This window comes from Pristis pectinata, chromosome 4 (assembly GCF_009764475.1).
Source record: "Pristis pectinata isolate sPriPec2 chromosome 4, sPriPec2.1.pri, whole genome shotgun sequence".
NCBI classification, from domain to species: domain Eukaryota; kingdom Metazoa; phylum Chordata; class Chondrichthyes; order Rhinopristiformes; family Pristidae; genus Pristis; species Pristis pectinata.
Window position 1 is genome coordinate 57,898,477 of NC_067408.1, and position 288,358 is coordinate 58,186,834.

Genomic DNA, 288,358 nt, shown 5'->3' on the forward strand with positions numbered 1-288,358 from the left:
CAATAGAGCAAATTTGATGTTGCTACTAAACCACATAGCATCAGCAATCTTGTTTGCCTGGCTGGTTGCTCGAGGTCTACAGGCTCTTTCTAACAGCTCACTTACTCTTTTATTTGCTGCAAGCTCACTTCCTTTTCTGGATGTTGGCCATGACACAATTGGTAGCACTGAGCCAAGGTTGTGGGTTGAATTCACACTTCAGAGACTTGAGTACGAAAACTAGGTTAACACTTCAACGTGGTATTGAGAAATGTTATATTGCTGGTGTGCTGACAGAAATTTTCTGACACAGACAGCTATTCTCCCCTATAGCAGCTATCTCTTGTCAATACACTGAGAGTAATTTATCTCTTTATCTTCCAGGATTAGGTTATGAGGAATAGACAATTTATTGCCAATGAATGGCATTTAAAGTATAACCACTTCCTTGGCAGCAGACACATGGCAGTCAATTTGCAAAAGCAAGGTCCCACATCCAACAATGCATGCAAAGTATTATGTAAATGGAGTGTTTATTTCACCAAGTTAAGAGATACATTCAATCAACTGATGTAGTTACAATTAAATTTAAGGATTATTTCTCTGAATGTATACTATCTGTCTTTCCGCAAAAAAAAAATCAATCTGATAAGTGATAACTAAACAGTAAAAGAATCAAAGCAAAAAAAGGTCTCACTGGCAAAAGTGGAGAAAGAAACAGAATTAAAATTTCAAGCAGATTAATGGTGGAGAGAAAGACAGCGATTGTGAAATCCTTGATGTAGGCCACACTGTCATTGAGTTCTTCTATTGGAATATACCATTGAACCATGTTCTGAGGAATAACACTGAAACCCTCATGGGTGCATTGGAGCAAAGGTCCCAAATTAAGGTATGCCTATTCCTGGGGCTACAGAAAGGATCTCCAGAGGAAAGCAAAGGCATTCTTTGGGATGCAGGCAATTTTGTCAAGGGCAATATTTATTGTCTGTCCCCATTTGCCCTTGAGAAATCTTGCTGAGCTCTGCCAATTTAGATATTTATGAAGAGGACTTTGCAAAATCAACTTGGTTGGGAGCGACTTTGCCATGTCCAGATTCAATACCTAGGTCAATGCTAGATGATCTATACAGTTTTATTCTTTTTTTGATTTTACGTTGTCATGGTGCAACTGAGTGGCTTGCTGGATCATTTCAGATGGTATTGAAGAGTCTACCAAATTGCTGCATCTGGTGCCACATATTGGCCAAATGGATAAGAGGAGTTGACTTCCTTCCTTTAACACCATTACTGAACCAGATGGGTGCTTATGATTTTTGTGGATGATGTTACTAAGACTGAAATTAAAATCCACAGGTGCCATGGTTTGATTTCATTAAAGCACCTCTGGGGTGTTAGACCAGTAATCAGTTATCAGTCCAGTAAACAAGAAAATAGGAGCAGGAGTAGACCGCTTAGTTCCTCCTGCCTGCTCCGCCACTCAATATGATCATGGCTGACCTATGCTTGCCTCAACACTTCTGTGCCAGTTCCCCATAACTCTCAATTCCACACTTAGTCCTGATACAGGGTTTCGATCAAGAATGCTCCTTCCCCTCACCCCCTCTCCCCCCCACCACCACAAATGCTGCTCAACCTACTAAGATCCTCCAGCAGATTGTTTGTTGCTCCAGATTCCAGCATCTGCAGTCCCTTGTGTCTCCACCCTCACTTCCTCGATCTTTCAAATGTCTGTCCATCTCTACATATCTAATGATCTGGCCTCCACCATCCTCAGGGGCAGAGAATTCAGAGATTCATTAACCTCTGGAAGAAGAAATTTATACACACCTCAGTTTTAAATTATCCCTTATTTTGTGGCCATGTGCCCTTGTTCGTGACTTTCCCACAAATGGAAGCATCTCAGTATTTACCCTGTCAAGCCCCTTAGGATATGTATGAATAAGGTCACATTCTCATTCTTCTAAATGCCAAGGGATACAAATACAAACTGTCCAGCCTCTCCTGATAGGACAACCCTCTTATCCCAGGAATTATCCTGGAGAATCTCCTTTGGACTGTCTCCAATGCTACTATATAATTTTTTAGGTGAAGGGATCAAAACTGTGCACAGTATTCCAGGTGTGACCTCACCAACACCCAGTACAACTGTAACAATACCTCCACATTTTTAAATTCCAACCCCTTTACAATAAAGGCCAACATACTATTTGCCATCTAAACACTTGGTGGACCTGTTAAGAGGGAAAAGTGCATGTTTTTGATTCATGCACTGGAACACCTAGAATCCTCTCACTCATTTATAGTTTCTCACCAATTAGATAGTAATCCACCTTTTGATTCCTCATACTAAAGCGCATGATCTTACACTTCCCCATATTAAACTCCATTTGCCAGGTTTTCACCCGACCATTCAACTAATCTATAGCCCAATGTCATAAGAGTTTTGCAGCACGGAAGCAGACCCTTCGACCCAAATACCTTTTAAATGTTGTTCATGTACCTGCCTCAACCACTTCCTCTGGCAGCTCATTCCATATACTGACCACCCTCTGGGTGAAAAAGTTGCCCCTCAGGTTCCTATTAAATCTCTTCCCTTCACCTTAAACCTATGCCCTCTAGTTCTTCATTCCCCAACACTGTGAAAAAGACTGTGCGCATTCACCCTATCTATGACCCTCATCATTTTTTACACTATAAGATCACCCCTCAGTCTTCTACGCTCCAATGAAAAAAGTCCCAAGCTGCTCAACCTCTCTCCATAGCTCAGTCCCTCGAGTCCCAGAAACATCCTCGTAAATCTCCTCTGCCTTCTTTCCAGCTTAAAGACATCTTTCCTGTAGCAGGGTGACCAAAACTAAACACAATATTCCAAATGAGGCCTCACCAACTTCTTGCACAACAGCAACATAATATTCCAACTTCTAGACTCAGTGCCATGACAAATGAAGGCCAGCATGCCAAAAGCCTTCTTTACCACCCTGTCTACCTGCAACGCCACTTTTAGGGAACCATGTACTTATACTTCTAGGTCCCTCTGTTCTACAACACTCCCCAGGGCCCTACTGTTCACTGCATAAGTTCTACCCTCACTTGTCTTCCCAAAATGCAAAACCTCACACTTATCCAAATTAAACTCCATTTGCCATTGCACAGCTGATCAAGATTCTTCTATAAATCCTAATAACCATCTTCATTATCAATGACACCACCTATTTTACTATCATATGCAAAGTTACTAACCATGCCTTGCACATTCTCATCCAAATCATTGACATATATGACAAATAGCAATGGGCCTAGCCCCGAGCCCTGGGGAACAACACTAGTCACGGGCCTCTAGTCTGAAAAACAATCTTCCACCATCACCCTCTGCTTTCTAACATCAAGCAAATTCTGTATCCAATTAGCTAGCTCTCCCTGGATCCTATGCGATCTGACTTTCCACAGCAGCCTACCATGCAGAACTTCATCAAAGACCTTACTGAAATCCATATAGACCACATCTACAGCCCTGTGCTCATCAATATTCTTGGTTACTTCTTCAAAAAACTCAGTCAAATTCGTGAGACATGATCTCTCATACACAAAGCCATGTTGACGCTCCCTAATCAATCCCTGTCTTTCCAAATGCCTCTGTCTTATCCCTCAGAATCATCTCCAGTAACTTATCTACCACAGATGTTAGCCTTACTGGTCAATAGTTCCCAGGTTTATCTTTGTAGCTCTTCTTAAATAAGAGCACAACATTTGCTACCCTCCAATCTTCTAGCACTTCACCCATCGCTAACAATGATGCATATATCTCAGCCAGGGCTCCTGCAATTTCTTCTCCATCTTCCCACAGTATTCTTGGATATATCGGATCAGGTGCTGGAGATTTATCTACCTTCATACTTTTTAAGAGATCCAATACCTCCTCTGCTGTAATGTAGACTATCCTCAAGACCTCCTCATTAACTATCATGAAGTCTTCATGTCCTTCTCCATGGTAAAAAAGGGGAGAAATACTTATTGAGGACCTCGCCCATTTCCTGATGCTCCACACAAAGTTGTCCCCTTTGGTTTCTGAGGGGCCCTATTCTCTCTCTAGTCACTCTTTTCACCCTTAATATACTTAAAATATCTCTTTGGATTCTCCTTAATTTTCTCTGCCAAAGCTATCTCATGCCCCCTTTTTGCCCTTCTGATTTCCTTCTTGAGTATACTCCTGCAACCCCTATTCTCCTCCAAGGATTCACTTGATCCCAGCTGCCTGTTCTTGACCATTGCCTCCTTCTTATTCCTAACCAGAACCTCAATATCCCTCGTCATCCAGGTTTCCCTGCTTCTGCCAGCCTTGCCCTTCACTCTAACCCTCAGGTCCCTCATGGTAGGCTGATCCAGAAGATTAAGATACATGGGATCCATGAGGACTTGGTAGTTTCGCTTCAGAAGTGGCTTGCCCATAGAAGATAGAGGGCAGTGGTGGAAAGGTTTTATTCCAGCTGGAGGTCTGTGACCAGTGATGTTCTGCAGGGATTGGTGCTGGGGCCTCTGTTGTTTGTTAAGACTTGTAATGACTCCGTTGTTTGTAATGTATATATAAATGACTTGGATGAAAATGTAGATGGGTGGGTTAGTAAGCTTGCAGACAATACAAACATTGGTGGAGTAGTGGACAGTGTAGAGGGCTGTAAAAGAATACAGCAAAATATAGATCAGTTACAGATACGGGCAGAGAAATCGCAGATGGAGTTTAGACTGAGCAAGTGTGAGGTGTTGCACTTTGGAAGGCAAAATGTAAGGAGAAAGTACACAGTTAATGGTAGGATCCTTAACATCATTGATGCACCGAGGGACCTTGGGGTCCAAGTCCATATCTCCCTGAAAGTGGTCATGCAAGTAGATAGGGTGGTAAAGAAGGCATATGGCATATTTGCCTTCATTGGTTGGGGGATTGACTATAAGAGTAAGGAACCATATTGCAGCTATATAAAACTTTGGTTCGGCCCCCCTTGGAGTATTATCATAGAGTCATACAGCACAGAAACTGGCCATCAGCCCAACTGGCCCATGCCAACCAAGATTACCATCTAAGCTAGTCCCATTTAGCCCATATTCCTCTAAACTTTACCTAGCCATGTTCCTGTCCAAGTACCTTTTAAATGTTGTTAATGTACCTACCTCAACCACTTCCTCTGGCAGGTCATTCCACATACTGACTACTTTCTGGGTGATAAAGTTGCCCCTCAGATTCCTATTAAATCTATTCCCTCTCACCTTAAACCTATGTCCTCTAGTTCTTGATTCCCCAATGTTGTAAAAAGACTGTGCACATTCACCATATCTATGACCCCCATAATTTTATATACCTCTATAAGATCAATCCTCCAATGAAAAAAATCCCAACCTGCTCAACATCTCTCCATATCTCAGTCGCTCAAGTCCCGGCAACGTATTCGTAAATTGCCTCTGCACTCTTTTCAGCTTAATGGCACCTTTCCTGTAGCAGGATGACCAAAACTGAACACAATATTCCAAATGCAGCCTCACCAACATCTTGTACAACTGCAACATAACATCCCAAATTCCCAACTGATCAAGATCCCTCTGTAAATTCTGATAACCATCTTTACTGTCAATGACACCATCTATTTTAGTGTGATCTGCAAACTTACTAACCAGGCCTTATATATTCTTATCCAAATCATTTACATAGATGACAAATCGCAGTAGGCCTAGCACCAAGACCTGGGGAACACCACTAGTCACAGGCCTCCAGTCCGAAAAACAACCTTCCACCAACACCCTCTGCTTCCTACCATCAAACCAACTCTGTATTCATTTAGCTAGCTCTCCCTGGATTCCATACGATCCAACTTTCCATTATAGCCAACCATGCAGAACCTTATCAAAGGCTTTACTGGTCCACATACACCACGTCTACCACCCTGCCATCATTGACTTTCTTGGTTACTCCTTCAAAAAATTCAATCAAATTCATGAGACATGATCTCTCATCACAAAGCCATGCTGACTAGCCCTAATCAACTCCTGTCTTTCCAAATGCTTGTTGGAATTGGAATTGGTTTATTATTGTCACTTGTACCAAGGTACAGTTCAAAACTTGTCTTGCATACCATTCATACAGATCAATTCATTACAAAGGAAGTCAGAGATAGCATTGTGTTAAAAAGGAAGAAGTATGGCAGAGCCAAGCTGAGTGGGAAGATAGAAGATTGGGAAATCTTTAAGGTGCAGCAGAATTTGACTAAAAAGGTAATTCGGGAAGAAAAAATGAGGTACGAAGGCAAGCTAGACAGGAATATTAAGGAGGATAGCAAAAGCTTTTTTAGGTATGTGAAGGGAAAGAAGTTAGTTAGGAACAATGTTGGGCCCTTGAAGACCGAATCGGGTGAAATTATTACGGGAAACAGGGAGATGGCAGTCGAATTTAATAAGTACTTTGGATCTGTCTTCACGGGGGAAGACGTAAGAAATCTCCCAGAAGTAAGGATGGACAAAAGGCAGAGGGTGACAGAGGAACTGAAGTGGATTGACATTAGGAAAGAAATGATGACGGGTAGACTAATGGGGCTGAAGACTGACAAATCCCCAGGTCCAGATGGTCTGCATCCCAGGGTACTAAAGGAGGTGGCTCTAGAAATTGTGGATGCATTGGTGATCATTTTCCGATGTTCCTTAGATTCGGGGTCAGTTCCTGAGGATTGGAGAGTGGCTAATGTTATCCCACTTTTTAAGAAAGGAGGGAGGGAGAAAACGAGGAACTATCGTCCAGTTAGCCTAACATCTGTGGTGGGGAAGATGCTAGAGTCCATTATTAAGGATGAAATAGCGGCATATTTGGATAGCAATGATAGGATTGGGTCGAATTAACATGGATTTACTAAAGGCAAATCATGCTTGACTAATCTACTGGAGTTTTTTGAGGATGTAACCAGGAAAATAGACGAGGGAGATTCAGTGGATGTTGTATACCTCGACTTTCGGAAGGCATTTGATAAAGTGCCGCACAGGAGATTGGTGGGTAAAATTAGGGCTCATGGAATTGGGGGACGGGTATTAACATGGATAGAAAACTGGTTGGAGGATAGGAAACAAAGGGTAGGGGTGAATGGATGTTTCTCAGAATGGCAGGCCGTGACTAGTGGGGTGCCACAGGGCTCGGTGCTGGGACCACAGCTGTTTACGATCTATGTCGATGATTTAGATGAACACATTGTGAATAACATTAGCAAGTTTGCTGATGATACAAAGTTGGGTGGCAGTGCGACATGTGTAGAGGAAGTTAGGAGAATTCAAGGTGATTTGGATAGGTTGGGTAAGTGGGCAGATACTTGGCAGATGAAGTTTAATGCGGATAAGTGTGAGGTTATCCACTTTGGGAGCAGGAACAGGAAGGCGGATTATTATCTGAATGGTGTGGAGTTAGGTAAGGGGGAAATACGAAGGGATCTAGGAGTTCTTGTTCATCAGTCACTGAAAGTGAATGAGCAAGTGCAGCAGGCAGTGATGAAGGCTAATGGAATGTTGGCCTGTATTACAAGGGGAATTGAGTACAAAAGCAAAGAGATTCTTTTGCATTTGTACAGGGCCCTGGTGCGACCACTCCTGGAGTATTGTGTACAGTTTTGGTCTCCAAGGTTAAGGAAGGATATCCTGGCTATAGAGGGCATGCAGCATAGGTTTACGAGGTTAATTCCGGGGATGTCGGGACTGACTTATGCTGAGAGGTTGGAGAGACTGGGATTGTACACGCTGGAATTGAGAAGATTGAGAGGGGATCTGATTGAAACATACAGGATTATTAAGGGATTGGACAAGATAGAGACAGGAAATATGTTCCAAATGTTGGGGAAGTCCAGGACTAGGGGGCATGATTTAAGAATAAGGGCTAGGCCATTTAGGACAGAGGTGAGGAAAAACTTCTTCTCCCAGAGGGTTGTGAATTTGTGGAATGCACTGCCTCAGAGGGCAGTGGAGGCCAATTCTCTGGGCACTTTCAAGAAGGAGCTAGATAGGTTTCTTATAGATAGGGGAATCAAGGGATATGGGGACAAGGCAGGAACAGGATATTGATTGTTGAGGATCAGCCATGATCTCAAAATGGCGGCGCAGACTCGAAGGGCCGAATGGTCTACTTCTGCTCCTATTGTCTATTGTCTATAGTGCATTTAGGTAGTACAAGGTAAAACAATATAGAATGCAGAGTGAAGTGTCACAGCTACAGAGAAAGTGCAGTACAGGTAGACTGTAAGGTGCTAGGTCATAATGAAGTAGATTGTGAGGTCAAGAGTCCATCTTATCATATCAGGTAACCATTCAATAGTCTTATAACTGTGGGATAGAAGCTGTCCTTGACCCTGGTGGTACATGCTTTCCAGGCTTTTGTATCTTCTGCCTGATGGGAGAGAAGAGAAGAGATAATGTCCTGGGTGGGTGGAGTCTTTGATTATGCTGGCTGCTTTACTGAGGCAGCGAGAAGTATAGACAGAGTCCATGGAGCGGGCACTGGTTTCTGTGATGTGCTGAGCTGTGTCCACAACTCTTTGCAGTTTTTTGTGGTCATGGGCAGAGCAGTTGCCATACCAAGCCATGATGCATCCAGATAGGATGCTTTCTATGGTGCATTGATAAAAGTTGGTGAGTGTCAAAGGGGACATGCCAACTTTCATTAACCAGTAGAAGTTCTGGTGAACTTTCTTGGCTGTGGCATCAATGTGGTTGGACCAGGACAAGCTATTGATCCTAGGAACTTGAAGCTCTCAACCCTCTCGACCTCAACACTGTTGATGTAGACAGGTGCATGTGCACTGCCCCCCCTTCCTGAAGTCAATGACCAGCTCTTTTGTTTTGCTGATATTACGGGAAAGGTTGTTGTCATGATAGCATGTCACTAAGCTCTCTGTCTCCTTCCTGTACTCCAACACATTGTTATTTGAGATACTGCACACTACCATGGTATCATCTGCAAGTTAGAGCAGAATCTGGCCACGCAGTCACGAGTGTATAGGGAGTAGAGTAGGGGGCTGAGGACACAGTCTTGTGGGGCACCAGTGTTGAGAATAATCATACCGGAGGTGTTGCTGCCTATACTCACTGGTTGCGGTCTGTTGGTCAGGAAATCATGGATCTTATCCCTCAGAATCCCCTCTGGTAACTTACGTACCACAGACGTTAGGCTTACTGGTGTATAGTTCCCAGGTTTACCTTTGCAGCCTTTCTTAAAGGTACAACATTAGCTACCTTCCACTCTTCCGGTACTTCACCCGTTCCTAACGATCATAAATATATCTCAGCTGGGGCTCTTGCAATTTCTTCTCGAGCTTCCCATAGTGTTATTAGATATACCTGATCAGGCCCTGGAGATTTATCTACCTTCATAAGCTTTAAGACATCCAGTATCTCCTCTGATGTAATGCTGACTATCCCCAAGACCACCACCCTCCCAAACCCCTGACTTTAACTACCTCAAGGTCCAAAGTCTTCATGTCATTCTCCACAGTAAAAACGGAGGAGAAATATTCATTGAGGACCTTGCCCGTCTCCTGTGGCTCCACATAAAGATGTCTACTTTGGTCTTTGTGGGGCCCTAGTCTCTCTCCAGTTACTCATTTTCCCGTAATACCTTTATCTCTTTAGATTCTTCATCATCTTTTCTGCCAAAGCTATCTCATGCCCCTATTTTGCCCTTCTGATTTCTGTTATGTAGATGCAGTCACCCCCCCCCTTACAGCAGGTACTTCTAGGGTCCAGGAGGCAGATAGAAGGGTGACTGTCAGAAGAGAAAAGAAAAAAGAAAGGGAACAGGCAGACAGTGCAGAGGACCCCGGAGGCTGTTCCCCTCAGTAACAGGTTTTCCGCTTTGGATGCTGTTGAGGGGGATGACCTACAGGGATCAAGCGGCAGTAGCCAGGTATCTGGCACTGGGACTGGTCCTGCTGCTCAGAAGGGAAGGGAGGGGAAGAGGAGGGCAATAGTGATAGGAGACTTGATATTCAGGGAAACAGACAGGAGGTTCTGTGGAAGTGAGCATGAATCCCGGATGGTATGTTGCCTCCCAGGTGCCAGGGTCTGGGATGTCTCTGATGGGGTCCACAGCATTCTTGAGCGGGAGGAAAAACAGCCAGAAGTTGTGGTACATGTCGGTACCAACGACATAGGTAGGAAGAGGGATGAGGTCCTGAAAAGTGAGTTTAGGGAGCTAGGCAGAACGCTGGAGAACAGGACCTCAAGGGTAGCAATCTCAGGATTGCTGCCAGTGCCATGTGATAATGAAGGTAAGAATAGGAGGAGATGGCAGATGAATGCGTGGCTGAGAAGTTGGTGCAGGATGGAAGGTTTTAGATTTTTGGATCATTGGGATCTCTTCTGGGGAAGGTGGGACCTGTACAGAGTGGATGGGTTATACCTGAACCCGAGGGGGACCAATATCCTTGCAGGCAGGTTTGCTAGTGTGGTTCGGGAAGGTTTAAACTAGTTTGCGAGGGGGATGGGAACTAGAGGGGTAGGTTCAGAGTAAGAAGTGCATGGGGGAAAAGTCAGATCTAACATGTAGAAGGCTTTGAGGAAGGAGAAGCGGAGTATAGGGTATAAAAGTAGAAAGGTGGATAGGCTAAAGTGCATTTACTTAAATGCAAGAAGTATCAGGAATAAGGGTGATGAACTGAGAGCTTGGATAAGTACATGGGACTATGATATTGTGGCTCTTGCAGAGACTTGGCTGTCACCAGGGCAGGAATGGATACGGAATATTCCTGGATTTCAGTGTTTTAAAAGGGATGGGGGGGGGGGGGGTGGAGAAGAGGAGGAGAGGTGGCGTTACTGGTTAGGGATACTATTACAGCTGCAGAAAGGGTGGATAATGTAGCAGGATCCTCTTTAGAGTCAGTATGGGTGGAAGTTAGGAACAAGAAAGGAGCAGTTACTCCACTGGGAGTATTCTATAGGCCCTCAGGTAGCAGCAGGGATACTGAGGAGCAGTTTGGGAGGCAGATTTTGGAAAGGTGCAAGAATAACAGGGTTGTTATCATGGGAGACTTCAACTTCCCAAATATTGATTGGCACCTGCTTAGTTCCAAAGGTTTAGATGGGGCAGAGTTTGTTAAGTGTGTCCAGGACGGATTCCTGTCACAGTATGTTGACAGGCTGACTAGAGGGAATGCCATATTAGATCTAGTATTAGGTAATGAACCAGGTCAGGTGACAGATCTCTCAGTGGGGGAGCATTTGGGGGACAGTGACCACACTCCCTAACCTTAGCATTGTCATGGACAAGGATAGGAGCAGAGAGTACAGGAAGATATTTAATTGGGGAAGGGCAAATTATGAGGCTATAAGGCTAGAACTTGCAAAGTAAATCGGGATGACATTTTTGAAGGGAAATGTACTATGGTCATTGTTCAGGGATCTCTTGCAGGATGTTAGAGATAAATTTGTCCCGGTGAGGCAGAGAAAGAATGGTAGGGTGAAGGAACCATGGGTGACAAGAGAGGTGGAACAACTCGTTAGGAGGAAGAAGGCAGCATACACAAGGTGTAGGCAGTAAGGATCAGATCGGGCTCATGAGGAATATAGGGTAGCAAGGAAGTAACTTAAGAAGGGGCTGAGGAGAGCAAGAAGGGGATATGAAAAGGCCTGGGCGAGTAGGGTTAAGGAAAATTCCAGGGATTTTTTCACTTATGTGAAGAGCAGAAGGATGACGAGAGTAAAGGTAGGACCGATTAGAGGCAAAGGTGGGAAGATATGCCTGGAAGCTGTGGAAGTGGGTGAGGTTCTCAATGAATACTTCTCTTCACCAAGGAGAGATGCCTTGATGATGCTGAGGACAGTGTTGGTAAGGTTAATGTTCTAGAACATGTAGATATCAAGAGAGATGATGTGTTGGAGCTGTTAGAAAATATTAGGACAAATAAGTCCCTGGGGCCTGACGGAATATTCCCCAAGCTGCTCCTCAAGGCGAGGGAGGAGATTGCTGAACCATTGGCTAGGACCTTTGAGTCCTTGTTGTCTACGGGAATGGTACCAGAAGATTGGAGGGTGGCAAATATTGTCCCCTTATTCAAAAAAAGTAGTAAGGATAGTCCTAGAGAATTACAGACCAGTGAGCCTTACCGTCCTGTGGTGGGCAAGCTATTGGAAAGGATTCTTAGAGATAAGAATCTATAAGCATTTAGAGAATCATGGACTGATTAAGGACAGCCAGCATGTCTTTGTGAAGGGAAGATCATGTCTCACAAGCCTGATAGGATTCTTTGAGGAGGTGACAAGGAAGATTGATGACAGTAGTGCAGTAGATGTGGTCTACATGGGTTTTAGTAAGGTGTTTGACAAGGTTCCACATGGTAGGCTTCTTCAGAAGGTCAGAGGGCATGGGATCCAGGGAGGCTTGGCTGTCTGGATTCAAAATTGGCTTGGCTGTAGAAAGCAGAGGGTTGTGGTGGAGGGATTGCATTCAGATTGGAGGGCTGTGACTAGCAGTCTCCCACAAGGATCGGATCTGGGACCTCTACTTTTCGTGATATTTATTAATGACTTGGATGAGGGGGTAGAAGGTTGGGCTAGCAAGTTTGCAGATGACACAAAGGTCGGTGGTGTTGTGGATAGTGTGGAGGACTGTCGAAGATTGCAGAGGGGATAGTTGATAGGATGAAGAGCTGGGCTGAGAAGTGGCAGATGGAGTTCAATTTGGAGAAGTGTGAGGTGGTACACTTTGGAAGGACAAACTCCAAGGCAGAGTACAAGGTTAATGGCAGGATTCTGGGTAGTGTGGAGGAGCAGAGGGATCTGGGGGTTCATATCCACAGATCCCTGAAAGTTGCCTCACAGGTTGATAGGGTAGTTAAGAAAACTTATGGGATGTTAGCTTTCATAAGTCGTGGGATCGAGTTTAAGTACCGTGAGGTAATGATGCAGCTTTACAAAACTCTGGTTAGACCACACTGAGAGTACTGTGTCCAGTTCTGGTCGCCTCATTGTAGGAAGGATGTGGAAGTGTTGGAAAGGGTGCAGAGGAAATTTACCAGGATGCTGCCTGGTTTGGATAGTATGGATTATGAGGAGAGACTACGGGAGCTAGGGCTTTACTCCTTGGAGAGGAGGAGGATGAGGGGAGACATGATAGAGGTATACAAAATACGAGGTCTACGAGGTTAATTCCGGGGAGGTCGGGACTGTCTTATGCTGAGAGGTTGGAGAGACTGGGATTGTACACGCTGGAATTGAGAAGATTGAGAGGGGATCTGATTGAAACATACAGGATTATTAAGGGATTGGACAAGATAGAGACAGGAAATATGTTCCAGATGTTGGGGAAGTCCAGGACCAGGGGGCATGATTTAAGAATAAGGGCTAGGCCATTTAGGACAGAGGTGAGAAAAACTTCTTCTCCCAGAGGGTTGTGAATTTGTGGAATGCACTGCCTCAGAGGGCAGTGGAGGCCAAATCTCTGGGCACTTTCAAGAAGGAGCTAGATAGGTTTCTTATAGATAGGGGAATCAAGGGATATGGGGACAAGGCAGGAACAGGATATTGATTGTTGAGGATCAGCCATGATCTAAAAATGGCAGTGCAGACTCGAAGGGCCGAATGGTCTACTTCTGCTCCTATTGTCTATATTGTCTATATTAAGAGGAATAGATAGACAGCCAGCGCCTCTTTTCCAGGGCACCAATGCTCAATACAAGAGGGCATGGGTTTAAAGTAATGGGTGGGAAGTTCAAGGGAGATATCAGAGGGAGGTTTTTTACCCAGAGAGTGGTTGGGGCATGGAATGCACTGCCTGTGGTGGTGGTGGAGGCAGGTACGTTGGTCAAATTCAAGAGATTATTAGATAAGCATATGGAGGAATTTAAAATAGGAGGATATGTGGGAGGAAGGGGTTAGATAGTCTTAGGCATGGTTTAAAGGTCAGCACAACATGGTGGGCTGAAGGTCCTTTATTGTGCTGTACTTTCTATGGTTCTATGGTTATCCCCTGTACCCCTCCCTGGATTCACTTGATCCCAGCTGCTTGTACCTGACCCATGCCTTCTTCTTTTTCCTGACCAGATCCTTAATATCCCATGTCATCTAGGGGTGTCTACTCCTGCCAGCCTTGCTCTTCACTCTAAAAGGAACATGCAGATCTTGAACTCTCGATATCTCATTTTTAAAACTGCCCACTTGCCAGACATCTCTTTGCTTGCAAAGAACTTTCTCCAATCAACTTTGGTAAGTGCTGTCTAATACCGTCAAAATTTGCCTTTCCCAATTTAGAACTTTAAGTCATGGACCAGATCTGTCCCTTTGCATAACTAATTTAAAACTAAAAGAACTATGGTCAGTTGTCCCAAAGTGCTCCCCCATGTGCACCTTAGTCACTTGTCCTGCCCCATTTCCTAAAAGTAGGTCAAGCGTTGCCCTCTCCCTGGTAGGACCTTCAATATATTGCGTGAGGATACTTTCTGAACACACTTAACAAATTCCATCCCATCTAGACTTTTAACACTATGGCAATCCCAGTGATTGTTAGGAAAGTTAAAATCTCTTGCAATGACTACCCTACTATTCTTACAACTCTCCTCAATCTTCCTGCACATTTGTTTTTCTAATTCCCAAGGACTACTCAGGGGCATACAATATAATCCAGAAAAGATGGTCATCCCCTTCTTATTTCTCAGCTTCACCCATAAAGCCTCACTGGATGATCCCTCAGTAATTTCATCTCGGAATACTGCTGTGATGTTCTCCTTAATTAGAAATGCATCTCCCCCTCCTTGTTTTCCTCTACCTCTATCCCACCTATAGCACCTGGACCCTGGAACATTTAACTTGTGCCTCCCTTACTCATGTTGCTATAACGGCTATAAGATCCCAGTCCAATGTTGCTATCCATGCCCTGAGATCATCCACCTGACCTGTCAGGCCTCTTGAATTGAAATAAATGCAAAGCAATCCAACAGTCTTTCCTCACTCCTTGCTATGCTGCTGCCTGTCTTGTCTACTGACCTTATTGTCATTGAATTCTATGTCAACATCCAGCCTCCCATCTGCCTCACTTCTGCTTTGCATTCCACCCCCTGCCAATCTATTGTGTGCAATTCTGCTTGCCCTATTACAGGAATAATGTGGAGGCTTCAGAGAGCGTGCAGAGGAGGTTTACCAGGATGCTGCCCAGGTTAGAAGGTATGAGCTAGGAGAGGTTGAACAAACTTGGGTTGTTTTCTGTGGAGCGGCAGAGGCTGATGGAAGACCTGACACAAGTTTATAAAATTATGAGAGGCACGATAAGGTAGACAGTCAGAATCTTTTTCCCAGGGTAGAAATGTCAATTACTAGAGGACATGCATTTAAGGGGTGGAAAGTTTAGAGGAGATGTGCAGGGCAAGTTTTTTATTACACAGATAAGAGTGGGTGCCTGTCAGGGAAGGTGGTGGAAGCAGATACAATAGTGGCATTAAGAGGCTTTTAGATTTACACATGAATATGCAGGGAATGAAGGGATATGGATCATGTGTAGGCAGAAGGGATTTAGTTTCATTCAGCATCGTGTTCCATGCAGATATCGTGGGCCGAAGGGCCTGTTCCTGTGCTGTACTGTTCTATTCTAATGGAATCCGTCTTTGCAATTGGGATACATTTCTGTTGAGCTGTTTGAACATCTGCCCTTCGATTACGTCTGTTAGTTACTGCTGTTACACCACTACACCTACCGCCTGATGGGCCCTTAGTGTCTCACTTTGGTTTACTTGTGTCTGCAAACACACCTCAATTTTTTTTATAGTGCAGAGCAACTGGTAGGATGCTGTTATGCTGATTAAGCAGCTCCTTTATTTTCATATATGATATTAAGGAAATTAGATATTCTTTTATTTTCAGTTTGGGAGATATTTAACTCAGATTTAAGGCGTGCAGTCACAGAGTAACACAGCACAGAAATAGGCCCTTCGGCCTAACCTGCAGGATATTGTCCAAGTGGCCTGATGAATCCATGCCAAATGCCACACATCTGTGTTTTTTGCAACCCAACAGTCGGCGCAGGTTGAGGACACGAGTATGAAGGATGTAAAACTTTGGCCTTACAGAGACGTGTGGCCCGGGCTGATCCTGGTCCGGAGGGAGAGCCGCACTGCTGCAGCCTCAGTGGGAACGAACATACCGGCCGCTGAAAAAATGAAGCGCTGCAGCTTCCCCGGCAACAGCTCCTTCTGAGGATCATACAACAACGTGCAACGATTTTTAAGGCATTAAAGTTTAGACATGTGGCAGTAGGGTGAGTCAAGAACCCTGACACCTGCGGGGAGACGGGACGAGAGCGGTTATCGTCCTACTCGAGCGCGCGTCGTCAGTTGGCGGCCGTTGGGAGGTCACGTGACCCAACGTCTGTCGCAGAAGGACGAGCCATGAATGTCACCGTTGACAAGGAGTCACTCAACGATGGTTTCATCGTTTTGTGCGGCATCTCGGTGATGGGTGAGTGACCGCGCTGGGTTCAGCGACTGGCTGCTTGCAGCCTGGGGAAAGGGGGTGGAGACCAATTGCTCTTTGCGGGAGGGTAGCAGGGTCTGGGGAGGGGTGAGGGAAGGGATTGGGGAGGGGAGGAGAGGGGTGGGCGTTGGGGGAGAGGGGTGGGCGTTGGGGGAGAGGGTTGGCCGTGGGTGAGCAGGGGAGGAGAGGGGCTTGTGTGGGTGAGCAGGGAGGAAGAGGGGTGGATGAGGGTGAGTAGAGGAGAGAGGGGCGGGTGTGGGTGAGCAGGGGAGGAGAGGGGCAGGTGAGGGTGAGCAGGGGAGGAGAGGGGCGGGTGAGGGTGAGCAGGGGAGGAGAGGGGCGGGTGAGGGTGAGCAGGAGAGGGGCGGGTGAGGGTGAGCAGGGGAGGAGAGGTGAGGGTGAGGGTGAGCAGGGGAGGAGAGGGGCGGGTGAGCAGGGGAGGAGAGGTGAGGGTGAGGGTGAGCAGGGGAGGAGAGGGGCGGGTGAGGGTGAGCAGGGGAGGAGAGGGGCGGGTGAGGGTGAGCGGGGGGAAGAGGGGCGGGTGAGGGTGAGCAGGGGAGGAGAGGGGTGGGTGAGCAGGGGAGGGGATGAGAGGTGGGGGCATGGGGTGTGTGGACTATCCACTCCCTGGGCAAAGGGTGGCGGAGGTAGAACATGGGAGAAGTGACTGGTGACATTAGTGTACAATCACTGTGGCTTCTCACTCCCTTAGATGTAGGCAGGGGGAGAAGGGTGTCAGTGCAGGGCAGTGTGAGTAAGTGTGAATATAAATGAAGAGAGTTGTGGAAGACAATTGATGTAAACTAGGAGTCGGAAACGGGCTGTGTGAAGTGGCATATGATAATGTGGAAACATCACTGGACAAGAAACTAGGAGTCGGAAACGGGCTGTGTGAAGTGGCATATGATAATGTGGAAATATCACTGGACAAGTAATTGTTAGTATAAGATGTCAGATTTTATCATGGTTATTTTAAATTTTGAATACTGTTTTCACTGATTTTTTTTTAAAGATATTCACAACTAATGGCTATATGGGTTCGAAGGTCACTGATTAGGCCAATTTTGGGACTGCAGACTCTTCCACAGATAGGACAGCAGGTATCTTCCAAGGATGAATAGTTAGTAAGGTGGCACACTCCTCCTGTCATGGATATAGGGTTTTTGTGTGCTCCCAGTGCATGGACTCAAAGTTCTTGATATCATCCAAAGTGCTCCTTATCCATTTTGAGCAGTCAGTGGCAAGGGATTCACATGAGTTTGTGGGGATGTTTCATTCTTTTCAAGGCGCTTTGAGCATATCCTTGAATTGTTTTCTCTGTCCATCTGATAATATTTTTATATGTACTCTAAACTACCCTTTAAGGTAGCCTCGGCAAATACTCAGAGCAGTCAAGGAGAAACAATAATTGCTGCCCTGTCCAATGATGCCAGCATCCCAAGACTGAATATGTCTGTCTGCAATATAAATAATCCTTAAATTGTCACAAAATACTGTCACAATCAAATTTAGTTTTGGCACAACATCGTGGGCTGAAGGGCCTGTTCCTGTGCTATACTGTTCTATGTTCTAAATTTAGTAAAACTGCCAATACATATAATTAATTGCAATATTTTCTCCAGAGGAAATAGTTTCAACCCAAAACATTGACAATTTATTTCCCCCCATAGATGTTGCTCAACCCACTGAGTTCCTCCAGTAAATTTTGTTGCTCTAGATTCGAGCATCTGTAGTCTCTTGTGTCTTCGAAATAAAATCCACAATTTTTTAACTACAGCCTTTGTCCAGATAAATATTTGTGCATTTACTTCAGTTACTTCAAGCCAAAAATTGTAATTTCAGATCAAGTAAGCCACAGGCCACCTGCATGGACAACCTGCCAAAATTGAAATTCATGTTACTCACAAACAAAAATTAATCATATATAAACTTTCGTTAAACACTTTGTTGGCAAGTTACATTTTCTGTTCATACTCGCCCACACCACAAATTTCCAACATCTGGCAGGTTGTCAGCATGTGGTATAAATTCAAGCCCAGGTGCTTTCCCCATGTTGTAGGAGTCAAAATACTGTTCTGTTAGTCATAACCAGTGATGCTGTAGCACTTCCTAACAAGTGTTATTTAAGAAGGGCAGCAAACACAAGCCAGGGAACTACAGCCCAGTGAATCTGACATTAGTAGTGAATAAATTACTGGAAGGGCTTCTGAGGGACAGGATCTATCAGCATTTGGATGGACAAGATTTGATTGGGGATAATCAGCATAGCATTGGCGTGGGAAATTGTGTCTGATGTCCGTTAGAGTATTTTGAAGAGGTAACCAAGAGGATAGGTAAGGACTGGACAGTGGACTTTGTTTATATGGACTTTAACAAGGCTTTTCATAAGGTCCTGCATGGAAGGCTAGTCTTGTAGGTTAGATCGCAAGGGATCCGGGGAGAGCATAATTGGATTCATAATTGGCTGATTGGTAGGAAGCAGAGGGTAATGGTGGAAGGTTGTTGCTGATTGGTAGGAAGCAGAGGGTAATGGTGGAAGGTTGTTTCTCAGGCTGGAGGTCTGTGCCTAGTGGTGTGCCACAGAGATCAGTGCTGGGACCTCTGTTTGTTACTTATATAAATGATTTGGATGAGAATGTACAAGGCATGGTTCGTATGTTTACAGATGATACAAAAATACATGGTATCATAGACAGTGAAGAAGATTATCAAAAATTACAGGGGGATCTTGATCAGCTAGGTAAGTGAGCCGAGGATTGGCAAATGGCTTCCGATCCAGATAAGTGCAAGGTGTTGCATTTTGGGAAGTCGAACCAGGGTAGGACTTATACCGTGAATGGTAATGCCCTGGGGCGTGTTGTGGAACAGAGGGACCTAGGAGTACAAGTACATAGTTCACTGAAAGTGGTGTCACAAGTTGACAGGGCAGTGAAGAGGGCATTTGGCATGTTGCCCTTCATCAGTCAGGTCATTGAGTACAGGAGTTGGGAAGTTATGTTGCCATTTTAAAAGACATATGTGAGGCCGCACTTGGAGTATTGTGTATAGTTTTGATCACCCTAAGCTGGAAAGAGTGCAAAGAAGGTTTAAAGAATATTGCTTGGACTTGAAGACCTTAGTTAAAGGGACAGGTGGGCAGACTGGGACATTATTCCTTAGAGTGTAGGAGACTGAAGGATGACATTAGAGGTATATAGAATCATAAGGGACATAGGAAGGGTGAATGCACACAGTAGTTTTCCCAGGGAAAGGGGATCAAAAACTAGAGGGTATAGGTTTGTGAGAGGGAAAAAATTTAAAAGGGACCTGAGGGGTAACTTCTTTAGTTGGTGCTTCGTAAATAGATCAAGCTGCCAGAGGAAGTGGTTGAGGCAGGTACAATAACAACATCTAAAAGACACTTGGACAGATACATAGATAGGAAAGGCTGGGGGAGGGGGATATGGGCCAAATGCAGGCAAATGGGATTAGCTTAGATGGGCATCTTGGTCGACGTGGACAAGTTGGACTGAAGGATCTGTTTCCTTGCTGTATTATTCTATGACTCTACATTTCATTACTTTTGCTGCCACATTTCACCCTGCCCTCTACTTCATGTGGTCAATCGCTGACTCTTCCCTTCCTTTCCTGGATCTCTGTCGCCATCTCAGGATAGGCTAGCTACCAACATCCATTACAAGTCTACCGACTCCCAGAGCTATTTTGACTACTTTGTCCCAAACTGCCTCCTGTAAATCTCTATTCCATTCTTCCAAGGGGCTTAACCTTCCATGCAAGACCTTGTCAAAGGCCTTGCTAAAGTCTATATAGACAATATCCACTGCCTTGCCCTGATCAATCCTCTTGGTTACTTCTTCAAAAAAAAACTCTAACAGATTTGTGAGACACAATTTCCCACATACAAAGCCATGCCGACTATCCTAATCAGACCTTGCCTAATCAAATGCTGGTAGATCCTGTCCCTCAGAATCCCCCCAAGCAACTTGCCCACCACTGATGTCAGGCTCACTAGCCTGTAGTTCCCTGCCTTGTCTTTGCTGCCCTCCTTAAATAATGGTACAACATTAGCCACCCTCCAGTCTTCCAGAACTTCAACCCTGGCTAAAGATGATGCAAATATCTCTGCAAGGGCCTCTGCAATTTCTTCCCTAGCTTCTCACAAGGTCCAAGGATGTAAACGGTCAGACCCTGGGGATTTATCCACTTTAATGTGAAATTGTCCTATTCTGCATGAGTGCAGGAGGTGGCACCAATGCAGTCATTAATGCACTGGAAAAAGAGTTAAGGGTGTGAACCTGAGTAGCATTGAAACAAAGACTGTTCCACATATCCCTCAAAAGACAGGCATAGCTGGGACCCAGGTGACTGCCCACAGCTACACCTTTGATCTGGAGAAAATGAGTGGAGTTGAATGATAAGTTGTTCAATGTGAGAACAAATTCAGCCAAGTGAATGAGTGTGTTGGTAGAGGGGATCTGGTAGGGCTTCTTATTCAGGAAGAACGAAGGGCCCTCGGATCATCCTGCTGTGGGACGGAGGTGCAAAAGGGATTGGAGATCCATGGTAATGGTGAGCCTGTTGAGGCCAGGGACTTGGAGATAGTCAAAGTGGTAGAGGGCATTGGAGGTGTCATGGATATAAGTGGGAAGCACTGGACCAGAGGAGAAAGGTTAGAGTCAAGATGGGAAGAAGTATGTTTGGTGGAACAAGAGCATGCTGAAACAATGGGTCTGCCAGGGTAATCCTGTCTGTGGATTTTGGGCAGGTGATAGAAGCAGACTGTGTGGGGCTGCGACACCATAAGGTTGGAAACCGTGATGGAAGATCTTCTGAGGAAGTGAGGTCCATTAACCTGGGTGACTAAGGCCTGATGTTTGAATTTGGGGCATGATCCAAAGGAAGGTTTGAGGAGGTAGGTGTCTGAGGGCTGACATCTGGCCTCTGCGAGACTACAATAGTCTAGACTACACTACAATTGTGTAGACTACACCAGATTACAATAGCACCACCCTTGTCGACAGGTTTGATGATGATTTCAGGGTTTTTCTTTGTGAATGAACTGCTGTAAGTTCATAAGGGGGCAGGTTTCATTGACTGACTTTTCCACTCCCCTTTTGCACCCTAACCTACACTGGTTTTACCTATCACACATCCACACCCTCCCTGCAGCTAAACAAGTTTCCTTTTGTTTCTTTCCCAGTTCTGGTGTTAACTCTGTTTCTCCTCCCACAGATGCGGCCCGACCTGCTGGGTGTTTCCAGCATTCTCTGTTTTTATTATAAACTATATTAGCAGGTTTGCTGGTGAATAAACAACAATTAAACATTCAGATAATTAATACATAGTTTGCAACAAATATATATCCGTTCGAGGCACAAAATCCTAACAGGAAAAGAAGTTAAGGCTCTGTTATTCAAAACATTCTCCTTCAATGCAAGTAAGAAGGCAAATGGCCTTCATTGCAGGTGGATTTAAGTATAATAGTACGGACAACCTGTTCTATTTACATATAACCCCAATGAGACCACATCCTAAATATTGTGTACAACATGAATCCCTGATAAAGGCAGAATATATTTGCAAAAGAGCAAGTTTGATAAAGGTTCACCGGCTTGATTTACGGGATGAAAATAAAAAACAAACTGCAGATGCTGGAAATCTGAAATAAAAACAAAATGCTGGAAAAACTCAGCAAGTCAGTCAGAGAAACAATCAAGGGAGACACAAGAGAAACAGTCAGTGTTTCAGGTCTTTAACCCTTTGTCAAAGCTAGGATGTCAGGTTTGTTGTGTGAGGAGAGGTCATGTAAACCTAGCCTATACTCTGAAGCTTAGAAGAATAGGAGTTGATTTCATTGAAACATACAAAATTCATACAGGGCTTAATAGGGCAAATGCAAAATTGATATTTCCCTGGCTGGGCTTTCTAGAATCAGGGTTATTGGTTCAGAATAAGGAATCGACCATTTACGACAGAATTGAAAAGATTTTTTTACCCAGTTGTTAGTGAATTTTTGGAACTCTCTACCCAAGAGGCCTATGGAGGCTCTGTGTGTTAAGGACTCAATGAATGGATTTTTTTAAAGGTATTAAGGAAGTGCTGGAATATGGCATTAAAAGATCAACCATAATCTCATTGAAGGGTGGAGCAGGCACAAAAGGCCAAATAGCCTGCTCCTGGTTCTATTTAAATTCTTCCTAGCCTGCTCAGTCACAGGGGGCCTTCTCCTATCCCTTTTGGGGTTATTTTTTCTGACTCCCTCCAAGGGCTACGGTGGTCTAGCCACTTTCTCCTGCAGCTATGTTGCACCATGCCCTGGTAAGGCTAAGGTGTACCTTCCTCTCCCCATGAAATATTGTTTTTTTTTTCTTCCTGTTTCCTTCTCCTTCAATTAGGCAAATAGACATTTGTCCTTTTACCCTCTCCCATGAGGTTACAGTATTGTGGTCAATATTTATCCCTCATTCGTCACCACACTACAGGAAGGATATGGAGGCTTTAGAGAGGGTGCAGAAGAGGTTCACCAGGATGTTGCCTGGATTAGAAAATATTAGCTATAAGGAGAGGTTTTGGGTGACGAATTATTGTTAGCTTAGTCAAAAAGAAAAAGGAAGAATATTTAAGGTTTAGGAAGCTGAAATCAGACAAAGCCCTTGAGGAATATAAAGGAAGACAAAAAGAACTTAAACAAAGAATTGGGAGGGCTGCATGGGGCCATGAAGTGACTTTTGGCAAGTAGGATTAAGGATGATCTCAAGGTATTTTGTACATATCGAAAACAAGGGTGGCTAGCAAAAGGTTACATCCACATGAGGACAAAAAAGGGAATCTATGCCTGGAGCCAGAGTAAGTGGAGGAGGTCCTAAATGAGTACTTTGCAAAGGTATACACCAAGGAGAAGGACATAGATGATAGTGAGATCCAGGAGGGTTAAGTTGATATTTTAAGGCGCGTTGATATTAAGGAGGAGGTGGTGTTGGGTCTTTTGAAGAACATTAAGGTGGATAACTCCCCAAAGCCTGATGAATTCTATTCCAGGATACTGAGGGAGACAAGTGAGGAGATTGCTGGGGAATTGACAGAGATCTTGTTATCCTCTGTAGCCACAGGTGTAGTCCCAGAAGACTGGAGGATTGTTTAAGAAGGCGATAGGGATAAACTAGGAAATTATAGGCCAACATTACTACAGATAGTTTGGGAGCTTTTCCTCTTAAATTCCTTCCATGGTTGGTGAACAGTACTCTGGGAATTTCCATGATACCTCTATCCTGTGACAATTTTAAAAAAAAGGATAATGTCTTGGATATGAAACCTATTCATTCCTTACTCCCAGTCGGAGCCTATACAGAGGAGGGGAAGTGGACGTAATAAAGGCCATATTATCACCCACAGTGTAATCGAGTAGCCAGTTTGATGTGCCTTGGAGTAAGGTGGCTATTACTGCCGCCTTATTTACAAGATGGAAGTCAGAAGAACAGTGGAATGTTCTCCACTTGCCTGGATGAATGCAGCTCCACCAAAGAATATTTTTCATTTGACCAGGTGAGTGAAGTTTCAACTACACTTAAGAAGTTTGACATCATCCTGGACAAAGCATCTTGTTTAATTGGTATATCCTTCCACCATCCTGAACATTCTTGTTTTTATTTGTACCATCAGCAACTTGTCAAAAATTTGACTACAACTAGTAAACCCACAACTTCTATCACCAAAGAGTAGCGATTGTATGGTACATCATCACTTGCAAGTTTTTTTCCAGTATGGAAACTTAGAAATATATCCGTGCTTTCTAGTTACTGGGATAATAGCTCTAACAGCACAATGGAAGTTACTGTACCACAAGCACAACAGTGGTTCATGAAGGCAGCTCCCATTATCTTCCAAAGGGCTGTGAGGGATGATTGTGAAATGTTTTTTAAAAAAAGAAAATGCTGGAAACACTCCACGTGTCAGGCAGCGGCTGTGGAAAGAGAAGCAGAATTAACATTTCAGTTCAAAGGTCAACCTGAAACATTAATTCTGTTTCTCTTTCCCCACATGCTGCCTGACCTGCTGAGGATTTCTAGCATTTTCGGCTTTTATTTCAGATTTACAGCATTTGCAATTTTTTTGATTTCCATCATGAAATGTTAATCTGCCAGCAGTGGCCACATCCCGTTAACTAAAAAAAATCTTCATTCAGTTGCACTTAAAATGTCACTTTACTTCCCACTGATCATCTCATTATCCAGTTTACACATACAAGACCTTTCTACACCATATCTGTATATTTAATCACGACATATTACTAGCCAGTGATTTACCATATGCAAATCGTAAATCGAAAGTATTCTCCACAGTAACTGGAGTGCCAGTACCTGAGCTGCTGACTATGATGGTAAGATCAAATGATGACAATATTCCTACAGGTTGACATACTATTCAGCAGTAAGGGGCCTTGCAAGCTTGAAGTTCTTGGCTTTGTGCAAGGAGAAAGATACAAGGGTAGGATCATAAGGAGGGGATGTGAGAAGTGCAGGATCTCATTGTCAACATCTGTAAATCAGAAAAGATTATGGGATGAGGGGAAAGTGAAATACAGGAAGGTGGATTAGATATGAACATGCTGTCACTTTCAATAATGTTTGCATTAATGATGGCAACAGATTCTATTGGATGTTCTGCAATAACAGCCGGCTGCTGGATATGGATAGTTTCTTATTACTGCTGTTGTTGGCAACAATTGTTTTCCATCTAATGGATGAGATGGGATAGTATGTTAGCAACATAATATGCATGCTGTAACTTAAAGTTAGAAAAGTGTGAAAATGTAGATGTGAATTTTGGGGTATTGGTAAGCTTGTGAGTTAAGGTGGAACATATGAAACATAGATGTGAGTTATGACTGATTGTGATTATTATTAGGTTTTATTATTAGGTTAGTAATGGGAGCATGTGTAAGCCTAGTAGTGCATTTGTTGGTAAATGGAATGTTTCGATGTCTTCAGTGACCTTGACCACACATTCTTCGCAGGGGCATGGGAACCGGGAAAACAAGTCAGTAAGTGAGGGAACAGGCAGGATGGCTGATGTCAGGGAATGTAGTATTAGGCAGATTCCTGATAACAGATGTGATGGGATGAATGGTTTGAAGTGTTTGTACTTTAATGCTTGGAGTATTATGGGCAAGAGTGATGAACTGAGCATGGATCAGTACATGGAACTATGATGTTGTCGCCATTATAGAGACTTGTTTGAGGGAGGGTGATCGATGTACCACGGTTTTGAAGTTTTAGGAAGAATAGAGAGGGGGTTAAAAGAGGGGGAAGAGTTGCAATGCCAATTAGAGATAATATATCAGCTGCACTCCGACAAGACATAATGGAGGGCTCAGATACAGAGTCTATTTGGGTAGAACTCAGGAATAGGAAGGGCGCAATCACTCTCTTGGGAGTGTACTATAGACCTCCCAGTAGCCACCAGGACATTGAGGAACGGATATGCAAACAGATTTAGGGAAATGTGTAAAAATTACAGGGTTGTGGTCATGGGAAACTTCAACTTCCTGATATAAATTGGGACCATTTTAGAGCAAGGGGTTAGGTGGGGCAGAATTTGTTAGGCGTATCCAGGAGGGGTTCCTAAATCAATATGTTGACAGTCCAACAAGGGGAGAGGCTATTCTGGACCTGATGTTGGGTAATGAACCTGGCCAGGTGACTCACCTATCAGTGGGTAAGCAATTGGGGAACAGTAACCACAGCTCATTAACTTTCAGGATAGCTAGAGATAAGGATAGGTATGGGGCTAGCGGGAGGGTTTTAAATTGGAGCAGGGCTAATTATGAAGGCATAAGGCAGGAACTAGGTAGAGTAAACTGCGAACACCATTTTGCTGGCAAGTCCACGTCAAGCATGTAGAAAGTGTTTAAGGATCAAATAGATAGGTACAGGACAGATATGTCCCAATTAGAAGGAAGGACATGAATGGGAAAATAAGGGAAGCTTGGATGTCCAGAGAAGTAATGAACTTAGTCAAGAAGAGAAAGGACAAGTATGCAGAACTTTGGAAGTTCTGACAGAGCACGTAAGGACTATAAAGAAGCTAGAAATGAACTCATGAAAGGAGTTAGGAAAGCCAGGAGGGGCCATGAAAAGTCCTTAGCAAGTAGGATTAAGGAGAATCCAAAGGCATTCTATACCTACTTCAGGAATAAGAGGATAACGAGGGAAAGGTAGGATCACTTAAGGACAAAGAAGGGAATCTATGTTTGGATGCAGGGGATGTAAGTGAGGTTCTGAATGAGTATTTCTCTTCAGTACTTACCCAGGAAAGGGACTTGCAGGACACAGAAATTGGAACTGAGGGTGTAAACATGTTAGGACATTTAGAGGTCAAGGAGGAGGTAGTGTTAGGTCTCCTAAACAGTATTAAGGTGGATAAGTCCCCGGGGCCTGATGGGATATACCCCAGGTTACTGAGAGAGGCGAGAAAGGAAATTGCTGGAGCCTTGACCAGTGTCTTTGTGTCCTCTTTGACCACGGGTGAGGTCCTGGAGGACTGGAGAGTGGCTAATGTTGTTCCTCTTTTTAAGAAAGGAACAAGGGAAAATCTGGGGAACTATAGACTGGTGAGTCTCATGTCAGTTGCAGGGAAATTGCTGGAGAAAATTCTTGGAGATAGGATATACGAGCATGTGGAATCCAATGGCTTGATTAGGGAAAGCCAGCACGGCTTTGTGCAGGGCAGGTCGTGTCTTACTAACCTGGTTGAGTTTTTTGACAGGGTGACGAGAGAGATTGATGAAGGTAGAGCTGTGGATGTCATCTATATGGACTTCAGTAAGGCATTTGCCAAGGTCTCTCATAATCAGTTAATCAAGAAAGTTCAGATGCATAGGGTCAGTGGAGAATTGGTTGTGTGGATCCAGAACTGGCTTGCCCGTGGAAGACAAAGGGTGGTGGTTGAAGGGACTTATTCGGGCTGGAGGCCTGTGATTAGTGGTGTTCCGCAGGGATCTGTGCTGGGACCTCTGCTCTTTGAGATGTACATAAATGACCTGGATGAGTATGTTGATGGATGGGTTGGTAAGTTTGCAGACAATACCAAGATTGGTGGAGTTGTGAATAATGTAGAAGACTGGAGATGGATTAGGTATAGATCAGTTGCAGATGTGGGCAGAGAAATGGCAGATGGAGTTTAATCCGGATAAATGTGAGGTGTTGCACCTTGGTAGGACTAATGTCAAGAGGCTGTACACTCTTAAGGGCAAGACCCTTAACAGTGTTGAAGAGCAGAGAGACCTTTCGGTGCAAGTCCATGACTCACTGAAAGTGGCTACACAGGTAGATAGGGTGGTTAAGAAGGCTTATGGAATGCTTGCATTTATTAATCGAAGTATTGAGTATAGGAGTCAAGAAGTTATGATGCATCTCTATAGAACTCTGGTTAGGCCGCATTTAGAATATAGGCTTTACAGAAGATGCAGAGGCGGTTTACTAGGATACTGCCTGGATTAGAAGGCATGTGCTATCAGGAGAAGCTGGACAAACTTGGGCTCTTTTCTCTGGAGTGACGGAGGCTGAGGGGTGATCTGTTGGAAGTGTATAAAATTATGAGGGGCATAGATAGGGTGGACAAGCTATCTTCTTCCCATTCTTGAGCGATCCAATACCAGAGGGTGTGCATTTAAGGTGAGGGGGTAGATTCAGAACAGACATGAGGGGTACATTTTTTACTGAGAGAGTGGTGGATGCCTGGAATGCATTGCCTGATAGTGGTAGAGGCAAATTCATTGGGGCTTTTAAGAGGGGCTTGGATGGGCACATGAATGAGAGGAAAATAGAGGGATATGGGCATTCTGTAGGTAGGAGGGATTAGCTATGTCGGCACAACATTGTGAGCCGAAGGGCCTGTTCTGTGCTGTACTGTTCTATGTTCAATGTGAAGTCATTATACTTTTCCAGTCCTGTATTTATCCAGTCCTGCATTTATCCTGATCACTCTTGACATTCATCTTATTAGCAACCGCCTTCCATTTATTCTATATTGCCAAAGGATATGACTACAAGAATAAACTTGTCTTACTTCTATTGTATAGGACGTTGGGAGACTGTGCCTGGGGAACTGTAAATAGTTTTATCTAAAGTCCTTGCCTAAGAAAGGATATACTTACCAGAGTATGCATTCATTGACTCTGAGTCTAAATAGTGAACCTCTTCAAGTAACATTGCAGGAGTACTTTCAACTGTAGGACTGTGGCAATTTATAAAGGCATCTCAGAACCATCTTGCCAAAGTCAGTTAGGGTTGAACAATAAATTCTGGCCTTGCATGTAGCTCTCACTATTGAAGCAAATGAGATGTTGAACACTGCAGTTAACATTCACAAAATAAAATTGTACCAATCTGTACAACCCTGCCCTCGCATGATAAAGATTCACTACCAGATCCTGGAAAACTTGGACTGCCTCCCACTTTGCACAATAAAATGTGCAGATGCTGGAAGTCTGAAATGAAAACAGGATATGCTTAAGGCACTCAGCAGATCAGGCAGCATCTGTGGAATCAGAAACAAAATCCTTTGTCAGAATTAGCATCTCAAGGTTCTGATGAAAGGCCTTTGACCTGACATGTTAACTCTGTTTCTCTTTCCACAGATGCTGCCTGACCTGCTAAGAGTTTCCAGCATTTTGTTTTTGTCCCATGTCTCGGTAGTCACCTCTCAGCAAAGGCAGATGGCAATGATCAAATTCATCATTGCCTTCGGCTGTCTGAGAGAAAGAACATTTGAAGACCAAGAACTCAAACTCAGCACAAAGCTCATGTCTGTCTGGCAACTCCTGACCTTGTTTATGTTTCTGCAACTTGGATTACTTGCAGCAGATACCCCAAAGCACTGGAATGAAACCTTCAACGTTGTCTCTGCTAAATGCTCTAAATAAACTGTCAGGATAAGTGAAGCGATGTCAGTGTTCTCTCCCAGGCCAACATCCCCACCCATGGGTCTCACATTGGCCATTATTCACCTCAGAACCCACAGAACTGGAGCAAAATCAAATCATCTGTGATCCTGAGGGACTGTCTAAGGAGAACAATTAATTAATTAGAAACAAATAACTGGAAACCATGAGTAATGCTTGTGGGCTTTATTGGAAGTGTTATCCAAAGCTCATGGCCTAGCATTTGTCATACAGAATGCTGAAAAGAGAAGAGAAGATTGGTCTGGTGGAGGATGATTCATTGAATGTGGAACCACAGGGAGGGTGGAAGGTCAAACACGTGGTTCTAGCAGAAAATGGAAACGGATGAGATCAGAATTGAAAGAAAGGGGATATATGCAGTTGAAGAATCTGTCAATTTCAGGGAAGAGGATTACTTTGATAAGAAGACTTAGAAGTGCTGGATTGGAAAGTCATGTCATCAGAATAAATGGGGTGGAGAAAGGTAAACTGGAAGAATGAAACTTAATCTTTGTAGGAAGAAGATTGGAGGGAAAAATCAAGATATCAAGTGTGAGTCAATAAGATGATGGGACTCATACTGAGAAATGGAGGTGGACAAGACCAGGAAAAGTCAAGGTCATTTGAATTTGAAGGAGGGTTGGTGATAACCAGGAAATGACACCACTGTCATCAATGTATCAAAAAGGTGATCAAAGGGACATGAGCAGCACAAAGAAAATTCCATGTATCCTGTAGAAACAGGGATCCAAACAGTAACAATCTCTCATTTGTAAAAAGTGAGGGAGTATCATTGCTCCTGTGATGTGGATTTGATTCTGGCCTCTGGTGCTGTTTATATGGTATTTGCACATTCACCCTGCAACCATGTGAGTTTTCCCCAGGTGTTCTGGTTTACTCCCAAATCCCAAAGGTGTGCTGGTTGGTATGTTATTTGGCTACTATAAATTATTATGTGGCATTGGTGAGTTACTCTTAGTGCCCCACTGGCCTATTAGTTAAGTACTCATCAGGAATTGAGCCTGGACTTCACTATGTCATAGAGTCATACAACATGGAAACAGGCATGGATCAGCCCAACTGGTCCATGCTGACCAAGATTCCTATCTAAGGTAGTCTCATTTGCTCACGTTTGGCCCATATCCCTTTAAACCTTTCCTATTCAATAACTTTTAAATATTGTTAATGTATCTGCCTCAACCACTTCCTGTGGAAGCCCATTCCACATACTGACCACTCTTGGTGAAAAAGTTGCCCCTAAGGTTCCTATTAAATCTCACCTTAAACCTCAGCCCTCTAGTTTTTGATACTCCAACCTAGGAAAAAGATTGTGCACATTGAACCTATCTATGCCCCTCATGATACACCTCTATAAGATCACCCCTTATTCTCCTATGCTTCACTGCAAAATGTCTCAATCTCTCTTCATAACTCAGTTCCTTGAACCCCGGCAACATCCTCATAAGTCTTCTCTGCACTCTTTCCAACTTAATGGCATCTTTCGTATAGCAGATTGACCAAAACTGAACACAATATTCCAAATGTGGCCTCGCCAACGCCTTGTACAACTGCAACGTAACATCCCAACTTCTATACTCATTGCCCTGACTAATGAAGGCCAGCGTGCCAAAAACCACCTCCACCACTTTCAGGGAATCATGTACTTGTACTCCTAGATTGCTTTGTTCTCCAACACTCCCCAGGGCCCTACAGTACAGTGTGAATGCCCTACCTTGATTTGTCTTCCTAAAATGCAACACCTCGCATTTATCCAAATTAATCTCCATTTTCCACTCCTTGGCCCACTTACCCAGCTGATCAAGATCCCTCTGTAAATCCTGATAACCACTGTCAATGACACCACCTGTTTTAGTGTCATCTGCAAACTTACTGACCATGCCTTGTACATTCTCATCCAAATCATTGACATAGATAACAAATATCAGTAGGCCTAGCACTGACACGTGGGGAACACCACTAATCACCGGCCTCCAGTCTGAAAAACAGCCTTCCACCATCACCCTCTGCTTCTTGCCATCAAGCCAATTGTGTATCGAATTAGCTAGCTCTCCCTTGATCCCATGTGATCTAACTTTCCATAGCAGCCTGCCGTGCAGAGCCTTATAAAACTTAATCAAGTTACTCATTGCCTTACTCTAGGGCATCTTCAAGCCATGTCAGATCTAGCCTTTGTTAAACTCTACAGTCTTTCAAAACTATTGAATGACAGTATTGATATTGTTAGGGTAAAATTAAATTTCTTTTACAACTTTTTTTCAGTTATGAAAGTTGGGATGATTTGCTACCAAACTGGGAGATTACCAGGACAAAGCACTCTTGCTATTATATTTAAAAATGTGGTAGATACATGTGAGTGTCTTCTAATTAAAGTACCAAGCTTTCTTATTTTGATGATATGATATGTGTTGTGGTTTGATATTTTCATAGAAAACATTAAACAGAAATAATTCACAAGGATGTTGCTGGGACTGGAGGGCTTGAGTTATGAGGAGGGACTGGATAGGCTAGGCAAGTTTTCCCTGGAGGAAGTGAGGCTGAGGGGTAACTTTCTAGAGGTTTATAACATCATTCAGTGAGCTATGGACTTGCACCCCAGGTTCTCTGTATGTTATTGGTCTTAAGGTCTCTGCCATTATTCTATATGTCCACCAGAATTTACTTCCCAAAGTACATTACCTCACATTTAAGTTCTATCTGCCATCACTCCACTGAATTTTCCAGCTGATCTATGTCCTGCTGTATACTTATAGACAACCTTCTTCGTTATCTATGACTCCACCAATTCTTTTACTAATAAGACCACCTGTATTCTCATCCAAGTCATTTACATATATATTACAAAAAACATACCTGTAGATCCTGGTACTGAACCCTGCAGTACAGCACTTGCTACAAACTTCCCGTCAGAAAAACACCCATCCCCACTACCTTCTGCTTTCTATCGCCAGGCCAAATTTGGATCCAGTTTGCCAACAAGCTGTGGATCCCTTCTGTCTTAACCTTCTGGACCAGCCTGCCATGTGGGATCTTGTCAAAAGCCTTACTGAAGTGCATGTAAACCATGTCTACCACTCTATTTTCATCAATTTTCTAAGTTACCTCCTCAAAAAAAACTGAATCAGACTTGTGTGACAGAATTCCATCTGCATAAAGCCATGCTGACTCCTAATCAGTCCCTGCCTTTCCAAGTGAACATAAATCCTGTCCCTCAGAATCTGATGCAAGGCTCACTAGCATATAGCTTATATGCTTATATCCTTACTGCCCTTTTGAACAAGGGGACAACATTAGCTGTTCCCCAGTGTTCTGGTATCTCACCTGTGGCTAATATTAGTGCAAAAATCTCCATCAGAGCCCCAGCAATCTCCCCCCTTGCTTCCCTAGCATCCTGGGAGAGATCCCGTCAGAGCCTGGGGATTTATCCACCCTAATGTGCATCAATATTTCTAACACCTCCTCCTTTCTGACGTGCTCCAGAATATCAGCAACCCCCTCATTTAACTCTCCAGCCTTCACATCCTCCTTCCTGGTGAATACTGATGAGAAGTATTAATTTAGGACCTTGCTCATATCTACTGGTTCCACATATAGATTACCGCTTTGGTCCCAGAGGGAACTTGCTTCTTCATTAGCCACCTTCTTGCATCTAATATATTTATAAAATGTTTTATGGTTCTCCTTAATCCTAATTGCCAAGGTCACCTTGGGTCCCCTTTTTATCCTCCCAATTTCTTTCTTAACTTCTCTCCTATATCCCCTATAAACCTCAAAGGACTCGTTCAATATCAGTTTCCTATACCTGGCATACACTATCTTCTTTACCCTGATGAAATTTTCAATATCCTTTGTTAATCAAGGTTCCCTAAACTTACCATCTTTGCTTCTTACCCTTTACAGGGACATGCTAACTCTTAACTCTTACTTTTTATCTCTCTTAAATGCCTCCCACTTACTGGATGTTGTTTTCCCCTCTAACAGCTGCTCTCAGTCTACTTCCGCCAGGTCCTGTCTTACGCTATTACACTAATTTGTATTTCTTACTTAAAATTATAGGCAATTTTCATTCAAACTATATGTACAGAGTGTTTTGTTGGCAAGCTGTGAAGGTAATGTCATTAATATAACACTACCATTGTTTTGCATGACAAGTACAAATTTAGTGTGAGAAATTTATTCATTTTTGAATTCTAGAGTAATAGTTGATGGGGAAAGAAAAACAGTGTAAAAATCAGCAATGTGCAGTAAATAAATTCTCATTAACATTTGAAGCTCGAGCTATGTTTCCTGTTGTCTGTATAATTAGGTAGCCTATCCACGGGACCACACACAATTTCCAGTGCATTTCCTAACTAAAAGAAAGGTTGGTTCACCCACTTGCATTTTCCAGTTAATAACTAGAAAATTATTTGACTCTGAAGGTGAGTCATGTGGTTCCCTCTCCATTTCTTTGAGAAGATTGTTGCCGACAAGATCATTCCAAAATTTGAATTCAATGTAGGAAATGATTCACAACTTTCCCAAGAGAAGCAAAAGACACCAAAACACCTCTTCAGCTCTATCAACAGATTATCACCCCTCCCACAATACTTTAAATTATTAGCACTCCTCATATCCCAATCACCATGACACAGCAAACACTTCTTGCTTATTCCAAATGCTTATTGCTGTCCTAACAACATACATTTGCAATATTCCCTTCTCACCTGCTGCTTTTGAGAATGCTCCATGTGTTCCCTTCGCTTCTTACCTGATCACAAGCAAATCCCTCTATGTTCCTTATAGTTTCCTTTGATAATTCTGCCTCTTTTACACTACTGACCACATCCATCATAAATGCAAGCCTACTTAACTGCTCAAAAATTATCATTGACTCTCACCTAGCAGACAATGGTGAGGAAGAGATGAAAAGATTTTCTGTCATCATCTCTGACTGACAGAGCAAATAGCCTTGGACATCACTCCGTAGGCCAAATTATGTGCATTGGGAGAATGATGGCTTGCCCAAGCAGAATGAATGGATACAATTTGCTTTAATGTTGCAAACTGGGCAATGCTATCCCTCACCAACATTTGTCTGTGGTGCACTTGTGTTTGAGCTCCCAGAATCCTTTGAGCATAATGATCTCAAGGGAACCCCTCCTTCTGTCATTGGGAATAGTAGCCTTTCACCAGCTCTGCTTGCACTACTAGGAGAATGCTCTGTAAGGACAGTAGAGTTACAATTCAGGGAACTTGTGGCTTACATAGTGGACCTTCAAGGTCCAGTAGGCAGCAGGCACATAAAGCTGCAGATGTCTATTGTCAGAATGTCTAATAAAGGACAATTTCCACCTTCAATGTTCCTCAAGAAAGTTTCTCTTTACTGGGTGTGGTCTCAGCTCCTTCACCCATTTTCTTGTGAGAGAGGTCCAGATGCTGGTTCAGGTGTTGGTTGCTATGCTGCTGGCCCACCTGCTTGAACTTTCTCCATTAAAAGCAAAGAAGTATGAATATCCTGTGGTACATAGTGAAAGCCACCAAAGAGTTGTATGATGAACAAAATAGTCACAATCTAATCTGGAAGTTGGAAACTTCTGATAAATCAGACAGCAAAATATTTTTATATCTAATACTTTATCCCCGGTTATATTTTAATATCCATTTTTCACTCACATGCATTGAACAACAACATTTTTAACAAATAAAATGGTGAATAACATTGAAAAAGGCATAAAATCCAAAATTGTGTGAGGCATAGCACTGGGTTTATACAGCGCCAGAGATCGGGGTTCGATTCCCGCAGCTGTCTGTAAGGAGTTTGTACGTTCTCCTGTGTCTGCATGGGTTTCCTCCGGGTGCTCCGGTTTCCTCCCATATTGCAAGAGACATACGGGTAGGTTAATTTGGGTTTAAAATGGGCAGTGCGGACTCGTTGGGCCGGAAGGGCCTGTTACCACGCTGTAAATAAAATATAAAAAAAATATGTGCCATTAGAGTAGGTAGCTTTCTCCATCCTCTGCAAATAAGTGGGAAATATCTAATAATTAATTGGGATGCTATAGTGGCAGAATTGTGTGTAACTTGAAAGAATTCCACTAAATTATGTGAAGTTGAACAAAAGAAAGTCATAATTTATGTGACTCTTTAAAAAAAATAGTTGAGTGTGACTTGAGAAGAATGTATATTTTCAATCACTGTAGTCACTATTTCTGTGTACAGAGGTCAAAAATTTGTTAACAGGAAGATTTAATTCTTTCTAGTTGTGTGTTTACTTGCCTACTGGATACATGGCTATGCCTTTGCTTTTGGCGACCGAGAAAGAATTATTGGAAATAAGAACTTCTTTACTTCTGGCAATGTAAACTTCTCACACTTCTTTTATAATTATGCAAGATGTGCTATTGTAACTACGATTGTATCTGGAACCATTACCCAAAGGACAGAGCCAATTGGTTACATTATGTCAAGCTACATGTTAGCAGGTATAGCAATTTTTATCATTATGGATTTATTAATGCTTTAATCTACTATTGACATTATGTTGAATGTACATTTTAAATAATCCAGCAGAGCCTAAGATCAATACCTCAATACCTTGCATATATAAATTACATCTACTTATTGCACTCTGAGAAGAGTTACGTAAAAAGAGGAAACAGTGTTGGCATGGCAGTTAAGTTACCAGAGAGAAAAACAGAAATTGCTGGAATCACTCAGCAGGTTAGGCAATATCTGTGGAGAAAGAAAAATGTTAATATTTCAGATTGAAGATTTCATTCAAATTTACCGTTGTCGAGTCTCCAACCTTATTATCCTGGGGGTGGCTATCATAGACTAGAAACTCAACTAAACCAACCATTTAAATGCAAAAACGGGTCAGACTGTTAGACGGGTCAGACCATTAGACGGGTCAGTCTATCTTGTAGAACTCCCTCCCCCTATAGGAATACATTTGCCATAAGGAATGTAGCTGTTCAAGAAGGCAGCTCATCACAACCTTCTAATGGGCAATCAGGTATTAGTAATTAATACTGGCCAGCAACATCCAGAACCTGAAAATGAATTAAAAATTATACCTGTCAGCATAAAGAATGATGTTTTGTATATATTATTAAACTAAAAATCTAATTTTAGATGTATATCATCTTGCTTTTCTCTAAAATGAAGCTAATCATTGTTTTTATTAACATTTCATATGACTGGAAAAATCTGCACTGAGATGAATGTGCCAGTTTTATTGGGTCAGCTTATTTGACAAATTGGCTTAATATCCCACAGAACAGTGAACTTAAGTTAACAGCCAGCTCAATGGAGAATGTTCAGAATTTAGCCAACTGTCAAGTTTTAAAGCAGCTGGCTCTGTATGTGTAAAAGTACTGTTTTGGTCCTTATAAAGCATTGACGTTAATTATAACTATTTACAAGGGTTTTCAGAGGCTTTGGAAGAGATAAGGACCAGAAAAGAATGATATAAAAAAAAATTAAAGGAAGAACATGGTGTACTAATGAAGCTATACAGCTTCTTGGATAACAAATGGTATTCTGTTTTACATGGGTGCTAGTTTAGTGCCCTGTTGCCTATTTAACTGCACCCCTGAGGGAACATACTGTATATTTTAATGATTGCATCTTATTGAGATGGAAATGTGATAAATATGTTGCCCAATACACACAATGTCCCTGTTCATAACCTGGTGCATCTATGAGTAACCAAATGACTGATTGAGCATTTATTACTGATAATGACATGGGTAAAATCCATTTTTGTTAATGGCTGATGGCATACCTTTAGGAACACCTATCCCAGAGTGATCAGAAAGTATTGAGTCCTAAGATAAGGGAAGGAGTTTACATAATCTGAGAGCTGGGGCTGTCTGCTGAATATCTGCTGTTTCTTCTTCAAATTCTGGAGTGTTCTGAATTAAAGGAAAATACTTTCTTGTAAATACTTTGAAGTTTAGTTTATTTTTAAATTGTGATCTGTTACAGGGTTTGTGTATCCAATTGTTTCGCGTTTCTTTTGGAATCAATCTGGTCTTTTTTATATGTATCTTCCAGTTCAGGTGAGTAAAATTCTAAATCTTAAAATGTTTATGTGCACAGAATTGATAGGTTACATGCAAATTAGAAAACTATGTTTTGAATTAAATAAAATTCTGGAGCCATTTTTTAACTGTAATGTGAGAACTTTGGTTAACAAATTTTACATTACGAGTCAACATTTAAGCATTTATAAAGAAAGAAATGTTGAACTTATGCTTCTCACAAAGTTAGAAATTCCCAATTGCTTAATAGCCAATGATGAGCTTTTGAAGTGAACTCACTATTATAATATAGGAAATATGGCTTCCAATTTGCAGACAACAGGATCATCCAAACAACAATGAGATAATAACCAGTAAACATTTTGCTGATGTTGGGCAATAAATGTTAATTTTACTTGAAATTGGATTATCCAGAATTTGCAGCATTTGCTATCTAGGCTTGGCATCATGGTTGATAGGATCCATAATAAATATGGACAAAATGACCAATTGTAGTTATCCTGATACTAGAAACCCTGTTCCTTGTTTGGAGCAACACAGGGATTGGGAAATGTGCATTGAATTGATGATTTCCCATCATTATCACTGTCACCTTTCTTTAGTTAGGTGATTTTCTATTGCCGTGAATAAGACAACTTCTGTTGGTGCAGCAGAAAGATAGAAATTGTAACATTTGATCAAACTAATCCATGTTTACATTTATCTTCCGCCAAAGCAAATAGTTCTAATCATATTTACTCACCCTTTTCCTGTATTTCTTCAACCCCTTATGCTATTTCCAGCAGTCTAGTCTAACCGTTATCATTCACTTGAGTTCTGCCTCAGCCACTAACTCTGGAAGCTGCTGCTTCAGTTGAGAAGTTTGTCTTGCCTTTGCTGTCAATCTCTTAAATTCTTTGACTTAATTTACTTGAGTTTCGATTGCACTTTTCGGTAAAGCAGCAGCAGTCATTGAAAATCAGAATAAGGTTTATTATCACTGACATATGTCATGAAATTTGTTGTTCTGCGTCAGCAATACAGGACAAGACATAAAAATTACTGCAAGTTACAACAATAAATAAACAGTGCAAAAGAGGAATAACGAGCTAGTGTTCATGGATTCACGAACCGTTCAGAAATCTGATGGCAGAGGGGAAGAAGCTATTTCTGAAAAGTTGAGTGAGGATCTTCAGTTTCCTGTACTTCCTCCCCGATGATAGTAATGTGAAGCAGGCATGCCCCAGGTAGTGAAGGTCCTTAATGATGGATACCACCTTCTTGAGGCACCGCCACTTGAAGATGTCCTCGCTGGTGCGAAAGTTGTGCACATGATGGAGCTGGCTGAGTCTATGACCCTCTGCAGCCTCTTTCGATCCTGCACATTGGAGTCTCCATACTAGGTGGTGATGCAACCACTCAGAATGCTCTCACCATACATCTGTAGAAATTTGCAAAAGTCTTTGGTGACGTACCAAATCTCCTCAAACTCCTAATGAAGTAGAGCCACTGGCATTTCTTCTTCATGATTGCATCAATGTGTTGGACCCAAGATAAGTCCTCTGAGATGTTGACACCCAGTAACTTGAAGCTACTCACCCTTTTCCACCGCTGACCCCTCAACGGAGACTGATGTGTTCTCCCGACTTCCCCTTCCTGAAGTCCACAATCATTTCCTTGGTCTTGCTGAGGTTGAGTGCGAGGTTGTTGTTGCGACCTATCTCAACCAGGCGATATATCTCGCTCCTGTACACCTCTTCATTGCCATCCGATATTCTGCCAACAACAGTGCTGTCATTGGTGAATTTATAGGTGGCATTTGAGCTGTGTCCAGCCAAACAATCACGTATAGAGAGAGTAGAGCAGTGGGCACACATCCTTCAGGTGCACCTGTGTTGATTGTCAGCAAGGAGGAGATATTATTACCGATCCACGCTGACTGTGGTCTCCCGATAAGGAAGTCGAGGATCCAGTTGCAGAGGGAGATACAGAGGCCCAGGTTTTGAAGCTTGATTAGTACTGAGGGGATGACAGTGTTGAACATCAATAAACAGCAGCTGTCTAGGTGCTGTAAAGCCAAGTGGAGAGCCAGTGAGATTGCAGAAGGAGATACAGAGGCCCAGGTTTTGAAGCTTGATTAGTACTGAGGGGATGACAGTGTTGAACATCAATAAACAGCAGCTGTCTAGGTGCTGTAAAGCCAAGTGGAGAGCCAGTGAGATTGCGTTCACTGTAGACCTGTTGTAGCAGTAGGCAAATTGCAGCAGGTCCAGGTCCTTGCTCAGGCAGGAGGTGGTCTAGCCATGACCAACCTCTCAAAGCACTTCATCACAGTGGATGTGATGAAGAAATATGTACTCTTAATCTAAAAACACTGTTTTAACATTTCCACTGTTAAAAACACTGCTATCTATTCTGTGTTATTCCATTTATTAAATGTTAATAAAAAGTTTTTCTCCAATGGAAAGGACCCAACTTTAACCTCATAAAATTAAAAGTACCAGTGCTGTTCACTTGTATTGAATGATATAATAAGGTACCATATCAATGTTTTCTTTAATAGCAAGCTACAGCTCTTAGAGACCTGCTGCCACATCAACATTCTGCTTCCTATCAATTGTCCTTGCAGGCTAAGTTTTCGTGGTACTGTCGCCTATTCAAATCAGGTTGAGGACTCCTATCAAAAAGTCCAATATTGCCCAGACATGGAATTTCAGATGTCTCTGGCTCCACAACATAGCCTAACCCCCTTTTGCCATTATATCAAGAAAACAGGTTTCCAATGTTTTTGTTTTTTTCATATTTGAGGGAATTGTGAAATGATTATTCTGTAAATATCTCAGCATACAGTATCTTTTGATCCATTTTGTTTTCAAAGGACTATGCTGGAAATGGAGTAGTGTTCTTAGTTGGTGGCACAGCAGCACTGATTGCATCATTTGTCACAAATGTACATGTCGAGTACTGGAGAACACTGAACATCAATCAAGGATACAGTTTACCTGTGAGTCAATATATTTTTAAGGGAAACTTTAACCAAATTAAAGTTCACCAGAAAAATTAATTGAAATAACATAATAACATAACATCATTCTTTTAATGTAATAAATGTATTTTCCTAAGCATGTTTTACTATTAGTTTACTTCAGTAATTAAGACGTAAATATGGAAGCCATGATTAAAAATGATGATTCAGTAAATGGACATATATTTGATATGAGGGAGGAAGCTGCAACTTGTGGGAAAATATCAATAGTCTGCTAGGTAAGCAGAAAATGTGACAATGTAATTCAACCAAGAGAAGTTGAATTTTTTGAAGGAGTAACTAAGCATATTGATGATGGAAGTCTGATAGGTTTTCTCTATATGGACTTTGACTAAGGTCTTTGACTAGGTCCAACAGAGTAGGCTGGTCCAAAAGGTTAGAGCCCACGGGATCTAGAGCAGGCTGGCAAATTGGATCCAAAATTAACTTAGTAATTGGAGGCAGAAAGTGATAGTGGGGGGTTGTTTTTGTGATTGGAAACCTCTGACTAGTGGTTTACTGCAGGGATCGGTGCTGAGATCTTTCATTTTGGTGATATACATTAATGACTTGGATGGGAACATAGGAGGCATGATAAGTGAATTTGCAGATGATACGGAAATTGGTGGAATTGTAGAAGGTCGTCTAAAGCTACAGCATGGTACAGATCAGATGGAAAGTTGAACAGAACAATGGCAAATGGAATGAAAGATTGTGATTGCTGGAGGTCAGTCATCCCAGCCCTAGGGCGTCACTGCAGGAATTCCTAAGGAGAGCTGGACTAAACATTTTTAACTGACCTCCTTTGATGATTGCACAATGTTTAATTCTATCCTTAACACCACAACAAATGAAGCAGCCTGTCCCTGCATGCAGCAAGACTGAGACAGTATTGACGTATGTGCTGATATGTGGGAAATAACGTTCACACTGCAGAAGCACCAGGCAGTGATCATCTTCAACAAGAGAGAAGCTAATCACCTACAATTTACATTCAGTGGCATCACCATCTTTGAGTCTCCCACCATCAATATTCTGGAGGTGTGGGTCACCATTAACCAGAAACTCACCTGGACCAACCACATAAATAGCAGTCAGAGGATAAGTATTTCACCTCTTGAAACCCCATCTGCAAGGCACAAGTCAGGAATGTTATGGAATACATTGCCTAAATGAGTACAGCTCAACAACTTTCAAGAAGCTTGGCATCATTCAGGGCTAAGCAGCCCATGACTGGCATCCCATCATCATCCTAAACATTGATTCCATCCTCCACTGGTGCACAGTTGCTGTAGTGTGTACTACCTGTCATCCACTGCAGTTACTTACCTAGCTTCTCTGACAGCACTTCTCAAACCTATGGCCTCTACCACCAAGAAAGACAAGGGTAGCAGGCACAAGGGACAACCACTGCCTGCAAGTTTTCCTCCAAGTCACACATCATGACTTGGAAATATATCTGCATTGTCACTGGGTCTAAATCCTGGAACTCCCCATCCAACAACATTATGGGAATACCGTCACTAGAAGGACAGCAGTCATTCAAGATGGTGACTCACCACCATCTTCTCAAAAGGAATTGGGTTGGGCAACAAATGCTGGCCTTGCCATACCCAGATCCCATAAAACAAATAAAAAAAAATGAAAATTGATTTGATTATAAAATTATAATTTTCCATTTTAATGGGTTATGCTGCTTGAGTCATGGATATGGACTTGAAACGGGTGTTGGACATGAGTCCTTTTGATGATCACATTTCTTTTATTCCATGGTTGTGATTGACCTAGGATGTGTCAGCGAGATGAGTGTGTTGTGATTATGGCTAAATGAACACACAATTTCAGGTCAGTTTCCTTCCATACCTACAGTGATACTGCTACCAAAGTACACGTCACATCAGATGATATGGACCTTGTTTCAGCAAAGGCATACATGTTTCACACAGGAGGGAAATCACTTTTGACAGCATGACTTGGAGTTCATCTTGTGGTATCTCAGGTGTCTTAGCAATATATTGCTCTCTGTTTAAAGCTGCAATTGATAGACATCTTTCCTTATGATGACACATCTTCCAAATAGCCTTGCTTTCCAAGTGCACAGGGGCACTTTGTGAAATATAGAGTAAATGATGAACTGCAGTTGGCAAATAGCTTAACATAGTAGTGTATTGGTGCAAGTCTTCTTACAGCTGACTTTTTATCTTTCTTCATTCAGCTGAGAACTCCATTCATGCTGTCAGAGTATTTAAGTACTTAGGCATATTTCCTTAGTTGTCAAAGTGTTGCATGACAAATGTGATGCCATGAGCACTGCATTGGCAGTTTTCTATATTTATGCCTGTTAAGTGTTCATAGAATCAGTACAACATGGAAAGGGGGCACTTCGCCCATTGAGCTCATGCTAGCTCTCTACAAGAGCAGTATAATCAGTCACATTCTCCACTCTTTCCTCGAAGTTCTGATTTTTTTTTCTCTCTCTCTCAAGTATCTATCATGTAACCATTCGAAAGAGATGTTTGATTTATCTTCCATTGGGCAGTGATTTCAAGATCACAACTGCTCAAAATGCAAAGAAGTTTTTCCACTTGTCACCATTGATTTTTGCCAGTCATTTTAAATTCGCCAACTTTACTATCAAGGGAAACAGTTTCTCTTTTATACTCTATCTCATTTCTTGATGATTTTTAACATTTCTCAGCTCTGCTCTATCTGTTCAAAAAAAGAACACCGTCAGCCTCTCCGTCTATACAGGTAACTGAAGCCTCTCATTCCCACAACCATACTACTAAGTCTTTTCTGAACTCTCTCTATAGTCTTTATCTACTTCCTACAGAGTGGTGACCAGTACTGGACACAATACTCCAGTTGCCACTGAACTATTGTTTAGTAAAGGTTCAACCTTACCTCCTTGTTTCTGATGGTCATCTCAAGCCCAGGATCTTGTAAGCTTTTTTAATCCATATATTAACCTATCCTGTCACCCTCAAACGTGTGCACATCGACAGTCAGGTCTCTACATTGTTGAACCACCTTTAGAATTATATTATTTGTTTTATATTTATTCATTTTTGGGATGTGGCTGACAAGACCGGTGTTTATTACCCCTAGAGAGTTCAGAAGAATGAGAGATGATCTCATTCAAACAAATAGAATTCTTACAGGCAATACAGAAAAAGTACTGGAGGAACTCGGCAGGTCAGGCAGCATCTATGGAGGGAAATAAACAGTTGACGTTTCGGGCCAAGACCCTTCATCAGGACTGGGAAGGAAGAGGGCAGAAGCCAGAATAAGAAGGTGGGGGGGGAGGGGGAGGAGGAGGAGTATACGCAGGCAGGGGATAGGTGAGATCAGGTGATAGGTGAGTCCAGGTGAGGGGGGGAGGTAGTGGGTGGGGGAGGGGGAGAAGATGTAATAAGCTGAGAGGTGATAGGTAGAAGAGGCCAAGGGCTGAAGAAGAAGGATTCTGGCAGGAGAGGGCAGTGGAGCATGGAATAAAGGATGGGAGAGGAGAGGAGAGGTCATCAAGCTGGGGGAAGGGAGCCAGAGGAATTCTTATAGGGATTGACGGTTTTAATGCGGGGATGATGTTTCCTCGGGTTGAAACAAATAGAACCAGGGGTCACAGTGTCAAATAAAGAAATCAGCTTTTCGGGACTGAGATAAAAAGAAATACCTTCACCTAGAGAGTAGTGAATCTAGAATTCTCTATCCACAGAGGCTGTGGAGGCACAGTTGTTGAAGTTAATTAAGGAAAGTGGTGCTGCTGCCAAGCTAATGACTGTGAAATAGCCTCTGAAAAGGTCTAGCAAATCCCTTTATTGTTTTCAAGATGAAACCCGTAGAATGAAAGTATGGATACGAAATTAGCCAAGTAACAGGAAGCAGGCAGTAGTAGTGAAAGGTTGATTTCCCAGACCAGAGGGAAGTATACAGTAGAGTTCCCCAGGAGCTGGTACTGGAACCACTGCTGTTCTTAACATTTTAAATGATTTGGATTGGGGGTATAGGGCATAATTTCCAAATTCTCAGATTACACAAACAGATGTATTTAACTGTGAGGAATGTAGTAATGACTTCAAGATGATAAAGTCAGGCTGGTGAAATAGATGGATTGGTAGCAGTGATAAAATTGCATTCTTGTATTAGTCTTATTTTTGTCTCTGCATAAAGGACTCCTTTAATTTATTATCTTTAAAAAGTCACGTGGTTTATCATGGCATGCTTGGATTTTATCAGTGATGACCATACTGCTTTTACAGTATAACTCTTTGCCCCTCTTGGTTGGATTATCTTGAATTATAGAATTTTTGATGCAGATTTGCCTGCACCTTCTTCATGGTAATGATGTGAAGCATGCTATGAAAGACAATGAAGGATCCAACCTTTTCAGGGATGTACCGCAGGGCACTGAGAGATGCATACACCAGAATTTCAACTTGAACAATAATGGCTCCCTACACTAGACTCCTGGCAACTGTGGCTGTTTTTGCAACATTCAGATGCACTCCTTGGAGCAAGTACAGGAACCTTTATTATAAAAACAGAAAATGCTGGAAATGTAGCATCTATGGAGGGAGAAACAAAATTAATATTTTAGTTAGTTTTTATCAACTTTCATCAGAACCAGGAAAAATTAGAAAACAAGCGTATTTTAAGGAGCAGAAGATGGGGTGGGGGTAGTAAAACAAATAAATGGCTGTGATTGGGTGCAGACCAAAACAAACAGAAATAATGCAAATTGTGAAAGATTGTTAGTCACATCTGATATTTCTGGAGGAGGTGTAAATATAGGGAGAACAATGAGAACAGGGAAGGGAGGGGTAAAAAAGACTGGAACACAACAATTGCTGAAAATATGAAGTAAAAGAAAATACTATAAGTACCTAACAGGTCAAACAGCATCTGTCAAGAGAGAAAAATGGAGTTAATGTTGCAGGTTGGTGACCTTACATTGGAGCTGTCCAGTTCTGAAACAACCATGGAAATTCTGGTTATCTGAAATTATTGAATTAAGTGTTGAGTCTGCAACATGCTTAGTAGAAGATGAAATGCTGTTCCTCTAGCTTACTTCAGGTGTTCGTTGGAAGGTGTAAGAGCTCAAAGACAGAAATGTCAGAGTGGGAATGGGATGAGAATCAAAGTGACAAGCAGCTGGAAACTCAGGATTATCCCTGCAAACTGAATGGAAGTGTAAGATTTCTCTCATGCAGAGGAGACCACATTGTGAACATTCAATCGGAAAAAGTGCAAGTGACTCATTGCTGTATTTGAAAGGAATGTTTGGGTTTCTTTTTTGGTGTGATGGAAAGAGATAAAAGGGCTGGCACTGCATCGCCCGTGGTTGCATGGGAAAGTGCTGTAGGAAGGGTGTTGATGGAGATGGATGAACCAGGGAATTACAAAAGGAGTAATCACTTTGGAATAATGAGGGAGGAAGGGATAATGTGCCTTGTGGTAATACATCTAAGGAAAAAGGATTGCATCTCAGAATCATACTTCTGACATCAAAAATGATGCAACAGAGGTGGAGAAATTGAGAGAATGGGATGGAGTCTTTACAGAAAGTAGGGTGCAACTTGGGTTCACATGGGTTCCCATAGCTACACCTTAGATTAAGAAAAAGTAACTGGAATTAACTGAGAAGTTATTCAATGTGAGAACAAGTTCAACCAGGCAATGGAGGGTAGTGGTTCTGGGAAACTGGTTGGGCCTCCATTCAAGGAAGAAGTGAAGGGCCCTCATGCCACCCTGGTCTGGTATGGAGGTGTAGAGGGATTTGATGCCCATAGTGAAGAGGTGGAGGATAGAGTCTGGGGACAAGAGCCCTTCTTCCCTTCCTCCTTGGGATTCTTTAGGCATGTCTCTTCTGCTTTAATTTCATGTACTATAGCTCCATTTTATGCAGCACACCAAGTGGGATCACTACAGAAACAGCCATGGCAAACATAATAACTGGAGAAAAGAAAGTGCACCTCACCAGATGAAGTAAGGACTAGGGAGCTTAAAATATCAGATGGCAGAGGGCACCCAGGGTGTCATGGATATCAGTAGGAAGAGACTAGACAAGGAGAAAAGGAATAGACTGAAAACAGAAACAAATTAGGAGTCCACATTCCCCAAAATCCAACATTCTGTACAGCATGGTGGGTGAAAAATAGCAGAGATTGTGAAATTGTCTGGGAGAAAGTGTTTCTTCGTCACAGAACATTTAGGAATGAAGGAAGTGGAAAGCATTGTGATTCATTCAGATGTCCAAGAACTGAAGGAGAGCCCAAAGAGGCATGTGAGTGCTGCGTAGGATAACACAGTAGCAAATGCTGCTGCTCACATCTCAGCAGTCTGGGTTTGATCCCAGCTTCAGGTGCTATCTATGCAGAGTCAAAGTCATACAGCACATAAAAAAGCCCTTCAGCACCTCCCATCCGCCCACTCCCCTCCCCCACTCCCCTCCATCCATGTCCATGCTGATCATCAGGTACCTATCCATATTAATCCAATTCCCCAGCACTTCTCCAGCCTACTATGTCTTGGAAATGCAAGTGCTCGTCCAGATTTTTCTGAAATGTTGTGAGAGTACTCTCCTCCTTCTCCTACAGAGTGCAAACAACCTTGGGTGAAAAATGATAGAACATAAAACAGTACAGCACAGGAATAGGCCCTTTGGCCCACCATGTTTTGCTAAACTAATTAAGCTAGTAATTAGATGCCTAACTAAACTAACTTCTCCCTACACAATGTCCATATCCCTCCATTCTCTGCACATTCATGTGCCTATCCAAGAGCCTCTTAAATGCCGCTATCATATTTGCCCCTACCACCAGCCCTAGTAGCACATTCCAGGCACCCACCACTCTTTGTGTAAAAAAAACTTGACCAGCTCATCTCCTTTGAACTTATCCCTCTCACTTAAATGCATGCCCTCTAGTATTAGACATTTCAATCCTGGGAAAAAGATACCGCTGTCTACTCTATGCCTCTCATAATCTTATAAACTTCTGCATGGTCTCCCCTCAACCTTCACTGCTCCAGACAAAACAACCCAAGTTTGTCTAACCTCTCTATAGAGCACATGCCCTCTAATTCAGGCAACATCCTGGTGAACCTCTTCTGCACCCACTCCAAAGTCTCCTCATCCTTCCTATAATGAGATGACCAAAACTGAATGCAATTCTCCAGATATGGCCTAACAAACTAAAATTCTTCCTCAGATCTCCTCTGAACCTCACTACTCACCTTAAGCTTGTGTTTTTGGTCTCAGACACCTCTGGCCTGAGGAAGCTTCTTGCCATCTACCCTATTTATGCTTCTCATAATTTTGAATATCTCTATCAGATCTCCACTTAATCTTCCTCTGCTCCAAAGAAAACAAAACCAGCTTGCACCCACTCCATTCTATCACATCCTTCAATTAGTGTAGTGACCAGAAATGCACACAATAAACCAGCTGTGTCATGTGTGCCAGACACTCGTTGATACAGTTTAAGGTAGTCCACAGGACCCATATGTCCAAAGATAAGTTAGCTCGTTTCTATAACCATATAAATCCTATATGTGATAGATGTAAATCGAATGTGGCTTCTTTGACACATATGTTTTGGTCCTGTTCTCTTCTGGAAAAATATTGGAAAGATATTTTTAACATTATTTCAAACGTATTGAAGATTGATTTACAACCTCACCCTATCACTGCAATTTTTGGATTACCAAGGATAGAGTCTGGCCATTTATCTGCTTCTGCTAACCGTATGATTGCTTTTGTTACATTAATGGCCAAATGATCCATTTTGCTTAAATGGAAGGATCCAATACCCCCTACTACTTTTCGATGGTTTTCTCAAACTATATCATGGTTAAACTTGGAAAAAATTAGGAGTGGTACTGTTGAGCCTTCGCTTAAATTTGAAGATATTTGGAGTCCATTTATTCAATATTTTCACATGATGTAGATCCCCTTTCAATAATCTTCCAACTTGGAGGAACGGACTTGACAACATAATATTGCTCTGTTTCTAATGAGAAATTTTAGCCCAGTTTTTTTTCTTTTTTTTGTTGTTTGTTTTTCTTTTAAAAAGTTTTTTTTGTTTAGTTTATATTGTTTATAATTTTTTTTATTGATTTGGGTTTTCTTTTAAATTTATATAATAAATCTTTTTCTTTCCTTTCTTTTATATTATATTCATTTACTAAGAGATCATTGGATCTACAGATTTTTTTTATATTTTATTGTTCTATATGATTATATGCTATGATTGTTATCCTGATCTCTTTGTATTACATGTATAAATATTGATGCTATATATCAATCTGTATTAATTTGAAAACTAATAAAAAGATTGAAAAAGAAAGAATAAACCAGCTGTGTCTTAACCAATGTTTTATAAAGTTGTACCAAGACCTCTTTGCTCTCATAGTCCATGCCCTGGCTAATGAAGACAAGAATCTTGTACGTCGACTTCATCTTTTCTAGCTGTGCTGCTCGCTGCCTTAAGGAATCTTTGGACTCGTACACGAAGGTCCCTTTGTTTGTCAATACTCCTTAGGATCAACTGTTCATGGTATGTGTCACTACCTTTATTAGACCTCCGAGAAGACAGCATGTCACACTTATCAGGATCAAATTCCAGCTGCCATTGCCCTGCCCAGCTTACCAGTTGATCAATATTCTGCAGCTAAGACTACCTTTCTATCAACAACATCACTAATTTGGTGTCATAAAACATAGACAGACATAGAACAGTACAGCACAGGAACAGACCCTACTAATTAAACTAGTAACTTAAATGCCTAACTAAACTAATCCCTTCTGCCGACACAATGTTCATATTCTGCTATTCTCTGCACATCTTTATGTGCTTATCAAAAAACCTCTTAAACACCTCTGTCATATTTGCCTCCACTACCACACCTGGCAGCGCAATCCACAGCTCTCTGTGTACAAAAACTTGCCCCACACATCTCCTTTGAACCTACCCCCTCTCACCTTAAAGTCATGCCCCCTAGTATTAGACATTTTAACCCTGGGAAAAAGATACCGGCTATCTACTCTGTCTATGCTTCTCATAACTTTATGAACTTCATTCAGGTCTCCCTTCAGCCCTGCTCCCGAATAAACAACCCAAGTTTGTTCAAACTCTCCTTATAGCACATGCCCTCTAATCCAGGCAGCCTCCTGGTAAACCTCTTCTGCACACTCTCCAAAGCCTCCTCATCCTTCCTATAATGAGGCGACCAGAATTGAATGCAATACTCCAGATGCGGCCTGACCAGAGTTTTATAAACCTGCAACATAACTTCCTGACTTTTGAACTCAATGCCTCAACTAATGAAAGCAAGCATGTCATATGCCTTCTTTACTACCCTATCAACCTATGCAGTCACTTTCAGGGAGCTACAAACTTGGACCCGGAGATCCCTCTGTATACTGTCCCTTTTCATTTGATCCCCCAAAATGCAACACCTCACACTTGGCTGGATTAAACTCCATCTGCCATTTCTCCACCCATATCTGCAACTGTTTTACATCCCACTCTTGGGCAATCTTTCACACTATCCACAGTGCCACCAATCTTTGTATTGTCTGTGAACTTACTAACCCAGCCAAAAAATGTTTCATCCAAGTCATTTACAGATATATATATATCACAAACAGCAGAGCTACCAATATGGATCCTTGCGGAACACTGCTAGTTATGGTCCATCAACCAGAATAAGTCCCATGGACCACTACCCTCTGTCTTCTATGGGCAAGCCATTTCTGAATCCAAATGGCCAAATCACCATGGATCCCATGCATCTTAATCTTCTGGATGAGTCTACCATGAGGGACCTTGTCAAGCGCCTTACTAAATTCCATGTAGACAACATGCACAGCTCTAGCTTTATCAATCATCTCCTCGAAAACTCAATCAAGTTAGTAAGACACGACTTGCCCTGCTGACTATCTCTAATTAGGCCATGGTTTTCCAAATGCTTATAACTTCTATCCTCAAAATCCTTTCCAATAGCTTCCCTACCACTGATGTGAGACTCACTGGTCTATAGTTCGCAGGATTAACCCTATTTCCCTTCTTGAATAATGGAACAACATTAGTTACTTGGCAGTCCTCTGGGACCTCACCTGTGGCTAGAGAGGACACAAGGATCTTGGTCAAGGCCCCAGCAATCTCATCACTTGCCTCTCTCAACAACCTGGGGTTTATCCTATCAGGCCCTGGGGACTTATCCACCTTAACATTCTTCAAGACACCCAACCCTACCTCTTTCTTTATCTCAAAATGATCTAGCATATGAGCATATTATCACGCTCCCCACTTATCTCACTATCCTCCATGGCCTTCTCCTTGGTACATAGCAAATCAAAGTACTTAGTTAAAACCTCGCTCACGTCCTCCACCTTTAAGAATTTGTTTCCTCCTTTATCTTTGGGTGGTCCTGTCCCCTCCTTTGTTATCCTCTTATCATCTGCACACTTATTAATCATATGTCCTACATTCACATTTAAGTCATTAATGTATATAGCCAACAGCAAGGGTTCCAGCACTGATTCTGAGGTACACCACTGGTCACAGACTTCCAATCACAAAAGCAGCACTCCACCATCATCCCCAATCTCTTATTACCAAACCAATTTTGGATTCAGTTTGCTAACTTGCCTTAGATCCATGAACCAGCCTTCCACATGCGACCTTCTCAAGGGACTTCTTGAAGTCCATGTAAAGCCTATCAACCACACTACTTTCATCAGTATATTTACTTGACTCCAAAAAAACCTCAGTTAAATCAGTCAATCCTGATCTCCCACCAACAAATCTGACTATCCCTGATCAATCCCTGCTTTTCCAAGTAATTCTGTCCCTCAGAAATGTTTCCAATAATTTACCAACAACTGACATTCGACTCTAAAAACAAATTGTTGGAGGAACTCTGTGTGTCAGGCAGCATCTGTGGAGGGCAATGGACAGTCAACGTTTTGGGTTGAGACACTTCATCTGACATTAGACTAACTGGCCGAGATTACCTGTTTTATCTCTGCTCTCCTTGAATAAAGGTACCATAGTGTCGGTAAGCAGCAAAAGAATCAAAGAGGAGTTGATGAAGAGAGAATAGTTACAGGCAAATAAGGGGAATGAGACTATGCAATTATTCTTCTGCAAGCTGGCATGGACCCAATGGGTTGTAAGTCTATTGATTCTTCAATTTTTAGACGCCGGGATTCTCATATATCCAAGCTCCTATTGCAATTGAAGACCCTTTTCCTTGAGAGAGCACCAGTGATGACCAATTTCAGCTGCTGTTGCATGATGTGTACTGGTGGTTAGGAAGATTAGGGTGATAGTGGCCTTGATCTCTGCAGAAGTCTGATAACAAGATCTTTGTCATCACTCATTTGGAAAACCTAACTTCTGGATTCATTTTTCTTCAGGGAGTTGAAGCTAAGAACATAAGAAATAGGAGCAGGGGTAGTCAATATGGACCCTCAGGCCTGATCTGCCACTTAGTAAGGTCATGGCTGATCTGATCTTGGCAACAGCACCACTTCCCTGCCTGTTCCCTACAACCCTTGTCTTCTCTGTAGATGGTACATGGCTGTAAGCGTGCATTAGGATCTAAGAGTAAGAGCCCTTCTTCCCTTCCATCTAAAGGTGCTCAGGCATATCTTTCCTTCTTTGGATTCATGTACCATGGCTCCACTTCAGATAGCACACTAAATAGGATCATCACTTGAAGGCCGATTACAATATCATTAGACAGGACCTAGCAGACATAGACTGGCAGCAATGACTTGCAGGTCTACATTTGGGAAGTGTAGTTGGAGAGTTAGTTGGGATGGTGAAATTCTAGAACACATGAAGGTTGAAAGAGAGAATGTATTAGATACTTTCGCAAGTATAAATATGGATAAATCCCCTGATGGGATGTATCCCAGGCTGCTTCATGAGGCAAGGGAGATTTCTGAGGCCCTGATGGAAATATTTAAATCTTCACTGGTCACAGGTGAAGTTAAAATCACCCACTACAACAACCCTACTGCTTTTACATCTTTCCATGATCTGCCCGCATATCTATATCTCCCGCGGGCTATTGGGAAGCCTACAGTATAATTCCATCATAGTGATTGCACCTTTCTTATTCCTGAGTTCTACCCACATAGCCTTGCTGGATGAGTCCTCCAAGTTGTCCTCGATTAACGCAGCAGTGAAATTCTCCTTGATCAGTAATGCAACTCCTCCACCTCTTTTATATTCTTTTCTGTCAACGTCAAAAACTTCTATGTGCTGGAATGTTGAGCTGCCAGTCTTGCCCTTCTCTCAACCAAGTTTCTGTAATGGCTACAATATCGTAGTTCCATGTCCTCATCCATGATCTAAGTTCATCTGCCTTACTTATTTTACTTCTTGCATTAAAATAAATACAGTTCTGACTATCATTCCTGCAAAGTTCGTTATCTGGGCCTTGCTGTTTTTGCTATGAGATTGACTTGATCCCTCCCTTCTCCTCAGCCACTCCACCTGTTGACCTGCTTCAATTCCTATTCCCTTGCCACACTTTGTTTAAATCCTCCCAAACAGCACAAGCAAACCTCCCTGCCAGGATATTGGTGCCTCTCCACTTTAGGTCTTAACCACCCTTCTCGTACACATCCCATCTGCCTTGGAAGAGGTCCCAGGTACCTGAACCCTCCCTCTTACGCCAGCTCTGCAGCCACACATTCAACTGTACTATTTGCTATTTCTGGCCTCATTAGCACCCTAATCCTTTGAGCATTAAGAAATGTATGTGTCTTTGAATGATTCAGCTTCCATTGCTTTCTGTGGTAGACAATTTCTGAGGGTGAAGGATTTTTCCTTGATCTCAGTTATAAATGGCATTCCCTGTATCCTGGGCCTGTGATCTCTAATTCTGAACTCCCCAATCATCAGGAACATCATCCCTCAATCTAATCTTCTGCTCTTCTTAGAATTTTATAGCATTCAATGAGATCCTCCTCTCATTCTTTTGAATTCCAGTTAACACAGGCCTGTTCAACCCAATGTCTCCTCAGACATCAGTCCTGCCATCCCAGAAATCAATCTTTGGTACCTGCTCCCTGAGGCAAGAACATCCTTCCTCAAATGAGACCAAAACTGCATACAAAGCTCCAGATGTGATCTCACTGACACCCTATACAGATTCATTAAGGTATTTCTGTCCCTGAAATTAAATCCTCTTGTAAAGAAAGCCAATCTAACTGCTTGCTTCACCTTAACACTGAGTTTAGTGACAAGTGTACAAGGACACCTGGGGTCTCCCCATTTCTCAGTCTATCACCATTCATATAATCTGTCCTGCTTATAGAACCAAAATGAATAATTTCATATTTATCATTCTGTACTGCATCTATTATGCATTTGCACACTCATTGAACTTAAAAAAAGTCACATTGGAGCCTCTTTGCATCCTCTTCATGGCTCATATTCCCACTCCCCACCCCACAGCCCACAAACTTGGAAATGTTACATTAGTTCCCTCATCCATATCACTGATATATTCTGTGAATAGCTGGGGCCTGAACACTGATCCCTACGCCACCCCACTTGTCCCTACCTCCTACCCAGAAAAAGACCTGCTTATTCATGTTTTCTGCCCTCAATCCATGCCAGTATTTCAATCCCAGACCCACTTGCTTTAATTTTGCATGCAACCTTCACGTGAAACCTTATCATAAGCATTCTAAAAGTCCAAATACACCACAACTATTGATTCTCCCTCACCTAATCGATTAATCATGCCCTCAAAAGATTCCAGTAGATTTTGTAAGAATGACTTTCTTTCCATAAACCAATAAATGCATGGCCCAATCCCATTAATGTTTTCCAAGGCTTCTGTTATTACATCTTTTATAATAGATGCCAGCATTTTCCTCAGTAGGCATACTGGTCTGTAATTCCCTATAATTCTCTCTCCTTCGATAAATAGTGGGGTTACATTTGCCCTCTTCCACTCTTCCAACCTGTAGAAACTGCTTCAGAACCTAAAGAATTTTGGAAGGTGACCACCAATACATCTATTTACTGTATAGTGCCACTTCCTTTTGTTCCCTGGGATATAGATTATTGGGCCCTGGGATTTGCCAGCCTTTAGCCTCATTAATTTCCCTAGTGCTCTTTTTGTACTAATACTGATTTCTTTTAGTTCCTCTCTCCCTCTCTAGACTCTTGGCTCTCTAAGATATCTGGGATGTTATTTGTATAGTCCTTTGTGAAGACAAAGTTAAATATGTTTAATTGTTCTGCCATTTCTTTGTTCCCAATTATAATTTACCCTATTTCCGAGTGTAAGGGACCTAATTTTGTCTTTATTAACCTTGTTCTGTTCACATATTTATAGAAGCTTTTACAGTCAGATTTTATATTCCTTGCAAGCTTACTCTCGTATTCTATCATCTCCTTGTAATCAATCATTTTGTCCTCCTTTATTGCATTCTAAACTGCTCCCAGTTCTCAGGCCTACTGCTTCTTTCTGGTAAATTTACACGTCTCTTACTTGGATCTGACACTATCCCAAATTTCCTTGCTAAGCCACTGTTTTGAGCCATTTTTCATAACATTTTTGTGCCAGACATAAGTGAACAATTGTTGTAGTTCATGTGTACCTTCTTTAAATATTATTCATTGTTAACCCATTTTGTAAATTCCCTCATTCAGGAACTTGTTTCAGGTTCTAGTTTATTCTCCAACTTGATGAAGAATTCCTGGTCACTCTTTCCTGAGGAACCATATACAACAAGGCCATCTCCCTCCACATGGCTCCAACTGGCATTTTTTGTCCACAACCACCTGCCCCTGTCTCCCAACTCCACCATTCCCCCTCCCCTACCTGACACTATCTTCTTGTCATCCTTCACCCCTTCTCGGTCCACTAATCATCCTCTAGCCTCTGTCTCACCACTGCCCCCCTCCTCTTTATACCGGCTATTTTCCCTCTCCACTCTCAGCCGTGATGCAGGGTTTTTACTCAAAACATCGACAATTCCTTCCCCCCTGCAGTTGCTACTCAACCCACTGACTTCCTCCAGCAGACTGTTTGTTGATCCAGATTCCACCATTGAGTCATGCAGCATGGAAAAAGGCCCTTTGGCCCAACTCGTCCATACCAACCAAGATGTCTATCCACTCCATTCCCATTTGCCCGCGTTTGACCCATATACCTCTAAACTTTTTCTATGCATGCACCTGTCTAAATGTCTTTTAAACACTGTAATTGTACCTGCCTCTACAGCTTTGATCCACATACCCATCATCCTCGGTGTGTAAAGGTTTCCCTTCAGCTCCCACTTAACTCTTTCCCCTCTCACCTTAGATCTATATGTCTCATTTTAGAATCCCCTATCCAGGGAAAAAGACTATGACCATCCACCTGATCTACGCCCTTCATAATTTCATATACATATCTTTAAGCTCACCCCTCAGTCTCCTATGATCCAGGGAAAACAGTCCCAGCCTATCCAGCCTCTCCTTATAACTTAAGCTCTCCAGTCCGGGAGCATCCTCGTGAAACTTTTTTGCACCCTTTCCAGCTTAATAACATCCTTCATATAACTAGGTGACCAGAACTGTGCACAAAACTCAAGTGCAGTTTCACCACTGACTTGTACAGTTGCAACATGACGTTCCAATGCCTATACTCAGTGCCTTGACTGATTAAGGCAAGCATGCCAAATGCCTTATTCACCACCCTGTCTACCTGTGTTGTCACTGCTTGCACCTTTAGGACTCTATGTTCTACAACAGTCCCCAGGGTCCTGCCATTTACTGTGCAAGTCCTGCTCTGTTTGTCTGACCAAAATGCAATGCCTCACATTTTGCCACTTCCCTACTTCCCAGTTCATCTAGGTCCTGTTGTAATCTCAGATAACCACCTTTACTGTACCACCAATTTTGGTGACATTCACAAACTTACTAACCACATTAATAATATTCTCATCCAAATCATTAATATAGATGACAAACAACAGTGGGCTGAGCATCAATCCCTGCAGCACACGTCTCATCACAGGCCTCCAATCTGAAAAACAGTCCTCTGCTACCACCCTCTAACTCCTTTTACCAAGCCAATGTTGTATTCAATTGGTTAGCTCACCCGGGATCCCATGTAATCTAACCTCCCAGACTAGCCGACCATGCAGGACCTTGTCAAAGGCCTTGCTAAAGTCCATGTGGATGATGTCTACTGCCACAACCTTTTGTCAAACTTCTTTGTTGCCTCTTCAAAAAACTTAATCAAAATTGTGAAACATGTTTTCCCACTGACAAAGCCGTGCTGACTATCCCTAACTTAACCTTGCCTTTCTAAATGCACGTAGATACTGTCTTTATGTCTTTAGAGATGCATTTCCTCTGGTAACTTTCCCACCACCAATGTTAAATTCATCAGCCTTTAGTTCCCTGGATTATCCTTGCAGCTCTTCTTAAAAAAAGGCACAATGTTAGCCACCCTTCAGTCTTCTGGTACCTCACCCTTGGCTAAAGATGATACAAATATCTCCATCAGGACCCCTGCAATTTCTTCCCCAGTTTCTCACAATGTCCTAGGATACGCTGGTCAGACCTGGGGATTTATCCACCTTAATATGAGTTTGGATCACCAGTACATCCTCTGTTGTAACGTGGATATGTTCCAATACATCACTACTCATTTCCCTTAATTCCTTAGCTTCCATGACTTACTCCATGAGAAATATTCTTTCAACACTTCGCCCATCTCCTGTGGCTCCACACATAGTTGACCACCTTGATCCTTAAGGAGACCTATTCTTTCTCTAGTTACCTTTTTACCCTTAATACTCTTGTAGAATCTCTTAGGATTCTCCTTTACCTTATCTGCCAAAGCTATCTCATGTCCTCCTTTAACCCTCCTATTTTCCCTCTTAAGTGTACCCCTACATCTCTTATACTCCTCAAGGGATTTGTTTGATCCCAGCTGCCTACACCTGACATATGCCTCAATTTTTCTGACCAATACCTCAATATCTCTTTTCAACCAGGGTTCCCAATCTGTCCAGCCTTGCCCTACACTCTAACATGAATATGCTGTCCCTGATTCACTTTTAAAAGACTCCCAATTGCCAGACCTCTCCCACATTCTCTGCCTCCAAGCTCATATTCACTCATTTATCCTTGAGTGGTCCTACCCTCTCCCTAGTTATTCTCTTGCTCTTAGTGTAGGTGTAGAATGTCTTGGGATTCTCTTTAATCTTATTTGCCAAGGACTTTTCACGTCCCCTCCTGGCTCTCCTAATTCCCTTCTTGAGTTCTTTCCTAGATTCTTTACAATCTTCAAGGGCCCCATTTGATTTTAGCTTCCGAAACCTTACATATACTTCATTCCTCTTCTTGACTAAATTCACCACCTCTCTCATAATCCAAGGATCCCTTACCTTGTTCTTTCTGCTTACTGGAACATACTGTCCTGTACTCTGTGCAGTTGGTCTTTAAACACCCTCCACATTGTCAGATGTGGATTTTCCCAAAAACATCTGTTCCCAATTAACTCTCCCTAGTTCCTGCCTAATACTCTCATAGTTTGTGCTGCCCCAATTTAATACTCTCCTGTAAGGTCTATACTTATCCTTATTCATAGCTATCTTAAAACTTTTGGAGTTGTGATCACTGTTTCCTAAATGTTCTCCCATTGAAAGGTCAGTAACCTGGCCGAGCTCATTTCCCAATACTAGTTCCAGTATGGCCCCTCCTATAGTTGGACCATCTACATACAAATTTAAGAAACCCTCTTGGATGCATCTAACAAATTCTGCCCCATCTAAACCTCTTACACAGTCTATACTGAGGAAGTTGAAGTCACCCATGACAACAACCCTGTTGTTTTTGCACCTTTTCCTAATCTGCCTGCATATCTGTTCCTCAATGTCCTGGTTGGCTATTGGGGGGTCCTTAGTATAATCCAATCAGAGTGATTGCACCTTTCTTATTTTTGAGTTCTATCCATATAGACTCAGTGGATGAGCCCTCCAGTATGTCTCCCCTGAGTGCAGCTGTGATGTTGTCCCTAATTAATAGTGCAACTCCCACACTTCCCCCTCACCCCTTTTACCTCCTTCTCTGTCTTTTCTAAAACATCAAAACCCTGGAACATTAAACATCCAGTCCTGTTCCTCTCTCAACCAAGTCTCTGTAATGGCCACAACATCATAGTTCCGTGTACTGATCCATGCTCCAAGTTCATTACCCTTACCCCAACACTCCTAGCATTAAAATAAACACACTTCAACCTGTCTTTCCCTTTGTCTACTACCTTGCTCCTGCCCATCCTTCCTTACAGTCTTGCTGGTCATGACATCTACCTTCCTCTCAATTTCTCCACTTACTGATCTGATGCTCTGGTTCCCATTGGTATTCTGTTGGTTTTGACCATAAGGATTCATTTATGGGAGGCTACTTCTAACCTAGGAAACCTTACAGGTTAATGCTGTAAAATAAAAGACAAATGCCTGTTGGTAGAGTTGCACCCCAGTTCCATAGTATGGAGGGTAGCCTTAGGGTACAGTAAGGCCTTTGATAAGGTCCTGCATGGGAGACTGGTTCAAAAGGTTCAGGCCCATGGGATCTAGGGCATGTTGGTAAATTGGATCCATTGCTAAGCCAATTTTGGAGACAGAAGGTGTGGAGTGGAGTCTTAGGCTACAGGGTGATATCAATGTGTTGGTAATATGGGCTGAGAAATGGCAGATGTAGTTTAATCCAGATAAATGTGAGGTAATGCATTTTCGGAGTACCATTGAAAGGTGAGGTCCTCAGGAGTATTGAGGAACAGAGGGGCCTTTGTGCATAAGTCCACATTTCCTTGAAACTGACAGCACAGATAGATATTGTCATTAAGAAAGTATATGGGATACTGGTCTTCATTAGTTGGGGCACTGAATATAAGAGTAGGGAAGTTATGCTCCAACTTTACAAAATATTGGTCAGACCTCAGCTGGAGTACTGCTTGCAGTTCTGGTCCCCACACTATATGAAAAATGTGTTAGTGCTGGAGAGGGTGCAGAGGAGACTCACCAGGATGTTGCCTGGGCTAGGTTTCAGTTATGAGGAGAGACTCTCATGGCTGGGTCTGTTTTCCTTGAAGCAGACGAAGTTAAGAGAGGACATGATTGAAGAATATAAAATTATGAAGGGTATAGATAGAGTAGACTGCAGGAAACTATTCCCCATATCAGAGGTAGATAAAACTAGAGGACATAGATTAAGGGCAAGGGGTAAGAGATTTAGAAGGGATCTGAGAGGGATCTTTCTCACCCAGGGAGTGGTGAGTACCTGGAATGCACTGCCTGAGAGAGTGGTGGAAGCAAAATTGTTGACTGCATTTAAGAAGTGTCTGGCTGAACACTTGAATCGTCTAGGCATTGAAGACTACAGGCTAAGTGTGGGAAGATGGCATTAATTATGGATGGGTCCCCACTGTTTGCCACTGACGTTCATGGGTCAAATGGCCTGTTTCCATGCTGTATAGCTCCATGACTCCAAAAGTTTTTCTACTGCCAATATAGTGAATTTAGCAATACTGATGAAGATGAACCCCTAGAGAAAGATGAATACACAGTGACTTTTTCTTTTTTTGTTTAAAAGCTTGCATTTCTTGGTGCTTCCATGGAACTTGTAGGCTCCTTAGGTTTTATTGTTGGTGCACAAGGTCACATTACAGAGTCTGGAGATGGTCAGTCAGCCAGCCTTGCTGTGGTCAATACTCTACTATCAACAGGATCTGCAGGTTTATATGGCTTAATTTTCCTGAGAATGAGAAGAGACTCCTACAGTATGATACGATTGGTTAATTCAGCACTTACTGGCTTGGCAAGTATTTATGTTTCAATTGATTGTGCACTAAATTTAGTGAATGTATTTCAGTGTAAAAGATCAGAGGAGACTGAAATGATTAGTGTCCTTTTCTTTCATTAAGTATGTATCTAGTCTCCTCTAGAATGTGCTGAATTTATGCACATCCAAAGCCTTCTCAGTTAATATGTTCTTTTCTGCTTTTCAGTTTAACTCACTCTCCTTTTTGTAGCGACTATAATGATGTCAGATTTCAGAGTTAATTCATTTATATCTTTTAGAATCTTGGATTTCTCAGTATGATCTTCCCTAACCTTTTGTTTGTAAAAAGGAAAAATATTTCCCGTTAATCCACATAACTCAGGTGTTTAACAAAGTTAGTTGATCTCTTCAGTGCTAAGATATTCCCTGCCTGTAACAAAAAAAAAGTGACTGCCCTAGTCTGAAAATCTAAAATGAAAAAATGGTGGAAATACTCAGCAGTCAATTGTTCTTCATGTGGAGAGAAAGTCATTCTTTCAGATTAATGCCTACCTTGAAGAAGTTTTCCTCCTCATGCCTACCTTTCAGGTTAATGACTTCTCAACAGAACAAGAAAAAATTGAAGGTGCAACAATTTTTTAATCAAATACATTGACAGAGAAGTTGGGGGGGTGGGGAGGGGCTGTAGCTGGGTTGTGGTACTGGTGTAAAGGGCAGTAGAGTTACATGGGGACAGTAAGGATAGGTAAGGCACGGGCAGTTTAAAAAGCGGGTAAAAAAACACTTCGGAGGTTTCATGGGTTTCGTTTCGGGCGTCGGGACTTCGGAACAAATAAGTTTTTCTTTTTTCTTATATAAGGTTTTTATTATAAGGTTTTGTTTTATAAGGTTTTTTTATAAGTGTTTTATATAAGTTCTCATCGGGAATAGTGGGGGCAGGACTGCGCAGGCACGTGACGTCAGCAGGTATAGCGCAGGCAGTTTAAAAAGCAAACCGCCATATCCAGCGGGCAGCGTTGGAGTGGGCAGCGGAGTGAGAGGGAGCAGAGTGATTAGGCTTTGGCTCAAGGGGCTTCGGCTTAAAGGGGTGAGGCAGGTGAGTTGCTGGTAAGGTTTGAAATATTTAAGTAGGAAAAAACTAGGTAGGGGGAAACAAAAAAATTAGTTCAGATGGAGGACAAGGTGGTGTGCTGCAGCTGCTTGATGTGGGAGCTCGTGGACCGCAGCAAGGTCCACTATGGCCACACCTTCAGTAAGTGCTTGAGGCTGGAGGAACTTCAGCTCACAATCGATGAGCTAGAGTTGCAGCTTCAAACACTGCGGAGCATCAGGGAGGGAGAGATTTATGTAGATATTGTACATCAGAAGACAGTCACCCCCCTTAGAGCAGGTACTTCTGGAGTCCAGGAAGTAGGTAGAAGGGTGACTGTCAGGGGAGAGAAAAGGAAAAAGAAAACAAACAGGCAGGTAGTACAGAGGACCCTGGAGGCTGTTCCTCTCAATAACAGGTTTTCCGCTTTAGAAGCTGTTGAGGGGGATGACCTGCAGGGGCCTAGCAGCAGTAGCCAGGTCTCTGGCACTGGGACCGGTCCTACTGCTCAGAAGGGAAGGGAGGAGAAGAGGAAGGCAGTAGTGATAGGGGACTCGATAGTCAGGGAAACAGACAGGAGGTTCTGTGGCAGTGAGCATGAATCTCAGATGGTATGTTGCCTCGCAGGTGCCAGGGTCTGGGATGTTTCTGATCGGGTACACAGGATTCTTGAGTGGGAGGCAGAACAGCCAGAAGTCGTGGTTCATGTTGGTACCAACGACATAGGTAAGAAGAGGGATGAGGTCCTGAAAAGTGAGTTTAGGGAGCTAGGCAGAAGGCTGAAGAACAGGACCTCAAGGGTAGCAATCTCGGGATTGCTGCCAGTGCCACGCGATAGTGAAGGTAGGAATAGGAGGAGGTGGCAAATAAATGTGTGGCTGAGAAGTTGGTGCAGGAGGGAAGGTTTTAGATTTTTGGATCATTGGGATCTCTTCAAGGGAAGGTGGGACCTGTACAGAGAGGATGGGTTACACCCAAACCTGAGGGGAGCCAATATCCTTGCAGCCAGGTTTGCTAGGGTGGTTCGAGAGGGTTTAAACTAGTTTGCGAGGGGGATGGGAACTGGAGGAGTAGGTCAAAGGAAGAAGGGGATGGGGAAAAGTCAGATCTGACAGGTAGAGAGGCTTTGAGGAAGGAGAAGCAGAGTACAGGGTATAAAAGCAGTAAGGCAGATGGGCTAAAGTGCATTTACTTAAATGCAAGTATCAGGAATAAGGATGATAAACTGAGAGCTTGGATAAGTACATGGGACTACGATACTGTGGCTATCACAGAGACATGGCTGACATCAGGGCAGGAATGGATATTGAATATTCCTGGTTTTCAGTGTTTTAAAAGGGATGGGGGGGGGAAGAGGAGGAGGGGTGGCGATACTGGTCAGGGACACTATTACAACTGCAGAAAGGGTGGATAATGTAGAAGGATCCTCTCTGGAGTCAATATGGGTGGAAATTAGGAACAAGAAAGGAGCAGTTACTCTACTGGGAGTATTCTATAGGCCCACTGGTAGCAGTAGGGATACTGAGGAGCAGATTGGGAGGCAGATTTTGGAAAGATGCAAAAATAACAGGGTTATTATCGTGGGAGACTTCAACTTCCCAAATATTGATTGGCACCTGCTTAGTGCCAAAGGTTTAGATGGGGCGGAGTTTGTTAAGTGTGTCCAGGACAGATTCCTGTCACAGTATGTTGACAGGCCGACTAGAGGAAATGCCATGTTAGGTCTAGTTTTAGGTAATGAACCAGGTCAGGTGACAGATCTATCGGTGGGTGAGCATTTTGGGGACAGCGACCACTGCTCGTTAATCTTTAGAATTGTCATGAACAGGGATAGGAGCAAAGAGGATGGGAAGATATTTAACTGGGGAAAGGCGAATTATGACGCTATAAGGCGAGAACTTGAGAGTGTAAATTGGGATGACATTTTTGAAGGGAAATATACTATAGAGATGTGGTTGATGTTGAGGGATCTCTTGTAGGATGTAGGGATAAATTTGTCCCGGTGAGGCAGAGAAGGAATGGCAAGGTGAAGGAACCATAGGTGACAAGAGAGGTGGAAAAACTAGTTAGGAAGAAGAAGGCAGCATACATAAGGCATAAGCAGCAAGGATCAGACAGGACTCATGAGGAATATAGAGTAGCAAGGAGGGAACTTAAGGGGCTGAGGAGAGCGAGAAGGGGACATGAAAAGGCTTTGGCAAGTAGGGTTAAGGAGAATCCCAAGGTTTTTTACTCGTACGTGAAGAGCAGAAGGATGACTAGAGACAAAGGTGGGAAGCTGTGTCTGGAAGCTGTGGAAGTGGGTGAGGTTCTCAATGAATACTTCTCTTCAGTATTTCACCAAGGAGAGGGGTCTTGATGACGCTGAGGACAGTGTTGGTAAGGGTAATGTTCTAGAGTATGTAGATATCAAGAGAGAGAGGATATGTTGGGGCTGTTAGAGAAAATATTATGACAGATAAGTCCCTGGGGCCTGACGGAATATCCCCCAAGCTGTTTTGTGAGGCGAGGGAGGAGATTGCTGAACCGTTGGCTAGGATCTTTGAGTCCTCGTTGTCCACGGGAATGGTACCGGAGGATTGGAGGGTGGCGAATGTTGTCCCCTTATTCAAAAAAGGTAGTAGGGATAGTCCAGGGAATTACAGACCAGTGAGCCTTACGTCTGTGGTGGGTAAGCTGTTAGAAAGTATTCCAAGAGATAGTATCTATGAGCATTTAGAGAATAATGGACTGATTAGGGACAGCCAGCATGGATTTTTGAAGGGAAGATCTTGCCTCATAAGCCTGATAGGGTTCTTTGAGGAGGTGACCAGGAAGATTGATGAGGGTAGTGCAGTAGATGTGGTCTACATGGATTTTAGTAAGGCATTTGACAAGGTTCCACATGGTAGGCTTCTTCAGGTCAGAGGGCATGGGATCCAGGGAGGCTTGGCCGTGTGGATTCAGAATTGGCTTGCCTGTAGAAAGCAGAGGGTTGTGGTGGAGGGAGTGCATTTGGATTGGAGGGCTATGACTAGTGGTGTCCCACAAGGTTCAGTTCTGGGACCTCTACTTTTTGTGATATTTATTAATGACTCAGATGAAGGGGTTGAAGGGTGGGTTAGCAAGTTTGCAGACGACACAAAGATCGGTGGTGTTGTGGATAGTGTGGAGGGCTGTCGAAGCTTACAGAGGGATATTGATAGGATGCAGAGCTGGGCTGACAAGTGGCAGATGGAGTTCAATCCGGAGAAGTGTGAGGTGGTATACTTTGGAAGGATAAACTCCAAGAAGGAATACAAGGTAAATGGCAGGATTCTGGGCAGTGTAGAGGAGCAGAGGGATCTGGGGGTTCATATCCACAGATCACTGAAAGTTGCCACACAGGTGGATAGGGTAGTTAAGCAAGTTTATGGGATGTTAGCTTTCATAAATCGTGGGATCGAGTTTAAGAGCCGGGAAGTAATGATGCAGCTCTACAAAACTCTGGTTAGACCACACTTAGGGTACTGTGTCCAGTTCTGGTCTCCTCATAAAAGGAAGGATGTGGAGGCATTGGAAAGGGTGCAGAGGAGATTTGCCAGGATGCTGCCTGGATTAGAGAGTATGGATTATGAGGAGAGACTAAAGGAGATTGGAGAGAAGGAGGATGAGGGGAGACATGATAGAGGTATACAAAATATTGAGAGGAATAGATAGAGTGGACAGCCAGCACCTCTTTCCCAGGGCATCAATACAAGAGGGCATGGCTTTAAGGTAATGGGGGGGGAGTTCCAGTGGGACGTCAGAGGGAGGTTTTTCACCCAGAGAGTGGTTGGTGCATGGAATGCGCTGCCTGGGGTGGTGGTGGAGGCAGATATGTTGGTCAAATTCAAGACATCGTTAGATAGACTTATGGAGGAATTTAAGATGGGGGGGATATGTGGGAGGAAGGGGTTAGATAGTCTTAGGAGTGGTTTGAAGGTCAGCACAACATGGTGGGCTGAAGGGCCTGTATTGTGCAATATGGTGGAAGGCAAAACAAGATGGTAAGAAATGAAAAAGCAAAATATGAATATAGATGACCTACTCTCCAAAAAAATATGGGAAGAGTTATGACTGGAAATTGTTGAACTTAGTGTTGAAACTGGAAAGCCATAAAGTGCCTAATCTAAAAAGAGGTGCTGTTCTCTGAACTTTCATGCTGCTTTAATTGATTAGTGTCAGAATCCATGTTCAGAATAAAACTGGAGAATTAAAGTGACAAACAAAACTCTGCATTATACTGGAGCACTACAAAACAGTTGTCCAGTCTGTGTTTGTTTACTCCAATGTAGAGGAAGCGATGTGGTGAGCAATGTATGCAGTAAACTATGCTGAAATTGCTTTTTCATCTGCAAGCAAAGTTTGAGGCAAAGCAACACAGCAAAATACTGTGCCTGTTGGTATTCTGAAAAATAAAGTAAATCCTGGAAATACTCAGCAGGTTAGGCAGCATCTGAAGAAACAAAAACATTTAAGATTTATGGCTAATCACCTTCAAGAAATATTTTGACACCTATAATTGGAATCAGCAGGAAAAAATGATAAAGAGACAAACCTGAAGGCTCTTTATTTGAATGGATGTGGCATTCATAACAACAGATGAATTAATAACTAAAAAGAATGATTACAGTCAATTGTCATAACAGAGAAGTGAGTGCAGAATGACCAAAGTTGGGAATTAAATAGTCCAAGATACTTAATTTCTAGAAAGGTGAGTTACAATGTTACCAAAAAATAGCCTGAGAATCAGAAAAATTTTAGATATCAGCAAAGGACAACAGAGAAATTGAAAACACAAGGGAAAGTCGAATAGAGAGTAGCAGCAAAAGACATAAAAGACAGACTAAAAGCATTTATTGATGTGCAAAATGAAAAAGGTTAATGTGGATCCCCTACAGACTGAGACAGGAGAAATGATGTTAAGAAATGAAGAAGTGGCAGAGAAATAAAGAGAGTATTTTGCATTTGTCTTAGAGCAATAGAATCATAGAGAGGAATCTGGCCAAAGTGAAGTCATAGCATGTCAACTAGCTCTTCAGCACACCATGCCTATGCTGGCCAGTGTCCTTATTTAAAAAGACCTGGAAACCCCACTGGAAATAGTGAAGAACAACAGGTTTAGTAAGAAAGAGGAACTGAAAGGAATTAGCCGTAATAACTAAAAATGTTAAAATGGGTGCTTGTAGTCGAAGGGAACTCAATGAGCCAGAGGGCCTGTTTCCATTTTGTTTCAAGTTTGCAGATGATACCACCGTTGTAGGCCGTATCTCAAACAGCGATGAGTCGGAGTACAGGAAGAAGATAGAAAGCTTAGTGGAATGGTGTCATGACAACAAACTTTCCCTCAATGTCAACAAAACAAAAGAGCTGGTCATTGACTTCAGGAAAGAGGACAGTGTATATGCACCCATCTACATCAATGGTGCTGAGGTCGAGAGGGTTGACAGCTTCAAGTTCCTGGGAGTGAACATCACCAACAGCCTGTCCTGGTCAAATCACGTAGATGCCACAGCCAAGAAAGCTCACCAGCACTTCTACTTCCTCAGGAGGCTAAAGAAATTTGGTTTGTCCCCTTTGACTCTCACCAACTTTTACCGATGTACCATAGAAAGCATCCTATCTGGACATATCACGGCTTGGTACGGCAACTGCTCTGCCCAGGACCGCAAGAAGCTGCAGAGAGTTGTGGACACAGCCCAGCGCATCACAGACACCAGCCTCCCCTCCTTGGACTCTGTCTTTACCTCTCGTTGTCTTGGTGTAGCAGCCAGCATAATCAAAGACCCCACCCACCCGGGACACTTTCTCTTCTCTCCTCTTCCATCGGGTAGAAGATACAGGTGCCTGAGGGCACGTACCACCAGACTTAAGGACAGCTTCTACCCCACTGTGATAACAATGAGATGGACTATGACCTCACGTCACCTGTTGTGACCTTGCACCTTATTGCACCGCACTTTCTCTGTAGCTGTGACACTTTACTCTGTACTGTTACTGTTTTTACCTGTACTTTGTACTAACTCAATGTAACTGCACTGTGTAAGGAATTGACCAGTACGATCGGTTTGTAAGACAAGCTTTTCACTGTACCTCGGTACAAGTGACAATAATAAACCAATACCAATACCAAGTTTGCATCACTCTATGACTAAATTTACTAGAATTCCTTGAGGATATAACAACAGAGTACAGGGAGGGGAACCTGTAGATGTAGTGTACTTGAATTTCTAGAAGCCGATTGATGAGGTGTCACATAAAAGGCTGGTGCACAAGGCAAAAGCCCATGGTTTTGGGGGAAGTGTGTTGAAATGAATTGAAGACTGGTTATCACATAGAAGTCAGGGAGTCAAAATAAACCAGTCTTTTTCAGTCTGGAAGGATGTAACCAGTGGAAATCTTCAAGGATCATTCAGGGCCCTTGATTACATAAATGATCTGGAGGAGGGGACAGAGCATAAAGTATCGAAGTTTTTCGATGACACTAAAATAGGTGGGAGGGTATGTTGTGATATTTGGACTCTGCAACAAGATAGATTGAGTAAGCAGTCAGAACTAAGTAAATGGAGTTTAATGTGGGAAATTGTGATGTCATGCCCTTCGGAAAGAGGAATCAAAATGCAGACTATTTTCTAAATGAGGAGAAATCACAAGTGAGTGAAGTACGGCGGAATCCAGTTATTTCTTGTATGTGAATCACAAAAGATAGCAGGCAGGTACAGCTGGTAATTAGGAAGGCAAACAGCATTTTAGCCTTAATTGCAAGGGGGTTAGAGTTAGAAACAGGAAATTATTATTAGAATTGTACAGGGTGATGATGAGACCACACACAGTTTTGGTCTCCTTATTTAAGAAAGGATATACAAGCATTGGAGACAATCCAAAAGAGATTCACCAAACTAATTAGTGAGGTAATAGGTTTGCCCTAACATGAGCAGCCAAAGAAGTTGGACCTGTAATTTTTGGACTACAGAAGAATGAGCGGTAAACATTGAAATATTTAAGATCCTAAGGGGACATGTGAGGGTAGAAGCTGAGATATTTCCATTAGTGAGAGAGTCTCAATGAGGGGATTTAGTTACAAGGGGGCAATCATGTAAAACTGAGGTGTGTAGGGATTTCTTTCTCAGAGGGTGGTGAATCTCTGGAATTCTCAGAGTTGTGGAGAGATCATTGGAGGTATTTAAAGAGGAGGTGGATACATTTTTGAAAAATCAGCGAATTTAGGGCTACAGAGAGCTGACACAGAAGAGGAGTTGAGGCCTGGGGCAGATCAGCCATAATTGTATTGAATGGCGGGGCAAGCTTAAGGGGCCGAGTGGCCTACCCCTGCTCCTATTTTCCTGTGTGTGTTCTTGTGTATATCCTAACCTCATTTACTATCCTCGTTATTTTCTTAAAATCATTCAGTCATGTCGGTTAGACTCAAATTTTCCTTTAAGTCCAAATTGACTGTCGTTGATTAATCTGTGTTTTTATAAATATTGATTAATACTGCCCCTCCGACTTTATTCCAATTGTTTTTCCTGTGAATGCTGCCAGCAGAGTCCCACGGGGACAGTCGACATTGTCTCTTGCTGACATTGATGGGTGCTTCCTCAGACTAATGAGTGTGTCTCACCCTGTCTGGTACCGGCAGCAGTTATAGGCTTGTGTGGTGTCTCCACCTGGCAGCAAGAACACAGGATCCATACATCTGTGGTCTAGCATCTGTTGGTGAGATCTGCGACTAAGGACAGAATAGCAGAACTTGCAGATAAAGTTAAATGTTGAGAAACCCAATATAGTGTGTGAAGGGCATGTGTAATGAAGTAATGACAATTTTGAGAAAGTGGTTTTAGAAAAGGAAAGCAATATTAATCTACATTATGTATTTGAACTTCCAGAAGACATCTATAATGTGTCACATAATAGATAGCCAGCAAAATTGAGTGCTTATGAAAATGGAAGACAAATATTGGACTTGGTAAAGAGCTTAAGTGATAGACTCCTGCTCCTGCTACTATAGAAATAAAACATGTGTCTTTGAATTGGAAGGAAATGACCAGTGGCATCCCACAAGGATCTACATTGGAAGTTCAGTAATTTATTATATTTTCTGTGCCTAGCTTACATAATGCAATATTGATTCTAATATTCAAATTTGCTGATGACACATAGATGATTTGGTAAATTATCTGGATGGGTTCATAAAATTGTAAAAAAAACTGTTGACCATTAATGGTTAAAGGCAGTGCAATGAAATCTTGTAGGATTTTGCAAAGAATTGATTGAGTAGGTTTTTTTTCACTATTGAGGGAGTTGAAAACAAGAGGATATATGCTGTAGATTAGAGCCAGCTCATTCAAGTATTAAGAAACACATTCTTCAGAGAACAGTGGAAATGTGGTGGTCTCTCCAATAAGAGGAGTGGGTAAGGATATTGAAGCTAATCCGGTGGATGGAGTTACTGTGCAGATCAGGTGTGGTCTCATTGAATGGCAGAACAGACACAAGGTCTGGATAGCCTATTTCTTTACACATTTCCTGCCACGAGTAATTTATATGAATCAGTAGATGTAGTATAATGAAACACTCAATTTCTACCTGAAACTTGTCAACCTGACCTGAGTAACACTAGCCTTCAAGATTCAATGGCCAAATTTGGAACTGTTAGTTGTTAGGCTGGTACATTCGACTTTCAAAAATAGAAAAGCAGCAGATTTCCTGGTGAAATCTAAAATAACAGAAAATGCTAGAAATACTCGGGACATCAGCCAGAGAAACAGAATTAACATATCAGGTCAATGAGCTTTCACCAGAACTAGGAACAGTTAGAAATCAAACTTATTTAAAGTTGTAAGGAAGCAGGAGGGGTTGAATAGGACAAAGGGAATTGAGACCATAAAAAAACTGAATGACACAATTGGTGGTGTTGCCATCTGAGAAGGGACAGTAAAGACTTATTAATCACAGATGATCTGACTGGTGGGGTTGTAAGTGAAAGGAAGTGAATGAAAACAGGAGAGAAGAAATGCAATGCTGGAACAATGAGGTACAAAACACTGCAGTTGCTGGAAGTATGAAATAAGAGAATTCTGGAAATACTCAGCAGGGTCTGGCAGCATCTGTGTAGAGAGAAAAATAGTTAATCTTATAGGTTTATGACCTTTTAGCAAATCTGGCCAGTTATGATATAAACTGGATAGGCTAGTTTCTGAAATTGTTGAAGTCAAAGTATTGAGGGCTCTAAAGTGCCTTGTCTGAAGATGTGATGCTTGTTCCTTGAGTTCTGCTGGAACAGTGTGAGAGACCAAAATCAAAACTAAGAATGCCATAGTGATACCTTTCACTTTAATTGTCCTTGCCCCTCCTGCTTTGATCTCTCTACATTTGGCCTCGTCCACGGTTCCAACAAAGCACGATGCTAGATTGGGGAATAGCATCTTCTCTTCCAATTTAGTATGTTATAGCCACCAGGGCTTAAACTGAATCAAACAATTTTAGATAGCCAGTCTTTCCAGTTTATATCAGAACGAGCCAGTAACCAGTGACATTAATTCTGTTTATTCCCTCCTCAGCTGCTGCCTAACTTGCAAAATATTTCCAGTATTCTCTGTTTTACTTTGTTTTTCCAATTTCTGCAGTATTTTGTACCTCACAATTCCAATATTTCTTTCTCTTCTTTTTTATCCATCTCATTCTATTTACAACTCCTGATAGATCACCTGCAATGAAGAAGCCTTCACCATCTCACAGTCAGCACCATCATGCCTTGTGTCATGCAATATTTAATTGTCTCCACCCATTCACAGACATTCCCTTGGTTTTCTCCAGCTCTCCCCCTTCTCTGCAGTTTAAAACATGTTTGATTTCTGATGAAAGCTCATTGACCTGAAATGTTAAACCTGTTACTTTCTCTTTAACATTTCACCAGTCAAAGGTTCAATGGTTGAAATGTGTCTTTCAGATTTTAAATCATAAACTGTGCAATGTTTATGATTTAGCACAGCCTTTTACAGTTTGCACAAAGCAGAGTTTGTATGCATGAAGGTCAGTGACCAGTGGTGTGCCTCAGGGATCTCTTCTGGGACCCTTACTCTTCGTGATTTTTATAAATAACCTGGATGAGGAAGTGGAGGGATGGGTTAGTAAGTTTGCTGATGACACAAAGGTTGGAGGTGTTGTGGATAGTGTGGAGGGCAGTCAGAGGTTGCAGCGGGAGATAGGATGCAAAACTGGGTCGAGACGTGGCAGGTGGAGTTCAACCCAGGTAAGCGTGAAGTGGTTCATTTTGGTAGGTCAAATATGATGGCAGAATATAATAGTAATGGTAAGAATCTTGGCAGTGTGGAGGATCAGAGGGATCTTGGGGTCCGAGTCCATAGGACACTCAAAGCAGCTACACAGGTTGACTCTGTGGTTAAGAAGGCATACGGTGTATTGTCCTTCATCAATCGTGGAATTGAATTTAGGAGCCGAAAGGTAATGCTACAGCTATATAAGACCCTAGTCAGAACCTACTTGGAGTACTGTGCTCAGTTCTGGTCACTTCACTACAGGAAGGATGTGGAAGCCATAGAAAGGGTGCAGAAGAGAATTACAAGGATATTGCCTGGATTGGGGAGCATGCCTTTGAAAACAGGTTGGAGCGACAGAGAATGAGAGGTGACCACAATGATAGGAGGCATTGATCGTGTGGATAGTCAGAGGCTTTTTCCCAGGGCTGAAATGGTTGCCACAAGAGGACACAGGTTTAAGGTGCAGGGGAGTAGGTACAGAGGAGATGTCAGGGGTAAGTTTTTTCTCAGTGGTGAGTGCTTGGTGGAGGCAGATACGATAGGGTCGTTTAAGAGACTTTTGGATAGGTACATGGAGCTTAGAAAAATAGAGGGGTATGGGTAAGCCTAGTAATTTCCAAGGTAGGGACATGTTCGGCACAGCTTTGTTGGCCGAAGGGCCTGTATTGTGCTGTAGGTTTTCTATGTTTCTATATCTGATAGTTATAGAACAATAATTTTTGTTTATTTTGCTTTTGTCAGGTAGCAGTGTGTGGAGGTGCCAACAAGTACTTTCCTGGAGTGGCAGTAATGTGTGGGTCCTCAGCAGCTCTATTATATATGGCACTTGAGCGTTTATTCGCAGCTGTAAAAATCGACGATCCAACAGATGCCATCGCCAGTATGATACTTTACTGACCAAATAAGTATTTTTAGTGAGGAATTCTATTAGTGCAACATTTTTCGCGATGTTCTTCTAACAATATAGTCATTATGTAATGTAATTGTGGACAAAACAGCAGTTAGTTTTCATTCCCATAAATAACAGGGTACTAATGAATACATAATTTGGGAAGTTGGCTTGAGAGACCACGCTGGCGCTGGTTCACTTACCCTGCCTGTGTCTTTGGAGCATTGAGTCCATGATTGCTCAGTGGAAAGGGAGCGTTTGGGATGGCACTGAGATCCTCAAGTCCATGCATCAGGAGCACACAGAAGCCCAGTATAAATGGCAAAATGGGCACATTCTCCCCACCTACCCATCCTTTCAAGCATCTCCTGCCCCATATACAATCTCATCTGTCAGTTGAGAACCAACAGAATTAGAGTGGAGGCTAGTCAATCTCGATGATGAAGAAGAAATAATCTGTTGTCGTTGATGTTCATTAATATACTAGATTTTGGCCAGAATATTGAAAAGGTTCTACTGATCACCTAGTGTGATCTTGTTGGATGATTGGTGGAATCTCCCTTTATCGAATGTGCTCAGAGCTTTTGTAATTCTTCTGGTCATGTTACAACAGTCAGAAACTTATAGAGTTGTTTTGCATCAAAACAGGCCCTTTGCCCCTACTCATCCATGTCAACCAAGGTGTGTAGCTGCTTGTCCCATTTGCCTATGTTTGACCCATATTTCTCTAAACCTTTCCTATCCATGTACCTGTCCATATGTCTTTTAAATGTTGTGATTGAACCCACCTCTATCAATTCCTCTGGCAGCTCGTTCCATTTACCCACTATGCTCTATGTGAAAATTTTTCCCCTCAGGTCCCCTTTAAATCTTTCCCCTCTCACCTTAAACCTATGTCCTATAGTTTTAGATTCCCCTACCCTGGAAAAAACACTGTGACCATCCACCTTATCTTTGACCCCCATGATTTTATAAACCTCTCTATAAGGTCACCCCTCAGCCTTCTTCACTCCAGTGAAAACAATCCCAGCCTATCCAGTCTCTCCTTATAACTGAAGCCCTCCAGTCTTGGCAACTTTGTTGTGAATCCTTTCTGCACCATTTCTAACTTAGTCACTTTCTTCCTATAGCATGGTGATGAGAACGGTACACAATACTCTGTGCAGTCTGACCAGCATCTTGTGCAGCTACAACATTATGTCCAACCCTTTTATTCAATGCCTTGACTGATGAATGCACGTGTGCTATATAGCCTTCTTCACCACCCTGTCTGCCTGTGTTGCCACTCTCAGGGAACAATGTACTTGTACCCTGAGAACTCTGTTCTACAACACTCCCCAGAGCTCTGCCATTCACTGTGTAAGTCCTGCCCTGGTTTAACTTCCCAAAATGCATCACTTCACACTTGTCTGAGTTAAATTCCAGCAGCCATTCCTTCACCCACATTCCCAGTTGATCTAGATCCTGTTGTAACGTTAGATAACTTCTTCACTGTCCACCACACAACCAACTTGCTAAGCATGCCACCTACATACTCATGATTTCCCATGCACAAAGCCATGCCGACTATCCCTCATCTGTCCTTTCCAGATGCAGATAGATCCTGTCTCTCAAAGTCCCCTCTAGTAACTTTCCCACCACTGGTGTTTTGCTCAGTAGCCTTTTGGAAAATGTAAAATTATATCCAGTTACCAGCTGCTGTTCAAATATACACTAACGTATATTGGCAGCTGCCAACATATTCACTTTAATGTATATTTTCAACGTCCAGTTGTCCCACTAGAAAGAGCCAGGTTCCATTTGCAATTAGAAACCCAATGTTACCAGTTTGAAACAGAGGTGAGTTTTCTTATTGGTGTGGTTAAGTGTGTAGTAATCGTAGGTCCTTCCAGTGCTGACCAGAATTTGGAGAGTTTTAAGGTGTCCATTATAAGAAGTTAATGATACATGCCACATTGTCTTAAGTTTGACTGAGGGAGAAGAGGAGATGAGGATCAACAGTAACAAGGGGATTGCTTTGGAGGGAGCTGCAGGTGGCCAGAGAAAGAAGCAGCAAAGAAAACAAGCCTGCAGGAGGTAGTGTACACCCAAAAGGCTGAGGCTCAGCTTCAAGTCAAACAAACAATGCTTTGAAAGGCTAAGACTTGAATGTATCTAGTCACTGACCTCCAGAACCTCTGGCTATGACAAAAGCTTAGAGGAGAACATTAATACCCTGCAGACCCACGTCTCATATATTGGCCAACAGCTGGAAGCCAGTAGAAATAATTGCAGAGCATCGTTATTGCTCTCTGATTCTCAAAGAAAAGTAGTATGGACGGAAAGCACAAATGTTCAAGCTGGACTGCTTCATTTTCTGTGCCATTGTGGAATGAAGTTTGCATGATTGTCTGCACCTCGTATGATAGCTGATGAACCTTTACCATTCTATTCAGTTACCTTCCCCACACTGACCTGCCTCCTGCTTCCTCATGTTACCATCTCTGATTGGATGAGCAGAACTTGAAGAGGATGTGAAGTCCAACAAATCCCCCTGCTGTTGTACTCAACTCATGAGTACTGTGACATGGACCCTGGGCAGGAATGCGCACCATTGTGGCACCCTTGTTATCTGTAGAAACCCCTCCTGTTCTCAGCACAATGGTCCTGGACGGCAGAAGAGACAAATAAGATAAAAACAGATTGAGAGATCATAAACAGTCTGAAAGTTTAATGTTGAAATCCTTTTTTATACCATCTTGCCATCACTGTTGTTTGAGAAGGGACAGATAAACCATAGAACCATAGAACCATACAGCACAAAACAGGCCCTTCGGCCCACCATGTTGTGCCGTCCATCAGACCACCCTCACACTACCTAACCCCTTCCTCCCGCATATCCCTCTATCTCACATTCCTCCATATGCCTATCCAACAAGCTCTTGAACCTGTTCAATGTATCTGCCTCCACCACCACCCCAGGCAGTGCATTCCATGCACCAACCACTCTCTGGGTGAAAAACCTCCCTCTGACATCTCCCCTGAACCTCCCACCCATAACCTTAAAGCCATGACCTCTCATCTTGAGCATTGGTGCCCTGGGAAGGAGGCACTGACTGTCTACTCTATCTATTCCTCTCAATATTTTATATACCTCTATCATGTCTCCTCTCATCCTCCTCCTTTCCAGTGAATAAAGCCCTAGCACCTTAAGCCTCTCCTCATATTCAATACTCTCCAATCCAGGCAGCATCCTGGTAAATCTCCTCTGAACCCTCTCCAATGCCTCCACATCCTTCCTATAATGAGGCGACCAGAACTGAACACAGTACTCTAAGTGTGGCCTAACTAGAGTTTTGTAAAGCTGCATCATCACCTCGTGGCTCTTAAACTCAGTCCCGCGACTTATGAAAGCCAACATCCCATTGGCCTTCTTAACTGCTCTTTCCACCTGTGAGGCAACTTTCAATGAACTGTGAATATGAACCCCCAGATCCCTCTGCTCCTCCACACTGCCAAGTACCTTGCCATTAACCCAGTACTCTGCCCTGGAGTTTGTCCTTCCAAAGTGTACCACCTCACACTTCTCCGGATTGAACTCCATCTGCCACTTGTCAGCCCAGCTCTGCATCCTATCAATATCCCTCTGTAAGCTCTGACAGCCCTCCACACTATCCACAACACCGCCTATCTTAGTGTCGTCTGCAAACTTACTAACCCAGCCCTCCACCCCCTCATCTAAGTCATCTATAAATATCACAAAAAGTAGAGGTCCCAGAACCGATCCCTGCGGGACACCACTAGTCACTGCCTTCCAATCCGAGGGCACTCCTTCCACCACAACCCTCTGCTTTCTACATGCAAGCCAATTCCTAATCCACATCTTATTTAATGGGCCTCTTTATCAGCTGTTTAACATATGATTTCCATATTTCCCCATGACTTAGAAGAAGGCCATTTTGGCCATCAAGTCTATGCTGGATCACAGAGAAATCCTATTCCCCTGCTTATTTTCCCTGTAACCTATTCTCACCCTAGATTCTATCACTCACCAACACACAAGGGGCAATTTACAGTGACCAATTAAACTACCAGGCCTGAGATCCGTGATGTATGGCATTTATTTGGATGTATGGCCCTTTATTTGGAATTCTATACCACCTTCTTCTCCAAGAGTGCCATGACTAATCTAGGAATGCCTCTGAAGCAAGTAGATGCAATGCATTTGATTAATGTGATGATCGAATGTAACATGCATATGAGCAATTTGCTTTTCCTACCATTTGTATGCTCAAAATCAGAATGAGGTGTTCTCAGATTAATTGATGACAAAGTTACAGACCAAATGCTGTAAATGGGATAACTATAAATGGGTCAACATGGAGATGGTGGGCTGAAGGGCTAGTTTCTGAGTTGTATGACACACAACTCTGAGGTAACTGGTGATAGTGGGTTGAGGGAGGAGGGGAGGTGTCAATGTGAGGTGAATGTGGATGAAAAGTGTGCATCTAAGTGGATACTGATGAAGCTGAAGTGGATGTGAGGAAAGTTGTCGATGGAGTTTGAAAAGAAAGTGAGAAAGGTGTGCACTTAAGAACTTGTAGGTTTTGGTGATATAGTGATTAAGTCATTGGACTATCACCCAGTTATGTAGAGACATGAGTTTGAACCCCATGATAGGGAAATTAACATAAGTGAGATTAAATAAAAGCTTAGAATTAAAAGCACTTTATTTTTCAGAGGAACTGCCAGGTTGTGGTAAAAATCCATCTGGTTCATTAATATGCCAGTCTGGCCTCTGTGTAACTCCAAATCCACCAGTGTGGTTGACTTAGGAGAGTAGCTGAATTCTGGCCTCCTGTGACCCTGAATACTCACAAATATCTTAGTAGTCAATCTACTACCAATCCAATATTGTACACCTTCTGATGACTGACATGTTCATCCCTTCTTAACTGCAGTGCTTTGTAGAGATGGTCAACAGCTTCAAGTTCTTTGGAATCTATATCACCAGCAACCTCACCTGATCCTTTCATACTGATGTGAAGATCAAGAAAGTGCATCAGCATGTTTACTTTGGAGGCACGAGAGACTGCAGATGCTGGAATATGGAGCAACAAGAAGGGATTAGTTTAATTAGGCATAATTAGCTTAGTTCAGCATAACATTGTGGGCCAAAGGACCTGTTCCTGTGCTGTACTGTTCTGTGCTCTAAGGACGTTGGGGTAAGCAGGTGAAAACAGTAGAGGGAGGGGACCAAGTGGAAGGAGTGTGTAGGTGATGGGTGAATGGACCGGGTAGAGAAAGGGAAAGAAACTGGGTGATGGGGTGCTGGGGTGGGTGTAGGAGAAACTGGGTAGATTAGAAGGAGAGAAAAAAGGGACAGAGGGGAGCAGTTTACCTGAAATTGCACAACTCAATGTTCATGCTGTCAGGTTGTAGACTACAAAGGCAGTTTGCGTTTGGCTTCATTTTGGTAGCAGAGGAGGCTGAGGACAGACATGTTGGTGTAGGAATGGGGAGGGGAGTTAAAATGGCTGACAACTAGTAGATGCAGATGGCCATGGCGGATGGAGTGCAGGACCCCAGCAAAGCAGTCACCAAGGCGTCTGAGAAGATTCAGCATGTCCACGAGGAGTCTCTTGAACTTCTGTAGATGCACTATACAAAGTATCCTGATAGGTTGCATCTTATCCTGTAAGTGAACTGCTCTGCTCTGGACTGATGGAACCTGCAGAGAGTGGTAAACACTGCCCAGTCCATTACAGGCTCGTCACTTCCTACAGTCCAGTCCAGTCCATCTTCACAGTGCATTGCTTCAGGAAGGTTAATAGTAGCCTGTCACCCTGTCCATTCCCTTTTCTCTGTCCTACCTTCTGGGAGAAGATGCAGGAGCTTGAAAGCCTGGATGTCCAGACTTAACAACAGCTTCTTCCCCACTGCTATCAGTCTTCTGAGCCAATCATCTCTTTCACATCCCTTTCCACCGGTTCTGTCACATTCCTGTACTCTTAACTCTATCCACCTCTCTCAGTTTTTCCACTGTTACCACTTTAGCATTTCTTTATGCACTACTTCAGATTGCAATACAACCTTTGCACCATTCTGCTGTTTTGCACACATTGTTGTATTTATTGTTACCATATATACTGTTTACTCTGTGAGCTTCATGCGAGCAAGGAATTTTGTTGCACCCTGGTGTATATGACAACAAACTGATCTGAGTGCCCATTCTCTTAAGGCCAAAGTTTGCAGGCCATTACCTATTTGTCCCCAGAACTTTTCTTTATTCTCCATTCTTGTTTACATGACCTTATTCACAGTCTGCTGAATTTACTTGTTGATTTACAAGTCTCTCGGCCTATTGGCCTTAATTATGTAAGACTTCAGCTTGTCTTGTTTAGCTTTGTATTTCTTAGTATAATTAAATAGATCACAGACCTACAGTTAAGCCATATCTCATATGACACTACTTGCCTTTCAGCAAACAATCAATTTCTCTGTTCCAGCCCCCAACTCCAAATTCGTTTAGATGATCTTTACCCTTTTTTCTCTCTATGTCCATGAATTAGTCAGTTTAGCGAACCAGACCCATGCTATTATGGAAATATCTGTTTGATATTCAAATTTTATCACCCACTGCTATTTAGATGGGAAAAGTCCTAAGTGTATCAACATTTTGAAGAGCTGATGAATGGACTTCACTCCAAGAACAATCTGACTCTTCACAATTTTAAAGGCTTGGTGGATTTATTGTTGCTGCCTCTGTGGATTTGTTAATCTTGTGATTAGCAAGACCACAAGGTTTCCTGGAAGGAAACAGATAACTAAACATCAACAAATACATATCACTGTGTCTCTGAATGGATAACTCTTCCAGCACTTCTTTCAGCTGTTTGAAACATTCATTTTAAAGCTCTTTGGTTCTTTATGGCTTGCTGGAATAAGAAACCTGGCCAGCTTTTATGCATGGAGACCTCACCTGCCTTTATGTACAGCAGCTTAACACCCATAAATTTAATTTGAATTGAATCTGTTCTTGCTGCAAGTTTCACTGCATTCTAATTTGGATATGAATCATCATTCCAATGTTCTCTGTGGTTTAAAATCTTGGAATTATGTACTTTAAGTTCAGTGCTTACAGGAGAAGACCTGTACAATGAAATTCAAATGAGCAAAATATGTCACCCACATTCTGAGAGAAAATAAAAAATATATATTCATGGTCTGATGTTGCTAAGAATACTTTTAAGGCTCATGTCTACCATGAAGAGTCCGACGTGGAGGTTGAACTGTATTTATTGTACGGGTATTCCATTTCATTATATTTGTGTTGTTGAATGAATGTCTGTCATTCCATATGCAGAATTTTAAACTTATATTATTTAATATTAATCATTCAGACACTACACGGTTTAAATTATATGAATAGTTTCATTAATGACATTTGCCAAATAGCTGCTGATATTTGTGTCTTGTTCCAGTTTACGTGAGTGGCGGTGTATTGGGCTTAATGTTTACTGGATTATTTATTGACCAGAAAAATAATCAAGGACAATTGGTGGTAAGTATTAAAGGGCATGTTTTATAGTTTATAAGAGTAAAAGACTGAAGTTCATTATTTAAAAAAATAGCTTTTTTGTCCAAACCATAGCAGGCTATCAGTATACCTTGAATTTGTGTTTAGCCCCAACTTGGCAGTGGAGATGGCCAAGGATAGACATGTCCATGTGGGAATAGGAAGGAGAATTAAAATGGCTAGCAACCAGCAGATCCAGACCCTTTGTGTATTGCAAGCTGTCACTATCCTGATTATTCCACAGTGGATAGGGAGTAAAACCAGCAAAATAATGCCTTCATTCGTTTGGATATTATTATTATTATTATTCCAGTCATTTGTCTGTTGGAGTTATATTTCTGAGGGGCTCAAGATGAAAATGGCTACTGTTTTTAGCCGCTGTTATAAAGTTAGCCACTGTATCAGGTAGTTCTAGACTGTTTGTAGCAACATTAGTGACAAATCCAAACTCAGTACTGTGTGTTACTTGATTATAGTTTTTGTCTTCACCCTTACTCCAGACAACCTAGGACTGAAGAACATCTCACATTCTGCCTGGGTGGACTACAACCCAACGGTATGAACACTGAGTTTTCCAATTTCGGGTAGCCTGCACTCCCTGTGCTTCTTTCTCTCTCCTTCTGATCCACATGTTTCCACCCAACCCCCCCCCCCCCCCCCCCCCACGCCACACACACACACACACACACACACACACACACACACACACACACACACACACTCATTCCTCTCCCCCACCTGGTTCCACTAGCCTATCACCCACACACCGTACCTATTGAGTCTCTTATCCCCTCCCCAACTGGTTTCTTCTGCCCATTATCCTCCCTTATCTGGTTCCACTTATCACCTTCCTTATTTATCCATTTCCAGCATCTGCTACCTCTTGTATCTCTACTTATCACATTTGAGGCTCTAACTCTACCTCCAGCCTCCCCTCCTCCATCTGGCTCCATCTTCTCATCTTCTTTTCCCTCTCATTATCTGCCTTTACCAGCTGCTCTCTCCCAACTCCACTCCACCTGGCTCGATCTGCCCATCATTCCCTTGCTCACCTGGTTAGCCAGCCCCTGCCTCGCTGCTCCCTCTCACCTCTTTATACTGGCTGTATCCCCTCTAAACTCAGTCCTGGGGCAGGATCTCCACCTGAAACGTCGATTACCCTTTGCCACCACAGATGCTGCTGACCTGCTGAGTTCCAACAGCAGCTTGTTTTTCTTTGCTCCAGATTATAGCATCTGCAGTCTCTTGTGTCTCCTAGGACTAAAGCCCTCATACGTGCCTTTGTTACTCTTTGAGTACTCCAGTATTCTTTGATCAGCCTTCCATTCACAACCTCCATCAGCTTTATTTCATCCAAACATACTCTGTCATCAAGTCTTCCTTATTGGCCTTTATTGGTTCATGAAATCTAAAGTCTCAATTTAATTGTTTTGTCCATGTTTTTATGTTCTCTGCTGGCCTCTCCTTTCTGGAATATTTTTCAGCAATATAATCCTCATAACCCTTTACATTCACAGTTCCCTATCCCCTCATGCCAACCCCCCAGCTCCAGGCTCTGGTCACCTTCTGTGGAATTCTTTCCTAAATCCTTCACCCTCTCTCCTTCTCTCTCATTTTTAAACACTTTCTTTGAGATCTACTTCTCCAAATGGCAAAATTGTCACATGCCTGTAATCAAATAAAAAATAATTTCAGAGTTTTGATTCTCTCATGTACACATGTTGCTTTCAGAAGCAGAATAACACCAGGGATAAACTTATTAAATAGTGAATGAAGATATGAAAAGTATCAGCAGCTTGTTCTAGCTTTCAAAGTAAATACTGCATGAGGTAGAATTGTTACAGCATGGAAGGAAGCTAGTAAGACCATCAAGTCCCTGCTAGGTTTCTGCCCTGATTGGTGTCTTTAGTTCAGAAATTAAAATATTGGTCTTGAGACCAGAATAATCATGGAGCTGACCTTGTGGTTTGAAAAGAACTGATTTATTGCACTACCTAAGAACAAAGAGATCATGCCAGCTGGCAATGAAACATGAACTCATTGGAAGATGAGTTGCTGGTAGTTAAATTTGAACTGCACATTTGGGGAATCTGATCATGTAACAGTCATTCATGCCTTCCCTGATGTATACCAGGATAAAACTGTATACTTGGACTTTTTAAATGTTGATTAAATATTGAATCGTGGCAAATTTGTCAAGCTGAGTTGGTACTCTTACACATAGACAGCTGAAAATGTTTTGACTATTTTTCTGAATTGATAAAATCTAGAATATTGGGAAATTGGCAAATTGGATTAATTGTTGATGGGAGTTTCAGTGAATGGTGGGCAGTCTGCAATGGGGTTCTGTAGAGCCCACTTCTTGCATTTCATCATAAGTAAATGATTTGTATTCATGTGTGTGGGCCGTGGTTAAGAGGTATGTCTATGACGAAGCCATAGTGGAATACAATATGAAAGCAGGCCCTTCAGCCCAACTCATCCATGCTGACCATGGTGCCCACCAAGCTAGTCTCATTTGCCCACATTTGCCCATATCCCTCTAAACCCCCCCCCCATCCATGTACATATCTGAATGTTTTTTGAATGTTGTTATTGTACCATGACACTAGAATGAACAGTGTGATCTTTGGTGAGGAAGAAGGTTCTAGAATATAGGAAGAGAATTAGGGACAGTTAGGTAGGTGCAAAAATGGCAAATGGAATTCATAACAAAGTACATTTGGAGAGGACAAATGAGACAAGCAAATGATAAGAGTACTAAGTGTAAAGGAACAGAGGAAATATAGATACCTGAAGGTAGGAGGATAAGCTGGTAGAGCTGCTGCCTCACAGCACCAGAGACCCGGGTTCAATCCTGACAATGGATGTGTTGTGAAACAAGTTCGAGGTCTCAAAGGACACAGCCTTAGAGTTAAATGATTTATTTACAAAGACAAATGCGGGATAAAGGTAACAGGGCGACAGACCCACACAAGCACACCGGTGATAGCGAGCGTGGGAAAATCGCAACAAGGGTAAAATACACACACACACACACACACACACACACACACACACACACACACACACACACACACACACACACACACAAAACGAACTGGGTACAAGCAATCAAGGAAAAGCAATATGCTACCCGCCACCCCTTGACTCAGTGCAGGCATGGATCCACGCCACCAGGAATACTAACTTAAGATACTTCTAACCCTGTCGAAGTGCACAGCTTACTAGTTGTCTCTCCAGTGTCATTTCACGATTCATCCGAGGCAACAAAGAGACCCGACCCAGCACACGGGGCACCCTTTATAGTGCTGGAGGGCTGGGGGTGTGGTCCAGCCCAGGTAGTTCAAAAGGGCCAATGGCCCAGTGCCAGCACCGGAGACCAATGGCCCAAGGCCAGGTACAAAGGTGCTTAAAGGGGCCAATGGTCAGGTGTGCACTGATGGGTGGGGTGGACCAAGCCTTGATTGACAGTGGTGTGTCTTTCCACCAGGTACTGGGAAGTGCTGTCACATGACAGCCCCGGCCCTCCACAATACAGGATGCTGTCTGTGTGGAGTTTGCACATTCTCCCTGTGACCACATAGGCTTCTCCCAGCTGCTCTAGTTTCTTCCCACATCCCAAAGATGTACTGATTGGTAGGTTAATTGGCTACAGTAAATTGTTCTTAGTGTGTAGGTCAGTGGCAAATCTGAGCAAAGTTGATGGTAATGTAGGGAGGATTTAAAAATGGGTTTAATGTAGGATTAGTGCAGTCTAAGACTCTATCACTCTAAGTGATTAAAATCGCAATGTGTTTCTCACCTTTATTTACTGAGGTGTAGATTGCTAGAACTGCATAGGTCGTAAATTGAACTACAGATCTGTGCATGGTTCATGCCACAGGAAGGATGTGTGAGCAAAAATGAGAATGCAGAGAGTATTTATAGGGACCTTGTCAGAGTTGGAAAGTTATTGTTATGAGAAATGACTGACTAAACTGAAGTTGTTTTAGAACATAGAACGCTACAGCACAGGAACAGGCACTTCGTCTGGCGATGTCTGTGCTGACCGTGATGCCAATTTAAACTAATCCAATCTGCCTGCACATGGTCCATATATCTCTATCCCGTCTGTTCATGTGCCTCTCTAAATGCCTCTTAAATGTTGCTACTGTATCTGCTTCCACCACCTCCACTGGCAGCGCCTTCCAGGCACCTACCACTCTGTGTGTAAAAATACTTGCCTCATAAATCTCCTTTAATCTTTACACTCTAATATTAAAGCTATGCCCTCTAGTATTTGACATTTCCACCCTGCGAAAAAGATTATTTACCCTATCAATGCCTCTGATCTTTTTATATACTTCTGTCAGGTCACCCCTCAGTGTCCGACACTCTAGAGAAAACAATCCAAGTTTGTCCAACCTCTCCTTATAGGTAATACTGTCTTATCCAGGCAACAACCTGGTGAACTCTTCAATGTCCCCTCCAAAGCCTCCACATTACCATAATGTGGTGGTCAGAACTATACACAATCTTCCATATGTAGCCTAACCAAAGTTCTATACAGCAGCGATGTAACTTGCCAACTTTATACTTAATGCACCAAATTGATAAAGGAAAGGACACTGTATGCCTTCTTTACCACCCAATCCACACATGTTGCCATTTTCAAGGAGCTAAGGACTTGCACCTCAAGATCCAGTAGACCAAAAAGAGAAATTATTGAGGTATATAAAATTGTGAGAGCATAGTCAGGGCAAATAAGAAGGACCAGACACAAAAAAATAAACTGCCGGAGGAACTCAGTGGGTCACCAGCCTCTGCAGAGACAGAGGGATGGTCAATGTTTTGGATCAAGATGGAGGTAAGAGAGCAGGGGCAGTTGCAATTTAAGTCAGGGAGAACATCACAGCAGAACTTATAGAGGATACTCCTGGGGGAGCATCCAGTGAAGCTATGTGGGTAGAACAGAGAAATAAGAAGGGAGTGAGCACTTTGATGGGATTGTACTATAAGCACCCCAGCAGTCAGCGGGAATTAGAGGAGCAAATATGTTGGGAGATCACATGTAGCTGTGGGAATAATAGAATTGATTTCAACTTCCATAATATTGACTGGGACTGCCATAGTGCTAAAGGATTAGGTGGGACAGAATTTGTTAACCTGTCCAGGGTAGTTTTGTCGAGCAATGTGTAGATGACCCTACTTGAGAGGGGTCAGTTCAGGACCTCTTATTGGGAAATGTGGTTGGGCAAGTGACTGAAATATCAGTGGGAGAGCATTTTGTGTCCAGTGACCATAATTCTATTAGTTTTAAAATAGTTATGGAAAAAGATAGGACCGATCTACAAGTTAAACTCCTAAATTGGGGCAAGGTTAATTTTAATGGCATCAGACAGGAATTTGCAAAGATTGACTGGAAGAGACGTCTGGCAAATGGGAAGCTTTTAAAAGTGAAATAGGGAGAGTTCAGGGCGAACACATTCCTGTTAGAGTGAAGGCCAAGGTAAGCAGGATTTGGGAACCCTGGCTACTGAGGGACGTTGAGGCTTTGGTGAGGGAAAAGGAGGCATATGTCAGATATAGGCAGCTGGGATCAAGCAAATCCCTTGAGGAGTATAAGGAATGTAGGAGTACACATAGGAAGGAAATTAGGAGGGCAAAAGGGGTACATGAGGCACCGTTGGCCGATAAGGTAAAAGAGAGTCCTAAGAGATTCTCTAAGTATATTAAGAGCAATAGGGTAACTAGGGAGAGAATAGGAAATGTGGTTGTCTATGTGGAGCCATGGGAGGTGGGTGAGGTCTTAAATGAAAACTTCTCATCTGTATTTACCATGGAGAAGATCATAGAAGTTAGGGAATTCATAGAAGAGAACAGTGATGTCCTGAAACATACGACATTATGAAAGAGGAGGCATTGTTGGTCTTGAAGATCTACCTCCATTTGAAAAGGCATGAAATCATGTTTCACAAATTTGAGTTTTTTGAAGAGGTGAGCAAGAGGATTGATGAGGGCAGGACTTTAGATGTTGTTGACATGGATCTACGTGTCCTGCATGGTAGGCAGGTCCAGAAGGTTAGATCACATGCGATCCAGGGTGAGCTAGCTAATTGGATACAAAATTGGCTTGGTGATAGGAGTCAGAGGGTGGTAGTGGATGTTTTACCAAATAGGAGGCCTGTGACCAGCAGTGTGCTGCAGGGATCGGTGACGTCATTTGTAATGTATATTAATGATTTTGATGAGAATCAAGGTGGCATGATTAGTAAGTTTGCAAATGGTACTGCAGTGGCAGTGAAAAAGGTTGTCTGAGGTTACAACAAGATCTAGATCAACTGGGGATGTGGGCAAAGTAATGGAAGATGGAATTTAACTCAGACAAGTGTGAAGTGATGCAGGTTGGGAGGTTAAACCAGGGAAGAACATAGACAGGGAATGGCAGGGACCTGGGGAGTGTTGTAGAACAGAAAGACAAGTACCTAATTCCCTGAAGCTGGCAACACAGGTAGAGAAGGAGGTGAATAAGGTGCATGCCATGCTTCCCTTCATCGGACAGCGCACTAAGTACAAAAGTTAGGATGTCATGTTGCAGCTACACAAGATGTTAGTGAGATGACATCTCTAAAACTGTGTGCAGTTCTGATCATCACATTATAGGAAGGGTGTGATTAAGCTAGAGTGGCTGTAGTAAAGATTCACAAAGATGTTGCTGGGACTGGAGGGCTTGAGTTATAAGGAGAGACTGGATAGGCTGGGACAGTTTTTCCCTGGAGTGAAGGAAGCTGAGGGGTGACCTTATAGAGGTTTATAAAATCATGAGGGGCATGGATAGGGTTTATGGTCTCAGACTTTTTCCCAGGTTAGGTGAGACCAAAACTAGATGGCATAGATTTAAGGTGAGAGGGTAGAGATTTAAACAGGATCCGAGGAACAACTTTTTCACACAGATATTGGGAGTATATAGAACAAACTGCCAGGGGAAGTGTTAGAGGCAGGTACATTTGTAACATTTTGAAAGATATTTGGACAGGTTGATGGACAGGAAAATTTAGAGGGATATAGGCCAAATGTAGGCAATTGGGACTAGTTCAGGAAGACGCCTTGGTCAGCATGGATGAGTTCAGCCAAAGGGCATTTTTCCATGCTGTATATTTTAAGCTGAACCCTCTCTCAGGAATTTTTCTTAAACAGATCTCTCTTTTAATGGTGTTGCCAATTAATATCTAAAGTATTTTCTTTCTTGCATGATGAACTAAAAATAAACTGGTGGAAGAACACATTGGGTCAAGCTTCATATGTGGAGACAAAGGGATGGTCAATGTTTTGGTTCCAGACCCTGCATTAGTACTGAGAATGTCGAGACTGGTAGGTGATGGGTGGAATCGGATAAGATGGGCAAATGAAAACAGGTGGGGAAGGAGACAGGAAAGGTGGTTCCACCTATCACCCACCAGCCTCTGTCTCAACACTCCCCAGCCCCACTTAATTCCATCTGCCCATCAACCCCCTCCTTATCAGGTTCCACATCAACAGCAGTCTCTCCTTCACCCCTCCCTTTCACTTCTATATACTGGCCAGCTTCACTCTACACTCCCAGTCCTGATTCAGAGTTTCAACTCAAAACGTTGACTATCCTGCACAAATGCTTCTCAACCCATTGAGATCTTCCAGCAATTTATTTTTTGCTCCAGCTTCCAGCATCTGCAGTCTCTTGTGTTTCTAATGATTAACTAACCCTTTTACTCATAAATCATGAAAAATCACATATATTCCTATTTCTATTATTCTGGTCCTTACGAGATTTAGACTCTCTCTCTCAGCGCAGATTACCTGAATAGGCTACAGAATAGTATGGTTTCTTGGCTTATAGAGAGGTGATAGCTGCAGTAAATATCACAACCCAGTTGTATAAATGGACATAGGACCCATAACAGATGGAATAGTGTGAATAACAAGCAGCAGGGCAGCTCAGTCTTGATGGCCTACGTTACTCATCATTTTCATGGTCATCTCAAGTCAAGGATGCATGGAATTCACCTTGAAAAACACAACCTACCACCAAAAGCATCCCTCCTACACCAGCCTAAATGCCCTATAATGATGGATTAGTAAGTGTTCCCCTGTAGGAACAACATTTTTGTCCAATATAAAAATTCAGCTTTGCGATTTACAAATTTTTGCAAGAAAGATGACTAAGATCCTGTAATCAAATAACTTTTGATTACAGGATCTTAATCATCATAAATAAGGCATGCTGGGCATTGAGTATAAAAGTTGGGAGGTCATGGTGCGGTTGTACAGGATGCTGTGAGGCCGCATTTGGAGTATTGCATATAGATTTGATCACCCTGTTATAGGAAAGATGTTATTAAACTGGAAAGAGTGTAGCAAAGATTTACAAGGATGTTGCTAGGATTCGATGAACTGAGTCATAGGGAGAGGTTGGACAGTCTAGGACTTTATTCCTTGGAGCATAGAAGACTGAGAGGTGATATGGAGGTATATCAAATCATGAGGGGCATAGATAGGTGAATGCACTCAGTCTTTATTCTAGGGTTGGGGAATCAGGAACTAGAGGGCATAGGTTTAAGGTGAGAGGGAAAAGATATGATAGGAACTTGAGGGGCAAATTTTTTACACAAAGGGTGGTATGCATGCAGAATGAGCTGCCAAAGGAAGTTGTTGAGGTAGGTACAATAACAACTTTTAAAGGACAGTTGGACAGATACAGGGATAAGAAAGTTTTATAAGGTTATGGGGCAAATGCTGGCAAATGGGACTAGCTTGGATGGGGCATCTTGGTCGGCATAGACCAGTTGGACTGAAGGGCCTGTTTCCATGCTTTATAACTCCATGAACTCTATAAACTTTCTAGAAATTGTTTGTTTCCCTCCTACATATAATATTAATACTCTTACCATAATTTCAAAGATACTGAAACTCTTCCACTCACAGACCCCCTACTTAGCTGATAGTTGCTGTGTATGGATGTTCCTGATAAAATCAGTTTGGGCCAGATGTACTTCCTTGAGTAAAATATGAACTGCTAGAGCAACTGAGTGGGTCAGGCAGCATTTTGAAGAGGAAACTGGAGAGTCGATGTTTGGGGTTAAGACCCTTCATCTGGACAAAGAGTAGAGGGGAGCTAGAGGTGAGAGGAAGGGAGGGCTGAAGCAAGAGCTGGCAGGTGATCCTGGTGAGGAGGGGTGATTGGCAGATAGAGTCAGATGAGGAAGGGAAGGGTGGTATTAGTGAGAGAGGCTGGGAGGTGTGAGGAGGAAGCAATGGAGGGCTGCAGATGATGGAATCTGATAAGAAATGAAGGTGAAGAGGAACCAAATAAGGGAGGTGGGGTGGGCAAATAGGAACAGTGGGGGGAAGGGATGCAGTGGGAGGAATGTGTGGATGATGGGCAGATGGAGTAGGTGGGGGAAGGGGGAAGAAACTGGGAGATCTGGGGCAGGGAGGGGGGGGTTAGAGAGACTTGAAGTACCTGAGCAGTTTGACGATTCCTCCAATTACTGTTCAATTGATTAAACTAGTTTGGCAGGTGGATGGGAACCAGAGCACCAGGTCAGAACATGGAGGGATTGAGAGGAAGGTAGATGACATAACCAATAATGCTGTAAGGAAGGACAGGCAGGAGCAATGTAATAGACACAGTGGGACGGATGGGTTGAAGTGTGGTTATATTAATGCTGGGAGTATTAAGGGTAAGAGTGATGAACTTAGAGCATGGATCAGTACATGGAAATATGATGCTGTGGCCATTACAGAGGCTTGGTTCAGAGAGGGACAAGACGGGATGTTTAATGTTCCAGGGTTTCCATGTTTTAGAAAAGATAGAGAAGGAGGTAAACGAGGGGGTGGGAGTGGGGTAGTTACACTATTAATCAGGGGCAATATCACAGCTGCAGTCAGAGGGGACATAATGGAGGGCTGGGTAGATCTCAAAGATAAGAAAGGTGCAATCACAGTGATGGGATTATACTACAGACCCCAATAGCCACCGGGACATTGAGGAATAGATATGCAGGAAGATTAGGGAAAGGTACAAAAACAACATGGTTGTTGTCATGGGTAACTTCAACTTCCCCAATATAGACTGGGACTTCCTCAGTACGAGAGGTTTAGACGGGGAGAATTTATTAGGTGCATCCAGGAGAGTTTCTTAAATCAGTAGGTAGATTCTCCAACTGGATGAGGGGCCATACTGAATGTGGTATTGGATAATGAGCTTGGCCAGGTTACTGACCTTTCAGTGGGAGAACATTTAGGAAACAGTGATCACAACTCCTTAAGTTTTAAGATAGCTATGGATAGTATAAATATGGACCTTGCAGAAGAGTATTAAATTGGGGCAGGGAAAATATGAGAGTATTAGATAGGAACTAGGGAGAGTTAATTGGGAACAGCTATTTTTGAGCAAGTTCACATTTGACACGTGGAGGGTGTATAAAAACCAGCTGCACAGAGTACAGGACCAGTATGTTCCAGTAGGAAGGAAGAACAAGGATGGCAAGGGAGGGGAACCATGGATGTTGAGAGATGTGGTGAATTTAGTCAAGAAGAAAAAGGAAGAGTATGTAAAGTTTAGGGAGCTAAAATCAAATGGAGCCCTTGAGGATAATCAAGAAGCTAGAAAAGAACTCAAGAAAGGAATAGAAGAGCCAGGAGGGGGCACGGAGTCCTTGGCAAGTAGGATTAAGGCATTCTATACATACATACATACAGGAGGATAACTAGGAAGTGGATAGAACCACTCAAGGATAAAGGAGGGAACATGTGCTTGGAGGCGTACGATATGGGCGATATATCCTCAATAAGCACTTTGTGTCGGTATTTACCAAGGAGAAGGATGTGGAGGATAGTGAGATCAGTGTGGAGCATGCTAATATGCCAGGCCATTTTGAAATAAAGAAAGAGGTAGTGTTCAGTCTCCTGAAGGATGTTAAGGTGAATAAGTCCCCAGGACCTGATACAACAGGTTATTGAGAGAGGCAGGAGATGAGATTGATGGGGCTTGACCAAGATCTTTGTGTCCTCTCAAGCCACAGGTGAGGTCCCGGAGGACTGGCAGTAGCTAATATTGTTCCGTTGTTCAAGAAGGAAAATAGGCATATTCCTGGAAACTATAGATGGGTGAGTCTCACATCAGTGGTAAGGAAGCTGTTGGAGAGGATTCTTAGAGATAGGATTTATGACATTTGGAAAACCATGGCCTAATTAGGGACAGTCGGCATGGCTTTGTGCGGGGCAAGTCGTGTCTTACTAACTTAATTGAGTTTTTCAAGGAAATGACAAAGGTGATAGACGAAGGTAGAGCTGTGGATGTTGTCTACATGGATTTTAGTAAGGTGTTTGACAAGGCCCCTCATGGTAGTCTCATCCAGAATATTAAGATGCATGGAATCAATGGTGACTTGACCTTTTGGATTTAGAATTGGCTTGTCCATAAAAGACAGAGGGTGCTGGTCGATGGGTCTTATTTTGGCTGGAGGTCCGTGACTGTGGGGTCACACAGGGTTTCATACTGGGACCTCTGCTGTTAATGATACATATAAATGACTTGGATGAATACATGGATGGCTGGGTTAGTAAGTTCATAGATGATACAAAGATTGGTGGCATTGTGGATAGTGTAGAAGGTTGCCAAAGATACAGCAGGATATAGATGAGTTGCAGATATGGTCGGAGAAATGGCAGATGGAGTTTAATCCAGCCAAATGAGGGGTTGCACTTTGGGAGATCAAACGTAAAGGGACTGTACACAGTTAATGGCAAGACCCTTAACTGTGTTGATTTTCAGAGGGAACTTGGGGTCCAAGTCCATAGCTCCCTGAAAGTGGCTGCACAATTTGATAGGGTAGTAAGGAAGGTGCATAACACGTTTGCCTTTATTAGTCGAGGCACTGAATTCAACAGTCAGGAAATTATGTTGTAGCTTTATAAAACTCTGATTAGGCCACATCTGGAGTATTGCATTCAGTTCTGGTCGCCCCATTATATAGGAAGGATGTGGAGGCTTTGGAAAGGGTGCAGAAGGGGTTTACCAGGATGCTACCTGGATTAGAGGGCATGTGCTATAAGGAGAGGTTGAACAAACCAGGGTTGTTTTCTCTGGGGTGGCAGAAACTGAAGGGAGACCTGATAGAAATTTATAAGATTATGATGTGCATAGATAGAGTAGACCACTGGATTCTTTTTCCCAGGGTCAAAATGTCTAATACTGGATGGTAAAGTGGGTAAATTCAAAGGAGATGTGTGGGGCAAATTTTTTTACACAGGGAGTAGTGGATGTCTGGAATGCGCTGCCAGGGGTAGTAGTGGAGGCAAATATGATAGAGGCATTTCAGAGGCTCTTAGATAGGCACATGAATATGGAGAGATATGGACATTGTGTCAGCAGATGGGACTAATTTAGTAGGCTTTTAATTACTAATTTTAATTAGTTCAGCACAACATTATCGGCTGCAGGGTCTGTTCCTGTGCTGTACTATTCTATGTTCTATTATTTGGTTCACAACTCCCACTTCAGTACTAATGTTAATACCTCCCACTCTTTATCCCCATTGTGCACTGATGTACACTTCCTCATTGGCCATCTAGGCTGTGGTCGCCTTACTGCCTAGCCACCCGTACCATGTTTCTTCACACTTACCTTGTCCCTGAGGCCGAGATTGAAGGTTCTGATATGAGCAGATTATTTTATATAATTCTGCAATGGCTAGATTTATCACTCTCTCCCACTCCACTCATCATTGTAAATTGTCCTACAGTTTTTATGAACTACTGCTTCTTGATATAATACAGTAAGGTTTCTAGTAATTTTCCTCAGCTGTATTCTTCAGGAGTATTTTGTAACCATTTGGGAATCGGGAGGATGATTCCATATCTTGCCTATCACTATTCTAATTAATTCACCCCATTACCACGTGCTAGGTATTAAACTTGCTCTCCCAGGATTAAATAAAGTGTCGTGTTCTCTCTTTATCTCTGGTCTTTCTAATGTATTATTTAAGAATTTGTTTGTACAGCTATCCTAGATAAAGACAGTTCTGAAGTACTGAATTAATCTTCCGTGACAAAGCCTTCTCCTTTTCCATTCCAGCTAACAAAATATAATTTCCCCTTCCCCCAGGGATGTGTGGCCTGGCCTTGCATTGAGACTTTCTTTCCATAGCTGTGTTTCAAGTTAAATTAATGTTTTGTCATTCTTTTGTTCAACCTCATTATCTCATAATTGTAATTCAGTGATTCTAAATTGTGGTGTTAAAATGTTAGTAACTTATGATTTTACAGCCTGTATTCATTCACAAACTCTAGTTTCTTTCCTAATTTCCTCTTTAATTTCACCTCTGCGTCTTTTGCTTTCCACCAGGCTCAGTCAAAAACTTTCCTTTTGTGTTTTATCCTGTCTCTTTGTTCTTCAACATTCATGTGGTCTAAAACTAGGAGATCCTCCTTTTCTTTTAATAAGTATATATTTGTTTTGAAATTCTCCTATGCCCTCTTTGAAGGCTTTGACACTGATTTACCCTCAGGTGGTTGCTTCCAGTACACTGTAACAGTGGACTGGAAGCAACCACCTGAGGGTAAATTGGTGGCTGATATACCCTCTGAATCTAGCCTCCAGCAATGTAGAATTTTTAATACTGGGCTACCTTTGGTCTCTTTCCATAACTATATTACATCTAACTGAATTACAAACACTGCCTTGTATTGCATTGGCCTTTATTTAGAGTTATGTTTCATTGCTCAAACAAATGCTGCTTGAGTACTGGCACACTTTATTGTAAGGCTCCTGGACCTATAGTCAGAGGCACATTGCTCACAAGAGAGGCTAACTTACATGAGGTAGTTACAGTGTACATTAAATATCTGTTAATCTGCTAGGCTCTAAACTTTGGTGCTGAAGTAACAGATTTCCCAATAATACCACACATGCTTCATTCACTTTAATAAATTTTCCAGTGAACCCAGTAAGTTTTAAGGGAGCACAAGAAACAAGGCCCTGGAACGTTCAAAGGAAATGTGGAAAACAAGGCCCCAGTAAGTTTTAAGGAAGCACAAGATCTGGGGCTCCAGCAAGTGGATAGGGAGTGTGAGAACTGGGACCCCGGCAAGTGGATGAGGAGTGTGAGAACCAGGACCCCAGAGAGTGGGAGAACTGAGACCCTGGCGAGTGGACAAGGAGTGTGAGAACTGGGAATCAGCGAGTGGACAGGGAGTGTGAGAACTGGGACCCGGCAAGTGGATGGGGAGCATGGAAACTGGGGTTCAGGTGAGTAGATGGTTATCATGGCAAACATAACCTGGTGACCCAGATGCCAAACCCTTGGGATTTCCAAATCATCAAATAACAAATTAGATTTAGAATCAGAATCAGATCGTCATTGACATATGACGTGAAATTTGTTTTGTGACAGCAGTACAGTGCACAGACATAAAAATCTATAAATTACAGAAATAAATAATTAGTCCAAAAAAAGGAATAATGAGGTAGTTTGCAGGGGGTCATGCATCGTTCAGAAATCTGATGGTGGAGGGGAAGAAGCTGTTCCTGAATTGTTGAGGATGGGTCTTCAGGCTCCTGTACCTCCTCGCTGATGGTTATGACAAGAAGAGTGCATGTCCCAGGTGGTGAGGGTCCTTAGTGATGGATGCCGTCTTCTTGAGGCGCTGCCTCTTTAAGATGTCCTCGATGGTGGGGAGGGTTGTGCCCATGATGGTGCCAGCTGAGTCTACAACCCTCTGCAGCCCCTTGCAATCCTGTGGATTGGAGCCTCCATACAAGGCAGTGATGCAAGCAGTCAGAATGCTCCTCACTGTACATCTATAGAAATTTACAAGAGTCTTTGGTGACATACCAAATCTCCTCAAACTTCCAATGAAATAGAGCCACTAGCATGCCTTCTTCGTGATTGTATGTATGTGTCAGGCCCAGGATAGAGCTTCCAAGGTGTTGAAGCCCAGTAACTGGAAGCTGCTCACCCTTTCCACCGCTGACCCCTCAATGAGGACTGGTATGTGTTCTCCCGACTTCTCCTTCCTGAAGTCCACAATCACTTCCTTGGTCTTGCTGATGTTGAGTGTGAGGTTGTTGTTGCAACACCACTCAACCAGCCAATCTATCGCACCCCTATATGCCTCCTTGTCACCATCTGAGATTCTACCAACAACAGTGGTGTCATCTGTGAACTTATAGATGGCATTTGACCTGTGCTTAGCCACACACTCATGAGAGAGAGCAGAGCAGTGGGCTAGGCATGCATCCTTGAGGTGCACCTGTGTTGATTGTAAGTGAGGAGGAGATGTTATTACCGATCCGCACTGACTGTGGTTTCCCAATGAGGAAGCTGAGGATCCAGTTGCAGAGGGAGGTATAGAGGTCCAGGTTTTGAAGCTTGGTTATTAGTACTGAAGGAATGATGGTGTTGAACGCCAAGCAGTAATCAATAAACGGTAGCCTGATTTATGTCTTGCGGTTGTCTAAGTGCATCAAAGCTGAATGGAGTGCCAGTAAGATTGCACGTGCTGTAGATCTGTTGTGGCCATAGGTGAATTGCAGCAGGTCCAGGTCCTTACCTTGAATTATCAGGTTATTGGATTATCAGAGTATCACAGAACTGTTCATAGTCAGGGTGACATCAGTATGCTGCACATATGATTATGGCCAATGACATGGCAAGATGGCTATCACCCACTTGGAGGAGAGCTGTGAATTACGCACACTGATTCCACTCCTGTTTGGAAAGTTTTGTTACTTGAACCTTGTGTAATTGCAAATGTGATGCTTGGAACAGGTTGTCCTGAACTATCATGGAGCTTGGACCTGATCACAATGTCCTCTGGCTCGAGGAGTTGTGACTTATGTCAGCTTGATTTGCTTCACATGGCTATTTCCAGTCCACAACTTGTGCAACTTACATGAAAATATTTCATTTCAAAATAAGTCAATGTTTTGTAAAACTTGTTCACTTTGTGTTGTTGTTTTTTTTTTACAGACAGTTGAATATAATTGTCTTGCACTCTCTGCTGTGATGATCTGGACCACTTTTACTATGGGCTTTGTATACCTATTGCTGAAACTTGCAGGTGTTTTAAAGCCAGAAATTGGACAAGGTAGGAATATGGCTATTTTAAAGTTTTATGGAATTCTTACAAACTCTTGCACCAATGACCCTCATATGTTGAGGGATTTTGTGGCTACAAGTTCTAGGTAACTCTGATTGAAATCTATTTTTCATCTGAAAACTGCTTTGGTCCCTGTCAGTAGGAGCTGAGTCATCACTTGATTCATGCTGTGGAAATGTACAACTTACATAGAACACAGGGTCAGATGGAAGTGAGAGCTGGTGGAACAACACCTGCAGTGTCTACACTTACTCAGTATTAAATATAAAAAGGACTGAATTTTAAGAAATGTGCTTAACTCTTCCTAAGATCCGAATTTCCTCATACTGTACTCACTGGAAAACTAATGTAATTTGGTGAATATAATGCTGCAAAGTCAAATTACAGATGTATTCCACCATTTCCCAGACTCAAGATAAAATGTTCTCTTACTGGAAATGTTCACTGGCCAAGGATTTATGAGAATTAACTTTTTATCTTGATGTTCCTGCAGATAAATGTATGGAAAATGATTCTGTGCACCACACAAAGATCCACTAACAAAACCATTTTTACCCATGCACTAATGAATTCCCAGGTGACTTTCTTTGCAAACAAGCAGCTAGTTGCAGATGACAAAAATGTTCAATTTCATCAAAAACTAAAGATCCTTGTCCCAGCAACTGATCTGACTGTGTAGGAAATTGCACAAGTGTGCAAAGTCTCACATCCAGACCACTGTGATAATCTGTGTACAAGCAAACTACTCAGATGTATCTATCCAGTCAGCCAGGCTTTGGTTTCCTTAACCAGATACTGAACAGGATACAACAGGATTCATTATCTATAGAGGTTCTATAACTTGGAATTTAATGGAGATCTGCTCCCCTGCACTGACAGAATATCTTCTTCCTGGGCAAATATTTATTCTGGGGCACATTGAGGAGCTGTGAAAAGCATCATCTGCACAACCTTATATGGAAGGCAGGACTCACCATATAGCTGGACCAGCACTCTACCAATGCACCTGAAGTTGAGGTGCAGTTATATGTATGACCCATAGAAGAGTTAACTAGGGCAATGAAAGCCCCCAAAAAACAAAGAAGAAATAACATGTTTTGGGGGATGCATCGTTGTGCCCCACAGATAAAGGGGACAATTTCTTGCAGACTCTTGGAAATTCCTTTCTGGAGGAGATCATTGTCTTATAGAGTATCAGACTTCACCAGCACTCATGAAATTTGACTCTGCCACTCTATGCAGATTTGACATAGAGTCAATTTGACATCAGAGTAACAATGAATCTCAGTGTCAGAAGCTAATGGTGAGAATAGTGAACAAGTGGTTTCAGCAAAAATCAGTTTTGATGAAGGGTTTCAACCCAACACATCAACAATTCCTCAGCATCCCCCCCACCCCCCCACATTGCAGAAGCTCCTTGATCCACTGAATTCCTCCAGCAGATTGTTGCTCCAGCATCTGTGTCTCAGTTAGTCAGATGGATTGGAACTCCAGAGTCTCAGACACTTTCAAAGAAAATGTTCATACAGATGTAGACTTCACTGTCATCTTTCAAATAGGGAACATCTAGATTTCTAATTTTCTTTATATATAACCTATAGAAACCCAAATGCCTTCTTCGTATTTTTTCATGAAGGAAGCAAAAGCAAAATATTACAGATGCTGGAAATCTAAAACAAAAAAATGCTGTAAACATTCAGTAGGTCAAGAAGCATCTATGGAGAAAGAAACAGAGTTAATGTTTCATAAGATAAGAAACACTTAAGGGTAAGGTAGGTCATATAGTTCCTTGAGCTCGCTTCCCATTCAGTAAGATCATGGGTGATCTACAACTTATTCATTTTCCCAACTGCTTCTCCCTATCCTTTGATTTCCTTACTGTCAAAACTCATTGATCATCACCTGAATTTGGCATTCACAGGCCTCTGAAGAAATATCTAGAACCCTCGTTGTAGAGCAATACAGCACAGAAACTGGCTCTTCAGCCCAAATCCTCCATGCTGACCTATCTACACTAATCTCATTTGCCTGCATTAGGTTATATCCCTCTCCTCCTTTCCCATCCAAATGCCTTTTAAACATTGTAATAGTATCTGTCTCTACCACCTCCTCTGGCAGCTCATTCCATATACTACACCCTCTGTGTGAAGAACTTATCACTCAGCTATCCTTTAAATTTCTCCCCTCTCACTTTGAGGCTATTCCCTATAGTTTTGGCCTCCCTTATCTACCCATCCTGTCTGTGCCTCAGTTTTATAAACTCAGCTTTCTACCTTCCAGTGAGAACAATCCCAGCCTATCTAATTTCTCCTTGTAACCACAGCCCTCTGTTCCAGCCAATATCCTGCGAATCTCTTCTGCACATGCTACCAAATCCTTAGGCGTTTTGTACAGCTGCAAATGTTCACCCTAACTGTTAAACTCAATGCCCCAGCCGATGAAGGCAAGCAGAGCAAAGGTTTTCTTCACTATCCTATTCATCTATGTCACCATTTTTAGGGAGCTATGAATTTGCACCCCAAGATCTCTCTGTAAAACAATGGTCCCAAGGTCCTTGCCAATTTTTACTGTACATGTCCTGCCTGCATTTGACAGGCCAGAATGATTTTACCTCACTGTCTGGATTAAATTTCATCTGTCACTACCCTGTCCAACTTTCCAGTTGTACCCCTGTATCCTTAGGCAACCTTCTTCACTGTCTACAACTCCACCAATTTTTGTATGGTCAGCAAACTTACTAATCAGAACACCTATATTTTCATCCAAGTCATATATATATATATATATATATATATATATATATATATATATATATATATAATACACACACACACACATATAAAACACAACAAATGTCCTGGCATTGATCACTGTGGTACACCACTTGTTACAGACTTTCTGGTCAAAAAAAATCCACCACTACCCTCTGCCTCCTATAACCAAGCAAATTTTGGATCCAATTAGCCAGCTCACCTTGGGACTCATGTACCTTAACCTTTTGGACCAGGTCAACCATGTGGGACCTTGTCAAATGCCTTACCTAAAGCCCACATTGACGAAGTCTACCACCCGTCTTCATCAATCTCCTTGGTTCCCTCCTCAAAGAGCACGCAATCAAATTAGTGGGACAGAATTTCCCCCACACAGCTATGCTGACTTTCCCAAATCAATCCAAGTGAGCATAAATCCTGTTCCTTAACATTATTTTATAATATATTTCCATACTACTGATATATGGCTTATTCTTACTGTCTTTTTTTGAATAAGGGAACATTGCCAGCTTCCAGTCTTCTGGTATGTCACCAAAGGCTAACAAAGAGGCAAATATCTCTCTTGCTTCCCATAGCATCCTGGAATAAATCCCCATCCAGATGCTGGGAACCTTATCCATCTAATATGTGGAAATATCTTTTACACTTCCTCCTTCATAACATAGATATGCCCCAGAACATCAGCATACCCCTCCCCTCCACATCCTTCTCCTTGGTGAAGGACAATGAGAAGTACTCATTTAGGACCCCACTCATATCCTCAGCTCACACATAGATTACCCCTTTGGTCCCTGAGGGGACCTGCTCTTTCTCTCACTTCTTATACACTTTCATAAAAGCTTTTGAGATGCTCCTTAATCCTGCTTGCTACAGCATTTCATGTCCACTTTTTGCCCTCCAAACTTCTTTCTTCTCTCCTATATCCCATAAACTTCAAAGGATTAGTTCATTACCAGTTGCCTATACCAGACATACAACTTCCTTCTTTTTCCTGATCAAATCTTCAATATCCTTTGTAACTGTTTCCTAAATTTACCATCTTCACTTCTTTCCCTTACAGGGACAGGTTGAATCTGAACTCTCATTACCTCACCTTTAAATGCCTCCCACTTATCATATGTGTTTTACCCTCCAACAGCTGCTCCCAATCTACTTTCATCAGGTCCTATTTACTATTGAAATCAGCCCTCCCCCAATTTAAGACACTAACTCTAGGACCAACCTTCTCTTTTACCATGATTTCTTTAAAACTTGCTGAATTATGGCCATGGTCTCAAAAGGTTCTTCCACAAACACTTCTGTAACGTGTCCATCCTTATTCCCTAATACAAGGTCAAACTATAGCCCTTTTCCTTATGAGCCACTCTACATGTTTCTTTAAAAAAGATCCAGGATGCATTTTACAAATTCCATCCCATCTAAGCCCACAAGGGAAATCTCAGTCAATATTGGGAAAGTTAAAACTCCCCACTACACTACTCTTGTTTTTACCCCCTACTTCAATTGCTTACATATTTTGTTCTTCTAATTTCTGCTGACTATTAGGAGGCCTATAGTATAACCCAGTCAAAGTGGTCACCCTTTCTGATTCCTAAGTTCTACCAATACAGCCTCATTGTCCAATCCATCCAGGATAGAACCACAGAATATTACAGCACAGAAAACAGGCCATTTGGCCCTTCTAGTCTGTGCCGAAACTTTATTCCACTAGTCCCATGACCTGCACCCAGTCCATAACCCTCCAGACCTCTCCCATCCATGTATCTATTCCAATTTATTCTTAAAACTTAAGAGTGAGCCTGCATTTACCACATCAGATGGCAGCTCATTCCACCACTCTCTGAGTGAAGAAGTTCCCCCTAATGTTCCCCCTAAACCTTTCCCCTTTCACCCTAAAGCTATGTCCTCTCATACTTATCTCTCGTAATCTAAGTGGAAAGAGCCTACTTGCATTTACTCTGTCTATACCCTTCATAATTTTGTAAATCTCTATCATATCTCTATCAGGGAGATATCCCTCCCTGAATAATGCCTCTCCTGATTAGCAATGCAACGCCCCAATTCTGTACATCCCCTCCCTCACTCTATGTCTCTCTGTTCATGCCTGAACCATCTATACTCTGGAAGGGCCAGTCCTGCCCTTCCCTCAACCATTTTCCATGATTTCACCAATATCATGATACCTTGTACTGATCCATGCTCTTTGCTAATCCATCTTACCTGTGAGGATCCTCGCGTTATAGTAATGCAGTTAAGCCTACCAGCTCTCTTATGCTTCCCTATCTATCTCTATCTGTTCTGCCCACTGGACCTGCCTGTTCTATGTCCGACATATGCTCCTGTCTCCCCTTCCTGCTATACTTTCATTCTGGGTCTCCCCAGTCTACTGTAAACCCTCTTAGATGCCCCAGCAAACCTCCCTGTATGGAGATTGGTCCCTCCCCAGTTTAAGTGCAACCTGTCCTTGTAAAGGACATCCTTGCAAAAGAAATTTCTCCTCTGTTCTTTGTGGCTGAGCTATTTTTTCCAGGATTAAGCATTTACCTCATCAATCCATCAATGACTTTACCTTTCACTCTTTTAATCATTATAGACCAGTTCTACTCAATCTCTCTTCATTGGGCAAAGGACCATCCCAGGAACTATTCTGGTAAATGTACACCACACCAAGGATACAAAGGTCTAGGGGTATGATTCTCGCTTGGGGTGCAAGAGGTCCCGGGTTCAAATCCTGGACGAGCCTCTCTCTACTTCCATACTCTGCAAATAAAGACTAACAGTCACTGAGTACATTCAAGACAGAGACTGATAGCTTTTTGATAGTCAGGAAATCAAGGAATTGCAGTTAGTGCTGGAATGTGGCATTGAGCTCATAGGTCACTCATGACCTTATTAAATAGTAGCAATGGCATGAGGGGCCCGAGTGGCTTACTCATGCTTCTGTTTCTCATGTGAGCAGTACAGTCAGTGAGGCCTTCTCATTAAACTAACCAGGACACCATTCCCACATTCCTATTAAACTTAATGGGTTCACTGTGAAAGGGTTTTGACCAGAAATTCTTTCCTCCCATAGATGCTGCTCCACCTGCCGAGTTGCTCCAAATTCCAGCATCTTCAGTCTCCTGTATCTCTCTATTGTACAACTGTAACATGACATCCCAACTCTTGTACTTCAATACCACAGTTGATGAAGGCAAGCATGCCGTAGCTGTCTTCATCACCCTCTCTAGCTGTGTTGCCACTTTCAGGGAATTATGTACTTGTACCCCTCGGTCTCTCTGTTCTACAACACTCCCCAGGGCCCTGCCATTCACTGTGTATGTCCTGGCCTGGTTTAACTTTTTAAAATGCAATCACTTCACACTTGTCTGATTTAAATTCCATCTGCTATTCCCTTGTCCACTTTCCTGGTTGACCAATATTCAAAATGCAGCACACCACTGGTCATAGGTCTCCAATCAACCCTCTACTACTACCCATTCTCTGCCTCCTACCACCAAAGCTATTGTGTATCCAGTTGGCTAGCTCACCTGGATCCCCTGTGTTCCAATCTACCGGACCAGCCTACGATGTGAGACCTTGTGAAAGGCCTCACTAACGTCCATGTGGACAACATCTACCGCCATACCCTTGTCAGTATTCTGGTCACCTCTTCAAAAATCAGTCAAATTCAAGAGATATGACTCCTCCTATAATGTACTCCTTGGTACTTTTTACTTAGCCAATAACTCTCCTTTAGTTCAGTCTCATTTTGCTCCAGTGAAGTGCCTTAGGATAGTTTGCTCTGTTAAAATCGTTTATACAGATGTTCTCATTAAGGTTAGGCTTGGAAGATTAGCTGCTAGAATTACTGGTGGGCAAAAAGGATTCTTCGCAAAGTATCCTGCATCTCTTTATCTCTACTTACCAGCACAGCTTCATACCTTTGAGAGATGTGGTTCGCTGCGCTTGAGGAAGTAGCAAAATCTGTCCTGATGCAGGGTTTAACCCAAACATCAACAGTTCTTTTACCCACTGATGCTGCTCAAACTGCTGAGTCCATCAGCAGATTGTTTATTGCTTGAGGAAGTAGCATCTGAGCATCCTGGTTGAGACACATAGGCAGGTGACAACAGAGGAAAACACCTGAACTACTGGACTGTGTCCTTCGGTAAATTAAGCAGTGGGGAACCATTTGACATTTGTGGGCCTTTTTGCAACAAGTGAAGCATTTTCACATTATGTTGTAAAGAATTGAAATATCCACAGTGTGGAAAAATCAAGGCAGTGTGTGAGGAAAATAAACTACTGGTGCTCATACACATTTATATCTGCATTGTGTTCCACAGGGTTGACAACACAAGCATGAAACTACTTTTCCTCCAGAAAAGTCTGAAGCATCAGCACGCAAGATGAAAAAGAAATAACTTTCATGAAAGAGGATATTTATTCCATGACTTTTTAACATGTGTAGTAATGTAAAACTGCAATTTTATGCTATATTTGATTTTTATTTAGCCTCAGCAACCTTTTACACACTATTACAGTTAAAGGGTTGATTTTCTGTAAACTTTTGGTCCTTAATATAATGACCAAAAATGTAATAAGTATAACCAATTGAATTGCAACATTTCTTGTCATTAAAAAGGCATGCTAACATTTATGTTCCTTAATTTACTCTTGATGTACAGAGGGATCTTTGATTTACAAAGGGATTTTGGGGTCCAAGTCCACAGCTTCCTGAAAATGGCTGCACAGGATGATAGGGTGGAAAAGAAGGCGTATGGCATGCTTGTCGTTATTAGTCGAGGCATTGAGTTCAAGAGTCAGGAGGTTATGTTGCAGCTTGATAAAACTCTGGTTAGGCCACACCCGGAGTATTGCATTCAATTCTGGTCACCCCATTATGGGAAGGATGTGGAGGCTTTGGAGAAGGTGCAGAAGAGGTTTACTAGGATGCTGCCTGAATTAGAGGGCTTGAGCTATAAGGAGAGGTTGGATAAACTTGAGTTGTTTTCTCTGGAGTGGCAGAGGTTGAGGGGAGACCTAATAGAAGTTTATAAAACTATGAGAGGCATAAAATAGAATAGAGAGCTGGTATCTATTTCCCAGCATCCAAATATCTAATACTAGAGGGCATGTATTTAAGGTGAAGGGGGTAAGTTTTTTTTTACAGAGTGGTGGGTGCCTGGAATGTGCTGCCCGGGGTGGTGGTGGAGGCAAATATTATAGAGGCATTTCAGAGGCTCTGAGATAGGCACATGAATGTGCAGATAATGGAGGGATATAGACATTGTATAGGCAGAAAGGATTAGTTTAATTAGGCATTTATTTACTTGTTTAGTTCAACACAGCATCATGGGCTGAGGGGCCAGTTCCTGTGCTGTATTGTTCTATCTTCTTTGTACTGTGTTTTTCAGAAGAAGGACCACCAGATTGACTCTTATAGTAATTACTTCCCTTTAGAAACATAGAAACATAGAAAACCTATAGCACAATTCAGGCCCTTCGGCCCACAAAGCTGTGCCGAGCATGTCCCTACCTTAGAGACCCATAGCCCTCTATTTTTCTCAGCTCCATGCACCTATCCAAAAGTCTCTTAAAAGACCCTATCATATCCACCTCCACCACCATTGCCAGTAGCCCATTCCACGCACTCACCACTCTCTGAGTAAAAAACTTACCCCTGACATCTCCTCTATACCTACTACCCAGGACCTTAAACCTATGTCCTCTTGTGGCAACCAGTTCAGCCCTATGAAAAAGCCTCTGACTAACTACCTGATCAATGCCTCTCATCATCTTATATACCTCTATCAGGTCCCTCCTCATCCTCCGTCGCTCCAAGGAGAAAAGGCCGAGTTCCCTCATCCTGCTTTCATAAGGCATGCACCGCAATCCAGGCAGCACCTTTGTAAGTCTCCTCTGCACCCTTTCTATGGCTTCCACATCCTTCCTGCAGTGAGGTGACCAGAACTGAGCACAGTATTCCACGTGGGGTCTGACTAGGGTTCTATATAGCTGCAGCATTACCTCTCGGCTCCTAAATTCAATTCCACGGTTGATGAAGGACAATACACCATATTGCCTTCTTCACCACAGGGTCAACCTGTGTAGCTGCTTTGAGCGTTCTATGGACTCGGACCCCAAGATCCCTCTGATCCTCCACACTGCCAAGAGTCCTACCGTTAATACTATATTCTTCCATCATATTTGACCTACCAAAATGAACCACTTCACACTTAACCAGGTTGAACTCCATCTGCCACTTCTCAGCCCAGCTTTGCATCCTATCTATGTCCCGCTGTAACCTCTGACAGCCCTCCACGCTATCCACAACACCTCCAACCTTTGTGCCATCCACAAACTTACTAACCCATCCCTACACTTCCTCATCCAGGTCGTTTATAAAAATCACAAAGAGTAAGGGTCCCAGAACAGATCCTTGAGGTACACCACTGGTCACCGACCTCCATGCAGAATATGGCCCTTCAACAACCACTATTTGCCTTCTGTGGGCCAGCCACTTCTGGATCCACACTGCAATGTCCCCTTGGATCCCATGCCTCCTTACTTTCTCATAAGCTTTGCATGGGGTACCTTATCAAATGCCTTGCTGAAATCATATACACCACATCTACTGCTCTCCCTTCATCGATGTGTTTAGTCACATCCTCAAAAAATTCAATCAGGCTCTTAAGGCAGGACCTGCCCTTGACAAAGCCATGCTGACTATTCCTAATCATACCTCTCCAAATGTTCATAAATCCTGCCTCTCAGGATCTTCTCCATCAGTTTACCAACCACTGAAGTAAGACTCACTGGTCTACAATTTCCTGGGCAATCTCTACTTCCCCTCCTTGAATAAGGGAACAACATCCGCAACCCTCCAATCCTCTGGAACCTCTCCCGTCTCCATCGATGATGCAAAGATCACCACCAGAGGCTCCACAATCTCCTCCCTCACCTCCCACAGCAGCCTGGGATACATCTCATCTGGTCCCAGCGACATATCCAACTTGATACTTTCCAAAAGCTCCAGCACCTCCTATTTCTTAATATCTTAATATGCTCAAGCTTTTCAGTCTGCTGCAAGTCATCACTACAGTCACTAAGATCCTTTTCCATAGTGAATACTGAAGTAAAGTATTCATTAAGTACCTCTGCTATTTCCTCTGGATCCATACACACTTTCCCACTGTTACACCTGATAGGTCCTACTCTTTCACGTCTTCTCCTCTTACTCTTCACATACTTGTAGAATGCCTGGGGTTTTCCTTAATCCTGCTCGCCAAGGCCTTCTCATGGCCCCTTCTGGCTCTCCTAATGTCCTTCTTAAGCTCCTTCCTGTTAGCCTTATACTCTTCCAGATCTCTAACATTACCAAGCTCTCTGAACCTTTTGTAAGGTTTTCTTTTCCTTTTGACCAGATTTATTATAACCTTTGTACACCACGGTTCTTGTATCCTATCGTAACTTCCCTGTCTCATTGGAACATGCCTCTGTAGAACTCCACACAAATATTCCCTGGATTTTTGCCACATTTCTTCCGTACTTTTCCCAGAGAACATCTGTTCCCAATTTAGTCTTCCAATTTCCTGCCTGAGAGCCTCATAATTCCCTTTACTCCAAGTAAACGCCTTTCTAGTCTGTCTGTTCCTATCTCTCTCCACTGCTATCGTAAAGGAGATAGAATTATGATCACTATCTCCAAAATGCTCTCCCACTGAGAGATCTGACACCTGACCAGGTTCATTTCCCAATACTAAATCAAGCACAGCCTCTCCTCTTGTAGGCTTACCTACATATTGTGTCAAGAATTCTTCCTGAACACACTTAGCAAGCTCCACCCCATCTAAACCCTTCACTGTCTGGAGATGCCAATCGATATTTGGGAAACTAAAATCCCCCATCACAACAACTCCGTTATTCCCACACCTTTCTAGGATCTGCTTCCCTATCTGCTCCTCAATATCCCTGTTACTATTGGGCGGCCTATAAAAAACACCCAGTCAAGTTATTGACCCCTTCCTGTTCCTAACCTCCGCCCACAGAGATTCCATAGACAGTCCCTCCACAACATCCACCTTTTCTGTAGCTGTGACACTATCTCTGATCAACAGTGCCACTCCCCCACCTCTCTTGCCTCCCTCCCTGTCCTTTCTGAAACATCTAAAACCCGGCACTTGAAGTAACCATTTCTGTCCCTGAGCCATCCAAGTCTCTGTAATGGCCACCACATCGTAGCTCCAAGTATTGATCCAAGCTCTAAGCTCATCCGCCTTGTTCACTATACTCCTTGCGTTAAAATAGACACATCTCAAACCGTCTGTCTGAGCACGTCCCTTCTCTATCACCTGCCCATCCTTCCTCTTGTACCAACTACAAGCTTTCTCTGTTTGAGAGCCAAACACCTCTTCCCCAGTCTCTCCAGTTCGGATCGTACCCCCCAACAATTCTAGTTTAAACTCTCCCCAGTAGCCTTAGCAAACATCCCCACCAGGATATTGGTCCCCCTGGGATTCAAGTGCAACCCGTCCTTTTTGTACAGGTCATACCTGCCCCAAAAGAGGCCCCGGTGATCCAGAAATCTGAATCCCTGCTTCTTACTCCAATCCCTCAGCCACTCATTTAACCTCCTCCTCATTCTATTCCTATACTTACTGTCGCATGGCATAGGCAGAAATCCTGAAATTACTACCCTTGAGGTCCTGCTTCTCAATTTCCTTCCTAACTCCCTATAGTCTTTTTTCAGGACCTCTTGCCTTTTCCTACCTATGTCGTTGGTACCAATATGTATCACGACCTCTGGCTGTTCTCCTTCCCTCTGCAGGATATCTTGGGTGCGATCTGAAACATCCTGGACCCTGGCACCTGGGAGGCAAACTACCATCCTAGTTTCCTTCCTGCATCCACAGAATCGCCTGTCTGCCCCCTTAACTATTGAGTCCCCTATCACTACTGCCCTCTTCTCTCCTTCCCTACCCTTCTGAGCCACAGGACCGGACTCTGTGCCAGAGGCACTGCCACTGTTGCTTCCCCCAGGTAGGCTGTCTCTCCTAACAGTACTCAAGCAGGAGTACTTAGAACCATAGAACCACAGAAAACTACAGCACAGAAAACAGGCCATTTGGCCCTTCTAGTCTGTGCCAAAACATTATTCTGCTAGTCCCATTTACCTGCCCCCAGCCCATACCCCTCCAGACCTCTCTCGTCCATGTATCTATCTAATTTACTCTTAAAAGTTAAGAGCGAGCCCGCATTTACCACATCAGATGGCAGCCCATTCCACACTCCCACCACTCTTTGAGTGAAGAAGTTCCCTCTAATGTTCCCCCTAAACCTTTCCCCTTTCACCCTAAAGCCATGTCCTCTCATACTTATCTCTCCTAATCTAGGTGGAAAGAGCCTACTTGCATTAACTCTGTCTATGCCCCTCATCATTTTGTAAACCTCTATCATATCTCCCCTCATTCTTCTCCGCTCCAAGGAATAAAGTCCTAACAAGCTCAATCTTTCCCTTATTGTCAAGGGGTACAGCCACAGGGGTACTCTCTAGTACCTGACTATTCCCCTTCCCCGTCCTGACTGTGACCTACTTGCCTGGCTCCTGTCGCCCCAGTGTGACCACCTGCCTATAACTCCTTTCTATCACCTCCTCATTCTCTCTGACCATACGAAGGTCATCGAGCTGCATCTCCAGTTCCCTAACGCGGTCCCTGAGGAGCTGCAGCTCAACACACCGGGTGCAGATGTGGTTGTCCTGGAGGCTGGGTGACTCCAGGACCTCCTACATCTGACGCTGAGCACAGAAAACCGCATTCATTCTACTTCCTTTCCTCAAATCCACTACCTCGCCTCACCCCGTTACCGCCTAAGCCTGTTGAGCGAAAGCCCAACCACTCTGCTCCCTCTCACTCCACTGCCCGCTCCGATGCTGCCTGCTGAATATGGTGGTTTGCTTTTTAAACTGTCTGTACGCTAACCGCTTACATCACGCACCTGCGCAGTGTTGCCCCGCTATTCCCGATTAGAGAGAAAAAAAACTTAACAGCTGTATAAAATATTTATTCTAATATGTGATTATTATTCAGTGCATTTTGACGTCAGAAGATACCAACAAATATTACTTTTCTCTAAGAAACCAAAAGCCTTAATTGAACATTTGTGTACATCACAGTAATATTTTACATTGAAAATGGAATTTTGATCACTTTGGCAGAATTTTCTCCAACTGTTTTCCTACCTGCTATGGTTTAGTAGAATTAATGCTAACACTGCAGACTTATGTGCCTGCCAAAGTCCACTGACTGGAGAAGGAGTCTGTAAAGTGCTAGATGAGCTGCCAATCCAGCATACTGTGGCTAATGTTATTTGGATGATGTTGTGCTTCTTGCAATTTGTTGGTGTAGCACTGATCCTGGCAGCACAGGGTATTCTGTCACACTCCTTACACATCCTTGTGATAGTGGAATAGATTTGGGAGGTGAGCAGATGATTCATTTCACACAGACTGCCCAATTGCTGACCTACATTCGTGGCACATCCAACTAAACTTTTAGTCAATGGATATAGAAGGATTTGTTTGTAGATTTGATGCCACTGAACTAGAGGTGATGGAATGTCGCGTACTGGTTAGGTTCTCTCTTGTTGGAGATTACCTTTGCCTGGTAATTATGTTGCAAGATTATTAGTTGCCACTTATGTGGAATTGTGAATGTTGTCCAGGTTAATTCAATTTCAATATCTGAGATGTTGCGATTGATTCTTAACATTGTGCAATTATTGTCAAATATCTCAACTCCCAGATGTAAATGGCAGGGGGGAGGAGGGATTGTGAGTAAGAGCAAAATATATTAAAATACATGTAAGATGATAGATACTTACGCACATTTGCCCAGAATATTAAGAATGTGCGACTAGTTGTTTGAAGAAGAGAATTTCAGGGATAATCACAAGAAAGTGTCAAAGTCGACCCGCACTTCTGGAAAGAATCAGACAGCAGCAGAACCAAAGAACTTACGATAAATGCTTTATTAGCTTTCGCTAGTGGGAGTGAGAAAAATACAGAGATAGAGTAACCATGTAACTCTAACTCTATACCGAAACCCACACAAAGAAGGCTCAGCTACAGCGTATTTTTATACCCTTTTTCGTGGGAACACTAGGTGAGAAACTACCCTTACACAGGCAGTTGTTTACATAAAGTTTCGAACATAACAAGATATAGGTATAAAAACTACTTCTTCCCACCTGCACCTGCTATTTAAACTAGACATAACTAAATCACACCATAATGAAGTCATTCTTTACCTTGAAAATCCTTTCACAGTGAGAACCATACTAAAAAGCAAGCTATTAACCCTTACACTGCCAGTCGTTAACCTTTGCGTTCCCAGCTATCTTTCATAAAAGAGGGGGGCATTCTGTAACACTGTTGACTGAAGGACAGGATCTAGGGAGAGCAAAGGTCCCTGGAATAGAAACAAGACAAAAAGTGTTGGAAACACTCACCAGCATCTGTGGAGTTAATTTTTCGCAGAGAAGACTATCCCTGGATAGAGATGGGAATGTGGAAGTAAGTTTGTTATCAAGTCCAGATTGTATTAGACACCATTTGTAATTGGGGGAAAATCAGTAAAGAACTTAACCTGTATTGCTGATGGCTTGCACAGATATCGGGGAATTTGTTGTTTTGACAGAAGCAGATTCATCCTAAGCTGTTGGGGTCAGTGTTGAGCACACATTCAAGGTTGAACAAACTTGGGTTGTTCTCCCTAGAGCGTTGGAGGCTGCAGGGAGACCTGATAGAGGTTTTTAAAATTACTTGAGGCATAGATAGGGTAGACAGTCAGAATCTTTTTCCCAACGTAGAAATGTCAAACACCAGAGGACATGATTTTAAGGTTACGGGGGGAAGTTGAAAGGCAACGTGAGGGGCAAGTTTTTTACACAGAGGATGGTAGGTGTCTGGAATGGGTTACCGGGGTAGTAGTGGAATCACGCAGCTTGGTGGAGTTTCAGAGGCTTTTAGAAAGAGACATGAACGTGAAGCGAATGAAGGGATATGGTTGATACACAGGAGGAGGACATTTAGTATAAATTGGCATCAAGATTGGCACAACTTTGTGGGCCAAATGGCCTGTCCAGTGCTGTACTGTTCTATGTCTAATTACTATTCACATCTGTAATTTAGACTTGGGAATTGGGGTTTGCGGTTAAAACAGAGGGAATATATCATGAGGGTGTGTTAGTAGAGAGGATGGGCATAAATTAATTTAATAAGGCTGTGTGTGGTATGATCCAATTTGATAGGAAGAATAAAATGTCCATGCTGCTTGAATGGTCAGAGTCTAATTGTGATACAGGCACAAGTGTGATAAGTAAGTTTACAGATGATACAAAAATTGGCGCCGTCATAGATAGTGAGGAAGGTTATCAAAGACTACAACATGATAAAGATCAGTTGGAAAGTTCAGTGGAGCAATGGCAAATGGAATTTAATCCTGACAAGTGTGAGCTGATGCATTTTGGGAGAGAAAACAAGGTTAGGACATACACAATAAATGGAAGGGCCCTAGGGAGCATTGATGAACAGAGGTGAAAGTCAATGTCCCTGAAAGTGGCAGCACAGGTGAAGAAGGCATATGGGCTGCTTGCCTTCATTGGCCATGTCATAGAATATGAGAGCTAGGATGTCACGTTACATTTAGGGTTAGGCCACACCCGGAGTATTGTGTGGGAGTTCTGGTCGCCACACTGTAGGAAGGATGTGGCTGTGCTGGAGAGGGTGCAGAGGAGATTTACAAGGGTTCTGCCTTATTTCAGTTATGAGGAAAGACTAGATAGGCTGAGTTTGTTTGCCCTGGAGTGGAGGAGGTTGAGGGGTGACCTAGTAGAGATAAATAATATTATGAGGAGGTTAGATAGGGTGGGTAGTCAGAATCTTTTTCTCAAAGTGTTGGTTTCTAAGCCAAGGGGGCATATGTTTAAGGTGAGATGTTGGAGGTTTAGTGGCGATCAGAGTGTGGTTGGAAACAGACTGTGCAAGGTGATTGAGGCACATATTCTCACAACATTTAAGAAGCATCTGGACAAGTACTTGAATTGCCAAGGCATTGAAGGCTTAAATCAATTAATGTATTTAGGTCGTAAGGGAGGCATGGGTATGCTGGGCCGTAGGACCTGTTTGTGTACTATACACCTCTTTTGGCTCTATGATGCAGGGGTGCAGAAACTCAGAGCACTAAAAATAGCAATGCAAGTTAATAAGGTCATAAAAACAATTGCAGTGATTCATTTCTAAAGGGACAGAATAGAAAAACAGAGTAGAAACGTTACAATTTTAGAGAGCCTTGGTTAGACCACTTCTGCATTCATGGTTCTGGACTTCATATAGCAATGTGTTAATGGATAAAGAATTTACAGGGATAAAGTCTGAACTTGGAGCTGGTGCATTTTTTTTTCAAAAGCACAAGACTTAAGGTGATCTGATAGAGGTCTTCAGTTATGGAAAGAATTCGATGGTACGGAGGTTAAAACTAGAAGCTCCCAAACTAAGGACCACATGTATAAAATTGCCATAAATATAAAATGAATGAATGAAGAATTCAGGAGAAACCTTGTTCCCCAAAAAGTAGAATGAATATGGAACTCCCCAGCACAAGGAATAGTTGAGGTGATTAAAACAGGTACATTTAATGGAAGAATAGGTAAGTGTAGGGGAAAGGAATAGAAGGGTGTGCATACTGAGTTTGATATAAACAAGGAATTTTGTGTGGAGCATTAATGTCAATTTACAAGTTGGCCCAAGTGCCTGATAAGTGTGCTTTAAACTTAATATTCTATCCTGCAGAGACTGACTCATTCTGTGCTTATCAGTGGTTTGTCCAAAGGTGTCTTCATGAACTCACTATTTGTGCGAATACAGTGCTTTAGATAATAAACCTTTCCATAAACAGAGTCCGAGAAACAGGCTCCTTGGCCCACCATGTCCATGGTGACCATCAAGTACCCACCTGTATTAATCCCATTCACCAGCACTTGGTCCATAACCTTCTCTATCTTGGTAATTCAAGTGCTTGTCTAAGTACTTCAGTGTTGTGAGAGTCTCTGCCTCCGCCCCTCAGGCTGTGTGTTCCAGATTCCAACCATCCCTTAGTTGAAAGCGCTCTTGTTCGTATCCCCTCTAAACTTCTTACCCCTTACCCTAAACCTGTAAGGTTGGTTTCACAGCGCCTCATTAAAGTTCCCTCATCTATTTGGTGGATATAGCAGATTTCAATAAGAGCAATATCCTGATTAATATATAGTCTGGTAAATTACCCTCAAAAAGCTCATGGGTCTTTCTGAAAAAACGTAGCTCAAGGGACAAATACTTGGCAGGAATTAGACATTTTTCATTTTACAGAATCATGGAGAAGAAAACAAGCTCAGCCCTACTGCCGAACTTACTGCATGGGAGGAAGAAGCTAAAGTCATTCCTTGTACAGCACTAACAATGTTATAGATCATCCTGTTCAGTCTGCATGGACCTCTGGAGGTGCATCTGATCAGAACAGGTCACAATACCTGAGTATATCTGAGTCTGGCCAGAGCTGGACACAGTACTGAAGGTGGATATAGCTAGAACTGAACACCATTCTGCTCATCTAATTAATACTCATCTCACGCTTTGTAGTTTGATCAGACTTCCTCTTGACTTTTCCCGAGGTATAACAAACCTCATGTTCTCCTTGTAGTAGCTGCATTGGTTTGATGATTTACAGAGACTTCTAACCTCAACTATACAGCTAGTTTTCATCTATCTTCTCTGCTATTTAACATTCAAGTTTTTCTGTATATTTTTCTGTTCATCCTGAGAGATCCTTATACCTTTCTGCTATGTAGGAATTCTGATGATTATTTCCCTCTTTGTAGCAGTCTGAACTTTCTTATGAAAATTTTTACACAGTGTTCTAGGTGCTTGGAACACGCTGCCTGGTCAGGTGGTGGAAGCAGATACGATAGCAATGTTTAAGAGGCATTTAGACAGGCACGTGAACAGGCAGGGTATGAAGGCAGGGAATGAAGGGATATAGACCATGTGCTGGCATATGGGATTAATTTAAATTGGCATCATGGTCAGCGCGGACATCGTGGGCTGAAGGGCCTGTTCATGTGTTGTACATTATTTTTTCTATACATATTGAATCTGGTCTGATCTGATTTAGATTTCAGACTGTGTTTGCTGGTCCTGGTTTGCTACAGTCTGGCTATATATCATAAACTTGCAACCTTGCTTTCTTCTTTTTGTTCTGAACTGCAAACGCAGGACTGAAGCTGCTAATATTTAACTTGAAGTGAGTCATAAAGTGACATTAACATTGCCACTCCCTTGCATTGAATGCTTCCAATAATTCAACTTCCTGTTTCTCTCTAGTGCTGTGTGAAACATTTCCAGATCTGTAGGAACGTTCAGGCCATGCACTGTGTAATATCTGTCTCAAGAATCCAACCCCTATTGTGCAGATGTCTGAAATATGAAGCATATTTTTGTTCCCTTAACATAAAACAAAACTTAATTGGAGAAGTTTACAAAGATCACTCCATCATGGAACCTATAGCAAATCTGACAGACAGGCATTGCCTTGAGCATGAGAGTCTCCTGGAGTTCTACTGTAAAGATGATGCAGAGTGTGTGTGTCATTCCTGTATTACAGAGAAACATAAATCCCATACACTGCTTAGTCTGGATTAGGCACAGTCTGCAATTATGGTAAGTGACACGATCCTGATAACAAATGCACTGAGGGTGAGTTAATTATCACCATTAATTAGAGTTAATAGCAGATGGTTCAGAATTAGCCTTGATTTTTCTTGCTATCCATGTTCTGTATTTGTAGCTGCTTATTTTGCATTATATAGATTTGTTACCACTTCTTGCTGTCTGGGAAAATAGAATGCACAAAGGTATTAATGTGGGGGCAAGAGCATGCTCAGTCCCTTTCTGTTGGGGAACTGTGGAACTTGGTAAGGCACTGTGAGCACCAGCACTCCATTGCCTAAAGCTGTACAATAGTATTTTGTAACTGAAGATGAAAAAGCTGCAGATGCTAGAAATCTGAAATAAAAAGACAAAAGGCTAGATACCTGAAACGTGAACTCTTTCACTCTTTTCCCAGATGCTTCCTGACTAGCAGAGTATTTCCAACATTTTGAGTTTTGATTTTAACATTTTGTTACACAGTTTGAAGCTTGAGGTTCTGCCCTCTGACCAGCAGGTAGAGCCCCTACACTTGCAGGGGAAGGAGGGACGTCCTCAGTGGGAGACAGAAAAGGGGGGAAACAGTTTGTCACAACGAGCACAAATTACCTATCCAAATTCTCCTTATAACTTCAGCCCTCCATTCCAGGTGAATGTCTCAACTAGAACTGTAGATAATACTCCTGATGCAGTCTAACCAATGTTTTGTACAGCTGCCACATGATGTCCTGACTATTAAACTCAATGCCCTGCCCCGTGAAGGCAAGCATACCAACTTTCCTTTTTCATTACTCTGTCAACCTATGTCACCACTTTCAGTGAGCCATGGACTTGCACCTCAAGGTCCCTGCCATTTACTCTCTATGTCCTAGCAGAATTTAACTTCTCAAAGTGCACCATCTCACACTTGTCTGGATTAAGTTCTGTCTGCCACTGCTCCGCCCAACTTTCCAGCTGATCTATGTCCCGCTGTATCCTTAAACAACCTTCTTCATTATCTATGACTCCACCAATTTTCATATAATCTGCAAACTTATTAATAAGACCACCTAAGATCTCATGAGATCCCAGCACTGAGCCCTTCAGTATGCCACTTGTTATAGATTTCCAGTCAGAAAATTACCCCTTGACCACTGCCTCCCATCACCAAGCCAAATTTGGATCCAGCTTGCCAACACACCATGGATCCCATGAATGAACCTACCCTGCGGAACTTTATCAAACACCTTACTAAAGTCCATGTAAACCACATCTACACTCTGCCTTCATCAATTTACCTCCTCAAAAAACTGAATCAGCTTTGTGAGATAGGCTTCCTTCTGCACAAAACTGTTCTGACTCCTCCCAATCAACCCCTGCCTTTCCAAGTTAACATATATCCTGTCCCTCTGAAATCCCTCCATAATCACGTCTCCAAACTTGTACCTCTCAGAGATCTCTATGCTCCACCTGTTCTGGCTTGTGCACCCTCACTCTCCTTTACTCCACCAGAGCCTGCCATACTTCCACAGTCTAAGCTTTTATTCCCTCGCCACACCGCTTTCCCTTTCCATCACACATCTTTGAAAACACTCCCTAAAACCTACCTCCTTACCCAAGTATTTTGTCAACAGGAATGTTGTCTCCTCCTTTGGTTCTGTGTCAACTTCTAAATCAATCTGAATAAATGCTCTGCAGTGCAGACTTGTGACCTTTATGATATTAAGTGTCTTATATAAATGCATACTGCTAACTTAAATATGTTCTACTTACTTTTACAGAAAGATTTGAAGGCAGATATTGAAACGCTTCAGGAAGAGAACTGCTCCAGCCAACAGCAAGACTTAGAGAGATCAGGAGCTGAAATAAAGGTAGCAAAGAATAGAATTGTATTTAGAAAAGGTTTCTCTCCCCATTGACACAACAAGCCTTCCAAAACTAATGGGTAGTTTGGGGCTGAGTCATTGATTGCTGGACGTTCCTGTGTGTCTGATGAGAGAAGGAACTGCATATGTCAACCTACATCCACATTTGAAACACTCACAACCAGAGGCTAGGAATTTACTTGCTTAATGTGAACATCAGAAGGAGGAGGGACTTTAGTTGCAGTGGTCAAGCAGATAGAATTCAATCACACACAGATACTTATCCGAAGTATCTGTGAATAGAGATAAGTATGGACCTCGTGGGAGAATATTAAATTGGAGCAAGGCAAATTACAAGAGTATTAGGCAGGAGCTAGGGAGAGTTAGTGGGGAACAGCTGTTTTTGGGCAAGTCCACATCTGACATGTGGAGAGTGTTTAAAGATCAACTGCACAGAGTACAGGATCAGTATGTTCCAGTAAGAAGGAAGGACAAGGATGGCAAGGTAAGGGATCCTTGGATTATGAGAGAGGTGGTGAATTTAGTCAAGAAGGAAAAGGATTAGGAAGCTAAAATCAAACAGAGCCCTTGAACCTTATAAAGAAGCTCAAAATGAACTCAAGAAGGGAATTAGGAGAGCCAGGAGGGGCCGTGAAAAGTCCTTGGCAAGTGGGATTAAAGAGAATCCCAAGGTATTATATACATACATCAAGGGCAAGAGGATAACTAGGGAAAGGGTAGGACCACTAATGGATAAAGGAGGGAACATGTATTTGGAGATGGATGATGTGGGCGAGGTCGTGAATAAGTACTTTGAGTTGGTACTCACCAAGGAGAAGGACGTGGAGGATAGTGAGATCAGTGTGGAGCGTGCTAGCATGCTAGGGCATGTTGAGGTAAAGAAAGAGGTAATGTTGGATAAGTCCTCAGAGCCTGACGGGATATACTACAGGTTATTAAGAGAGAGAGAGAAGAGAAGAGATTGCTGCATCCCTGACCAAGATCTTCATGTCCTCTCTGGCCACAGGCGAGGTCCCAGAGAACTGGTGAATAGCAAATATTGTTCCATTATTCAAGAAGGCAAATCAGGATAATTGTGGAAACTATAGCCAGTGAGTCTCACATCAGTGGTAGGGAAGCTATTGGACAGGATTCTGAGGGATAGGATTTATGAGCACTTGGAAAACCATGGCCTAATTAGGGACAGTCAGCATGGCTTTGTGCTGGGCAAGTCATGTCTTACTTACTTGATAGAGTTTTTTAAGGAGGTGACAAAGGTGATTGATGAAGGTAGAGCTGTGGATGTTGTCGACATGGATTTTAGTAAGGCGTTTGACAAGGTTCCTCATGGTGCACTCATCCCGAAGATTAAGATACATGGGATCACCGCTGACTTGGTCGTTTGGATTCAGAATTGGCTTGCCCATAGAAGATAGTGGTCGATGGGACTTATTCTGGCTGGAAGTACATGACCAGTGGTGTTCTGTAGGGTTCCATACTAGGACCTCTGCTTTTTGATATGTATATACATGTCTTATTTGATATGTATATACATGTCTTGAATAAAACATGGATGGATGGGTTAGTAAGTTCACAGATGATACAAAGATTGGTGGCATTGTGGATAGTGTAGAAGGTTGCCAATATCCTTGCAGGCAGGTTTACTAGTGTGGTTTGGGAGGGTTTAAACTAGTTTGCGAGGGGGATGGGAACAGGAGGGATAGGTCAGTGGAAGAAGTGCATGGAGTAAAGTCAGATCTAACATATAGAGAGGCTTTGAGGAAGGAGAAGCAGAATATAGGGTATAAAAGTAGAAATATGGATAGGCTAATGTGCATTTACCTAAATGCAAGAAGTATCAGAAATAAGGGTGATGAGCTGAGAGCTTGGATAAATACGTGGAACTGTGATATTGTGGCTCTTGCAGAGACTTGGCTGTCACCAGGGCAGGAACGGATACTGAATATTCCTGGATTTCAGTGTTTTGAAAGCGATAGGGAGGGGGGGAGAAGAGGAGGAGGGGTGGCATTACTGGTCAGGGATACTATTACAGCTGCAAAAAGGGTGGATAATGTAGAAGGATCCTCTCTAGAGTCAGTATGGGTGGAAGTTAGCAACAAGAGAGGAGCAGTTACTCTTCTGGGAGTATTCTATAGGCCCCCTGGTAGCAGCAAGGATACTGAGGAGCAGTTTGGGAGGTAGATTTTGGAAAGATGCAAGAATAACAGGGTTGTTATCATGGGAGACTTCAAACTCCCAAATATTGATTGGCACCTGCTTAGTTCCAAAAGTTTAGACGGGGCAGAGTTTGTTAAGTGTGTCCAGTATGGATTCCTGTCATAGTATGTTGACAGGCCGACGAGAGGGAATGTCATATTAGATCTAGTACTAAGTAATGAATCGGGTCAGGTGACAGATCTCTCAGTGGGTGCATTTGGGGGACAGTGACCACCGCTCCCTAGCCTTTAGCATTGCCATGGACAAGGATAGGAGCAAAGAGGACAAGAAGATATTTAATTGTGGAAGGGCAAATTATGAGGCTATAAGGCTAGAACTTGCGAGTGTAAATTGGGATGACATTTTTGAAGGGAAATGGTCGTTGTTCAGGGATCTCTTGCAGAATGTTAGGGATAAATTTGTCCTGGTGTGGGAGAGAAGGAATGGCAGGGTGAAGGAACCATGGGTGACGAGAGAAGTGGAACAACTCGTTAGGAGGAAGAAGGCAGCATACATAAGGTGTAGGCAGCAAGGATCAGATAGGACTCATGAGGAATATAGGGTAGCAAGGAAGTAACTTAAGAAGGGGCTGAGGAGAGCAAGAAGGGGACATGAAAAGGCCTTGGCAAGTAAGGTTAAGCAAAATCCCAAGGCTTTTTTCACTTATGTGAAGAGCAGAAGGATGACGAGAGTAAAGGTAGGACCGATTAGAGACAAAGGTGGGAAGATGTACCTGGAAGCTGTGGAAGTGGGTGAGGTCTTCAATGAATACTTCTCTTCAGTATTCACCAAGGAGAGGGGTCTTGATGACGCTGAGGACAGTGTTGGTAAGGTTAATGTTCTAGAGCATGTAGATATCAAGAGGGAGGATGTGTTGGAGCTGTTAGAAAATATTAGGACAAGTAAGTCCCGGGGCCTGACGGAATATTCCCCAGGCTGCTTCACGAGGCGAGGGAGGAGATTGCTGAACCGTTGGCTAGGATCTTTGAGTCCTCGTTGTCTACGTGAATGGTACCAGAGGATTGGAAAGTGGCAAATGTTGTTCCCTTATTCAAAAGAGGTAGTAGAGATGGTCCAGGGAATTATAGACTAGTGAGCCTTACGTCTGTGGTGGGCAAACTGTTGGAAAGGATTCTTAGAGATAGGATCTATGGGCATTTGGAGAGTCATGGTCTGATCAGGAACAGCCAGAATGGCTTTGTGAAGGGCAGATCATGTCTCACAAGCCTGATAGGATTCTTTGAGGAGGTGACCAGGCAGATTGATGAGGGTAGTGCAGTAGATGTGGTCAACATGGATTTTAGTAAGGCATTTGACGAGGTTCCACATGGTAGGCTTCTTCAGAAGGTCAGAGGGCATGGGATCCAAGGAGGCTTGGCCGTGTGGATTCAGAATTGGCTTGCCTGTAGAAAGCATAGTATTGTGGTGGAGGGAGTGCATTCAGATTGGAGGGCTGTGACTAGCGGTGTCCCACAAGGATCAGTTCTGGAACCTCTACTTTTCGTGATTTTTATTAATGACTTGAATGAGGGGGTTGAAGGGTGGGTTAGCAAGTTTTCAGACAACACAAAGGTCGGTGGTGTTGTGGATAGTGTGGACGACTGGCGAAGATTGCAGAGGGATATTGACAGGATGAAGAGCTGGGCTGAGAAGTGGCAGATGGAGTTCAATCAGGAGAACTGTGAGGTGGTACACTTTGGAAGGACAAACTCCAAGGCGGAGTACAAAGTTAATGGCAGGATTCTGGGTAGTGTGGAGGAGCAGAGGGATCTGGGGGTTTATATCCACAGATCCCTGAATGTTGCCTCACAGGTTGATAGGGTAGTTAAGAAAGCTTATGGGATGTTAGCATTCATAAGTCGTGGGATCGAGTTTAAGAGCCGCGAGGTAATGATGCAGCTCAACAAAACTCTGGTGAGACCACACTTGGAGTACTGTGTCCAGTTCTGTTCGCCTCATTATAGGAAGGATGTGAAAGCACTGGAAAGGGTGCAGAGGAGATTTACCAGGATGCTGCCTGGTTTAGAGAGTATAGATTATGAGGAGAGACTAAGGGAGCTAGGGCTTTACTCCTTGGAAAGAAGGAGGATGAGAGGAGACATGATAGAGGTGTACAAAATATTAAGAGGAATTGATAGAGTAGACAGCCAGTACCTCTTTCCCAGGGCACCAATGCTCAATACAAGAGGGCATGGCTTTAAAGTAATGGGTGGGAAGTTCAAGGGAGATATCAGAGGGAGGTTTTTTTATCCAGAGAGTGGTTGGGGCATGGAATGCACTGCCTGGGGTGGTGATGGAGGCAGGTACATTGGTCAAATTCAAGAGATCGCTAGATAAGCATATGGAGGAATGTAAAATAGAGGGATATGTGGGAGGAAGGGGTTAGATAGTCTTAGGCAAGGTTTAAAGGTCAGTACAACATTGTGGGCTGAAGGGCCTGTATTGTGCTGTACTGTTCTATGATTCTGTGATTCTATGATTCTATACAGCGGGATATAGATCAGTTGCAGATATGGATGGAGAAATGGCAGATGGAGTTTAATCTGGTCAACTGTGAGGTGTTGCACTTTGAGAGATCAAATGTAAAGAGACAGTACACAGCTAATGGCAGGACCCTTAACAGTGTTGATATTCAGAGGGATCTTGGGGTCCAGGTCCTTAGCTCCCTGAAAGTGACTGCACAGATTGATAGGGTGGTAAAGCAGGCATATGGCATGCTTGCCTTTATTACTCAAGGCACTGAGTTCAAGAGTCAAGAAGTTATTTTGCAGCTTTATAAAACTCTCGTTAGGCCAAATCTGGACTATTGCATTCAGTTCTGGTCACCCATTATAGGAAGGATGTGGAGGCTTTGGAAAGGGTACAGAAAAGGTTTACCAGAATGCTGCCTGGATTAGGAGAAGTTAGATAACTTGGGTTATTTTCTCTGGAGCGGTGGAGGCTGAAGGGAGACCTGATAGAAGTTTATAAGATCATGAGAGGTATGGATAGACTAGATAGCTGTTATCATTTTCCCAAGGCTGCAATGTCTAATATCAGAGGGCATGCATTTAAGGTGAGAGTGGGTAAGTTCAAAGGAGTGGGTAAGTTTCAAGTACGTGAAGGGTAGGAGGATGGCTAGGGTAAAGGTAGGTCCGATTAAGGACAAAGGTGGGATAACTTGCCTGGAGGCAGCGGAAGTGGGAGAAGTTCTCAATGAGTACTTCTCTTCGGTATTCACCAGGGAGAGGGGTCTTGATGACGCGGAAGGGAGTGCTGGTAGGGGTAATGTTCTCGAGGTTGTAGATATCAAGAGAGAGGATGTGTTGAAGTTGTTAAATAATATTAAGACAGATAAATCTCCGGGGCCTGACGGGATTTTCCCCAGGCTGCTTCGAGAGGCTAGGGAGGAGATTGTTGAACCGTTGGTAAGGATCTTTGAGTCCTCATTGTCCACGGGGATGGTGCCAGAGGATTGGAGGGTTGCGAATGTTGTCCCCTTGTTCAAAACAGGTAATAGGGATAGGCCAGGGAATTATAGACCGGTGAGTCTCATGTCTGTGGTGGGTAAGCTGTTAGAAAGGATTCTAAGGGATAGGATTTATGAACACCTTGAGAATCATGGACTGATTAGGGACAGCCAGCATGGCTTTGTGAAGGGAAGATCTTGCCTCACAAGCCTGATAGAGTTCTTTGAGGAGGTGACCAGGAAGATTGATGAGGGCAGTGCGGTGGATGTGGTTTACATGGATTTTAGTAAGGCGTTTGATAAGGTTCCTCATGGTAGGCTTCTTCAGAAGGTCAGAGGCCAAAGGATCCAAGGAAGCTTGGCTGTGTGGATTAGGAATTGGCTTGCATGTAGAAAGCAGAGGGTTGTGGTGGAAGGAGTGCCCTCGGATTGGAAGGCAGTGACTAGTGGTGTCCCGCAGGATATTTATAGATGACTTAGATGAGGGGGTGGAGGGCTGGGTTAGTAAGTTTGCAGACGACACTAAGATCGGCGGTGTTGTGGATAGTATGGAGGGCTGTCGGGGCTTACAGAGGGATATTGATAGGATGCAGAGCTGGGCTGACAAGTGGCAGATGGAGTTCAATCCAGAGAAGTGTGAGGTGGTACACTTTGGAAGGACAAACTCCAGGGCAGGGTACTGGGTAAATGGCAAGGTACTTGGCAGTGTGGAGGAGCAGAGAGATCTGGGGGTTCATATTCACAGTTCATTGAAAGTTGCCTCACAGGTGGAAAGAGCAGTTAAGAAGGCCAATGGGATGTTGGCTTTCATAAATCGCAGGATTGAGTTTAAGAGCCACGAGGTGATGATGCAGCTTTACAAAACTCTAGTTAAGCCACACTTAGAGTACTGTGTTCAGTTCTGGTCGCCTCATTATAGGAAGGATGTGGAGGCATTGGAGAGGTTGAAGAGGAGATTTACCAGGATGCTGCCTGGATTAGAGAGTATTGAATATGAGGAGAGGCTTAAGGTGCTAGGGCTTTATTCACTGGAAAGGAGGAGGATGAGAGGAGACATGATAGAGGTATATAAAATATTGAGAGGAATAGATAGAGTAGACAGTCAGCGCCTTCTTCCCAGGGCACCAATGCTCAAGACGAGAGGGCACGGCTTTAAGGTTATGGGTGGGAGGTTCAGGGGAGATGTTAGGGGGAGGTTTTTCACCCAGAGAGTGGTTGGTGCATGGAATGCACTTCCTGGGGTGGTGGTGGAGGCAGATACATTGGACAGGTTCAAGAGCTTGTTGGATAGGCATATGGAGGAGTGTGGGATGGGGGGATATGCGGGAGGAAGGGGTTAGGTAGTGTGAGGGTGGTTTGATGGACGGCACAACATGGTGGGCCGAAGGGCCTGTTTTGTGCTGTATGGTTCGATGGTTCTATGGAGATGTGTGGGGCAAGTTGTTTACACAGAGAGTGGTGGGTATCGGAAATGTGCTGCCAGGGGTGGTAGTGCAGACAATTACAATAGAGGAGTTTAAGAGGCTCTGAGATAGGCACTTGAATGTGCAGAGAATGGAGGGTTATGGACATTGTGTAGGCAGAAGGGATTAGTTTAGTGTACTAAATGAATGCTTCTCATCTATACTCACCAAGGAGAAGGAAGTAGAGTATAGTGAGATCAGAAAGGGATACGTTGATAGTCTGGAGCCTGCAAACATTAAGAATGCGGAGTTGTTAAATGTCATGGAATGAACAGGGGTGGATAACTCCCCAGGGCTGGAAGAGATCTATCCCACAATGCTATGGGAAACAAGGGAGGGGATAGCTGGGCCCCTGACAGAGAATCTTGCACCTTCGTTAGCTACAGGTGAGGTACCAAACAACTGGAGGAGACACAGTAGTGTAGTGGTTAGTGTAATGCTATTACAGCTCCAGCGACCCGGGTTCACTTCCAGCCACTGTCTGGAAGGAGTTTGTACATTCTACCTGTGTCTGCGTGGGTTTCCTCCAGGTGCTCTGGTTTCCTCCCACATTCCAAAAAAAAGTATGAACTAGGAAGTTGTGGGCATGCAATGTTGGTGCCAGAAGCATGGCGACACTTGCAGGCTGCTCGCAGAACACTCTATGCAAAAGGTGTATTTCACTGTGTGTTTCAATGTACATGTGACTAATAAAGATATCTTATCTAATGTCATTCCTTCATTTAAGAAGGGCATCAGGAATAAGCCAGGCTGTTGAGCCCTATGTTGGTGGTTGGGAAATTATTGGAGAAAATGCTCAGGGAGAGTACTTATATACATTTGGAAAGGCAGGGGGAATCAGGGATAGTCATCAGCAAGGCTTTGTGCAAGGAAATTTCTGTCTCGCTACTTTAAATTTTTTGAGGAGGTAACTAAGGAGATTGATGAAGGCAAATGGTAGATATTGTCTTCGTGGACATTAATAAGGCATTTGATAAGGTCCCAGATGATAAACTGCTCCAATCTCTCTCTTTAACATGGGATCCAAGGGCAGCTGCTGAATTGAATCCATGAATGGCTTGGTGATAAGATGCAGAGGGTAGTGGTGGATGATGCTTTTCTGATTCGAAGTCTGTGACTAGTGGTATATTGCAAGGATTGGTGCTGGGACCCTTGTTGTTTGTGATATATATTAGAATCATAGAGCAATTCAGCATGGATACAGGCCCTTTGGCCCAATGAGTCCATGCTGACCACAGTGCCCACCCAGATAGTCCTAATTTCCTGTATTCAGCCCATATCCCTCTAAGCCCCACCTTTGCATGTACCTATCCAAGTGCTTCTTAAATTATACCATTGTACTGGCCTCAACCACTTCCTCTGGCAGCTTGTTCCAGATACTCACCATCCACTTTGTGAAAAAGTGACCCCTCAGGTCCATTTTAAATCTTTCCCCTCTCACCCTAATCTATACCCCTAGTTTTGGTCTCCCCTACCCTGAGAAAAATACTGTTACAGTCCACCTTACCTATGCCACTCATAATTTTAAACATTTCCATAATGTCTCCTCTCATTCTCCAAGGATCCGAGGAATAAAGACCTAGCCTGGCCGACCTTTCCTTATAACTCAGGCCTTCTAGTCCTGGAAATATCCCTGTAAATCTTTTCTGCACTCTTTCCAGTTTAACCACCTCTTTCCTATAACATGAAATTAATAGGAAAATATAGGGTGATCAAAACTGTACACAGTACTCCAAGTGAGGCCTCGCCAATGACTTATGCAACTGCGGTGCTCTCACTGTTGAAGGCTAGCGTGCTAAACGTCTTTTTCACCACCATGTCTACCTGTGATGCCGCTTTCAATGAGCTATGCACTTATACTCCCAGGTCTCTCTGTTCCATTACACTCCTACCATTCATAGTTTAAGTCTTATGCTGGTTTGAATTTCCAAAATGCATCACCTCACACTTATCTGTATTGAAATCCATTTGTCACTCCTCGGCCCACCTCCCAAACTGATCAAGATCCCACTGTAATCTATTATAGCCTTCTTCACCATCAACAACACATCCTGATTCCGTGTCATCCACAAACTTACTTATCAAACCTTGTGCATTTGCATCCAAATCATTTATATAAATAACGAATAGCAAGGGTCCCGACACCAACCCCTGCAGCACACCACTAGTCACTGGCCTCCGTTCTGAGAAACAATCTTAAACCACCACCCTCTGCTTCCTACCTCTGAGCCATTTTTGAATCCGCCTTACTAGCTCTCCCTGGATTCCAAGGGACCTAACCTTCCAGACCAGCCTACCATGGGGGACCTTGCCGAAGGCCTTACTAAAGTCCAAATAGACAACCTCCACTGCCCTATCCTCATCTACGTTTTTGGTTACTTCTTCAAAAAACTCTGAAAGGTTCGTCAAGCACAACTTTCATTGCAGAAAGCCATGCTGACCCCTCCTAATCAGTCTATACAAATGCTGGCAGATTCTGTCCCTCAGAATCCCCTCCAGTAACTTCCCCACTACTGAAGTCAGACTGACCAGCTTGGAGTTCCCTGGCTTGTCCTTGCTACCCTTCTTAAGCAACGGAACATTAGCCACATTCCAGTCCTTTAGAACTTCACCAGTGGCTAACAATGAAGCAAATATCTCTGCAAGGTCCTCTGCAATTTCTCCTCTAGCCTCCTACAAAGTCCGAGGATGCTCTTTGTCAAGCCCTGGGGATTTATCCACCTTAATGCGCTGTAAGACTGCAAATACGTCCTCCCTGGTAATATGAATTTCCACCAAAACATCTCAACTAGTTTCCCTTATCTCTTGAGCAACCATGATTTTCTCCTCAGTTAGCACTGAGGAGTAATGTCCGTTGAATTCCTACCCATCTCCTGCGGCTCGAGACGTAGGTGTCCCTGCTGATCTCTAAAGGAACCTACTCTCTCCCTAGCCACCCTTTTACTCTTAATATAGCTATAGAACCTCTTGGGGTTTTCATTAACCTTCCCTACCATATCCATCTCTTACCCTCTCTTTGATCTCCTGATTCCCCTCTTAAGAGTATTCTTAATCTTTTTATAGTCATTAAGGGATTCACTTGTCCCTGACCTCCTAAACCCAGTGTATGCTTCCTTCTTTTTCTTGACAGGGCCTCAATATCCCTCATCAGACAAGGTTCCCTGAACTTGCCAGGTTTACCCTTCACCCTAACAGGAACATGCTGCCCCTGAACTCTTGATATCACACTCTTAAAAGCCTCCCACTTGCTATACGTTCCTTTACCTTCAAATAGGCTCATCCAATTGACCTCTGCTAGATCCTGCCTAATTTCCCCCAAAATTAGCCCTGTTCAAGTTCAGGTCCCTAACCTGTGGATCACTATCTTAAAATTAATAGAATTATGTTCACTAGACCCAAAGTGCTCCCTGACTGCCACTTTTGTTACTTACCCTGCCTCGTTCCCCAAGAGAAGATCCAGTACTGTATCCTTCGGAGTAGGGTCCTCTATATTTTGACTCAGGAAACTTTCCTGGACACATTTCACAAACTCCACCCCATCCAGGCCCTTAACACTCTGGGCAGTCCAGTCAATACTGGGGAAATTAAAATCTCCTACTAATACATCCCTATAATTCTTACAACTATGAGCAATTTCTCTATACATCTGTCCCTCAGGTTCCCACTGACTATTGGGGGGGTCCCACCTGAGTGACCCTCCCCTTCTTGTTTCAAAGTTCTACCCCTATGGACTCACTGGGCAATCCCCCAAGAATGTCACCTCTAAGTACTGCTGTTATGTCCTCTCTTATCAAAAAGGCAATACCCCCACCTTGCTTACCTTTACCTCTGTCACACCTGCATCCTGGAACATTGAGCTGCCAGGGCAGCCTTCTCTCAACCATTTCCATTACAGCTATAACATCCCAGTCCGCAGAGCCAATCCATGCTCTGAGTTCACCCTCCTTACCTGTTAAACCTCATGCATTGAAATAAATACAGTTTAACTGGGTATTCCTTTCCCGCCTTTACTGTGCCCCTGGCTACTCTGATTACTAAACTTGTTCTCATTGGCTACAGCTTTATCCCATGACTTGCTCCTACTCAGATGTCCCATCTATCTGCCAATCTAGTTTAAACCCTCCTGTGTAGCATTTGCAAATTTCCCGGCAAGGACATTGGTCCCTCTCTGGTTCAAATGCAACCCATCCCTCTTGTACAGGTCGCCTCTACCCCAGAAGAGATCCCAATGGTCCAAGAACCTGAATCCCTGCCCCCTGCACCAGCTCCTCAGCCACAAATTCATCTGGCTTATCCTTCTATATCTGACCTTGCTAGCACGTGGCACCGGGAGTAATCCAGAGATCACTACCCTCGAGGTTCTGCTTCTTAACTTCTTACCTAACTCCCTGTACTCATTCTGCAAGACCTCATCCCTTGTTCTACTTATGTCATTTGTACCAACATGTACAATAACCTCTGGCTGTTCGCCTTCCTCCTCAAGTATTTTCTGCAGCTGCTCAGAGACATCCTTGACCCTGACACCCAGGAGGCAACACACCATCCTGGCCACAGAAGCTCCTGTCTGCCCCCCTCACTATCGAGTCTCCTATCATTATCACCATGTCTGACTGCACCCTTTCCCTCTGGGCCTCAGAGCTGGTTACAATGCCAGAGACCTGATGACAGCAGCTAGCTCTTGAAAGAACATCCCCCTCAACAGTATTCAAAGAGGTATACCTGTTAGTTCAGGGAATAGCCACATGGGAACCCTGCACTGACTGCCTACTCCCCTTACTTTTCCTGGTGGTCACTCATCTATCTGAAGCCCGTACCTTGGGTGTGACCACCTCAGTAAAAGTCTCATCCAATGACGTTCTCAAAAGGGAGGATGATCCTGAGTACATCCAACTCCAGCTCTAGTTCCTTGACCCCGACTGTCAGGATCTGCAACTGGGTGCACTTCCTACAGATGTAGTCATAAAGGGAACCATGAGGTTCCCTGACTTCCCACATTTTGCAGGAGGAGCATTCCACTGCCCTAACTACCATCCTGCCTACACTGAATCAGGTACTAAAGATCAACAACAAAATAAAACCTTACCTGTGCCTCCTCACTGAAGGCTTTTTAAAGATCTGCTGTGACTCCTGACACCTGGGCCACTTACTCAGCCTCTTTACGCTGCAGCCTCTTGAACCGAAGCCTCAGATCCCCACTCCTACACTGACCACTCTCACAATGGCCACTCCGCTTGACCATACGTTCTCTTTATTGGCTGCTGGATGAGAATGCAGGAGATATCAAAAACAGGAAGGCATGGATTTAAGGTGAGAGGAAGGCGTTCTAAAAGGGATCTGGGGGCCAACAAAATTTCCTGAAAAAAGTCAACTTTCTTGATGGTTGCAAAGACACTCGGAAATGTACTCAAAATTGCTCTAATTTGCATCAAGCCTATTTTTAACAACATAGCATCATTTCTTTTGGAGTCGTGTGAAGGAATTTATAGACCCAGGTGTCCCATTCATGACATGATATTTGTTGTTAGATTTATGTTTGGTACAGTTCTAGTTTAATCTGGTAGGGCTGCTATCAAATCGGCATTAGGAATATTATCGCCACCTGACCATTCTGTGAAATAAGCATTAGTGTGCTCCAGTTATCACTGTTCAATTTGACAAGTAATGGAAGCAAATCAGCACCTGGAGGGCCACAAAATAAAACCCAATTTCTCAATCAGTGCCTGTTTATTTCAACAGAAAGCAACAGAAGTTACTTTCCCTTCAAGTGAGCATGCCCTCTGATCATCTATCTTTCAGCGAGTGATCAAGTGGTAATTGAAACAAATTGTTCTTTTGTACTTTAGTTAAGAGCTGTGTGGAAGGGCAGTTTGTAATGAGAGCTGATTTGGGTTTCAGACACAGGTCATTGAACTGAAAGGAAGAATATCCAAGAGGTACTCTGAAAGAAGAAACCAGCTGGAGGAAGATGAAGAATACATACTGGAGTTAATTGATGATGAAGGCCTTCAAACTCTCTCGCAGATTAGAAGCTGTTCTGAGGCATTAACCAAAAGAATGGATCAGCTTATACTGATAGATCAAGAAGCACGGTGTCTGGCACAGGGAGACTCTCTCTCCTTTATTCAGGTACATCTTCAATATAAACAGTGACATGTCTAGGGAATTGGAGGGGTTGGACACGACAGGGTGATTGTTCACTGGGACTAGGATATGGGCTGTACTGTGTGAAGGTTAGATGGTCCTACCCCATGCATTCATGCTGACTCCTCTCTTCCTTCTTTGTGCCACTTACAACACAGAAGGAGACAACTTGAGCCATCGGGTAACCACACACCAATCCATTCAGGCCTCCTATTTCCCTGAACCCATGTTCTCCGCTTTTTTGCAACTTACCTGCACTGGGGATAATTTTACAGTAGCTGAGCTTTCCCAGCACCCCTGCAACTTATTCTCTCAACTCCATGTTTTATTCAGCCTCTTTCTTATATCTTTGAAACTCGTTCCTTTGCCTTTCAAGCAAAACGATAATTGTCTCAGTCCAATTGAAATGCACCATCCCTGGCTGTTACAGGCCTCACATTCCTCAGTTGATGCCAGTGTCCCAGGAATCTAAAGCTCTCCCTCCCTTCCCATTTGATCATTCAAGCAATCCTCTGTTCTTACTGATGTGTGGTACTGGTGGTAATCCAGAGATTACTACATTTCAGGTTCAGCCTTTTAACATCATCCTTTGTGATCTGTTCATCAGACTCCATCCTCATATGGACCACAATCTCTGGCTTCGAGGGTCCTGTAAATGAGTGACATCCCTAATCCTGACCCCAACTCAATGTACTGGAATTGGATCTATGGCTACAGAAGCTCTTTACATCCACCCCACTGCCCTGTAATGAGTCACAAAGTCATACAACACAGAAACAGGCTCTTTGGCTTACCAAGTCCATGCTGAGCGTCAAGTACCTATCTGTACCATTCCCAGTCACCAGCACCTGGTGGGTACTAGGCCTTCTGTGCCTTGGTAATTCAAGTGCTTGTCAGAAAGAGTTATAGAGTACTACAGCACTGAAACAGGCCCCTTGGCCCATCTAGTCCATGCCGCCTGATCTTCTGCCGAGTCCCATATACCTGCACCCAGACCATATCCCTCCAAACCCTTCCCATCCATGTACTATCCACACTTCTCTTAAGTGTTACAATTGAACCCGCAACTTCCATTTCCACTTGTCAGCTCATTCCACACTTGCACTATCCTCTGAGTGAAGAAGTTCCACTCGGAATCCCCTTAAATATTTCACCCTTTCACCCTAAAACCTACATCCTCTAGTTCTAGTCTCAATTAACCTTAGGGGAAAAGCCATCTGCATTTACCCTATCTATACCGTCATAATTTTGTATACCTCTATAAGATCTCCCCTCATTCTCCTGCGCTCCTAATTTATTCACCTTTCCCTATAACTCAGGTCCTCAAGTCCCAGCAACATCCTTGTAAGTTTTCTCTGCACTCTATCCAAGCTTATTGATAATTTTCCTGTAGGTAGGTGACCAGAACTGCACACAATACTCCAAATTCGGCCTCACCAACATCTTGTACAACTTCAACATAACATTCCAACTCCTGTACTCAATTGCCCTGATTTATGGGCCTGTTACCATGCTGTAAATAAATTTTTAAAAAAATTTAATTTAAAAATGGTGACTGCTGGATCCAACTTATCCCAACCACAGAGGGAAAGTGAACTAAAACTAGAGAGCATAGGTTTGAGGTGAGAGGGAAAATGATATAAAAGTGACCTGAGGGGCAACTTCTTCACACAGAGGGTGGTGTGCACATGGAATGTGCTGCCAGAAAATGTGGTTCAGGCAGGTACAAGTTTTAAAATGCATTTGTATAAGTGCATGAATAGGAAATGTTTAGAGGGATATGAGCCAAATGTGGGCAAATGGGACTAGGTTAGATAGGAACCTTGGTCAGCATGGACCATTTGGGCCAAGGGGCCTGCTTCCTTGCTGTTTGACTCTATGACTGGAAAAAGCGCAGAAAAGATTTACGAGGATGTTGCCAGGACTAGTGGGCCTGAGTTATAGGGAAAGGTTGGCCAGGCTAGGTCTTTATTCCTTGGAACACAGGAGAATGAGGGTTGACCTTATAGAAGTGTTTAAAATTATGAGAGGCATTGATAAGGTGGATGGTAACAGTCTTCTCCCCAGGGCTGAGGGGCCCAAAACTAGGGAGCATAGGTTTAAGGTGAGAGGGGAAAAGGACCTGAGGGGCAACTTTATCACGCAGAGGGTGGTGAGTGTATGGAATGAGCTGCCAGAGGAAATAGTTGAGGCATGTACAATAGTATCATTTAAGAAGCACTTGAATAGGTACATGGAGGGGTGGGGCTTGGAGGGATATGGGCCAAATGCAGGAAATTGGACAAGGTGGGCACCTTGGTCGGCATGGATTTGTGAGGCGACAGGCCTGTATCTATACTGTATTGCACTATGACTCTATGACTCTCTGTAGCTTTATGACTCTAATGCAGTGATAAGAACTGTACACAATACTCCAAATGTGAGCTAACCAGTTTTATACAGCTGCAGTCAGTGCTGGGAGACAGCTATTCACAATATGTATTAATGAGTTGAATGAGGGAATTAGCTTGGTGGGCACCATGGATGAATTGGGCCGAAGGGTCAGATTCTATGCTGTATTACTCTGTCACTATCTGTGTGAGATTAGTGCTACTAACCTAGCAATTGGATCTTTGGAGCTCCAGCAGGCTATTAATAAGAGGCTTAATATACCATTAGCCCAAAAGTAGGACTGTTGGTGCCCTGTCATTCCAATGGTGGGAGAGTTGATGTCCTTTCAGCACAAAGGTAGCAGTGTTGTTGATTATTCTAACAATAGAGCTTTTCCAAGCCAACAGTGGGGTCAATGGAGTTCCCACTGCCCAAGCATGGGATTGATGTTGTCCCAGAGCCATGATGGGAATGTTGGCTTCCCTCAGTGCAACAGCAGGAGTTTTGGACCCTCTCAGGCCAACAGTGGAAATGCTGGAACACCTCATGCCAACAATGGGAACAACTGAGTCCCCCAACCCAAGAGTGGGAGGTTGTAATCTGTTAGACAAACAGTGGGCATGTTATTGTGCCCTGAGCTCAATAATGAGTGCGTTGTTGACCCCCAGCCAACAGTGGGATGGATGGAGTCACCTTAGTCCAACAATGGAACTGTTAAAGTCCCCTCAATCTAAAGAGAGAATGTTGGTTCCCTCTCAGCCCAACGGGATGTCAGTGCTCACTGAGTCCAACTGTGGGGGCGTTGGGGGCCCACTGATCAGAACAATGAGATTTTGTGTAGCTCACCCAGCCCATCAATGGGGAGTGTTAGTGTTTCCTCAGACCAAGAGAGGAATCTCTAGAGCCCCTACAGACCAACAATAGAAGGATTGGAAGCTCTTCAAAGCAACAATGGGAAGCAATGGAGTCCTCTCAGACCAAGAATAGGAATGTGGCTGCCCCTCAGATCAACAGTTGGATCATTGGTACCCACTCATACAGCATAGAGAATAGATTAGTGCTGTACAGGAATTAGAGTCATAGAGCCATACAGCATGGAAAAAAGCCCCTGGGCCCAACTGGTCCATGCCGACCAAGACTCTCATCTAAACTAGTCCCTTTTGCCCCCGTTTGCCCCATATCCCTCTCCACCTTTCCTATCCATGTAACTACCGAAGTACCTTTTAAATGTTGTTATTATACCTGCCCTCAACCACTTGCTCTGGCAGCTCATTCCATATACACACTACCCTCTGTGTGAAGAGTTTGCCCCTCAGGTTCCTATTAAATCTCTCTCCTCTCACCTTAAGCTTGTACGCTCTAGTTTTTGATCCACTTTCCCTGGGAAAAAGACTGAATGTATGCATCCTATCTATGCCCTCATGATCTTGTACACCTCTACAAGGCCACCCCTCAGTCTCCTACATTCCAAGGAATAAAGATCTAGCCTGGCCAACCTCTCCATCTGAACGATCCATGAACCTATGAACACTACCTCATTATTCCATCTTTTATTCCATTATTCCATTTATTTATGTTTGTAGTTTATAGATTTTATGCCTTCACACTGTACTACTGCTGTAAAACAACAATTTTCATTCCATACATCAGTGATAATAAATCTGATTCTAATTCTCTCCCTATAACTCAGGCCCTCCAGTTATGGCAGCATCCTTGTAAATCTTCTCTGCACTCTTTCCAATTTAATGATATCTTTCCTTTAAGAAGGTGACCAAAATGAAGACAATATTCTGTGTGGCCTCACCAACATCTTGTACAACTGCAGCATAATGGGCTGAAGGGTTTCCGTTCCTCCTGTTGTTGGATGATGGAATACCAACAGTTCCGTTTGGGATGCAGTAGATATTAATATTTCCATTCTTGCAATGAAGGACCAAGAACACTGTCTATTTTTATCACTGGGCACTATCCTTCTGTTATGGGCTGTGCAGCCCCAGAGCTGGGCTGAGGGAACATTAACACTCCCAGTGGTGGTTTGAGGGGCAACAACAATACCATGCTTGGGTTGACAGGACTTTGACACTCCCACTGTTGGTCTGAGGGGTCCAACTCCCCCAGTGTTGTTGGCAGGAGGGGGGTCCAGCACTCCCATTGTTGATCTGAGTGAGCACTAACCTTGTGGTTCAATGGAGGGGTTTTCATTGCTCTATCAGCCCAAGAATGGTGGCAATGGAAACCCCTCCACTGAACCATGAGGTTAGTGTTACCTTGGTTGGTGTTTACGAGGTTAATATTACCTTGGTCCTGCCTGTCCTTTTGTACAGACTTACTGGTCATGACATCTACCTTCCTCCCAATCCCTCAACTTTCTGACCCGGTCCCCTGGTTTCCATCCCCTGCCAAACCAGTTTAAACCTTCCCAAGTAGTACCAGTGAACCTTCCAGCCAGGATATTGGTTCCTCTCCAGTTAAGGTGCAAACAGTCCCCCCGGTACAGGTCGCCCCTGCCCCAGAAGAGGTTCCAACGATCCAAGAACCTGAAACCCTGCCCCCTGCACCCTAACTCCCTATATTCACTGCACAGGACCTCTTCCCCCTTTCTAGCTATGTTGTTGGTGCCAATGTGCACCATGACCTCTGGCTGCTCACCCTCCCCCTTGAGAATGTTCTGCCACTGCTCTGAGACTTCTTTGATCCTGGCACCAGGGAGGCAACACACCAAACTGGCATCTCTTTTGTGGCCACAGAATCTCCTGTCTGTTCCCCTAACTATTGAGTCTCTTATCATTATTGACCTGCCTGATTCCTCCCTTCCCCAACAGTCAACCAAACAGTGGGATCTCTGAATCCCCTTGGTGTGTTGGTCCCAACTCAGCCCAACTGGAGATGTGTTAGTGTCTTCCAGTCCAAAACTTGAAAAATGGACCAGGGGTATCAGTGACCCCTCACCCTGACACCGGGAGTGTCGGTGACCCCTCACCTCTACATTGGGGGAATGCTAATATCCCGTTGGCACATAAATTGAAGTGACAAGGTCCCTTCAGGGAACGTTTGTGTTCTCGGATGTTAAGGTCCTCTCAGTCCAATGGTAAGATCGGTACCCCCTCAAACCAACAGCAAAACGTTGACAGTACCCACTCAGCCAAATTGTCAGAGTGTTGGTTCCCTTCAGGCCTGATGGCTGTTGGTGCCTCCTGAGACCAACAATGGGAGTGTTGGAGTGCTGTGCCCAAAGATGGGGCCGATGCCTCAGCTCAATTCTGAGATTGTTGGTGCCATTCACTTCTGTCCTGTGGCTATTTTAGCCCCCTCAGCCCAGCTCTGGGTGCTCCCTCAGCCCTGCTCCGGGTGCCCCCTGAGAATATTGCCGCCCCTCATTCTTGGCTGGTTGTGTTGATGCCTCCTCAACTGAGCTCTCCAGGTGTTGGTGCTCCTTCAATTCTGCCCCAGGAATATTGGTCCACTAAACCCTCCTCTGGGTGCTTTGATCCTGGGAGTGGGTGGTGTCTGTACCCTCCTCTGAGAAGGTTTGGGTTCCTTCAGTATTAGTGCCGTCTTCATCTCTCCCTTGGAGTGTTTCTGCTTTCCCCAATATGGAATACAGTGCAATGTGGGATTTTGGGGCATTCCATTTTTGTACTTTGAACTCTTCACTCCCCATCCTGTAATCTTTCTTTGTTTTCACTGGGTGTGAATTGTTTGCTGATTGATCTTATTTCTCCCTTTATTCACAGAACTCTAAGCAGCTCCTTTCCAGGTGAGAACATTCAGTCACGTAGTGACTGCTGCTAGCTGGGAACCTTTTCCTGTGAATGGGAGAGTGATGTAGAATCTTGGAATGGAAGTGTTCTCAGGTGGCGTGTTTCAAGTGGCAGTGCACTGAATAACAATAACTGGCTTGCACTATAATTGGTGGAGACTGGGAGATGGGCTATTTATTTGTAGGGACTCAGAAACCTGTTAGATAGGAAATGTGAAAGGGAGAGGGGGTGTTGGGCGTGGGGTTGGGAGAAAGAACCATGCAGAAATCTGCATCAAAAGAACAAGTGAACTTTAAACCAACAAGCCACGGATGTGAAAATTACATCAACCAACGTGTGCAGTGTGGAAAGTACTGTGTAATGTGTTATCAGCTTAGGATACTTTGCCAAGGTCAGGGGTGTTGCAGTGTTTAGCAGGTTGGAGAATCATGAATCTGCTTTTTTACTCCCTATTGCATTGGTGGGAAGCAACCAAGGAGAACATCAAGAGGTTCTTCATTGTCAAAGATGTTCAGAAAGCAAGACAGAGTCAGAGGGAACTGCAACAACTTCAGGAAGGCTGCTCCTGCTGAATTTAAAGGGGGTGCGTGTGGTGGAGGAGTTCCGAGAGATAAGGAGCCAGCAAGCCACACTTTTTGCCTCAGAGTCCTCCAAGATCCACTCTGTGGAGCAGGATGAGGTGAGCTCATGTCACTTCTAAAAGGTTCACGGGGGGGAGGTCTGTGATCCACAGCCTTAAGGAAGAGAATGGCTAAGTAATATCCTCTCATACAGATATATCAATGATCTGCAGATTCTCCTATGCTGGTCTGTGTGACAGAAAGGCCACAGACAGCACAGCCTCCCAGAACTTCCTGTCCTCTATCACAGAGGTTTTAGACAACAGCAAATAGTAGAGTCTGGACCAGTCACTGACCCTGGAGGAGCTGACAAGCTCTGTCTGTTCCCTTTCAACATACAGAACTCCTGGAAGTGACAGCTTACAGGTTGAGTTGTACGTGACTCTGTGGGACTGGATGGGCTCAGACCTACTGGAAGTGTCCAACGCTAAACTTCTGGCTGGTGGCATACCAGAATCCATGAAGAAGGGCATCATCTCCCTCATCTACAAGCAGAAGGGGAGAGGGAGGACATCAGAGAATGTGGATTGTAAGATTCTGTCCAAGCTCATCGTCCATCTCGTCAAATCTGTCATAGAGTCATACAGTATGGAAACGGGCCCTTCGGCCCACTGGTCCATGCCGACCAAAGTTCCCATCTAAGCTAGTCCCATTTACCCGCATTTGGCCCATATCCCTCTAAGCCTTTCGTATCCATGTACCCATCTAAGTACCTTTTAAATGTTGTTAATGTCCCTGTCTCAACCACTTCTTCTGGTAGCTCATTGCATGTACTGACCACTCTCCGGGTGAAAAAGTTGCCCCTCAGGTTCCTATTAAATATCTCCCCTCTCACCTTAAACCTATGCCCTGTAGTTTTGATTTCCTAACCCTGGGAAAAAAGACTGTGCATGTTCACCCAATCTGTGCCCCTCATAATTTTATACACCTCTATAAGATCACCCCTCATTCTCCGATGCTCCAATGAAAAAAGTCCCGACCTGTTCAACCTCTCTTCATAACTCAGTCCCTCGAGTCCCAGCAACATCCTCATAACTCCCCTCTGCACTCTTTCTAGGTTAATGGCATCTTTCCTATAGCAGGGTAACCAAACTGAATGCAATATTTCAAATGCAGCCTCACCAACATCTAGTACAACTGCACCATGACCTCCCAACTTCTATACTCAATGCCCTGACTTATGAGGGGCAGCATGCCAAAAGCCTTCTTCACCACCCTGTCTACCTGCAACTCCAGTTTCAGGGAATCATGTACTTGTACTCCTAACTCCCGCTGTACTACAACACTCTCCAGGGTCCTACTGTTCACTGCGAATGTCCCATCCTGATTTGTCTTCCCAAAATGCAACACCTCGCACTTATCCAAATAAAACTCCATTTGCCATTCCTCAGCCCACTTACACAGCTGATCAACATCCCTCTATAAATCCTGATAACCATCTTCACTGTCAATGACACCACATATTTTTGTGTCAACTTACTAACCATGCCTTGTACATTGGCATCCAAATCAGTGATATATATGACAAATAGCAGTGGCCCTAGCACTGAGCACTGGGTAACACCGCTAGTCACGGGCCTCCAGTCCGAAAAACAACCTTCCACCATCACTCTCTGCTTCCTACCATCAAACTAATTCTGTATTGAATTAGCTAGCTCTCGCTGGATCCAGTGTGATCTAACTTTCCATAGCAGCCTACCATGCAGAACTTTATGAAAGGCCTTACCTAAGTCCATATAGACCACATCTACTACTCAGCCCTCATTGACCTTCTTGATTACTTCTTCAAAAAATTCAATCAAATTTGTGGGACAGGATCTCCCACACACAAAACTGTGCTGACTATCCCTAATCAACCAGTCTTTCCAAATGCTTGTATATCTTATTCCTCAGAATCCCCACAAGTAACATACCTACCTGTAGTATGAAAGGCCAGGGATCAGATGACAGTGACAACACTACTGACCCCCATGGTCGGATGATAGCATTGCCTATCAGGTCGGAAGCTATACCACTGTCAATCAGGGGTCCGGCTCCGCCCCATTAGGTAAACACCTTTGTCTTGCTGCACCACTTGGACTGGTCTGTGCGAGCACCTTTGTTCCTGGCCACATCTACTATTGGCCCGTTTAAAACACCTTTGTCCTTGCTGGGCTACCCAGCCCCCCAGCAGCATAAAAGTGCTGCATGTTTGGTTTTGCTCTCTCTTTTTCTGTGTCCGAGGTTGTTGAGGTAAGCTGTGCACTACTCCAGGGCAGTTAGTTAAGGACTCCCGAGACCAAAGAGCCAATGTTTGTCCAGAATCAGGGTGTCCAAACATTGTATAGTTTATTCCTTGATCATTTGTACCCAGTTATTTTGTGTGTGTGTGTGTGTGTGTGTGTGTGTGTGTGTGTGTGTGTGTGTGTGTGTGTGTGTGTGTGTGTGTGTGTGTGTGAACCTCACCCTCTGTCGCGATTTCCCTCCACATTCGTGATCTCCTGCTTGAGAGTGTGTGAGTGTGCATCTGTTCCCATTCATTCTGTCCTGCGTTTGTCTTTGTTAATAAACCATTTTTAAAGTACAAAGACTGTGTGTCCAGACCTTTATCTTTAAGATACCAAAAGAACCTTTCTCACAACACTCCCACAGGTGATAGGCTTACTGGCCTATAGTTCCAGTTTGTGGACTAGATCTATCCCTTTCCATAACTGATTTAAAACTAATAGAACTAGGCTTATTGGTCCCAAAGTGCTCCCCAACTGACACCTCAGTCACTTGTCCTGCCCTACTTCCCAAGATTAGGTCAAGTTTTGCCCTCTGCCTGGTAGGGCCTTCAATATGCTGCCTGAGGAAACTCTCCTGAACACACTTAACAAGTTCCACCTAAGCCCTTAGCACTATGGCAGCCCCAGTCTATATGAGGAATGCTACAATCTCCTACTATGACAACCTTATCATTCTTGCAATTTCTGCATTCCCCCTGCGCATTTGTTCCTCTAATTTCTGTTGACCAGTAGGGGGCCTATAGTATAATTCCAACAAGGTGATCATCTCCTTCTTATTTCTTAGCTCCACCCATAAAGCCTCACTGAACGTAATTTCCTCAGTAATTTCATCTTGGACTACTGCAATGATCTCCTTAATTAGAAATCCAACTCCCCCTCCTTGCTTTCCTCCACCTCTATCCCACCTATAGCACCTGTACCCTGGAACATTTAGCTGCCAGTCCCTTAGCAATGTTTCTATAATGGCTATAATATCCCAGTCTCACATAGCTATCCATTTCCTGAGTTCAACCGCCTCTCCTGTCAGAACTCTTCAACTGTCCTGGGACAGTTGATCCACCCTGACTAAATCTGCGCCCTACCCAGCAGGAAAATCTCTGACGGCCTTGTGCTGCTCTGGGATACCACCGTCTATATGTGAGTCAGGGGTTGGACAACTGCCTGCCCAGCTGGTACTAGGAGAAGGCCTTTGACGGATTATCACACACATATGTGATGAACATGCTCTCCAAAATGGGCTTTGGGGAGGGAATCAGGAATTGGATCCAACTGCTCCACACAGACATCAGTAGCATAATCCACATTAATGCATGGTTTACAGCAAGCTTCCCCACCAAATCTAGAGTCTGGCTCTCCTCTGTCCTGTGTGTGTGTGTGTTAGTCATGGAGATATATAGCACAGAAATGGGCCCTTCATTCCACTGCATCCATGCTGGTCTTGGTTCCAATCTACACCAATCCCATTTGCCCCCATAAATTCTGTAGCCTTGTATGCATTGGCTATTCAAGTGCATGTCTGGATGCCTCTTTAATGTTCTGATTGCATCTGATTCCACGAGCTCTTCCGGCACTGAGTTCCAGATATCAACTACTGTGTGAAAAACTTTCCCCTCAGGTCCCTTCTAAACCTCTTACCTCTCATCTTAAAATTACATCGTCTTGTTTTAGACACTCCCATTATGGGATAAAGATTTTGACTGTCTATTCTGCCTTTGCCATTCATAATTTTATATACCTCTATCAGGTCACCCCTTAGACTCCAGGGAAAACAAGCCCAGCCTATCCAATCTCTCCCTAAAACTAACGTCCTCTGCTCCAGGCAACATCCTGGTGAATCTCCTCTGCACCCTCTCCAGCACAACCACCTCCTTTCTATCGTGTGGTGACCAGAACTGCACACATTATTACAAGTGTGGCTTGACCAGTGCTATATAAAGTTGTAACATGACACTTAAAGCTCTCACATTCTCTGTCCTGACCCAAGGCGTATTGGATACTTGCCTTCATCGGACAGGACATGGGGTACAACAGTTGGGATGTCATGTTACAGCTGTATAGGATGTTGGTGAGACTGCACCTGGAATATTTGGTTGTTGAACTATAGGAAGGATGTCATTAACCTGGAAAGGGTGCAGAAAAGATTCAAGAGGATATCACAAGACTGGAGAGCTTGAGTTATAAAGTGAGACTGGATAAATTGGGACTGTATTCCCTGCAATGCAGGATTGACTTTCTAGAGGTTTATAAAATCATGAGAGCCATAGATAGAGTGGTCACAGCCAGAAATGGTCACAGTCCTTTTCCCAGGATTGGGGAGTCTGAAACCGTAGGTTTAAGGTGAGAGGGGAAGGGGATCTGAGAGGCAAGTTTTTCATACAGAATGTGGTGAGTATATGGAACAAGCTGCCAGAGGAACTAGTAGAGGTGGGTACAATTACAAATGTTTAAAAGGCATTTAGACAGGTACATGGATAGGAAGGGTTCAGAGGGATATGGGCCACATTCAGGCAAATGGGACTAGCTCTGGTAGTCAGCCTGGTCGGGATGGACAAGTTGGGATGAAGGGGCTGTTGTTGTGCTGTATAACTCTATGACTATGAAGGCAAGCATGCCATATGCCTTCTTTACCACCCAATCTTCGTATTTTGCCACTTTCAGGGAACAGTGGACTTGGAACAGGTCTCTCTGTTTATCGACGTTCCTTAGCGCCCTACCAATTACAGTATATGTCCCACCCTTATTTGACTTCCCAAAATGTATCACCTTGCTCTTGAGGGGATTAAATTCCATCTGCCATTTGTCCACTCAACTTTACATCTGATCTATATCCTGCTGTAATCTCAGACAACCTACTTAGCTATCCATGACACCACCAATTTTCGTATTATCTCTAAACTTACCAATCATTCCTACTGCATTCACATCCAAGTTGTTAATGTATGTCACAAACAACAAAGGTCCCAGTACCAATCCCTGTGGTACACTAGTCACAGACTTCCAATCAGAAGAGCAGTCCTCTGTCACCACCCTCTTCCTCCTATCACCAAGCCAACTTTGGGTCCAATTTGCCAGCTCTCCTTGGACCTCTTGTGGTCTTTCCTTCTGGACCAGCCTACAATGTGGGACCTTCCTGCGTAGAATGAGTTGCTTCTCTAGTTATGTAGCCTCTTTTTGATTTGACTCTTTTATGCAGCCATATTAGAAACACAATATCCTCCTCCTCTTTCTTCTACTAAGCTTATTAATGTCGTTCTTCATGAATCTAAAATTTTGTCCAACCCATTGGGAGTAAGATTGGACTTCACCTGTAGCACAGAAGAGGCTTATAAAAATTGGCAGATGGGTTTACATTATTTCTAGGTTTAATTTCCATTACAATTGTTGAAACATCCCATCTTTCCTCATTACAGATTCATTGAGGCTGATGAGGATGTCCCAACATTCACCCTGAACCTCTCTGCTGTGTCGCATCCTATCCAGAAGAGGCTGAATAGATCAGGTAAAGTACTACTCAGATATATGGGTAATCATCAGCAAGAATAATCTACTTTTGTCCCATATAAGAGTCTGAAGATGGTTGGGTTGATTGTGTTCAAACAACAGGGACAGAGTTACCAAATGTGCCACTGCAGTGTTTGCACTGAGCATCCTGACAATTTTATCCTGAAACTATTAGTAAATGATCTGAGTGAAATAACTGTGACTGCCCAATGTCTTCTCTCCCCACCAGGGAAAAGGCCACTGATGCACCTGGATCCAAAGACAGCAAACTACTACTTGATTCTGTCTGATGATTGTAGATCAGCGACTTGCGCTGAGGAGCCATAGACCTACCCAATAAACCCAGAGAGGTTCACAGATTATTACTAAATCCACTTCTATGAGACTATTTCCTCAGGATCCCACTATTGGGATGCGGAGAGTGATGGCAATCAATGGGGCATGGGAGTATAAGAGAGAGGGACCGTACTCTTGGTTTGGGGAAACCAATCACTCTTGGTGTTTATATTTGTCAGCTGATTCGGTCACTTTCTGGCATGATAACAAACGCACTGACTTCCCACTAATTCCATCCCAGAGCAGGATCCAGCTTCAACTGGACTATGAGACTGGGATTGTGTCATTTCACCGGGTCACTGATTCACTGACACACATACACTCATTTCAAAGCACTTTCACTGAACCTGTGATTCCAGCATTTTGTTGTTACAACAACTCCATCAAACTGTTAAATTAATCCTGACTGTTAAGATTATTTTCTGGTTAATTTGCTAGTAGTGATTATGAATTCTAATATTCCAACCTTCAAGTTTGAAGGACTGAATGCTTGAGCAAATATGAGCTAATCAGAGAGAGTCAGAATGTATTTGTTCAGGTAGGTCCTGTCTGGGAAGGTAATTGGTGTCATCCACACATGGACTGCTAACGCATTCAATAATATGTACTGAATATTATGTATGATTAGCAAAAAATGAAAGCGTATGCAATTAAAAGCAGCCTTCTGAGGATTTCAAAATTGGTTTGGAATGGGGAGACAGAGTGGAATTAGAAGGAATGTACTTGGAATGGTAGGATCTGTACTAGGGTCTCAACATCATCATGTCTAATAGATCATCACATAAAGAATCATAGCATTTAGGAGATAAGTACAAAAAGCAACCAGAAAAAAACAATAAAATATTGGCTTTTATCTAACTGGAGCTAGATTACAAAGTTAATGAAGTCTTGATCTGGCCCCAATTCATGATTTGAATTTGGTTCTGGATAGCACACCTCTTGAAGTACATATTTTCGATGGAAGTGGCACACCATCGATACCCCCAAACTTAAGAGTGTTACATTATGAGGATCTATTGCACAGACATGGCTTTTATTCCTTGTGTTTCAACGTCATGGGTAATTTAAACAGGTTGTTTAAAACTATAGAGTGATATTTGGTGGAGTAGACTGGCATTAGTTTATTCATTATCGGGGTGTGGGTGTATTTAGCAATGTTCCTCGTCCCTAATGGTCTTGGAAAGGTCGTCATGAGCCACCTTTGTGACCCATTGCAGTCCTTCCAGGGGAAGGTACTCTTATAATGCTGTTGAGTTGTACTTCATTTTCACCCCGTCTACAGGATGATGTGCTGCTTGATGGGGATCTTACAGGTTATAGTGTTCCTATACATCTGCTTCCCTTGTCCATCCAGGTGGTAGACGTCACAGGTTTTGGAGGTGCTGTTGGAATAACTCTGGTGAATAACTGCAGTGCGTTCTGTAGATGGTACACTCAATTGTGCAACAGTGGTGGAAGGAGTGAATGTTTCAGGTGGGGGATGGGGAGCCAGTCACACAGGCTGCTTTGTCCTGAGTGATGTTGTTCTTCTTGAGTGATGTTAGAGCTGCTGTCATACAGGCAAGTATTCCATGGAAAGGCTTTGGGATGTCAGGAGGTGAGTCATTTGCCTTAAAGTTCCCAGAATCCAACCTGCTGTTGCCGCCATGGTATTGTATCCCAAACAACTTTACTTCTGTCCATGTGATGAAGAAAAGTTATTGATGAAGTACCTGAAAATGCTGGGGCTTGGACACTGGCCTGCAGAAGTCCTGCAGTGAGGTCCTTGGGACGTTCTGACTGATGTCAAACAGCACAACCACCACCTGAGTTATGACTCAGACCCTCCTCAATGCCCATTAACCAGTTCTGTCAAGGCTTCCTGATGCCACACTCAGTGAAATTCTGACTCCATGTCAACCACCTCTAGAATTCAGCTCCTTGATGCTATGACAATATCTGATGAAACCCAGACTGGGCATCAGTGAGCAGGTCATTAGTAAGTGCTCTATGATAGCACTGTCAACAGCAACTTCCATCAATGTGTTGATGATTGAGAGTAGACTGATTGGGCTTGAGTAGTCAGACTGGATTTGTCCTGCTTGTTATGAACAGTGCAGAACCGAGCAATGTTCCACATTGTTTGGGTAGGTGCCAGTGTTCTTATAGCTTGGTGAGAGGCACAGCTAGATTTGGAATTCATCTTCAATATACAGTTGTCTGGTTCCATGGCATTTGCAGTATCCTGAAATAAGGGGATACATTTCATACTTCTCAGGAGGCCACTTGGCCTACTGAACTGATGACAACTCTCAGAGCGTTTCCCCCCTTACTTCTCTATAACCTTATTCTCTCATATGCCTGTCAGCATCTCTTGGATTCTCTCACACCCAACCTCACCAGGGGTTATTTACAGCAGCCAATCAACCCACCCACGTCTCTGGGACATGGGAGGAAACTGGAGCACCCAGGGAAACCACACAGTCACAGGGGGAACATGCAAACTCCACACAAGACAGCGCTGGAGGTTGGGATTGAACCCAGGTCTCTGGAATTTGAGGCAGCACCAACCCTTAAGTTAAAGTTAGGGGAATAAGGTTACAAAGAATGTTTTCACCAAACAGTATCATGGAAATCTGGAACACTGTCCTAGCAGCCAGCTGGCACTTTCATGAGTGAGGGTGATAGGTTTTTATTATGGAAATGAGGTGGGGAAATGGATATGATCTAGATAGATTGGTGAAACAGAGCTAGGGAGCTGAATAACCAAGTCCCGAAACACAACTGGTGGGCAGATGACAGGAGAGGTTGATTGGGCTGATTTATACCTCAAGGTGTTAAGTGAATTTCTAGTGGGCCATCTATGTGGTACCGGCTTGAGAGCCATGTCAGATTGTCTTGGTCAATGTTCAAATTGGTCAATTTGAATTGGTCAAAATGGTCAATGGACAATGATCAAAATGTCTGTGTGAAATGCTGCCCCAACATTGCAGTAATAGGTTAATAGGTAAAACTGAGAATGAAATAGAGAATACTCTAGAGCAGGATGCAACAGGAGTTAGAGGGACATTCACAAAAGGTTTCAAAATCACAATCAGTGTGTATCAGTAGTACATCTCCTCACTGACAATCAACAAAGGCGCATCTCAAGGATGCGTGCTTAGCCCACTACTCTACTCTCTCTACACTCATGACTGTGTGGCTAGGCACAGCTCAAACACCATCTATAAATTCAGCGATGACACCACTGTTGTTGGTGGGAATGAGGTGGTGTACAAGACTGAGATAGATAGGTTGGTCGAGTGGTGTCACAACAACAACTTCACATTCAATGTCAGCAAGACCAAGTGATTGTGGACTTCAGGAAGAGGAAGTCAGGAGAACAAACACCAGTCCTCATTGAGGGGTCAGCAGTGGAAAGGGTGAGCAGCTTCAAGTTTCTGGGTGTCAACAACTCAGAGGACCTATCCTGGACCCAACACATTGATGTAATCATGAAGAAGGCATGCCAGTGGCTCTGCTTCATTAGAGTTTGAGGAGATTTGATATGTCACCAAAGACACTTGCAAATTTCTAAGATGTACCATGGAGAGCAATCTGACTGGTTACATCACCACCTTGTATGGAGGCTCCAATGTGCAGGATTGAAAGTGGCTGCAGAAGGTTGTAGACTCAGCCAGCTCCATCACAGGCACAACCTCCCCCATCATCAAGAGACGGTACCTCAAGAAGGTGGCATCTATCATTAAGGACCATTGTCACCTGGGCCATTCCCTCTTCACGTTACTACCATCAGGGAGGAGGAAACTGAAGACGCACAATCCATGTTTCAGGAACAACTTTAAGACTTTATTTACACAGCACAGTAACAGGCCATTCCACCCCATGAGCCCGCGCCGCCCAATTACACCCATGTTAACCTACTAACCCGTACATCTACGGAATGTGGGAGGAAACCAGAGCACCCAGAGGAAACTCATGCAGTTCAAGGAGAACGTACAAACTCCTTACAGACAGCAGCAGGAACTGAACCCCAATCACTGGCGCTGTAATAGCGTTACACTACTGTGCCCGCCCTTCTTCCCCTCCGCCATCAAATTTCTGAATGGTCCATGAACACTACCTCATTTGAACACATCTCCTTTGAACTTAGCCCCCTCTCAACTTAAAGTATTGGACATTTTGACCCTGGGAAAAAGATACCAGCTGTCTGCTCTATTTATACCTCTCAATCTTATAAACTTCTATCAGGTCCCCTCTCAGCCTCTGCTGCTCCAGAGAAAACAACCTAAGGAGGGAATTCGGAGAGCCAGGAGTGGCCATGAAAAGTCCTTGGCAAGTAGGATTAAAGAGAATCCCAAGGCATTCCATACATACGTAACTAGGGAGAGGGTAGGACCACTCAATGATAAAGGAGGGAACATTTGTTTGGAGGTGAATGGTGTGGGCAAAGTCCTAAGTGAGTACTTTGAGTTGGTATTCACCAAGGAGAAGGACGTGGAGGGTAGACAATGAGTGTGCGTTTGTGTTAGTGTGTGCTTTTGTTAGTATTAGTGTGTGGTTGTGTTAATACTCCAAATGTGGCCTAACTAAAAAGTTTTATACAACTGCAACATGACCTCCCAATTTTTATACTCAGTGCCCTGACGGATAAAGGCAAGGATGCTGTATGCCTTCTTTATCCCCCTATCTACTTGTGGTGTTACCCCAAGATTCCTCTATACATTTATGCTCCTAAGGATCCTGCCATTTGCTGAAAACTTTCCTCTTACATTTGATCACCCAAAGTGCAACACACCACAGTTGTCTGGATTAAACTCCATCTGCCATTTCTCAGCCCAATTTCTAACTTGTCTTTATCCTTTGACAACCTGCCATTTTTTGTATTGTCTTCAAACTTGCTAATTGTCCCACCTACATTGTCATAGAGTCATAGTTATAGAGCAGAGAAGCGGCCCTTCAGCTCAACTAGTCCATGCTGACCAAGTTGTCTACTCGAGCTAGTCCTGCTTGCCTGGATTTGGCTCATATCCCTCTCAACCTTTCCTATCCATGTATCTGTCCAAATGTCTTATAAAGGTTGTAATTGTACCCACCTCTGGCAGCTCACTCCACATACCCACCACGCTGTGTGTGAAAAGCTTTCCCCTCAAGTCCCCTTTAAACTTTCCCCTCTGGTCCCCTTTAAACTTTCCCCTCTGGTCCCCTTTAAACTTTCCCCTCTCACCTTAAACCTATGCCCTCTAATTTTAGACTCCTTTTCCCTGGGAAAAAGACTGTAACCATCCACCTTATCAATGCTCAAGATTTTATAAACCTCCATAAGATCATTCCTCAGCCTCTTACACTCCAGGGCAAAGCTTCAGCCTATTCAGTCTCTCCTTATAACTCAGGTTGTCCAGTGCTGGAGAAAATGAGAGAAGACAGAGGGCTGGGGCAGCTTAATATTACTGTGGGAGTAGATAGAACCTTATACAAGTTACACCCACGGTAAGTGCCACTGTAGAACACTCACCCTCCCTCACACAATGTCTCCCTCTGATGGACACTGATTTGAAGATTATTAGTCTTGCAATGTAGGTTTCCTGCTCTGGTAGTCATTAGGAATTACTGAGGCTGAATTCCTTCTGGTCCCACAGTTGTTCCCGAGAAAACCAGTCTCCCATAAATCCCAGGAGAGGAAGCTTGGAGGTGACAGTGTTGCCTTGTGTGAAAGCTGCCCGTTGCTGCCCTCTGCTGTTCGCATAGGCAATCTGCAAGAGATGGAAGAAGATTGCTCAGAATATTGTTTTGTTTGGTCCTCGGTTCTGAGTTTTGAGTGGCTGATGAGGCCTCATGGAGTCATCATGGAGTACAGCATGGAAATAGGTCTTTCAGCCCACCTCATCCATGCTAACTGTGTTCTACTCTGCATTCAGTCCACATTCCCTCCACTCCTTTCCTATCCAAGTACCCGTCCAAATGTCTTGTAAACATTGTCATTGTATCTGCCTCCACCAACTCCTCTGGCAGCTTGTTTCAGATAACCACCACCCTCAGTGTGAAAAACTTACTCAGATCGCCTTTAAATTTCTCTCCTCTCGCCTTAAGCCTGTGCCCTCCAGTTCTAGACTACCCTGCCCTGATCTATGCACCCTATAACTTTATAAATCTCTATAAGGTCACCCCCTCAGCTTCCGACATTCCAGTGAGAATAAATTCAGCCTATCCAATCTCTCCTTATAACTACAGCCCTCCATTCTAGGCAACATCCTGGTGAACCTCTCCTGCACTCTTTCGTTTGCTACCACATCCTTCCTGTAGTCTGGTGACCAGAACTGTACACAATACTCCAAGTGTGGTCTAACCAATCTACAGCTGCAACATGACATCCCAACTCTTATACTTAATGCCACAGCCTATGAAGGCAAGTGTACCATGTGCCTTCTTCATGCCTATTCACCTGCATTGCCACTTTTAGGGAGCTATGGACTTGCACCCCAAGGTCTCTCTGTACATTCCTAAGGTCATAGAACCATAGAACTATACAGCACAATAAAGGTCCTTTGGCCCACCACGTTGTGCTGACCTTTAAGTCACGCCTAAGACTATCTAACCCCTTCCTGCCACATATCCTCCTATTTTAAATTCCTCCATATCCTTTTCTAACAATCTCTTGAATTTGACCAACGTACCTGCCTCCCCACTACCCCAGGCAGTGCATTCCATGCACCAACCACTCTCTGGGTAAAAAACCTCCCTCTGATATCTCCCTTGAACTTCCCACCCATTACTTTAAAGCCATGCCCTCTTGTATTGAATTTCCCTGGGAAAGAGGCCCTGGCTGTCTACTCTATCTATTCCTCTTAATATTTTGTATACCTCTATCATGTCTCCTCTCATCCTTCTCTCCAAAGAGTAAAGCTCTAGCTCCCTTAGTCTCTCCTCATAATCTAGACTCTCCAAACCAGGCAGCATCCTGGTAAACCTCCTCTGCACCTTTTCCAATGCTTCAACATCCTTCCTATAATGAGGCAAACATAACTGGACACAGTACTCCAAGTGTGGTCTAAGCAGAGTTTCGTAGAGCTGCATCATTACCTCACGGCTCTTAAACTCGATCCCACGACTTAGGAAAGCTAACATCCCATAAGCTTTCTTAACTACCCTATCCACCTGTGAGGCAACTTTCAGTGACCTGTGGATATGAACCCCCAGATCCCTCTGCTCCTCCACGCTACCCAGAATCCTGCCATTAACCTTGTACTCCGCCTTGGAGTTTGTCCTTCCAAAGTGTACCACCTCACACTTCTCCTGATTGAACTCCATCTGCCACTTGTCAGCACAGCTCTGCATCCTATCAATAGCCCTCTGCAATCTTGGACAGTCATCCACACTATCCACAACACCACCAACCTTTGTGTCATCTGCAAACTTGCTAACCCACCCTTCCACCCCCTGATCCAAGTCATTAATAAATATCACGAAAAGTAGTGGTCCCAGAACCAATCCTTGTGGGACACCACTAGTCACAGCCCTCCAATCTGAATACACTCCCTCCACCACAACCCTGTTTTCTACAGGCAAGCCAATTCTGAATCCACATGGCCAAGCCTCCCTGGATCCCACGCCCTCTGACCTTCTGAAGAAGCCTACCATGTGGAACCTTGTCAAATGCCTTACTAAAATCCATGTAGACCGCATCTACTGCACTACCCTCATCAATCTGTCTGGTCACCTTCTCAAAGAATCCTATCAGGCTTGTGAGACATGATCTTCCCTTCACAAAGCCATGCTGGCTGTCCCTGATCAGTCCATGATTCTCTAAATGTTTATAGATCCTATGTCTAAGAATCCTTTCCAACAGCTTGTAACAGTCTGTAATTCCCTGGACTATCCCTACTACCTTTTTTGAATAAGGGGACAACATTTGCCACCCTCCAATCCTCCGGTACCATTCCCGTGGACAACGAGGACTCAAATATCCTAGCCAACGGTTCAGCAATCTCCTCCCTTGCCTCGTAGAGCAGCCTGGGGAATATTCCATCAGACCCTGGGGACTTATCTGTCCTAATATTTTCTAACAGCTCCAACACATCCTCTCTCTTGATGTCTACATGCTCTAGAAAATTAACCTTACCAGCACTGTCCTCAGCGTCATCAAGGCCCCTCTCCTTGGTGAATACTGAAGCGAAGTCCTTGCCACTTACTCTGTATGTCCGATGTGGGACTTGCAGATTGTGCCACAGGTGGGGCAAGAAATGCTTTGTGGGGTAGGCAGGTGGGTAACTTGTAAGGTGGTTCTCTTCTTCCACCACTTACATGGAGACCTCTGGGTGCTCCCAGCATAGGGTCTCAAAGTTCTCAACACTAAAAGTTTCCAGGATTCCGTGCATTTCTTCATGAATTTCATATATATTGACTTGAATTGGAAACTGGTTGACAGACAGGAAAGAGAAAGTAGAAATAGGTGTCTGTTTCAGTATGGCAAGTGGTGTCTTTTGGCGTAGCACAGATCAGTCTTTGTGCCTCAGCCTTCCATAGTCTACATCAGTGGTTTGGATGAGGGAATCAGCTGTAACATTTCAGTTTGCTTATGACAGTAGACTGGACAGGACTGTAAATTGTAAAATGCAAAGAGACTTCAAGGCATCGGGGCAAGGTTGGGCAAGAGGGTGAATGTATGGCAGCTGCAGTATAATGTGGCTAATTGTGAAGTTATGTACTTCAGTGGGTGAAACAGAAAGGTGCAGTAGGCTGGGATTTGTGTATGTACAGACAAACTTGGGCATATTTGTACATCGGTCACAGAAAGTGGACATGCACATGCAGCAAGCAATGACAGTGGCAAGTAGTATGTTAGTCTTCATGCATGAAGATTAGAGTACTGGAACAAGAATGCCTTGCTGTGCTAATACAATGCTCTGGTGAGACTGCACCTTGTGAATTGTGTGCAGTTATGGTCTCATTTCCAGAGCTCTGCAGCCGATTCCAGCTGTGATGAATACTGCCAACTTTACAACAGCTTTGGTGGCCGTGAGCTGAATTAGGCCTCAGCAGGCATCAAGGGGCAGAGCTGGCAACAGCTTTAGAAAGCCTTTGTGTTGAACAGGATCTCATCGATCAACCAGCAGAGAGACTCCAGACAGAAGGCTGGGTCTGGGACATAAGAACATAAGAAATAGGAGCAGGTGTAGGCCATCTGGCCCGTCGATCCTTTAGTGTAGCAGTTAGTGTAATGCTATTACAGCGCCAGTGACCAGGGTTCAATTCTGGCCACTGTCTGTAAGGAGTTTGTACGTTGTCCCCAAGTCTGCATGGGTTTCCTCCGGGTGCTCTGGTTTCCTACCACATTCCAAAGACGTACGGGTTAGGACGTTGTGGGCGTGCTATGTTGGCGCCGGAAGCGTGGCGACACTTGCAGGCTGCCCCCAAAACACACTACGCAAAAGATGCATTTCACTGTGTGTTTCAATGTACATGTGACTACTAAAGAAATCTTATCTAATAAAATCATGGCTGATCTGGCCATGGACTCAGCTCCAGCTACTTGCCTTTTCCCCAAAACCCTTAAAATTCCCTTACTATGCAAAAATCTATCTAACTGTGCCTTAAATATATTTAATGAGGTAGCCTCTACTGCTTCCTTGGGCAGAGAATTCCACAGATTCACGACTCTCTGAGAAAAGCAGTTCCTCATCTCCATCCTAAATCTAGTCCCCCATGTCTTGAAGCTATATCTCCTAGTTCTAGTCTCACTTACCAGAGGCAACAACTTTCCTGCCTCTATCTTATTTATCCCTTTCATAATTTTATATGCTTCTATAAGATCCCCTCTCATTCTTCTGAATTCCAGCAAGTATAGTCCCAGGTGACTCAATCTCTCCTCAGAGGCTAACCCCCTCATCTCCGGAATCAACCTGGTGAACCTCCTCTGCACCATCTCCAAAGCCAATATATCTTTCCTCAAGTAAGGAGACCAGATCTGCACACTACTCCAGGTGCAGCCTCACCAGTACCTTGTACAGTTACAGCATAACCTCCCTGCTCTTAAATTCAATCCCTCTCGCAATGAAGACCAACATTTCATTTGCCTTCTTGATAGCCTGTTGCACCTGCAAACCAACCTTTTGTGATTCATGCACCAGCACTCCCAAGTCCCTCTGCACAACAGCATGCTGCGATCTTTCACCATTTAAATAATAATCTGATCTTCATGCTGGATGAGATGGTGTGGTCTAAGGATCTGGTGAATGAAAGATCTGGCCCAATACATTGCACGAGCATCAGCACCACTGAAAAAAGATTACAGGACATCTAGTGTGGAGCACTGCAGATAGAAATGTTGGCTTCATGCTTGTCTGGAGGTAGAGCAGAGACAATTCATTTCAATCATTTTTACAGAAAGCAGGAAAGAGATAAGTGATTCCAGCGTGCATCAGGTTTGGTAAACAAGGAGCAAAGACCTGAATGTTAAAACTGCACTGATGAGTTCTGTGGTATGCGAGTCCTGTGGTATGCTGAGTCAGGAAATACTGCAGGGAATGAATTGATACGGAGTACATTAGATTTAAAAAGACAGAAAATCAAAACCAAACTGAAAAGAGAAGATTGTTACTTTTTGTGCATTGTTATCGAGCCATTGTTGTATGGCATCTGTAGGATACTAATAGGGTTGTAGATCCAGCTGCAGCTCCTGACAAACCGTGTTAGGGAACTGGAGGAGGAGCTGGATGAACTTTGGATCATTTGTGAGGCAGAGGCAGACATAGACAGGAGTTTCAGGGAGATAGTCACCCCTAAAAAGTCATGAGGCAGGTAGCTGGGTGACTGTTAGGAAAGGGAAGGGGTATAGACAGAAAGAGCAGAGCACCCCTGTGGCTGTTCCCATCAACAATAAATATATCATTTTGGATACTGCTGGTGGGGATGACCTACCAGGGACAAGTTGCAGTGGTCACGTCTCTGCCACCGAGGCAGGACCCTCAGCTCAGAAAGGAAGGAGGGAAAAGAGGAGAGCAGTAGTGATGGGGATTCGATAGTCAGGGGGACAGATAGGAGGTTCTGTGGGAGAGATCAAGAATCCCGGATGGTCAGTTGCCTCCCTGGTGCCAGGGTCCACGATATCTCAGATCGAGTTCTTGATATTCTCAGGAAGGAGGGTGAGCAGCCAGATGTCATGGTCCATGTAGGGACCATTGACGTGGAATAGGAAGGAGGAGGAGGTCCTGCAGAGAGAGTTTAGAGAATTAGGTGCAAAGTTGAAGGACAGGACCTCCAAGGTTGCAATCTCAGGATTGCTACCCGTGCCACGTGCTAGTGAGGCTAGAAATAGGAGGATCATGCAGCTAAATACGTGGCTAAGGAGATGGTGCAGGAGGGAGGGCTTCATGCTTCTGGACAATTGCGCTTTGTTCCAGGGAAGGTGGGACCTGTTCCGAAGGGACGGTTTGCACCCGAACTGGAAGGGGACTAACATACTTGCGGGTAGGTTTGCTAGTGCTGCTCTAGAGGGTTTAAACTAGATTTGCAGGGGGAGGGGAACCGGAGTGTTAGAGCAGATAGTGAGGTGGAGGAGGAAAAAGGTCATGCAAGGACTGCAGGTATAGACAAAGATCAAAGGTTTGTACATGATAGAAATGTTCTAAGGTGCATCTATTTCAATGCAAGGAGTATTGTAGGTAAGGCAGATGAGCTTAGGGCGTGGATTGGCACATGGGATTACGACATTATTGCTATTAGTGAGACTTGGTTGCAGGAGGGGCAGGACTAGCAGCTTAATGTTCCGGGGTTCTGTTGTTTCAGACTTGATAGAGGGGGAGGGATGAAAGGGGGAGGAGTGGTGTTACTAGTCAGGGAAAATATCACAGCTGTGCGTAGACAGGACAGCCCGGAGGACTTGTCTACAGAGGCCATATGGGTGGAGCTGAGGAACGGGAGAGGTGTGGCCACACTAATAGGGTTGTATTTTAGACTGTCAAATAGTCAGAGAATTGGAGGAACAAATCTGTAGTGAGATAGCAGACTGATGTAAGAAACAAAGTTGTAATAGTAGGGGATTTTAACTTTCCACATATTGACTGGGACTTCCACACTGTGAAAGGGCTGGATGGCTTGGAATTTGTCATATGTGTTCAAGAAAGTTTTCTAAATCAATATATAGAGGTACCAATGAGAGAGAATGCAATACTTGATCTCCTATTAGGGAACCAGACAGGTCAGGTGACAGAAGTATGTGTAGGTGAGCATCTTGGGTCCAGTGACCATAATGTCATTAGTTTCAAGTTAATTATGGTCTGGTCCTTGAGTTGAGGTTCTAAATTGGAGAAAGGCCAATTTTGTGGAAATGAGAAAGGATCTAGGTAGGGTGGATTGGGATAAGTTGTTTTCTGACAAGGATGTGGAAGGCCTTCAAAGGCGAAATTTTGAGAGTGCAGAGTTTGCATGTTCCTGCCAGGATTAAAGGCAAAGCTAACAAGCATGGGGAACCTTGGTTTTCAAGGGATATTGGTGCTCTGGTTAAGAAAAAGAGAGAGGTGTATAGCAGGTATTGGCAACTAGGAACAAATGAGGTACTTGAAGAGTACAGAAAAAGTAAGAAAATACTAAAAAAAAAGGAAATCAGGAAGGCAAAAAGGTGACATGAGCTTGCTTTGGCAGATAATGTGAAGGTAAACCCAAAGGGTTTCTACAAGTATATTAAGAGTAAAAGGATAGTAAGGGACAAAATTGGTCCCCAGAACAGTGGTTTTCAACCTTTTTCAAGCTGCGCCCCCCCCCAGAACATGTCCTTGTTAGATGGCAGACCCCCAAGGCCCACAAAATCAAACAGTTGATAATTCATGCATACAACACTTAAATTACTGCACATAGGCCCTATTGAAATAGTGACTATTTCAATCACCGATAATTACCAACGGTGTCTTTCAGTGTTCAGTTCAATGTGAAGGTTGTGCCTGTTTTGCACTGCAGAGTTTGTCCAAACGTGCTGGTATGTGCGACAAACATACGTGTATGTCATCCTCAATATTCAGTCTTGATCTGTATTTGGTTTTCATGGCAGTGACTGCAGAAAATGCTATTTTGCACAAGTAAGTGGTTGCAAATGGTAACAGAACATTGATGGCTTTGCTGGACAGCAGTGGATACTCCTGGGAACATTCTATCCAGAACGACAACAGTGACATTCGGTTGAACTGCAAGAGCTAAGTCCTGTCAGATGACAGCTCAGCCAATTCTTCTTGTTCACGTCCAGTTAAATCAGTACGAATGCATTCAAATGGATTTCGAATCCAATCAAACATGCTCGTGTCATCATCGCCGAAATACTCATGGAAATAATGTGACAGTTGTTGAATATGGTTCAAAATGGTGCTTGAAATGGCCTCTTAGTCTCGTTCACTGTCAGAAAGTCAGCCAGCAAACGGAAACATATCATAGGTGCCTTGCTTGCATCTTCCCTTCCAGATACAGAGTTTTTTCCTGGAAGGCATTGATTTTTCATGTGTTTTCAGAACATTTGAGCCAGGTCCTTGCAATGATAGATTTCTGTTCAAAATGTTGAAAATATCTGCAAGATAAGCTAATCTGGCAACCCACGTCTCATCTGTCAAAAACCATGCCAATGATCCATTATGCTCATTTAGAAAAATGAGCAGTTCATCTCGCAATTCATATACACGCTGCACAACGCGGCCTCGTGACAGCCATCTGACTTCTGTATGTAGCAACAAATGCTTATGCTCGGCTTCCATTTCACAGCATATGTTTTCAAACAAACGATGATTGAGCGGCCTGGCTTTGATAAAGGTAACGATTTTAATGCACGTGGAAAGCACATCCGTAAGATTTTCATCCATAGCCTTTGCAGCCAAAGCCTCACGTTGAATCATGTAGTGGGTTGCTGCTACATGTGGAGCTACTCCTTTCACTCGTGCGACTAGACCCGACTTCCGTCCCATCATTGCGGCAGCACCATCCGTGCATACTCCAATACACTGTGTCCACGCCAATGCCGATTGTACAAAAAAGGTGTCAAGCACACGGAAAAGTTCTTCACTGGTTGTACGCCCTGGGAGCGCCTTGCAAAACAAAAAGTCCTCCAAAGCCTCTCCTTCCCAGCAATATCGAACATAAACCAACAACTGCACAGCACTGCAACATCAGTACTTTCATCAAGCTGATTCGCAAATCTGACTTACTGAAGTCGTGCTATCAGCTGGCTTTGTATATCTTCCGTCATATCGCCAATTCTTCTGCTTACTGTGTTATCAGACAGTGGAATGGCTTTCAGTTTTTGACTGGATTCTTCTCCTGAGGAAGAAAAGGGTTAAGAATTGTGACCATACCTATAGCTGATAGAAAAAATACCTCTCCAGCAAGAGCAAGGAAGCCGCTGACTCACTAGATGGAGTGTTAAATACTTTGTTCCAGGTATTGATCTGTCCCGATCTGCTAGACTGTAGCGATACTGGATGCAATAAACATCGAGGTGGAAGCTTGATCTAAACAATGAGGGGTGATACCTGCCTTTGAATTTCTTGATTATAACTCAATTATAATAAACAATAGGTGCGATGTCTGTCTCGGGTTGACCAAAACTCGCGGCACCATATGCATTAAGTGTGCGTGACAATACCTGTATAAACCCGTCTACCCCTTTGTACCGGGAGAACTCGGGAAGCGACTCTTGATGAGTACTGAAGAGCCTTCTCCTTAGCGGTGCACTGCTAATAAACGTGTTTTATTGAATTGACCTTGTGGCACTGTGTAACTTTACATCGGACAGCAGTGAGAATTGAATTACGGGACAACACTCCCAGTACAACTTCGCACATATCTACTGCTGCAGGCAGTATAAGCTCTCCTCCAATTGTATGAGGCTTTCTGGAACGTGCTATTCGTAATGCTACCAAATATGATGCGTGAGGAGCCTTCTCATTTACAGTGGCGCAGGCTGTCATTTTGCCTTTCTGCTTGAGGTATAGCTCCTTTTGCTGCTCAAAATATTCCTTCAGCTTACTGGCAATATCTGGATGCACTGTTGTGAAATGGCGCTTCAATTTCACTGGTTTCATTGCATCGTTGGACAGTGTTTGCAAACACACAACACAGAGGGGTTGGTCCACATTTGTCCCCACTGCGATGAAGCCACATGAAATGTATTCTGGATCGTACTTGCGTTGTTTTCTCTTTCAGTCACCCTTATCCCCTTCATCATCAGAATCTTCCAGTTTCTGGTCAGCTTTTCTCTTCAGAAATTTCTCCATACTCAGCAATACACGCTGGACAGTTTAATTACTATTACTGATAAACAAAATTATCAAAACTAATCTAAAATTTACACGCTTGCACACTTTTCGTTTAACAGTGATATCACTGTGGCGTAAATACACGGTAAGTAAGCAATATTATTAAGGCACACCAACAACGTCACTCAGTCTCGCTAACACTACAGTGCACAACAGAATAGTAGTGAGTTGTGAACACTACCGACTACTCAAATCGAATATTAACTGGCAGCTTACCAGAAGGGAACACTGTATAACTCTCTAAGATTGTCACCTATAACAGATAGAATAGATATGGCCGATTTTCTGAATAGTGGAAAACTGGAGCAAGCAAGTAAGCTACGTCTTTGTAACAGGTCGCTTTTCCATTTTTTTTCTTGGCTTACTAGCGGACCCCCTGGCAACCTGCCGCGGACCCCCCAGGGGTCTACAGTCCACAGGTTGAAAACCTCTGCCCTAGAAGATCAGAGTGGTCATCTATGTGTGGAGCCTCAGGAGATGGAGGAGATCTTAAACAGTTTTTTTGCATCAGTATTTACTCAGGAAACTGGCATAGTGGATATGGAAGGAGGGGAAACAAGCAGTAGTGTCATGGAACATATAGAGATTAAAGAGGAGGAGGTGCTTGCTGCCTTACAGTGAATAAAAGTAGATAAATCCCCGGGCCTGACAAGATATTTCCCTCAGACCTTGAGAGAGACTAAGTGTAGAAATTGCAGGGGCCCTGGCAGATATATTTAAAATGTCCTTAGCCATGGGTGTGGTGCCGGAGGACTGGAGGGTAGCTCATGTTGTTCCGTTGTTTAAAAAAGGCTCTAAAAGTAAACCAGGTGATTACAGGCCAGTGAGCCTGACATCAGTAGTAGGTAAATTATTGGAAGGTGTTCTGAGAGATTGGGTATACAAGTATTTGGATAGCCAAGGGCTGATTAAGGGTAGTCAGCATGGCTTTGTGCGTGGAAGATCGTGTTTAACGAATCTTGTAGAGTTTTTTTGAGGGGGTTACCAAGAAAGTAGATGAAGGAAAGGCTGTAGATGTTGTCTACATGGACTTTAGTAAGGCCTTGACAAGGTCCCATATGGGAGGTTAGTTCAGAAGGTTCGTACACTAGGTATCTATGGAAAGGTTGTAAACTGGATTCAAAATTGGCTGTGTGGGAGAAGACAGAGGGTGGTAGTGGTTGATTGTTTCTCAGACTGGAGGCCTGTGACTAGTGGTGTGCCTCAGGGATCTGCGCTGCGTCCATTGTTGTTTGTTGTCTATAGCAATGATCTAGATGATAATTGGGTAAATTAGATCAGCAAGTTTGCTGATGACACTAAGATTGGAGGCATAGTGGACAATGAGGAAGGCTTTCAAAGCTTACAGAGGGATCGGAACCAACTGGAAAAATGGGCCAGAAAATGGCAGATGGAATTTAATGCAGACAAGTGTGAGGTGTTGCATTTTGGAAGGACAAATCAAGGGAGGACATACACAGTAAATGGTAGGGCACTGAGGGGTGCAGAGGAACAAAGGGATCTGGGAGTTCAGATACATAATTCCCTGAAAGTGGCATCACAGGTAGACAGGATTGTAAAGAAGGCTTTTGGCATCCTGGCATTCATAAATCAAAGTACTGAGTATAGGAGTTGGGATGTTATGGTGAGGTTGTATAAGTCATTGGTGAGGCCAAATTTGGAGTATTGTGTGCAGTTCTGGTCACCTAACTATAGGAAGGATATTAGTAAGATTGAAAGAGTGCAGAGGAGATTTACTAGAATGTTTCTGGGTCTTCAGGAGATGAGTTACAGGGAAAGATTGAACAGGTTAGGAATTTATACCTTGGAGGTTAGAAGCATGAGGGGAGATTTGATAGAGGTTTACAAAATTATGAGAGTTAATGCGAGTAGGCTCTTTCCATCTAGATTAGGAGAGATAAGTACGAGAGGACATGGCTTTAGGGTGAAAGGGGAAAGGTTTAGGGGGAACTTCTTCACTCTAAGAGTGGTGAAAGTGTGGAACAGGCTGCCATCTGATGTAGTAAATGCGGGCTCACTCTTAAGTCTTTAAGAATAAATTGGATAGATACATGGATGGGAGAGGTCTGGAGGGTTATAGACTGGGTGCAGGTCAATGGAACTAGCGGAATAATGTTTCGGCACAGACTAGAAGGGCTGAATGGCCTGTTTTTTGTGTAGTGTTGTGTGGTTCTATATGATTAATGCTGTTTCCTGTATTAAAATCATGATCACTGAGAGCCACCCAGTGTAATCAGCAAAAAAAAACCTCTCCAGCACCCCTTCCCCATCCCTCCTAATCATCTGTCTGAATCATCCTCCCACACTGACAATCATCACACAATCTCTGCCTCTTCCCTCAGGAGTCTCTCCTCAGCTTCCCTCCCCAGACCCCCCGGTCTGTTACCCAGCTCACTTCCTCCACGTCTTCCACTCTTCCTGAAGTTTGGAGATGGCAGAGGGAAGGCCTTTGGACTGTAATGTCTGCTCCACCAGTGGGCTTTGCCCAGCCTCAGCATGGAACTGAGGTGGTGCCTTTCCAACATACATTGTGGAACTGTGCGCTGTAAAGTCTACCTGCATAGGTTTTCACATAACTGTTCCACACTTCAGCTTTTCCCCCACAGAAATGATTCTCAATTTGACTTGTAATTCTTCTGTGTTCTCACCACTCTCTGGTTCAGAGGTTTCCCCAGGTCCCTGTTGGATACCTGTGTCTACAGTGTCAACTGTGGCATTCTCACCTCTGAGTCAGAATCTTCCTGCTCAGATGAGTTCTCCTCCTACAGATGCTAACTAACCTGCTGAATATTTCCAGCATTTTCTGTTTTATATTTCAGATTTCCTGTGGCTGTAGTTTTTGCATCCAGAATTCTAAGTTCAAGCGATAATATGAGAACTTGGCATAAAAAATCAAGCCTGTGCTTTGGCGCTGGACTGTCGGTGTACTGCCTTTTGGATGAGATATTATACCAAGTCTGTCTTTTCTCAGTCATGGAGAGATAGAGCAATTCACCATGGAACAAGGACCTTCAGCCCAACTCGTCTATGCCAACTGTGGTGCCCACCAAGCTCGTGCCCATGTTTGGCCCATAATCCTCTCAACCCCTCCTATCCATGTACTTGTCTGTGTCTTTTAAATGTACTTATCCAAATGTCTCAGGTGCAAGAAAACTGACCTGTGGCTGGGTTATTTATTCATTCTCATTCAATGTAAGGACGGCATAGTGGTGCACTGGTACAGATGCTACCTCACCTCGCTAGAGACCTAGGTTCAATCCTGACCCTGGGTGGGTGCTGTCTGTGTGGAGTTTACCTGTGACTGTGGGTTTCCTGTGGGTGCTCTGGTTTCCTCCCACATCCCAAAGACATGCAGGTCAGTAGGTTAATTGCCTGCTCTAAATTACCCGAGTCTATAGGTTAGTAGGAGATTCTGGGGGGGAGTTGATGGGAATGTGGGGAGGACAAAACAGGATTAATGTAGGAATATTGCAAGTGGATGTTTGATAGTCAACACAGACCTGGTGGGCCAAAGTGCCTGTGTTCGTGCTGCATGTCTTTGACTCTTTGACAACCTAACCATCACTAAAAGTTCTGAGTTCATGTTGACCATTGACCACCCATTTACACCAAATCCTACACTACTCCTATTTTACTCTCCCCCCATTCCTATCAACTTACCCCAGATTCTACCCCTCACCTACACACTAGGGGCAATTAACAGTGGCCAATTGGCCTACTGACCCACATGTCTTTGCGATATGGGAAGAAACTGGAGCACCTGGTGGCAATCCAAACAACCACAGGGAGAACATTCAAACTCCACACAGACTTCAGCCTGTCAGTGAGGTCACCGATTGAACCCAGCTCTACCAGCTGTGTGCCCCCAGGGTGGGTGGAGGTGTTGTCCACATTGCTGAGTCTTAATGGCTAGTAAAGGATGTAAAATTAAAGTACTTGATTGGTTGAAACTCTTGGAGGTGATCTGAAAGGGATGCAAATATTGTTAAAGAAATTAGACTTTTATTTAGCTTTGATTTCCCAAGTAGAAACATCTTCTGAAGATTGCCATTTATCCAGCTTGGTTTAGTCTTTGTTGGTTTCACCTGTTTTTTTTATACTCCAAGATGTTTGATGAGTTGGTAGAACTGGTCAACAGTGGCAACAGGTCTATCATCAGTTTGGTAAATTATTTGCAATAAGCAGCAAAAAGAAATGCCAGCTTACTGCCAGTACCCTTTGGAATACTAGTTCATCATTCAAGTGAGTGGGATTTAAATCAACCCAACACAGTTCCTGGTCACTCATTCAAACCATAACACAATGAGAGGAGCCCAAGATGGACACAAGGCAGATTTTAACATGCAGTGGTCTGATTGTTAAAAATATCGTAGGAGATAGAATATCAAAGTGATGATTTGTCAGCCAGTATACAGCACTAATGTCAATAAATCATCTTGATTAATGTCAGCCTGAGCAGAAGAAACCAGAATGAACTGCAGCTGGACTGGAGTTATACCAACTTGCACATTGCCCAGGAGTGAAACCTAAACTAACAAATTAAACATATACATGGAGCACTGGCTCCCTGTGATGGACTTCAGTGTTGAGGTACAAGAGCGCATTCAAACGAACATTTTGGGATCTTGTAGGATGAAGCAATAGCTGCATCTAGGCTCATGAAGGGATAGGATAGAGCCTCTGTCCAGTGACTCCAGTGAGATTTAGATAAAAGATTAAATATGAAAAATTAGGACAGAGCAGGGGAACCTTTCACATGAAGACTGAGATTATGGAATTCTACACCAGAGTGGTTACTGAAGCATTGGCGTTGAAACATTAAGAAACAGGTTAGACAAGAATATGGAAAGTCAAAGTAGATGATACAAAACATTTCCAACAATGATGCTTGCCAATAACATTATTATTTCTAATGATATTTGTTCCTTGGGTGTGTGATGATGTCAGTTATAGAGAGTCATGGAGGTATACAGCACAGAAACAGGCCCTTTGGCCCAATTTGTCCATGCCAACAAGGTGCCTATCAATGCTGATCCCATTTGCCTGCATTTGCTGATACCTTTTAAAACTTTCCTATCCAAGTACCTGTCCAAATATCTTTTAAACACTGTAATTGTACCCACCTCAACCATTTCTCCGGTAGCTTGTTCCATATACCCACCACCCTCTGTGGGGAAAAAGTTGCCCCTTAGATCCTGCCTGAATCTTTCCCCTCTCATCTTAAACCTATGCCCTCTAGTTTTAGTTTCCCCTACTCTGGAAAATAGACTATGTCTATCTACCCTATGTATTCCTCAATTTTATAAACCTCTATAAGGTCACCCCTCAGCATCCTTCACTCCAAGGAACTCAGTCCCAGCCTATCCAGTCTCTCCTTATAACACAAGCTCTCCAGTCCTGGCAACATCTTGAGACTTTTTTTTAAAACACCCTTTCTAGCTTAATCCCATCCTTCCTGTATACGGCACCCAGAACTCTAGGTGTGGTCTCACCAAAGTCTTGTACTTAATGCCTCACCTGGTCAAGGAAGCTGTCCCATACACCTTTTCACTACTTTATCTACCTGCATTGCCACTTTATGGGGTCTCTCTGTTCTACACCACTCTCCTGGGCCCTGCCATTGTCATATTGTACCAGTTTTTTTGCTTTCTCCATTGGAGTTCTCATTAATCACATCACACAACGGTCTCCAAAGCTGAGCTGTCGTTATTGAACTGGCAGAGATGTTGATCGATTTTGTGCCCACCTGTGTCCAGTCTCATTGTTGCTGCTGCTTTGCTGCATTGCCTGCTGAAGTCACATCAGACCGTTGCTCTCTGCTCTGTCTCCCCAGGAAACAGCCTGGTTGAACGTTAGGACCGTGTCCTGCACAGGAGATCATGGAGTCAGACAAACACACAGTGGATGATCAGTGTCAGTTTCAGCCAATCTTCTTCCACCCTTGGTGCAATGTTTGTCTTCTGAGCTCTGGAGGGTTTCTCTACAAGTACCAGAAACATGAGGGAAGTAAAGCTGACTACCTGCAGTAAACCTCAAGTGTTCATAAAGGAAAACTGCCTTTGCTTTTGTCACTTTTAAAATTGCGCGGATGCATAATTTTGTTTTTTAATCACCTTTAAATAAATGGCTTGTAATGCCTCGAGGCAGAACTTGGATCCCAAAGGAGATGTTGCATGACTCAAGACTTGAAATCCTGAGGGCATGTTTTGGATTGCACTGAACCTGTCAGAATTGTTTCCATTTGTACCTGGAGCTGACAGAGAGTGGTTACAATTGCAATACCAAGTGTAACTTTTTAAGGGGATTCAGAAATAGATCCTGAGCTAGAAATTCCTTGGTGCTGCTTTAACTGCCTCAAACTGTTTTAGAACATAGAACAGAATGGTACAATGCAGAGACAGGTCCTTTGACCCATTGTCTCTGTGCTGACCATGATGTCAATTTTAAAAAAATCCCATCTGCCTATGTCCCTCCATTCCCTACTTGTTTGTATGCCTGTCCAAATGCCTCTTAAACATTGCTATCATATCTGATTCCATCACCACCTCTCGCAGCCCCTTCCAGGCACCTACCACACCCAGTGTAGAAAACTTGCCTCAAATCTTTAAAACTTCCCCATCACCTCAAATCTATGCCCTCTAGTAATAGCTATTTCTACCCTGAGGAAAAAAAAACTGATTATTTACCCTATCCATGCCTCTCAATTTTATATATTTCTATCAGGTCTCCCCTCAGCCTCACACTCCAGAGAAAACAATCAAGTTTGTCCAACCTCCCCTTATTATTAATACTCTCTAATCCAGGCAGCATCCTGGTGAACATCTTCTGCACCCTCCACAAAGCCACCACATTCTTCCTGTGAGGACCAGAATTGAATGCAATATTCCAGATGCAGCCTAAGTGCAGCCGAACCAAATTTTTATACTGCTGCATCATGACTTCCTGATCGTGCCCCTGGCAATGAAGGCAAGCATGCCATACACTTTCTTTACCACTATCTACTTGTGTTGCAACTTTCAGGGAGGTATGGACTTTGACACCAAGATCCCTCTATACATCAATGCTGTTAAGGGTCCTGCCATTAACTGTATACTTTTTTTTTACATTTGATCTCCCAGAGTACAACATTTCACACTTGCTGGGGTTAAACTCCATCTGCCACTTATCTGCCCATATCTATAACTGATCTATATTCTGCTGTATCCTTTGACAACCCTCTACAATATTCATATCAATTTTTGAGTTGTCTGCAAACTTACTAACCCACCCATCTTCATTTTTGCCCAAGTCACATACTGTATATATCACAAACAGAGGTCCCAGCACAAATTAAGTGCTGTCAGGCTCCCTATGAGGGGCATAGAGTCAGAGCCCTAAAACATGGAAACAGGCCCTTCGACCCACCATATCCATGCTGACCAAAGTGCTCATCTAAGCTAGTCCCATTTGCCTGCATTTTGCTCATATCCCTCTAAAGCTTTGCTATCCGTGCACCTGTCCAAATGCCTTTTAAATGTTGTTATTGTACCTGTGTCAACTACTTCCTCTGGCAGTTCATTGCCATAAAACCGCCATCCTCTGCATTAAGTTACTCACTCCTCAGGTCCCTTTTAAATCTTTCCCTTCTCAACTTAAACCTATGCCCTCCAGTTTTTGATCGCCTTTCCCTGGGAAATAGACTGTGCATTCACCCTATCTATGCCCCTCATGATCTTGTACACCTCTATAAAGTCACTGCTCAATCTCCAACCCTCCAAGGAGGAAAGTCCTAGCCTGCCCAACCTCTTCCTATAACTCAGGCCCTCAAGCCCTGATAACATTCTCATAGATCTTCTTTGCACTCTGCAGCTTCATAATTTCTTTCCTAAAATAGAGTAACCAAAACTGTACACAATATTAGAAATGTGGCCTAACCAACATCTTGTACAACTGCAACATAACGTCCCAATTCCTGTGCTCAGTGCCCTGACTGATGAAGACCAGCATACCAAATGCCTTCTTCACCACCCTATCTACCTGTGATGCCACTTTCAGAGAACCATGTATTTATATTCCTAGGTCCCTGTTCTACAACAATCCCCAGGGCCCTACTGTTCACTGAAAGTCTTACCCTGGTTTGACTTCCCAAAAAGCAACACCTTGCACTGATCTGGATTGAATTCCATTTGCCATACCTCTGCCCAATTACCCAGCTGATCAAGATCCCCTTGTAACTTTTGATAATCTTCATCACTGTCTGTGATACCAGCTATATTACCATGTGTAGACTTACTAACCATGCCCTGTACATTCTCATCCAAATTAAAGAAATGATAAACAACAATGGGCCCAGCACTGATCCCTGTGAGGCATCACTAATCATGGGCCTCCAGTCTGAAAAACAACCTTCCACCATCATCTTCTGCTTCCAACTATCAAGCCAATTATGCATCCAATCTGTTCTCCCCCTGGATCCCTTGTGATCTAACCTTCCAGACTATCCTTCCATGAGTGACTTTGTCAAAGGTCTTGCTAAAGTCCATATTGACAACATCCACTGCCCCGCCCTCATCAATCTCAGAATTTCCCACGCACAAAGCTGCGCTGACTATCCCTAATTAGACCTTGTCTATCCAAATGCTGCTAGGTCTTGTCCCTCAGAATTCCCTCCAGCAACTTACTGACCAGTGTTGTCAGGCTCACTAGCCTGTACTTCCCTAGCTTGTCATTGTTGCTCTTCTTAAATAATGGTACAACATGAACCACCCTTTAGGCTTCTGGACTTCACCCAGAAGGATAGATGGAGTCTTTTTCCCAGGGCAGCAGTGTCTAGAACTAGAGGGAACAGGTTTAAGGTGCAAGGGGAGCAATTTATAGATCTGAGAGGTAAGTATTTCCACACAAACATGGTGGTTATCTGGAACAAGCTGCCATAGGAGGTGCTGGAGGCAGGTACAATTACAATGTTTCAAAGGTGTTTGCACAGGTACTTGGATATGAGTGGTGCAGAGGGATATGAGCTTAATGCAGACAAATAGGATTGGTGTAGATAGGTATTAGTGTCGCATGGATGAGGTGGGCTGAAAGGGTCTGCTTCTGTGCTGCACGATTCTGAGTCTGTGAAGTTAATGTTGATTCAAAAGTGAATTACTGAGTTATCAATTTCTCATAGATGCTGGCCATTAGTCACACAGCTGAGATCTCAATCAATCCTATGGACTTAACACTGACAAGTGCACACACATGTAAATATGCATATATGCACAAAACCCCCCACCAAAACTCTTCCAGCTACTAGAGAGTGCTGCTTACATCACCATGGTTACACCAGTGATTCCCAAGGGCAGGGAGCACACTCCCAGGTTCAGGGACAGGATCCTTGAGGCCCATGGACAATACCACCCATAGGATAGATGACCTGGCTGAAAAGGAACCACAGAAAACTTCAGGCAACATTGGCTGCAGGTTACTCAGGATGGTGAGACAAAGATAGGATCAGACATGATCTTCCTAAATGTTGTTTGACAGCTTACAGTGTAATTAGACCATGGAGATCATCTTTACATTTTCAAAGGCAGCTCAGCAATCTCCCTTCTGGCTCTCTCTGATTGGATTTACCATGACATCACTCTGGTCCTGTGAAAGTTCTGCGAAAACCCTGGTCCTTTAATAGGTCACTGTTCCAAGCTTTTGAGCTGCCTCATGAAGCTGCGCTGATTGCTTGCTTGCATGTTGCAAAGAAGCCTGATGATAGCGTGTCGGCACTGACATCATTGATAAAGGACTCCACAAAGTAGCCTGAGTAACCGTGTGACCTGGTGACATGACACCCTAAATTGCCTTTGTACAGCCAGGCTTCGTGTCCTCACATTTGGAAGATCCCATAGAGCTTTGGGGGACTGGGCGGAGTCTATGCCACACAGGGGACTTTATAATTCTGCAGCACCTGAAGGCAGGGTGAAATTTGCATCTTTTCCACAGTCAATGCTGCACCTTGGGCAAAGAAGAGAATGGAGGGATGAAAAGCCGGAGCAGGGTCCACGCATTAAATGGCTTCTCATGAGCTGAAGAAAAAAGAACAACTTCACTAAAGCAATGAAAGAAAATCTAGTCACACAACGCTTGTGGTTTGCAACTGTCCGTGTTGGTTTGGAAAGTCTCCAACTATGTGCTGTGGCTGCACTTGGCTGCTGGAAATCCAGCTTCTCTTCACTCTGAGATACAGATGTCCTCTCCGAATGCCCAGGATCAGTTTGTGCCCTTGATGGACTGGCTATGGACCAAGGACCAGCTGCTATGTGTGCAGTCCGAGTAGCAAGCTTGGGGACAAAGTCTAAGACAGTGCTGGGAGCCAGAGGCTGCCGGTGAGGTTGTGCAATTCTGGACAAGGATAGAAGTCTCATGTTCCTGCACTGCCAGCCTCCAATGCAACTGAACCTGTGATCACTGTTGAGGATGTAAGATCAGTCTTCCAGAGAGTGAAGATGAGGAAAGCATTTGGCCCAGATGGTGTCCCTGGCCATGTGCTCAAATCTTGTGCTGATCAGCTGGCAGAAGTCATTGCAGACATATTTAACCTCTCCCTGCTTCAATCTCAGGTTCCCACCTGTTTTAAGAAGACCACTATCATCCCAGTACTGAAGAAAATCAAGGTAACATGCCTCAATGACTACTGACCAGTGGCTCTGACATCCACCATCATGACGTACTTTGAGAGGTTGGTCATGGCATGCATCAACTCCAGCCTCCCAGACAATCTTGACCCACCACAATTCACCTATCGCTGAAACAGGTCCATAGAGGACGCCATCTCCCTCTCCCTACACTCAGCTCTGGAGCATCTGGACAGTAAAGACATCTACATTAGACTATTGTTTATTGACTACAACTCTGCCTTCAATACAATAATCCAAGAAAGCTTGTCACCAAACTCTGAGACCTAGGACTCAACACCTCCCTCTGTAACTGGATCCTTGACTTTCTCACCAACAGACCACAATCAGTGAGGAGAGGCAGCAATACCTCCAGCACGATTATTCTCAACACCGGTGCCCCACAAGGCTGTGTCCTCAGCCCTCTACTCTACTTCCTATACACTCATGACTGTGTGGCCAGATTCTGCTCTAACTCCATCTACAAGTTTGCAGATGATACTACTGTTATAGGCTGTATCTCAAACAGTGATGAGTCAGAGTACAGGAAGGAGATAGAGCTGAGTGGAATGGTGTCATGACAACAACCTTTCCCTCAATGTCAGCAAAACAAAAGAGCTGGTCATTGACTTCAGGAGAGGGGGCAATGTACACGCACCTGTCTACATCAATGGTGCTGAGGTCGAGAAGGTTGAGATCTTCACGTTCCTGGGAGTGGAACATCAACAGTCTGTCCTGGTCAAATCATGGAGATGCCACGGCCAAGAAAGCTCACCAGCGCCTCTAATTCCTCAGGAGGCTAAAGAAATTTGGTTTGTCCCCTTTGACTCTCACCAACTTTTATCGGTGCACCACACGAAGCATCCTATCTGGATGTATCATGGCTTGATACAGCAACTGCTCTGCCCAGGACTGCAAGAAACTGCAGACAGTTGTGGACACACCCCAATGCATCATGAACACCAGCCTCCCCTCCTTGGACTCTGTCTTTACCTCTCACTGTGTTGGTGAAACAGCCAGCATAATCAAAGACTCCACCCACCCAGGACATTCTCTCTTCTCTCTTCCTCAGGAGCCTGAGGGCACATACTTAAGGACAGCTTCTACCCCACTGTGATAAGACTATTGAATGGTTCCCTTATATAATGAGATGGACTGACCTCACGATCTACCTTGTTGTGACTTTGCAACTTATTGCACTGCACTTTCTGTAGCTGTGACACTTTACTCTGTACTATATCAATGCACTCTGTATTACCCCAATGTAACTGCACTGTGTAATGAATTGATCTGTACGATCAGTATGCAAGACAAGTTTTTCACTGTACCTCTGTATAAGTGACAATAATAAACCAATACCAATAGCACACATGGTACCAGGCAGATAAAGGTGTGAATAGCTTGCTGCCAAAGTTGCACAACTATCATCATAGTCCTTAGATCCCTGACAAACCTAATCAATAGACCTTGGAACACAGCTGTCTGGTCCTTGACAGTAGCACTGAAGTCCTGCAGAGAAGCAACTTGCTGTCCCTGGGAATCAGCTGGTTCTATCCTTAAGGTTCTAGATGCCTGAAACTGTGCCTATGCAACTAGGAGGCATTTGATTTGACAAGGTGCCACGTAAAAGGCACAAGGCAAGAGCCTATGGTATTGGGGGAAGTGTGTTAGCATGGATTGAAGACTTGTTATCACACTGAAGACAGTATTGGAATAAAATGAGTCTAGTTCAGACTGGAAGGAAGCAGGTCATTAGTGGATATCCTAAAGATCACTTCTTGGTCCTCAGTTATTTACTATGTATATTAATGACCCCGAGGAGGAGCAGAGTGAAAGATATCCAAGTTTGCTGATGACAAAAATATGTAGGAGGACATCCTGCAGTGAGAGTATTTGGATTCCACAACAGGATACAGACAGGTGGAGAGAGTGGGTGAAAACTTGGCAAGTGGAATTAATGTGGGCATGCTCTTCAATGAGAGGAATCCAGGGGAATCAGAACTAAATGGAGATTGTAGACGAATGGAGTACAGAGGAATTGAGGTGGTCTTCTGCGTGAATCACAGAAAGTTAACAGGCAGGTGCAGCAAGTTGTTAAGGCAGCAAATAGTACATAGGCCTTCATTGCAAGAGGGTTGGAGCTTAGAAAAGGAGATGTGGACATACATTTAAGAATCTCATTTGTGGACACAGAAGCACCCATCTGCTCCCCCATCACTGGCTTTTCACACCCATCCTGTGCTGCAGAACCAGCCATGATGCCACAAACTTGGCTGTTACTGTTTTCCCCTGGGAGTCTATCCCCACAACAATATGACACACTGTATATCTGTTTGAGAGGGTGATGACCTCAGGGAACTCCGGCACCACCTGCCTGCACTGACTGCTGTGCCTGGTGATCACCCATTGGCTTTCTGCCTGTGCAGCCATTGCTTGCAGTGTGATGGTCTCACTAAATATGCTATCCATATTGCTGGTGCTCCATTGCAAGTCCATCCACAGCTCCAGCTGCATATGCAGTCAGTCAGGAGCTGCAACAGGACACTCTTGCTGAAAACTGGAAGTGTCCCTGATTTCCCACACAGTGACCATCACCCACACACTCCTCCCAGAATACATGACAGAGCCAAGATCTCCTGTCATGATTACATTTGGAATTCCCTTTGTACTCTAAATTAGAGTAACTGATAACACTAGAGGTTCAATTCTAAAAGTCTCAACACCAAGCACTGCACACGACTGCAGTGAGATGTTCGCAGTCTCCTGCAGCCTGCATCTTTCTGAAGATATTAGACAATAGGAGCAGAAGTAGACCATTTGGCCCTTCGAGTCTGCACTGCCATTTTGAGATCATGGCTGATCCTCAACAATCAATATCCTGTTCCTGCCTTGTCCCCATATCCCTTGATTCCCCTATCTATAAAGAAACCTATCTAGCTCCTCCTTGAAAGTGCTCAGAGAATTGGCCTCCACTGCCCTCTGAGGCAGTGCATTTCACAAATTCACAACCCTCTGGGAGAAGAAGTTTTTCCTCCCCTCTGTCCTAAATGGCCTAGCCCTTATTCTTAAATCATGCCCCCTGGTCCTGGACTTCCCCAACATCTGGAACATATTTCCTGTCTCTATCTTGTCCAATCCCTTAATAATCCTGTAGGTTTCAATCAGATCCCCTCTCAATCTTCTCAGTTCCAGCGTGTACAATCCCAGTCTCTCCAACCTCTCAGCATAAGACAGTCCCGACATCCCCGGAATTAACCTCGTAAACCTACGCTGCACGCCCTCTATAGCCAGGATATCCTTCCTTAACCCTGGAGACCAAAACTGTACACAATACTCCAGGAGTGCTCTCACCAGGGCCCTGTACAAATGCAAAAGAATCTCTTTGCTTTTGTACTCAATTCCTCTTGTAATACAGGCCAACATTCAATTAGCCTTCATCACTGCCTGCTGCACTTGCTCATTCACTTTCAGTGACTGATGAACAAGGACTCCTAGATCCCTTTGTATTTCCCCCTTACCTCACTCCACACCATTCAGATAATAATCCACCTACCTGTTCCTGCTCCCAAAGTGGATAACCTCACACTTATCCACATTAAACTTCATCTGCCAAGTATCTGCCCACCTACCCAACCTATCCAAATCACCTTGAATTCTCCTAACTTCCTCTTCACATGTCGCATTGCCACCCAACTTTGTATCATCAGCAAACTTGCTAATGTTATTCACAATGCCTTCATCTAAATCATCAACATAGATCGTAAACAGCTGCGGTCCCAGCACCGAGCCCTGTGGCACCCCACTAGTCACGGCCTGCCATTCTGAGAAACATCCATTCACCCCTACCCTTTGTTTCCTATCCACCAACCAGTTTTCTATCCATGTTAATACCCGCCCCCCAATTCCATGAGCCCTAATTTTACCCACCAATCTCCTGTGCGGCACTTTATCAAATGCCTTCTGAAAGTCGAGGTATACAACATCCACTGAAACTCCCTCGTCTATTTTCCTGGTTACATCCTCAAAAAAACTCCAGTAGATTAGTCAAGCATGATTTGCCCTTGGTAAATCCATGTTGACTCGACCCAATCCTATCATTGCTATCCAAACATGCCGCTATTTCATCCTTAATAATGGACTCTAGCATCTTCCCCACCACAGATGTTAGGCTAACTGGACGATAGTTCCCCGTTTTCTCCCTCCCTCCTTTCTTAAAAAGTGGGATAACATTAGCCATTCTCCAATCCTCAGGAACCGACCCCGAATCTAAGGAACATCGGAAAATGATCACCAATGCATCCACAATTTCTAGAGCCACCCCCTTTAGTACCCTGGGATGCAGACCATCTGGACCTGGGGATTTGTCAGTCTTCAGCCCCATTAGTCTACCCATCACCATTTCTTTCCTAATGTCAATCCACTTCAGTTCCTCTGTCACCCTCTGCCTTTTGTCCATCCTCACTTCTGGGAGATTTCTTACATCTTCCCCTGTGAAGACAGATCCAAAGTACTTATTAAATTTGACTGCCATCTCCCTGTTTCCCATAATAATTTCACCCGATTCGGTCTTCAAGGGCCCAACATTGTTCCTAATTAACTTCTTTCCCTTCACATTCCTGGATATCTTTGAAGGGACTTTTTGTTAAGTGTCAGAGAAGTGAGCTCTTCATGAAGCATTAGCACTTCTGGACACATTTGTAGGGGACAAGAGTTTTCAAAGATGGCTAAAATGACATATGACTATGAAGGTGATGATTATAAATATGTGCCTGATTAGAACCTTTGACCATGTCTCTGATGAAGCCACAGTAAGAGTACTAAAGTGCAGGAGTGTTAGGCTCCCTGTCCAGGGTGTGTCACAAGCCTTCCTAGACTCTGATGGAAATATACAAAATTACAAGAGGCATAGATAGGGTAGATAGAGTCTCTTTCCTAGGAAATGTCAACTACTAGAGAATATAGGTTTAAGTTGAGAGGGGGAAAGTTTAAAGGGGGTATAAAAGGCAAGTTTTTTTTTAAAAACACTAAAAGTGATAGGTGCCTGGAATAGGCCAGCAGGGGAAGTGGTGGAAACAGATACAATAGCAACATTTAAGAGGCATTTAGACAGGTACATGAACAGACAGGGGATTGAGAGATATGGACCATGTGCAGGCAGATGGGATTAGATTAAATTGGCATCATGGTCAGCACAGACATTGTTGGTCAAAAGGCCTGTTCCTGTGTTGTACTGTTGTACATTCTGTGTTGGTCCCATGTGTTATTTGTATGGGTGTGGTATCCTAGTACTGTGAACATGTCTGTATTCAGGTATATGTCAGATTCTATGCATGTTAAGGTATGTGTCATATATGACCAGGGGACCACGTGAATTGTGAAGGAGGTACTGACATGTGGACTTGCTGCTGGAAATTAAATGGGTATTCGGACAGCTTCCTTCTCCTCTCACTGCTGACATGCAGCAAGACAAGGTTCAGCATGTGACAATAGGTGGCAAATCTGATTCATGACACAAGAATGACCAGGCAATGAACCACATAACCTCACTTCTTGGCCTCCCATGTCTTTCCTACCACAGACACAGCACAAGGCAAGAAAGAGTTGGGTTGGAGGTGGTTGGAGTGTGGAAGAGAAAGAAGTAGAGGGCCTTCTTCCTTTAGCTTACCTCCAGGTCTGACCTGATCTCATCCAAAACCATGATCTGTTGCCCAGATACACAGCCCAATACAGTACTGATGAGAGAAGAGACTGCAGAAGCTGGAATCTGGAGCAACAAATAATCTCCTGGAGGAAGTGAGCATGAAGCTGTGCTGGAGAAGTGGGAGTCATTCCTCCAGGGAAATTCTTGCACTTGTATGCACAATTACTCAATTTAAATCTCAGGGTCAACATTTCCCATTTGACTTTTCTCCACCAATAGTCAAGATGCAATTGAAGACTGGCTTGACTGGCTGCAATGTTAATCTATTCACCATGCAAAAGGCCCTGGAAGACTTAAATTGACTCCTTGTGCAGGCTGATAGTGGGGATGATAGAACATAGAACAGTACAGGACAGGACAGGAACAGGCTCCGTTGGTCCACAAAGTTGTGCCGAACTAATTAAACTAGTAATTGAATGCTTATACACAATGTCCATATCCCTCCATTCTCTGCACATTCATGTGCCTATCTAAGGGCATCTTAAATGCCTCTATCGTATCTGCCTCCATCGTCACATTCCAGGCACCCACCACTCTGTGTAAAAGAACTTGCCCCTTACATCTTCTTTGAACTTACCCCTCTCACTTTAAATACATGTCCTCTAGTATTAGATATTTCCACCCTGGGAAAAGGATACTGGCTACCTACTCTATCCATGCCTCTCATAATCTTATACATTTCTATCAGGTCTCCCCTCAGCTTTCACTACTCCAGAGAAAATAACCCAAGTTTGTTCAACTTCTCCTTATAGCACATGCCCTCTAATCTAGGCGTCATCCTGGTAAACCTCTTCTGCACCCTTTCCAAAGGTTCAACATCCTTCCTATAATGGAGCAACCAGAATTCAATGCAATACTCCAGATGGCAAGACAATTCTGACAACATTCATGGCTCTACCTTCATCACCTCCTGGAAAAACTCAGTCAATTCAGTAAGACATGATCTGCCCAGCACAGAACCATTCTGATTGTCCCTAATTAAACCATGGTTTTCAAATGCTCACAAATCCTATCCCTAAAAATCCTCTCCAATAGCTTCCCTACCACTGACATGAGACTCGCATGTCCAGTTTCCAAGATTATCCCTATTTCCCTTCTTGAACAACAGAAGGACATTAGCTACTTGCCAGTCCTCTGGGACCTCACCTGTGGCTAGAGAGGACACAACAATCAAAGCCCCAGCAATCTCACCTCTTGCTTCTCTCAATAAGCTGCAGTATATCACATCAGGCCCTGGGGAATCATCCACTTCAATATTCTTCAAGAGACCCATACTACCTCTATCTCAAAATGCCCTAACATATTAGTACACTCTACTGACCTCACTGTCATCCACATCTTTCTCCTTGGTAAATACCAATGCAAAGTTCTCATTTGGGACATCCACATCCTTTGTCTCCAAGCACACGTTCCCTCCTTTATGCTTCAGTGGTCCATACCTTTTCCTAGTTATCCTCTTGATCTTGATGTATAGAATGTCTTGGGATTCTATTTAATCCCACTTGCCAAGGACTTTTCATGACCCCTCCTGGCTCTCCTAATTCCCTTCTTGAATTCTTTTCTAGCTTCTTTAGAATCCTCAAGGGCTGTTTGATTTTAGCTTCCTAAACCTTACATACGTCTTCTTTTTCTTCCTGACTAAATTCACCACCTCTCTCATCATCCAAGGTTCTCTTACCTTGCCATCCTTGTCCTTCCTTCTTACTGGAACATACCCGTCCTGTACTCTGTAGTCAGTCTTTAAACACCCTCTACATGTCAAATGTGGAATTCCCCAAAAACAGCTGTTGCCCATTAACTCTCCCTAGTTCCTGCCTAATAATCTCGTAATTTGTCCTGCTCCAATTTAATACTCTGCCACAAGGTCCAAATATGATTCACACTGAGGGTTTTCAGCCAAGAAAGTGATCAAAATAGTTGTCATTGAGAGTTCAGGTGACAGAGTAAAATTGCAATGTCAGCGTGACTGCCCACTGAACATTATTCCCAAATTCCCTCCATTGTTTGGTCTTTGTTACTACTTTAATCCACTTTGCAATCATGTTCATGCTGTTTGAATGTATGAAAAGTAAAAGCTCACCTAAATATTCATCAGTCCTACAATTCCAATGTATTGTCTGCATTAGGCTCAAATACATGTTGGTCAAGGTACCTGGTTAATGATGAGCAATGTGCACAACAAAGGAGCTGACATTGTGATATATGTGATAACCTTGCAAAGTTCTAAATGTATTGATGTGTAAGATTACAGCTTCAATAAATGTTTTACATTGAGGGTCTAAATTGAAAAAAAATGTTGTTAGTTCTGCCAGCAATCAATAATATTGCTTTAGTATATCCTAATCTAAAAATATGCTTTGTGCTGATTAAGGTGTAGAATGTTGAAAACTGTAGACAGAGTGAAATTCTCTCAGTTCTGATCTCTCAGTTCTTTGGGCTAGTTATTGAAACTCAAACCTTCAGGTGTGGAAATCTGAAATAAAATTAGAGAGATTCCTTTTGTCCCAGCCATCAGCAACTCCCCCACCTCCAACCCACCCCACCACCCCCCCCCCCCCCCCCCACCACTCTCTGCAACGTAAAATTAACTTGACTTTCCCAGTTAGTGGGAATTACCTGAACTGATAGATAGATAGATAGATAGAGAGATTTTTTTTTTTTTTTAAAGAGATATATATATATCTCTATCTCCACAGATGCTGCCTGACCTGCTGACTGTTTCCAGCATTGTCCACTTTTAATCACTGGACAATTATCTGTCCTTTGAAATAAATTGGAAACAGTTACTGATGAACTAACAGTAAGACAGTGAATAACATTTCAAATGATGATCAATAGTCTGAAATATATCTCACTTGAAGCAGACATGCCAATAATGACACCCCATAGATGAAGAGAGAGAAAGGGACATTAAGACTGAAAAGGTAAACACATTGATCAATTAACTCTTTCCTGCCTAATAGAAGGAAAGTAAAAAGATCCTGAGAGGTCTTGACAAGGCTGTGTGGAGAGGATGTTTCCCCTTGTAAAAAATCTAGAACTACGAGTTACACACAAGATGCTGGTGGAACTCAGTGGGTCGGACAGTATCTGTGGTGGGAAATGGACAGTCGACATTTCAGGCCGAGACCCTTCATCTGGACTGAAAGAGAGGAGATAGTCAGTATAGAAAGATGGCAGGAAGAGCTGGCAGTTGATAGGTGGATCCAGGTGAGGAGGGGTGATAGGCAGATGGGAGAGGGGAGAGTGGAGCAATAGAGGCTGGGAGTGGGATGATAGGTGGAGGCAACAGAGGGCTACAGATGATGGAATCTGATGGGAAAGAAAGGTGGAGCATGGAACCAAATAAGGGAGGTGGGGAGGGCAGTTGGGAACAGTGGGGGGAGGGGACCCAGTGGGAGGAGTGTGTGGGTGATGGGCAGATGGAGTGGGTGGGGGAGGGGAAAGAAACTGGGGGAGGGGGGCTGGGGTTGGGTGGGTTGAGTTAGGAGGAACTGGGTAGATCAGGTGGAGAGATAACAGGGACAGAGGGGGAGCAGGTTACCTGAAGTTGGAGAGTTCAGTGTTCATGCTGCCAGGTTGCAAACTATTCAGGTGGAAAATGAGGTGCAGTTCCTCTAGTTTGCATTTAACCTCACTCTGGCAATGGAGGAGGCCGAGTGTGGTCGGTGTGGGAATGGGGAGGTGAATTCAAGTGGCTAGTAACTAGGAGTTCCAGATAGCCTTGGTTGAGGCTGTGCTCAGTGAAATGATTATCCAGTCTACACTTGGTCTCTTGTTGGGGAGTCAAGAACTAGAGGACATAGTTTTAAAATGAGGGGGGAGAAATTTAATAGGAACCTGAGGGGTAACTTTTTCACCCAGAGGGTGGTCAGTATATGGAATGAGCTGCCAGAGGAAGTGGTTGAGGCAGGTACATTAACAACATTTGAAAGGTACTTGGATAGGCACATGGACAGGAAAGGCAAGGTAAAGTATATTTATTAGTCACATGTACCTCAAAGCACAGTGAAATGCATCTTTTGCATAGAGTGTCCTGGGGGCAGCCCACAAGTGTTGCCATGCTTCTGGTGCCAACATAGCATGCCCACAACTTCCTAACCTGTACGTCTTTGGAATGTGGGAGAAAACCAGAGCACCTGGAGGAAACCCACACATACCATTTGGAGGGATATGGGCCAAATGTGGGAAAATGGGACTAGCTTAGATGGGAATCTTGGTTGGCATAGACCAGTTGGACTGAAGGCCTGTTTCCATGTTGTATGACTATAATTGAGCACTTAATTGTTGGTTTGACTTGTCCTAATTATCTTTTCATTTTCTTTTTAACATTGTATTCTCTCACATACATGAACTGGGAAAAAGTAGGTCACTCACACCTCTAGCACTGTTTCACCACTCAATAAGGTCCTAGCTCATCCGATTATAACCTCAGCTTCACGTTCCAACTTACCTCTAGTTGTATTGCACCACTGTCTCTGCCTTAAGTATGTTCAAAGACTGATTGCATTCCCCTTGAGGAAGAGAGTTCCAAAGACACACCACCAAAGAGAAAAATGCTTCCTCTGTCTTAAATAGGTGAGCCCTTACATTTAAACAGTAGCCCACAGTTCTGTGGAGATACAAGAGACTGCAGATGCTGGAATCTGGAGCAACAAACAAGATGCTGGAGGGAGTCAATGGGTCAGACAGCATCTGTGGAGGGAAATGAACTGTCAATTTTGGGGTCAGGGCCCTTCATCTGGACTGAAAGAGGGGAGATATAGTTCCTTCAGTATAAAAAGGTGGAGGGAAGGGGTGGGTCAACAGCTGGCAGGTTATAGGTGGATCCATTTGAAGGAGGTGACAGGTAGATGGGGGAGGGGAGAGTGGGAATGACATCAGAAGCTGGAAGGGGACAGGTGGAAGTGACAAAGGGCTGAGGATTAAATAATCCAATAGGAGACGAAGTCGGATGCAATAAATCCAGTGCTCCCAATGTGGTCTGTGACCATTCACGAGACTCCCAAGACGACCAGAATTGTGAAGGTCAATGCTCTGGCACTTGGAAAAGTACCTCAGAATATTTTTTTTATTTTAAAAACAAACTTGATTCACAATAAAATATACAAAAGAATAAACAGTGCAAAACATTTTACATTTATGATCAATACATTCAGGTGTTAACTTTTTTAAAACCATAGCATTGTTGCCACTCATGTGGCCCCCTGGAGTGATACACCCTTTCAATATTTGAGAGGCTTCCCTACCTGACTCAGCCCCTCCATATGCAGTAGTGGAAGGAGCCTAGACTGTGGTCCTTCCCAACACAACCTTTGCATTGACTGCACCAAGCTTCAGGGCATCTCCTGCAGCCTGGTATGTGCCAGTTGGCAGTATTCCCTTACAGACATCTCGCTGTGATGCAAGACCAATAAGTTTCAGGCAAACCAAAGAACGTCTTTCACTGAGTTGATGATCTTCCAGCTGGATTTTCCAGAGTTCTTCCAGCAGCACTTGACGTCTGTCTCAGTGTGTGCCCCCAGGACAACTTGTAGATGAGAGTCCTGTTACGCAGCTGCTTGGGCTGAACAGAGTCAAGGACTCTTGCATCCTTGTCCACAGCCTCCAAGATGGAGCAAGTCCAACAGGTCACGATGCACAAGTCCCCAGAGAATGGGGGCAAAAGAGCATCCAACATTGCCCTCATCCTGATGACCACTTTCATTGAGGCTGTATTTGTAACCAAAGTACATGGGCACCAAGTGTCACTGTGCTGAAGATCTACCTGTCCCTGGTGTTGCAAAGGATAGGTCTGGCCCTGTGGTTGTGCACCATCCCAGTCAGCTGGACCGACATTGCTACACTACCTGTCCTTTGTGGAAGAGTTCTTCCAAGCAAACACCTTTGACCACAAGTCCATCAGACAGTGGTCAGCATGGAACATCCTGCAGATACTGTGGGACGGGGACTATGGATACAGTGGTGTGGGTCCCTGAGCAAACTGTCCAAGTCATCTGGCAGAATGCCTCATCACCAGAACTTGCCAACAAGCACCAAGACCTCACTTGGCTGGCAGTGAGATGGGCCCTCAGTCAGATCCTTTGTACAGATGAAATATCATCTTCAACACATGCTGCCCTCAGGATGGTTGCAGTGGGGAAGAGAGAGTACCTCAAATGTAGCTTTGAAATAGACACAGTTGCACTATTTATGTAAATGTGCTGACATCCATGCACACCCCAGCACACTTTACCCCTGTTCTCTCCCACCATTAACTTGCTTAGTCCAGCTCAGCAACTCAACCAGTGCAAGGCACAAATCTCACACTTATTCCCAACTGAAGCATGTTATTCTGGCTCTTTGCCTTTCAAATTATCATCCTCAGCTCTCAGACCCTGGATTCACCACACCAGGCTGGAAGAGGGACCCTTCTGCCTCTTGGCCAATGGAGAAACATAGGCCATAAACTGCTGGTGCTGAGAATGATGCCACAGAAAGTACATAAGTATTGACAACATCTTTAACATGTCTCCTTCCCTTACAGCTGTTGGCATTCTATGTGCACATCTAACAGTCTAACACTTCTCTTAACAATGATGAACATTCATCATAACCATTCATCATAACCACTCTTCAGAATCAGATTTATTATCACTGACTTGTCATGAAATGTGTTGTTTTGCTGCAGCAGTACAGTGCAAAGACAAAATTAATATAAATTACAAAATAAATAGTGCAAAAAAAAACAAGGAATAGTGATGTCATGTTCATGGACTGTTCAGAAATCTGAGTGGAGGGGAAGAAGCTGTTCTTAAATCATTGAGTGTGGGTCTTGAGGCTCCTGTACAGAAACAGGTCCTTCAGACCACCACATCCAAACTGACCATTTTACTAATCCCATTTTCCAGCACTTGGCCCATGGCCTTCTGTGCCTTGGCAATTCAAGTGTTCATCTAGATACTTCTTAAATGTTGTGAGTCTCTCTCCCTTCACTACCACTGTGTTCAAGATTCCAACCAGTCTTGTGGTGAAGAGGTTCTTCTGCAGAGCTCTTCTAAACCTCCTACCCCTTACCCTAACACTTAACCTAACTCCAGTTCTAGACTCCTGTAAAAGTTTCTCACTATCTACCCAGTCTATTTTCCTTATAAATCTAAGTACCTCAGACAGATACCCCTTCAGCCTCCTCTACTGAAAACAAACCCACCCAATCTAGTCTCTCCTCATAACTGAAATGCACCATCCCAGGCAACATCTGGTGAATCCCCTCTGCACCCTCTCCAATGCAATCACGTACCTTCCCAGTGTGGCAACCAGAACCACACAATACTCCTGGTGTGGTCTAAGTAATATTTTCTGCTCTTACATTCTATTATTATATGTCCTACTCTTATTAGTCCTCCCAAAATTATATAGCCCCACAGCACAGAAACAGGCCCATTGGGCCACCATCCACATCAACCATTCCACCCATCTATACTCACCCCATTTACCCTCATTAGGTAAATGCCTTCTATGCCTGGGTGATTCAAGTGCTTGTCCAGATGCTTCTTAAATATTGAGAGAGCCTCTGCCCCCACCACCTTCTCAGACAGTGTGCTCCAAGTTCTAAGCACCTTCTGTGAGAAAATATTCCCTCTCAGATCCCCTCCAAACCTCCTACCTTTCACCGAGGAATGGAATTAGGAGAGCCAAGAGGTGGGCATGAGAAGTCCTTGGCAAGTAGGATTAAAGAGAATCTGAAGGCATTCTATACGTAAATCAAAGAGGATAACCAGGGAGAGGGTAGGACCACTCAAGGATAAGGGAGGGAACATGTGCCTGGAGGCAGAGGATGTGGTTGAGGCCCTAAGTGAGTACTTTGTGTTGGTATTTACCAAGGAGAAGGATGTAGAGCATAATGAGACCAGTGTGGGGCATGCTAATATGCGAGGGCATTTTGAGATAAAGGAGGTAGTGCTGGGTCTCTTGAAGAATGTTAAAGTGGATGTCCCTAGGGCCTGATGGGATATACCCCAGGTTATTGAGAGAGGCAAGAGATGAGATTGCTGGGGCCTTGACCAAGATCCTTATGTCCTCTCTAGTCACAGAAGAGGTCCCAGAGGACTGGCAAGTAGCTAATGTTCCATTATTCAAGGGAAATAGGGATAATCCTGGAAACTATAGACCAGTGAGTCTCAGTGAGTAGGGAAGCTATTGGAGAGGATTCTGAGGGATAGGATTTATGAGCATTTGGAAAACCATGGCCTAATTAGGGACAATCAGCACAGCTTTGTGTGAGGCATGTCTTACTAACTTGATTGAGTTTTGAGGAAGTGACGAAGGTGAGTGATGAAGGTAGATGTTGTCAGAATTGTCTTGATATCTGGAGTATTGCATTCAGTTCTGGTTGCCCCATTACCAGAAGGATGTAGAGGCTTTGGAGAGAGTGCAGCAGAGGTTCACCAGGATGATGCCTCCCATTCCTAAATCAATTTTGAATCCACCTTCCAAGATGGCATGGATCCCATTGGCTCTACCCTTATGGACCAATGCACCAAAGTGTATCACCTTACACGGACTAAGATTAAACTCCATCAAACCAACTGGTTGATATCATCCTGTAGCCTACAACTGTCCTTCTCACTCCAAACAATAGTTTTTGTGTCACCTGCAAACTTACCAATCAGACCCCAAAATTTACATGCAAGTTGTCAATGTATGGAACAGAGACAGTGAGGGCACCAGCACTGATCCCTGCAGTTCTCCACTGGTCTCAAGTATTCAAATAATCCTCCACCATCACCCTCTGTCTCCCATCACCAAGCCAATTTTGGATCCTATTTACCAACTTGCTCTGGATCCCAAGGGCTCTAACCTTTTGGTCCAGTCTCCCATGTGGGACTTTGTCAAACTCCTTACTGAGATCCATCAATCACACTGCCTTCATCCTTGTTATCTTTAAAAAAATTCAGTCAGGTTGTTTGGATCCTCACAGAATTACAGAATAGAGATCCATGCCCATAATAGTCATCCAAAAGAATTATGTATTAGAGCAGACATGGTCATATAAAGCCCTTCAGGAGAACTGGAAGCCTAAATTACATCTATTTTAATGTAAGGAGTATGGCTGATAAGGCAGATGAAGCTAGTGCATTGGTCAGCACAATATAAAAGTGAGGTGATCAGCCATAACTAATACCAGGGTAAAAGCACTTGGATGGAGAGACAAGTGCACTCACACATTAACCTGAGCAACATCTCTCAAGCTGAAGGACATTTCAGAGATGATATTCCATCACACTCCAGACATGCTCTGTTGATGGTCAAAGGGGTTGTCCTCGAAGGATTCTGCAGCTGCTGTTACTTTACAGCTTTGGGATTTCATTTATTCATGGACTGTTCCACTACATACTTTGAGAGAGTGCTTCGTGGAAATTAAATTTTGGTACCCAGATATATGCATTTAGAACATGCATTTTTTGTAGTGATTGTTGTTTAATTTCAGTCAGTGCTCTGTGTTCAGTGACTGAACTCAGTTGATAGAAATGCCACTCACTATTCTTGTTCTTGGCTCTTAGTTTGTTGAGTAAATTGCTGAAGTATTGAGCATAATATTCCAATCCACAGATGCACACTGATGGCATAGGACTGGGGAACTGAAAATGTTACACCTTGGTTCACAAATCAGGTGCAAGGAAAGTTGAACTACGGCCAGTTAGTGAGGAAATGGGTAGAAATGATCATCTGGGTCAAATGAACTGGGACTCTCATAGAATTAATGAAGGGAAGCCAGCACAGCTTCAAGAAAAGCAAATTGGGTCCCATGAATTTGTTTCTTTTTCAATAAGGTTATCTGGAGTTATAAGAGTGATCATGATGCAGACTTTCAAAGGACAGTTGGTAACATACCATGTAAAAGGGTTGTCAGCAAAGTCAAAGCCATGGACTACATGGTGTAGCACTTAGAGAGATGTCAAGTATCCCAACAGGCTCTGGGAGGAGGTAGGGACAGGCAGGGAGAACTGAAGGGGTTAAAGAAACATGAACACATGGATAAAGATTTGGCTATAAAGACTTGAGTAACACCCTTTATGTGAAGAAATGTCGAAAAAGTTGCGTTATGAGATAACTGATGCCGCTGACTCGAGACCAACTACTGGAGAAGACCCTGTGTCAGAGAACTCCCCAGGATTGAACCCTGGCCAGGTTCATCAGGAGTGGGTAATATCTGAATACAGGTAGTGGGTTTTGGAAGTTGTGAAAGTAAAGAATTAATGTTTTAATGCTGTAAAACTAAAGTAGTAATTATTTGAACCACATACTGTAAGTGAATCTTTGAGTTGTTTGAACTGTGATTATGAAGGATAATTGTTTGGCAATGTCATTACCTACTGTGTTTTATCATTTGCTGTATTTACATGGCAATGATGGACAGTGGGAACATTGATACAAGTTGGCTTAAGGACCTTACAAAGTCAATTTTGACTTCACAGGAGCCTTTAACTCATTCAAGAGGACTGGAGAATCCTTCTCAACTTTGGCTGCCACAGAAATTCATCCCCATCTTACACGAGCTTCATGCTGGCATGTGAACTGTGATCTTAACCAATGGGTCCAAGTGCAGAGTAGACAGTTGCAGTGAGGCCAGAGGGAGGAGGAAGCTCATATGCCAGCTCAGCAGAGAGTTTGTACATCACTTCTGCCCCTAAAGACTTGGAAAGAATTAAGGGCAGCCTCATCTTCCTAGTTTTCTCAATTCTTTCTCACAGCAGTATCTCACCTCACCTCCACTGAGCTTTCTACTGGAGTGGAGCTAATCTAAAGAACAATGGGAAACTGTTCAACCTACTTCAACTCCTCTGCAAATCCAGGGTCACATCTTCATCACTGACCCACAGTTAGCAGACAAAACTTATGAACACATTCATAAAACAGACCATAGGACACTACAGCACAGTACAGGACCTTCGGCCCATAATGTTGTGCTGACATTTTGTCCTGCTCTAAGATCTATCTAACCCTTCCCTCCCACATCATTCCCCATTTCTCTATCATTCATATGTCTATCTAAGAGTCTCTTAAATGTCCTAATGTATCTGCCCCACAACCTCTGCCAGCAATGCATTCCATGCACCCACCACTAAAAAAACTTACTCCTGACATCCCCCTTTATACTTCCCTCCAATCACCTTAAAATTATGTCCCCTTATGTTATCTATTGTCACCCTGGGAAAAGTCTGACTGTCCACTCAATCTATGAGTCTTATCATCTTGTACACCTCTAATCCTTCTCTCCAAAGAGAAAAGCCTGAGTTCACTCAACCTATCCTCATAAGACATGCTCTCCAATCCAGGCAACATCCTGGTAAATCTCCTCTGCACCCTCTAAAGCTTCCACATCCTTCCTGCACATGACCAGGTGACCAGAACTGAACACAATACTCCAAGTATGGTCTAACCAGAGTTCTATAGAGGTATGACATCACCTCATGGCTCTTGAACTCAATACCCCAACTAATGAAGGCCAACACTCCATATGACTTCTTGACAAACCTATTGACCTGCACAGCAACCTTGAGGGATCTATGGACATGAACCCCAATATCCCTCTGTTCCTCTACATAGAGGTCTCCTGCCATTAACTTTGTATTCTGCCTTTGAATTTGATTTCCTGAAGTGCATCACTTCACTTATCTGGGTTGAACTCCATCTGCCACTTCTGAGACCAGCTCTGCATTCTATCAATATCCTGTTGTCATTTGGAGAAAACTTCTACATTATCCACTACACCACCAACCTACACTATCATCAGCAAACTTACTAACCCACCCTTCCACATCCAAGTCACTTATAAAAATCACAAAGAGCAGGGATCCCAGAACAGATCCCTGCAGAACACCACTGGTCACCAATGGTCATCACTGATGATGTGCCATCTACCATCACCCTCTGTCTTCTATGGGTGAGCCAATTCTGAATCCACACAGCCAAGTTTCCCTGGATCCCATGCCTCCTGACTTTCTGAATAAGTATTCCATGAGGAACCTTATCAACTGCCTTACTAAAATCCATGTACACCACATCCACTGCTCAGAGTCTGAATTCAGAGGCATTGTCAACTTGTTCACTGAACATACAAGAGGATGAGCCTTACTTAACATTTGTATGTCAAATACACCAGGAGATAGAAAAGGCATGTGAGAAAGGCAATGTTACAGTGATCACGGGGGACTTCAAAATGCAGGTAGACTGGGAAAATCAGGTTGGCAGTAGACTGCAAGAAAAGGAATTTGTGGAATATTTACAAGATGGCTTTTAGAGCAGCTTGTGGTAGAGCACACCAGAGAACAGGCAATTCTGGATTTGGTATTGTGTAATGAGGCAGACTTCACCAGGGAACCCAAGATGAAGAAACCCTTAGGAGGCAGTATAATATGATAGAATTCACCCTGCAATCTGAGATAGAGAAGCTGAAGTCTGATGTAACAGTATTACAGTTGAGAAAAGGTAACTACAGAGCCAGAGAGGAACTGGCCAGAGCAATTGGAAGGGGACCCTAGCAGGGAAGACTGGAGTAGCAATTGCAGGAGTTTCTGGGAATATTTTGGGAAACTCAGTAGAATTTCATCCCAAGGAAGAAGCAGTACACTAGGCAACACACACGAGGCAACCATGGCTGACAAGGGAAGTCAGATAGAATAAAAGCAAAAGAGAAGGCATACAATATGGCAAAGATTAGTGGAAAGCCAAAGGATTGGGAAGCCTTTAAAAGCCAACAGAGGACAACTAAAAAGGCTGTAAAGGAGAAGATGAAATACAAGGGTAAACTAGCCAATAATATAAAAGAAGATTCCAGAAGTTTTTTTCCAATGCATAAGGGTAAGAGGGTGGGCAAGAGTAGAGATTGGACCACTGGATAACGATGCTGAAGTAGAAATAGGGAACAGGGAAATGACAGAGGAGCTAAATAAGTACTTTGTCAGTCTTCACAATGGAAGACACCAGTAACATGTCAAAAGTTCGAGACAGTCAAGGGGCAAAGGTGAGTGGACCAAAGGGCCATTACTAAGGAGAAGGAGATGGGGAAGCTGAAAGGCCTGAAGATGGATAAGTCACCTGGAACAGATGGACTACCCCCGCCCCCCCCCCCCCCCCAGACTCCTGAAAGAGGTAGCTGAAGAGATTGTGGAGGCATTAGTAGTGATCTTTCAAGAGTCACTGGAGTCAGGGAGGGTCTCACAGGACTGGAAGATTGCAAACATAACACCATTGTTAAGGAGGAGGAAGGCAAAAAAAGGAAAATATAGACCGGTTAGTCTGACCTTGGTCATTGATAAGATTTTAGAGTCCATTATTAAGGATGAAATTTTGGAGTACTTGGAAGTATATAATGAAATAGGATCAAATCAGCACAATTCCATTAAGGGGAGCATTTATGAGGAGTGTTTGATGTATGAGGAGCATTTGATGTCTTCAGGCCTATACTCAATGGACTTGGAGAGGATGTTTCCATTATTAGGAGTCTAGGATCTGAGGTCATAGCCTCAGAATAAAGGGAATAAAACTGAGATGAGGAAGAATCTTCAGCCAGGTGGTGGTGAATCTGTGGAATTCATTGTCACAGGGCTGTGCAGGCCAAGTCATCCGGTGTATTGAAGGCAGAGATTAATAGGTTCTTGATTGGTAAAGGGGTTAAGGCTTATGGGGCGAAGGCGTTGAAAAAAAAATCAGCCATGATTAAATGGCAGAGCAACCTTGATGGGCCAAATGGCCTTATTCTGCTCCTATATCTTACGGAGAAAGGTCCCTACTTGTCCCCACCAGACAACAAGCCCTCTGATAACAAAGGCCTATAATGAGTCCCTGGATAACATGCAGAAATTCCCACATACAAGGAACTGCTCTCAACAATGATAACACCCACTGTCAGTCTGGCAGCACAGCCTTTGAGTGTCTGTAGAAGAGTGTCTGAGGAAAAGAGTGCCTGAAGACCTTAAACCCAGCACAAATCTCAGCAGGGTCAGTGCTTGCATGCAACAAAACTAGGTCAACATTCAGCCAGCAGCTGCTCAGTAACATTTGCATCTGGCAATCACCAGTTCCACTTCCCTTCCATACTTATCAGCATTACTTTTGTTGATTTCTGCACCATCTAATGTTACATTGATAAGAAACCTACTTAGACAAGGTAACTAACTACGGTGGTTGCAAAATCAAGTTCAAAGCTAAATATTCTGCTGGAGTGACTCACCTCCTCACTCTGCAAGGGTAGGCTGGGTATCAAGGCACAAGGGATCTGAGGCATGTTAGCAAACTGGATTCAAAATTGGCTTGGTGATAGGAGATAGAGGGTCATGGTAGAATGATGCTTTTCTGATTGGAAGTCTGTGACTGGGTGTACTGCAGGGAATAGTGCTGGACCTTTTGTTTGTAACATGTACAAATGACTTGGATGAGAATGGAGATGGTCTAATTAGTAACTTTGCAGACATGAAAATTGATGGAGTCATAGATAGTGAAGAAGATTGTCTAAGGATATGGAGACACAGATCAGCTGGAAAGTTGGGAGGAGCAGTGGCGGATGGAATTTGATTCAGACAAGTGTGAAGTGATGCATTTTGGCAGGTCAAATTTTGGTTAGACAGTAAATGGCAGTCTACTTAGGTGGCAAGCTGAAAGTAGCAACACAGGTGGATAGGGTAGTGAAGTCATTATGCTTGCCTTCACAGGCTGACCCACTGAATATAAGACTTTGGGTGTGGTTTATAGAGCTGCAACATTACATCCCGAGTATTATGTACAGGTCTGGTCACCACATTATAGGAAGGATGTGGTAGCAGTAGAGTTCAGAAAAGATTCACCTGGATGTTGCCTGGAATGGAGGGATGTGGTTATAGGGAGAGATCAGATAGGCTGGGTTTGTTCTCATTGGATGTAGGAGAATGAAGGGTGACCTTAGAGGTTTATAAAATTATGAGGGGCATAGGTTGATAGATAGTCAGAGTCTTTTTCTCAGGGCAGAGGGGTCTAGAACTAGAGGATGCAGGTTTAAGGTGAGGGGGAGGAAAAAAAGATCTGAGGGGTAAATTTTTCACACAGATGGCCGTGGTTATCTGGAATGAACTGCCAGAGGAGTTGGTAGAAGTAGATACAATTACAATATTTAAAAGGTGTTTGGACAGGTACTTGGATAGGAAAGGAGAAGGATACTGGATTTGTTCCTCCAAAATGAGATTAGCGTAGAAAGGCATCATGGTTGGCATGGATGAGGTGGGCTGCAAGGGCCCATTTCTGTGCTGTACCATCTGATGATCCTTTGCTTTCCACCATCTACAAGTCATGGTTCAAGAATGTGGTGGACAATTCCTGGTCACACTTGTCCAGATGAGTGCTGCTCTAACACTGAAGGACCTTGATATGACCCAGGACAAAAAACAGAAAACACTTTATTTTAGATTTCCAGCATCTCCAGTTTTTTGTTGATTATTACACAAGACAAGGAAGGCTATACAACTGGCAGCCAGCAATCACACTGAAGATCCACTCCTTCCACTACTGGGGTGTTGTGGCTGTAATATGCAAGATCATCCAGAAAACCCACAAACTCTCCCACCCAGAAGAGTAAAGTTTTCACCTGCAACTTTGCTTCCAAGTTATACATCTGAGTTGAAAAGGTTTCTGTAGTTTGATATGCAAACATGATCAGAACTCTGGAGCTCCTACATCATTGCAAGCACTGTAGTGGTTCCAAAAGAAGATCTCAAGGCCAGTTGCAAATGTCCATTGAATCCTGACCAGCTAATGATGCCTTGTGTTCCATCTTTCTCCCAAACCTTAGCAAGGACCTTCAATATAGTTGAAGGCAATAAGCAGTTCCACTTTAAGAGTTGCAGAGATGTTTTCAATTAATGCCAGCTAGCTACAATTAGAGCTGGGCTCACAAAATTCAAACTGTAGATATGCACAAAGGCAATAAAAGCATGGATATTGCTGGCTAGACTCACAATAAAGCTTATGAGGCTGAGCACAAGTGTGTACTCTGCACCAAATGCTTTAATCATATACTGGAATCCTGGCACACCATTTCCAACAATTCCCCAAAAGACTGTCATTTCTTAATTAAATCCTGCATATTCCACTAGAATGAAGATAAGGCAGCTGCCATAAGGAAGCTCTTCCTATCTTTAGGCTTCATTCTCATGCCTGTAGGCTGAAGATAAGCAAATTCTTGAAGCTGTTTATCATGCACTGAGCAGGTGAGTTAACAGTTCTGTTAAATGTAGACATCCGATCAGTGAACCTAGAACCATAGAAAAACCTACAGCACAATTCAGGCCCTTCGGCCCACAAAGCTGTGCCGAACATGTCCCTACCTTAGAAATTACTAGGCTTACCCATAGCCCTCTTTTTCTCAGCTCCATGTACCTATCCAACAGTCTCTTTAAAGATCCCATCATATCCACTTCCACCACTGTTGCTGGCAGCCCATTCCACACACTCACCACCCTCTGAGTAAAAAAACTTACCCCTGACATCTCCTCTATACCTACTCCCCAGAACCTTAAACCTATGTCCTCCTGTGGCCACCATTTCAGCCCTGGGGAAAAGCCTCTGACTATCTACCCGATCAATGCCTCTTATCTTATACACCTCTAGCAGGTCCCCCCTCATCCTCTGTCACTCCAAGGAGAAAAGGCCAAGTTCCCTCAACCTGCTTTCATAAGGCATGCTCTGCATTCCAGGCAGCATCCTTGTAAATCTCCCCTGCGTCCTTTCTATGGATTCCACATCCTTCCTGTAGTGAGGCGACCAGAACTGAGCACAGTACTCCAACTGGGGTCTGACCAGTGTCCTATATAGCTGCAACAATACCTCTCAGCTCCTAAATTCAATTTCACGATTGATGAAGGACAATACACCATATGCCTTCTTAACCAGAATCAACCTGCACAGCTGCTTTGAGCGTCCTATGGACTCAGACCCCAAGATCCCTCTGATCCTCCACACTGCCAAGAGTCCTACCATTAAGACTATATTCTGCCACCATATTTGACCTATCAAAATGAACCACTTCACACTTATTGGGGATGAACAGCATCTGCCACTTCTCAGCCCAACTTTACATCCTATCCATGTCCTGCTGTAACCTCTGGCAGCCCTCTATACTATCCACAACACCCCCAACCTTTGTCATCTGCAAACTTACTAACCCACCCCTCCACTTCCTCATTCAGGTCATTTATAAAAATCAAAGAGTAAGGGTCCCAGAACAGATTCCGAGGTATGCCACTGGTCACTGACCTCCATGCAGAATATGACCCTTCAACAACCACTGCCTTCTGTGGGCCAACCAGTTCTGGATCCACATTGCAATTTCCCCTTGGATCCCATGCCTCCTTACTTTCTCATAAGCTTTGCGTGGGGTACCTTATCAAATGCCTTGCTGAAATCATATACACCACATCTACTGCTCTCCCTTCATCGATGTGTTTAGTCACATCCTCAAAAAATTCAATCAGGCTCTTAAGGCAGGATCTGCCCTTGACAAAGCCATGCTGACTATTCCTTATAGTATTATACCTCTCCAAATGTTCATAATTCCTGCCTCTCAGGATCTTCTCCATCAGCTTACCAACCACTGATGTAAGACTCACTGGTCTAATTTCCTGGGCTAGCTCTACTCCCTTTCTTGAATAAGGGAAGAACATCCGCAAACCTCCAATCTTCTGGAACCTCTCCAGTCTCCATCGATGATACAAAGATCATCGTCAGAGGCTCTGCAATCTCCTCCCTTGCCTCCCACAGCAGCCTGGGGTACATCCCATCCGGTCCCGGCGACTTATCCAACTTGATGCTTTCCAGAAGTTCCAGCACCTCCTATTTCTTAATATCTACATGCTCAAGCCTTTCAGCCTGCTGCATCCTCACTACAATCCCCCAGATCTTTTTCCATAGTGAATACTGACGTAAAGTACTCATTAAGTACCTCTGCTATTTCTTCCGAATCTATACACACTTGCCTACTGCTGCACTTGATAGGCCCTATTCTTTCACATCTTATCCTCTTGCTCTTCACATACTTGTAGAATGCCTTGGGGTTTTCCTTAATCTTGCCCGCCAAGGCCTTCTCATGTCCCTTCCTGGCTCTTAATTTCCTTCTTAAACTCCTTCCCGTTAGCCTTATACTCTTCCAGATCTCTAGCATTACCTAGCTCTGTACCTTTTGTAAGCTTTTCTTGAATGTCAAAAGGAAAGGGCAAGAAAAGAACCAAACTAATCAAACCTCTTGCATGGACACATACTAATCCTCCCATTGATACCCTCCCTGGAATTCACTGACATTCCACTACAGCCAATCCCTCTTGCACATCAGTACAAGTTGAAGGTCATCCCTCAGCCAACCCAGCCCCTGCCACTGAACTCCACTCCTTGTCCAGTTAGTACTCAGGAACTTACACTGTCCTTTTCCCTCTATCTGCTTATGTGCAGTTACCTGGTGCTGCTCACTGTAAGGAGCGTGGCTCTGTTCAGACAGACTAATCCTTCAACTGAATATAGAGAGCAAAGTAATTTCAAGGCAATTGAAATAAATTGCAACAGTTCTGCACAATCAAATCAGTTAAAAAGACATTTGACCCATTATGAATCTATTTTCATTGATTTTAGTGGCTTTAGTCCTGCAAGATGGGTATAATAAAGGAATGAGGCAACTCTGGATCCAGCTTGGTCTTTGCTCTGTTAAATGCCCTAGTCTGAGTGTTATTTATGACTTCTATTCTGTGTCAATTGTTCAGAGATCAGATTATGTTTTCTCAGCATTCCAAAACCAGAGATAACCACACACAGAAAATTAATGATTCCAAGCATGAAAGAGAGAAGATTCAGCCTGGCCAGACACTGCAACAAGAGAGGAGGAAGTTGGCGGCACACAAATGTATCCCTCGTAACAAACAGTGCTGAGTCCACTTGGTTATCACTTCACCACATCTCCTCACTGAATTATAGAGGGACAGGACTAGCTGCTTAATCTTCCAGGGTTTTGATGTTTTAGAAGAAATAGGGAAGGAGATAAGAGGGAAAGGGGTTGGATTGCTACTCAGGGACAGAAAGAAAAAAAAAAATCACAGCTGCACTCAGAGGGAAAGAAATGGAGGGCTCCTCCACTGAGTCCATACTGGTAGAACTCAAAAATAAGAAAGGTGCAATTGCTCTGATGGGTTTATACTATAGACCCCCAAATAGCCATTTGGAACTGAGGAGCAGATATGCATACAGATTATGGAAAGGACCAAAAACCACAGGGTTATCATTGTGGGTGACTTCAACTTCCCCAACATAAAGTGGAAACTCTTTAGTGCAAAAGGTTTAGATGGGGCAGAATTTGTTAGGTGTGTCCAAGAGGTTTCCTTGAAGCAGTATGTGGATAGTCCAACTGGAGAGGAGGTTATACTGGATCTTATACTGGGGAATGAGCCTGGCCAGGTGACTGACCTTTCAGTGGGTGAATACTTGGGAAACAGTGATTACAACTCCTTAAGATTCAAGATAGCTATGATTAAGGATAAGAGTGGACCTCACAGGAACACATTAAATTGAGGGAGGGCAAATTATGAGAGCATCAGACAGGAGCTAGGGAGAGTTATCCACATCTGACATGTGGAGGGTGCTTAAAGACCAGCTGAACAGAGTTCAGGATTAGTTTGTTCCAGGAAGAGGGAAGGACAAGGATGGCAAGGTATGGGAACCTTGGATGACAAGACAGGTAATTAATTTAGTCAAGAAGAGGGAAGAATATACAAGGCTTAGGAAGCTGGAATTGAACAGAGCACTTGAGGACTATAAAGGAACCAGAAAGGAACTCAGGAAGGGATTTAGGAGAGCTAGAAGGGGTCATGAAAAGTCCTTGGTGAGTAGGATTAAAGAGAATCCCAAGACATTCTACACATACATTGTGCAAGAGGATAACTAAGGAGAGGGTAGGACCACTCAAGGATAAAAGAGGGAACATGTGCTTGGAGGCAGAGAATTGTGTGCGAGATCCTAAATGAGAACTTTGCGCCAGTATTTACCAAGGAGAAGGATGTAGAGATCACAGTGGAGCATGCTTAGATCCTAGGGCATTTCAGGATTAGAAAAGAGGTAGTGCTAGGTCTCTTGAAAAACATTAAGGTGGATAAGTCCCCAGAGTCTGAGGGATGTACCCCAGGTTATTGAGAGAGGCAAGAAATGAGATTGCTGGGGCCTTGACCAAGATCATTGTATCTTCACTAGCCAAAGGTGTGGTGCCGGAGGACTGGCGAGTGGCTGATGTTATTCCTTTGTTCAAGGGAAATTGGAAAAATCCTGGAAATTATAGACCGGTGAGTCTCATCTCAGTGGTAAGGAAACCATGGCCTAATTAGGGACAATCAGCATGGCTTTGTGCAGGGCAGCTCATGTCTGACTATTCTGATTGAGTGTTCTGAGGTGACAAAGGTGATAGATGAAGGTAGAGCTGTAGATGGTGTATTCGTGATTTCAGTAAAGGCATTCAACAAGATCCCACATGGTAGTGGGAAAGTGAAGGGTTAAGAATTGCAACCATACCTATAACTGGTAAACAAAAAATATATATATGCATTTATATTTCTCTAGCAAGGACTAGCAAGCTGCTGACCCACTAGTTAAGTTGGAATGTTAAGTATGTTAACTGCCTTTGTTCTGGGTAATGGACCATTCTGTTATGTCAGACTGTGGCGATACTGGGGTGAAGTCTTGGTCTAAACAATGACAGGTGATACCTGCCTTTGAATGCCTTGATTATAACTCAATTATACTAAAGACAAGAGGCATGATAGCTGTCTTGGGATCTCTATAGCTTGACTGAAACTCGCAGCACCGTATGCATGGGATGTGCGTGACAATTCCTCTATAAATGTCTGTCTGCCCTTTGTGCAGAGAGAACTCAGGAAATGACTTAGTGAGTGCTGAAGAGAATTCTCCTAGCAGTGCACTGCTAAAGGTATTTGTTTGAATCGACCTCATGGCACTGTTACTTACAGTGGACAGAAGGGGAAAATCGATTTTGGGACGACAGTAGACTCATCCAGAAAATTAGGATGCATGGGATCAATGGTAACATTTGGATTCAGAATTGGCTTGTCCATGAAAGACGTAGTGGTGGATGGGTCTTATTCTGGATGGAGGTCTGTAGCTAGTGGTGTTCTGCAGGGATCTGCACTGGGACCTCTGTTTTATATACAGATGTATAAATGATTGGGATAAAAATGTGGTAGGGTGGGTGAGGAAGTGTGCAGATGACAAAGATTGGTGGCATTCTGAATTGCATAGAAAATTGGCAAAGGATACAGTGGGATATAGATCAGTTGCAGATATGGGTGAAGAAGTGGCAGATGGTGTTTAATCCAGGCAAGTGTGAGGTGCTGCACTTTGGGAGATCCAACATAAAGGAAGAGTGCACTGTTAATGGCAGGGGACTTAACAACATTGATGAACAGCAGGTTCTTGGGGTCCAGGTACATGGCTCCCTAAAAGAGGCTGCACAGGTTGATAAAGGCAGCGTATGGCATGCTTGCCTTTAATAGTCGACACATTGAGTTCAAGAGCCAGGAAGTTTTGTTACAGCTTTATAAAACTCTAGTTTGGCCACATTTAGAGTATTGCATTCAATTCTGGTCACCTCATGGATGTGGAGAATTTGGAGAGGGTGCAGAGGAAGTTTACCAGGATGCTGCTTGGTTTGGAGGACATATGCTAAGAGGAGAGGTTGGACAAACCGTGGCTGTTTTCTCTGGAGCAGCAGAGGCTGAGGAGAGATTTGATAGAAGTTTATAACATTGTGAGGCATATATAGAATAGACAGCAAGTAATTTTTTTCCCACGATTGAAATGTGTAGTGTTAGAGGGCATGTATTTAAGATGAGAGGGGGAAAGTACAAATGAGATGTGCGGGGCAGGTTTCTTTACACAGTGTTTGGTGCCTGGAATCCACTGCCAGCATGGTAGCAGAGGAGACTTAGATAGGCACATGAATATGCAGAGAAGAGTGGGATCTGGTCACTGCAGGGAAGAGGGATTAGATTAATTAGGAATCACTGGTTTAGTGAATTTGGCTGTACTGTTCTATGTTCTGAGAAGTAGGTCAGTGAATACAGTGGGTCCAAGGAGATGTGGTGAAGAGATGGGGCAAATAAAAATCCTTCAGATTCCCTCAGGAACCATCTCCTGTTTGGCTGAAAACTAACTGAACATTGAGTGTTTTCAGTGCTGGTCATGGTTTAGGAGTTGGCTCTAAGTATGTATGAATTAGTACAACAGAAAGCCTGGAGGGGAATAGAATGATTTGGTGTGAAATTAAAAGGGAAATTAGAAAAGCAAATAGCAGTTATGTAATAATACTGGCAAATGAAACCAAAAAAATTCGAAGTTTCTTTAGTACATCTAAAACATGACCATGGAAAGGGTGGGGACTGAAAAGTTAATGTGTGGAGGTAAAGGTGTGGGAAAGGTTCTTACTGAAGATATAGTGACTGTCTTCATAAGAGGGAGTGGGATCTTGTTGCTATGGTGAATAAGTGTGAAAGATTGAGTGGAATAAACCTGGTAAAAGGGGATGTATTAGGGACATAGAATCTTTGAAAATGGATAAGTCACCAAGCCCTGGATGAAAAATATCCCAGCGAAGCAAAGAGGGAAACTGCAGAGGTTGTGACAAGTTTTTCAATCCTCACTAGCCACTGGAGTGGTGCTGGACCATTGGAAGAACACTCATGTTCCACAGTTGTTTCAAAAGGGAGGAAGAGATAAATTGGGTAATTACACCAAGTAGGGAGCAAGTGATTGGAATCCAGTTCAAGTAGTGGTGTAAACCTTCCTTTAGAAAGATACAGGTTAATCAGGGAGCATAGGTTTGCTAAGGGGAGGTCACGTATGACCAGTGATTAAATTTTTAAAGGAAGTATCGAGGAGGGAAGATGAGAGTAGTGAGAGGAGCTGTTGGAGTTTCTCCTGATTTAAATGCTCCTATGGTTGTGATGGGTCCCAGACATGGGTGTTCAGTGACCAGTTTATTGGGAGCAGCAGAACTATCTACCCTATCTATAATTTTATATTTATCTATCAGGTCTCCCCAAGCCTCCTTTTCTCTGGGGAAACAAACCCAGCCTATCTTATCTCTCTCCATAACTAAAGTCCTCCAATCCAGGCAACATCCTGGTGAATCTCCACTGTACTCTACCCAGCGCAACCACATCCTTCCTATAGTTTGGTGACCAGAACTGTACACAATGTTCCAAGTGCAGTCTAACCAGTGTTTTGTAAAGCTGCAACATAACATCCCAACTTTTATATGCTATGTCCCAACCAATGAAAACAAGTATGCTGTATTGCCTTCTTCACCATCCTGTCTACCTGTGCTGCCATCTTCAGGGAACCATGAACTTGAACCCCAAGGTCCTTCTGTTCATCAACTTTACTTAGCACCCTGCCATTTAATGTAAATGTCCTACCCCTATTGACTTCCCAAAACACATCACCTCATACTTGTTGGGATTAAATTCCATCTGCCGATGCTCTACCCAACTCTCCATCAGATTGATATCCTGCTGTAGCCTTGGACAACCTTCACTATGCACACCACCACCCACCACACCTCCAGTTTTAGACAGATCAGCTATGGGGAAAGGTTTCCAACTTTCTACCGTGTCTGCCTCTAATTTGCCTGACCATTTTAAAAGTACCTAAAGCACAACATTGATTTGATACAGATATCTGCCCAGGTATATGGGTATCATTGTCCAGTTCACTCCTGGGAAACAGGTGCTGGGGACCAGCCAGTAATTTACAGTCAACATAGAACTTGTGCCAAACAAATTAAACCAAACAACTCCAAATTAATCTAATCCTTCTTCCCCACACATAGACATATGAATATGCAGAGAAGGGAATGTGGTCAATCTAAGAGTCTCTTAAACACTCCTATGCTTTCTGCCTCCACTACCACCCCGGCAGTGCATTCCAGGCCCCCACCCGTGTAAAAAATCCACACCACACATCTCATTTGTACTTTCCCCCTCTCACCTTAAATACATGCCCTCCAGCACTAGACATTTCAATCCTGGGAAAAAGATGTCTATTCTATACATGCCTTAAAGTTTTATAAACTTCTATCAAATCTCTCCTCAGCCTCCGTCACTGCAGAGAAAACAGCCCCAGCTTATACCTCTCCTTATAGCACATGTCCTCCAATTCAGGCAGCATCCTGGTAAACTTCCTCTGCACCTTCTCTAAAGCTTCCACATCCTTCTTATAATGAGGCGACCAGGACTGAATGCAATACTCTAAATATGGCCCAAACAGTTTTGTAAAGCTTTAACCCAACTTCCTGGCTCTTGAACTCAATGCCTTGACGAATGAAGGCCATGTGCCTTCTTTACCACCCTATCAATCTGTGCAGCCTCTTTTAGGGAGCCATGTACCTGGACCTCAAGACCCCACTGTTCATTAATGCTGTTAAGGATCCTGCCATTAACTGTGTACTCTCCCTTTGTGTTGGATCTCCCAAAGCACAGCACCTCATACTTTCCTGGATTAACCATAGAACGATACAGCACAATACAGGCCCTTCGGCCCATCATATTGTGCTGACCTTTAAAACACACCTAAGACTATCTAACCCCTTCCTCCCACACATCCCCCTATTTTAAATTCCTCCATATGCTTATCTAACAATCTCTTGAACTTGACCGATGTATCTGCTTCCACCACTACACCAGGCAGCGCATTCCATGCACCAACCACTCTGGGTGAAAAGCCTCCCTCTGATATCTGCCTTGAACTTCCTACCCATTACTTTAAAGCCATGTCCTCTTGTATTGAGCATTGGTGCCCTGGGCTCCATCTGCCACTTCTCTGCCCATATCTGCAACCAATCTATATCCCACTATCCTTTGCCAATCTTCCATGCAATCCACAACGCCACCATCTGTGTTGCCTGCAAACTTCCTCACCCACCCAACCACATTTTCATCCAAATCATTTATATATACACATGACAAACAGAGGTCCCAGTGCAGATCCCTGCAGAACGCCACTGGTCACAGACCTCCATCCACAATAAGACGCATCCACCACTACCCTCTGTCTTCTATGGGCAAGCCTAGGCAGACAGTAGTGGTGAAAGGATGTTTTTCTGATTAGAAGTCTGTGACCAGTGGTACCACAGGGATCAGAACTGGGACCCTTGTTGTTTGTGATTGATATCAATATGAATGTAGGAGGCATGTTCAGTAAGTTTACATATAATGTGAAAATTGTTGGTGTTGTGGATAGCAAGAAAGGTTGTCTAAGGATACAGCAGGACAGATCAGATGGAAAGTTGGGTACAGCCTTGATATATGAAATTTAATCCTAACAAGTGTGAGGTGAAGTATTTTGGGAAGTCAAATATGGGTAGAACATATGTAAGCAGTTGTGAACAGAAGTGTAGCATTAGTGGGAGATTTTAACTTCCCTAATATTGACTGGGCCAAAATTGCAGAAGGCTTGGATGGAGTGGAATTGTAAAATGTGTCCAAGAAAACTTCCTGTATCAATATATAGAGAAGCTTACTAGAGGGTGCAACACTAACATCCAGGCCATTGAGAACAAAGTTGATGAACTGAGGGCAAGACTGACCTACCAAAGAGAATGAGGGACTGCTGTGTGCTATGTCTTACTGAAATGTGGCTTACACCTGCTTCACCTGACTGTGCTATACAACCTGAGGGCTTCTCAATTCCCTGAATAGACCATGCAGTATCCTTGGGCAAAGTTGGAGGTGGAGGGGTCTGCTTTTTAATCAATACCTCGTGGTGCTTGGACGTGACTGCCCTGGAGTTCCTGCTCACCCAGCTTGGAATATCTAATGGTGAAGTGTTGCCCATACAACCTGCCACAGGAGTTCACTTGACCTATCCTGATGGTAGTCTACATCCCACACCAGATGGGCATGAAGCCTTGACTCAATGAACTATACTCGGTGGTCAACAGCCTTGAAACAGGATACCGAGGCCCTCTTCATTATTGCAGGTGACTTCCACCAGGCCAACCTCAAGAGTGTGTTACCAAAATGTCACCAGCACATCTCCTGTCTCACCAGGGGCTCCAAACACCCTTGACCATTGCAAATAACCAAAGATGCCTACTGAGCCACTTCCTGCCCTCAGGTAAGTCAGACCACCAGTCTGTGCTCCTCCTCTGCATACAAACAGAAGCTGAAATGGGAGGATCCAGCACAGAAAGTCATACAGTGCTGGTCTGAGGAAATAAATGAGCTTCTACGTGACTGCTTTGAGTCGGTAGACTGGTCCATATTCAAAGACTCAGCTGCCACCATTGATGAGTATGTCACTACCATCATGGACTTCATAAGCAAGTGTGATAAGGATGGTGTATCAAAGAGGACAATTCAGGTGTTCCCAAACTGGAAACCATTGATGAAACAGAAGATCCACTCCCTACTGAAGTCTAGGATGCTGTCATACAAATCAGGTGACCTTGACAAGAAATTGAGATACAACCTCCATAAAAACCATCAGGGATGCCAAGAGACAATATCAGTCCAAAATAGAATCACAGACGAGCCATCAGTTGTGGTAGGGCTTACATGCTATAATGGACTACAAAAACAAAGTCAGGCAGCATCGCTGACAACAGCACATCCCTTCCCGATGAGCTTAACACATTCTATGTGCGCTTTGAACATAGGATTGGTTTGTCACCACTCACCCCAACAGCCTCCAATGCACCTGAACCCATGGTCACTGTTGAGGATGCAAGATCAGTCTTCTGGAGAATGAACCCATGGAAAGCAGTTTACCTGGATGGTGTCTCTGGCTGTGTCCTCAGATCCTGTACAGATCAGCTGGCCAGCGTATTTGCAGACTTTTACCCCTGTCCTGCTTCAATCTGACATTCCCACCTGCTTTAAGACCACTATCATCCTAGTACCCAAGAAAAACAAGGTAACATACCTTAATGACTACCGCCCGATGGCTCTGACATCTACCATCATGAAGTGCTTCAAGAGGCTGGTCATGGCACACATTAACTCCAACCTCTTGACCCGCTGCAATTCACCTACCACTTAAACAGGTCTATGGTAGACACCATCTCCCTGGCCCTATGCTCATCTCTGGAGCATCTGGACATAGACACCCATGTTAGACTATTGTTTATTGACTGCAGCCCTGCCTTCAGTACTATATTTCCAAGCAAACTCATCAAACTGAGACCTGGGACTCAACACCTTCCTTTACAACTGGATCCTTGACTTTCTGACCAACAGACCACAGTGAGAATAGGCAGCAACACCTCCAGCACGATTATTCTCAACATCGGTGCCCCAAAAAACTGTCCTCAGCCTCCTACTCTACTCCCTTGTACACCTCCATTAGCTCACCTCTCATCCTCCTTCACTTCAAAGAGAAAAGCCCCAGCTCTCTCAACCTATCCTCATAGGACATGCTCTCCAATCCAGATAGCATCCTGGTAAATCTCCTCTGCACCCTTTCTAAAGTTTCCACATCCTTCCAACAGTGAGGCGACCAGAACTGAACATAATATTCTAAGTGTGGTCTAACCAGGGTTTTATAAAGCTGCAACATTACCTTGCAGCTCTTAAACTCAATCCCCCAACTAATGAAGGCCAACACACCAAATGCCTTCTTAACACTATCAACTTGCGCAGCAACTTCGAGGGATCTATGAACATGGACCCTGAGATCCCTCTGTCCCTCCACTCTGCTAAGAGTCCTGCCATTAGCCCTGTATTCTGCCTTCAAATTCAACCTTCCAAAGTGAATCAACTTTACACTTTTCTGGATTGAACTCCATCTGCCCCTTCTCAGCCCAGCTTTGCATCCTATCAATGTCCCGTTTTAACCCTTAACCTTCTACACTATCCACAACACCACCAACCTTCATACCATCTTCAAACTTACTAACTGAACCTTGCACTTCCACATCCAAGATAAAAATCACAAAGAGCAGGGGTCCCAGAACAGATCCCTGTGGAACACCAATGGTCACCAACCTCCAGGCAGAATGTGCTCTATCTACAACCACCCTCTGCCTTCTATGGGTGAGCCAATTCCGAATCAGTACAGCCAAGTTTCCCTGGATCCCATGCCTCCTGACTTTCTATATAAGCCTATCATTGGGAACCTTATCAAACACCTTACTAAAGTCTATGTACACCACATCCACTGCTCTACCCTCCTCAATATGTTTTGTCATATCCTCAAAGAATTCAATCAGGCTCATGAGGCATGACCAGCCCCTCACAAAGCCATGCTGACTGTCCCTAAACAGATTATGCTTCAGCAAGTGCTCAAAAATCCTGTTCCTAAGAATCTTTTCCAATAATTTGCCCAGTACTGAAGTAAGACTCACTGGTCTATAATTCCCAGGGTTATCCCTTTCTTGAAAGGGATTTTCCACCCTCCAATTATACTCCTATGGCCAGTGAGGATGCAAAGATCATAACATGGGCTCAGACACCTCTTCCCTTGATCCCTGTAGTATCCTGGGATATATTCCATCCAGCCCCAGGGACTTACCTTTCCTGATGTTTTCCAAAAGTTCCAGCACATCTTCCTTCTTAACATAGACATGTTCTAGCTTCAGTCTGTTTTACGATGTCCTCACAAACATCAACATCTCTCACAGGTGAATACAGAAGCAAAATATTCATTAAGGACCTCCCCTACCTCCTCCGACTGCAGGCACATGTTTCCTCCTATATCTCTAATTGGTCCCTTATTTCACAAAATCACAAGACAAGGGAGCAGAAGCAGGCCATTTCAGGCCCATCGAGTCTGCTCCATGAGCTAAAGAAAAGGAAAAAACTATTCCTTTTCTAGCCCCAATTTCCAGCCTTATCCCATATCCCTTGATACCTTGACTAATTAGATAACTATCTATCTCCTCCTTAAATGCCTCCAATGATGGGCCTCCACAGCTGTATGTGGCACAGAATTCCATAAATTCACTACCCTCTGGCTAAAGAAATTTCTCCTTATCTGTTTTAAACTGGTACCCTCTAATTCTAAGACTGTACCCTCTGGTCTTGGACTCACCCACCAAGGTAAACAGCTTAGCCACATCTACTCTGGCCAGTCCTTTCAACATTCTAAATGTTTCTATGAGGTCCCCTCTCATTCTTCTGTACTGCAATGAGTACAGTCCAAGAGCCGACAAACACTCTTCACAAGCCCTTTCATTCTGGCAATCATCTTCATAAATCTCCTCTGAACCCTCTCCAACATCAGTACATCCTTCCTAAGATATGGGGCCCAAAACTGCACACAGTATCCCAAATAAGGCCTCACTAGTGTCCCATAGAGCCTCATCAACACTTCTTTACTTTTATACACTATACCACTCAAAATGAATGCCAACATAACATTCGCTTTCCTTACTGCTGATTAACCTTTAGGGTATCCTGCATGAGTACCCCCAAGTCCCTTTGCACTTCTGTACTTTGAATTTTCTCTTTCTAGATAATAATCTGCCCATTTATTTCTTTTTCAAAAGTGTACAATGGCACATTTCTCAACATTGAATCTCATCTGCCATTTCCTTGCCCATTCTCCTAAACTATCCAGGTCTCTGCAACCTTCCTGTCTCAATACTCCCTACTCTTCCATCTGTCTTGGTGTCATCTGCAAACTTAGCCACAAAACCATTTACTCCATCATCCAAATCGTTAATGTACAAAGTAAAAAGAAGTGGCCCCAACACCGACTCCTGTGGAACACCACTAGTAACCAGTAACCAACCAGAACAGGATCCTTTTATTCCCACCCTTTGCTTTCTGCCAACCAGCCAATGCTCCACCCATTCTACTATCCTACCTGTAATTCCATGAGCTTTCATCTTATTAATCAGCCTCTTGTGCAGCACCTTGTCAAAGGCCTTTTGAAAGTCTAAATTCACAACAACCACAGCCTCTCCCTTATCCACCCTACCTGAGATTCCCTCAAAAAAACTCCAATAGGTAGGTTAGGCAGCAGGATCTTCCTCCACGAAACCGTGCTGGCTCGGACTCATCTTGCCTTGCACCTCTAGGTATTCCATGACCTAATCCTTGAGGATCGATTCCAATAACTTTCCCACCACCAATGTCAGACTAATAGGTCTGTGATTTCCTTTATGCTGCCTCCCACTTTTCTTATACAGTGGAACTACATTTGCGACCCTCCAGTCCTCTGGAAACCATGCCAGAGTCTATCAATTCCTGGAAAATTATCACCAATGCCTCCGCAATCTCTAAAGCCACCTCCTTCAGAACTCAGGGATGCACCTCATCTGGTCCAGGAGACTTCTGTCTTTAGTCCATTAAGCTTTCCTAGCACCTTCTCTCTAGTGATCTTAACTGAACTCAGTTCCATCCCTTGAGATTCCTGACTATCTGGTATATTGCTGATGTCCTCCACAGTGAAGACCAATGCAAAATACTCATTTAGTTCTTCTGCCATCTCTTTATCATCCATTATAATCTCTCCTGCACCATTTTCGATTGGTCCCTATATCAACCTGTGTCTCTTTTACTCTTCATATATTTAAAAACTTAAGCATCCTTTTGAATGTTATCTGCCAACTTCCTTTCATAATTCATCTTTTCTTTCCTAATGACCTTCTTAGTTTCCTTCTGCAGGTTTTAAAAAGTTTCCCGGTCTTTCTGTTTTCCACTAATTTTTGCTTCCTTGTATATGCCCTCCCTTTTGCTCTTATTTTAGCCTTAACCTCTCTTGTTATCCACATTTGTACCTCCCCCCCCCCCCCCCCCAATTCAAAACCTTTTTTTCTTGGAATACATCTATCCTGCATTTTCCTTATTTCTTGTAGAAATTCTATCCATTTCTACTCTGCAGTCCCTCCAGCTAGCTTACTCTTCCAATTAATTTGGGCCAGTTCTCCTCTCATGCCACTGCAATTTCCTTTGTTCCACTGAAATATCAATACACCAGCTATCAGCTTCTCAAATTTGAAACTGAACTCAATCATATTGTGATCACCTCTGGTTTGTTACACAGCACCCAGTCCAAAACAGCCGATCCCCTAGTGGGCTCATCAACAAGTTGCTCCAAAGAGCCATCCCGTAGACATTCCACAAACTCACTGAGATCCACTGCCTTGCTGGATTTCCCAATCCGCCTTCATGTTAAAATCCCCCATAATTACCTTAACATTGTCTCTCTGACATGCTTTTTCTATTTCTAATTGTAACTTAGTCCACATCCTGACTGCTGTTAGGGGGCCTATATATAACTGCTATTATTGTTCTTTTACCCTTGCCATTTCTTAGCTCCACCCATAAGGATTCCACTTCTTCTGACCTAATGTCCTTCCTTTCTATTGATTTTATCATTACTAACCATCAGGGCCACACCACCCCCTCTGCCTACCTGCCTATCCTTCCTATACACTGTGTACCCCTGGACATTCAGTTCCCAATCACATCTGTCATAAAGCCGTGACTCTGATTGCCACAATGTTATTATTAATCTGTAGTTGTGCCACTAGGTCATTCACTTTATTCCTAATGCTACATGCATTTAAATATAGTACACTTAGGCCAGTATCTGCTACTGATTTTGTTGTACTTCTATTGTTCAGCAAATTATCCTGACTTTTCACCTGCTTGTCCTTCTTACCATCTTCACTGCACATTATCTTGGACTTGTTTCTATATACCTCCTCCTCTATCCTAACATCCTGTATCCTAACATCCTGGTTTCCATCCCCCTGCTAGATTAGTTTAAACCCTCCCCAATAGCTAAATTAAATATTCCCACCAGGATATTGGACCCCTTAGAGTTTAAGTGTAACCCATCCTTAGTGAATAGGTCATGCCTCTCCCAAAAAAAGGTCCTAATAATCCAGAAATTTGAAGCCCTGCCCCCTGCACCAGTCACTCAGCCACGCATTCATCTGCCAGAGCTTTCTATTCTTACTTCCATTAGCATGTGGCACAGGTAGTAATCCTGAAATTACTACCTTAGAGGTCCTGCTTCTCAACCTTCTTCCTAGCTCCTTGTAATCTTCCTTAAGGACCTCCTCTTTTTCTACCTATGTCATTGATACCTACATGTACCAAGACTTCTGGCTGATCACCCTCTCCCCTCAATATTCTGGACCTGGTCTGTGACATCCTGTACCCTGGCACCAGGGAGGCAACACACCATCCAGAATTCATTGTCAGGTTCACAGAATCTCTTATCTGTTCCCCTCACTATAGAATCCCCAATAACCACTGCATTACTCCATCCCCACTGGACCACAGCTCCAGGCACAGTGCCAAAGTCCTGGTTGCCATGGTCTTCCTCTGTCAGGTCATCCTCTCCAACAGAATCTAAAATGAGATACTGATTTTCAAGGGGGACTGCCACAGAGGTACTCTCTACTAACTCCTTAGAGCTTTTATTTCCTGCTCACTCTCCCTAATCAGCCAAAGGTCATTGAGCTGCTGCTCCAGACTCTCAACGTGTTCCTTGAGGAGCCACATTTCAATGCACTTTGTGCAGATGTAGTGATCGGGGAGACTGGTAGTCTCCCAGGGTCCCTACATCTGGCACTCCAAACATAAGACTAATTCCAGATGCATACTGCTATGGCACTGTCCAATACTATACTAAGATAAATAAACCAGTGACTTACCCCTGCTCTATAAATATCGCCTCTCACCCATTCTCACCTAAGCCCATTGAGCCAAAGCCCAACCACTCTGCTCCATCTCACTCCACTGCCTGCTGGATATGGCAGTCTTCTTTTTAAAATTGCCTGCGCACTACTGAATGCATCATGCACCTATGCAGTCACTCCCCGCTATCCCAAACACTAAGGAAAAAAACTCATGCTAATTACCGGCTCTCTCGCCGCCGATCAGAACGCTGAAGGTACTGCTGTAACTTTTAAATTGCCCGCGCGCTATCAAGTGACATCACGCACCTGCACAGTCACTCTAGTCATCCTCCTGCTCTTCACATGTGTGTAGAATGCCTTGAGGTTTTCCTTAATCCTACTCGCCAAAGCCTTCTCATGCCCCCTTCTAGCTCTCCTCGTCAATTCTTCAGCTCCTTCCTGGCTACCTTTTAAGTCTTGAACCCTGTCTGATGCTTGCTTCCTAAACCTTGAGTAAGTTTCTTTCTTCCTCTTCACTAGATATTCCACATCTCTTGTCAACCATGGTTCCTTCACCCTACCTTCCTTTTCCTGCCTTAATGGGATAAACCTATCCAGAACCCCATGCAAGTGATCTCTAAACAACCTCCATATTTCATTGTGCATTTCCCAGAGTACATCTGCTCCCAATTTACACTCCCAAGGTCCTGCCTGATAGCATCATAATTCCCCCTTCCCCAATTAAATGCTTTCCCAATACCATCTGCTCCTATCCTTCTCTAAAGCAAGGGTAAAGGTCAGAGAGTTGTGGTCACTGTCTCCAAAATGTTCACCCACAGATCTGACACCTGACCAAGTCCATTGCCTAGTACCAGATCCAGAATGGCCTCTCCTTTAGTCAGCCTGTCTACATATTATGTCAGGAATCCTTCCGACACACCTAACAAATTCCACCCCATCCAAACCTTTTGCACTGAAGAGGTTCCAATCAACATTTCAGCAAGGCATTTGATAAGGTACCCCATGCGAGGCTTATGGAGAAGGTGAGGAGACATGGGATCCAAGGGAACATTGCAGTGTGGATCCAGAACTGGCTGGTCCACAGAAGACAAAGAATGGTTGTTGAAGGGTCATATTCTGAGTGGAGGTCAGTGACCAGTGGTGTACCTCAGGGATCTGTACTGGGACCCTTACTATTTGTGATTTTTATAAATGACCTGGATGAGAAAGTGGAGGGGTGGGTTAGTAAGCTTGCAGATGACAAAGGTTGGGGGTGTTGTGGATAGTTTGGAGGGCTGTCAGAGGTTACAGAGGGACATAGATAGGATGCAGAGTTGAACCCAGATAAGTGTGAAGTGGTTCATTTTGGTAGGTCAAATATGTTGGCGGAATATAGTCTTAATAGTAGGACTCTTGGCAGTGTGGAGGATCAGAGGGATCTTGGGGTTCGAGTCCATAGGACACTCAAAGCAGCTGCACAGGTTGACTCTGTGGTTAAGGCGGCATACGGTGTATTGTCTTTCATCAATCGGGGGATTGAATTTAGGAGCCATGAGGTATTGTTGCAGCTATATAGGTCCCTGGTCAGACCCCACTTGGAGTACTGTGCTCAGTTCTGGTTGCCTCACTATAGGAAAGATGTGGAAGCCATAGAGAGGGTGCAGAGGAGATTTACAAGGATGCTGCCTGGAATGCGGCACATGCCTTATGAATGCAGGTTGAGGGAACTCGGCCTTTTCTCCTTGGAGAGACGGAGGATGAGGGGGGATCCTGATAGAGGTGTATAAGATGATGAGGGGTATTGATTGGGTAGATAGTCAGAGGCTTTGCCCCAGGGCCGAATTGGTGGCCACAAGAGGAAATAGGTTTAAGGTGCTGGGGAGCAGATAGAGGAGATGTCAGAGGTGAGTTTTTTTTCCCCACTCAGACTGGTGAGTGTGGGGAATGGGCTGCCGGAAATGGTGGTGGAGGCTGATATGATAGGGTCTTTCAAGAGACTGTCAGATAGGTATATGGAGCTGAGTAAAATAGAGGGCTTATGGGTAAGCCTAGTAATTTAGACAATAGGAGCAGAAGTAGACCATTCAACCCTTCGAGTCTGCACCGCCATTTTGAGATCATGGCTGATCCTCAACAATCAATATCCTGTTCCTGCCTTGTCCCCATATCCCTTGATTCCCTTATCTATAAGAAACCTATCTAGCTCCTTCTTGAAAGTGCCCAGAGAATTGGCCTCCACTGCCCTCTGAGGCAGTGTATTCCACAAATTCACAACCCTCTGGGAGAAGAAGTTTTTCCTCACCTCTGTCCTAAATGGCCTAGCCCTTATTCTTAAATCATGCCCCCTGGTCCTGGACTTCCCCAACATCTGGAACATATTTCCTGTCTCTATCTTGTCCAATCCCTTAATAATCCTGTAGGTTTCAATCAGATCCCCTCTCAATTCCAGCGTGTACAATCCCAGTCTCTCCAACCTCTCAGCATAAGACAGTCCCGATATCCCCAGAATTAACCTCATAAACCTACGCTGCACGCCCTCTATAGCCAGGATATCCTTCCTTAACCCTGGAGACCAAAACTGTACACAATACTCCAGGAGTGGTCTCACCAGGGCCCTGTACAAATGCAAGAATCTTTGCTTTTGTACTCAATTCCTCTTGTAATACAGGCCAACATTCCATTAGCCTTCTAGGGTAGGGACATGTTCGGCACACCTTTGTGGGCCGAAGGGCCTGAATTGTGCTGTAATTGTTCTATGTTTAATATTAGGGAAGTTGAAATCACCCATGACAACAACCGTGTTATTTTTGCACCAAGATCTGCCTTCCGATCTGTTCCTCAGTGTCCCTGTTGCTATTGGGGGGGTCTGTAGAATACTCTCAATAGTGTGATTTCTCCCTTGTTTCTGACCTCCTCCCACACTGACTCAGTGGACAATCCTTCCATGAAGTCTTTCCTTCCTGCAGCTGTGATACTAACCCTGATTAGCAATGCCACTCCCCCACTTCTTTTACATCCCTCCCTGTCCCTTTTGAAACATCTAAACCCTAGAAAATCCAGCAGCCATCCTACCCTTGTGACAGCCAAGTCTCTGTAATGGCCACAACATCGTAGGTCCACATACTTAACCATGTTTTAAGTTCATCACCCTTGTTCCTGATACTTCTTGCATTAAAATAGATACACTTCAACACATCCAACTGACTGCAATTGTGCCCTATCAACTGCCTATCCTTCCTCACAGTCTCTCTACATGCTGCATCCACCTGTACACCAATTGCCCCAGCCTCTGACCTATTACTCAGGTTCCCATCCCCCTGCCAAATGAGTTAAAACCCTCTGCAACAGCTCTCGTAAACCTGCCTGCGAGGATATTAATCTGCATCCAATTCAAGTGTAACCCATCCCGTTTGTACAGGTCATACCTTCTCCAGAAGCAATCCCAATAATCCAAATCTGAAAGCCTGCCCGCACACCTATTTCTCAGCCACACATTCATCTGCCAAATCAACTTATTCTGGCACAGGTAGCAATCCAGAGACTACTACCCTTGAGGTCCTGCTTTTCAGTTTCCTATCGTGTTCCCATCTTCACTTTTCAGGATCTCATCCTTTTTCCTGTCTACATCATTGGTACCAATGTGTACCATGACTTCTGGCTGCTCATCCTCCCTCTTTAGAATGCTGTGGACCCAAACTTAGATGTCCCTGACCCTGGTACCTGGGAGGCAACATACCATCCAGGAGTCTCTTTCATGTCCACAGAATCTCCTGTCTGCTCCCCTAACAATAAAGTCCCCTATCACTATTGCTCTCCTCTTCTCCCCCCTTCCCTTCTGAGCCACACAGCCAGACTCAGTGCCAGCAACCTGACTGCTGTGGCTTTCCCCAGTAGGTCATCCCTCCCCCAACAGTATCCAAAGTAGTATACCTGTTATTGAGGGGAACAGCCACAGGGGTATTCTGCATTATCTGCCTACTCCCTTCCCCTCTCCTAACAGTTACCCAGCTACCTACATCTTAGATGTGGCTACCTCCCTGTAGCTTTTACTTGTCACCTCCTCATTCTCCATATGATCCAATGGTCATCCAGTTCCCTAACACAGTCTGTAAGGAGCTGCAGCTGGATGCACATCCCACAGATGTAGCTTTCAGAGAGACTTAAGATCTCCCACATTTGGCAGGAAGAACACACCACTGACCCTGGATTCATTGTCACTACTTTAGCTGGGCACTAATAGACAAAGAAAGAAAAAAAGAAACTTACTTCAGGCACTTCTCACAGAAGCCTCTTGAGCCAAAGACTCAACTCCCCCACTCTAACACTGGTCCAATGCAACAATGGCTACTCCACTTGACCCTACCTTCTTTATATTGGTTGTTGCCAATTGGCTTATTTCCCATTCAATTATTGCCTAACAATTTGCAGCTGTGCCTCTTATATTTTCTGGAAATACCTGGAAAAGAACTGGGTCCAGACACTTACCTCTTTATATGGCTCCCACTTCTCACACTGAGAGTCCTGCTTCTTGCTCCAAATCACAGCCCTCGCTATGTGGAAAAGCTAAAGAATGCTACAGGAGGCTAAAGAAAATTTGGCATGTCCGCTTTGACACTCACCAACTTTTATCAATGCACTATCGAAAGCATCCTATCAGAATGCATCATGGATTGGTATCGCAACTGCTCTGCCCATGACCGCAAAAAACTGCAGAGAGTTGTGAACACAGCTCAGCACATCACAGAAACCAGCCTCCCCTCCATGGACTTTGTCTATACTTCTCAGTGCCTCGGTAAAGCAGCCAGCATAATCAAAGACCCAATCCACCCCTCTCCCATCGGGCAGAAGATACAAAAGCCTGAAAGCACATACCACCAGCCTCAAGAACAGCTTCTATCCTACTGTTATAAGACTATTGAACAGTTCCCTAATATGATAAGATGGACTTTTGTTCTCAAAATCTACCTCGTTATGACCTTGTACCTTATTGTCCACCTGCACTCCACTTTCTCTGTATCTGTGACACTTTACTCTGCATTCTGTATTGTTTTACCTTGAACTATCTCAATGCACTGTGTAAGGAATTGATCTGTATGAATAGTGTGCAAGACAAGTTTTTCACTGTACCTTGGTTCAAGTGAGAATAATAAACGAATTCCAATTCCAGTTCCAAACTCCTGAGGTAGGGCAAGTGGTGGAAGTGTCTGCCAGAGAGCACTTTGAGTCCAGTGACCATAATTCTATTAGTTTTAAAATCATTATGGAGAAGGATCTGTCCAGTCCACAGATTAAGGTCCTGAACTGGGGCAGAGCAAATCTTGGAGCCATTAGGCAGGATCTTGCAGTTGATTGGGTGAGATTGTTTGCAGGGAAAGGAGTGTCTGTGAAATGGGAGTCCTTTAAAATTATGATGTCAAGAGTTCAGGGCCTGCATATTCCTGTTAGGGTGAAGGGCAAGGCTGGCAGGTTTTGGGAACCGTAATTGATGAGCGATATTGAGGCTCTGGTTAAGAAAAAGAGGGAGGCAAACACTGCACATAAGCAATTAGGAACTGGTGAATCTCTTGATGACTATAAGAAGTGTAGGAATGCAATTAAGATAGAAGTTAGGAGGGCAAAGAGGATACGAGAAGGATCTGGCAGGCAAGGTGAGGTAAAATCCCAAGAGATTCTATAGGTATATTGAGAGTAAAAGGGTGGCTAGGGAGCAAGTAGGTCCCCTTAAAGGTCAACATGGTCATCTGTGTGTGGAACCAAAGGAAATGAGAGAGATTTTTAATGAATATTTCTCCTCAGTTTTTACTGTGTAGAAAACGATGACAGCTAAAGAAATGGGGGAAATGAATGGTGTTGTCTTGGACCACAGCAGGGAGGAGGTATTGGAGGCCTTAAAGTGCAGTAAGGTAGATAAATCCTCAGGGCCTGACCTGGTGCATTCTTGGACCTTGTGGGAAGCTAGAGAAGAAATTGCAGAGGACCTTGCAGAGATTTTTGCTTCAGTTGTAGCCACAGGTGAGTTCTGGAGGACTGGAGTGTGACTAATGTGGTACCATTGTTTACAAAGGGTAGCAAAAATAAGCCAGGAAACTACAGGCCAATTAGTCTGACATCAGTGGTGGGTAAATTGCTGAAGGGACAGGATCTACCAACATTTGGAGTGACAGGGTCTGATTCCGGACAATCAGCATGGCTTCGTGCATGGGAAGTCGTGTCTGACAAATCTCTTGGAGTTTTTTGAGGAGGTAATCAAGAGGGTAGATGAGGGTAGGGCAGTGGATGTTGTCTATATGGACTTTAGCAAGGACTTTGGCAAGGTCCCTCATGGCAGGCTAGTCTGGAAGGTTAGATCGCATGGGATCCAGGGGTAGATAGTGGATTGGATTCATAACTGGCTCAGCGGTAGGAAGCAGAGAGTGATGGTCGAGGGTTGTTTCTCAGACTGGAGGCCTGTGTCGAGTGGTGTGCCACAGGGGTTGGTGCTGGGACCTTTGTTGTTTGTAATTTACATGAACTATTTGGATGTATATGTACAAGGCAGTGTTAGTAAGTTTGTTAAAACAGGTGGTCCTGTAGACATTGTAGAAGGTTATGAAAAATTACAGGAGGATCTTGGTCAGCTGGATATGTGGGCTGAGGATTGGCAAACAGCTTTCAATCCAGATAAATGTGAGGTATTGCACTCTGGGAGATCAAACCAGGGTAAGACTAACAGTATACAGTGAATGGTAGAGCCCTGGGAAGTGTTATGGAACAGAGGGACCTCGGAGTCCAAGTGCAAAGTTAGCTGAAAGTGGCATCACAGGTAGATCGGGTGGTGAAGAAGGCATTTGGCATACTGGCCTTAATCAGTCAGGGCACCGAGTATAGGAGTTGGGACATTATGTTGCAGTTGTATGAGATGTTGGTGAGGCCGCACTTGGAATATTGTGTATAGTTTTAGCCACCTGTTGTCTGAAAGATGTTATTAAACTAGAAAGAGTGCAGAAAAGATTTCCCAGGACGTTGCCTGGATTGGGACCTGAGTTACAAAAAGAGGTTGCATAGACTTGTACTTTATTCCCTGGAACGTAGGAGATTAAGGGATGTCCTGATAGAGGTATATTAGATCATGAGGAGCATAAACAGGGTGAAAGCACATAGTCTTTTTCCCAGGGAGGAGGTGCTAGAAACAAGAGCGCATTGGTTTAAGATCAGAGGAGAGAGTTTTAGAAGGGACATCAGGGGCAGCTTCTTCATGCAAAGAATGGTGCATATTTGGAATGAGCTGCCAGAAATAGTGGTTGAGGCGGGCATATTAGCAACATTTAAAAGCCATCTAGATTAGTACTTGGATAGGAGAGGTTTATAGGGCTATGGGCCAAATGGGGGCAAATAGGACTAGCTTTCAGGGCAACACAGTTGGTATGGATGAGTTGGGCCAAAGGGCCTGTTTCCATGCTGTAAAGTTCCATAACACTATGACTCTATATACAATAAATAGTAGAGCAACAATCCTTGGTTGATGAACAGAGAGACCTTGGGGTTCAATCCATAGTTCTCTGAATGTGGCAACACTGGTAGGTACGGTAATGAAGAAGGCATATGGTACACTTACTACTCATAGGTGGGGGCATAGAATATAAGAGTTGGGATGTTATGTTACAACTTTGCAAAACACTGGTTTGACTGCACTTGGAGTATTATGTGAACTTCCAGTCACCACACTACTGAAAGGATGTGGTTGTGCTGGAGAGAGTGAAGAGGAGATTCACTGGGATGTTACATGGATTGGAGGACTTCAGTTATGGAAAAAGATTGGATGGGCTGAGCTTGTGTTCCTGGACCAAGGGAGACCTGATAGGGCAAAAGGGCATAGGTTTAAGTTGAGAGGAAGAAGGTTTAAAATGGATTTGAGGGCAAAGTTTTTTTACGCAGTATGATTAATATCTGGAACTCTCTGTCAGAGGTGGTTGTGGAATCAGATACAATCACTATGTTTAAAAGACATTCAGATATTTTAATAGGCAAGGCATAGAAGGACATGCATCTAATGTGGGTAAATGAGGATCATGTAGATGGACAGAAAGATGGGCATGTACAAGCTGGGCTGAAGGGCCTGTTCCTGAGCTGTACAACTCTATGACTCTATAGGTTAGAGGTTTAGAGGGGAACGGAGGATGATTTTTTTCACCCGAGGATGGCTGGTGTCAAGAACGCATTGCCTGAGTGGGTAGTGAAGGCTGGTACCTTCACAACATTTAAAAAGCATCTCGAAGAGCACTTGAGTTGCCAAGACATAGAAGCCTTGGTGATGAAGATCAGTGCTGACAGGTACTTAATGGTCAGCATGGACATGGTGGGCCGAAGGGCCTGTTTCTGTGTTCTATGTCACCATGAATCTATGAGCTAAGAACATACAAAGTCGCAGCAGGACAAGGTCATTTGGCCCCTCCGGCCTGCTCTCCCATTCAAAGTGTTTGTGGCTGATCCTTACCTCAGCATCACTTCCCTGCACTAACCACATATTCCTTCGTTCACTTCATACCATTTATGGTACTTTAGTCATTAGACATAATTTTTGTAAGAATCCTGGCATGAATAATCCTGCAAGGTAGGTTTAAGAATGTAAGAAAGTTAGCCGATGGAATTAACAGTAAATTACACAATATAAGTTGCACTCTCATTTACAGCCTTGACTGAGATCTTTGCTTCCCCTCTAGGCTGGTGAAGTCCAGGAGGACTGGAGAATAGCCAATCGTATTTCTTGGATGAAGAAGGGCAATAGGGATAATCAAGTAATTTATAGGTCGGTGAGCCTTGTGTGGGTGGTAGGGCAATTATTAGAGAATATACTTAGGGATAGGGTCTACTCACATCTGGAAAAGCATAGACTTGCTAGGGACAGTCAGCATGGCTCTGTGAGGGATAGGTCATGTCTCACTAAACTTGATTGAGTTTTTTGAGCTGATGACGAAGGTGATTGGTGAGGGTGGGGCGGTGGATGTTTTCTACATGGACTTTAATAAAGCATTTGATAAAGTTGCTTATGGTCAGCTGATCCAGAAGATTAAGGCGCATGGGATCCACAGTGACTTGGTAGATTGGCTTGGCCATAAAACAAGGTAGTGGTGCAGGGTGTTCCTCTGACTGAAAGTCTGTGACCAGTGGTGTTCCGCAGGGATCAGTGCTGGGACTGCTCTTCTTTGTGATCTGTGTAAATGACTTGGATGAAAGTGTGGGTGAGCTGATTAGTAAGTTTGCAGATGACACAAAAAGTGGTGGAGTTGTGGATAGTGAAGAAGGTTGTGAAAGGATACAGCAGGATATACATCAGTTGGAGATATGGGCAGAGAAATGGGCAGAGAGATGACAGATGGAGTTTAATTTGGGCAGGTGTGGTCAAATGTAAAGGGACAGTACACTGTTAATGGCAAGTTAATGGCACTTTGGGAGATCAAGTGCAAGAGGAAAGTATACAGTAAATGGCAGGACCCTAAGAAACATCAATGTACAGAGGGATCTTTGGGTCCAAGTCCAATGTGGCAACACAAGTAAATAGGGTGGTAAAGAAGGTGTACGGCATACTTGCCTTCATTGTTCAGGCATGAGTCTAAAAATTGGGAAGTCATGTTGCTGTTATATAAAGTTTTGGTTAGGCCACACTTGGAGTATCATGTGCAGTTCTGGTCGCCACATTACTTTAAGGACATGGAGGCTTTGGAGAGGATGCAGAAGAGGTTCACCAGAATGCTGCCTGGATTACAGAGTATGAGAAATAAGAAGAGGTTGGACAAACTTGGATTGTTTTCTCTGGCGTGTTGAGGCTGAGGGCTGAGAAGTTTATATAATTATGAGAGGCATGGATAGGGCAGATAGTCAGAGTCTTTATCAGAGTCTTTTTCCTGGGGTAGAAATGTCAGGGTAGAAATGTGAGGCAAGTTTTGTTTACGCAGAGAGTGGTAGGTGAACACGATGCTACGGGAGGTGGCGGAAGAAGATGCAATAGCAATGTTTAAGAGGCATTGGAGGTGGAGGGATATTGACAATGTGCAGCCAAATATTTATATATGAAGGCTTGGAGGTAGGAAGCAGAGGGTGGTGGCTTCTTGGAATAGAGGCTGGCGACTAGTGGAGTGTCACAGGGGGTTGGACTGGGACTCTTGTTATTCATTATTTATATAAATGAACGGGATGTGAATGTGCAAGGCTTGATCAGTAAGTTTGCAGACGACACAAAATTAGGAGGTGTTGTTGATAGTGAAGAAGCTTATCGTAGATTACAGGGGGATCTGGATCAGTTAGGGAAGTGGGCCGAGGAGTGGCAAATGGATACATTTACCACTCAGATAATTGGCAAATTTGCCAATGGATACATTTGCCAAATACAGATAAGTGTCAGGTGATGCAGTTTGGAAATTCAAACCAGTGTAGGATTTATACTATGCATGTAGGGCACTAGGGAGTGCAATAGAACAGAGGGACCTAGGAGTACAAGTGCATAGTTCATTGAAAGCAATGTCACAGGTAGACGGGTAATGAAAAAGGGGTTTAGCATGCTGGCCTTCATCAGTCAGGGCACTGCATGTAAGAGTTGGGACATTATGTTGCAGCTGTACAAGTCGTTGGTGAGGCTACACTTGGAGTACTGTGCACAGTTTTGGTTACCCTGTTATCGGAAAGACATGGTTAAATTGGAAAGAGTGCAGAAAAGATTTACAAGGATGTTGCCAGGATGTGAGGTCCTGAGTTATAGGGAGATGTTGGCCAAACTAGGTCTTTATTCCTTGGAATGTAGGAAAATGAGGGGTGACCTTATAGAAGTGTTTAAAGTTATGAGAGGCATCGATAAAGTGGATGGTAACAGTCTTTTCCCCAGGGCAGGGGAGTCCAAAACTAGGGGGCATAGATTTAGGGTGAGAGGGGAAAAATTTAAAAGGGACCTGAGGGGTAACTTTTTCCACACAGAGGGTGGTGCGAGAGGGTGGGAAAGTGCTGCCAGAGGAAGTGGTTGAGTCAGGTACAATGGTATCATTTAGGAAGCACTTGGATAGGTACATGGAGGGGCAGGGTTTAAAGGGATATGGGCCAAATGCAGGAAATTGGCACTAGTTGGGTGGGCACCATGGTCGGCATGAACTCATTGGGCTGAAGGGCCTGTATCCATGCTGTATTGCTCTATGACTCTATAACCCTATATGGGATTAATTTAAATTGGCATCAAGGTCAACACGGATATAGTGGGCCGAAGGGCCTGTTCTTGTGCTGTACTGTTCTATGTTCTATGTTCTACTTAGAGTTGCCTTTTGTTAAAACTGCTTAAATCCCACTTAGTCCAATAACTTCAACAGTGAATCAACAAATTAAAATGACAGCCTTGTATCATCAGTTTCACTGCAGTAATAGAAAAATGTAAGTGTAGTTTCAGAATTTATTTCCTGGTCCTCATATATAAAGGTAATTTAAATGGCCATCTTTTTCAGTAGCCTCCACCAATTGACCTAGGATTTCAAATATGCAGAAGTATTTGGCCCATATCCCTCTGATAAATCCAGGGCCACTGCAGCCCCTGCCTTGCACCCACATTGACAAATACTGCAGAAAACTGTCAAACCCAGAGGCTTATGACAGAGCAAGCGATGTGGATAAATGGCCTGGACAGCTCAATACTATAAAACAGATCACTGGAAATATTATAATGCAATTGCTAATATGTCATTACTATAAGTCAAGAAGCTTTCTAGTTCTCTGCAAGGAATAAAGTGGAACCAAACTAAGATTGGTGAAAGAAGCTGGGTCCCCTGGTTTAAATACAAGAAAGAGGCATTTCCCGTTTTTACGGCCTCATTTGCTGCATATAATTCACAGCTCTGGAAAGTGTTGCATCATGCACCAGCGTGGGAATGCTCTACCTTCAGAAGGTGAGTATTGAAGGGGGAGTGTACAAGGGAGCACTGTACTGTCGGAGGGCAGAGGGCAGAGCACAGGAGGAGTGCTGCCTGATTGGAAGTACTGTACATGGGGGTACTGAACGAACCACTGCATTGTATGTACAGTCAGTACGGAGGGCATGTTACATTGTTGAAGGAGCATTTCTGAGGAGGCAATGCAGTGTTAGAGGAGCAAAAGTGAGTGAAGACTCCAGTTGTAGAGGAGCAGCATTTAGAGAGCTCTTCATTGTTGGAGAAGGTATTGAAGCATGGTCTTAAATGAGCAACACTCCACGCTGTGTTGGCTCCCCTGTTCTAAGTCCCTGCACTGGGGGAAACATCCTCAGTCCATTTGCTCTGTCAAGGGCCCTCAGGACCATGCAGGTTTCTATCATATCATCTCTCATTGTTCTGGAGAGTATGGGCCAGTGCACACAGTCTTTCTGTACAAACTCACCCCTTCGTGCCTGCAGTCAACCTGGTAGGCCTCGTCTGCACTTGTCTTCAAAACAGGTATATCCTTAAATAAGGAGACTAGAACTGCAAGCTGGATGCCACGTGTAGATCCTAACTACCTGTTGTACTTGTGCACTAACTGTGTGTTTCTTGTACAAGAATGAGACATGGGAACTACCTTTGGAGATATGAATTGGAGGAGAACAGCTTAAGCATTCTCCCCAGAATTCTGACTGATGTTCGCACCTTACAAATATCACTAGATCAAATGGCCTGGTCTATTATTTTATTGCTGTGGTAGGAACTAACTGCACGATTTGGCTGCACCAGTCCCCCACTACAACAGCCACTGCCTTTTGGAGATGCACATTGGATGAACCGAGGTTGAAAAGTGCCAGAGAATCGGAAGTCATTTACCTTTCGATGCCTAGGGTCAATACCTCTGTCGTACTTCCATGGTTTGAGTTACTTTCCCTCTGATATCTTTAACTGTCTGCCACTCACTCCTGCAGACGTTAATTTTTGTTGGGCCTGGGGGAGCTGGTTGCCTTGGCGTCACTGTTGGTAGAGCTGCCAACAGACTCTGGCCACTGGTGGCATCAAAGCCGAACCCAGTCCTCCTCATGGTTCCAATTATAGCTCAGTGTTCAACAGTGGCACATGGCATCCTTGTGTAATTAACCCCACCAACCATTACCTCCTGCTGTGCATTAAACCTGGGACGTTACTGGCTTATCCGGCAACTGGGTCTGGCATTGGACCAAACCTGAGACCAAGTGCGGTGTGATCAAATATCCTGTGGGGACTTCACTGTTTGATTCTAAGGGAACTTGGAGGGTTTACCAAGATGCTGCCTGGATTAGAGGGCACGTGCTATGAGGATTGGTTGGACAAACTCGGGTTGTTCTCTCTGGAGCGGCGGAGGCTGAGGGGAGATCTGATAGAGGTTCATAAGATTATGAGAGGCATAGGCAGAGTAGGTAGCCAGTATCTTTTCCCCAGGGTTGAAATGTCTCATGCGAGAGCACATGCATTTAAGGCAATAGGGGGTAAGTTCAAAGGAGATGTGTGGGGCAAGTTTTTTACACAGAGTGGTGGGTGCCTAGAATGCACTGCCTGGGGTAGTGGTGGAGGCAAATATGATAGGGGCATTCAAGAGACTCTTAGATCGGCATATGAATGTGAGGGAAATGGTAGGAAATGCACATTGTGTAGGCAAAAGGGATTAGCTTAGTTGGGCATTATATTACTAATGTAATTGATTTGGCACAACATTGTGGGCTGAAGGGCCTGTTCCTGTGCTGTGCTGTTCTATGTTCTATGTTCTAACTCTGACTAGCATGACCTCTGCTCGTCAGTCTCTACTTTGTCAGCACTGTTTACTTACTCTTTGTTCCTCTACTTCTGCAATGCCTGACCCAATTTCATTTATTTTGGGTATTGACTGCAAGGCACTGAGATGAGTTCCCATTCGAGCCACATCCCAGCTGACATTAAGTACTGCTCAGCAGGCCCCTTACTCCATACTGATATTGGATTGCGTTTTAAAAGTCACTTGCTATTAGAGGGCCACATCTCACTCCACTAACAGCCCCGACAGGCACACATCAGGCTGATCCACTGCATTCCAAAGAAGGATACCACTATTTAAAAGCTGCCCTGCCAAGGGACTGTGCTCTAAATTAAAAACATCACATCTAAATTAGATCACATTTCATACCCTGAACAAATTCCCCACATATTTGTTGGAAGCACAGTGATTAATGAGGTGACAGCTTTCCACTCAACTCTCTGCTTGTTCACTTTTCATCCCTTTGGTCCTTCAGTAATGTTGCACTGAGGATAGAGGGGAAGCAGAAAACGTTCCCACACAGGGTTAATATGTAGCCCAACACATTTACACAATACCCACAGAACAGCAAAGCCATTTACTCCAACATAGAATAACCTGATGTAAAGGTACATCAGTGACCCTGGGAAAGAGGCTGGATGTTCCCATAATTTCCCCCTCCCCACCCTCCCTGCAGCTTAACAAGTTTCTTTTGTCTCCCTCCCCTGAAATGCTGACTCTGCTCCTCTTCCGACAGATGCAGCCTGACTCGCTGAGTACCAACCACACTCGTTCTGGCCAGGAACGAGGAAGCTTCACGGCCACATTCCAAGATCATAATGACCAGGTCAGCTGTCACCACATCCACTGGGTTTCCAGCCCAGAGTCTGCACCAGCAATAACTACAGGCCACTTGTTCATGGTTTGACGTTTGGATGCAACATACTGAGCGGCTCTGTCGGAAAGACTTGCAACCAAGTTGTCTTCACAGGTCTGGGCACAAAACATAAAAGTTGGACCATTATGTTGCAGCTTTACAAATCACTGGGTAGAAGGCACTTGGAGTATTGTGCGCAGTTCTAGTCACCCCACTATGGGAAGGATGTGGTTCTGCTGGAGCAAGTGCAGAGGAAATTCAGCAGGATGTTGTCTGGATTGGAGGACTTTAGTTATGGGGAGATATTGGATAGGCTGGGCTTGTTTTCTCTGGAGCAAAGGAGGCTGAAGGGGGTGATAGAGGTATGTAAAATTATGACAGAGTCAGAATCTTTTCCCATGGTAGGGCTATCAAAAACAAGAAGGCATGGGTTTAAGGTGAGAGGAAGGAGTTTTAAAGGGGATCTGAGGGGAAGGTATATTACACAGAGAGTGGTTGATATCTGGAACTCATTGGTGGAATCAGAGATGATAACTATGTTTAAGAGACAGCCACTGAAATAGGAAATGCATGGAAGGATATGGGTCTAATGTGAGTAATTGGGATAATTGTAGATGGGCAAAACATGGTGAGCTGAAGGGTCCATTTTTCTACTGTACAGCTCTGTGACTCAATGACTCCAAGTTGAAAGAGCAGTCGGCCATCAGGAAGATTGGCACCATTCCCTCTGACTGTCTCTCGGAGAGTGGGTGGGTTGGACGCATTAGGAGCAAATTTACTCTCAGTAGGTCCCTGAGATAATTGACTGATGCTTCTTCAGGAAGGCCCACTCCAACCTTCCTTCACCATGACAACAGGAGCAGAATGGGACTAATCAATTAAACCCAGGTTTTAAAGTCATTGAATCGTAGAGTTATAGAGCACTGAAACAGGCCCTTCAGCCCAACTCATCCTTGCTGACCAAGTTGCCTCTCTGAGCTAGTCCTACTTGCCTGTGTTTGTCCCACATCCCAATAAACCTTTCCTATCCATGTACTGTCCAAGTGTCCCTTAAATGTTGTAACTGTACCCGCCTCTCCCACTTCCTCTGGCAGCTTTTTCCACATACCCACCGCCATCTGTGTGAAGAAGTTGCCTCTCAGATCCCCTTTAAATCTTTCCTCTCTCACCTTAAACCCATGCCCTCTAGTTTTAACTCCCCTACCCTGGGAAAAAGACTGTGACCATCCACCCCTTATCTATGCCCCCCATTATTTTTAAACCTCTATAAGGTCATCCTTCAGCTTCCTTCACTCCAGGGAAAACAGCCCCATTTTATCCAGTCTCTCCTTATAACTCAAGCTCTCCAGTCCCGACAACATCCTTGTAAATCTTTTCTACATCCATTCCGTCTTCATGACATCTTTCCTATAACTAGGCATATGGTACCAGGAGTGAATCACAGTAAGAATCAGGAGGGTGATCACAGGACGCCTGTCTCCTTGTTGCTAAGGGAATGTGAAGTCAGGGGCAGTATTGAGAGAAAGGCCATTCTCCCCTTGGCATTCACGTAGGTAGGCAGTGGGTGGAGTACTGGCGACCCTGGACAGGGGCACTTGGGAAGGCCTTGCACTGCAATGGATCTCAGGGGAACAGTCTGTGAGCAGGAGTGTGAGCGGCACGATAGCGTAGCGGTTAGCACGATGCTATTACAGCGCCAGCAATCAGGGTTTGATTCCCGTTGCTGTCTGTAAGGAGTTTGTACGTTCTCCCGTGTCTGTGTGGGTTTCCTCTGGGTGCTCCGGTTTCCTCCCACATTCCAAAGACGTACAGGTAGGCTAACATGGGGGTTTAAAATGGGCGGCGCGGACTCGTTGGGCCGGAAGGGCCTGTTACCATGCTGTAAATAAAAGTTAAAAAAATTTTTTTAAAAAATTAGGAGGTGGTATCTAGGACCGCACTGAGAGAATGCCATGCCACTGGTTAGCACATGTCATCTGATATCCAGCCATCCTCTGCTGCCATCCCCTGCTGCCATTGGTCACTCAATCTGTCCATCCTTGTGATGCCTGGCTTCCCACACCAATAAGTATATCTTACCCAACCTGTCAATCAAACATCCTTCACATCCACCTCGCCATATCTCTTATTGTTTTTGTGTAATGAATACAATACTTTAGAATGATTAGAAAAATACAATTACTCTCAGCCCTCTTCTTAACACTTCTTGTGGCAGAGGAAACATGAGAGGATGGATTGTATTAATTTTGTGTCCAAATAAAAAACCCTCTGCAGTTACAGCAACAGTAGTGGCTGGGGAATGGAACCCATGTAACGTATTGTAGGCAGACTGGTAGCACACAGACCAAAGCTGGGCAGGTGGTGAGGCTGTATCACAGTATCAGAATAGGATCTGTTCCCCTTCAATATGGGATATTCTCAGGTGTTGGGAATCATGGAGTCGCGTAGGAACAGTTTCCCATGCATCTCACTTCTGCCCATTCACCTCTTCCCTTCCCTCTATCCAGTCCTTCCAGAAGAAAGCAGCGATTCACTAACACTCCCAGTGTTCACAATATGGTCTCCACTACCTTGGAGAAATCAAACTCAGGTTGGTTGGCCTCATTGCAGAACAATCCGTTCAGTCTGCAGCAGTGACCCTGAGCCTGGAATTGCCTCCTCTTTAATTCTACATTCCAATCCCACTCTGCGCACTCTGGCCTCCTGCAGTGTTCCAAGGAAGCTCGGTGTGAGCCTAAGGCACACCATCTCATCTTCTGTAGAGTCCTCAGGACCCAATATTGAATTCAACAATTTCAGGTAGCCAGCCTGACCAGTTCTGATGAAAGATCAACCTGGACCAATAACTCTGTTTCACACCCTACAGATAGAGTGAGAAACCGACCATTCGGCCCACCATGTCCATGTCACCCATTGCATCCGTCTACACTAATCCCATTTAGCCACAAGCCGGGTGATTCAAGGAACTTGTCCAGATGCTTCATAAATGTCGTGAGAGTATCTGCTTGCATCACCTCATCAGGTGGCACGTTCCAGACACCAACCACAGTCTGATCCCCACTAAATGTCCTACCTCTCACCTTAAACATGTGCCCTTTTGTCTTAGACACCCACAACATGGGAAAAAAGATGTTTACCATCTATCTTTGGAGAGAAGGAGGATGAGAGGAGACATGATAGAGGTTTACAAAATATTAAGAGGAATAGATAGAGTAGACAGCCAGTGCCTCTTTCCCAGGGCACCAATGTTCAATACAAGAGGGCATGGCTTTAAAGTAATGAGTGGAAATTTCAAGGGAGATATCAGAGGGAGGTTTTTTACCCAGAGAGGTGATAGTGGAGGCAGGTACATTGGTCAAATTCAAGCGATTACTAGATAAGCATATGAAGGAATTTAAAATAGAGGGATATATGGGAGGAAAGGGTTAGATAGTCTTAGGCGAGGTTTAAAGGATGGCAGAACATTGTGGGCCGAAGGGCCTGTATTGTGCTGTACTGTTCTATGATTCTATGATCTTTATCTATCTTCATCATTGTACCTCTCCTTGGTCACTACCTGGTTTTGCCCACTCCAGGGAAAACAAACCCAGCCTCTCCAGTCTCTCCTTTTAACTGAAGCTCTCCATCCCAGGCAACATCCTGGTGAATCTCCTCCGCACTCTCTCCAGCACCATCATATCCATCTTGTAGAATAGCAACTAGAACTGCACACAAATGTTTTATAAAGTTGTAACATGACATCACAGCTCTTATATTCTTCGTTACAACTAATGGAGGTAAGCATCTCATGTGCCTTCTTCAACACCTTATCCATGTGTGCTACTACCTTCAGGGATATGCTATGATCTTTTACCAATGGATTTGTTCATCAACGCTTGTTAGGACCCCACCATTTACTGTATATGTCCTACACTTGTTTGTCTTCTCAAAATACATCACCTCACACTTGTCAGGATTAAATTCCATCCGACGTTGCTCTGCCCAACTTTCCATCTGACCTGTATCCTGCTGTACCTTAGACAACCTTCCTCATTATCCACAACTCCCCACCAATTTTCATGTTATCTTCAATCTTCCTTATCATACCTCTCACATTCACACCCAAGTATATCACAAATACTGAGAGCCCAGCACTGATCCTTAACGGTCATAGACTTTTTGGATCAGAAAAACATCCTTCCACCACATTCTGCTTCCAATTACAGGCAGGTTTTGGATCTAATTTACCAGCCTACCCTGGGTCCAATGTGTTCTAGCCTTCTGAACCAGTTACCATAAAGTCATAGAGATGTACAGCACAGAAATGGTCCCTTCTACTTAACATGTCCATGCCGACCCTTTTGCCCATCTACACTAATCCCATTTGCCCAAATTACATCTGTATCCTTCTATCCCTTACATATTCTAGTGCCTATCTGATTGTCTCTAAAACATAGTGATGTTGTCTGATTCCATCACTTCGTCTGGCTGGTAATAGAATCAGATGAGGGACCACAGCCCTCCCCACCATTGACAGCATCTATGTGAGGTGCTGCCTCACGACGGCACCATCTATCAACAAGGATCCCTGCTCTCTGAGTCATGCTCTCTTCTTACTGCTACCATCAGGCAGGAGGTACAGAAGCCTGAAGTCCCACACAACCAGGTTCAGGAACAGCTACTTTCCTACAACTATCATGTCCTTGAACTGACCTGCACAACCCTAATCCTACCTCAGCAATGGAACACTACAGACCACCTCTTGCACTACTATGGACTTGTCTCTGATTGTGTTTCTTTTAGCACTCATGTCTTGTTTTACACAGTCTTTTTCTTCACTGTTTTATGTAAATTATGTATAATTTATGTTCTGTGTGTTGTCTGAACTTATGTGCCTGTGATGCTGCTGCAAGTAAGTTTTTCATTGTACCTGTACTTCACCATACTTGGGCACACAACAATAAACTCAACTCGACTTGATTTGACTTGATGTCACCTTCTCTACAATGACAAAGTCTTTTCAGTTGTAATGAAAAGTCGATCTGGGTCATTAACTCTCCCCACACATGCCGCCTGCTTCTGTTAAACGTCCTCGATGTTCCTGTTATATTTCAGATTTCTGGAGCTTTGTTTTGTTTCTTGAGTCCTGTGGAAGGGCCTGGAGGGCAGGAGCAGGTCATTCCAAGACTCATGCAGTTCCCTTCCCTGAGATGGTGGTCTCTCAGTGCTGGGAGTCAGTTTAAAATTTTAGCATTTCATATACAGTAAATGAAAAATCAAATTAGTCAGTGCAGCAAACCTTGCTGTGAAAATCATTCATGCATGATTCATAAGTACAGTTATTGTTGCCAGTCCAACAACTCTTTGTGAATGGTAATTACTAAGAAATCCATGAGCAATGACAAATAAACTAAATGAAAATCAGAAAAAGAACTGTAGATGTTGGAAATCTGAAATCTGAAACAAAAGATGCTGGAGAAACTCAACAAGTCAGGTAGCATCTGTGGAGAGAGAGAGACAGTTAATGTTTTGGGTACAGAACCCGATGTTGGATTCAACTGTTTTAATTAGTTTTTTAAACATGTATAATGTTTAATACACCTCAAGTGGCAGCACAAGGAGTGGCCGCTTACTAGCTTGTTGGTTCGTCCATCAGGTGGATATGTGGTTTTTTCATTGGTTGGTTTGGCCACAAGTACATAATAGGTTTCCTGATTAGACTATTGTAAGCTAAGGAGCATCTCTTATCTCAGGTATAAAAGGTGTCACTTTTTTTGTTAATCTTTCTCTTGCTCTTCTCCCCTGGCCCGAGCTCATCTTTTGTTCCCTTTGTCTCGGCTCATCAAAGCTAGTGCCATGTGCTCTGTGACTGTTTCTTTGTTTTAAACCTTCCAATAAAACTTTGTGAAGCACCAAGTTGTTTTCAACTCATTCCTGGACTCCTGAAAGAACCTGTGGATTTGAAAATAACTGGATCTGACACCGACATAACTCAAAACTGACAACTAATAAACTAAGTTATTGAAGGGAAGCAATGAAATGCACACTATTTCTTTCAATGTCCCTGTGATTTTTTTTCTCCTGTGTGTTGCTTGCAATGTATCTGGGAGATTAGCCTTCCTTCGGCCCAACTTGTCCATGCCAGCCAAGCTAGTCACATTTGCCTGCATTTAGCTAATATCCCTCTAAACCGTTCCTATCCATGTACGTATCCAAGTACCTTTTAAACGTCATTATTTTACCTGTCTCAACCCTTCCTCTGACAGCTCATTCCACATTCATACCAACCTCTGTGCCCCCTCACCCTAAACCTCAGCCCTCTCGTTCTTTATTCCCCAACCCTGGGAAAAAGACTGAGTGCATTCACCATATCTATGCCCCTCATGATTTTATACACTTCTGTAAGTCTCCCATGCTCCAAGGAAAAAAGTCCAAACCTGTCCAACCTCTCCCTATAACTCCCTTTCTCGAGTCCCAGCAACATCCTTGTAAATCTTTTCTGCATTCCTTCCAGTTTAATATCTTTCCTATAGCAGGGTAGCCAAAACTGAATGCAATACTCCAAGTACAACCTCACCAACATCCTGTATAACTGCAACATAACCTTCCAACTTCTCTACTCAGTGCTCTGACTGAAGAAGGCTAATGTGCCAAATACCTTCTTCACCACCCTGTCTACCTGTGACACCACTTTCAGGAAACCATGTGCCTGAACAATCAGAGAACCCATGTCCTTCTGTTCTACAACATTCCCCAGGGCTCTACCATTTACTGAGAGTCCTACCTTGATTTGACTTTCCAAAACCCAACACCTTGCACTGAATTAAACTCCATTTGCCATTCCTCAGCCCACTTACCCAACTGATCAAGATCCCCCTGCAATTTTTGATAACCATCTTCACTGTCTATGACATCACCTACTTTCATGTCTTCTGCAAACTTACTAACCATGTACATTCTCATCCAAATCATTGATATAGATGACAAACAATTCCTGGAGATCAGGGCCAGTTCTCAAGAATTGGCAACAAGTTATGCTTAACTCTTTGGACCTTATCTCTTGCCCCCTTGCCAATCCTCTCAACTTTGGAATGTAGTCCAGTGCAGCCAGACACTGAGCTTTTTGATTTATTTTGTGATTTTCACAGCAACAAGAGAGGCTTAAGACTTCAACTGACTGCTGTTCAGTCAGTTCATGCCAGATAACAAAAAAATAGGTGGAAGAGCAAGTTGTGATGAGGATATTGTGACTCTGCAATGGGTTATAGATCAATTGACTGAGTGGGCAAAAACTTGGCAAATGGAGTTTAATATCTAAATGAAGAGAGACTGCAAATAAGTGAAGTTCAGAGGGCTCTAGGTGTTCCGGTGCATGAATCACAAAATAGTTAGCAGGCAAGTCCAACAAATAGTTCAGAAGGGAAACTGCATGTTGACCTTTATTGCAAAGGGATTGAAGTTTAGAATTGGGGAGGTTTGTTACAGTTGTACAGGGTGTTGGTGAGACCCTACCTGGAGTACTGTGCACAGTTCTGGTCCCCTTATACAAGAAAGAATATAATAGCTTTGGAAGCAGTCCAAAGGAGAATACCAGGCTAAAACCATTATTTTATAAAGCTGGAACGTGGCATCCCTGGTCTTGTATTCTATGCCACACCCAATGAATGCAAGCATCCCATCTGCCTACTTCACCACCTTATCCACCTGTACTACCTCTTATAGGGATCTATGGATGCACCCCTCTGTTCATCAACATTCCCCAGGGCTTTACCACTTACTGTGTATGTCCTCCCCTTGTTTGTTCTCCCAAAATGTGTCACTTCATAGTTGTGGGGATTAAGTTCCATTCACCATTCTCTGTCCAACTTTCCAGCTGATCAATATCACGCTGTAACCTTATACAACCTTCCTCATCTGCAACACCACCAATTTTCATTTCATCTGCAAACTTACTTGTAACTTCTATGTCCACATCCAAATTGTTTATGTGTATCACAAAATTCAAAGTTCCCTGTGCAAATCCTTGTAGTATACCACTAGTCACAGACTTCCTAACTAATCACAGACTTCCTATCAGAAAAGCAAACTTCTATCACCACCATCTGCCTCTTTTTACCAAGACAACATAAGATCCTAAGGGGGCATGTCAAGACACTTCCAAGTTTGTGAAAATCTCAAATGTGGGGACATAGTTTCAAGATAAGGGGCTGGTGATTTACTACCAAGGTCGGTAGTAACTTCTTGCAGAGGAGGTAAATCTCTGGAATTCTCTCTCCCAGAGAGTAGTGGAGGCTGAATCATTAGAAGCATTTAAAGTGGAGGTGGATGAAGTTTTGAAAGATTGGGGTATTGATGGATGGGGGATGTGGCACAGAGAAGGAGTTAAGGTTTGGGTAAGATCAGCCATATTCATATTTAATGGTGCAGCAAATTTGAGGGACCAGGTGGGTTTGTCCAAACCCAGGTGTGGCCTGTTAAATGCGATCTCCCCCCCACCTCCCCCTCCCTCCTGAACCCCAGCCCCCTGTCCTGGTTGCAGCCACCTGATGAGTAACTGGTTCCAGACCAGGAGGAAGCTGCTGAGTAGAGCCACCATTGTAACTTCTCAGTGTTTAAATCTCGGGAGTAATAGAGCTCCCAGTGCCCGCACCCACCTCCATCTCCATGGTCCCGCACAAACAACCCTTTCAGAAGGCAGAATCCTTGCAATATAGAGATGACTGCACTTTATTGACTGAAATATCACAGCTCATCGCTCTTTGTCATTGCCTGCTCAAACTGCACCAGTGATTTACAACACAGCCGTGGCAGTATTGTGTTTATTATGAGAACAGAAAGTGTGCATTCATTGGGGAATTAAGTTGTTTCCTAGAGTCTGAACACAAAATATAATTGGCGGTTAGTCTGTGAACCATGTAATGAGTGGTTGAACACAGCAGTGATAAGGGTATCCGTATTGCTGTTCTTCATAAGCAATAGTCTCCAAGTGATTAACATGAAACAGGAGGATGCTACTCGGCCCCTCAAACCTGTTCCAGCAATCAGGTAGATGGTAGCCAATGTGCACCTCGATCAGCCTTGCTGTGTTGGCTGCTTCCCCTGTGCTCTTGTTCAACCGGACTACTTCCAATATTATTAAGAAACACTCTTATTAAAAGGTTACGCTCTCCTCAACTGCTCTTCCAGCAGTATTTCTTTCCTTGTTTACCCAATCAAACACTTTGATTATCTTAAACACTTTAATTGAATTGCCCTTCAATCTTTTCTAATTAAAGTATTGTGATCTCAAGTATGATTTAACACAATGTATTCAGTAGTATTTTTATCCTCTTTTTGATGCATGTAGTGTATTTTTTTGTGGAATTAATAAAAATATTGTAAAGAGAATCTTCTCTAATTAAGGGAACATTTGCTAATTCATGCATCCTCAGGGTATGGTATCATAGTGATTTTGTTTCTGGTCAAAATTGAACCGTTGATCCAGGTTCACGAGTTCAAATCCCACCAGGTCGCCAGGTATTTAAATTCAAATCGCTAAATAAATCTGGAATTAAAATAACTCGTGTCAGATAAGGTGAACATCAAACTATTGCTTTATTGTTAAAACCCTTCTGGATCACTAGTCTCCATCATAAGAGAAAAGAAACTGCCCTTACACGGTCTGTCCTATTTGTGACTCCAGACCACTCCAATATCTTCACTCTTAACAACCTTCTCTGTTTGGGCAATTAGGGATGGACAATAAATTCTAACATTACCAAAACAAATAAAATATTAAATCTAAGCCTTGTTGGGTTTCAGCTCCCAATACCTCCCAACTGCAGTGCCCCAGATCCCCATTTTCATTTTTTGGGATCTACCCTCACCAGCAAGACCAGCGTTTACTGCCCATCCCTCAAAGCCCTTAATAAGGTGGTGGTGAGCCCACTTCTTGAATCACTGCAGTCTCTCTGATGAGGATTCTCCCATAGTGCTGTTGGGGAGGGAATTCCAGGGTTTGGACCCAGTGATGATGAAAGACCAGTGATGCATTTCCCAGTGTGACTTGGAGGGGAACCTGCAGGTGGTGGTGTTCCCATGGTCCTCCACCCTTGGTGGTAGAGGTCACGGGTTTGGGAAACAAAACTCAGATTCTAGAATCTGAAACAAAAACAGAAATTCTAGAAGAAATCAGCAGGTCAAGCAGCATCTGTGGAAAGAGAAACTGGTTAACATTTCAGGTTGACAACAATTCATCAGAACAGGCTTGGGAGGTACTGTCAGGGGAGTTCAGATGAGTAACTCCTGTCCATTTTGTAGATGGTACACAGTGAAGCCTCTGTGCGCTGGTGGTAGAGGGAGCGAATGTTTAGGGTGGTGGGTGGGGTGTGATCAAGTGGGCTGCTTTCTCTTCGATGGTGCTGAGCCTCTTGAGAGTTGTTGGAGCTACAGCCATCCAGGCAGGTGGAGAGGGTTCAATCACACTCCTGTAAAAGATGGAAAGGACAAAGGGTTCTTGGGGGCAGACTGCCCTCAACACCCTGTATCTGTAACCCCTCACTGCCCTGTATCTGTAATCTCTCACTGCCCTGTACCTGTAACCCCTCACCGCCCTGTATCTGTTATCCCTCACTGCCCTGTATCTGTAAACTCTCACTGCCCTGTACCTGTAACCTCTCACAGCCCTGTACTTGTAACCCCTCACTGCCCTGTATCTGTTACCCCTCACCATTTAGACAATAAGTTTTAATATTTTACTTGACAATTTCGCATTTTCCCACATTGTATATTATTTGTCAGATGTTTGCCCACTTCCCTAACCCATCCCTTTGAAGCCTCATAACTTACTCTCCTACCTATCTGTGTGCCATCAGCAAATCAAGCAAGCATACTTTTGCTGTCTTCAGCCAAGTCATTCATATAACCATAGAACATAGAACAGTACAACACAGGAACAGACCCTTCAGCCTACAGTGTTGTGTCGAACTAATAATGCCTAACTAAACTAATCCCTTCTGGCTACACATTGTCCGTATCCCTCTATTCTCTGCATATTCATGTGCCTGTCCAAGATCCTCTTAAACACCTCAATCATATTTGCCTCCACTACCATGCCCAGCAGTGCAATCCAAGCACCCACCACTCTCAGTGTAAAGAATGGCACAGTAGCATAGCGGTTAGCACGACGCTATTACAGTGCCAGCAATCAAGGTTTGATTCCCGTTGCTCTCTGTAAGGAGTTTGTACGTTCTCCCGTGTCTGCGTGGGTTTCCTCTGGGTGCTCCGGTTTCCTCCCACATTCCAAAGGCGTACGGGTAGGTTAATATGGGTTTAAAATGGGCACCACGGACTCATTGGGCCGGAAGGGCCTGTTACCACGCTGTAAATAAAAAAAATTTTTAAAAATTTAAAAACTTGCCCTGCACATCTTCTTTGAACTTACCCACTCTCACCTTAAATGCATGCCTTCTGGTATTAGGCACTGCAACCTTGGAAGAAAGATACTGGCTGTCTATCTATGCCTCTCATAATCTTATAAATTTCTATCGGGTCTCCCCTCAGCCTCCGATGCCCCAGAGAAAACAATCCAAGTTTGTCCAACCTCTCCTTATAGCACATGCCCTCTAATCCAGGTAGCAACCTGATAAACCCTTCTGCACCCTTTCCAAAGCCTTCACATCTTTCCTATGATGAGGCAACTAGAAATGAATGCAATATTCCAGATGCAGCCTAACTGGAGTTTTATAAAGCTGCAACATAATTTTCTGACACTTGAACTCATTTCCTTGACTAATAAAGGCAAGTATGTCATATACCTTTACCACCCTATCAACTTGAGTGGCAACTTTCAGGGAACTATGGACTTGTACCCCAGGATCCCTCTGTACATCAACATTGTTAAGGCTCTTGCCATTAACAGTGTACTGTCCTTTTATATTTGATCTTCCAAAGTGCAACACCTCACATTTGGCTGGATTAAACTCCATCTGCTATTTCTCCACCTGTATCTGCAACTGATCTATATCCTGTTGTATCCTTTGGCAATCTTCTACACTATCCATAACACCACCGATTTTTGTATCGTGTGCGAACCTACTAACCCACCCATCTACATTTCCATCCAGGTCATTTATATATATCACAAACAGCAGAGATCCCAGTCTGGATCCCTGCGGAACACCACTTGTCATGGACCTCCGGCCAGACTAAGTCCCATTGATCACTACCCTCCATCTTCTATGGGCAAGCCAATACAGAATTCAAACAGCCAAGTTACAGTGGATCCCATGCATCTTAATCTTCTGGATGAGCCTAACATGACGGACCTTGTCAAATGTCTTCCTAAAATTCACGTAGACAACATCCATCGCTCTACCTTCATCAATTACCTTCATCACTTCCTCAAAAAGCTGTAAAAGGTTGTGGCCCCTGCAACAATCCCTGTTGTTACACCTCTTGTTACAGCTTGCCAGCTAGAAAATTACCCATTTATGCATCCTTTCTGCTTCCGGTTCTCCAGCCAAGCTTCCATCTCCTGGAGAAAAGTGGGTGGGATATGGCTCTCACTGGGATTCCGAGACCACCCCCAGGAGGTAGTGACTCTAACTGGAGGAGAGCTCTCCTTCTTTCCTGAAGGTGCTGATGTACGCAGTCAACTTCTGTTGTTTTTATATTCCCATAGTTTTATCTCCTTTTAATCAATCTGTGGAACTCAGTGTTTAATTTGTTCTGAGACTCATTAAATAATAATTTTCTTCACTCAGTACCTGAGATCTAATCTGTTTTATTGAAGTCTTTATGTGCTCCACTGCTTTGTGCTGATGTTGAACATGGTTGTTGGCACAGAGCTGGTGATCTGTTGCCCAGTTCACTTCACAGATTTGATGAGCTGATGAACTTGCTTTTCCTCAGTTCACTTCCACCAATCAATGCGGCAGCTCAGCATGTTCATAGCATCTCCCTGCTGTTGATGCTCTGAATATGGGGGTGGTTTGAATATCAGTGGACTAGAACACATGATAAGAGTAAAATGAAACATTGCAGGAAGGGTTGGGATAGGCATCTCATTGGGAGGAATGGGAAGTGGATTAAATGCAGAAAGAGATGTAATGTTGAAAAATACAGGATGAGGATAAAAATCAGGAAGGGTCATCTGAGGATATGACAGTGTGTGAGAAGGAGATAAAACAAAGGAGGATTCAGAATGTGTTTTCTTAAAGTTCTGAGGAGGGTAGGATATAATTATTGAAGGATGAAGATCATAAGGAATAAGAGAGGATAGGATAGGGATATAATGGTGAGGAAGCCTGGAGATAACTCCAGAGGGGAAGGTTTGTGGAGAGAGTGAGGCTGGAGAATTTGATCAGTGAGAGTGAGAGTGAGAGGGGAGAGCAGTGCTGGAAGATTTTGGTGTGTCACATGGTATGGGAGGGAATGAGATGGGAATGTAATCCTTAAGTACTAAATCTTGTCTTACCTGTCTGTAATGGGTCTTGTCTTTCAGACCTGGCCATACCTTGGAATGAGTTGTGGCTTTTATAACAGTTATAACTTCATCCAGGATGGAGGTTTTGTTTTATAATTGGAGCACCACAGGCAAACGAGCCCCAGAGTGGTGGGTGTGTTTCATGACTGCTTCTGCCATAAGGAACTTGTTCTGGAGTATACCACAGTGTAGGAGAGGTGTAACCCTGCTGTACCTGCCCCACAATGGGGCTTTGCATTAGAACCAATGCAACTTGATGCTGCTCTGTCCCAATTACTCAATGAGCTGCCATTCTGTGGAATTAGCACTGAATGAGTTAAAAGAGCTTTCAAAGGAGCAAGCCATTGCCCATTAGGTACTTTGGCTGGGTTTTTCCTGGCCAGTGTGTTTTCAGAGGGAAGGGCAGACATAAAGTAGCTGGACGAGTTAGGTACATAACATAACCAAAGTAATAAAACAACTGGAGGTTCAGAGGAGAGTACAGATCCAAGAGGCAATAACCATTACAATAAAAAAAATTAAGAGCTCAGAGGAAGGATGTTGACTTTTATTGGTTATGTTCTTGCTTCTATTAATCTTTGTTTTACTGGCATTGTGCTTTAAATAGCCAGCAGGGAAGGAAATCTATATGAGCATGGGTCCAGTCCTGTGCTCATATCATGAGTATAGTGCCTGAATGAAGGCCAGATCCTTCATCCTTGTGACCATGTAACAGAATCGGAATCAGAATCAGGTTTATTATCCCTGACATATGTGGTGAAATTTGTTGTTTTGTGGTAGCAGTACAGTGCAAGATATAAAGACATAAAAATTACTATAAGTTACCAAAATAAATAAATAGTGCAAAAGAGGAATAATGAGGTAGTGTTCATGGGTTCATGGACCATTCAGAAACTGATGGTGGAGGGGAAGAAGCTGTTCCTGAAACATTGAGTGTGGATCTTCAGGCTCCTGTACCTCCTCCCCAATGGTAGTAATGAAGGTGAAGAGGGAATGTCCAGGGTGGTGAGGGTCCTTAATGATGGATACCACCTTTCTGAGGCACACCATCTTGAAGATGTCCTCGATGGTGAGGAGGGTTGTACCCGTGATGGAGCTGGCTGAGTCTACATCCCTCTACAGCCTCTTTCGATCCTGCACATTGGAGTCAGAACAAGAGAATCAAAACAGACCCACTTCATGGTGACTCCTGTGATGATTGACACATTGTTAAGTGCAATTGGTTAAGGAATATTTCCCAAATCATCAGTTTGAAAGGAAAATGCTCACTTTAGCCAGAGTGATGGGATCTCTCAAATAACAATGGAGGAACAGGGAATGATCAGAATGAGATCTATTCATTCTTAATAAAGAGATTGGATCTAAAATGAATTTCTGGGTTGGGACACGAAACTGTGCGCGGGCGTAGGAGAGACATGGGAACTATAAGACCATAAAACCATAAGACATAGGAGCAGAATTAGGCCATTCAGCCTATCGAGTCTGCTCCGTCATACGATCATGGCTGATTTAGTTTTCCCTCTCAACCCCATTCTCCTGCCTTCTTCTTATAACCTATCAACTTTTGTTTCAAATATACCCAATGACTTGGCCTCCACAGCCATCTGTAGCAATGAATTCCACAATGCACCACATCTGGTGAAAGCAATTCCTCCTCATCTCTGTTCTAAAGGGACGTCCTTCTATTCTCAGGCTGTGCCCTCTGGTCCCATGACAGGAAACATCCTCTCCACATCCACTCTATCCTGGCTTTTCAATATTCGGTAGGTTTCAATGAGATCCCCCCTCATCCTTCTAAACTCCAGCGAGTACAGGCCCAGAGCCATCATACATTAACCCTTTCATTCCTGGTGTCATTTTCGTAAACCTCCTCTGGACCGTCTCCAATGCCAGCACATCCTTCCTTTGATATGGGGCCCAAAACTGCTCACAATACTCCAAATGTGGTCTGACCAATGCCTTATAAAGCCTCAACATTTCATCCTTGCTTTTATATTCTAGTCCTCTCAAAATAAATGCTAACATTGCATTTGTCTTCCTTACTACTGACTCAACCTGCAAGTTAACCTTTAGGGAATCCTGCACTAGGACTCCCAAGTCCCTTTGCACCTCCGATTTCTGAATTCACTTCCCATTTCGAAAATAGTCTATGTCTTTATTCTTTCTACCAACATACATGACCATACACTTCCCTACGCCATATTCCATCTGCCACTTCTTTGCCCATTCTCCCAACCTGTCCAAGTCCTTCTGCAGATTCCCTGTTTCCTCAACACTACCTGCCCCTCTATCTATCTTTGTATCATCCACAAAATTGGCCATAAAGCCATCAATTCCATCACCCAGATTATTAACATATAATGTGAAAAGTAGCAGACCCAACACTGACTCCTGCGGAAAACCACTAGATACCAGCAGCCAACCAGAAAAGGCCCCCTTTATGTCCACTCTTCGCCTTCTACCAGTCAGCCAATCTTCTATCCATGCCATTACCGTTCCTGTAATGCCATGGGCTCCTATCTTGTTTAGCAGACCCATGATTTTCCCATGCTGACTTCGGCCGATTTTATCATGTGTTTCCAAGTACCCTGACACCTCATCCTTAATAATGGAATCTAACACCTTAGCAACCACTGAAGTCAGGCTAACTGGCCTATAATTTCCTGTCTTTTGTCTCCCTTCCTTCTTAAAGAGTGGAGTGACACTTGTGATTTCTAGTCCTTCAGAACCATTCCTGGCCCTAGTGATTCTTGAAAGACCACTACTAACGTCTCTACAATCTCTTCAGCTACCTCTTTCAGAACACTGGCGTGTAGTCCATCTGGTCCAGGTGATTTATCTACCTTCAGACCTTTCTTCTTAGTAACAGCAACTGTGCTCACTTCTGACCCCTGACTCTCTCGAATTTCTGGAACATTGCTGGTGTCTTCCACAGTGAAGACTGAAGCAAAATGCTTATTCAGTTTGTCTGCAATTTCCCTGTTCCCCATTACTACCACTCCAGCGGTCCTATGTCCACTCTTGCCCCTCTTTAACACTTTATTTATCTAAAAAAACTCATTTCTCAGAGGATTAATCCTGGGCCCAACACATTGTTGCAATCGTGAATAAGGCACGCCAACAGCTCTATTTCATTCGGGGTTTGAGGAGATTTGGTATGTCACCAGAAACTCTTGCAAATTTCTGTGGATGTATGGTGGAGATCATTCCGACTGGTTGCATGACAGCCTGGTATGGAGGCTCCAATGTTCAGGATCACAGGAGGTTGCAGAGGGTTATAGACTCAGCCTGCTCCATCACGGGCACAACCCTCCCCACCACCAAGGACATCTTGAAGAGGTGCTGCCTCAAGAAGGCATTATCCATCACTAAGGACCCACAACATCCAGGACATCCGGAACCTCTCTTCTCCTTATTACTATTGGGGAGGCGGTAAAGGAACCTGAAGACACACACTCAATGATTTAGGAACAGCTTCTTCCCCTCCGCCATCAGATCATGATGAACGCTACATGATGATCCATCATGAACGCTAATTTGTTATTCCTCTTTTTGCACTTTTTATTTTGTAACTTCTAGTAATTTTATATCTTTGCACTGTACTGCTGGCGCAAAATAACACATTTCACAACATATAAGTCATTGATAATAAACCTGATTCTGATTCTGATTTGGATTTGGAGTCAATAGGCCGAAGGTCCTCTTTCTGACTCAGTGACTTATCCTATGACCTTTTCCTCTGGTATTTTTACAATCATTGGAAAAACTACCTGAAACCCAGAAAAGAAAAGCATAATTTACTTCTTTTGTAAGCTATATGCTCTTCTTGTTCCACATTGTGTTTAGTCAACAAAATATTGGAATTAATTAAATTAGAATTGTTGACATCAAACTAATAAGTGTGAAATCCTTATTCTGGTCACAGTAAAATAGTGGTAATTTTGCTTGTTTTAAAAGCTCGAGTTCGGGATAAGGTATCACAAAAATAATTGGAATTTTTTTGAACTACTGACCAATTCTCAGGACTCAACAATTGAGGACTGTCTTTTTATGCTTGAATATATGATAAAGTAAGGGTGGTATGTTAACAGTCTGAATGCCTCTTATTGGTAAATATTTTTACAGAAATATGCATTAAATGCTTAAGGTTAAAAACAATATTATTAATTCCACCTTCTTAAAAATCCAGAAGGGAGTTAAATACTTCCAACTGACAGCAATTCCTAATTAACTCACTAAGTAGTATCTTTTCTACCCCTGAAAGTGGATTTGTATATCTGGCATCATTTGTTTCTGATAACAGAATTCATAGGATAATTTATATGTTTTGATGTGATCAAGCATATGGGATGGGAAAACGTACTTGAGGTTCAAGAAAACAGCATGAAACAAGCTTGTGATCCAAACAGTTCATGAAGGGAATTATTAAAGTTAATCAATGTTGAATTTTTGACGTTAAATTAATTGTTTGTAGCCGAACGCGGCGTGTGGCAGAAAAGAAAACGCAGAGACGTGGAGGCTGGACTGGAGCACACTTTACTGAATGAAACAAAGTGCGCACACTTGCAAAAGGACCCGAGAGCCTCTCCGGCGGAAGTGACGTGCGGTCCCCGCCGGAAGGCCTGCCCCGTGGTTAGTCTACGTTGTGCTCCCGCGCTTGCGCCCGTGGGCGCCGATGGCTGTTTGAGTTCTGCGGGTCCGGGCCGCTACACCACCCCCCCTCCAGAATCGCCCATCTGGGGCCTGGGACCCCCAGTCTGTGTGTCCCTCTTGGGTGGCCTGCCCCATCGGCGCGGTGAGGGCACCTTCACGGGCTGTCCGATGTCCAAATGTGCCGGTTTGAGGCAGTCCACTGTGAAGGTCTCCTCGCAGTCACCCACCTCCACGACACACGTAGATCCGTTGTGCAGGGTCACCTTGAAGGGTCCTTCATACAGCCTCTGCAGAGGTGACTTGTGCATGCCCCTACGAATGAAAACGTACTCACAGTCCCGGAGATCCCTAGGGACAAAGGACAGTGTAGTGCCATGTCTGGAGGTCGGAACCAGTGCCAGGCTCCCCACCTTGTCCCGCAGTTTCGTCAGCACTTCCGTCGGCGTCCCTGCTGGACCTTGGGCCTCCGGCACGACCTTGCCTGGGACCGTCAGGGGGGTGCCATAAACCAACTCCACCGAGGAGGTGCCCAGGTCCTCCTTGGGGGCCGTGCGGATGCCCAGTAGAACCCAGGGAAGCTTTGGCTGCAGGCCAGTTATGCTAGACAATAAGGGTGATGGGTGCAATAAACAACGAGTGGAAAGCTTGTCCTAAACAATGAGGGTGATACCTGTCTTTGAATCTCTTGATTATAACTCAATTATGTTGGACAATAGGTGCGATGTCTGTTTTTGGATCTCTGAGGCCTGACCGAAACTTGCGGCACCGCATTCATTAAGTGTGCATGACAATATCTGTATAAATGTCTGTCTGTTCCTTTGTACGAGAGAGACCTCAGGAAGCGACTCTCAACGAGTGCTGAAGAGACCTCTCCTTAGCAGTATACTGCTAATAAACGCGGTTTATTGAATCAACCTTGTTGCACTGTGTTACTTTGCAGCGGACAGAAGTGGGAACTTAAAATCAGGACAACAACTGGAGAACCATCCTTATCCATAACTATCTTAAAACTTATGGAATTATGGTCACTATTCCCAAAATGCTCCCTCACCAGAACTCTGATCACCTGGCCGGGCTCATTCCCCAATATAAAGTCTAGTATCCCTATTTGGAATGCCTACATATTGTTTCAAGGAACCTTCTTGAATGCACCTAACAAATTCTACCCCATCTAATCCCCAGGCACTAAGGAAGTCCAGTCAATATTGGGGAAATTAATATCACCCACTAAACAATCCTGTTGCTTTTACATCTTACCATGGACAGTCTGCATATCTGTTCCTGCTGGCTATTGGGAGATCTATACTATAATCCTATGATAGTAATAGCACATTTCTTATTCCTGAGTTCTACCCACGTAACCTGCCGACCTACTCTGGTTCCTGCTCTGATCTACTCCAGTGGGCAGGTTCACATTGTTCAGATGACTAACAACATACTCCCAATACACACACTCTTTAAAAAGCTCTGTCCTGGGAAGAGATTACCAGGCAGACAGAAGTAAAGTTTCAAGGTTGTGCTCAAAGCCTCCTAGAAGAAATGCAACCTCCCCACTGACACGAGGTAACCCCTGACCCACGACTGCTCACAGTGGAGAAGGAGCATCTGACACTGAGAACCTCGAATCTGTGCTTTGGGAGCACACAGAAACCCTAGTCAATGGGGGAAGGAACACATCACATCTCAGACTACTGCCTGCCCCACCAAACTCCTTCTGCTCCATCAGCAGAGGAGACTGTGGGTCCCATATTGTCCTTGTCAGTCACCTTAGAACCCTTAGATTTGGAGTGGAAGCAAGATGCCCTCGATCTCAAGGAATTGACTAAGAAGAATTTAGGAACAATAATCTTACACAGGTGGAGGCCAGTCAGCCCATCAGGGACCAATCCCATCAGTCCCATTCCCTCTCTCCTTGTTTCCCACTACTCCTGCAGCTTATTTCCTCTCACAGACCCATCAATTACCCTTTGATTCTCTTTATCAATAATCCATACTCAGGATAACTTACAGTGGCCAATTAACCTATCTGCATATCTTTGGAACGTGCGAGGAAACTGGAACACTTGGAGGAAACCCATGTGGTCACAGGGAGAATGTGCAAACTCCATACAGACAGCACCGGAGGTCAGAACTGAACCTGGGTCAGTGGAACTGTGAGGGCACATTGTGTCGGCCACAATAGAGATCAAAGCAAATAAAAAATTAATGCAGCTCTGCACTCATACAGCAATCATAAATATAGTGCTTTAATAAAACTCTGATCCTGTGTTGTTATAACTCCCTATGTGTGTGTGATCAGTAGTGTGTGACTTGTTTAATGTAATAAGAATGTGCCCAGTGTCTTAGAGAGAGAATAACTCTGGTATACATCACCTAGAATGGATTGTGTGTTTTAGAACAGAAAAATAATACTGCCATGGATATGGCAATGAGCCAATAGCTTTGTGCTTTATACTGCCAAGAGATTCCCTGAAGTCTGTGAAGTTACAGCAAAATTCTTTTTGTCGTTTATGGTATCGTTCACACACTGCCTGGATGAAGAATATTTGCTCTGTCATGGTTCTTCCAGTTAAACGGTTGGGTCTTCCACTGTGGTGCAGTCTCTACTTGAGGTTTGATCCTAGTTCATGTTATTCTTTGCTTGGATGACCAACCGGACTGAGTGCAATCATGTGTGCATTGCTCAAGATTCCCCCTTTTGGTACCCTATATGTGACAGATGTAATTCAGAGGTGGCTTCCCTGACACGTATGTTTTGGTCCTGTCCTCTTTTGGAAAAATATTGGAAAGACATTTTTAATATTATTTCAACTGTATTGAATATTGATTTACAACCCCATCCTATTACTGCAATTTTTGGGTTACCAATGATGGATTCTGGCCACTTATCCGCTTCTGCTTGTCATATGATTGGTTTTGTTACATTACTGGCCAAGAGATCCATTCTATTTAAATGGAAGGATCCTATACCCCCTACCACATTTCAATAGTTTTCTCAAACTATAACATGTTTAAACTGAGAAAAAATTAGGAGTGGTACTGTTGATCCTTCACTTAAATTTGAGGAAGTTTGGAATCCATTTATTCAATATGTCCATACGATATGAACAGGCCTTTTTTGAATCCCCTTCAATAACCTTTGAATACAGAGGAGCGGAGCTGATGACATAAGAATGTGTTTTATTTAATCGAACAAATATCAGTCCAGTTTCTTTTTCTTTGAAGTTTTTGATTTGTTTTTGTTTAATATTATATATTTTTTTGATTTGGGGGTTTTCTCTTCATATAATTAAATTTCTTTTCAATTATTTTTTTCCCATCATGTACACTTAGCAAGAGTGCGGGAGGTCTAGATTATATATTTTACTCCTTGTCATTATTGTTATCCAGATCTCTTTGTATCATATGTATAATTATTAATATTATGTACATCAATTTGAATTAATTTGAAATTCAATAAGAAGATTGAAAAAGAAAGGAAGATTCCCCCTTTTGGGAGGATGGTTGATGACCAACACCATGCACTCAAGCGCCAATCCTGTCGCAGGGCTTGGGAAGCAAAAAACTAACTGCTGGAGTAACTCAGAGGGTCAGGCAGCATCTGTAGAGACAGAGGGATGGTCAACATTTCAGGTGGAGTCCCTGCATCTGGGCCCGTAAAGCCGATTTAGTAAATTGTTCAAGGAACCTGGTTGCTTTCCAATGGTTTCTTGCTATGCTTCCTCCTTCTCTTCAGACATTCCAGCCTTCCTTATTCTCATTGATCACTGTCTGTAGGACACCAGGATATTTCAGAGCTCCGCACTGGCACAACTAGAGGAATACTGATCCATTGCAGCACCACGACATGTTCTCAGCCACAGGACCGCACAAAATCTGCCCAGTCTCACTGTGCCTCTTCAACTACTTCCTCCAACAAGTTGTGTCAGAAACCCTAAAAGTTTGCTGGTGACCTATCCTTTGCTGCTGACATCCGTCTGAGAGCAGGAGTATCTGAGGAGCTTTAAGAACTTGTAGAAATGTGAGACAAATAGAAATAAGTGTTGAGATAAGCAGTGATAACAACCCTCCACCATGTTAACATGAAAACTGACAATGTAAGACCAGACAGGCCATTATGTACTGGGATCCACCATTGCAGATTTCACACCTGAAGTGGGGAAACAACATTACAGGCATTACGAGCATGATCTGACTGGAAGATTCAACAGGGAATCTGTTGAATCATGGAAGGAGGAGAGTGGTTGTAGTGCCCAAGGGGTCCAGCAGATCATGGGATCAACATTGCTGTTGATGTAGCTTTGATGAAGCTATTCTGGGACATGGCTTGGTTTTAAGAACAGGTATAACTGTTTCATTGCTCACTATTTTCCCAGTCAAGTATCAATGACAGTTTGAGCCCTTTGTTCTCCAGATCTGGTCACCAGTGTGTATCAAAAGGAGCAGTGGGTCTGGTGCCAACCTTTGGGGAACTGGGAAGCTTGAAATCCCACTGTCCATCACTGCCCAGCTTTCTGCCCTGAGGTCATGGCTCCCGTCCAATCCACACAATCTCTGCTTAATGTATTCAGCAAATTTCTTAAGATTTGACAAGTAACAGGCCTGAAACATGGAACATAGGCAGCACAGCACAGGGACAGGCCCTTCAGTCCATGATGTCTGTGCTGACCATGATGCCAATTAAAGCTAATCCCTTTTGCCTCTACATGGTCTATATCCCTCCATTCCCCACCTGTTCATGTGCCTGTCTAACAGCCTCTTAAACATTGCTGTTGTATCTGCTTCCACCACTTCCCCTGGTAGCACATTTGAGGCACCTACTAATTTGTGTAAAAAACCTGCCACCTAAATCTCCTTTAAATTTTCCCCTCTCACCTTAAATTTATGTCCTCCAGGACTTGACATTTCCACCCTGGGAAAAAAAGACTCTGATTACGTACCCTGATGATTATCTACCTGATGATCTACCTCTCATGATTTTATAAAGTTCCATCAGGTCACCCGTCAGCCTCTAACACTCCAATCCAAATGTGTCCAAAACACTCCAATCCAGGCAACGTCCTGGTGAACCTCTTTCACACCCCTTCACATCCTTGGTGTGACCAGATCTGCACACAATACTCCAAGTGTGGCCTAACCAAAGTTTTATACAACTACAACGTGACTTACCGACTTTTATACTTAATGCCCCAACCAATGAAGGCAAGCATGCCATATGTCTTCTTTATCGCATTTTATCATATAGTCACACTTAACAAGATTAAACTCTATCTGCCATTTCTCTGCCCAATTTCCAACTGATCTTTATCCTGCTGAATCCTTTGACAATCTTCCTCACTATCAACAACTCTACCAATTTTCAGGTCATCTGCAAACTTACTAATCAGCCCACCTGCATTTTCATGCAATTCTTTAATAGATATCACAAACAACAGAGGTCCCAGCACTGATCCTTACAGAACATCACTGGTCACAGACTTCCAATCAGAATAACACCCCTCCACCACTACACTCTGTCTTCTATGGCTAAGCCAATCTTGCCAACTTACCAACTCCCCATGTGATTTATCTTCTGGATCAGCCCAGCATGAGCTTTACTGAAGTCCATGTAAAGAACATCCACTGCCCTGCCCTCATCAATCGCCTTCGTCACATCCCCAAAACCTCAATCACATTTGTGAGACAGAACCTTCCCCGCACAAAGCCAATCTGACTGTACATAATAAGTCCATGCTTATCCAAATGCCAGAAAATCTTGTCCCTAAAAATCTTCTCCTGGCCACTTATATGAGGCTTTCCACCAATTTACTGGTTTGTTGCTGTTGCCCTTTTTAAACAAAGGAATAACACGGGGCTATTGGGACCCTGCGTGTGGCTGAAGAGGATAACAAGATCTCTGTGAAGGCCCCAGCAATCTCCTCCCTAGTCTCTTTCAGTATCCTGGGATAGATTTCATCAGGTCCTGGGGACTTATCCACCTTAATGTTTTCCAAGATACCCAACACCTGCCTCTGGCTCCAGAAATATATTCCCTTCTTTGACCTTGAATGGTCTTGGCCCTTCCCTAGAGACAGGGATACATAGATTCCTGATAATCAGGAGGGTGGAAATTATGAGTTGGGAGAAGATGGGAACTTGGAGGTTACAATCATATCAGCCTTGGTATTATTGGCTGGTGTAACAGGTCGTGGGGTTGTGGGCTCCTCCTGCTCATAATTTGTGTGTTGACCCCGTGTGTCTCTTCATGGATTCTGACTGACCTCTTGAGTACCATCTGCCCTTTCTGTGGATTTTAAACTGTCCCTTTCCCTGACAGGGGGAGTTTTCCGGGACTATTGGCTGAGACTAGATGGGGTATGGGTGCGCGCTCAGTTCTAGCGGGCCTGGAGCAGTGGGCGGGGCCCGGGGCGGGGTATGGGGCGGTGGGCAGGACCTGGGTGAGAGCTGCCGGGGGTGCAGGTGCCGGGCGGATTAGTGAGAGGGGAAGTTCGGCGGGGAGTTTGCGGAGCGGCTGTCCGGGTAACGATGAGCTCCTGTCAGCATCGCATCGTCCGCTTCATCCGCTCCTTCCTCAGGCTCATCAGCGGCTCCCTCCACAAAGGTAGGACCTACTCTCTCTGTCTTCTCCCCCCACCCCACCTCTCCCCTCCTCCTCTTCGGTCTCCTTCCCCGTCTCCCTCTCTCTCCCCCCCCCCCCCCTCCCCCGACTCCCGCTCTGCAGTACGCGCCGTCCCTGCAGCGGCGGACAGATGTGAAGGTGCCGGGGGCTCCCGGCTGTGTCTGGATGCCGCTGTGGGTCTGGGTATTACTGTGAGTCTGTGGGGAGCCCGGTGTGTGAGCCTGGGTCGGCTGTTCGGGGAACTTGATCAGACGCAGAGCCGGGATGCGGAGAAGTTGGGCAGCTGTGGGAAACGCGCCAAACATCTGGCGGCGGGAGACGGTGCCTCTGAGCAACTTGGTAACTGAGGCTGGGTGCCCGCTGTAAGTCGGCGTTGGTGTAGAGTTTGGGGAGGCGGACTGTTGAGGGAATGTGGCGTTCTGAAGTTGTGTTGATACAGGCGATGTTTATACCACCCTGTGGCTGGGCTGGAAAACTCCCGCTGCTTGCGATTCAACGAAACAAAATGCAGCGAACACTGGGTGGGACCGGCGACCTGTGGGTCCAATCCAAGACCCTCCCTCCGAACTGGGGAACTCGTTTTAACGAAGGGTCTTTGACCTGAGCTGTTGACCCTGCTTCTCTCTCTACAGATGCTGCCCGATCTGCTGTTTCCACCCGCCCTTTTCTGTTTTTAATTTCCACTCCCTGTAGTTTTGTTCATTTTTCACTCCGATTCCTTTAACTGTCCCCATCACGTGAAAGGATATGAGATGAGCATCAACCTGGGAGGCCGTTCATAGACAGCACGGAAATAGCCATTCGACCCATCAAGGCCATCAAACACCAGTGTGGACCATTATACACCCATTGACATTGATACTACATTAATCCCATTTCATGCCCCTCTCATTCCCATCAACAACCCCCGAAACTCTACCCCTCACCTACACACTAGGGGTAATTCACAGTGGACAATTGCCCCACCAACCCGCACGTCTTTGGGATGTGGGAGAAAACCAGAGAATCGGGGGAAACCCATGCAGTCACAGGGAGAACGTGAAAACTCCACACAGACAGCACTGGAGGTCGGAACTGAACCCGGGTCTCTGGTTTTACAAGGAGGTGCCTTTACCAGCTGGGTATTCCGGTGTGATTGACGTTAGCGTGCCTGCCCTTTCCCCTCTATAATTCTCAGGATCTCGGTCACATCTCCCATTTGCTGCACTAGACAAGACCTGGCTCTCCTGAAGGAATGACTTTGGTGAGGAACAGATGACATCTTGGACACAGGGTTTTGCCACAACTGCATGCTTCGAGTGAGTGCAGCGTTCCATGGAATGGCTCCTTCCCCATAATAACCTGCACCTTTTCACCACCAGAAAGTGTTCCACTCTCTTAATGTACTGATGATGAAATAGTTTCTTGATGGTCAATGCCACAATTTGAAGGTCAATTTGAAGAATTAAAAAAAGGTCGATAAGTCCCTAGTGCCTGATAGGATACACCCAAGGTTATTGAGAGAGGCGAGAGAAGAGATTGCTGGGGCCTTGACCAAGATCACTGTGTCCTCTCTAGCCACAGGTGAGGTCCCGGAACACTGGTGAGTAGGTAATGTTGTTCAAGGGGAATAGAGATAATCCTGGAAACTATAGACCGGTGAGTCTCATGTCAGTGGTAGGAAAGCTATTGTAGAGGATTCTTAGGGATAAGATTTATGATCATTTGGAAAACCATGGCCTAATAAGGGACAGTCAGCATGGCTTTGTGTGGGGCAGGTCATGTCTGACTAACTTGATTGAGTTTACGAGGAGGTGACAAAAGTGATCGAAGATAGAGCTGTGGACGTTGTCTATATGAATTCTATATTTGACAAGGTGCCTAATGATGGGCTCATCCAGAAGATTAAGATGCATGGGACACACAGTGACTTGAGTCTTTGGATTCAGAATTGGCTTGCCCATAGTAGACAGAGGGTAGTCGTCGATGGACCTCCAACCAGAATAAGAGCCATGACTATTGGTGTTCTGCAGAAACCCGTACTGGATCTCTGCTGTTTTAGATATATACACATGACTTGGATGAAAATGTGGATGGGCAGGTTAGTAAGTTTGCAAATGACACAAAGATTGGTGGCATTGTGGATAGTGTAGAAAATTGTCAAAGGATACAGCGGGATATAGATCAGTTGCAGATATAGGTGGAGAAATGGCAGATGGAGTTTAATCCAGACAAGTCTGAGGTGTTGCACTTTGGAAGATCAAATGTAAAGGGACAGTACACAGTTAATGGCAGGATCATTAATATGTATAGAGGGATCTTGGGGCTCAAGTCCATAGCTCACTGAAAGTTGCCACACAAGTTGATAGGCTGGTAAAGAAGGTGTATGGCATGTTTGCCTTCATTCGTCGAGGCATTGAGTTCAAGAGTCAGGAAGTTACGCTGCAGCTTTATAAAACTTCAGTTAGGCTGCATCTGGAGTATTGCATTCAGTTCTGGTCACCCCATTATAGGAAGGATGTGGAGGCTTTGGAGAGAGTGTCAGGGGTTACAGAGGGATATAGATAGGATGCAGAGTTGGGCTGAGAAGTGGCAGATGCAGTTCAACCCAGATAAGTGTGAAGTGGTTCATTTTGGTAGGTCAAATATGTTGGCAGAATATAGTCTTAATGGTAGGACTCTTGGCAGTGTGGAGGATCAGAGGGATCTTGGGGTCCGAGTCCATAGGACACTCAAAGTGGTGGCGCAGGTTGACTCTGTGGTTAAGAAGGCATATGGTGTATTGTCCTTCATCAATCGGGGAATTGAATTTAGGAGCTGTGAGGTATTGTTGCAGCTATATAGGTCCCTGGTCAGACCCCACTTGGAGTATTGTGCTCAGTTCTGGTCGCCCCACTACAGGAAAGATGTGGAAGCCATAGAGAGGGTGCAGAGGAGATTTACAAGGATGCTGCCTGGAATGCGGAGCATGCCTTTTGAAAGCAGGTTGAGGGAACTCTGCTTTTTCTCCTTGGAAAGACGGAGGATGAGTGGGGACCTGATAGAGGTGTATAAGATGATGAGAGGTATTGATCGGGTAGATAGTCAGAGGCTTTTCCCCAGGGCTGAATTGGTGGCCACAAGAGGACATAGGTTTAAGGTGCTGGGGAGTAGATATAGGGGAGACGTCAGGGGTAAGTTTTTTACTCAGAGAGTGGTGAGTGCGTGGAATGGGCTGCCGGCAACGGTGGTGGAGGTGGATACAATAGGGTCTTTCAAGAGACTGTTAGATAGGTACATGGAGCTGAGTAAGGTAGAGGGCTATGGGTAAGCCTAGTAATTTCTAGGGTAGGGACATGTTCGGCACAGCTTTGTGGGCCAAAGGGCCTGAATTGTGCTGTAATTGTTCTATGTTCTACAACTAAAGTCCACCAATCCTGACAAAAGCCTGGTGAATTCCCCCTGCACAGAAGAGATGTTGTTGCCTGCACCAGTCCACTGCAGAACACGGCAATCAAGTGCAGAGACCTCATCATTGGGTGCTGTGTCACTTAACCAATTGCAGTCAACGGGGGGGGGGGGGGGCTAGAGGAAGAGCAACAAGGGGACATGGAGTCTGAGGGTCATGAGGTACAGCCTGAAGATCCATACATGAAGTGAGGGATGTGAGGAAGGCTGCTAAAGAGGGGGATGTCCCAGCTATATATCAACAGCCTCTCTCCCAGCAGAGGAGAGAATGGAGGGATTGTCCACTCAGGATATAAGGGTTTTCCTGACCCATGTGGCCAATACTTGCTAAATCATTGTCCCCAGTGAAATACATGACCCCCTCCACATTCTTGTCTTTGCAACCTCTTCAGCCCAGAGGTTTCAGGAGCACCTGCACTGGTTTTAACACCTGACCTCGACTGCTCATTGCAACACCTTAGTTACAGGAGACCCAGGGGCTGTTCATGGGTTGCAACCTGTGTCCGTCGAGAATAGCAACCTGTTCACAAGTACCATCTCTCTGATCAGTGAGGACATTAAGCTGCTCCCTAGGGGGCGGTTCCTGAAGAGCTTCAAACAGCTCCCATGTGGTAGAGAACAGATCTCTGTGGGTCTGCCTCTGTGCTTTGATCATTCAAAGTTTTGGGTTGTTGAGAAATGTGTGAACTTGGCATTCTGCGACTTTTCTCTCCCTCTACCATGCCTGCAGTCTTGGAGGAATGTCGATACTGACAAGAACTGGGAAAAAAATGAAGAACAAGCTTTGTAAGTGGGAAATTAATTTTGATGTGGAAATGTGTTTTGGTGGGAGTTGTAAGTAGGCCATATTCTCTTTGGAAAATTAATGTCTAAATGCAGAAGAGGAGCACAGAGAATTAAATGATTCACAAACAGTTTAAAGCAGCAACACAGATTAACAAAGGCATAGAAATATGAGTAATTCTCTGTGGTGTGTTTCCAAAGAAATAGAATTGAAAAATGGAATTTTTTGCAAAGAATCCATCAGCCTTGATTATATCTCCCCAGGTTGTGGAGGACTGGAAATATGCTATAAAGATTTGCAAGGATGATACCAGGGATTGCTGTAATAAGATGAAAGGCTGAACAAGCTGGGACTTCCTTCCCTGGAAGGGAGGAGGCAGAGTAATGATGATCTAACCATTGTGTGAAATCCTGTATCCAATCTTCTTGAGTTGTGTTCTGTGATCAACATATTGTGTTCTATACTTGCACTGAGTTGTGATCTAATATTCATGTAGTTGTAGCTGAGACATGGAATGAGACAGGGAGTAAGGCCGATGATGGGGAGTGTTGAGACTGAAGATGGGAGAGGTGTGGAGCAGGTCAGTGCAAGGGATGACAAGGGGTAGGGCAGGGAGTGGGACAGGGCAGAGTGGGCCAGTGGTGGGACAGGAGCTGGGTTGGGGACATGACAGAGATGTCAAGGGAGTTGGACAGGAGGTGGGAAGGGAATGTAATTTTTGGGGGGGAGGATTGGAGAGGAGATTGTTATGAGGGTGGGACAGGAGTGTGAGAGGGGTTGGGGGAAGGTATGTGAGACAAGGGCTGGAACTGGGTATAGAGTAGTAGATGGGATGGGTAATGGGGTAAGGGATGGATGGGTGGGTCAGGGAATGGGGTGGGTGAAGTGAATGCAGGGGATGGGACAAGGGAGGGGTGGTATAGGGAACGGACAGGTGGGAGTGGGGATGTAGTGGGGGTTTTGGTATTGGGATATGGGATCGGGGGAGGAAGCAATGACTCCTTCACTTAATGTCCCATGTTTGCTTTGCTGCCAATGAAAATTCACTGAGATCATTAAGTTAGTGTTCTACTTCATGAAACAGGGGCTGTGACGATGGAATTATATTTCCATAACCTGATTTCTGTGCCTTGGAACCCTTGACTGGGCTGATGATAAATGTTCTGATGGCCTATTTTACATGCACTGCTTTGCTGACCCGTTAGTGATGAAAGATGAGCCATGCTCTAGTGCAAGGGCCTTGTACTTTCTTCTGCAGTCCCTACAGACTGAAGCCAAGCAAACCTCTCCACCTGTCTACGGCACAATGGGCTGTGGGTTTCAGGTGATCAGTAAGGGCTCTGACCCCCACCAATGAGGGCAGTTGTTTGGGGTGTGGGAAGGGAATGATTTCGTCCTAAGCGCTCTGTGTGCTGTGGAGTGACTGTGCAGTGGCCATGACACTGACTCTGCACTGGTTTTCAGTGGTTGTCAGCTGATTGATGCTGGGATCGTGCATGGCTTTGGAGGACAGGTTTAGTCTGTGGGAGTCAGGTCTTCAGTCCCAAGCCGAGGTCTGAGCTTGCAGTCCAGACCGACACTGCCATGCAGTACTGAGCAAGTGTGAGCTAGGCTGCTCCAGTGGAACAGTCACATGACACATGATGTCTGGTCTCGCTGTGATCACATGACATGTGCCTGCAATTTGTAATTGCCCAACAATTAATGCAATCCACGTCAGTAAGTAGTGCCACAGATGTAAGATATCTGGACTTGATTTATTCTGATCCTGATATCAAAGCTGGGACATGATTCCAGCGAGTTCTTCACCATGACTGGAGAAGTAGTTTTACTTGCACACAAGGCCATTTGGCCCACCAGGTCCATGCTAGCTCCCACAGTGTAGTCCCAGCAGCTTCCTTGTTCCCCAGAACCCCTGCAACGTTATTGTCTCTCTCAACCCCCCCCCACTACCTTTTAATCTCTCTGCCATTCACCTGCACACGTGTAGACGCAGACACATATGTGTGCCTACATAGCCAAATACAAACAAGTATATACGCATGTGCATTGATATCACTCCTGTCCACACAGAAGCAGAGGCAAGTGCATTAAAGAGTCCATGCACACAAGGAAACAAATGCATTTTCCTTTCAAACTATTTTCTTTAATATGAAATACAAGCTGACTGGTATAAGATTCTCCCCATGGTGTGATAAGTGGTTACAAGCTGTAAAAACAGCACACATGAGAATTGGAGATGTGTGATTAAATAACCTCCAGGAATAGAGCCTGGGTGAATTCTGGGCTCAGCGTACAACACTGGGCAAGTGGTGAAGGATTCTGGGGGAGCAGACCTGAAGGGCTGAATGGGTGTAAGAGTGGGGTCCTGCACTTCTCCAGGAGAAATAACCCATGATCCACCTCACCATGGCAGAAACCTCTCAAGATGCTACTGCAGAATGCTATTGACCAAAACTTGACACTGAAATGTGGGAGGGGATATTGGGGAAAGGAGAGAGATTTAATGAGCTGAGAATATAGAATGTAGAATAGTTCAGACCAGGAAGAGGCCTTTCAGCCCATGATATCTGTGCTGACTATGATGCCAAATTAAACTAATCCCATCTGCCTGCACATGTTCTATATCCCTCCATTCCCTGCCTGTTCATAGAACATAGAACAGTACAGCACAGGAACAGGCCCTTTGGCCCACAATATTGTGCCGAACCAATTACATTAGTAAGAAAATATCCAACTAAACTAATCCCTTCTGCCTACACAATGTCCATATCCTACCACTTCCCACACATTCATGTGCCTATCATGCCCCAATCGTAACTGCCTGCATCACTACTCCAGGCAGCACATTCCAGGCACCCACCACAAGGAGTGGTGTAAGAAAAACTTTACCCGCACATCTACTTTGAACTTACCCTGTATCACCATAAATGCATACCCTCTGGTATTAGACTTTTCAACTCTGGGGAAAAGCCCCACACCTCCTCCCTCATCACCATTCAGGGCCCCAGACAGTCTTTGCAGGTGAGGCAGCGCTTCCCCTGTGGATCTGATGGTGTCATTTATTGCATCTGGTGCTCCTGGTGCAGCCTCCTTTACATTGGTGAGTCCCGACGCAGACTTAGTGACTGCTTCGTTGAGCACCTCCGCTGCCACAGCCGGGATCTCCCAGTGTCCAGCCACTTCAGTTCCACTTCCCATTCCCATACTGACATGTCTATCCACAGCCTCTTCTACTGCCACTTTGAGGCCAGACACAGGTTGGAGGAGCAAGACTATTCTGCCTTGGTAGTTAGTCTCCAACCTGATGGCATCAAGGTCGATTTCTCTAACTTCCGGTGACCCCTCCTCTGTTTTCCCTCCCCCCCCCACCTTTGTTTTCCCTCATTCCTGTGGCGCCTCTTTCCCCTCCCCCGCCCTCATGACCTGCCCATCACCTCCCTCTGGTTCCCCAGCTCCTTCCCTTTATTCCATGGCCTAGAAACATCTGACTGTGGTAACTACAGAGGGTCTCCCTGCTGTCTGCAACAGGGTGGTCATCCCTTGGTCCTCCTTGGCTGAAGAGCTGCTCCTGAATCACCATGTGGATTCTGTCCACAGTGGAGATGATCAGAAGAAATGCAGGCAGCAGCTCCAGGCACTATACCGGACTTCCCAAACTCCCTGAAGCCTTCAGCTCCACCTGTCAGGAGGGACTGGTCGGCTGCCCACAGACATCTGTCTCCAGCTTACATTTGCTCCTCAATGGTATAAGCCGTGATCCTAACCAACCAGTCAATGATAGAAGATAGAAACAGTCTGAATAAAGACCAGTGTCAAACACAGCTGTGTCATTGCTCCTTTACCTTCCTCAGTCTTCCTCTCTGCAAGAACACACAAGATGCTGGAGGAACTCAGTGGATCAGGCAGTTTCTATGGAGGGAAACGGAAAGGTCAGAAACCCTTCATCTGGACCCAAAACTTTGACTGTCCATTTCTCTCCACAGATGCTGCCTGACCCACCGAGTTCCTCCGGTATTTTGTGTGATCCTTCAGATTCCAGCATCTGCAGTCTCCTGTGTCTCCATTTTCTCATTGCATTGTTGCATCCCACCACCAATGAACTTCCCATAGAAGTGGAACCAATCTTCAGAATTAATGGGAAACTGTTCACCAGACAGACATTACACTCCAGAACCAAGGACACTTCAACCCCAGGAGTCGAGCTGCAGTATGCAGGCAACCCTTGTGTTTCTACAGGCTCAACAGAACATAGAGCAATACAACACAGAAACAGGCTATTCTGCCCTTGATGTCTAAGCTGACCATTAACCCAACCTAAACTAACCCCATCTGCCTGCACATGATCCATATCCCTCCATTCCCTGCATGTTCATCTGACTGTCTAAATGCCTCTAAAACATCACTATCATACCTGCTTCCACCACTTCCCCGGCAGCACATTCCAAGCACCTGCTATTCTCTGTGTAAAAATAAACTTGCCTCATAAATGTCCTTTAAACTTCTCCCTCTCACCTTGAACCTATGCTCTCTAGTACCTGACACACCTGCTTGGGGGCAGATATCCAAGCTATCGTCGACACTTCACAGTCAACATCCCCAAGATCAAAGGCCTCTACTGACTTGCCTCTTCTGCATCACACTGACTTCCAACAATAAAGGTTCATGGAAGGAGCCTGGACCAATTTCCACATCCTAATATCTCGGGAGCTCCCTTTTAGTGAAGGCAGACATCAATGGTGAAACTCAGTGCGCGAGCATAGCCTTTGGTTGATTGAGTAAAAGAGTCTTTGAAGATTGAGACCTTAGACCAGCACCAAGCACCTGGTCTATGGGCAGTGGTGATCCCTGCCTTCTTATATGACCCTGAGACCTGGGCTACCTATAGCAGGTGTCTCATGGCACTGGAGAGATACCACCAACACTGTGTCCGCAAAATCCTTCAAATCCATGGGAAGGAAAAGTCCTCTCCTGGACCGATGTTCTCAGCACCAAGACCCAGTTACTCCCACTCAGCCACACTGGCCACATCCCAATAATGAGATTCCAGGAACAGAGACTCTGTCACGGGAAGTGATCACCAGATGGACAGATGAGAAGGTTCAAGGATCTGTTCAATACTTCCTGGAAGAGGTGCAACATTCTCAGTGACTCCTGGGAATCTCTGGCCCATACCCTCTCAAAGTGGAAAAGGAGCACTTGGGATAGTACAGCATGGAAACAGGCCCTTCAGCCCACCACATCCATGCTGACCATCATATCCTACCTGTACTAATCCCATTTACCAGCATTTGGTCCGTAGCCATCTCTTATGTTGGAGATTCAGGTGCTTGTTCACATGGTTAAATGTTGTGAGAGTCACTTCCTCCAGTATCTTCGGGCAGTGGGTTCCAGATTCCAACCACCCCCGGGTGATAAATATCTCTCCTCAAAACCCCTCTAACCCTCTTACTTCTCTCCTTAATCCTGTGCCCTTTGTTCATCTCAATTCTGGGGAAAATTTCTCACCATCCATACTGCCTCTGCCTCTCATAGTTTTGTTCATCTCAGTGAGCTATCCCCTCAGTCTCCTCTGCTCCAGGGGGAGAAAAAAACAGCCTATCCAGTCTCTCCTCATAACTGAAACCTGCCCTCCCAGGTGAATCTCCTCTGCACCCTCTCCAGTGCCACCACATCCTTCCTTTAGTGTGGTGACCAGAACTGCACGCATGCTCCAGCTGTGGCCTAACCAATGTTTTACAAAGTTGTACCGAGACCCCCCTGTTAAATTCTATTCCCCAACTAATGAAGGTCAGTATCCCATATGCCTTCTTAACCACATTACCTACCTCTGCTGCCACCTTCAGAGATCTTTGGACATGTACATGAACAACCCTTTGTTCCTCAACACTTCCTGCTATTCAGTGTGTATGTCCTCTCCTTATTAGACCTCCCAGAATGTATTACCTCCCTTTCACCAGGCTTAAGTTCCATCTACCATTGCCCTGCCCACATTACCAGCCAATCAACATCATTCTGTAACCCTTTACCCTTACAACCACCACCAATTTCCATGTCGTCTGCAAACTCACTAATCATACCTGCTACATTCACATCTAAGCTGTTAATGTATATAGCAAACAGCAAGGGTCCCAGTACCGATCCCTGTGGTACACTTCTGGTGACAGGCTTCCAATCATGAAACCAAATCTCCACCATCACTCTATGTCTCCTATTACCAAGCCAATTTTGGATCCAATTTGTTAATTTGCCATGGATCCCTTGACTCCAAACTTCTGGACCAGCCTTCTTTGTGGGATCTTGTCAAAGGCCTTACTGAAGTCCATGTAGACTACATCATCCATACTACCTTGATCAATATATCTGCTTTTCCAAAAAAAACACAATTAAATTTGTCAAACCAGATCTTCCACCAACAAATCTGTGCTGAATATCCCTGATCAATCCCTGCCTTTCCAAGTAATTCTATCCCTCAGAAATTTCTCCGATAATTTGCCCACCACTGAAGTTACACAAACTGGCCTAGACCACCTGCTTTATCCCTGCTGTCCTTGAACAAAGGTACCACATCCAGTATTGAGATCTGCAGGGCCATACCTCAGAAGCCACACAAACCTTGTGTGAAGTGGCAAAAGGAGCTCGCCACTTCACCCATCACCCACATGCCTGCCCCATCAGGGCCACCTCCTGCCCCCTCTGTGGCAAGAGACTGCAGTTCCCACATTGGCCTCATCAGCACCTCACAACCTACAGAACAGTGTGAGAGCAACTCATCCTCAATCCCAAGGGATTACCTGAGGAGATGATTAACATCTGCAGAGATTTCTGTGACTCCCCTGTTTCCTGACTCCTGGGTGGAACTTTTTCGCCTCACCATATATTCTGCATCTTCTCTGCAGCTTCTCAACCAGAGGGTCCTGGAGTTGTGCATGAGTCCTGTAGTGTGAGAGCTCACACACACACAATGATTCTGCATCCGCCAGCGGCAGCGTTCTCCATTGTGGTTAACCTGGTGACCTATTCCCCCACTGGCCTTTGTATCATTAACCTGGTGACCTGACCTCCACCGACATTTGTATCGTTAACCTGGTGACCTGTTCCCCCAGTGACCTTTGTGTCATTAACCTGTCATCCACTGGCCTTTGGTTAACCGTGTGACCTGTTCCCCAACTAGCCCTTCTGTTGATTGAATGCGAGTTGCTGAAGTTGTAATCCTGTATGGAGTTTGCACATTCTCCCTGTGACCCCGTGGGTTTCCTCCGGGTGCTCCAGTTTCCTCCCACATCCCAAAGATATGCAGGTTGGTTGGTTCATTGGCCACTATAATTTGTCCCCAGTGTGTAGGTGAGTGGTAGAATCTGGGAGAATGCACAGAGTAAAAAAAGTTGTGATCATCGTAGGATTAGTGTAATTGGGTGGTTGACAGTCTGTGCAGACTCAGTGGGTCGAAGAGCATTTTACATGCTGTATCTCTTTCCACATAAGAGAATCTGTACTATCCAGCTATTAGTCTGGTATGCAAAATAAAAAAAAGCTTCAGATGCTGAAAATTTAAATAAAAACAGAAAACGCTAGAAACACTCAGCAGGTCAGGCAGCATCTGTGGAGAGGGTTAACGTTTTCCAGTTGAAGTCCCTTTGTCAAAACTAGGAAGGAGACAAACCAAGTTAGTTTTAAGTTGCAGAGAAGAGGAATGGATGGATGGGATAAAGGGAATATCTCTGATAATTTTAAGGTGAAGAGAGATTATCACAGAGAGATTGTCAGAGGCATCCCCTTTGTCCTATCCACCTCTCCCCAACCTTCTCTGCCAATTAAAATTAACTTATTTCCCCTCTTGGAGACTTGGCCCAAAACATCAACTATCCATTTCCCTTCATAGATCCTGTCTGACCTGCTGAGTTCCTTCAGCATTTTGAGTGTTGCTCCTTATTTCCCCTCTTGCCCAGTTCTGTTAAAGCATCTTTGACCTGAAATATTATTTAACCCTGTTGCTCTTTCCGCAGATGTTGTCTAACCTGCTGAGTGCTTATAGCATTTTCTGTTTTTATACTGGTTTAGTAAACACCTGAACTGCTTACATTTACATCCTTCCTTAAAATAGGAGACCAATGCTGTACACAGTCCCCCAGATGCATTATCACCAAAACCGCCTTACTTTTGTATTCAACTCCACGACAATAAATGAAAACATTCTGTTAACTTTCCCGGTTATTTGCTGTTCTGCATCTTTGTGAATCATCCTCTAGATCTTGGATCCCTCTGCATCCCAAAGCTCTACAGTCTCTCATCATGTGATAGGTTTTTTTTTGCACTAAATCTAAAAGTAAGAGTCTGTGCAATTATCTGAGTTTTCTTCAAGTCCAACACTTTTTTGATGAATATTTCTCCTTGGTGTTTACTGAGGAGAAAATCATGGTTGCTCAAGAGATAAGCGAATCTAGTGGAGATACGCATGGCAGCGTAGCGGTTAGCGCGACGCTATTACAGCGCCAGCGATTGGGGTTCGATTCCCGTCATTGTCTGTAAGGAGTTTGTACGTTCTCCCGTGTCTGCGTGGGTTTCCGCCGAGTGCTCCAGTTTCCTCCCACATTCTAAAGACGTATGGGTAGGTTAATTTGGGGTTTAAAAATAAAAAGAGAGAAGGAGTCCAAAACTAGGGGACATAGATTTAGGGTGAGAGAGGAAAGATTTAAAAGGGACTTGAGGGGAAACTCTTTCACGCAGAATGTGGTGAGTATATGGAACGAGCTGCAGAGGAAGTGGTTGAGGCAGGTACAATAGTATCATTTAATAGTATCACTTGGATAGGTACATGGAGGGGCGGGGTTTAGAGGTAAATGGGCCGAACGCAGGAAATTGGGACTAGACGGGTGGGCCCTGTGGTCAGCATGGACTGGTTGGGCTGAAGGATCTGTATCCATGTGTATTGCTCTATGACTCGATGACTATCTGCAACTTTTTAGTTGTACAGGACTAGTGAGTCCTCCCCTGGAATTTTCCTTTCTCTATAAATAGATAGTCTATCTATACTGTGTATTCTGCCCGCAAATGTCTACCTATCACCCACCAGCCGCTGTCTCCTAACTCCCCCACCTGGCTCCATCTGCCCATCATCCCTCACCTATAACCTGTCTCACTCCCCTCTCTCCCCTCTACACTCTCAGTGCTGATGATCAGTCTCAACCCAAAACGTTGAGCATCCCTCTGCCCCCACAGATGCTGCCTGACCCACTGAGTTCCTCCAGCAGTTTGTTTTTTTGCTCTGGTGAACTGATCCTTTGACTACCAATGAACTGTTATTTGAAGTGTGATCACTGTTACAAAGTAAAACTGCAAAGCATCAGCAAAAACAAGAGGGTAATATAATGCAACATTAAAACAACAAATTACAGGCAAATGAAGGGATATAAAATAAATGAGTTGGGAGGACGGCCCAGATGAGGGAAAGTAAAGCTTTGTTCAATGTGCAGGGTCAGCAGATATCAGAGAGAAACACAAGTAAACAACTCAGCAACAAGATGGATGCAACAGATAATTGAAATCTAAATAAGTATTTACAAAAGCAGAATATGCAAAACCCGGAGGGGGGATGAATGTGGTCAAATTAAAAAAAAGCAGTTTGAAGAAATGTTAGTTGGAAAGAGTGCTCCTGGGATACAAATAACTGGATGCTGAGGTCAGTATTCTTCATTTGTACAAGTAGCAATGAGAAACTGTGAATATTGAAAGATAAAATTAAAGCCAGAGAAGAGAGAATAATCAAAATATTAAATATTTTCCAGCAGGGCTGGCACAGTTCTCGCCTCCCCCTTCACTGTGGCTTCCTCTGTGAGTGAGAGAGAGAAATGCCCCCAGTCAGGGCACGTTGGGACTGAGCTCCAATCAGACTTTGGCTGTCTGTGTGCTGTAGATAGTGACTTCCAGTCCAGGATGTGGGTGAGAGGAGTCCCAAGGCTGGTGACCTGCAGACAGGAAGGGGGGGACACAGACCGTTTCTGGGTCATGAACGGGTTCTGTTTTCACTGACTTATGTCAATTTTGTCTGCAAGTCGAAAACTACACAAAAATCACTCGATACAGTAACCATACCTCCACAGTATTGGCATGAGTGGCATCAAAAACACATAAGACTGTTAAAGAAGAACAAATGCTAAAAGTGGAGAGAGAGAGAGAGAGAAAACTAGTTCTGCTGTTTGTGGGAATGAGCATGTGAATGTAGTAATATTATGGGAGCTCATTGGGTGTCTGTATGTGTTTGTAACCCAGGGACAGCCTGTAGTCCAGGAGGCAGCTGGTCACAGGACAGGGTCACATGGGTCCTCCTGTAGCTTCTTGGATGAGAAGAGGAGGACAGGTGGCAGATACAGCTTGTTGGTGTTAACAAAGTCATAGTCATACAACGTGGAAATAAGCCCTTCAGCCCAACTGGTCCATGCCGATCAATGTTCCCATCTAAGCCTGTCCCAGTTGCCTGTGTTTGGCCCATATCCCTCTAAACCTTTCCTATCCATGCACCTGTCCAAGTACCTTTTAAATATTGTTAATGTACCTGCCTCAACCACTTCCTCTGGAAGTTCATTCCATATACTGACCACTCCCTGGGTGAAAAAGTGGCCCCTCTGGTTCCTGTGAAATCTCTCCCTGCTCAACTTAAACCTAAGCCCTTTAGTTCTTGATTCCCCAACCCTGGGAAAAAGACTGTGTGCATTCACCCTATCTATGTCCTTCATTATGCACCTCTATAAGATCACCCCTCATTCTCCTATGCTCCAATGAAAAATGTCCCAACCTGCTCAACCTCTCTCCATTACTCAGTCCCTTGAAACCCAGCAATATCTTTGTAAATCTCCTCTGCACTCTTTCCAGCTTAATGGCATCTCTCTGATAGCAGGACGACCAAAACTGAACACAGTATTCCAAATGCAACCTCACCAACATCTTGTACAACTCCAACATAACATCCCAATTTCTATACTCTATGCCCTGAATGAAGGCCAACATGCGAAAAACCTTCTTCACCACCCTGTCTATCTGTGACGCCACTTTCAGAGAACCACGTACTTGTACTCCTAAGTCTCTCTGTCCTACAACAATCCCCAGGGCCCTACCGTTCACTGTGAAAGTCCTACCCTCATTTATCTTTCCAAAATGCAACACCCCACACTTATCCGAAATAAATTCCATTTGCCATTCCTCGACCCACTTACCCAATTGATCAAGATCCCTCTGTAAATCCTGACAAACTATCTTCCCTGTCAATGACACCACCTATTTTAGTGTCATCTGCAAACTTACTAACCATGCCTTGTACATTCTTATCCACATCATTGATGCAGATGACAAATAGCAATGGGCCCAGCACCGAGCCCTGGGGAACAGCTTCCAGTCTGAAAAACAACCTTCCACCATCAGCCTGTTTCCTACCACCAAGCCAATTCTGTATCCAATTGGCTCACTCTCCCTGGATCCCATGCAATCTAACCTTTCATAGCAGCCTACCATGCAGAACCTTATTAAAGGCCTTACTGTTGTCCATATAGACTACGTGTACTGTCCTGTACTCATTGACCTTCTTGGTTACTTCTTCAAATAATCAAATTCGTGAGACGTGATCTCTCACGCACAAAGTGGGAGGCCCTCAACAGGGCTGTCTGAAAGTCACAGCTGAAAGTGCCAGGGGTATCCAGCTCCCACCTCAAACAGGGTTCATACTGGGTTCAGGACCTGGAACTGGTGGGCAACACTCTAACGAGCAGAGTTGGACATCATGGGGCCCTTGTGACCAGGACCTTTTCTTCCACTACAGACTCACTCACTCAAGTATGTCACAGGGGCTTGGGGATGTCACAGCCTCCTGCAATGTATCCAACAACCAGGCCAGGGAGAGGAGGAGAAGTCTGTGTCCTGGGTGGTGTTACAGAGCATAGGTTACAGTCATCACTGCACAGGGAGAGGCCATATGAGGAGGAGGAGGGCATTGACTCCATGATGCCCCCAATCACGTAGCCTGACATGTTTACTTTCCCCAACTGCTATCCTCACAGGCAGCAAGTTCCAGACCAATGCAACTGGCTGCATTAAAAAAAGATCCACTCATATTTCCCTTCTGTCTCTTGCCCAGAATCTTAAATCTGTGTTCTGCAGTTTTTCTACAATCAGCTGATGGGATCAGCCTTTATCTACCTTACCTGTAACTCCCTATTCTTGCTTCCCTCCACGTGCTTTCCTTTTCTCCAAGGAGAATGGTCCCAGCTTTTCCAACCTGTCCTTGCAGCTCTAATTCCCTCAACCCTGGAACCATCCTGGTTAATGCCCTCTGCACCCAGTCAAGTCGCTCCTCCTGAAGTGTGGTGAGTGGAACTGGGCACAATACTGTACAAAACAAGGTGCTGGAGGAGCTCAGTGGGTCAGGCTGCATCTGTGGAAGCAGAGGAATGGCTGATGTTTCGGGTCAAGACCCTGCATCAGGACGTACACGTGGTCTAACAGATGAAGTCAAGGAATAGATAGTTGTGTGATACTGGGATATTATAGCCGTTACAGAAACATGACTAAGGGAGGGACAGAACTGGCAGCTAAATGTTCCAGTGTACAAGTGCTATAGGAGGGATAGAGGTGGAGGAAAGAGAGGAGGGGGGTTGCATTTTTGATTAAGCAGAACATCATGTCAGAAGTCTGAAATCAAATTACTGAGGAATCATCCAATGAGGCCTTATGGGTGGAGCTGAGAAATAAGAAAGGGATAATCACCTTGTTGGGGTTGTACTTTAGGGCCCCAAATAGTCAATGGGAATTGGAAGAAGTAGCAAATGGAATGAATGTAGACAAATCTCCAGGGCCTGGCCAGGTACGTCCAAGAACACTGAGAGGCTCGAGAAGAAATTGTGGGAGCCCTGGCTGAGATACTTGCATCATCATTAGCCACGGGTGAAGTGCAGGTAAACTGGAGGGTAGCAAATGTTATGCCTTTATTTAAGAAGGGCTGCAAAGAAAAACCTGGGAACTATAGACTAGTAAATCTAACCTCTGTGGTAGGTAAGTTACTGGAGAGGATTCTAAGGGATAAGATATACAGTACATACATCTGGAAAGTCAGGGTTGATTAGGGGTCGTCGGCATGGCTTTGTGCGTGAGAGATCATGCCTTAGAGACTTGATTGAGTTTTTTGATGATGTTACAAAGAAGGTCGATGAGGGCAGGGTGGTAGACGTGGTCTATGTGGACTTTAGTACGGCCTTTGATAAGATTCCACGTGGCTGGCTGCTCTTAAAGGTTAGATCACATGGAATCTAGGGAGAGCTGGCCAATTAGATACACAGTTGAATTGATGGTAGGAAGCGGAGGGTGATGGTGGAAGGTTGTTTCTCAAACTAGAGGCCTGTGACTGGTGATGTGCCTCAGGGGTTAGTGCTAGGACCATTGTTGTTTGTCATCTATAGCAACGATTTGGATAAGAATGTACAAGGCATGGTTAATAAGTTTGCAGATGACACTAAATTAGGTGGTTTAGTGGACAATGAAGGTGGTTATCAAAGCTTACAGGAGGATCTTGATCAGCTGAGTAAGCAGGCTGAGGAATGCCAAATGGTGTTTAATTCAGATAAGTGTGAGGTGTTGCATTTTGGAAAGTCAAATCAAGGTAGGACTTTCACAGTGAATGGCAGGGCCCTGTGGAGTGTTGTAGAACCATGGAACCTTGGAGTCAAGGACACGGTTCACTAAAAGTGGAGTCACAGGTAAACAGGGAGTGAAGAAGGTTTTTGGCACACTGGCCTTCATCAGTCAAGTCATTGAGTATAAAAGTTGGGAGGTCATGGTGTGGTTGTACAGGACACTGGTGAGGCCGCACTTGGAGTATTTTGTTTAGTTTTGGTCACCCAGCTATGGGAAAGATGTTATTAAACTGGAAGGAGTGCTGAAAAGATTTACAAGGATTTTGCCAGGACTGGAGGGACGGAATTATAGGGAAATGTTGGACAGGCTAGTACTTTCTTCCTTGGAGCATTGGAGACTGAGAGGTGATCTTGTTGAGTGTATAAAATCATGAAGGCCACAGATAGGGTGAATACAATCAGTCTTTTCCCCCAGTGTTGGAGGTCAAGAACTAGAGGGCATTTAAGGTGAGAGGAGAGAGATTTCATAGATCATACAGCATGATAATGGACACTTCAGCCCAACTCATTCACGTCAACTGTGTTGCCCAGTGAACTAGTCCCATCTGCCTGCGTTTGGCCCATAGCCCTCTAACTGTCTCCTATCCATATATGTGGCTTTTAAATGTTGCTAATGTGCCCACCTCAACTACTATTTCTGGCAGCTTATTCCAAATACACACCACTCTTTGCATGAAGAAGCTACCCTGATATCCCTTTTAAATCTCTCGCCTCTGATCTTAAACCAATGCCCTGTTGTTTTTAGCACCATCTCCCTGGGAAAAAGACTGTGTGCTTTCACCCTGTCTATGCCCCTCATGATGTACCTCTATCAGGACACCCCTCAATCTCCTATGTTCCAGGGAATAAGGTCCTAGTCTACGTAACCTCTCCTTGTAACTCAGGCCCCCAACTCCAGCAACATCCCAGTAAATCATTTCTGCACTCTTTCTAGTTTAATTACATCTTTCCTATAACAGGATGACTGAAACTGTACACAATACTCAAGTGCAGCCTCACCAATGTCTTATATAACTGCAACATAACTTCCCAGCTCCTATACTCCATGCCCTGACTGATGAAGGTGTGTGAGCCAAATACCTTCTTCACTATCCTATCTACCTGTGATGCTGCTCTCAGCGAACTATGCACTCGGACTCCTAGGGCCCTATCATTCACTGTAAAAGTCTTACCCTGGTTTGACCTCCCAAAATGCAATACCTCACACTTATCTGGATTGAAAGCCATGTGTCAATCCGTAGCCCACGTACCTAGCTAGTCAAGATCCCCCTTAATATTTCATAATTCTCTACACTACAGTATCTACCACACCACCTATTTTTGTATTAACCATGCCTTGTACATTCTCATCAAAATTGTTTATATAACTTACAAACAATAAAGATCCCAGCACCGACCCCTGTGGTACACCAATAGACACAGGCCTCCAGTCTGAGAAACAGCCTTCGACCATCACTCTCTACTTACTACCACTGAGCCAGTTACGAATCCAATCTGCTCTCTTCCTCTGGATCCCATACAATCTAACCTTCCAGGCTAGCCTGCTATGAGGCCTTGCTAGACAAAATCCACTGCCCCACGCTCATCTACCCTCTTAGTTACCTCCTCGAAGAACTCCAAGAGATATTTCAGACACAACTTTTCTTTTTACAATATTTTTATTAAATCCATGAAAAAAATACAGAGTACATCCATCAAAAAAAAGTAAAAATACTACTGAATACATTATAGTAAGTCGTACTTAGGATTACAATACTCTAAATCAATAATCACATATAGTAGTTAGTTAGTAAGGAAAGGAAAAAAAAATTATTGGAATATTTTATTACAAAAAAAGATCTACCCCCACTACCAAAACCCGAAGCTGTTAGATAGAAAAAACAGCAAGGAAAGTGTCAGCCAATATCTGCATTTTAGTCCCCAAATCAGAGATTTTGAAAATAATTCAAAAAGGGTCCCCCCAGGATTTGAAAGTCTAGGTTAGATTCAAAAACTGAATAGCGAATCTTCTCTAGATTCAAGTATGACATAACATCCCGTAACCATTGAACATGCGTAGGTGGAGTAGCTTCCTTCCATTTAAGCATTACTGCTGTCCTGGCTATAAGAGAAATAAAAGCCAGAATATGTAAATCAGAAGCCTTCAAAGTTATATCTTTTTCTCCAACAATCCTAAATAATGCAGTCAAAGGATTAAGTTTAAAAGTTATTTTAAAAAGTACAGAAAAAGTATGAAAGACCTCTGTCCAATACTTTTTAAGACTGACAAGTCCAAAACGTATGAATTAAGGAAGCCACTCTGTTATTACATTTATCACAGTAAGATATATCAGAATAAAAACGGGATAGTTTATCTTTAGACAAGTGAGCTCTATGGACCACTTTAAATTGAAGGAGAGAGTGACGAGCACATAATGATGAAGTATTAACCAACTTGAAAATTTCATTCCAGGTTTCCTCGGAAATTGACATCTGCAAATCTTGTTTCCAAGCGTTTTTAATTTTATCTAGTGGCACCTTACTCATTCCTAGTAATCTGTCATAAATATTAGATATTGAGCCATCCTGAAAGGGTTCCAGCTTAAAAATTACATCTAATAAATTCTTATCGGGACACAAAGGAAAAGAATGTAATTGAGATCGAAGAAAATCTCTAATTTGTAAATATCTAAAAAAATGAGTTTTTGGTAAATTATACTTGGTGGACAATTGTTCAAATGAAGAAAGATTTCCTCCAACAAACAGATCTTGAAAACAAGTAATACCTAATTTGTCCCACTCTTTAAAAAACTACATCAGTCATAGAAGGTTTGAAAAAGTAATTGGAGAAAATGGGACTGGAAAATGAAAAACTCAATAAACCAAAATATTTTCTAAATTGTAACCAAATCCTCAAGGCATACTTAACTACTAAATTATCTGTTAGTTTAATTAATGATAAAGGAAGTGGAGAACCAAGCAGAGAAATAATAGAAAATTTTTTTACAGAGTTAATTTCCGAAGAGACCCATACTGGACAAGCCTCTCGATTAATGTAATATAACTAAAACATAAGATTTCGTATATTGACTGCCCAGTAGTAAAACCTAAAATTAGGTAAGGCTAAACTTCCATTCTTTTTAACCTTCTGAAGGTGAACTTTATTTAATCTAGGATGTTTATTATTCCATATGTAAGGAAATATAATTGACTCGAGAGTCAAAGAAAGATTTAGGAATAAAAACAGGTAAAGCCTGAAATATTTTAGGTAAAATATTCATTCTAATAACATTAATTTGGCCAATCAATGATATAGAAAGGGGAGACCAACTTGACAAAACCCTTTTCACATAGCATAATAAGGTAAAAAAAATTTTCTTTAAATAAATGCTTATAATTTTTAGTAATTGACACTCCCAAATAGGTAAAATGATTTCTTACAATTTTAAAAGGAATATTAATATCAAATGGTACCAAATTATTCAGAGGAAAAAAATCACTCTTGTATAAGTTCAATTTCTAGCCTGAAAAATGACTAAAGCGAGAAAGTAAAGAAAGCATAGGAGGTAAGGAGGCTTCAACATTAGATATAAAGAGTAATAAATCATCAGCATATAGAGAAACTTTATGGTTAATACCTCTTCTGGAGATACCAAAGATATCTCTAGATTCTCGGAGAGAAATAGCTAAAGGTTTTAAGGCCAAATCAAAGAGCAAAGGGCTCAAAGGACATCCTTGTCTGGTTCCATGTTGAAGTTTAAAAGGTTTAGAATTTTGAAAATTAGTAGGAATTCGAGCAGAAGGGGATAAATAAAGTAATTTAATCCATTGGATAAAACCAGGCCCAAAATTAAATTTCTCTAAAGTTTCAAATAAGTAATTCCATTCAATCCGATCAAAGGCCTTCTCAGCATCTAAAGATATCACACATTCTGATATTTCCTTGGAGGGAGAATAAATAATATTCAATAAACGATAAATATTAAAATGAGAATATCGATTTTTAATAAAACCAGTCTGATCATCAGATATAATTGAAGGTAAAGTATTTTCCAATCTACGAGCTAGAACGTTAGGTAAAATTTTAACATCCACATTAAGTAGTGAAATTGGTCTATACGAAGCACATTCTGTTGGGTTCTTATTTTTCTTAAGAATAAGTGAAATAGAAGCTTCATAAAAAGATTGTGGTAGTCTTTCCAATTTAAAAGAATCCGAAAATACAGCACATAAATGAGGTATAAGTAAAGAGGAAAAGGCCTTATAGAATTCTCTGGGAAATCCATCCGGACCCGGAGTCTTTCCAGAATGTAAAGATCGCACAGCCTCGGCGATTTCCTCATATGTAATAGATTGATCCAACTGTTTTCGATTTTCAGTGGAAAGTGTAGGAACATTTAATTGGTCAAAGAAATTATCCATTACAGTATTATCTTTAGGAAAATTAGAACTGTAAAGTTTAGAATAGAATTCTCTAAAAGTATCATTTATTTCTAAAAGATCGGTTGTCCTCTCACCATTGGCTTTCGAAATTTCTTTAATTTGTCGTCTAGCTCTGGAAATTTTTAATTGGTTAGCCAGTAATTTACCTGTTTTATCTCCATGAATGTAAAATTGACTTTTATCTTTTAAAAGTTGACTTTCAATTGGATAAGTTAAAAGAAGATCATATTTAGTTTTAATTTCAACTCGCCTTTTATATAAAGCCGGATCTGGATCCAAAGCATATTTTTGATCTAATAGTTTCAATTGATCAACTAGATCAGCTCTTTCTCTGTCAGCTTTTTTCCGAATGCTTGCCGTATAAGAAATAATTTACCTCTAATAAAGGCTTTGAAAGTATCCCAAACAATAAGACTAGAAATCTCTTCCGATGAATTCTCTTTTAAAAAAAAGAGTAATTTGTTTCTCCATAAATCGGAAAAAATTTTTATCAGATAGCAAAGTTAGGTTAAAATGCCAAAATCTATTTGTCTGAGGAAGCCCAGGGAAATTAAAGGAAAGAAGCACAGGAGCATGATCTGAAAGAGCAATCTCTTTAAAGTCACAGGATTGAACTGATGGAATCATTTGATTATCAATAAAAAGTAATCAATCCTGGAATATGTATGGTGAACATAAGAGAAAAAGGAATATTCCTTATCCTCTGGATGCAAAAAACGCCAGGCGTCAATAACCCCAGTTTTCATTAAAAACGATTTAAGAAATAAAGCTGGTTTATTAGGAACTGCTAATTTAGTAGATGACCTTTGTAATTTGGGATCTAACCAGAGATTAAAATCTCCTTCCAAGACCAAAGAATAAAAGTTCAAGTCTGGTAGAAATGACAGAAATCGTTCAAAAAATCCTGGGTCATCTGTATTTGGAGCATAAATATTAGCCAATAGCATTGGTCTATTATTTATTTTCCCTGATATTATAACAAAATGACCATTAGTATCAGTTATGACCTTATGTTGGTCAAATGAAACTGTCCTATCTATAAAAATTGAGACCCCTCTAGATTTAGCTTGAAAAGAGGAATGAAATCGGAGCCCATTCCATTGATTAAAAAAACGTGAAATATCACAACTGCGAATATGAGTTTCTTGTAAAAAAATAATAGAGGCTTTAAGTTTTTTAATATAAGCAAAAATCTTTTTTCGCTTTAGAGGATCATTTAAGCCTTTCACATTAAAACTAAGTAAATTAATAATTTGATCCATTATAATATTATTTGAATGTAAGTAAAAAAAAGAATGATGAGCAAACCATTGGAAAAAAAACATAAAAAGTACTACAGTAGAATTACAAATAAAGTAACTAGGCAACAGATATGGCTGACAGCCCAAAACAACTTCCCAAGAAAACCCCCCACCCCCCCCCAACACCCAAAGAAAAGAAACTAGCTTAGAAGCAGCTGGCAGCTACCTACAGACAGCATAACCCCAAATTATCTCTGCTAATTAACTTCAAGGTTAATAAAGTTCCAACCCAGACATAGCAATGAGATAAGCAATGAAACCAGAATTAAACAATGTAAAAACAAAGTGTTCTTAGTTCAATGCAACTTAAAATGTTGCTTTTTTCTTATTTCAAACTATATTACAAAAAAACAATTTAAAAAAAAGAACAAAACAGAAAAGAATCAAAAAGAAACATAATCATCCCAAAAATTAGTAAATGATTACTGGAAAAAAAACCCGAAAGAAAAAAAATAGAAAACAGAAAGTGTTCATAATGAGAAATTATTCAGTAGGCAGGAGTTTCCAGAAAACTCTGGGTTTCTTCCAAAGATTGAAACCATTTTTGCAAGCCGTTTTTAAGTATGATCCTGAGTCTTGCTGGGAATCGAAGTGACGGCTTGTACCCTTTCTGATACAGATCCAACATGACCTTTTTGAATTTAACCCGTTCCTTCATAACCTCTGGTGAGTAATCTTCAACAATTCTAATTTGATAGTCTTGGAAATTAATCATCCCTCGACGACGTGCCTCCTGAATTAGAAGCTCCTTAGTTTGAAAATCCTGGAGAGAGATGATAATTGATCTGGGTTTAACTTGCATAGGAGGTTTGAAAGAAGGTATTCTATGTGCTCAATCAATCTTAGGCAAAGATTCTAGAATACCAGGGAATAATTGAGCCAAAAACTTTGCAAAAAATTCCATCGGTTGATTACCTTCAGTCTTCTCTGGTAATCCTAGAATACAAAGATTGGATCTTCTGCTCCTGTTTTCTAAGTCAATAATCTTCAGCGTTAATCTTTCGTTGTCTTTGGCTTGTTTTTTTATAAAGGCTCTGTAAATCATCGATTTTCCCATCCAAAACCGAAAGAGAGGCTTTGTTCACTTCAATTCGTCCTTCATGATCTTCCAGTCTTCTTTGAAAACAATCAAGTTTGGCATTAATTTGTTGAAGCTGCTCGAAAATAGCTTCTAAAGTTACAGGAGGAACATCTTCCTTAGTGGTTTTCATAGCCTTAGCACCTCTTGTATTCATAGTAAAATAAAATCACGTTTAAATTTGCTACCAAGGGTGAAAAGGAAGAATTTCAAGTCGGGTTGAAAAGGGTAGATACAGTGAGAGCAGCAGCAGCAAGTAGCTGTTACTCTATCAACGGCCAGCAGAGACTCCCCCAGACACAACTTATCACGCACAAAGCCATGCTGACTGTCCCAAATCAGACTCTGTCTCTCCAAATGTTGGTAGATCCTGTCCCTCAGAATCCCCTCCAGCAACTTACCCACCATTGATGTCAGACTCTTTGGCTTGTAGTTTCCTGGCTTGTTTTTGCTACCCTTTTTAAACAATGGTACCGCAATGACACTGTGATTCAGCCATTCTAGAGAGGAGAGGGAAGAGAAATGTAGTTGTAATTGGGGATAGTATAGTTAGGGGAATAGACACGATTCTCACAAGGATCGAGAGTCTCGAAGGGTGTGTTGCCTGCCAGGTGCCCGGGTTCGGGACATCTCATCTGACCTGCAAAGGAATTTGGAATGGGAGGGGAAAGATCCAGTTGTTGTGGTCCATGGGGGTACCAACAATGTAAGTAGAACAAGGAAAGAGGTTCTGCTGAGGGAATTTGAGCAGCTAGGGACTAAATTAAAAAGCAGAACCAAAAAGATAATAATCTCTGAATTGCTACCTGAGTCACCTGCAAATTGGCACAGGGTCAATAAGATCAGAAAGTTAAATGTGTGGCTCAAGGACTGGTGCAGGAGAAGTGGTTTGAATTTGTGGGACATTGGCATCAGTATTGGCGAAGAAGGGCGCTGTTCCAATGGGACGGGCTCCACCTGAATCACGCTGGCACCAGGGTCTTGGTGAATCACATAACTAGGGCTGTAGATAGGGCTTTCAACTAAATAGGGGGTGGGTTCAACAGATTGGAAAAGTATGGATAAAGTAAAAGGGAAGGAGAGTGCAGGAGGGGTTACTGAAGTCTCTAGAATAAAGAATAAGACAGAAAGTTTTGAAAGGGATAAGAATTTAACTTCAGGCAACATGGAGACAAATTTGAGAAGAAAGGTGGTGAATACAGGACTGAAGTTGTTATATTTGAATGCACGCAGTAAGGAATATGAAATAAGATAGATGAGCTCATAGTGCTGTTAGAAATTGGCATGTATGATGTTGTGGGCATCACAGAGTCATGGTTGAAAGAAGATCACAGCTGGGAACTAAACATCCAAGGATACACATCCTACCAAAAAGACAGGCAGGTGGGCAGAGGGGGTGGGGTGGCTCTATTGGTAAAAAATAAAATCAAATCCTTGGCACGAAGTGACATAGGATCAGAAGATGTAGAATCCTTGTGGGTAGAGTTAAGAAATTGCAAGGATAAAAAGACCCTGATGAGATTTATATACAGGCTACCGAATAGTAGCTAAGATGTAGGAACAAATTCCAACAAGAGATAGAAAAGGCATGTAAAAAGGGCAATGTTACGGTGGTCTTGGGGGATTTCAATATGCAGGTAGATTGGGAAAATCAGGTTGGTACTGGATCCCAAGAGAAGGAATTTGTAGAATGCCTACGAGATGGCTTTTTGGAGCAGCTTGTGGTCAAGCCCACTAAGGAAAAAGCAGTTCTGGATTTGGTGTTGTGCAATGAACTAGATTTGATTAGGAAGCTTAAGGTAAAGGAACCCTAAGGAGGCAGTGATAATAATATTATAGAATTCATCCTGCAATTTGAGAGGGAGAAGTTAAAATTGGATTTATTGGTATTACAGATGAGTAAAGGTAACTACAGAGGCATGAGAGAGAAGCTGGCCAAAGTTGATTGGAAGGAGACCCCAGCGGGGGTGACAGTAGAGCAGCAATGGCAGGAGTTTCTGGGAGTAATTCAGAAGATGCAGGATCAGTTCATCTCAAAGAAGAAGCAGCATTCTAAAGGGAGGATGAGGCAACTGTGGCTGACAAGGGAAGTGAAAGACAGCAAAAAATTAAAAGAGAGGGCATACAATATTGCAAAAGTTAGTGGAAAGCTGGAGGATTGGGAAGTTGTTAAAAACCAACAGAAGGCAACTGAAAAAAGCAATAAGGGGAGAAAAGATGAAATATGAAGGTAAGCTGGCCAATAATATAAAAGAGGATACTGAAAGTTTTTTTAGATAAATAAAGAGTAAAAGAGAGGCAAGAGTAGACATCAGACCACTGGAAAACGATGCTAGAGAGAAAGTAATGGGAAACAAAGAAATGGCGGATGAACTGAATAAATATTTTGCATCAGTCTTCACTGTGGAAAAGGGCCTCCACTGTACTAGAAATTCGAGAGAGTCAGGGGGCAGAAGTGAGTGTAGTAGGAGAAAGTGCTTGGAAAGCTGAAAACTCTGAAGATAGATAAGTCACCTGAACAGGATGGACTACACCCCAGGGTTCTAAAAGAGGTAGCTGAAGAGATTGTGGAGGCGTTAGTAGCGATCTTTCAAGAATCACTAGATTCAGGAATGATTCCGGAGGACTGGAAAATCGCAAATGTCACTCCACTCTTTTAAGAAGGTAGAGGGGCAAAAGACAGCAAAATATAGGACAGTTAGCCTGACTTCAGCGGTTGGTAACATGTTAGGGTCCATTATTAAGGATGAAGTTTCGGGGTACTTGGAAGCACATAATAACATAGGCCGAAGTCAGCATGATTTCCTTCAAGGGAAATCTTTCCTGACAAATCTGTTGGAATTCTTTGAGGAAATAACAGGCAGGATAGACAAAGGAGAGTCAGTGGATGTTGCTTACTTGGATTTTCAGAAGGCCTTTAATAAGATGACACATATGAGGCTGCTAAAAATGATAGGAGTCCATGGTATTACAGGAAAGGTACTAGCATGGACAGAAGATTGGCTGACTGGCAGAAGGCAAAGAGTAGGAATAAAGGGGACCTGTTCTGGTTGGCTGCCTGTGACTAGTGGTTTTCCGCAGGGGTTGGTGTTGGGTTCGCTACTTTTCACATTATATGTTAATGATCTGGATGACGGAATTGATGGCTTTGTGGCCAAGTTTGTGGATGACACAAAGATAGGTAGAGGGGCAGGTAGTGTTGAGGAAACAGGGAATCTGCAGAAGGACTTAGACAGGTCGGGAGAATGGGCAAAGAAGTGGCAGATGGAATACAGTGTAGGGAAGTGTATGGTCATGCACATTGGTAGAAGGAATAAAGGCGTAAACTATTTTCTAAATGGGGAATTAATTCAGAAATTGGAGGTGCAAAGGGACTTGGGAGTCCTAGTGCAGGATTCCCTAAATGTTAACTTGCAGGTTGAGTCACTAGTAAGGATGGAAAAGGCAATGTTAGCATTCATTCCAGAGAACTAGACTATAAAAGCAAGGATGAAATGCTGAGGCTTTATAAGGCATTGGTCAGACCACATCTGGAGTTTTGTGAGCAGTTTTGGGCCCCATATTGAAGGAAGGATGTGCTGGCATTGGAGAGGATCCAAAGGAGATTTACAAGAATGATCCCAGGAATAAAAGGGTTAACATATGACGAACATTTGATGGCTCTGGTCCTGTACTTGCTGGAGTTTAGAACGGTAAGGGGGGTATCTCACTGAAACCTACCCAATATTGAAAGGCCTGGATAGAGTGGATGCAGAGAGGATGTTTCCAGCAGAGTGAGAGTCTAGGACCAGGGGGCACAGCCTGAGAAAAGAAGGATGTCCCTTTAGAACAGAGATGAGGAATTTCTTCAGCCAGAGAGTGGTGAATCTGTGGAATTCATTGCCACAGACGGCTTTGAAGGCCAAGTCATTGCGTATATTTAAAGCAGAGGTTGATAAGAGTGTCAAAAGTTACGGGGAGAAAGCAGGAGAATGAGGTTGAGAGGGAAAAATAAATCAGCCATTGTCGAATGGCAGAGTAGACTCGATAGGCCGAATGGCCTAATCCTGCTCCTACGTCTTATGGTTTTATTAGCCACTCTCCAGTTCTCTGGAGAGATTAAGCAAACATCTCTGCAAGGGCCTGCACAATTTCTTCTCTAGCTTTCCACAAGGTCTGAGAATGCATCAGGTCAGGCCCTAGGGATTTACCCACCTTAATGCACTTTAAGGCCTCCAATACCTCCTCCCTGCTAATTCGTATGTGGTCCAAGACAACACCATTCATTTCCCCCATTTCTTTAGCTGTCATCGTTTTCTACACAGTAAAAACTGAAGAGAAATATTCATTAAAAATCTCTCATTTCCTTTGGTTCCACACACAGATGGCCATGTTGACCTTTAAGGGGACCTATTTGCTCCCTAGCCACCCTTTTACTCTCAATATACCTATAGAATCTCTTGGGATTTTACCTCACCTTGCCTGCCAGATCCTTCTCGTATCCTCTTTGCCCTCCTAACTTCTATCTTAATTACATTCCTACACTTCTTATAGTCATCAAGAGATTCACCAGTTCCTAATTGCTTATGTGCAGTGTTTGCCTCCCTCTTTTTCTTAACCAGAGCCTCAATATCGCTCATCAATTACAGTTCCCAAAACCTGCCAGTCTTGCCCTTCACCCTAACAGGAACATGCAGGCCCTGAACTCTTGACGTCACACTTTTAAACGCCTCCCACTTGGCAGACGCTCTTTTCCCTGCAAACAATCTCACCCAATCTCTGCAAGATCCCGCCTAATGGCTCCAAAATTTGCTCTGCCCCAGTTCAGGACCTTAACCTGTGAACTGGTTGTATTCTTCTCCATAACTATTTTAAAACTAATAGAATTATGGTTACTGGACCCAAAGTGCTCGCCGACAGACACTTCCGCCACCTGCCCTACCTCATTTCCCAGTAGGAGGTCCAGTGCTGCACCCTCTCTAGTAGGTCCCTCTATATATTGATCAAGGAAGCTTTCTTAGACGGATTTCACAAATTCCACTCCGTCCAAGCCTTTTACACCATGGTTGGCGCAGTCAATATTAGGGAAGTTAAAATCTCCCACTAATACTACCCTCTTATGTTTACAACCAGCTGCAATCTCTCTACGTATCTGCTCCTCTAATTCCCACTGACTGTTGGGGGGGTCTATAATACAGTCCCATCAATGTGACATTCCCTTCTTGTTTCTAAGTTCTACCCATGTGGTCTCACTGGATGATCCCCCAAGAATATCCTCTCTAAGGATCGTTAGAACATAGAACATGTGCCAACATTTTATCCTGTTCTGTGATCTATCTAACCCTTCGCTCCCACATAGCCCCCCATTTCTCTATCATTCATGTGTCTGTGTAAGAGTCTCTTAAATGTCCCTAATGTATCTTCCCCCACAACCTCTGCAGGCAGTGTGTTCCATGAGCCCACCACTCTCTGTGTAAAAAAACTTACCCCTGACATCCCCCTTATATCTTCCTTCAATCACCTTAAAATTATGTCCGTTCGTGTTAGTCATTGTCGCCCTGGCAAAAAGTCTCTGACTGTCCACTCAATCTATGCCTCTTATCATCTTCTACACCTCTATCAAGTCACCTCTCATCCTCCTCTCCAAAGAGAAAAACAGTAGCTGACTCAACCTATCCTCATAAGACATGATCTCCAATCCAGGCAACATCCTGGTAAATCTCCTCTGCACCCTTTCTAAAGCTTCCACATCTTTCCTATAATGAGATGACCAGAACTGAACACAATACTCCAAGTGTGGTCTAACCAAAGTTCTAAAGAGCAGCAATATCACCTCGCGGCTCTTGAACTCAGTACCCCGACTAATGAAGGCCAACACTCCATACACCTTCTTAACAACCCAATCGACCTGCATGGCAACCTTGAGGGATCTATGAACCTGGACTCCAAGATCCCTCTGTTCCTCCACACTGTTAAGAGTCCTGCCATTAACCTTGCATTCTGCCTTCGAATTCAATCACCTGAAGTGTATCTGCCACTTCTCAGCCCAGGTCTGCATTCTATCAATATCCTGTTGTAATCTACAGCAACCTTCTACACTATCCACTACACCACCAACTTCTGTATCATCAGCAAACTTACCCATCCTTCCACATCCTCATCCAAGTCATTTATAAAAATCACAAAGAGCAGGGGTCCCACAACAGATCCCTGCAGAACACCACTGGTCGCCAACCTCTGGACAGAATATGCTCCATCTACCATCACCCTCTGTCATCTATTTTTTTAAAATTTTTTTACAGCGTGGTAACAGGCCCTTCCTGCCCAACGAGTCTGCGCCGCCCATTTTAAAACCCAAATTAACCTATCCATACGTCTTTAGCATGTGGGAGGAAACTGGAGCACCCGGCGGAAACCCACGCAGACACGGGAGAACGTACAAACTCTTTACAGATCTATGGGTGAGCCAATTCTGAATCCACAGAGCCAGGTTACCCTGGATCCCATGCCTCCTGACTTTCTGAATAAGCCTTCCATGAGGAACCTTCTCAAACGCCTTACTAAAATCCATGTACACCACATCCACTGCTCTACCTTCATCAATCTGCTTTGTCACATCCTCAAAGAATTCAGTCAGGCTCATGAGGCACAACCTGCCCCTCACAAAGCCATGCTGACTGTTCCTAATCAGCCTATGCTTCTCTAAATGCCCATAAATCCTGTCTCTAAGAATCTTCTCCAGTAATTTGCCCAGCACTGAAGTAAGAATCACTGGTATGTAATTCCCAGGGTTATCCCTACTCCCTTTCTTAAACAATGGAACAACATTTGCCACCCTCCAATCATCTAGCACTACTTCTGTGGCCAGTAAGGATGCAAAGATCATCATCAAAGGCACAGCAATCTCTTCCCTCGCTTCCCATAATAACCCTGGATATATCCCATCTGGCCCTGGTGACTTATCTATCCTAATGTTTTTCAAAAGTTCCAGCACATCCTCTTTCCTCACGTCAACATGCCCTTGTGTGTCAGCCTGTCGTACACCATCCTCCCAAATATCAAGTCTCTCTCTCTGGTGAATACTGAAGCAAAGTATTTATTAAGGACCTCCCCTACCTCTTCCGACTCCAAGCACATGTTTCCTCTTTTATCCCTGATCGGTCCTACCCTCACTCTAGTCATCCTCTTATTCACATACGTGTAGAACACCTTGGGGTTTTCCTTGATCCTACTCACCAAGGACTTCTCATGCCCCCTTCTAGCTCTCCTAAGTCCATTCTTAAGTTCCCTCCTGGCTTCCTTGTAACTCTCCAGGGCCCTGTCTGATCCATTCTTTCGTTATGTCCTCTTTTATCAAGAAGGCAACTCCCCCTCCTCTAGCATCTTGTTTTTTTTTTCATCTAGATTCCAGCATCTGCAGCCGTTTGTTTCTCCCCCTTCTCTCTTACCTATACCTATTTCATAGGAACCTGAGGGGCAGGTTTTTCACACAGCGTCATCAGTATATGGAATAAGCTGCCAGAGGAAGTGGTTGAGGCAGTTTTTTAAAAAACTTTTAAAAGATATTTGGACAGGTACATGGATAGGAAAGTTTTAGAACGTTATGGGCCAAACACGGGCACATGGGACTGGCTTTCATGGGCATCTTGGTCGGCACAGTCCAGCTGGGCTGAAGAGCCTGTTTCCATGCTGTATGACTCTAACTAGAGCTGAATGTGGGTTCAGCATAACTTCCCTGCTTTTCTACTCAGTACCTCCTCTGTTCTTGAAGTCCAACGTTTCTTGTGCTTTGCTAACTGCAGTAAAACTCCAGTACTCCACTACATCCTGACAGTTCAGTGTCCAGCTCTCCAGGTAACACCTGCCATGTTCCCTCCCAAATCAATGGGGCCCCGGATCCTGTGCTCCCTTTAAACTTACTGTGTTCACTGAAAAATGTATTATGATACCGTACAGCATCTTTTAAAAAAGTGACTTACAGCTGTGTTTGGTTAGGAAAAGAAATAACATCCAATAGTCTGGAAAATCTGCCAGTCCAGCATCACCAATATAGTGATAATGCAGTATTATTGGAGTTTTGCAAAACTTTCTCCACAGGTCCTCCACCTTCAGGGATCTGTTTACCCCTGTCCCTAGTTCCTGCTCTTTAGCATGATGCCATTGTTAACACTGCCTGTCCTTCTGCCAAAATACATCACTGCACACTTCTCTACACTCAGCTCAGCCCTGTTCCTTTTTCTCTGTCCTTCCTTAAACCTTGAACCTCCTTGAATATTCGGCTCCCAGCCCCAGTCACCCTGCAGTCACGTCTCTGTAACAGCAATTACATCAGTTACACGATCTGCGCTGTTAATTCGTTCACCCTCCTGTGAATGATTCACACCTTCAGATACAGGGCCTTTCGGTTTTTCCTCTTAAAACATTTCAGATGCATTAACGTTTGTATTTTGTACAATGGCCAATTTGTTGGTACCATTTTCTGTTGCTCGCACCTTACCTGTTGGTGCCCACCCGCGTACTCTCCATCCCTCCCTACCTGTTGGTGCCCCCCCCATGTACTCTCCATCCCTCCCGAGAAGTCATCACACCAATCACCGCCCAGCCCTGCCTTCTTCTCGCTCCTCTCCAGCATTCCCAATTTCCCTTAATGGGACCCTCCCTCCCTCGCCCCACAACTGCCCCTTTAGATGAAAGCCCTGTCAGTCCCCATGGAACAGCTCACTGTTTCCCCATTCCCCCACAAATCCAAGCCCACTTCCCCAATCACTGAGCCACATCATCATCTCCTGGTCCCAGTAACTCTGTGCCAGTTTGCTTCTGGCTCGCCTAGTAATCCAGAGGTGATTACCGTCACACTTCTGCTTTTAGGGTTAGTCCCCATCTGCCTAAACCCTCTCAACAGGGGCCCTTTGTAACCTGCAGGGATCCTTCCCTGTCCCACTCCAAGTTTTCCCCAGCCCAGAGATGTCCTTCACCCTGGTACCGGGTAGGCAGTAGAGGACACTGTTCATCCTCTCACTATACTATCCCCCCACTGGAAACACCCCCCCCCCCCCCCCACTCAAGTGGATTCCCGGATGGCGGTACTGCAGCCAGAGTGTTCAATCCTCCCTGCAGTCCCCACACAAGTCCCCACAGAACTTTGAATCAATTGGATAACTGCAGGGACAGTCCCATCTGGAGCCCCATACCTGCCTTATTTGTAGTTACACAGTCCTGTCCCTGACCCTTTGTCAGTTGTAAAGTATTTAATCAAGGGGCATGGCTGTCTCCTGGAGCAAAAGGTCCAGGGTACTTTCTCCCTCCCCGATGCCTCTCAAGGTCTGCATCTCAGACTCCAGTTCCTCAAAACCTCAAGGCACAGTTAGTAAGTTTGCAGATGACACTAAAATAGATTGTGTCGTTGGCAATGAAGATGGTTATCAGTATTTACAGAGGGATCTTGATCAGCTGGGTAAATGGGCCGAGGAATGGCAAATGGAGTTTAATTTGGATAAGTGCGAGGTGTTGCATTTTGGGAAGACAAGTGAGGGTAGGATTTTCACGGTGAACAGGAGAGCCCTGAGGACTGTTGTAGAACAGAGGGACCTCAGAGTACAAGTACATGGTTCCCTGAAAGTGGCATCACAGGCAGACAGGATGGTGAAGAAGGCTTTTGGCATGCTGCCCTTCATCACTCAGAGCACTGAGTATAGAAGCTGGGATGTTATGTTGCAGTTGTACAAGACGTTGGTAAGGCCACATTTGGAATATTGTGTTCAGTTTTGGTCCCCCTGCTATAGGAAAGATTCCATTAAGCTGGAAAGAGTGCGGAGGAGATTTACGAGGATGTTGCTGGGACTCGAAGGACTGAGTTATGGAGAGAGGTTGAGCAGGCTGGGACTTTTATCATTGGAGCATAGGAGACTGAGGGGTGACCTTATGGAGGTGCATAAAATTATGAGGGGCATAGATAGGGTGATTGTGCACAGTTTTTTTCCCAGAGTTGGGAAATCAAGAACTAGAGGGCATAGGTTTAAGGTGAGAGTGGAGAAATTTAACAGGAACCTGAGGGGCAACTTTTTCACTCAGAGGGTGGTCAGTATATGGAATGAGTTGCCAGAGGAAATGGTTGAGGCAAGTACATTGACAACATTTAAAAGGTACTTGGACAGGTACATGGATAGGAAAGATTGAGAGGGATATGGGCCAAATGCGGGCAAATGGGACTAGCTTAGATGGGAATCTTGGTTGGCAAGTTGTGCCGAATGGCCTGTTGCCATGCTGGATGACTCTATAACACAGATGTTTACTGCAGATCTAGTTGGCCCAGGCAAAAGTTTCCCCAGACTCCCACATACTGCAGCAGCAACATGTCTCTTGGCCTCCGATCACTTGGTTTATTGAATTAATTAGTTTAATATTAATCAAATTATTGACCTTGTATTAATTCACAAGTTTAGTTGTTAAAATTTAGTTAAATGCTGTAGGTTAACTTACCCCACAGTCACTCACTAACACAACTAGCCTCATCTGTGCAATTACCCCACAGACTACTGTCACTGCAGCTTTGAAACTGCACTCATCGACTCGCTGCTCTTGACGCCCATGGCCTCTCGAACACTGGGGTATACACACTCACCTCTGTTGTTTTAACACAGAACTAGAATGAGTAAGTCCTCCTGATACTGGTGGTGTGCTAGTAAGTCTTGGAACAGGAAGGCAGGTCAGATGAAGACTTGGTGAAGGAGGGCAAGCTTTAGATTTCTGGATCATTGGGACCATTTCTGGGGAAGGTAACACCTGTACAAGCTGGATGTGTTGTACCTGAAACGGAATGGATTCAATATCCTTGAGAGGAGGTTTCTAGTGACATTAGGAAGAGTTTAAACTATTTTGACAGGGAACTGGGGCAGAGAGTAGATGTACAGTTGTGGGGAAGGAACAGCCAAATAGTGCAGTAGACAGTGCAGACATGGGCATGTAAAGGTACGTGGGAGGATTGGAAGGATGAATTGCATCTATTTTAATACAAGGAGCCTGACAGGTAGGGTAGATGAAGTTAGCGTGTTGATCAGCACAGGAATGTGATATTGTTGCAGTCATGGAGACGTGGTTGTAAGAGGGGCTGGACTGGCAACTCACTGTTCCAGGATATAGAAAAGTTCAGGTGTGACTCGGGAGGTAACAAGACGACAGGGTATTGCATTAGTGGTTAAGAAGACCATCACTGCAGTCTTGAAGGATATCCTGGAAGGCTCTTCAAATGAGGCCATATGGATAGAGCTTAGAAATGAAGAAGGGGCAGTCACTTTGCTGGGGGTGTATTACAGCCTTCTCAGTAGTCAATGGGAGGTAGAGGAGCAGATATGAAGATAAACTATAGTGATATGAAAGAGAAATAGGGTTGTAGTGGTCGAAGATTCCAGCTTTCCCAATATTAACTTGGATTACCTCACTGTAAAAGCCTCAGATGGGTGTAATTTTCAAATATATCCAGGAGAGATTTCTGAGCCGGTACTTAGATAGCCCTATGGGAGAAGCGGTAGTACAGGACTAATCTTAGGGAATGCAGATGGGCAAATGGTTGAAGTGTCAGTAGATGAGCTTCTTGAGGATAGTGATCATAACTCTGTAATTGTCAAGGTAATTATGTAAAGGGATGATAAGGGTGGTCCAGAAATGAATGAATTGGGGCAAGGTAGATGTCAATATCATTGGACAGGACCTGGCAAACGGAGACTGGGAGCTCTACATGCAGGAACATCTGTGTTTGGGAAACAGGAGACTTAAAAGTGAAACAGTGAGAGTTCAGGCTAATTATGTCCCCGTAAGGGTGAAGGGCAAGATAGTCAGCAGCAGAAGGGAAGCCATGTTTTCTGAAAAAGGAGGACATTTCAGATGTCCTGAAATGGAAGGCCTCATCTTGAGAGCAGATGCGGCAGAGACAAAGAAGCTGGGAGAAAGAGATGGTGACCTTACAAGAGACAAGGTGGAAAGAGCTGTAGTCCAGGTAGCTGTGGGAGTCATTGTGTTTATAGCAAATATCAGTGCATAGTTTGTCTCCTGAGAAGGAGATAGAGAGATCCAGAAAAGGGAGAGATGCATCAAAAATGATCCATGTGAACTTGAGAGTGGGGTGGAAGACGGTGGTGAAGATGATAAAATTGACAAGTTCCACAAGGGTGCAGGAAGTGACACCAATATAGTCGTCAATGTAACGGAGAAAGAGTTGGGGAGTGGTAGCAGAGAAGGTGAGTGAAAGATAATGAAGGTGGCATATTTTCACAGCTAATAGAGCCACTGTCTCCCAGCTCCATCGACCTGGGTTCAATCCTGACCTCCGGTGCTGTCTATATGGAGTTTGCACATTCTTTCTGTGCTCTGGTTTGCTCCAAAAGATGTTCTGATTGGTAGTTTAATTGGCTACTATAGATAGTCCCCAATGTGTAAGTGAGGGGTAGAATCTGGGGAAATTGGTGAGAATCTGGGGAGAATAAAAACATAATTGATATAGGATTGGTGTGACTAGGTGGTTGATGGTCAGCATGGACTCGGTGGGCCGAAGGACCTGTTTCCATGCTGTATCTCTCTCTGACCCTGTGACTATATGACTCCAGGTAAGTCTTGAGAACCCTGGATGTCAAGGAATATTGGTATTGGTATTGGTTTATTATTGTCACTTGTACCAAGGTACAGTGAAAAACTTGTCTTGCATACTATTCGTACCGATCAATTCATTCCACAGTGCACTGACGTAGTACAGGGTAAAAACAATAACAGGATACAGAGTAAAGTGTCACAGCTACAGGGAAGTGCATTGCAGGTAGACAATAAGGTGCAAGGTCAAACAAGGTAGACTGTGAGGTCAAGAGTCCATCTTATCGTATAAGGGAACCGTTCAATAAGTCTTATCACAGTGGGATAGAAGCTGTCCTTGAGCCTGGTGGTATGTGCCCTCAGGGTCCTGTATTTTCTGCCTGATGGGAGAGGGGAGAAGAGAGAATGACCCGGGTGGGTGGGATCTTTGATTATGCTGGCTGCTTCACCAAGGCAGCGAGAGGTATAGACAGAGTCCATGGAGGGGAGGCTGGTTTCTGTGGTGCTGGGCTGTATATACAACTCTCTGCAGTTCCTTGTGGTCCCGGGCAGAGCAATTGCCAAGGGATTGTATTGCCGAAGGATAGAAGGCTATGGACCAGGTGCTGGTCAATAGGACTAATATAGATGGGTACTTGATGGTCAGCATGGTGGGCTGAAGGGCCTGTTTCACTGCTGTATGACTCTAGGTACATTTTCAGAAACTTGCACCATCTTCCAACAGGGAGAGAGATCTGTGCCACGGCCAGAAGTAATCTCACCATGCTGTGCTGCTTAATGAGGCATCGGACAACATGTACCACATAAGCAAATCCATTATGATGTGCCACATAATGTGATGCAACCTCAGTAAAACCAGATCCCAGAGGCTTAATGAAGAACAACTTTATAGCTTGAGATGGTGCTGCTTTTTTCAGGCTCATCATCATTTATTGAAAATCTATCAACCTCCAACTGAAAGCTGCTCAGCACTGACCTCTGGTTATTATAGTGTTGCAAAGAACTGGAAAATTTCATCTTCAAAGGATTTGCTTCATTGCTCTTGTTGTGGTGTTGTCTGCTGCTCATGATTACCAGATTTGATCTAGTACTCAAGCTCAATCCTGGGCCTTTATTACAGTGCAGTTTTAGACACCTGGAATCACATGGGGAGAGACACAGTGATTCAGAAAGGACTGTAGGATTGGTGTAATGTTCATCCCGAGGGGCTCCAGGGATTTACTGAAGGAAGCTCCTGCTGGGGGTGTATGAAACAGCTCTCTCAGCTACAGACAGTCACTTTGTACTCGGGGTTAGCAACACGTGATTACACACGTGAACTGAACTTGCCGGAGGTGATAGCCACTCTCACCATTCGCATTCAGGCTCATTGTCATCACTGACATGGATTGTGCTGGGACGTTAATGTTCTGTGACAAGGCTGCACCAGGTGAAACCTTGCAGAGCCCACTCCAGGTCAGTGTGGTCTGAGCAATGGGCATAGTCAGTGTGGTCTGAGCAATGGGCCCCTGGTCAGTGTGGTCTGAATAATGGGCCCCCAGTCAGTGTGGTCTGAGTAATGGGCCCCCAGTCAGTGTGGTCTGAGTAATGGGCACAATCAGTGTGGCCTGAGCAATGGGCCCCTGGTCAGTGTGGCCTGAGCAATGGGCCCCCAGTCAGTGTGGTCTGAGTAATGGGCACAATCAGTGTGGCCTGAGCAATGGGCCCCTGGTCAGTGTGGTCTGAGCAATGGATACAGTCAGTGTGGCCTGAGAAATGGGCCCCTGGTCAGTGTGGTCTGAGCAATGGGTACGGTCAGTGTGGTCTGAGTAATGGGCACAATCAGTGTGGCCTGAGCAATGGGCCCCTGGTCAGTGTGGTCTGAGCAATGGATACGGTCAGTGTGGTCTGAGTAATGGGCCCCTGGTCAGTGTGGCCTGAGCAATGGGCCCCAGTCAGTGTGGTCTGAGCAATGGGCCCCTGGTCAGTGTGGTCTGAGCAATGGGTCCAGTCTGTACTAACAGGGGAGCAGTTTAGTTTGGGCTTGGCCAGGTCACCAAACCCACAGGGAGCTGATTTCACTGACCAGGTGCACAGCCAGCGAGTGACCACTTGTGTGTCAGAGGGGTTCAGTGCACACGAGCCCTGCACCAGGCTAAACATGACTGTTGGTGTATCTGGTTGGGGTGTGGGCCCCACGGGTTGGGATGTGGGCCCCACAGATTGGGGTGTGGACATCACTCTTTGAGGTTGAGGTTGGGGTTGGGGTGTGGGCAGGTTTCTGGTCGGAAGGAGATCACTGAAGCCGCTGGGTTAATCGGACATGTTTACAGGGACCAGCTTTGTAGTTTCAGAATTTTTAAACTCAATATAAATTCTCAAATTGCCACAGGTGGCGACTGAACTTTGTCTGGTTTATCATCATAGAGCCATGAAACACAGAAAAGAGGACCTTTAGCCCATCATGTCCATGCCAACCATGAACTGTCCATCTGCACTAATCCCATTTTATTCTCCCCACATTCCCATCCACACTCTCCAGATTCTACCCCTCTCTAAGTTGGGGTAATTCACAGTGGCCAGTTACCCTCCTGATCCACATGTCTCTGGGACATGGGAGGAAACTGAAGCACCCGGGGGAAAGCCACACAGAGAACATGCAAACTCCACACAGACAGCACCTGGGGTCAGGATCAAAGGAAATCTTTCCCACTATCGCCTCCTTTACTCATCAGGATTGGTGTAAATAGAAGCCTGATGGTCACCACAGACTCAGTGGGTCGAAGGGCCTGCATCAGTACTGTATGAGTCTGTGTTGGCTTCTCTTAGTAACAGCCATCCATGTCTCATTTTCCTTTTTACCATCCTTCCTAAATGTGTAGTGTCTGGAATATTTGGTTCCCAGCTTCAGTCACCCTGAAGTCGAGTAGAAGGATACAGTCCTAGTGCAGGCAAATGGGATTAGTGTAGATGGACAAAAAGGTCAGCATATCCTTGGTGGGCCAAAGGGCCTGTTTCTGTGCTCTGTGACTCCATGACTCTGTGATTGTAAGACATTAACCACTCAACACACTCCATTAACACTGATGTTTGTCTTGCCCCTTCCTTGCACCTTGATCCTCATCATTGGAATCATAAAGCGAGAGATGAGAAGTAGGTAGATGCCTGCTGTGTGCTGTGATTGTTCTGGAAACCTAGGATGAATTATTCATATTCTGGAACTGGTGCTCATTAAGCACTGATCCCACAGCTGGTAGACACATGGACACATTGGTGAACAGTTCAGACCTGTGACAGGGAGGACCAGTGGGCAGCCCACGTTACTGAGCAGTAATGTCTCCAGGACTTCCCTTTACACGTGAGGCAGCATCTGTGCAGATGGTTAGTCACCTTCCATTAGGACAGCCTTGATGGCAAATCATCAACTGAAATCACAAGATCACAAGATCACAAGATAAGGGAGCAGAAGCAGGCCATTCGGCCCATCGAGTCTGCTCCAAGGAAAAGGGAAAAAGAAATGGGGTGGGAAAAAAAAACCATTCTAATCCCATTTGCCAGCCTTATCCCCATATCCCTTGATACCCTGACTACTTAGATATCTGTCTATCTCCTCCTTGAATACCCCCACTGATCTGGCCTCCACTGCTGTGCGTGGCAAGGAGTTCCACAATTTCACCACCCTCTGGGTAAAGAAACTTCTCCTCATCTCTGTCTTGAAACTGTACCCTCTAATTCTAAGATTGTGCCCTCTGGTCCTGGACACGCCCACCAAGGGAAACAGCCTAGCCACATCTACTCTATCCTTACCTGTCATCATTTTAAATGTCGCTACGAGGTCCCCTCTCATCCTTCTGTACTCCAGCGAGTACAGTCCAAGAGCCGACAAACGCTCATCATACTTATCATAGTTGGGGACGCTCATCATAGTTGGGGATGCAGGGAGTCTGCAGAAGGACTTGGCCAGGTTGGGAGAATGGGCAAAGAAGTGGCAGATGGAATACAGCGTAGGGAAATGTATGGTCATGCACTTTGGGAGAAGGAGTAAAGGCGTGAACTATTTTCTAAACAGGGAGCGAATTCAGAAATTGGAGGTGCAAAGGGACTTGGGAGTCCTTGGGAGTGCAGGATTCCCTAAAGGTTAACTTGCAGGTTGAGCCAGTAAAAAGGCAAATGCAATGTTAGCATTCATTTCAAGAGAACTAGAATATAAAGGCAAGGATGTAATGCTAAGGCTTTATAAGGCATTGTTCAGACCGCATTTGGAGTATTGTGAGCAGTTTTGGGCCCCATAACAAAGTAAGGATGTGCTGGCATTGGAGAGGGTCCAGAGGAGGTTTACAAGAATGATCCCAGGAATGAAAGGGTTAAGAAAGCGGTGTTTGATGGTTCTGGGCCTGTACTCACCGGAATTTAGAAGGATTAGGGGAGGATCTCATTGAAACCTACCGAATACTGAAAGGCCTAGACAGAGTGGACATGGGGAGGATGTTTCCAGTAGAGGGCACAGCCTCAGAATAGAAGGACATCCCTTTAGAACAGGGATGAGGGGGAATTTCTTTAGCCAGAGGGTGGTGAATCTGTGAAATTCATTGCCACAGACCGCTGTGGAGGCCAAGTCATTGGGTATATTTAAGGTGGAGGTTGATATTCTTGAATAGTAAGGGCATCAAAAGTTATGGGGAGAAGGGAGGAGAATGGCGTTGAGAGAGAAAAATATATCATCCTGATCGAATGGTGGAGCAGACTCGATGGACCAATATGGGGGTAACATGCAGAGAGAGGGGGAAATTGTCTGGGCAAGGGGGGGGGTGGAATTGTGGAGTGAGAGAGTAGGCAAATGAGCAGAAATAGGGGAAACATGTAGAGAGAGCAGGGGACACATGCAGAGAGGGAAGAGGAATCATGCAGAGAGGGGGAGAAACGAGCAGAGAGAGGGGAAACAGGGAGGGAGAGGGGGAAACATGC

At 43.8% G+C, this 288,358-nt stretch overlaps 1 protein-coding gene across 6 annotated transcripts; it reads left to right on the forward strand.

The window, feature by feature from the left end:
* The first annotated feature begins 16,284 nt into the window (after positions 1-16,284).
* Positions 16,285-129,584, forward strand: LOC127569594 (uncharacterized). 6 transcript variants are annotated; one of them, XM_052014370.1, is made up of 9 exons: positions 30,011-30,077; positions 31,670-31,759; positions 35,650-35,871; positions 37,379-37,452; positions 40,292-40,417; positions 96,062-96,179; positions 114,643-114,698; positions 116,447-116,536; positions 129,554-129,584. In XM_052014370.1, the coding sequence occupies exons 1-7, from the start codon at positions 30,047-30,049 to the stop codon at positions 114,678-114,680; spliced, it is 699 nt and encodes a 232-aa protein (XP_051870330.1). In that variant the 5' UTR covers positions 30,011-30,046; the 3' UTR covers positions 114,681-114,698; positions 116,447-116,536; positions 129,554-129,584. The 6 variants fall into 6 exon arrangements, with proteins under 6 accessions (XP_051870334.1, XP_051870330.1, XP_051870329.1 ...); XM_052014369.1 differs by lacking the exon at positions 30,011-30,077 and having other exon boundaries at positions 30,383-31,759; XM_052014374.1 differs by lacking the exons at positions 30,011-30,077; positions 31,670-31,759; positions 35,650-35,871 and adding an exon at positions 16,285-16,434.
* Positions 129,585-288,358: the final 158,774 nt, after the last annotated feature.

What these genes read in the sequence shown, in the direction of transcription:
- LOC127569594 (XM_052014369.1), top strand. Translation starts at nt 31,564, where the DNA reads ATGTCAGATCTAGCCTTTGTTAAACTCTACAGTCTTTCAAAACTATTG. An exon ending in ATATGTATCTTCCAGTTCAG is followed by an intron (nt 37,453 to 40,291) that starts GTGAGTAAAATT and finishes TTGTTTTCAAAG; the next exon opens with GACTATGCTGGAAATGGAGT. An exon ending in ATCAAGGATACAGTTTACCT is followed by an intron (nt 40,418 to 96,061) that starts GTGAGTCAATAT and finishes TTTTTTTTACAG; the next exon opens with ACAGTTGAATATAATTGTCT.